We start from the raw sequence: 229113 nt of genomic DNA, 5'->3' as shown, positions 1-229113 counted from the left end.
TAGACCAGCATGCCTCCTCATGTCTTTCTGGTCCTGTAGGCCCGACTGCTGTCTAGAGCTTAACAGCGCCTAACAAGGACCAACGCTCATCTACCAGCCTCGAGCTCTGCTGTCTGGGACCAGACAGCTGCTGATGATGAAGCATTATACGGTCTGGCACTACCGCGTGCCTCCTCATGTCTTTCTGGTCCTGCAGGCCCGACTGCTGTCTAGAGCTTAACAGCGACTAACAAGGACCAACGCTCATCTACCAGCCTCGAGCTCTGCTGTCTGGGACCAGACAGCTGCTGATGATGAAGCATTATGCGGTCTGGCACTACTACCGAATGCCTCCTCATGTCTTTCTGGTCCTGTAGGCCCGACTGCTGTCTAGAGCTTAACAGCGCCTAACAAGGACCAACACTCATCTACCAGCCTCGAGCTCTGCTGTCTGGGACCAGACAGCTGCTGATGATGAAGCATTATGCGGTCTGGCACTACCGCGTGCCTCCTCATGTCTTTCTGGTCCTGCAGGCCCGACTGCTGTCTAGAGCTTAACAGCGCCTAACAAGGCCCAACACTCATCTACCAGCCTCGAGCTCTGCTGTCTGCGACCAGACAGCTGCTGATGATGAAGCATTGTTCGGTCTGGAACTTCAGTGTGCCTCCTCGTGTCTTTCTGGTCCTGTAGACCCGACTGCTGTCTAGAGCTTAACAGCCCCTAACAAGGACCAACGCTCATCTACCAGCCTCGAGCTCTGCTGTCTGCGACCAGACAGCTGCTGATGATGAAGCATTATACGGTCTGGCACTGCCGTGTCTACCATCCTCGACCTCAACTGTCTTCTTCTTCTTCTTGTTTTTCTTCTTTTTCTTGCTGTTCTTCTATTTCTTCTTCTTCTTTTTAACTTTTTTTCTTTTTTTTTTTTTCTTTTTTTTTTGTTCTTGTTCTTCCTCTTCTTCTTACTGTTCTTTTTCTTCTTCTTCTGGCTCTGCAGCGTGCCACTCTGTGTCTCTCTGGTCCTGTAGGGGCAAAGATGTGGAATGAGAAAGATGATGTGAAAAGGGTCGGGATAGTTACAAACCCACCCTTCCTTCCCGTCCCATTTCTTCTTGCACACCATCTTTCCCACGACATCCCAACCAACCTCCTTCATCCCTTCATCCACTCCTCATACCTCTTTCTCTCCTTCCCATTCCCTCTCTCCCGACCAAACCCCTTGAGGTTGTAAATGATGACAAGAGGGGAAAAGAGGATGTCTGGGATTAAAGAAGATAATTGTTGAAGTATAGGGTGTGGGAATGGATAGCAAGGAGTGAGCTAGGTGGAAAAGGAAGAAATGGGAATAGCCTGAAAACATAAAAGGGAAACGTACAACTGTGACTAATGTAATGCAACCAGAAAGCATTGTGTAAACATGTGCTGAAAATTACTATACACCATTATACATAGTGAAAACATGAGGTGGTTTAATGGACACAAGAGTGGGATTCTCACAAGAAACCGTTAGGCAGTTCCTTCCATAACCAATTACCATGGAAGTAGTGGAAGAAGTAGTTGAGTGCCTATGTATTTGTATGTGTGCACAGATATAAACCAATGCACACAAACATACATGCACAAAGCACACTAAAGCATCAAGTTACGAGATGTGTTCTGGAAAACTAATTTAGCTGAGAAACCAATATATCAATATTTAAATTATACTTTGGGGATTCAACTCACAATGTTGAATAATACACATTTTAAGTTTACTTGGTTGTAAATTATATTGTATTATTTATTATAAGTATATATACTTACTGCTACACATGTGTGTGCTTGCATAGGGGGGTGTACTTGTGTTGTGGGAAGTGCATGCTAGGAGTGGTCCCGTGGAGGTTACAATTTTCATTCATGGAAATTTAAATGTCATTGAATGAAAGGAACATTCCAAATCCTACATCTTAATCACAAAGGTTTAAACACACTTCCTTTAAATGTGAACTATATATATACACATGAACACACACAAGCACATATACAATTACACATACCCAGCGTCAGTCAAGAAATTATACTATAACACTGATTTTAGCAATCTAAATCCTGAATCTTAACTGCAAAGGCCACAAGACCTCGCGATCTCGTCTTTCATGTGAACTAAATTGGATATAAAGACACACACACACATTGATACAAACAAACGCACACACATGCATGCGCAAAGCATACAATTTCTCTGCCTCGCGTTTTTACTCACATGAATAGATTAATAGTAACTGTACAATAGCAAAGAAGAAATGTCGTGTCCTTGGAAGGTGAGTGGTTCATGAACCTCATTCAAAAATCAATGACAGTTTAAACATCAAGGAAGTTGAGAGAATTTGTTGTGAAGAATCTTTAATGAAAAATATTACAATTTATTCCAGGTATTGCTCGCTCGAACAGCCTCCGAGGACTACACAGAGTAACGAAGGGGTTATTCCTTGACCTGTAACAACATTAATTACTTTAAATATCGTACCTTTGCTAGAAAGCTTAGTTTGATGCTTTACGGTCGTGCAGCTATGGGAGGTGAGACACAGAAGTGACCTGCTGACAAGTTTTTTCGTAGCTTGCACACAGTTAAAGGTGAGCACGAGCTCTGGTCATGGTGAGCATGCAGCCTGCGGACTGCACGTGATTTGTTGACATCTGGGCTAGAGCACGTGAACCGCTGTCTGTGCTGTCCCGTCTGTGTTTATAGGACATCTGGAATCCCTGGTTGACTAATTATTTGGTTCTTTTGACACTGGGGCTCTGTATGGAGCCAACAGGCTCCCCGTCTATCATTTGACCATTTATCTATTGGTCACAGCCCCGAGTCAATTGGAGTGTAGCCTTGTCGGTTTGATCTCCGATTACACAAGTTACTATTACTAGTAACTTGTCATTGCTTTTAATTTTAAAGCGTGTATCTGTATGTACAATAAAGTTTACACTACACGGCACTGTTGCTAATCGCCGATGTAGAGTTATTATTTTAATAGGTAACAGCTATATAGCGCGGTGAGTGACACTCATTGGTTCAGTGGCGTGTGCACCAGGGCGTGACCCTAGCGAGGTCATTGAGAGCGAAACTGCACGACGAACGCCGAAACTATCTATCGCACTTTCTTGTCATTGCGTTTAAAATCTGTGTGTATAAACTTTCACAGGCTGAAGATATACCTATGCATGTGTGCCTTGTCCATTACTTTCACTTTAGATTTTTTAATACAAGCAAGATTTTACAGAAACTCCTGTAGTAATTACAGTCAGTTATATGCAAGGTCACAATTAACGTCCGTTGTTTTCATGGTCTCGCCGGTGATCATCTTTACAGCTAAACAATATTAAGCTAAAGTGTGTTTCGCACACTGAAATGCGAACTGGATAGTGTGAAAAAATGCATCCTGTTCTGCGCAAATAATTATTTAAATATATAAGGGAAGAAACGGCTGTCTTCTAAGGAGAGTGTTTTACTAGGAATTATTTTCCTTCAAGAAATTAAAAAATAGTCAACTAATCATGTATTTTTTTTTTTTTACAATGGAGCTAGGCATAGAGTCGTCTGGTCAAGAGCCATGTGTTTCAGACGGTTGCCGGTTCTTCAATTTGACATTGATTTGTACTCCAACAACCGAAAATGACAAAATAATAGTCAGTAAAATTTGAAGTGTAATGTAAATTCTAATAAAATGTTTCATTGGTTGGCAGTCTATGTTCATATATTATGTGTAATTTGTGTTATAACCTTCCTGCCTCGTAACCTACCTTCCTGACAGGAGCTGTCCCTTGTATAACTACACACTAAATTAGGTGGTTGTACGCAGCGCAGTTGCCATCTTTCATTTCATTTTAGTATATAATGTACATAAAATGTGTCTAATGTCACTGACTGTGCTGATGACCCAATCTACCTGGGAAGGCACTGTAGTCCATTTATACTGGCGATCACGGTCAGCTCTTGTTTCTGGCACGTATGCTGTTCTTTTTCTACAGGTAGCATCTGTGGACAGGGCTGACTGCCTTGCCGTGATGTCGTCTTCATTGCTGCTCGGCGTAAAACTCCAATCCCCCCAACCCCTTAGGCATGTGGAAACTGTGCACCTGCACAGTCCGTCACGCCAACATATAATGAATATAAAACAGAGAGAAAATAACGACACATAACATCTGACGGCAATGTGGCCGAAAAATATTTTATATATATTCTTGTTAATTAGTCCGCTGTATTTACTGACGTTCAAACTCCGCCAAGGACGGTCCCAAGCCCGGCTGAAAAAGGAGGAGGGTTGGGCGTGGGGCTAGCACCCCCACCCCGTAAAACAAACCCTTGCTACAAAAACATCGACAACAGCAAAACAATGGCCAACAGTCCTGGAAGAGGAAGGGCCTTCACCTAGAGGGAGTATGACGTGTTGCGGTGAAAGCCGATCTTCGGAAGCTACAACACCGACCACCCTTCTATCGACCAGGAAAACACTTTCCATGGGCACGTGGAACGTGCGAACTATGTTCGAGGCAGGAAAGGCAGCCCAGATAGCAGCAGAAATGCGAGACTACAAACTGTCACTCCTCGGACTTTGTGAAACTAGGTGGACGCAGTCAGGACAACAGCGATTGGCAACAGGCGAGCTAATCCTCTTCTCGGGGCATGAGGAAGACGGCGCACCACACACAGAGGGCGTAGCGTTCATGCTGGAGAAGGAAGCACAGAAGGCGCTTATTGGCTGGGAGGCAAGAGGTCCCGATTCATCACAGCGTCCTTCTCTACAAAGAAGAAGAGACTAAAGATGAGTGTGATCCTGTGCTATGCCCCAACCAACGACAGCAGTGAAGACGCCAAGGAGCACTTCTACGACGAATTGCAGAGCATCCTGAACAGACTGAGTGACAGAGACATCAATATCCTCATGGGAGACTTCAATGCTAAGATTGGAGCAGACAATACAGGATATGAAGAAGTGATGGGGAAGCACGGTCTAGGAGACATGAACGACAACGGGGAGCTGTTTGCTGACATCTGTGCCATGAACAACTACGTGATTGGTGGAAGCGTGTTCCCACACAAGAAGATCCACCGAGCAACATGGGTTTCACCAGACCATGTGACAGAGAACCAAATAGACCACATATGCATCGCAAAAAAGTTCAGAAGATCGTTGATGGATGTCAGGGTCAAGAGAGGAGCAGATGTGGCGTCCGACCACCACCTTGTGACAGCAAAGCTCAAACTAAAGCTGAAGAAGAACTGGACAGACCACGAAAGAAGAAAAGCAAGATACAACGTGAACTACCTGAAAGACCCCAAGATGAAAGAAGAATACAAGACAGCAGTCCACAACAGATTTCAAGCACTCCAAGAACTACTTGACGAAGAGACACCCCCAAATATCGAGACCCAGTGGAACAACATCAGAGAGTCTTTCAATACAGCATGCGAGGAAGTCCTTGGAAGAAGGAAACCAAACAGAAAGAATGGATCACACCAGAAACACAGAAGAAGATCCTCGAAAGAAAGAGAAAGAAAACTGAAATCAACAACAGTAGAACTAGATCGGAGAAGGCAATAGCGCAGAAAGAGTATAGCACAGCGAATGCCGAAGTGAAGCGGAGCATCAAACAAGACAAGAGGAACCACATAGAGGAGCTAGCAACAGAAGCAGAAGAGGCAGCAGCAAGTAGGAACATGAAGAGACTGTACGATACGACCAAAAAGCTGACAGGAAAGATTAGACATTCAGAGCGACCAGTCAAGGGCAGAGACGGCAACACACTGATGGGAACAGACCAGCAGCTGAACAGATGGGCCGAACACTTTGAGGAATTGCTCAACCGACCACCACCAGTAAATCCACCAGACATCGAAGAAGCAGCGAGAGACCTACCGATCAACTGCAACAAACCAACCAAAACCGAGATCAGAAGAGCCATAAGACAACTGAAGAATAGTAAAGCCCCAGGACCAGACGAGATACCAGCAGAGGCACTGAAAGCCGATCCTGACCTATCCGTCAACATGTTGCACAGACTGTTTGAGAGGGTTTGGAAAGAGGAACAGGTCCCGGCAGACTGGAAAGAAGGACATCTCATAAAGATCCCAAGAAGGGGGACCTCAGCCGATGCGAGAACTACAGAGGCATCACTCTTTTGTCCGTGCCTGGCAAGGTCTTCAACAGAGTCATACTGGAGAGACTGAAGGGCCCAGTGGACCAGATACTTCGAGAGCAGCAGGCAGGCTTCAGACAAGACCGATCGTGCACAGACCAGATAGCAACACTGCGGATCATCGTAGAACAGTCTATAGAGTGGAACTCGCCTCTCTACGTCAATTTCGTGGACTACGAGAAGGCATTCGACAGTGTGGACCGAGAGACGCTGTGGAAACTGCTGAGACACTATGGCATCCCGAGGAAGATCGTCAACCTGATCCGCAACTCATATGAGGGAATGACGTGCCGAGTAGTGCATGAAAGACAGCTAACAAGAAGCTTCGAGGTGAGGACAGGGGTCAGGCAAGGCTGCCTGCTTTCACCGTTGCTGTTCCTGATCGCAATCGACTGGGTGATGAAGCAAGCCACCAATGAAAGGCGAAACGGAATCCAGTGGACTCTGTGGAACCAACTAGAAGACCTTGACTTTGCAGACGATCTGGCACTCCTGTCCCACAGCCACCGACAGATGCAAGAAAAGACATCAGAGATCCAGTCAGCCTCGGCACAAGTGGGGCTACACATCCATAAGGGCAAGACCAAGATCCTGAAGAGCCAATCAGGTTGGATGGGGAGCCGCTAGAAGAAGTCGACACCTTTACCTACCTCGGGAGTGTGGTGGACAAACAGGGAGGGACAGACGCGGATGTAAAGACAAGAATTAACAAGGCAAGAGGCGCTTTCATAAAGCTTGGAAAGGTCTGGAGCTCGGGAGCATAGGCTACACGACAAAGATCCGTCTCTTCAACTCCAACGTCAAAGTCAGTCCTACTATACGGAGCAGAAACATGGAGGACGACCAAGGGCACAACGAAGAAGATCCAAACGTTTGTCAACCAGTGCCTGCGCAGAATCCTCAGAATTCACTGGCCAGAGAGGATAAGCAACACCGACCTGTGGCAGAGAACGAAACAACAGCCATAGAGGAGGAAATCCTGCGGAGAAGATGGGGTTGGCTAGGACACACCCTAAGGAAACCAACATCCAACGTCACAAGACAGTCGCTGACGTGGAACCCCCAGGAAAGAGAAAGCGAGGAAGGCGAGAAACACCTGGAGACGGGACCTCGCCGCCGACACCAAGCTCACCGGATTGGATGGGGTCAGCTGGTGACGGTAGCCCAGGACAGGAGGCGTTGGAGGGCGGTCGTCGATGGCCTATGCACCAGGAGGGGCGAAGGGCATAACTAACTAATTTACTGACGTTCGACAATTTAACAAGACAAGCTCTGGGCTGGAACCCACAGTGGAGGCGCAGGGTTGGGAGACCCAGACAGACATGGAGGAGATCAGTCCAAAGAAGCGGAGGCAGCTGGCATGACATGGTCCCAACTGGAGGGGGACGCCCACAACCGGGTGCGATGGCGGGGTGTAGTTGTGACCTTCTGCTCCACTGGGGGCGATTAGGAGCAAGACGAAGAGAAGAAGAAGAATTTACAAACGTAGCTAGAGTCGGAGAAAGTTGTAAGCTATTAGCTGGTGTCCAGTCACTTAATCCTCAGACACTTCATTCCCGACACTTAATCCCCTAGGCCTAGACTTTTAATCCCTAAGCACTTCATCCCCGACACTTAATCCTTTATAAATCAAGTGCAACCTATAATAGATTGTTGGATGCAGTTAGAGAGCTAATGCCTAATGCATCTCCAGGGACTATAGTAACAGACTTTGAGAAAGCTGCGATGACCGCTTTTCGAGAGAAGTTTCAGTCATGTAGAATAACGGGCTGTTACTGTCACTTAAGTCACGTGGTATTACGAAAAGTCACTGAACTGGGGATGAGAAGTGACGATGACGAAGACGACGAGTGACGTGGAATAGTCAGATGCCTCCCAGCACTAGCCTATGTACGTGAAGAAGACATTGTCGATTCCTTCGAATTGCTTGCAGAGTCAATGCCACAACATGATCGCATGCCGGGACTTCTATCCTACTTTGAGCATACGTATATACTGTACATATTGTTGAAGAACATTAAATTTACTAGCTTATATGAACTTTAACTAATGTTGTAGATGTTCAAATGACGTTGAAGTTAATAGCATGATTTGAATTTGAATTTGAATTAAATTTTTCGCTCACTTCATAATTTTTTTAGTTAAGGATTTAGTTTAGGGATTAAGTGTCTGGGGATGAAGTGCTTAGGGATTAAAAGTCTAGGGGGTTAAGTGTCGGAAATGAAGTGTCTGGGGATTAAGTGACTGGGAACCTATAAGTAGGATTATAACGTTCTGCATTAATGAGAATATCATGGGTCGCTACTTGGTTTTATTAACGTTGGCCGTGAAGGGGCCACCCCATTGTTGTATAACATCATTGCACATGTTTACTAACGTGTATAAGTATAATATGCTTTAACAATTACTTTAGCAGTGGAAGTCATGGGTCACTAGTGAGTATATACTGTATATATAAATGAGCTCATTCAGATTTACATTTAATCAAATGATGCGAAGGGAATATTTTCAAAATGAAATAAATGACTTTTTTTCCAGGGGTGGGGACAGCCATTGCGGTATAAGATAATTATAAGACAGAAAATGCTCTTTTCCTCTGTGAAAACAGCTTCCTTCTCACTCTTTTCAATCATAAAATTTATTAATGACATCAGTTTTGCACGTTATGTTGCGTACACTCGTGTACGTGTTTTGTAATGTGTCATGAGCCAGGATATGGTGCTGTAAGTTCGCTTTATTATTATTTCCTTTCTGTTTCTCTTCTTTTCCATTCTCTTAATGGTTATTACCTTGAATTAGAATACTACCGAAATATCAAAACCTCTTTAGTAAGAGCGATTACGACCACCTTCTTCGTTACAACCCAAAACTGTTTACGGACTTTTATTCTGAAATCAAATATCTGCTTGATAGCACTATCCTGTAGGCCATCGGCTGTTTTCTAAATTTTCTTGCAGATTGGTGTGAGGATTTGGATTATTGATTCCACTGGCCTGAACAAGATTTGCTGGGATGTTGTCAATTCCTGGTGACTTCCATTTCTGAAATTACTTTCTCATTAGCCATCCTCATTAATTGGAATGTGGAAAGAGGTGTGGATGTTCAGCACCTCAAGTTTTTGTAGTTGACAGTAAAAATTTATACAGTACAATTTCACATGCTTGTCCCCATTAATCCAGACACATTCAAGTTTCTTCCATGAATCAATAAGAACTTTCAATTGCATTATAAAAGTATCACCAACACTTCCACAATTTAATATCTTAAATGTGTACATCTATACAATATACTACATATAGATCCATGTACACTTATGTGTTTGTAGCACATAACCAGAAGATTGTCATGTTAAAATAATAATTGAAGATTTATAAATATAGATAGCCTTAGCAGCTGGCCCATGTAACCAACACACAGCTCACATTTTCACAAGTATAACATGCAGATCCAGAGTTCCTAAAAATGTAGGCAAACTGCTATGGTGAACAGATCTATTTTACAGTCAATATTAAGGTACCAGAGAATAATTTATTTTGCATTTAAAGGCTAAACCAAGTACCAAATGAAGCATTTGATTAATTTTACTGATGCAGTTAATGATTGCAATGTCTCTATTTAATTTTTTCCCTTTTATTACAGACCCTTGTAAAATTATGCTTTTAGATCTGGAATGCAAAATATGACTGCTAGTTATGTAGATTCATGGCTATGGTGTGTCAGAGAGTACCCCAGGTACTCCTGGTGGCAAATTGTTTAATCTGATAATTATGCAGGTGCTTCCATTTTCACATGCTGTATTCATAGAAGAAAATGTTATTATAGTAAAAAATTATGTAATGACATGTTCTATTTATACAAGGAAGAACCTGTAGTAGTATGGCAGCCTGTTGGGAACAAGTTATTTTTTTGCATAGTGTTTTGCACTCCAGCAGCCGAACCATTTTGCACAGCAAGCAATGACATATGTTGTGTTCTATGCATATTTACATAAAATGTCTGAAACAGATCAAGCAACTTTGAGTTTAATGTAGTGCTTCACTTGGGTTAGCCTTCAACAAGCATTTTAACTAGGAACAAATAAATTAGCACACATCTAACTTTATACAGTCTAAGAAGATAGTGGTAAAAAAGTCTTTGATACTGAAACCAAAAAAATGGTCTTTGCCATAAGCCAGATTTTTACAAATTAGCTTCTTTTAAGAACTGAGTTTTTCACAAAATGAATCACCTTGAATGGGTCAATGTTGACATTTGTAGCCTGCAAAAGAAGCACAACATTAGTGAGAAATAAATCATCTGTTTTAATGCTTAAACAAATTTCTATTAACTCCAGTACAAACAATTTCTTCTGGAACTTTACCAGATGACACAACCATAGTGTTTAATACCAATAAGCCATAGAGTTCCCTCTTTCGGTAAGAGCAAACTTTAAAAAAAAAGAATTTATCTTTCCCAACCAGCACTTGTGTTTTGATCTTATGCTGTGATATACAAATATCACTTAATATAAGACAGAAAGAAAGAGATACCCATTAGTCTAGTAGTCCAGACATGCATATATCCCACCTATGAAAATTACTGCCCTTTTCCGCCACCAGAAATGCTTATTCAAGCAAAAACCTAAATCGCAGCACTGCACTGCCAATTACTCACTGTGAAAAGTTCTAAGGAGCTAATGTCTGCTCTTATTTCAGTAACAGCACCTCTTGTAATGATGCGGGCATAAGCTGGAATTTGAGCCTTTTTATCATCCTGAATGATCAGACAAAAGACCAAATGAGTCTTGTATTCTCATGCAACAAGGACAAATCAATACAACTCAAATGTAGCTACGAAGAGGTTGGCATATAGTGGTGCAAACTGTATTACAAGAGTTAAAATGGAAGCTGTACTTTTATTTCTGTTCTCTGGATCTTATGTATTTACCCTGACACTTAAAAATGATAGTAAGCAAAAACTACACAACAGCTTGTTATACATGTATAGCAATATGAAATAGCGGTGTCAAATAAAACATCATCACAGTAGCGAGTGATTGAAGCTGCACTGAACATTTCATCACGAATAGAGAATGTAGCACTGAACAAAATAGAAATAGATCAATGCTATATTAGAGTAATTAGGAGCAGCAGGAAGAAATTTGAAAATGATACAAGAAATTCTCTCCTACTGGTGGGTCAGCAGTTTCACCAAATCATAAAATCAAAATTTTAAAATTAAATGTTTCTACTTATTCTTGAGCTTTATTACAAGATTTATGCTTAACTGAACAATGTCAAATGACAGCTGAGAAAAAAATATCACTGGACTAAAAACCATTCAATAAGGTTATTATTATGTCTAAGATACTGAATTAATATCTGGATTAATCAAACAGAAATATTCATGTAGATACATATATAAGCATGTAAAATGTTCATCCATCTTGTGGATTGCAAATTCTCATTTCATGCTAAGTATGTTATAAATAATGATAAATACTGGCCAGTGCATTATTCTCACCATTGCTGGATATGCTAAGCCCATAGAGTAGCAGAACTTGCCAAGGTCATCAATAAAAGCTGCAAGAAATATATTAACAAAATAAAAAGCAGATAAACTCATGTAAACAATCAGATAATCTAAATGCTGAAAAAAACTTCTTGTTTCTTCATATAAAACCCACTTAAGTATAAGGCATCTGCAAAGTCAACTGAAAATCAAATGCTGTAAATTTTGATTGAAAGGTTTTATTTATTTTTGCCATCTAAAAGGTAGGAAAATGGTAAACTGCAATGTGCCATTCTCTGCCACATCACATAGCCATTGTTCTTCCCGAAGTAAGTTACTGATGTAGAATTGTTCATATACTTTGTTTTCCATAATGAAAAGTGAGAAATATCTTCCGAAATTGGCCAGTTTCTACTGTAAAGGTAATCAGGGAAATTTTGTGTCAGTGGAATGTATCTAAACAACAACAACAACAAAAACAACAAAAAAACAGAAAAAAACTTGTGGCAGACCTGCTGAGGATGGGACATATCAGTAAAATGTCCCTGGCAGTAAAGACAGAACTGTAGATGTTAGAGAATAAAGGTCAACTTTACAGATAAAAAAAAAATGTAACCTTAAAATTAATCTAAGAAACAGGATAGCCTAAGTGGAGCAGGTAGGAGATAATGAAATTCTAGTTGACCAAGTTCTACTCCTACAGCCTTCAAAGAAAGCTTTACCTGGGGCAATAATGGTTTCTGCTTGTTGGTGAGAATGACATACAGGGTAGCATGGTGAGGATGGAAAATGTCATGGATTTTCAGGTTAAGTTTTTTTAGCAAAAGCACAAGAAGGCACACCTGAATCTGTGTACAAGAATGATACATATGGCACACAGGCAGATGCTGAATTTCTGAATAAATAGGATCAAAAAGTTATGAATCTTAAGCAAAGCCACAGATGATGGAACCTTAGTAGAGCAAAACACATTGTCTACTTTGACAGCAGCATAAGAAGCTTTCACAGCTGTTTGTGTTAAAGAAATAACTTAAGAATTCTTACCTCTTAAAACGAAGTAGATCAGTTCAAAAAAATCTGTTCCTGCTGAAGAGGACATAATGACAACCTCATGATCTTTTCGTGGTACCTTGAATAAAATTGAAACACCACCTTTGCATTTCTTGGGTATTTGTATATTTGTTCTGTTTGATTTAAAGATCCAAGAGTAATGTTTCATAGACCCTCTAGGCCATGCTTGTTCACCATATGTGTTTGGGATGATCAAAACCATGACGTTATCTTGGTATGGATTTCATGTCTATGCCTCTCTGAACTCTGCTGTGGCACATGTTCAATGCATTTCCTTTGTCACTATGGGCAGTGTGTGTAGTGTAAATGTGCATGTGTTTGGGTTTGGCAATGCATTCAAGCAGTGAACTGTGAAATGTGTATGCGTGCAAGCGTCTATGGGCAAAATGTGAGGAATGCCTTCACCTTCTTTCTCTCTTACATAGGCATATAACCAGCAGTTCATGTAGTAGTGTCTGCAAGTCTTCCTAATGCAATGTCACTTGCCAAATATGTTCTATATTCAGGTGTGAAATCACCATTTGACACCCTATACTTACCAGGCTAGCAAATGCAATAGCAGATTTATAGGTTACAGCCAGTCCAAGCCCTGAGGCAACAGCTGCCATGTCAGTATAAAAATTTGTTCCTCTATGCACATAGTAGTCCTCAGCAGCCATTCTCCATGCCTCTACCACTCCTACAGATAAAAGAAAGGCATAATATATTAAACTCCACAACACTTATGAATGGCACAATACATAGTATCAAGATCCATATCTATGCAAGAGTTGGAGGCTTTTGCAGTCCTGCAGGATGTGCTCTACAATGGGAGATGGCATGAGTCTTCTGTTCTGATGATGGTTTAACCGCAATTACTGAAATACCAGTGGATACATACCATGATACTGTCTTGAGTCTAAAAATCCATGCATATGTGGATGAACCTGACTTGCTCCACATTTTGGAAGAACATCCCAAATCAATGAAGGATACTGGGCTTGAGGAAATACTGAATGTGCCTTACGATACCTAGAAAAGGGACACATGGTATTATTTTGCGTATATTTAATAATCATAAACATCTAAAAAGAAATTTCTGTAATTTATCAATATTATAGATTCACAGAGGCAATTCCACAAGGGTTTCAGCAACTTCAACTTCTAAAAAACTGTACCTTTTGCCTTAACACATATAAAAGTCACTTTATAAGACACTGGTTCTCTTAGCGATTTCCTATTCTGAGCAGATTTGGTGAGAGATTCCTTCATCTATATGATGCTGAAGAGTTTGAGCTTTTGTTGAGTGATCTGATAAGAAATCCCTTTGAGAACAACCTTCATTTTATAGAAGTCTCAATTTACTCACAGACAAACAAAGCCACAAGCAAACCTAAACACACAAAAAGGCAAACAATCAGACATGGTAACATGCCGAGGATTTTATTAGTGCAGCTATTATCAGCAGACTGTCACATCCACTATTCACTTTTCTCAGTTGTAATTACATAGCATGATTTTTGTGAGGTTGGATACATCCCAGATATTTTTTTTATAAGGCTCTGTTTCTGAGTTTTGGATCAATGGACAAATGTGACCTTGCCAGTTTCAAAGAATGGTCTGTACTCAAGCTGCCAGTCAGTTCATCAAGTACTCAAATTGCATATTAATATTGCTGGAACAGCTCAAAGTTAACCATGAGTTGACACTGACTGATCTATAGAAAACTAATTTTAATCAAGATTTAAGATTCTTGTGGAGTGTATTTTATTTTTATATTTTTGTTTTTAATCATTTATGAACCTGATGATCCATTATCACTGCCGTCTAGATATGGTTCAGGCACAATAACAAATAATGTCTGATGGTAGGTAGCGAAACAGTCTAAATTAGCCAAAATTTTTACTATGGTAATTTTTTTTACCTGAAACGTTTTGAAGATCTGCTTATCCTTCATTCTAATACCCTCCCATCCTTTTGCCCAAGAAAGATGTTATGCTCCAGAATTGCTCTGTTCCTGCCTACAGCCCACCTCTGTTCAATTTCTTCAACTTTAAAGAGGCAATCGATTTACCTTATGAAAATCCTTTTTCTTTATGTCTTAAAGTAACAAAACTAAAATTGCTAGAAAAATGTGGTGAAAGGCAATTGTAGTCCACTAGCACAATAACAATAGACTCCAGTCTAAGCTTTGATTGAAATCAATATTTTGATTTTTTCCCTCTCTTTTTATACATTGAATGATATTTGGCTAAATTTCTAGCACGATTGTTTAGAACAAATCTACTTAACCTAGAAACACCAACTAAAAACTATTCTTATGGTTAGATTTTTCCCCAAAACATAATCCTGAGGATTGAATCCATACACCATATCCGAATATCACAGAGAATGGCAAATAACTCACCAAGTCAGTGTCAGATGCATGAGGTCTATAAACTGCTCCTTGGACCAATGGAGGGGATCATGTTGTTTTAAAGCAAACAAGGCATGCAAAGGATCCAATTTAAACACATTAGATGCAGAGAAAGCATATGTGCTCTCTACTCTGTGAAAGGTATGCTCAGCAGTAAATCTGAAACAATCACAAACAGATGTGAGCATGCTACTTTATGATTATCAACATAAAACAATTTGTAACATGTTTCAGTGACCAAAAATGTTAAACAGTCTAATACCAAACTGCAAGTCAAAGTTTTTAACTGAGGAAGCAATTATTAGTTATTAGCTGTCTAAAATTACTTCCAAACTTGTGGTTGATATGGTCAACAGCTCCTTTCTCAGTATCAGACCGAGATTGATCACTGCATCAAATCTATCATAGTATGTACCAGCAATATTAGGATACTGTATCTGAAAATACAAAAGGAATATCCTTATTATTAAGTCCACTGTATTAGGTAAAAACACTTTGAGAAAGCATCTGACAGCATACACCGAAGTCATTATGAAAAATCACGCATCACTATGGAATATAACTGGAAATAGTAAATGTAATAAAAGCACTATACACAGACTTTTACTGCCAGGTAGTTTGTAGCAACAGCAGCTAATGACAACCTCAACATCACCACTAGTGTCCGACACTGTTCCTATTTATACTGGCCATGGACTGGCTTATGAGACAAACAACAGAAGACAAAGAATCTATTGGACACTTCGATTTAGACATAGATTATACTGACAACATTGTTGTTATCCAGCCAACACAAAGAGGTGCAGGAAAGATCAACAATATAACTAAAACTCCATCAAAAATAGGACTTAAAGTAAACACAGAGAAAAATAAAAGAAATGAGACAGAATGCCAAGTGAACAGAACCTATCACAACTGATAACTAAGAACTAGAGAAAGTCCAAGAATTTACATACCGTGGAAGTCCAGCAAAAACAGATGAAGATACAGAAAAGGATGTGAATCACAGATTCATCAAAGCAATGCTAAAAGAAATTTGAAAATCCAAAGCTCTTAGGAGGAATAAAAAATTAAGAATCTTCAGAAGCAATGTCCGTTCGGTCTTACTCTATGGAAGTGAGTGCTAGACGATATCAGCAAAAATCAGGCAGAAATTAGAGACCATTCAAATCAAATATCTGAGGAAAATCTTCAAGATATTCTGGCCTAACACACTAATGAATAAATCCTTACAAGAGCCAGCTGGACAAATAAGACAACCATAATTCAAAAAAAGATGGAAATGTGCACAAAAGAATGAAACCAGTGGCACCACCCAAAATAACCCTCAATGGACAGCTGATGGCAAGAGGAAGTGTGGTCGACCACAAGAAACATGGAATAGGTCAGTAGAAAGGGAATTAAAGGACCAGAAACTGTCCTGGAATGGTATGGCCAAGGACCGATGCCTGTCTGCCAAGACCAATGCTTAGCCTTTTGCGAAGTGATCCACTGTTAGTCTCAGAAAGCCATAACAAAGAATGTGAATAAACCGGAAGCTTTCTTGTATCATGCCTCACTTTAGTAGTTAATCTGAAATGTGAATAAACTGGAAGTTTTCTTGTCTCATGTCTTGTTTTAGTAATAAGCTAGAAAAAATCGTCTGCTAGAAGCCAGGGATGTTAGTGGTATGGCTAAACTTTCTGTTGACAGAAAAAAGAAAAAAATGAAGGTCTCTAGTGGTTGCCTTATGTACCATCTTAGATACAAAGAATACTAAAGTATTAGGTAAAAACTTTTGACAAAGCATGTATCACTGAGGGCACGCTGCATCAACTCTTCAAATGATGTTCTTTGTATTTTGTTGTATAGAAAAAGAATGTTGTCTTTCAATTGCATAAAATTAATGTCCAGTCACAACTTGCTATCTCATGACCTGTTATATTTTTATCCAACACTGCCTCTTGCTGCACTTTTTACAGAACATTTTTTCCCATGTTCATGGATCATATCCCTGTTTCATATCACCCTCTCTGGTACTCACCCCATACATGTGTTGGAAATATGTTTTCTTTATGGCATAAAAATTTATTTGCAACATAGCCAACTCTCAGATCTGGGTACAAATTTCAATTTTATTATTATTGCCTTTTTTTTGCCACTGAAATTATGCAGTCACTAGTCATCTTCACAAAAAGTCCATTTGTCACCGTCAATCATTATTTTTTCAGCCTGAGAATAAAAATCCACATTCAATATGTAGTGAAATGCCTTGATAACTGTTAATATATCCAGCATTCATAAATATGTCAATAGATAATTTATTATTACTTACTCCTTGTAATTGCAGAAATCACATTCCATTCCTGTTTCATTCAGAAGCTTAGAAAAGCTGAAAAGCAAAAAGAAATAAACCCTGGCAATATTTTTTCTAATTTTTGTTAATTATTTTCTACAATCTTTTTCAGATCAGTACTTTTTTATTATTATGATGCCACTATATTCTATTATCACAAGCTATCACAAGTATCAGAATATGTTTAAATTCTGCCAAATAGATTTAGAGACAGATCTGACACAAAAATGAAATGCTGCATGAACACTTGTATATAAATACACAAATACTGTTGCACTTGAATGACTTTGTTACTAGTGATAATTTACACAGACCCCATTATTACTTAAGGCTGGATAGAAAAAAACTCACCATAAGAAAAATGTTATTGTACTTAGGGCACTAGGAAAATGCCCCACACATTCAAGGCTTAGAAATCATGCTGTCAAAAAAACAAAACAAAAACAAACAAACAACAAAACCAAAAAATAGACAATGCTTGCTGGATAGAAAGCCCAGGCTCAAGAATAATTACAACATCCCTCAACAACTAAGAAGAAAATTAATGATTACTATTCAGTGCTGTGCACATATGAATGACAGCAATGATGCAACTACAGAGCAGTTTTACAATGGACTGAAAACAAAACTGGAATTGTACACAGAGACACCAACATCCTCATGGGAGATCTTGATGCTAAGACTAGTGGTGACAACAACGGTCGCATTTTTACCCTATAAGAAGATATATTCTGGACACAGCTCAATAGACTCAATTGCTGAAGACCTAGCAGACTATCACATACATACTAGTAGACATGAAAAGACTAGCTCTGTGGTAAACACCTCCACACAAGTTGGTCACAAAGTGGGGGACCCAAAGTCCTCAAGGTTGAGACAAGACCCTGTTGTACCAGACAGTGTAACATTGAAAAGTCCTTTACCTATATGGGCAGCTTAAAAAAAAAAAGAGTGGGAGAGAGATGGCACAGATGCACGTCAGAGCCAGAAGGAACTGCATTCCTCAAGCTGAAAAACAGCTGAAACTCCATTTCAGCATGATTTAAAACTTTTAAATGGCTTTTATATAAAATGTGTACATTTAATACTTTTACCTGTTGTATCCAAGTAGCAATTTATTAGATATTTATATAAATATTGAAAGAGACAAACACCTTTTTCTCTCGTTTAATTAACACTTTGGAACCATTACCTCGATACTAATGTTGCTACATTGGCATGCAGGGAATTCACTTACCTTTTAAAAAAATAACAAACATATTATAAGCAAATAAAACAAAATTATGATTATGATTATTATTCAAAATTATGCAAAAATAAACTGTTCCCACCTGAATCACCTTTTAGGTAAATAAACAAAATTATGTGGATCCACTGGACTTCCCCAAAATATTTTTATACACGAGCTTCTCTACATGGTATTTAAACAAAAGGATCATAACCAGGTGGGGTGATGAAATTTAGTTGACTTTGACTTTGACATTAATTTTATTCATTCATAGAGAAATTGACATTATACACAAAAGGAAGTTCCTCTATACAATTTCCTCATATACAGTTTAAATTAATGTACAAGAAAGTAAATATACAGAGTTTACTAACTTCATCCACTGTAGTGGAAATGGAAAATCCTAAAGATCTTTGTCAGTGTGAAAATTAACATCTGCAGAGTGAGAAATATCTTCTGCAAATTAAATTTCATGCTTATAAAGCAATAATGCATCTTCCCTTTTCTTTTCGTCTGTCATTTGCACTAGTTTGGGGAGACTATTCCATTCAGGAATATGAAACTAAAGTTTTGTGGTGTTGCATCTTCTTAGGGACCAATTATTCTACCATTTTTATGTGTCAAAATGATTGATTTTAGCAGGCATAGAACACAGCCTAATACATGCAAAAGTGCATGTCGAGTAGCGGCAAGAACATTTATGCCACTTACTGAATGTGCTATTTTAGAACAATCATCTAAAACACCACACACAAAAATATTTTACCTTCTACTAAGCCAATGCATCAATACATTCATATTTGACAAAGATTTTGTCTTGCATTTTAAACTGATGTAGGAAGTTGGATGAATAATTCAAATGATTGTATTATACTTACTATAGCGATTCTGGCTGATCTAAAGCTTGGACAGGTCTTTTGTCTCGCAGAGGGTTGAAAATGGTGTGTTCACGTGTATAGCGATTGACAATGTGTATTACTTCCTAGATAATTATATAAAAAAATACAATTCTGACAAACATATCCATGAAATATGTGTACCCAATTCTTATTTACAAAGGTCATATTTCACAATAGTTTTCTGTAATGAACCTCCAGAATTATACATGCAGAGCATATACAAGATGATCAGTGACCTATTCATGCTTATTTCCTGACTACATATTTTTTTGCCATCAGCAACAAATTGCAAAGAAGAAGCTCAAGAATGCTACTGTCTCTTGAGGTAGATTTCATTTCATGCAGAAGATTCGCTCATACATTTCAAGTAATGTTATTCTTTAATTTTTCAAATAAGTAGAACCAAGAGCTTGATGTACACTGAAGTCTTTCTGAAGGCATCTTCTCAAGTGTTGTTTATTAATTGTACACTTTACTGTTAGTCTTTTCACCCATTCACTTCCCTATGACACCTTTCTTTCACCAAATATCCAATTTAAATTCTTTAGAAACACATCCACCCTGCTCATATGAGATTTTGACACTATGAATCAAAACAGGTCCTGAGTGTTGTATATTTTAAAAAGTACTTCCATCACGACAACAGTTAAAGAAAAGAAACTTGGCAATAATTCAAGAAAGCCTACTTTGTAAATGGCTCATGCCTTCAACAGTTATACATCTTACAGTGTTTCCACTAGCACTATATTGTTAGTGAAGAGAGTGTGAAGTGCATATACAGTTCGTTTGGCCTCAACTCTAATAATAAGATCTATGGCAACTGCTCTGAGGGAATAAGGTGCAAAGTTGTTATCAGGTGACTGTTCACAGGGCTGAAAATCTGGATATCAAGTTTTCTGTAGACTGTGCTGTAAAAATTTATTTATTTTTGTGAAGCACCTTGAGCTTGACCTTAGGGTAGGGATAAGGATCTATATACAAGAGACTATTATTATTACAGTTTACCTCTATGATGTCTGTCATAGTCTGGTACATATCTACCAATGTCAGAGCAGCACTCATCACCTAGCGCTATAAGTATGATGATTTGGCAAAGGCATCCTTGAGTAAAGTCACTGCAGTCACTAAAGAAAACAGTCACTACAGAGAAAGATATTACATAAAAGTTTTGCATAGTTGAATAGATCTATACTTTACCTGATCATAAATTTCATGATATAAAGATTCTTTATTTCCAAGCCATTTTTTGACTTTTTCTTGCAGTGGCCTTGGAAGTAACAAAGAAGAATGGTCTCTTTTCTCCACATGGTACAAGGCATGGGCTTTTTTGAAAAACAAGCTGAAAGAAATACAGTAATCAATGTACTAAATAAGTCTTTATATAAAACTGAATTTTACTTTATTCCTATGAAAGGCTAGAGGGGCCAAATGAAAAACACACAATTTTTGGGATTTAGCTCAGTGAGAAAAAGAAATATCTGGAACAAAAATCTAAGTATACAATAAACTTGCTGTCATTGATGATTAACAGAGTCATTGCCCATCTCACATTCAGTTAAGCATTAAACACTCCTCTGTGTCACCCACATACCCTAAGACATGCAGACAACACCTTACCTGCACCAAGCAACACACATGCATGTGCACATTTAGACACACACATATATATACAAATTAAACTGGTAGACTAGTAGACTGGTAGGTGGAACAAGTATCTTTTAAGACACCTCTTGAACTGCTCATGAGCAGACAGTTCTTGACCAGGCTAGGAGAGCATTCCATGATACTGGGGCTGCATTAAAGGAAACCTTTTAATTTCATTTCAGAGATGGCAACGAGCCCCTTGCTCAACAGAGTTCATGATAGAAATAGGGGTAGTGAAGAAAGAAATAGGGGTAGTGAATTGCCCCGAAAAAATAAATATGATGTGCCTGGATGGCCAACTTATAATGCATGAGCAGTTTAACAAGTAACAAATATCAAATGCAGATGGGGAAGATGTCAAATTTTTGCTTTCACCATTCTGTACCATTTGTAGGTGAAAGATGATTTTTATCAGAAGCATATAGAACAGAGAGGTAATCAGTGCAGTCACAGAAGTGATGCACTTTTCAGAGATAAAACTGTATGGATGCAATATTCCATTTTATTGGTGTTGAGCATCAGCTTATTATTGATCTTCCAAGTAAGGACATATACGATGCAAATCTGAATATGAATCAAACATCAAAACTGGTCAGCAACACGATACTATGGGGCAATTCAGACTCATCAACATATTTCTGAAGAGCACTGCCATGTGTAACAATTTTAACAAGCTAAAGAGAATGGGATCTAAAACAAAGCCTTGAGACACACTGCACCTGAAACCTTTTGCCAATGGTGCTATATATTGTTTCTGGCACACATCTTAGCTTTAAGGCCACCAGTAACAAATTTTACACTTTCTTTCTGACGCACAACAGAAGGCAGTTAAAAAAGCCCACAAATAAATTTTTAACAATTTCTTTACCTGCAGTTTAAATCAGGTGACTTCTGCAAGCTGGAAAGGATGCTTTTGAGATTTGAAACTGAAAATTCTGTCTTGAATGAGAGACAAGCACTTTGAAGCCATGTCTGTAAAATTAAAAAAAAAAACACTTCTGCATGGCGAATAAAACACAATTGTCTAAAAGAATTTAATGATTGCAAGTAATAGATTTGGTTTTTAATTCCATATCTACCATTTTGGAGAATTATGCATCCATGTGACCACCCACAAGGTAACAAAGTCTTCTAGTTTATATTGGCTCATCACTATGTGTGCAGTACCTGAATTATGTTGAAATGTTTGCAAACATAACTGCAATTAGTTGCAAAAGCCTAACCTTTTCTTTCATGAATTTCCATATAAATGTATAAGCATGCAAAAATGCTGTGAATCGTGAAAATTCACAGCAGACAATGGTTCTCTTTCTCAGCTAAGCATCATTTTGCCTTTCATTTTCAGAGTTCTGTGTTCTAAAAACTGTTTAAAGATTATTGACTATTTTCTAATCGTTCACATTTTAAAAAAAAGTTTACTTTTCATTCTTGAAGTGTAGTATAATTAGTATAATCTCATATGGATTATAACAAAAAAAAAGGAAGAACTATAGAGAGCAGTAGACTAACAATAATAGAAATGATTGAAATAATAATTACTAATACTGGCTGGATAGTTTTCAAAAAAGCTATTAGAGAGATATACTAGTAATAACTGAGACATTAAAAAGTTACTTTCATAGCTACTAACACATATCTCCTAGTTACATTGTGTCACCATCAAATTTTGCCGCATAAGTCTGGGCCTAATTTTAACTGAAACAAACAAAACTTTAAATAGCCTTATCACTTGGTTTATTAAACACTGTTCAGCAACAACACAGAACTCCATGCCCCACTCCTCTCTATTCTATCTGCTCAGTTCTGCTGAATGGAATCACACCCAAGCATTAGTTTCCTTAGCTCCACCTGTTTTTTATGTCAACTGTTGAATCAACATAGAGTTGTGCTCAAACATCCCAAACTTAAAGGGAAAAGCATGCCAAACGGTAAGTTGGGCTTAAATATAGAAATACTTAATCATGCCCAAGTCAAATTTTGGATAAATCACAGGTCTGAGGAAGTTCAAGGTTATGATGAGAGCTGACAGTCAATTTTCGGAGTAGGAAGTGTGGTTATAAAAAACAACTAGCATCCTGGATTTGAAGACAGTGCAGTGATGAAAAAAGCACAGTGATAAAAGTTAAATGAATTGGAAGAAATTACTACCATGATAAAAGATAATGTTACAAATAGTAACAGAGTTTCAATGGAGCTGCCACATACTTCAATATATAGCAATTGATGTGGAAGAAGTTTTGAGGCCAGAGATCTCTGAGTGAAAAAAAAGTAGAAGAATGCCGTTGTAAAATGGAACGCACTTACTTCAGCATGACTTGCACTGAGACAGGTTGCACTGGGATTAGAATTTATATAGATTCTCACACACAAATGAAACAAGTGCTTCACCTGCACCCTGCTTCTTCAAAGGCAGGATGCATCTAAGAAAAGTCTGTTTACACTTCTCATAAACTATGATTTTCCACAGATTGCAAGCTGTCCTTGTTGCAAGCTAAAGTCAATGTTGGCCTGGCCAGTCAGCAAAATTGCTAACAGCATGGCACAATTGTTTAACAGTTTTCTTGTCAAATGGTCCCCAGCAAAACAGGTAATACTCCAGCTCCAGCATCATTTGGCACATTTTGTTTGTCCAGGAAATAGGCCTACATCACAGATTAGCCTCAGCTTGTTTCCTTTAGCAAAAAAAAGTATGCAAACATGGTGGGATTCATGAATCGTCCTGAAGCTGTGTTTTTTTAAGCGACTGTAAAAGATTGCTTGCAACAATAAGTTTTGATAAGACGTACGTAATTCTGAACATCAGCACTTACACCCAAATAACTACATGTATTTGACTTGCTTTTCCCTTTAAATGTTCCTCAACTTAGCCAAGCCAAGCTGTATATCGTAATACTCACCCTTGAGTAGTTGGATAAGATAAGAAATGGTGGCCAAACATCATACTGAAAATTATTTGACCGCAGCTGTGTACTCTCCTCCTTTCCAAAATGTAGATAGCTACATACAATAATTCCAAGTACTATTGCTAGTAAAATCGACAGTTTTTTCCAGTTCTTTCGCGAAACCATTCTTTTATGTAATCTCCAAACAATTCCCGCTGCTTACCGATAGCAATGTTTGATTTTGAAATATATAACTCAGTTCTAATAATATTTCAATTAAAATTTATGCTAACGGCAAGGCATTACATCCTCGGGTTTCGTTGGTAACGTCTTCTAAGCCCAGAATGCAGTTTGACCATAAAGATCGTGAACTTTTAAGATTAAGTTGTCATTATTTAGCAGTACAGTAATTCTAGACTTTGAAAATTAAAACATAGTGTAACATTCCGTAAATATTGCAAGACAAATATTTTATTGCTTTTTCAATGAAACCTGAAGATCGCTCTTGTTCGTATATGGTGTGAGTTGAAATAACCAGCTAGCTTTAATTGGCGCGAAAATTAATAAACTTATTTAGTTCTCCAGCTGCAAAAGCAACAAATCCACAAACACAATTTTGCAGGAAAACGCTGCTGGAAAAAAGATTGCGGCGAAATTATTTTTTAACTGACGTTATGTAGATGATGTGTATGTAAACAAGTCAGCTAAGAAGCTTCGGTTGCTTAACTGTCAATATTTTATTGTGAAACTTGATCGACTCTTCTTAATCTGGGCAAATTTCAAGTTCGTAACTTAACATGTCAGAGAAATAATATCTTATGGTTGTGCTCTGAGAGCAAAAATGATACAGTTTTGAAGTTTGTGAATGAACTAGTCATTCTAATAGTAGAGAGCTCCAATAGTCAAGGAGTTAAGAGCAAAGTTTTTGTGGTGTACACACAATAACTGAGCGATAGGAGTCATCTTGCAAAATCTATATTACTACGAATAAGCAGAGAAAGAGATTACAGAAACGCGTTTCAGTAGGCAAAACGATGTGAATCCCCAAACTTTTATAGGCTGGTGTGGACTCTATAAAGTGAGTATTTTTGTCTTCTTGCAGCATAAACAGGTCTTCCAATTTATCATCATTTGAGTTTTCATTTGTTTTGAACCATCCAGTTTTTAACATCAGACAGATAGGTTTCTGTTGCATGAAAATAGGACAAAATATGCCATTCACATTAGGGTTTGAGTTCTACCTGTCACTAGTGTCAAGTAAGATTAAGACCACTTCAGTCTTCAGTCCTGTACTAACAGTTTTTTTGACATCAGAAATTTGCTACAGTACATGAAGGGCTTTGTAATCTTCTGATTATTTGAATGACGTTTCATCGAAATAAAGAATTATGTCTCTAAACAGTACTGTAGAGGATTGTTCAGAATGTAACCATCAGCAGCAATGTTGTCACAAAATTTAGAAAAGATGGTCAAATCTCTAAGTTTGTTCTTGATTCTGCAAGTGGGTTGTTAAATGTGCAAGTTTTAGTGGTTAAGGATTGGTCTCTGTTTTCAGTTTACATTATAGATTTTATGTAATGCATTATCAGTTTTTCACTATAGGAAACTCAGATTTATTTTTAATATTTTATTTCCTTTCAGAAACATGGCAGAGAATTACAAGGGGAAAACTTTATTTTGTGCCCTCTGCACAGAGGCAGGTCTTATTCTCAAAAATGGTTCCGAGAGCAATGAAATAAGTATGTATAATTAGCACTTTCATGGTAATACAAACATATTTTTAATACAATGACTTTTTTCAGTACTGTGGTGGCTTAGTGTGCCTTCCTCTTCCTATCACTAGATTAAATTTTTCTTAAGCATGTGTGTGTGTGTGTGTCCATTTTATCAAATCACTACTTTTCAACCATGATGGTGGTTGGATTTTTGAATATACAGGACAAAATGAGAGGTGTTTCTGTATTTTTTTTTTTTTTAATTAATTTTATGGACATGGCTTCTGTGATTAATAATTTAAGTTACACACTTTGATAAACTGTTGATAAGGAGCTTTATCACCAAAATATTTTTTAAATGCAATATTTCAGCACAAAGATGTTATGAAGGAGTGTTAAACGCAAGTCTGAGTGCATGAGAACTGAAGATCTGGGAAAATAAGCTTCATAATATGATAATCCACATTGCCAAAAAAGCAGTCCCTCTGGATTTTTCCTAGTTTACTCATGAAGCCTTTTCCACTACTGGATGTAGCCACTAGGCAGTGGAGGTTTCAGAACAGAGTTTTTTGTTTCTAAATGGTCGTATTCATCCCAATTTTTTTTTTTTTAAAGGTTTTCTCCTCTTGATCTGCCATGTTTAGCCTGGGTGCTTGTGCTACCCTGTGTATAAGGTCAACACATAGTGTCTCCATTCCAAGACAGGAATAAAGACACCGTATTACCCCTACTACACCCTATATCCCAATTTACCCCTGCAGAAACTATATACTTATGGAAGCCTTCATTCACATTAAACAGCAAGTCACTCAAAAGCTTTGATCGTGGTTGCAAGAAGATGCATTTGCATTTGCTCTTATCGCTATATCAGGAAGCATAAATTTTTTCTTCACCTTTCTCAAATTCATGATCCATCATAAATTTTGAGAAGCAGATGACACATCCTTTTAAAAGAGTAAACTTCAAGCAAAGCATATTTTGCTAAATTCCACTTTATTTTTTATCTTTGGAGGCCAGTTTTTTTCCATCTAAAACATACTGTTACTGTATCATGTTTCACTTGAGAATGGCTAAAAACTTTCGAACTATATTTGTGCTACCTGTAACCCAGTGTCAGACACTACTGGCAGATGGTGACTGGCTGTATTAAAGTTGGTTGCTGTCTTATCCCTGTTAGGAATATTCCATTACTTCATGTCAGTCAAGAAATGTGCAAGAATCTCTGTATGGAAAATTGTGTGCATTCCAATGAGTAAAGGTCATTGCCTAACCTTTTTTGCATTGCTGAGGAGGAAGATGTTAGAGAACTCTCTTCTTGGGACCAGCTTTATGTGAGGGTGGTGCCCAACTCCTCTTCCTCACTGTCTTACCTTTCCCAACCCTCTGTGGAGTGAGGTACGCATTCCGGGCAGCTTGGTTGACTGGGGAAAGTTTGTTAGGTATCAAACCAGTCCATCTCTTTGTTTAGACACCAGTTCTCTAATCACTTGGCTCTTAGCATCCAGTAAGTGTCTTTGTTTGAATTGCAAAGGTTCTATCCAATGGACATGCATTATGATCGGCAAACATTGGAAAATTCAGGAAAATTTGAAAAAAGATTTCTAAGGAACAGTTTGGCAAATAAGGTTTAAGAGACTTTTTTTTTTTTTTGTAGTTTAATAATTTTGTTACTAAGCCTGTCATTTGTGTTTCTCTTTTAGATGTGGACAAAACTGCTTTCCAGAGGAACATCACATACTTTCTAAAAAACCAAACAGGAGATGTAACTGAGGTGAGAAGTTAATCATTTTTTCTGAAAATATACTGTTTCTATGCAAATTAAACTGTCTTAAGTCATTTTGAAAACAAAATTGTACATCATTAGTATTTTAATTAAATGTAATTGTAAAATATTAAGGATGTTCAATTTTAAGCAAATAAAAAATGGTAGTTTATAGATGATGTGGATGTAGGAATAAATCTTTTCCCTCTTTTTCATTGAGTTATTAGAGTATTTTGAAAACTTTGCTGCTGAACTTATTGATGTGTGATACAATGTACAGAGTCCAAAGAAACAGCAACTGATAATTTTAATTCTATGAAATGCTTTTCATTTTCATTCATAACAAGGTATTTTAAATCAGGAGTTGGAACCTTTATTTCTGCCACATACCATTTGGATATTTATAATATCATTTACAGGGCATATAAAAATTATTGACTTAAAAAATGAGCCTACTATATTTGGTCAGGCCATAGTTTAGCCACTTTGTGGTAACATTTTTACAACTTATACACTCCCAGCCTGCTTAGCACTGTCTGTCTTGTGAGTCACTGCAATACAGGAAGAGGGGTCTCAGGCAGCAGATGAGATGCATTACATATCTGTTCTATCTTGTACTCATATGTATCCTGTTTTCTGTAATGGATGTTCCTTGCTTCCTGGAATTTGATAACCAAGGATTGTCTGTTGATGTTGTTTGGTGTTTAGGAAAGTTATTTCACTTCAGAAATTGGTTGGTTACAGGTTGTTGAGGAATTCCTGGAAGGGTTTGGAGAATACATTGATAACAAAGAAAGGTAAGACAACAATTGACAATGCAAAAAAAAAAAAGACTTGTTAAATGTGTTTGAAAATAGATAGTAATCTGAATGAATTGAAAGAAATTTTTTGGATAAGTTCTTTTTAGACTTTTAGACTAAGTCTTTCAGATGCTACTTGCATGCCTTTTCAAGTTTTCTCACTATGAGCAAGTCGTTTCACTTTGCATATTCATCATCTTGGAAACATTGAAACCTTATATTTTTAGTATAGTTACAGGATAAATACAACATATAGTGTGGGCTTTATATGTGCAGTACAGTAGCAAAGCTTTGGTGTTTAGGCCGTTTGGTTAACATGCTTATTTGTGTGTGTGTATTTTTAGAACATTCATTTCATATGAAAGTCCATTATGTCGCATCTGGTCTTTTGTACGTAACAGTTTCAATTAATAAAGGAGGCAGAAAAGACCCCTTTTTTTCCTTCCTAACCTTATTTCGATCACTTGCACATAGAAAAAAAATCTCCAGTTGTATCAAACATACGAAACTAACACACACACATACATACAAATGCACTTACAGAAAAGATTGCCCTATTTCCCCATCAAACAAATGGACCCACACTCTCTCTCTCTCCAAGGGAATGTTAATTATTTCAGACACACATACTACTTGTACATAAACAAAAAAAACTGTATTTGTATTAAATATATACACTTTAAATGTGAGAACTCAGACATGTCACACTCATATCCACTCACATATAAATACAGCATTTTCAGGCTAAGAAAAAATATAAATGCATAATTTTAAGTACATTATAGAAGCAAGAAGTATAAATCAGTCATATCCATATCAGGGTTTATATAATAAGAGAATGGACGTAGTATTTTTAGTTTTTTCTCACCTTTAAACCACTGATAGCCTGTGTTTTCTTACTTTTTGCTAGTGCACCATGACTGTAACCAATAATTACTCTTTTTTATCTTTCCTAGATTCCACAGAAGTTTGCTGCCAACATTCACAACTTCAGAATGTGAAAGGTGTGTTAACCAGGTTATACTAAACTTTGGTTTGGGGCATTTTTTTTTTTTTCATTTCTCAGAATTTTGTTGTGAAATTCGGAGGGAGGAAAGTGGTGATTCATAGTGCCTTGGAGGGAGTCTGAAGCTGAGGTGGGCATGGCTACCAAACACAAAGAAATGACTTGGTTCATGCAGCTGAAGTGGACCTCTGTGGAAAGTCTTGTCAGCCATTGTGTCTATCCAGTTCCCTGTCCTATCTCCACCTGGGATGACCTGTACAGGCTGACTATCATAGAGAAGGCAATGAATAAAAAAGTGTTGAGAGTTATTGTTCTGCAATCAAGAAATAAAGTAAGACAAAAACTCAGATTCTTCTTTTATATAAGTTCTTTACTTTAAAATTTTGTTTCTTAGACAAGTTAAAAGTAAGAACTTTAAAAAATAAACCCCTTGAATATCTTGTTTCTGCTGTATTCTAGTGCAAGATCAAAAGTTCAGGAAAGTGTTGTTCGTCTTTTGCTGGGAGTTGAACTTATTCAGGTAGTCACTTTGCTACTATTTCATCTCTATACTGTGACATGCTGCCTTTAGAGCTACCTCAACAGTTACCAGTTCTGGCTTATTCTCCCTCTGCTGTACTGTTACTCTATTGCTCTCACTTAAAAAATTCATATTTTGTGTCATCTTTCATGGTTAAGCTTGCTGTCAGATGATGGCATGACTGTAATCTTACTATGCTTTTGATGGAGTAATTTGAAGTACATTATAGAGGAATATTATTAAAGGATAGAAAATATGTAATTGGTACAATACTGTGTGCATTTTTTTTTTGTCAGCCATCTTTAGTCAGAAGCCTGCTGGAAAAACTTCCAGAGTTTTCCCAAGATGATGGGTAAGCAAGTCAGTTGAATATTTGGAGTAATTTTGTAAAGACTCTTAGCTGGGTAAATGCCATGCAATGTCTGACCAGAATTGCCAAAGTTCTGTGTGATGACAACAATCATTGATTAGATGTCAATGCTGCTTTGATGGAGCTTTAATGGAGATACTATACCATTATTATTGTTTTTTGCTGTTGATACCAACTTCTTTATAGACTAACAAGAGCAATAACCATACCTGAAACTCACTCATGACATCAATTGGAAATCAAGATCTGCAAAATGCTAGTTGGCATTATATCAGTTTTAGTCAATAAGTCAGTGAATGACCCTGTATTTATTCAATATGTTTGAAAATTTTAATTGGAAGTAAAGGCACATTATACATAAATAACATGGATTTTTTGTTGTTGTTGTCATTGTACTCATGTTGCATCAATGGTTATGCTGCCAGTTCTGCAAAGAAAATTGTTTTAGACTTAAATGATCTCTTTCCCCCTATTCAGAGTAAGATTTTCATCAAAGAAAAGCCATATTTAACCATTAATCATACTGTTAACAAAATTGTTCTTGCAACTGACGTCTTTTCTTCTCTTCCTTCAGATCATTCTGCTTTCTTCTTCATATTTGATCTTTCCCCCATTTCTCATACCTGTCACAGAGTCATCAGAAGTGTCAACTCATGATTTCACCTCTGAGGCATCATACTCCTTTTCTGGGTCTCTCAGCACACTTCCATTCTACCCGCTGTCAACTGTTGACATTCAGGCTTATGTTACAATCTGTTTTCTTTCTGAACACCAGTCCCTTGGTGCACTTCTAAAATTACTCAGCCAAGCAGATGTGTCATCAAACTGAATATTGTTGGTGCTCCACAAATCTCGCTATTTACAGAGTGATATCCAAAGCTGATTCTCTCATCTCTTTAGCAAAGAGCAAATATTTTCATACAAAAAATTCATAAATCCTCTATTTTTTATGGAATAACCAAAATCTCTCCACTTCCAACACACTACAATCAGGAAGATTTACCTTGTGTTTTCTCCAACTTCTTTTCCTCAAATCAAAACTTTCCTTGATGTGGCTGCTTTGCCATGTCCACCTGATCCAGTCTTCTCTGATATTCCACTTTCCTTCCTAAAAAATCATCAAACCATCCATTCTGTATCTGTCAGGGTTAGTGGGGGGGTGAGGGCGTGGTCACGGTTACATACAGGTCAGCATGGCTTCACTTTCACGCCTGTGGGCTCTCTTGGTCCTCTTTGATTAGATCTGGTGTGGTCAGGATGCTAACTAGTCCTAGCTATTGTGAAAATAGTTATTTTAATTCATGAAGTTATTTCAATGCCTGTGAATAGGCATGAAGTAAATAGAAATGTTTTTGGAGTAGAATAGATATGTGTTAACTATTCTTATTGCAGTATTATTTTTGATGCTGGAGAAAGAGTGGACATTCCTCATTTGCTGCTTGCTCAACTGCGCTGGTTGGACTTTATCGTAGATAATAAAGTAAGTTGGATGCAGGCAAAGGTTGAAAGACAGATTGGGTGAAAAGTCTCGCAACATTCATAGTGACTCTGTGTGAGTTTACAGATAAAAAATATATAACTAACACACTTTTGGTTACTGTGTGTCCAAGCTCTGGAACACCTTCCCTCTCAGATCCACTGTATATGTTACACTCAGTTATTAAGGCGATTAAAACATGAAAACAACTGATTTACTTCGTGAAATGTCGAATTGAGCATAAATTGTAAATATCGCCCTTCAGATAAGAACTTCGTTCAGCAGCACACTTTTTGGTGGATTTGAGCAACTCGTCTCGACCAAGGAGTCTGATAGTGTTGGATCTTTCAAGAAAAACCTCAAGACTCACTTGTTTAAACTTTTTGAAGTTTACATTTGACCTGCAGTTTGGTGGCTGCTGGGATCACCGCGCATTGAGCGCATCTTTTGATTAGCGCGATCATCATATCCAATTATGTAAACACTTTCAGACCCTTTTTTAACCTCTTATGGGGATGAAATATTCTTAAAAGGGCTCTCAGCTATTGTTTCATATGGGCTTTGAATGACTACAAATTGTTGATATGAATCACAGCACCAATCATCATAAATGAGTTGCAAGAATGTAAAAGTATTGTCTTATAACTAGAGCCTTAAAGAGCATATTTTGTTCTTTTCCACAGGCACTCAGGGAAGTGCTGCTAGAAATGCTTGATGCCACTTCTGAAGATGTGCAGAGGGAGATCATTAGTGTGCTTCCTGCTGTTCTTGATGACACTGATCACACAATTGTTGCTATGAAACTCAAGTGAGAAAAACAGTATTGGTTTTCTGAAAGACTTTTTTGGTTCACAAAATTTAATTTTGTCTTTTGAGATTGGAAAGGTGTATGTGATTGTGTTATGCAAGATATGAAAGTATGTTTAAACACTTTAAACTGAGGCCAAGAGTTGACTAGCAGATGTTTAGGTAAGTGGCCTTGATGTGAATTATGTAACAAAAAGGTAATCAGTATGTGTATTAGTAATTGTCATCTTCACAGAATATGTTTACTATTTTCTTGGCATTAAAAGCATTTTAAAAGGTTTTGAAAAAACCATTGTTGTTTGAAGAATTTGGGTTTTTATCATCTGTCACACTTCAGCAAATTATTCAACGCTTTTTTAAAGCATGATAGCCATGTGGTCATCTTTCAATTCAGTTTTCTATTCCTTCAAAATATGTTAATGTTGCCGATTTTGAAATCTGGTCACATTTTTTATGAATACATTTTATAATAGCAGACAGCTCTGCTGGTTTTATAGCTCTTTTTGGTCTTTTTGGCCTTTCATGTGCTGTATTAATTTTTGTTAACATGCTTTTCAGGTTCTTGTTCATTTATTCATTTTTGTATTGTTATTTATATACTTTTTCATTATCCTATTTTTAAATGTCTCTTTTGAGAAGAAAGGGCAAGCTGAAAATAAATTATCATTGTTTTGCTCATCTGAAGATAGAGATTCTTTTAAATACATTTTTTTTTCTTGTGGGGCAGTATCTGAGAAATGTATTTTGTTGCAGTGAAGTACTGGTAAGCAGAAGTCACCTTACTGTTGCTGTCCTGGACACATTAACCTGTCTTGAGCTGACCCCTGACCTTCTGGCACAGGTTTTTAATTTTTTATTTATGTTTTCACTTAGTAGTGTTATTTAAAATAACTTCATAACAGAATCCACACTTTTGCACAAAAAGTTATTCACTGTTCACCACCTGTGAGACACTGGGTTGGGAGTGGTCGCACACTACCTGTAGTCATGTAGCTTGGTCCCAGATCTTTGAATAATGATTATTGCCAGTCTCCTCAATCTTGGACTCGAAGGGTTGTGAAAAATTGAGCCAATGTTGTAGGTTCCAAAACATTTCCTGCAGTTGGCACCAAAAATACCTGTCATTACCTGTGATAGACTTGTAGAGTGGAGAATGTTTTCACATGAAATGTGAAGGATGAGAAAGAAGAGGAATATCTAAAATTTAAGGGCAAAGAATTTCAAAATCAACATCTATAGTAAGAGAATTAGTAGAATCTGAGGGAATGATTCTTGAAGCAGCCGAGACAGAGAAGATGGCTATCGGTGGAAGAATGAAAAGAACAAAGGGGAGAGACCAGAGTAGAATGATAACTAAGAACTATGCCAGTGATGCCCCTCTTTTTGAAGCAGACTTACTGCAGCTCTTGATAGAAGTGTCCATACCATTAACCCTTTGAGTCCTGTTTTGCTCAGTACTGTATTTTACATTTTTATTTAACTCTAGCAGCAATGAACAGTAACTAACTTGAGACCAGCTACTGTGGGAGGTAGATAAAGATTAGAGAGGTAAGCTCAGTCATCAGGTGTGCAGGTGGGGGATGGTTAGAGTGAGCATTTCATTGGTGGAGTTCGAACAGTGGGAAGCAAGCAGCTGCAATTGGAAGTGGCAAGCATCATGATCTCTATTTAATCCAGGTTGTCTGGCTAGTGACCACCACCTTTGCTTATCCTTTTTTTTTTAGGTACGACAGGCAGCAGTTCAAGCGCTGAAGCTTGTGGATGCAGACAATTTAGTAGTTGTGATCAAGTTTCTGCTAAGAACAGCTTCTCAGGCTGAAATGACAGAGGTAATTATAAGTTTTGAGTACTGAACACCATAAGTGAAGTTCTAAAACTAAAATTGATGAAAGAATAATAAATGTTGAAATAAATCTTACATTTCACATGTGATTGCTAAAAATTTATAAAATATGTGATTGTGTTTACACATAATCATGGATATACAGATGTAACTTTGCCAACTTATGAATAAAGCCAAATATTTAGAAACCAAAAGAAATCTCATTCAAATAATTATTTTTGTCAGGTAGTTGCTGAAATACGGAGAGGTATTGATCTGCCTTCACTTGTTGACCACAGAGCAGCACTAGCAAAAGGCAAATGTACCCAAATGTAAGTTTCATGTTTTGTAATAAGATATATTATGCCTTAATATAATTGTAGCAATTTTTTTTACTATTAAGACTTTTAATTATTTTTCTGCCATAATGTGCTCTATTTTGGTGTTGTGACCTTTAATATTTTACCTTTGTATATAACATGCACATAACTAGCTTTAACAGTTTGTTTTCTAGATCTTCATTCACTAGGCAAAGCCTTTTTTGGCAAATTGTGTACTAGGGCACAGTGCATGAAATATAAAGCCTTCCTTAATAAATAATAATAGGATTTGTATCACACATTTCCTCACATGGAGGTGACCTCAATGGGCAGGGGGAAAGAGCCCATGTGATGTAGATGTAACAATTGATTACAAACAAGCACAACATACATATACAAACATGCACCAGTTAGCAATGCAAGAACATGAAGGAAGCAGCGATAAGAGTGTAGGGTAGAAAGGACAACAGGATGGATTGGATGAGTTATAATAGGTGTTTCCGAAAGAGATGTTACATCCAGATTGGGAGGTATGTACTGACTCCGCTGTGCAGAGAGAGAGAGATGGCAAATTTAAAATACTGGGGCCGGAGAAGGAGAAAGAGCAATGGCCGAATGTCTCTAGTCTGATACATGGAATAGAGAGAAATCCAGCATGGGCCAAGCGAACTAATATGCGAGGCTTGTCTGACAACACAAGCTCAGCCAGATAGATGATAGGTAAAGCATGGTGATCTTGAATTCAATGTGAGCCCAAACTGGCAGCCAGTGGAGATCATGCAGAAACAGTGTAGTATGGTTGGCCTTCTGCTTATGGATTACAGTATTGTTCTGACCTCTCTGGAGCTTGTCAAGCAGGCGGCCATGAAGATCTATGAACAGAAAGTTAGTAGTTGAGCTTGAACATCATAGATGCCAACAAGCTGCTTGATTGTGGCAACAGAGAGATGTCTGACGCAGCTGATCTTGCACAGTTTGAGAAAGATGAATTTGCAAACTGAGCTGACATGATTCTTGAAGGACAATGATGGGTCAAAAATAACACTAAGATTTTGGACAGACTGAGTGAAAGTGATGGTGGATCTATCTAATTAATGGCAAAGAATGGCAACTGTTAAATTAAAATTAAGCAACAAACAGAAAGTATGGCAATTACAAGTAGTAAAACAAAACAAAAGAAAGTGTAAGAGAAACAAGAATTCAACATGCAACTAAAAGAAACCTATAGCTATAATTAAACAGAATTGTTGCACAAAAAATAAAAAATAAAATCCCCAGAGAACCAAACAACTCAGCCTGTCAGGTGCAGCCTTGTTTCCCAATGTTCAATTTATTAGGTGCCCATCACTGCTGGGTAAGTAGAGGGGCAGTTTTCCAGCCACTGGCTAAAGTGAGTCTTAAATCATCAGCCTGCTTCAAAGCCTAAAACATTCACATGGCTACAAAATTTCCCAAGCAGTTGATGCTAATACAGAGATTGTAAGATGGTTGTCATTCTTCTTGCTCCTATTCACCCCCAGTGGAGCATAGGGCCACATCTACACCACGCTATTGGATTGGGTTCTGGGTCTCCCTTTCCAGTTGAAATCATATCATGCCAGCTGCCTCCACCTTGCTGTGGACCGATCTCCTTCATGTCTGACTGGGTCTCCCAACCCTGTGCCTGGGTCAGCTAGCTTTCGGATGGTTGTCATTATGTACAAATAAGTATGGAATAGAACCTTTTGTACAATGCATAAATGTCTGCATTTATAAAAGCTTAATAACTGGAAGATCTGAACATGAAGGGCTTCTTAAGTAATTTACTTATCAGTTATTTAAGACTTATGGAGGAGGTGTAGTTGGGATAGGGGTGTGCAACTCTCTGTAACAGGTGAAAATTACATGTTGTGAATGTTTTATGACAGATACAGCAGCAATCAAAGGGATACTGAAGTTCTTATCATGGATGCCATTCAGTCAGGAATTCAATTTCAGAGAGGTGTGGCTGATGCTTGGCTCAAGGCAGGTTATATACATAATTAAGCTCGTAAACGGAACTTTGCAGAGTCTTCATAACTGTAATAAATGCTAATTAGAGACAAAAATTGACTGTAGACTGCAAGTATACATATCAGTGCTTAATGTTATTTCTGGTGGCGAAAGAATAATTGCTTAGATTTATCACCAAACAATGCATTGAACGTGTCAACACTTTTAAATAATCACAAGTTTCAGTTACTAGCCATACAAGGAGTGTTGGGTTCTTCTCTTCAAGTAGCAATAATAATAATAGTAATAAATGTTTATTTACAGAGTGCTGCACTTACCATTGAATGCAGGCTGAAAGCACACTTTACATACAAAACTTATTCACAAATATACACAAAGGTACATTAGCACACAACTTCAGCAAGAATCAAGTGCCACTTACAAAGTCACTATCATTCACAGACATATGCATGCACACATACACACAGGGGGAAGAAAACAGAAATACCCAGGGGAAAAAAAAGGTGTTGCCTCAGGAAAGAGTTGTGTCTGAGCTGAAATCTGTCTAGTCCTCTGGGCACTTGATTCTAATGGTCAAGCAGGATGTAGAAATGAAGGAAAATTCTCTTATGACTTGTGGTAATGAAAAACAACTTTCTAAAATAGGCTCCAAAATGATGAAAATAATCACTAGCCATTTTGACATTTACCATCATGTTGCCATCATTTATGAAAGTACATTTAATGCAATCCAAATCTTCCAGTCACTGTTTTCTTATTTCTGAGTTGAGGGATAAATTCCCTTTTGCTAACATATTGTTTAATAATTATAATAATTACATATCATTTAATAATAATAATTGAAATTTGTAAAGTGCATTTTCTCATGTGCACGCTGTTTGTGTAAAAATTATTGAGGTCTATATCAAATGTGTGCTAAGTACAGTGAGTTAACAAAAAGAGAAAAGAAAACTTGTAATGTTTTCCTTTTAGACTTTAAGTAGAGAGCATACACCACCTAATATACAATTTTGTAAGAGCATATTTTTAACTGTGTAAAAAAAGTGCCATAGGAAAGTGTCGCAAATAAAGCAAATATTTATTCTGAATTGTTTAGAAAAAAATGGTAGCTAGGTCCACCTGGTACTGCTTTGTTTTCAGATGATCGACAGTCTAAAGGAAAAATTAAACATTCTGGACTTGGTTGTGATACTTCTCCTTCATCAGACCAGCCGACGAAAATCTGTGGAAAGTCTTGTTCGCAATAAAATCAGAAGTGGAGATATGTCAGAGCCTTTGCTGCAGAAAGCATTCTCAGATCATTCTCAGGTAAAATAAAATGGGTCAGATCATGTTTTCCTTATGATGTGTTTTAAAGCTGAAAATGCCTTTCTAGTTTGAAATATTTAAATGTTCTATGCAAGCATGAAGAATATGTAAGAATATTTGTTTTATATATATATATACTTACCTAATTTTACCTTCTTGCAGATGATTCAAAGACAGTTTAAATCTTTAATGATGCTAGCAGAGATGCTGCTGCGTGGATCAGAAATGTCCTTTGGCTATATTGGTGGAGTTATATACAAACTTATATTTGCAAATTTTGATACTTTCTGCAAACAGGTGAGATCTGTTTTTGTAGCTGATTGAAATTTTAGATCATTTCATTTTTCCATACTTACTATATACATTGGTCTTCTCCTAAGATGGTGGGTGACCAGATGAGTCTCTTCTACTTGCATTTGGTACAAAACCTCCAAGCCCTTATAGTTTAGCCTGGGGTCAAAAGTGGTACTTATCTAAATCATACAGACGTATTGATGCTGTTGAGCTGTAACTATATAGACATTTACATTCACAGGTGCAAACTGTACAGGAAGAGTTAATATTAGCCTGTTGACACAAGGAGACATTACAGAAGACTTGTATATAATTTTGGTTTTATTGGCAATAATTAACTTAAAAATAACTGAACAGTTCAGATATGCAGTGTTTTTATGTATTCTGTATATTTTTTCAGGAGACTGTGGCCACGCTAGTAATGCAGCTTGGCAGTGGAAACCTAGAAGAGACAGATGTTGCACTGGATGTGCTGGCTAGTTTGGTAGAAGAACACTTAAAGGATATGGTGCAATTTGCCATTTTCTTTAAGGTATTTTGCCATTGTTGCCTTATTTTCAAATTCAAAAGAAGTATAGGAAATCTTGTGAAAAATTAGCTTTTCATTCAGGTATGGTTATCATGTGGTATCATGAGAAGGAGTATGATTTTGACATATTTGTATTCTTGTAAGAATTTAAAAATGCTGTACACTAAGTACAATTTTGACATTTTCATGTTTTCAGCGGTTGTTGGACTTACAGCAGCAGAACATGTCTCTCCAACGGTTGAGGAAACTATTTGCTGTGTTATCTCGCATTGCTTTCTGTGCTGGCAATGATCCAGCTCTTATGCAGGTTGTATATTGCTAAATAATAATATATTAAATCTGTTTTTGTAGAGCACGTATTTACATCCCTACAGGAGTATGTGGTCTGCTTTGTAAGATGAAAACAAGATAAAAATAATGAAAGAATGGGGCAAAGTACTGAAGGCATAAACAGAAACAGTTTAATAATATGTATAAAGATATAGAAACAATAGGCACAGTTTGGTAACATGCAGCGATGTTATTAGATAAATCGATCTACATAAGCAGGACAGATTAATCAACAGAATTCAAAGACATGAGAAAGTGGCTCAACAGATAAACTACACTCTGTGGACTGTGTTAGTAGAGTAGGGGATAAACTGCAGTTTTATGGCAAGCCAGCTAAGTCCTTTGAACAAATGGCACATGCAGAGAAAGAACAGTGTGCCCCCGACAAAATCTGAACACAGGACAGCCAGTCCTCATTGTATTGGTGACAGGTGCTAATCGTTGTGCCACCAGACCACCTGATTGTTTTTAGGAGTAGTACTCATAGAAGAGATGTGTTTTTAGTGCAGCTTAAAAGTAAGTGACTGATATGAAGGGAGTTTCATTGTTCTAAAGCATAGTTGGTAGAAAAGGTATGACTGTATTGATGACAGGATTTAAATGGCATGTGTCTGTCAGACAGAGTGGAGTTTTCTGAAATGTGGGTGATCAGAAGTTTGGAGACGTTTGTGCTGGTTAATATTTCTTTTATAGTTCTTTTATTGTTTAAGTGTCAGTAGATAGTCAGTTCAAGATCAAAAAAATCTGCTGCATCTATGTGATTTCATATTTATTTTCTTTTATATATTTTTTTAATAAAGGATGACCTTCATATGGTGATAAGGAAGCTAATCTCTAGTGTAAACCCAAAGTAAGTTACCAGTGGACCTTCTGCAGTTTATCACTCAGTGTTTTGGGAGTTGCATTTTCCTGATGTGAGCAAAGGTTTAATGTAACAAGCAAGTGAATGGATTTTCAAACTTAACGTTTAAAATGTGTCTTGAGCAAGTTTTAAAATCCATATATGTTTGCACCTGTGGATACAGTGCAAGCACTAAACAAAAACAAATTGGATAAGTCTAGCAAAATGTTCAAGTTATCTGGGAGCTCTCTGTAGCAACAAGGAGAATGATAGTGATTATGGTCTGCTACAGGATTTGTAACAATGCAGCATGCTAAGACTGCTAGTACAGAGGCTCTGTTTTCTTAAGGAGGTTTATTCTTTTATGGTAATTCGTTAGTCTTTTTGACAGCTTTTACATGTTTTATATAATTTTTTTTATGTCGTTAGTTTCTGTTCCACTCAGCTTTTCCCAGTACTTTGATCTTCTTCACCTGTGTCTTGTTCTCTCACCTGGGTCCTGTCTTCTACATGCTTCACATGCACTTTTATGTCTCATTGTTTTTTTCTTTAAGTTTATTCCACTGGCAGTAGTTTTTTTTTTTTTTTTTTTTAAAGATAGTGAAGCTCTACCATAATATTTAAAGTTTTAATTTAATTTACAGCCTTTGTTTTAATAGTGGTCATATTGGAGGCCACTATACTTTTTTTAGTGCACTTCTTCCCATTTGTCCATTTTCCTTTTTTGTTAGTTCATGTTGCTTAGTGGTTGTTTTATTATATTAGAGGTCTTGTTTTTCAACATTCATAAATGTGACTATTTCTCACCATGATACAGCTTTAGTTGCTAGCGTGCAAAACAAACAGAAAAAAAAAAAAAAGCAAACACTGCCAACACTCGTTCGTTTGCTCCATCTTGATCATGTTTGTTTACTCCAGGTGAGGGCAAGTCGCTCTCGCTTACATCAAATCTTTCAAGCTTCATTGCTTTATGAGTCAAAAAACAATCTAAAAAATTTCCTTGCAGGTGCCTTTGTCAGGGTCTGGTAGTGTGGGTGGGTGACACGTGGGTGGGGTGAGGAGGGGGTGAGAGGAGACAGCTGGTTACTGGGTAACTTGAGCAATTAAAAGCCTTTTAATATTTTAATTTTAAATTGTAGTACTGCACTTTTGCTTCTCTTGTCAAATGTTTTATTGTCAGGTTGTCATGAAGATAGCATTCTACACTTCTCTCTCAAAGCTTTTTCATGTTAATCATTTAGTTTTGCTTTTCATTAATTTACTATTGTTAAATTTTCAGCTTCAGAAAGAGTTTTCAACAAAAGATAGCTTTTTTGTGTTAATGGTCCTCTTGTTCTAAAACTAGATATGTGAGTGCATTTTTCGTTCTATGCCTATGTTGAAGCACTTCTATGTATGATGGCTACTGATAGTGTAAGAATGGATTGTGAAAGGCCAATTACCTAGCAATACTATTATAGGTCTCACATGTGTGACCTGTATATTTATCACACTGTTTATTTTGTCAGTCTTGGTGATGCTAGCGGACATATTTACTTTTTCTATCATAGCAAAATGCAAGTTACCACAGGGAGGAGGTATTAGTGCTCTCAGTGTTCTTTTAGTAAGAATAGCGTCCATGCTTTCTTCACTACCTTTCATCCCCATACATACAAAGGAGCAGTTATTTTATTCAGCAGCTGGATAAATTGAGAAATCTTATTCTGCATTACATGGGTTTCATACTAGCTGATGTGTATATTTTCAGCCTTGGACATGAATGCTTTAACTTCTGGGTTATCTGCTTTGATAACTTAATTATCCCTTACATCAGGGTATGTTTAACGTGGGTCATTTTATTTAAAGTTAGGTGGAATAGTGCACATGATTACATGTGAGCACGAACTTGTATTACTGGACTGCTGGCAGATGATTTATTTTTTCAGTTAACTACTAAAACGAGGCAGGTGTGTACAAAGCTTTCCGGTTTAGTCACATTCATTGTTTAGGCTCGCTGAGACTAAAAGCGGACAACTTTTGCAAGAGGATAAGCATTGATCTAGGCAGACAGACAGCAGTCCACCTATACACGTCTATGATGTGAGCATACATTAATGTGTGTGCACATTATACATGTATTTTTATATTTCTTTTTATATGTTCATGCTGCCAGTCTGCTGGGTGATGAGAGGGAGCAGGAAGTGACAAGCTTACTGAACATGCTTCGTGCTGCCAGCAGTCGCCATTCTCAACCATCAGCTGTTTTTTTAGATGAACTGGCTGCTTTGGTTATGGATGGCAGTCTTCATCCTAAAGTTCAGGTACGAGCTGGAAAATCATTTCTAAATCATTATTTTTGTCTAGATATCTGAAATAATTTTTTTTCAAAGTTTTTATTTTATTATTTATTAAGCTCTTTCAAACTTTTTTTTTCAGACTTGGGTATCAGAGCATATGACAGATATGTTTCAGGAGAACTTTGTGGTGGATGCTGATGACAAAAATAACAGGTAAGGACATTGTTAATATTAAAAATTGTAAGTAAGAATAGCTTTATTTCAGTCTAGGGGCTCATCCTCTTGTTCACCAACTATTGTTTACCATGCAATAAAATTTTTTCCTAAATTATACAGTAAAGAGATTATGTGAAAATCATTTTATTTCCGTTGAACCAGGTAGGACATTTTTTTCTAAGAAAGTGTGTACTTTCCTATTAAGAGTTTAGACTGTTGTTGGAAATTAGTAGTGAGGGAAGATGGCATATCAGTAAATAAGAAGAGAGAGATCTATTTCTGATTAATTTCACCTAAATCTTCTATTTCTCTGAATCTTTGCACTACAGTCTGGTGCACATCTAATATATGGAGAGAAGACTCAAGAGCAAAGTTTGTTGTAAATCCCTGTTTTGAGGATCCCTCATTTACTTTGAAGGGGAGCCCTTTTTTCTATTTTTTCCTCAGTTTTTGAAATCCTATAATACTCTCTGTTCTTGTGCTATCACTAACCAATAAGTCTAGACGCACGGTTTGTTTCTGCAGATTGGTTAATTACTTTGGGGGGAAAGTGCTTCCACCTTGAGGTGATTTTGCACTATGAGAACAAAGGGAATAGAGAGGAAACTGTAGTATCTATAGAAAAACCCCTGACAGCCAACCGTGTGAACAGGTGTCAGATTCAGTGTCCCTAGGCAAGAGTTGAACAAAGAGCCTCTCTCTGTAGTGGGGACAAGCAAGTGTTTGAAAGTGTCTATGCACAAACTGACACCATTGATTATCCATTTTCCTGGATATTCCCATAATGATAAGCCTGAAAATAACTTAACATGTTTTGTTTCTTGTAAGGTGAAATGTCTGAAAAGTTTTAACAATAAGTGAATATGTTAAAATGTTAATCACTTGATTCTTGGCTTACTAGCAGCCTTCATCTTAATATCATCACCAAAAAATTTCTTATTCATGCAGTTACATTTATCTAAAGCTGCAAGTTTTCCTAAGGATCATTATTTACTGCAGCTGGAAACTGAGTTATCCATTAATTTATCAACCTTTGCTAACTTGATATTTTTGTGATTAATGTGATATATTTGTGAGTAGTGCGGTAGGAATACCTATGACAGCCCAGTTCAGTCTCAATCAGGAGGAAGAGAGCAACATTGTCATCAACCTTCTTCCTCTGGTGGCTGCTGAAATTACAGAGTGTCAAAAGAGGTATGTTTTCCATTTTACTTCAAGAGTCATAGATAATTTTAAAGTCCAGATAAGCTCCAAAGCTTGTGCATTGTTGTTAACTGGCTTAGAGTAGTTGTTTTCTTCTGACTTGCCTTTAAACTGGATTTAGGCATATGTCTTCATTCAGCACTGCATTGTCTATTAGCAAAATGCATTATGTGACTTCAGACTCATTATGTTCATAAAGAAAGGGTTTTTGTGTTAAAAATTTTAACCAAATAAAAAAAAAGATAACCATTAGCTAAGTATGTCTTTGAGGTAAGTAGAATGCATTAATCTGTAAAGTTCTTGATAATTATTGTTTTATTTCTAAACTAACTACAATTACACTAAGTCAGTTATATTAATGTTGATAGTTTACTATATAGTTAAATTCTTTAGCTTACACAAAGAAAAGTAAGATGGAACCTCGATTATTAATTTCAGTGAGCAAACAGTGTATGCAGCATGTCTGTCACCACACTTCCGCCTTGTTCAAATCTGTGAAAGCCATCAGCATCAGGGAAACATGGAGGGCATTGATGCATTACTTGGTATGTTGTGTTTGTATTACATAACCCTCTTTAATTCATCCTGCTATAGAATTAAATAACAGCAAAGGAGATATTTCTGTCATTTCAACAGTGAGTAAAGTAAACATCTACATGTCTTTCCATGCCTTACCAGATTTACAAGGCCCGCTCAACTTGGGAGTATTGTAATACTTGATTTTTACCAACTCTTCATAAATCTAGAAATCACAAAAGCTATGAAGAATCAAACAAATGTGCGACAAACTACAGATCAGAAAAAAAAGATCAGGGACTCAATACTGCCTAGATCGAAAGTCAACAAATGGAAATGCTGCACTTTTTGTCATAACCATGTGTTCAAAATACAGTTTGGAAAGATCTTTGGAAATGTCTGATTTAAGAAAAAAACAAAAAACTGAGAGAAAGTTCCTTGTCAGAAATGAATGAGATAGGAACAGTTGCTGTCTGCCTATTTTGAATTTTGTTTATAGTTTTGATTTATTCCCCCATAACTTTTAGTTCTTTTTTAATGTTTTGAGATGCTTGAATTTTGTGTGTACCAGCATGCAGTGCATCATGGTGCTGCCATTGAACTTTGCACTCAGCTTGTCACCCAATTTACCATCATAATAACCACACTTGGATAGTGCATTTTCTAGTTTTTTAAAAAATGTCGCTGTATTTTGTAATGTTCTTAGTTGCAATAACTTTTTTTTACTGTATGGTGTAATGTTCTTAGTTGCTTTACGTTTTGATGTGGAAAGCCAGTAGAAGCTTTCTTTCTTATGCAAGTATTATCTTCCTTGATACTTGTTGCATAAAATGTTGTAAATTTTGTTTATGTGTATTAAAGGTTGCCCTATTTACGTCCCTGATGAATACGTTTATGAGAAATTTGAGTCTTTCTCAGACAAGGAGAAGGATGTTATTTGCACTTGTCTGCTACATTGCATCAATTGGTTTCGAGAGGTAAGTGCGAAAGATGTATCCTGTAGCCAGCATTTTAACTGATAACATATATTTTTCTCAGATCATTTGTACTGGCAGAATTTTTCAAACTGGTAAATTAAGTTATTTTTTTGGGGTGGTATTATATTTTACATTTGTAAAGAAATTAGGGAATGAAGGTACAGTGGGCTATTGTGAGGGGAATACCCAGCACGACTACTACTATTTCTGCTAAGCTTTTAATGGAACACTAGATAACAGGAACTATGCACAAGCTTGTGTTTTCCTTACTTTACAAAGTCGACACATTGGAATTTAATAAAAATTCATTCCTTTGGTTTGTTTGTTTGGCTTTTTTTTTTTTTTTGTCTCAACCATTGGGCAATTTGTTCAGTAGGCGCAAGAAAACTTGCTGTTGTTTTTCAATAACTTTCTTGATATAGTCAAATGGCTCAGGCCTTCATCACTAAGAAAAGACAATTGTTAAAAGGATTACATGTATTGATCTTCAGGTTTTCATAAATAATTTTTCTACTTAGTTATTCCCAAAACCAAGAGTGTGAATTTGGAAGTCCAACAAAAGAATGTGGCACACAATAATGTAACACATCAAGTCTCGTATGTAGAATTTACTGGGATTAGCAAAATGAGAATAGCTGCTTTCCTTTCAAAGCAATTGAAGATTGTGGTTTGTGCAGCATATTGTTATCAAACCAGCAGCATGATAAGTCACAGTCTCGCAGATTTTGAAAAAGATTATGCACCTCGAGTAATGTTAAAAAACCAAAAACAAATTGATAAAAGCATACAGTTTAGTATATTACATACACAAACATAGGAAAATAAATTATTTTTGCAAAACATTTAAATACCAAAAATTGCATAGTTCTTATTTTTGGCACAGGTAATAAATGCCTTTGCCAGTCAAACCGATGTGGAGATGAAGGGCAAAGTGGTACAACGACTCTACAATATTACACATTTGCAGAAGGTTCTAATCAGATGTATGAAAGGTACCATTTCAGTATTGGGTTTAAGTATGGAGACCAAGGTTTCGGTATATTTCACATTATGTTTATTTATTATAAATAGAGATTGTATGGATAGTCATCATAAATATAGATTTATGAATACTAATCATAAGTTCTTTTTGAAACTAGTAGAGCAATTATTTGTCTGTTTCATTGTATTAGAACATCCCAGATACAATGCACAGCTGCTGGGTCTTGGGGTTGATGACCAACAGTCAAATGCCTCTCACAGTAACACCAAGAACAAGGCTCCAGTCACTAAAGCAAAGGGGTCTAGGAAAAGGTTATTTTTGTTTGTTTTTTTTTAAATCTTGGAATATTATGATCATCATTCAAGCCCAAATGTGTATGTATATATTTTGAACTTTAGTGAGTTTGTTTTATTGCTGTATGTCATAGCCTATTATCAGCCTCGGGAATTATTTTGAAACAAATGTTGCTGATCTTATTTCCTTTTAAACCTTTATATATATAATTATTTAATTTTTTTTTTAAAGAAAAGACCAAAAGAGAGAGCTATAGCAGAAGCTGATGAGGAAGTCTCACAGGATGCTACTTTTCAAGAAAAGGTTGGGAAAGGCACCAAATGTATCTAAAATTTAAATCCAGTTGTTTAAAGAAAAAGGTCTTTATGTAAAAAAGCATTCTTATTGGTGTTATTTTCCGGCTATGCATTCATAATGCACTGTTTAAAAATCAGACTGTAACTACAAAAGCAGTCCTGCATTTTCTCCTTTCTTAATGTCTATTTCAGGAGACTCAGGGTGAGGGTGAACCTGCAAAAAGCAAAAAGCTGCAGTCTGAGGGAGACAAAACTGGTTTACCTTTATATTATAGGTATTAATTTTTAGGGCAAGTTCTGGTACCATTTCAAATTTGATTCATCAAGTTCCTTTGAATGTAACTATAGCTTCCCTTGTTTTAAAATCTTAAATTTTACTTCTTGAAAACAGGGTCACAGACATGTACATTAATAACTTCTAATTAATCTACAGTCATGGTTTTTGTATCAATGGAAAGAGGAGGACAACAGCTATTGAGTTGTGTTATTTTGTGTAGTTTGCATTATTGTTGATTGTATTTCTTAAAAATACGGAACACTATTTTAAAAAAAAGGAAATACTGGAAATTTCCTTTCTTTGTAGTCAGAATGAATATTTTGTTTCATTAGGACTACAGTATTATTAGGACAATGTTGTCGACTGTTACAGGGAATTGGACTTAAGTGTGTTCCACATTCTACATTCAGTATCTGTTCTTCACAGTTGTCTGGATTTAGATCTACAGTCTAAGGTAATTTTGCTGCGTAAGACAGTGTCAGAAATTTAGGGCTTGTCTGTTAGTTGTAAACCTCAAAATATGGACACTTTCCCTTGCATGAAAACCAATACAATCCGTGTTTTAAAAGAAAAACCTAAAGCAAATAACTTTTTTATAGCTCCTTATGCTCTAGTGCCTGGAGTAGTGCTTAACATTAGTCATCTTGTAATATAAATAAATGCAAAATTTGTAAAGTGCATACTCACACTCCTAAAGAGCATGCTTTAGCACTTAACAAAAATGAAACACGGACAGCAAAGGAGGGACAGGAAAACAAATAACATATAAACTATAAAAGAATAAACAACCGTACTAAATGAAGAATAAAATCAAATGAAGAAAACACAAAGAGGAACCAAATGACAAGAACAAGAGCTGAGAGTAACATGATAGGGCAAAATGAAGTGTTTGAAAAAGGACTAACATTATGGGAAAGGTTGTTAGGAGTAATGTTACGGAAGAGGTGTGTTTTCAGTGCACGTTTAAAGGATTCAATAGTGAGTAGGTGGAGAGAATTCCATTGCTTCATTGCACAAGAACAAATCCTGTGGCCATATGTTGTTGCTTTGGTGACAGAGTTGTCTAGCTGGGACATAAGGGAAAACCATGTTTAGCATTTAGTTTAAGTAATCTAAATGCTGGGGCATGCAGTTTTGGATTATCGTTGTTTCCACTTCTATAAATTACTTAATCTTTCTTTTCTGCAGGTCCATGTCAGAAAACCTTTTATTTCTTTAGGCTGTTCAAAATCTTTTGTTTCTTTAAAGATTTTGAAACATATCATCAGTATACAACTTACATTTCTCAAACCTATTATTTTTGTATTTCTAGCTATCAGATTTAATCAGGAATCAGCATTCTAAGTTTCCATTTCAGTTACATACTTTATTTCTTTGCCTTTCACTGTATTGCTGTTTCATTCAAAAATGGTTTTTGACAGGACACACATAAATTTCAAATTCAAGCCCAACAGCTCAATTTCCTTTTGGAGGATCTGGTAAAGAAGATGAATCATGCCCTTATTGCCAGCACAACTCATTGTCATTCCTTTTTCAAGGTAAGTATTCTTCTGATTGCACTTTCTGCATGTGGCATCTGCTTACAGAGGTGGGTGCTTTGCCTTAGTTGGTGGCTAGGTGTAAAACATCAATCCTCCACAACTCCCAATCACACTTTCTTCAACTAATTTTTAAATAACTTCTTCTTTCACAAGTTCATAACATCACCCTTCTTATTACTTTGATGCTACCACAAGTCACTATCACTAAGAGTCGCTAAAGCTTTTATGATTGTAAAATAATTTTAAAATTCAGGCTCCTTGCACTTACAGTTATAAGAGTTTGTTATGACAGATAAAAATTTAATTTAATTCAATTTAATTTCAAGATGAAATTAAAGTCACTTTTCTGTAAATGATGTGTCTGTTGCTTTCTTTCCTAATTCTCAAAATGTCTGCCTATTTATGTTTTATTTTCCTTGCCATTTTGGTCTTCACATTTTTAAGAATAGAAATCCATTCAGATATAACATCCACCTATATTTTTAATAACATATCAGTAATTTTATTTTTAAATGATGCATATACGATTGTTAGTTGAGTGGCATTGAGTATCTAAATTGAAATAAAATGAACACTTAGTTTATGTTCAACATTCATATTTGTTTTCAGTCTGTTTTGTCATTTTAATGAAACAGGCAAGGCTGCTTAAAAAAACAGGTTTCTCAAACCTTGACAAGCACTCATCTGAGCAGACGGCCAGGTTCTGTGTCAAGCTTCTCCCCACTCTTTGCAGTCATTTGGATGCCATCAGCAACTTTTTCCAGGTGTCCCTCCCTTCCTTTGATCTTTGTTACTCACTTCTATCACCTTCCAAAAAATATAGAAAACTAATTTTCAAAAGAGGTTGAATTCTAGTTTACAAACTATTATACATGTCAAGACTTTTGGTACTGGAGTCTTAGAATTTTTTTTTTAAACTATAGGAAATCATGCAAAACCTGCAATAAACTTAAAGGACAGAATGTCTGCTTTAGCTTTTAGCCTTTAGTTAAAGTGCTTGTCAGTTTGTGTTGGAGGAGTCTCTATGTTTTTTTTTGTGGAGTCCACTTCCTGTAATCTGTAATGTGACATAATGTGACTAAAAAAACCTGTGAGAAATGTGTAGGAAATTCTTATTGTGCCGTAGCATTGGAAAAATGTAAAGTCTGTAGGAACTATTCAAAATGGGTAGCACATCATGTATTTTGTTTTGAAATTGTCTCATTCTTAATGCTGTCAAATATTTAGTTTGCCTAGCAGTTACATTCTCTAATTTGAATGACTTATTTAACTTGATGGCAACATTACAGACTCAGATTTCAAGAACTGATGATGAAATTGATGACCTAGGGACCAACACACTTGAAGCTGAAGAGATGGCTGTATGCTTTCACTTAGTTCTGCAGGCTTTGCAGGTCCTTTTTGCATGGTATGTACAACAGACATTCTTAAGGTGGTGAAATCATTTTTTTATAGAGATAATGTCACATTCTTCACATCATTATTTACATAATTAAAAACATGATACAGCATTACCAAAACATACTTTTTGCAACTTTTTTGATGAGAAGTTGGTCATATGAGTTGGATGCCAGTGTGTCAGACAAGAGGATGAGAAAATTCATGGTGAACAGAATAATAAACACAGAAGAAATTGTTAATTTACTTTATTCTTACGTTGTTTACCATGGTTTTTGTAATTGATTTGAATTTTGCATATTGTCCTTTCATTTTCAAAAATCATTTTTTTTGTAGGGATTTCTGGTGCTGCAAGTCTGTTCTTGAAGACTATATCACCCTCATTTCTTTATGTCAAATATCAAGTTTATACATTTGTTTTCTGGCAAAGAGGTCTTTAAAAAGCTGAGAGTGGGGGGATTTCTTCATAGTATAAACAGTTTATGAAGACAGAGTGCTGTTTATGAAAGGAAATAAAAAAAATGCACCTGGAAGCAAAACAAACCAGTAAATAAACAAATCTGATATATATATATATGGATGAGATTACATGTATAATCATCGCTCTGTGTATGTATATATATATATCACTCCAGTACTCCAAATAATCTACCTAACTCAGAAACTTTGTACAGAGCATAGTCACTTCACTGACTGGCCCCATAGAATCCCCTGACAACAGTAGTAAAGCAACTCTAACTTGCCTGGTTTTGATATCACATACCAGCTACCATATACTATAAATAAACTTAAGTTTATTACATCTATAAAACGTAACTAATATTTCAATATTGCATAAAATATTGTATTATTACCCTATTGATTCATGAGAAAGTAATTTTTGTTTGTTTGTTTGTTTGTTTGTTTGTTTGTTTGTTTGTTTTTGTTTTGTTTTGTTTTGGTTTTTTTTTTTTTTTGGGCTTCTTGTGGTACAAAGGAATGGCTTTGGGCTTTTGGAGCACAGAGAACTGCTGAGGGAGAGTGTAGCACTGCTAGCTGCACAAGTCAAAGCAATGGGCACCACACAGATGTCATTCATAGATCTTTTGAGGTTAGTTTTATTAAGCCATTACATATGCTTCTTCTGCCTTTCTACCAAGACTATGCATGTAAGTAAGCTTGTCAGATATAACTAGTCTTTTAACTTTTCTGTATGCTTCACTGTATGTCTTCTTGCTGATTTTCCTTCAATCTCTCTGACATAGCACTTATCAGTTTCTGTTTTATTTCTGTCTTCTCAATTTCTGTTTGAAGTTGTTCTAGGAAAATTTCTTTTTATTTTCTTTTTTCTGTCATTGGTTGATACATGACATCGAAAGATTTATGTTTATACGCTTGCCTTGCAGCCTTACAGTGATGAGCTTGACGTTAACTGGTTTCCATTCTAACAGAGACTTTGCTGCCTCTTTTTTTAGGACAGTTTCAACTCAGGGTTTAGTACAATGTTCCTGATAAAATCCCTAACTTGCCTGATTTACTCCATCTATTTTTCTCATACTTCTGTCTCAAAATATAGAAAAATCCGTAATTATAATCAGGAGTTCACAAAGACAAAGTTCCCAGATAACATTAAATTTCTTTGTAGCATTTTATAAACTGATCACTTTAGACTTCAAATTCATCTAAGACTTACATTGAGTTGGTGATCTACTGTTGGTTGTTCTGTAATGTAATTTTGAGAAACATTGCTGTCTTTGCTCCCTGTGGGCACCAAGAGAGAGAGAGGGCGCAAACACCTGTCTTGGTGTAAATGATTTTAAAGGTGACTGTATTTAATGTTTGTGCTCTTGCACCTTCATGTATCTGTAGGTATTTTGTAAAGTGCTTTGAGCCCACTAGGAAAAGACTATATAAATAGATTTATTTATTTTAGGCAATGCAGCTGGTTATATTGGTAAAACATTTATTTGAGACTGGCACTGTGGATCTTATTGTTCATGCCCTTCTTTTATCATCAGGCACATCTTGATTGTTTCGGGAATTTTTTCCAGAAATTCCTTTAATGCCTGTACAACTTTTTATTATATTGTATTTGATTGATCAATCTCCAAATAAAATACCTTATACCAGTGTTCTCACCAGATGTGAATAATCTTAGGCATGCAGACATTGAGCAGTGGGTTTAGTTGCACTTTAGAAATGCATAAGATTATATTTACACATTTTTAGAGACTTAAGTATGCCAAATTATTCTGTTTACTTCATAGCAATGCCTCCCTATATATCGAGAACTTTGCTGAGACTGTACCCACGCTGGCAGCAAGTACAACACTCATCAAACTATTAGCAGCTCTTACAAGTAGATGTGAAAACACCACGCTTCGTCAACGATTGGGTAATGTCCACTTTTAACAAGAAGACTTAATCTGATCTTATGTAACATAACAATTGAAATGGAGTGACATGGCTGAAAACAATTATACGGTGATTGAGTGGTCTAGAGCTTCTCCACCAAGTGAGTGGGATGCCAAAGCCAATGTGCACTAAAGTTGTTAAGAAAGGCATCAGAGCTTCTTTTGGTAACCTCACCTTTTTATTATTAAAAATCAAATATTTACAATAAATGTGTGTGCAGTATTCCTGATTCCATGTTAAAGCTGACAGTTTTGTTCAACTTCACAGGAGAACTTGCTCACAAACAAGTGCAGCGTGAGTGGGGGATTGAAAAGGGTGACCATGAAAAAGGAGCATCAGTTAATGAAATGCTGCAGTTCCATGTCAGGTAAGGATGTTTGCCTCAGATGGGTGTGGAGGAGAATGAATGCACACATTTTATACACATAGGATAATTGAGGTAAGCTTACTGCATGCCCAAGAATGAAACTCATGAGATACTGGCCAGTCTTCAGCCATCATGGCATTGTGAACTGTGTCATGAAATACTGGCCAGTCTTCAGCTAACTCATCACCATCTGTTTACATACACCTCCCTTTAACATTACAATAATCAAAGCCTGGGCATCTGACTGTGATGATGAGTACCTGAAAGACTTCTTCAAACAATTGCAGAAAATAGTTGATCTGAAGTCAAAGGACAACTTATTGGTGCTTAGTTATGGGGATGCCAAGGCTGGATATGACGCCTTCAAGAATTGGAAGGACACCTGTGGTAAATGCTGCAGTGAATTCGCAAATGAGAGGGATAAGATTTCTGGAATTTGCCTTCTACTACAGTCTGAAGTTAGCAACCACATCTGGCCACCACTTTCTATCCAGACAATTGATATGGCACACCTCTTTTGGAGAAAACTATTTTCAGATTAACTGGCTTAGATTCAACCATGAAAGACTGGAAGATCCCAAAATAGTGGAGGACTTGAACAGTGATGAGGGAAATTTGGAATGCTCATTATCCTTGAAGCTATGGACCAACACTTACATTAAAGGTCTGATTCCTTCAGATCATCTGTGACTCAAACTAGAGCTCCTGTGAGCTCCTTAGTAAACATTGCTTAAATATCTGACATACTAAGTGTGTGGGAAAAGAGAAAGGAACTAAAACTCAAACACAGAGATGAGTTAGCAAAGTGATACAAAGCACATAGTAGCCAAATCAAAACAGAACAACATTAAAATGATACAAAGCACATAGCAACCAAATCAAAATAGAACGACATATAACGACAAATGGAACATATTTGGAGGTGAAAGTAGTATTGTGACATTAAAGAAAATCTGAGCAGGAATAACGCTAAGAACGCATATCAAACATGGAAAACACACAAGCACAAAACAAGCATGAGTTTAGGACAGATCAGGCAACTTTCTCATGGACAGAGTACTGCTCTGAATTATATGACCTGAAAGCCACTGGAAACCCAGATATACAGAATATTCCTTTCCCAAAGAACAAGGATGACTCCCTCATCCTTCTCAAGAAAGAGGAACCAGCAGAAGTTCTATGCAACTGCTTGTGGTCAGACAGCTGCATAACAGCTGCATTGATTTCACTTTGCATTATCTTCTTAATGCTTCTGTAAACATCAGGTCAGAAGTAATGCCTATCTGAAGCTTTAGATTTTACTTTACTTACAGTTAAGTAGTTGCATAGGTTCAAGACCTATGCATGTTTGATTCGAACTCATGGTTATTTGCTATGCATTTGAAAAGCACAAAATCTGTATATCCTGCATTATCTTTAAGGAATGAGGTTTAAAGGTCAAACAACTGTGGTTATTGTGCAGGATTTGGATCATAAATACAGAAGATCCCTTTCAGACCATGGAAAATATAGCTAACACCATCAAGATGGAACTTGTGCAGGGAAGCAGACAGGGTACTGCCTCTGAACTACCATGTCTTACAAGGTGAAATGCTGTTCTGTGGAGTCAAACTGCATCCTCGTTCAATAAACGTGTAGCTTCATTGTTATAGTTTATGTATTTTGCAAAAGAAAACATTTTTTCAGTTTCTTCACTGTCTTTAAATGTGTCTGCTTAACTGTGCATTCCAACATGCTACTGCTTTGTAAAGTTATTGAGGTGAAGATATTGATCTTAACTGTTGTGTACAGATCTACATTTCCAGTGTTTCTTCGGGTGATCATGAGTGAACTGGTGGAGAAAGTCAAGGGTATTCCATTACTAAAACGCTCAGATGACAAAGAGGTAATATTATATTCCTCATTGCTGTTTTAACCATGTTTACTTACATACTTGTAAGAAGCACTTCAGATCTTGATTTACATTATGTAATAAGATTTTCTATTTCAGGGTTATATAACCAAATAGCTGCATGACATAACAATTAGCACAATGTATTTTACTTAAAAATATGCATTGAAATATTTTGGATATTGCACTAAACAAATGCATCACTACTCTGCTGTTGTTATTCTTCTGATGTAGATTCAAGAGAAGTATCTTGTGAGCTGGAGTGCAGCTGTGCGTGTTTTGTTCCTGGGAGTTGGGCTTGTCAAAGAACTCAACAGTCGTGGAGGAATTTCAGCGTGTATGAAGGTAAAGAGAAGAGAATGAAAAAGGGTCTAATTATAGCATGATTCATTTTCAAAGTAAGCAGAGCATAAAGACCTTCACCATGTCTGAAGGCAAGGCAATCCCCCCAAAAAAAAGGTTTTTCTCTATAGGATCTTTACTTTGCAAAATAAAAATAAGGAACTGAGAAAAACTTTTTTAGAATGCGTTGAAGGTAGTCTTGCAGAAAGAGAGGCTTCAGCACCATTCAGTTACAGCTTGCATAGATAAAAGAATATAACAAAATTTCTTTTCTTTATCAAAAATTATTGGGTTGATAAGCGATTGAGTTAGTGAGAAAGAGTGTGTGTGTGTGAAAGAAAGCATGTCATGGACATCTTCTGTAATTTTATGTGCAGTATGGGAGGCAGTTTGTGGAGATCTTTTTACAGCGGGCAATGCCAGTACTTGATGCAAGTTTCATTTCTCAAAGCACAGAAGTTCATTCATTACTGCGAACTCTTCAACAGAGCACACGCATACTACAGAATATGTGTGGCCATGCTAAGGTAATATACTCATCTGCCACTGTTTATGGTGAATACTAAATTATGCAAGTATATTAGGGGAAACAGAATGCTGAATGGCTGTTAGAGGTGCAGCATAGTGTTTGCATCTAGTACTATCCCCATGTTGGTCTACATGTAGGCACTATACTCTGAGGACTACAAAACTAACTACTAATACAAATGAAGAGTAAACCAAGTCCATTGCACATAATAATTACCTTCGTTTTTATTCATCATTATTGACTATCTGAACATCTCTAATATAGTTAGTGTGTGTATATATATATGTGTGTGTGAATGTGCATGCCCCTGCATAAATTTATGCATCTGTGCAGAGAACTCAGGACATTACTCAGGTAAATCAGGTCCCAGTGTTGAAAAGAGCCCTAGAGCGTCTGGTGTTGCGTGTCAAACATATGCTGACTATAAACCACTGTCAGCGTGCTTTCTGGGTTGGAAACCTCAAGAACAAAACACTTCAGGTATCTTCTATGTAAATTATTTCTAAAATTGTTCCATTATATTACCAAGAGAATTTTGTTTCATGTAAACAAGCATCCATAGTTTAGTTTAGTCCTTGTTACTCCAGAGGAGCATAGGGCTGCAACACCACCTGACCAGCGGACCCGGTTTTGGACAGCCCCCTTCATTTGGGCCCATGTCGTTCCGATGACCTTTGCCTTGCTGTCTACTGTTCTTTTCCAAATCTGCTTTAGTCTCCCAACTCTCCTCTTCCTCTGAGGGTTCCAGTCAAGTGCCTGCCTGGCAATGGTGTCAGCTGGTTTGCACAATGTGTCCTATCCAGCCCCATTTGTGCTTTTTGATGTCTTGGCTAGGGACATTCTGGTTGGTTCTTTTTCACAGGCTGTTGTTGGAGATCTTTTCAGGCCATCTTATTCCCAGAATATGGCATAGGCATTGGTTGGTAAAGGTCTGGAGCTTGTTGTTGTTGGTGTTTGTCACTCTCCAGGTTTCAGAACCATACAGTAGGACTGCCTTTACATTGGTGTTGAAGATGCAAGTCTTACTGCTGAAGGATAATGCTTGGGAGTTTCGGATGGGGAGTAGGCTGTTGAAAGCATGCCTGGCCTTGTTGATGCGGTTTTTGATGTCATCATCGGTTCCACCATCCTTGTTAACAATGCTCCACAGATACTGGAGGCAGTCTGTTTCCAGGATGTTTCCAACCAAGGAGAGAACTTGTCTGAAAATATTTGTTTCTAGATGCTTTTCTCATTGTCTCCATGTCAGTTCATGTCTTAAAAATTTGTTTAACAGCAAGGATTGCTCTCTGGCAACATTTCAAGGATGGACTTTTTCTTACTTAATAAGCTTTCACTTTTTTAAGAAATCTTTTGATAAAGCATCACAGCGTCGAGAATAGTATTATGACTTGTGAGAGTGTAGTGTTAGTAGAGTGTAGGAATAAAAATGTTGTTCTGTGGTCAGTGCATCAGCAAAGATTGATGTGGCTTTTGGTAGGGCGAGGAGATTCCATCACAGGCATACAGTGAGCAGAAGAGTTCAGGTGCTGACAGTGAGGGAGATGAAGAACCCATGTCCGAGGAAGAAAGTGAGCTGGTAAGCATGATAGAACTTTTAAAACTTTAAAACTTGTAGTTTCACCCCATATGATGCATGTAAATGCAGTCTGCAAATCTTTCACAAGCTATAGAATCAGCTGCATTAGGCATCTTCAGTATTTGTGATGTCTATGCTTGACTACAGCAACTTTCCATTTGCTGGCCTCCCTTGCTGCCAGTTTGACAAGCTTCAGAGAGCTCAGACCATTGCTACTTGTACTTGGCAAGCAAGATTCTTTATTAATCTGTCACCCTTTAAGAGGTATTGAGATATTTAAAATATATCCATGCATATTCACTCACATTCCTATCTTTATAACTTTATAAACAGTCTGCATTTTAACGAGATCGTTGCATTTAAGCAAGATATCATTTAATATTTTTTCTGTATTGTCCAGACCATGATCCATGATTTTTGTATATCCCAGTGTCTAAGCATACATTAAATAAATTCTGGCAAGAAGTGTTGATACAAGCATCTTTAAAGATTTGTTCTTCATTGCAGGAGGCACAGACTGAGGAGAAAGTTGGTGTGAGCACAAGTGTGGCTTCAGATGACTCAGATGGCTCCTACAGTGAAATATACTGATTGTACTGTCAGCTTGAAACTTTATGTCTAATTTAGTGAGCATTTTCAGAAATTGCAAAATGTGTATTCAGAGGAAGGATTATAACACCAGTGGTGAGAATGCACCAACTCGCCATGGACAACTGGTCCATCATAATGTAAATAACGATTGAAAACTTAAATGTGAATCTTGATAAAACATGTTTAGTAGAACCTCTCTGTTAAGACTTGCCAAAATAAGCTTATACTTGAAAGGGGTTTTAACTTCTTTTGCATTAACTCCTAGAATTGCTAGGGTTTTGAATTTTATGTAAAAACAGTTAACATGCTTGTGATGCTTAGGGAAATATAATTTGAACCCATGTGCAATGTTAAGCCCGAGGACTGTTTGGGGTTAATGCCAAGGAGCTTAAAAGAGAAACTGGTTATTTTCTTATTTCCTTACCCCTGACCTAAAACCACAAGAAAGTTAATTTCAGTATTTTATTATAAACAATTCAACTGCTAGACTATGACAATGCTGTCATAAGGCTGTATGAGGCTATAAATGCTTTGAAGTTAGAAGAGTGAATAGGAGTTTTCATAGGTGCATTCAGGACTTCGAGGTGATGGATAGATGGCCCATGTGGAAGGTGGTCTTGGTTGGGGTGGGGTGAGAAATGACAAAGGCTATAATGAATTACATTCATTTTACTGGCATCAACTTCATCTTGTGGTATGGTAAATATTTTGGCTAAAATCTGTACATTTTATGGCTGATTTTGATTTTAGGTTTTCTTTTGATGCATTTTTTGCTGAGTGAGCTATATTTGTTACAAGACTTATCAGTACGTTTTCCATTGACAGAAACAATGCTTAGAACATGCTTGATTGATGATACTTTTTTTCGCTATCAAAAACATTAGATAAATATGTTTTACTTTAGTTGAATGTCAAAGATTTTCTGTTAAAACTGAAATTTGATTACAGTGACATGATTTTCTTCCTGCATTTTTTTTTTTTTTTTTTTTTTTTTTTTTTGATGGGGTGAGCGCAAGGAAGGGTTGTGCGTAAGTTTTCAACTTTATAAACATGGTTTTCTTGATACTCTTACCTTCAACCCATTTCAGACTACTCTGCTCTTCGTCTGATAACTGCTATTCTTAACCACACACAGTCACAAGATTTTCAGTGTGCTACAAAACAGTGGAACTCTCTCCCTACCATATCCACCATCGGTTCCTTTTTAATGTGCGCTAAACACACCTCATTACTCCTAACAACAGTCCACATAATGCTAGTCCATCTTCTAACCCTTTCTTTTACTTTTTCCATATGTAGTCAAAACCAGTCTAATTAAACATACTTAACATATAATAATATAAAAAATAAATGTGATTTATATAGAGCATCATCTCGTTCATGAAAGAGCATGCTCCCATGCTTGAGACAAGAACTAGACATGACAGCATACGAAGGACGGATAAACAACCATGCAGACCAAAAATAAAAGACAAACATTGACGATGCAAAGAGGCCTACAGGTTGAGAACCGCTGTCCTAGTCTAACCACTGCCACTGTTACTGTTGCGATCCTGATGCGGATGTTTGGCATGAGCTGGCATCCTTGGAGAAGGTGGCTCCCATGTTAAGGCTAAGGTACAGTTTTGCTGATAAATAAGACAGACCCATAGATGTAGTCTTTTCTAATTTAAACAAAGATAAGATTTTTTCATCTGTAATGAGCAACATAAGACAGCATGCAAGGAAAAATCAAATCTGCTGTATGTGTATTTTATTTAAGATTGTATCACACACTTCCAAAAATGATCAACCGGTTGAAACAATGCACATGGGTTGATTAGATCTAAGTGAGATTTATACAAATGAACAATTTTAAGAAGTCACATTTACATGACAACCCAACGCCCATTTTTCACACCAGCAGCATACTCTTTACAGTATCTAGCACCTCTTCGTTCATATTTACAGTGTAAACCTCTTAGCGTAAAAGTGTGATGACACTATCAGGATGGGATATGATTTTCACAGGATGAAGGTCATTGATATAAAAAATATGGATGAGGCAACTTCCATAAAATTTCTCTGCAGGTCTTGAAACCATTGTATCATGCAATTACAGAATGGAGTACACTTGACCACTATCTACAGTTAATGCACTTTCTCATCAGCAACCATTTGCCTTGATTATCAACATAGCTTTTTACAAGATGTAGAAAATAATTTACTTATATGCCATGAACAATTGAAATATTTATGTAAAGAGCATCTCGGTTTATTTTACATACAAATCTTTTTTTTTTACTATTACAAGTGTAGTTCTTTATTACACCTCACCTCGCCCCTCATAAAAAAAAAAAAAATGCAACATGCCTGACCTCATGACAATGCCTCAAGTTAAATGTATAATGTCCACTGTGACAAAGAGAACTGAAGGAGTGGAAAGTACAACACAAATTTGCTAATGTTTATCAAGAAATATTTAGTTTATTTATGATGATTCTAATTCACGTCCCTGTCACCAGAGTTCAGTACACAAGATGTCAATCTGTTTGCATAATGAAATTTCTGTCTCGTGATCACTATTTCTGTACAATGTGCATCCAATCAAGAAGAATTCTTTTCTGGTGTTTGAAGTGGAAAGCTCAACAAAATGCAGTCAAAGACCTTCAAGGAAAACTGCTCAGACACATCATCAAACTCTAGCAACATTTAAGAATGCTAGTTTCAGGTATTGCACTTCAAAGGCAGAAGACTATCATGTACTCACACAAAACCATAATACACAGATTTTTAAGGCATCTTCTGCAAATCTAAATGTACAGCATCACACCCTACACCCAATGATTGCTACACAAAACAAAACACTAAGAACTTTTCAAAACAATATAATCACGATACAACTTCTGATAATTTCATGATATACAAGTCTTGAATATTTCTCCTTAAAAGACAACATTGCACACCATGTGTAGAATACATGGTTTGACTGGTGACTGACCACAATTTGACAAATACAGTAGTGAAATGAGCATTTATTCTGGTGTGTGTACAACTGTTGACTTGCATAGCTGCCAGAACAGAAAGAAACCTCTCATAATGCATGCATACATAAATCTAGCTACCCACCCTCTATAAACACAAAGTGCATAGCTGATGTACAATAAACTGCTTGCATCTGACCGTCTCTCATCAGCTTATCAAACTGGGTATCTACACCCCTTTGAATCCTGGAATCACAGAAATTCAAAATGAATCCTTTCTTGCTTTCAGCTGTTTTTTTTCTCTAATTTTTAGAGGACAATCCTGGCTCTAATTTCCATCAACACTTACCCTCTCTATTCCTCATCATCCACCTTTACTTCATTCAAAACTGTTGCTTGATCGTGCTTATATTTCCCCCCAATGAGTGAAATGTGACATGCACATATAAACATAAAATAATGCAATATTTACATTAAAAAAGCATTTGTTAAACTTTAAAATTGTTAAAAGAGTGTGACCTGATTTATGGTAATGAAATTTTCAAAACATGAACTTAAAAGTTTTTTCATACTGATCCTGTCACCGATTTTTGCTGTTTGTATTGACAATCTACATGAAAGCATACAACAGTTAGGTATTTATATGGCGCTTATCACCTAGTTTCTACTGCCTTCAAATGGATTTGGTGCTTGCTTGATTTCTACAAGGAGTCTATGGCATCACGATCACTGATGAGACCTACTGTTACGTTTGTACTGGCTGCCTATTCTGAGCTTTTTATGTGTAAAATGTGCTATTTGCATGGAGTAAAACTTTCCATGTTGTGTGCTGTAGCACGTACTAGACTACATCTTACCTCCACTAAACTCTATATTTTTTACACAAAACCACTGAACCGTTATGGGAGGTAACTGTACAAATCCTCAGTTTTGCATTTCCAAATTGAAAAGCCTCCCTCAACCAGCAAAAAAGATATAGATAAATAAATGTTGCTGAAGATATTTCCAATTCCGCAAGTCATTTTTCATTTTCACTGGTGCAAAAATCTTAAGGATTTTCCACCTTCACTAAATTGCATTGGTTATGATCTAACCATTGTGTTAAAAAAAAATTTGTTGTAAAGTCTGTTCCGCATCGCTAGGCAGCGAAAGGAACGATGCAGTACTGGTTGTAGCTGTGCGTCCTGCAGGAATTGGGGTCCTTGCTTGTCTTGTGCCTGGTGCATAAGCTGTTCCAGGACATTGGTACCTAGCTGCACTGGAACACTGTCACTATATCTGGTTGCTGGGGTGACCAGCAGTAGGCAGGGGAGACTATCACCCCCGCCCCCTGCCCCCTCCACTCGTATATCCGCTTGGATGTATCCTAAGTACGGGAGCATTCGGCCATCCGCACACTCAATACGTAGCACTTCTTGAAGCGGACGGACGGCCAGGTGTGCAGCTTCTGGCGATGGAATGTCTCCGTCACCGTTGATACAGTGGCACCTGTATCCAGCAGCGCTGCCGTGGCCACACCTTCGATGCAGACGTCTACACACGTGCTGGGACCTATCAATGTTTTCTCGCCAGCGGTACCGTGTGCCGGCGGACGCTGGTCAACCCGTTGCCCCTTTCTGCAGGTCAGCCTGTAGTTTAGGGGCTTGCGCAGATGGTCAATGCGCATGCGACACCCCACCTTGATGTGGCCCTTGCCGCCACACCTGAAGCATGTAGGCCCGTCGTCCTCGTAGCTGGAGCGTGGTGGCCGCTGGTTTAGCAGGTAGGAAATATGCACGTGTATGTCTTTTACCCACCAAATCACGTCGACATTTCACTGCATGCGCTTCTACTAAATTGCTGATCTACACTCTATAATTAGCTTTTCGACTCCCCATCATGTATCACCCCAATGAAAACACAACTGGAGGCAATTTAGTATGTTTAGAAGATTATTATAATTTACCACAACATAAAAAGGGAATGCACAAGAACAAGTAAATTTGCAATACGTTGTTTCCCTAACTTATCTGGTTCTCTAGGTCGTACCGTTTACCTACCTACATTATGTTGTCGTGTAGGTCTGTACGACATAAGTTGCTCTCTAGGTATGCGCACTCGCTCTTTCGGGTTGGAAAGCAAATAGTGCTGAAAGTGTGACAATGTTATTGTTTACATGTAGAAAACTGATTTATATTGATTTGGATTCTCCCTCTCGGCACACATGCATATCCAATGTACCCCCGCACACATATGCATGCCTAGAAACATTAATTGTCTTTTTATTATTATTACCAGACAGGTCGAAGTCGAGACGACACTTTCCAAATTAGTAAGACCAATCTACCTTTCTTAAAAGTGCTGGACGAGCTCATGAATAAATTAACTCCAAACCGACTGGAAACTCTCAGGCTCAAACTCTACAGGGATACCCAACAAGAGTATGAGAATCAAAGAGCAGCGACGGAAAATCCTCAAGTGACCATGAGAGATGCGTCAACACAAGAACCTGAAGGTAATTAAGATAACATAATAAGTACAAAGGAGTTCAGGTTATGCTATGTACTGATACTATGTCATTACAAGGTACTGTAGGGACCAGAATGGAAATACTAAATACAGAGTAAAGAGTCTAGTCTATGTACCAATACTATATTATTACAAGGTAACTAAAATGGAAAAATACTTCTATTACTGGTGTTGACAGTTTTGCAAACTATATGACAGAGCCAATTATATATCTGAAGCCTATCTATATAACTGTGATGATAAAGTCTACCTCGTTGATGTCTGCCCACAAAGTTTGTAGGCTCAAGATATGCAGATTCCCATCATCCATCACTCCCACAAGATATCGGCCATTAGGACTAACAGCTACATTGTTGAGGCGACAGTCTATGGTGCCCACATCAAACAGCAGACGACAACTGTCAATATTGATAAAGCGCATGATTCCAGCCTGTGATGTTGCCGTTTTCTTTGATTCCCAAATGAGTACAAATAACTTCATCTGAGTGTCGAAGAGAACATTCAGCAACAGTTCATTGTGTCCTGGGCTGTTTTCTTTTACTACGGATTGCATCTTTCCTTTTCAAATTCAAGTCATGCAGATGATGCTTAGTTTAGAAATACTACCATTTCGTCACTTTCTGTTTTCTCAACAAATCCAGTTGTGATTAAGAGAAAAACATTAATAATGTTTCTCGTGCCTCTTTGTCATAAAATACCACTGGAATATTTTTTGTGATACTTTAAGATCTATTTCCAGCGATTTTCGGCGAGCGCTCATGTTGTCCGTTTAATGTACATTTTATTCAATGTAGCCAAACGTCTGACATGCGTGTCATTACATATTAGGTACTTTCTCCATAGATATTACAGTTACAGGAATTCAAACACTTTGTGCTTTCTATGCTGAGGGAGTAGTAACTGGGACAAAAGTTTAGAACAGCTATGTAAAAGATTGTCTCTTTCTTCGCAGTCTCATAAAAGACAGTGTAGAGCGGCACAGTTAGGAAAGAATATAAAATTCTATGATGCAGCTATAAATGTTTGACAGTATGCTATCCTATAATGTTTGTGTGCAGTGATGATGATGATGAATGACGAAGAAGTCTTATAATGCTCCATCAGTGCCATGATGGAGCTGTTTGGCATTGTGGTTGGACATCTGGTTACAACCATCGTCTGTTACTTGTTTCAGTTGTTTGTTAAATAAAACGGTGTCTTAAATGTTACAACGGTTTTTAGTGTGTGTGTGTGTGAGAGATGGATAAATGTTGGTTTGTGAGAGGGAGAGAGGCGTGCAATCCAACCACTAGCGGTCGTTCACGGTTCACCTCTGTTTTCCAACGCATAGCAAGGATGTCTAATCCAAGTTTCCTCAGAACGCTCGTCGGTATGGTCAACGAGGCCATAGTGGAGTATTGTAACGGGTGTATCATCAATCACCCATCACAGCACCAGCACCCCTGCACGACCATGACTTTTGAGGAGGCTGTCGACTTTTATTTAGAAAAGATCTTAGCCAAGATGGAGGGCAAATTTTTTGGCTGGGGAAGTCTTTCCCTTCATAAGAGACCAGCTCCTCGAGGCGCAGGAGCAATTCGTCGCCCAAATGCCCGTCATCATTTTAAGTGACGTAGAAGAGAAGAGCGACGACATGTTTCTTTATTTGAGTCGCCTCAACCCTCCACTTCCTCGGCGGTGGTGCCACCACCAAAGCGAAAGACTCTACACAAGGTCTCAAAATAACAAAGGTGCAAAAGGTCAACTTTACATGTCTTCTGTTGGCTACATGTTAAAGCAACTCAAATGTAGTTCTTTCTGTATTAATACTAATAAATTAATACTTTAATTTTTGTTTACCTCATTGCTAGTTATGCTGACATGGATCTGCTGGTAACTGACAGGTGAGCATCAGGTGGGGAAGCTGTGTTAGAGCTGTGTGACGATCAGACGCTCAGCACTCTGAAGGGGTAGCTCTACTCCTCAACAAGAAAACGGAAAAGGCACTGCTGGAATGGAAGCCTTATGGACCCAGGCTTTTGAGAGCAAGCAGGCTTTTGAGAGCAAGATTCCATTCAAAGTACACCAAGCTGACAGTGCTAGCTTGCTATGCACCAACAAATGACTCTGAGGCAGAAGACAAGGATGCTTTTTATGATCAGCTCCAGGCAGCCTCAGAGAGCGTTCCAGCCCACGACATGTTGCTCATCATTGGTGATCTCAATGCCAAGGTGGGAAGTGACAACACCTGCAGGGAGCATGTCATGGGCAAACATGGAATCGGAACCATCAACGACAACGGAGAGAGACTGGCAGACTTTTGTGAAGAAAACAACCTACTGATTGGAGGCACACACTTCCCACACAAAGACATCCACAAGGCAACATGGACATCACCAGATGGGAGCACAAAGAACCAGATAGACCATGTCATCATCAACCTAAAATGGAGGAGCTCACTTCAAGATGTTAGAGCCTACAAAGGAGCAGACATTGCCAGTGACCACACTCTTGTGATAGCCACAGTTTCTCTGAAGCTACGTCGATCACGAGGAAAACAGACACGTCAGCAGAGAGTGGACTCCGGCAAACTGAAAAATCCAGCCACTGAAAGGGCCTTTGCTAAAAGGTACAGGTATCACAGAAGCAGTAGACCGTGATCTTCAGTTTATGGAGAAAGAGTTTAACCACATAGCTTTGCCATTTATGTGCAAACATCACAATATTTTTGGGTTTGTACTTTTGATATTTTGTTGTTGTTACTTTATCTTATTTTTATATGTTAAAATATATTAATATATTTTTAAAATTGCTTAATATTGGTGCAGTGTGATTAATATTGCTTAACATTTAGCTTAACATTTAGTGCTTAACATTTAGTGGCTATCCACTTATTTAAATATAATAACTTCATTTGCAAATGTAATTCGTTAATAATGAATGATGATGGCTATTTAAGGTTCGGACACACGCGAAACTAAAAATTATTTGGTTAACAGTGGTTTGCCAAGGCCCTTTGCCAACTGTTCCACAAACCAATTTTTGGAGGTGCTAGTCACACAATGAACTCCGCCTGGAAACCAATCGTCTAACCTGCCGGTCCCAAGCCCGGATGAAGAAGCGTTGGGCATGGGGCTAGCAACCACACTCTGTAAAAACAATAAAACGCTACAGAAACTGCAATTTAGCGGCCCTATGCTCCACTGGGGGTGAATAGGAACAAGAAGAAGTCACACAATGAACATTGCCATTTAGGAATAGCTGATGGCAGAGTTCATGGATGAAAAGATGTGTCTTAAGTTTAGACTTATAGGTGGTAAGAGAATCATAGTGTCGAAAGCTGATGGGTAATCTGTTTCAAGTTGATGGGGCTTGGTAGGAAAAAGACCTCGGTCCATATTCTTTGTCTTAGTTCACGGATATGTAAAGGTGGACTGCTGTGTCTGCCGAGACCAATGTTTAGCCTTTGTTGCGAAATTCTCCACTGTTAGTCTCAGCGAGCCTAAACAATGAATGGGACTAAACTGTAAGCTTTGTATACCCCTGCCTCGTTTTAGTAGTTGACTAGAAAAGATCATTGAAGCAGTCCATTAATACGAGCTCATGGTCAGTGTGACTCGCAGAAGCTTGGCGTGAGAAGATGAGCGAAGAGGTCAAGAGGGTGTATAGATGGGAGTGAGTTCGGAAAGGCCTGAGGACTGATGCCACAAGCAGCAGAGTAAGTGGAAAGTTTGAAGACTATACAGTCCGCGATTGGCAGCCAGTAAAGAGAGTGAATGATATGTGATATGTGTTTATATCTAGATGGTCTGCAGATGAGGCGAGCAGCATTATTCTGGATCCTCCGAAGTCTGTCAAGAAGATACTTGGGAATCCCAGCTAAAAGAGAATTACAGTTGTCTATCCTTGACAGCACAAAGGCACAGATTAGAGTTTTAGTTGCATCAGTGGTGAGATAATGACAAATGGTACTCATCCTATGAAGTTCAAGGTAAGCATTTCTGCAGACATGAGAAATATGCTGATTAAAAGTCAAACGCCGATCAAGAATGACACCCAAGCTGTGGACAGGTGGAGAAAGGAATAGTTGATTATGGATAGGGACTGAAAGAGAAAAGGATAGCTTAGAAATTTCATGGTGATGAAAACAAAAATCTTATGGTTGTTTTTTTTAATTATGATGCAATATAAAACATCTTTATTAATCCCTTTCGTGAAATCAGGAAGTCTGCCATGCAAATATCACATCAGTGATACCTTTAGATAAAATATATATATATAATAAAAAAAATGAGAACGGGTGCCAGCCTTCACTGAGAGACGTGTCCAAGCGATGATTTGGTTGTATGTGTGAATTGCCGCCGGAATAAAAGAATGCAAATATCATGTGGTTCTGTCTTGGGGAACTCTAAATCTGCCACTTCTGTTTATGCTTCTATTGTCGAATTACTCTAGAAGCGGATGAGAGTCATCAGCTAAAATTGTAATCAGTCTGTAGGTAGGTAAACGGTACGACCTAGAGAACCAGATAAGTTAGGGAAACAACGTACTGCAAATTTACTTGTTCTTGTGCATTCCCTTTTTATGTTGTGGTAAATTATAATAATCTTCTAAACATACTAAATTGCCTCCAGTTGTGTTTTCATTGGGGGGGTGATACATGATGGGGAGTCGAAAAGCTAATTATAGAGTGTAGATCAGCAATTTAGTAGAAAGCGCATGACAGTGAAATGTCGACGTGATTTGGTGGGTAAAAGACATACACGTGCATATTTCCTACCTGCATATAACCCTGCTCCTCCTCCTTTTGCTCCACATGACTCCTTTTTCTATTTTCCATTTTCGACAAATCTAGAGAAAAGTCATTTCAAAATTATAAAATATTAAATCGTAAAAATCAAATTTAAATAAAAATAACACGAAAAGACTAAACACATATAGCTCACGCTTTATTATTGGTTTTGATTTAAAAAGATCTATAGTTTCTACGCATGAGCATCGCTTCAACATCGAGTCTTGCTCAACGGTCTAGCTACACCGCCCTAAATACTGATGGACTATACTATAGCACTAGACTCTGATGACAGCCGAGCGTAAAACTTCTATAAATGTTTTTAAAATACATCTGGGTTTGTATTACTATTACGCTAAATGTTTTAATAATGCTTAAAGGTTTATAAAAAATGTCTTTTACATGTTTTAAAATGTTTCATCTACAACTTAAACCTTATTACTGTAGAAAAGATTTTGCTACTCACAATTGAACAAAATGGAGTCGATAAAATCTTTAACAGTTTTTCTCTCCACGTCATACCTACTGTTTTCGTCATCAATTCTGAAAGCTTTCGTCATTTCTTCATGTGATGACCCAGTGACCTTTGTTAATGAGCTCAACACTTTCTACTTGCGGTTTGATGTGAGAGACTTCAGCAATGAAGCAGAAAATAGGTGGAATGTTGTAACGGACAGGTGTGTAAGTTTCTCAATCTCCCACTCGCATCATCATCGGTCTAGTGGATACCGCCGCCTTTAACGGAAAATTGAAGGCGAACCCGTTCAACTTTTAAAACACACACAACCTGTCTTTTCTTTATGTCTGTGACATGGATGGTCGTCAAGTGCCTGCCAAACGCTGATGCCCGACTTTGAAAATCATCACTACGTCAGAGCTTAATTTCTACCAGGGATTGATGATGGCTACCGGTCATACAGGACGAGATTATGGGCAGATTACATCGAATACAGGTATGCTTGTGTGTGTCTGTGACTGTGTGTGTGAGGTGTAAGTGACTTGTGACTGGTGTGTGAGTGTGACTCTGTGACAAAAGAACAACTGGTGAGTGCGCGCTACACGTTTTGCCTAATTTTTTTTCAGAGGACTTTGCGCTGGGCTACACCCTCTACGCAATATTTGACTTGATCCCAGTTTGGTGGACGGAGACCAGTTAATTGAGCTGTTTCAAAAGCGGTGCGCTGCGACTGGAGCTAAAATTTAGGCGACCCCTTACCCAACCCTGTTCATGTAAGAAATTGTCTTTGGTGAACTCGACAGCATGATGAATTGACGCAGTCGTCAGGTCTCTTCTTCGTTCCTATTCGCTCCCAGCTGGAGCAATAGGCCGCAACCACACGCCGCCATCGACCCAGGTCCTGGGCGTCCCTTCCAACAGCAAGGCACCATAGTCATGCCAGCTGTCTCTGCCTCTCTGTGACTGATCTCCTCCACGATCTGTCTGAGGTCTCCCAACCTTACGTCTCCCCTGTGGGTTCCAGCCCAGAGCCTGTCGCGTTAAAATTGTCGCTGGCTTTCGTATAGGTGTGGCCAATCCAGCCCCACTTTCGCCGGTGATGTCTTGCTGGCAGGGTTTTGGTTGCTCTCTCCCACAGGTCCGCATTGGAGATCTTCTCAGTCATCGGAGATAGTATAACGGATGTGCGCAAGACATTTGTTGATGAATGTCTGTATCTGTTGGTAAGATGCATTTGTCACCCGCTCATGTCTCAGATCCATACAGAAGACTGACTTTGACATTGTTATTATAAGATGCGAATCTTTTGGTGTGAGAGACAAAGCCTTAGAGAAGTTCCAGATAGTCAAAACAATAGAGTGCCGGGGAATGCTAGCTGCTTGCTTTATGCAGGCATCTAAGACATCATCATCTGTACCTCCGTCTTGCTGCTATGCTGCCAAGGTAGGTGAAACAGTCAGACCTCTGTAAGACATCTCCATGTAGGCAAAAAGATTCTCTTCTCCAGACAACCTTGTCCGGCAAAAAGGTTAGAAAGCTCGCCAGCGACGACACAGAATGAGTGAAACTTGTGTGTACACCAAAAGATCCTCGCCCACGAACACCTTGTACCCGGAAAATAACAATAGTATATATATAAAAAACTAAAACTCGCGCGACGACACAGTGTAAAGCCTTGTGTGTGTGTGTACACAGATCGACAAACGAGAGACGTGAAAACAAAAAAAACCAAAACAAAACAGTAAGCTACCCCCAAAACTTTTTGCCGGGTGTACAAACATACTAACAAAATGTTTCTTCTTCAGACTGTTGACTTTAAATAAAACGATGTCTTAAATGTACAACGAGTTTTTAGTCGTGTGTGTGTGTGTGAGATGGATGATTAAATGTTGTGTTTGTGTCGAGAGAGAGAGAGCGTGCAATCCAACCACTAGCGGTACGTTCACCTCTGTAGATTACAATTTCTGATATGCTGGCAGACCGCTGTGGCTACCCCAGATGACAAGTTAATCCCGCCGCACCGGAACTAATAGCTGTAAGATTAATTTTGGCCCATATGCCTGGCCAGAACCTCTGATATGATTTCCCCTGCTAGCACTAATATCTGTTGATTCAGCTATTTACACAGTCAGCGCATGTAAACCACGCCTCTCTGACTTGCAATGACAACCACACCTCAACTCTGACTCGCAGCCCAGTCGCCGAACAAACTTAAAATTGTAGAGAATGATACTATATACCAACTTCACAGCTTTGTAGTCCCTGTTCGATTTAATCCAACGCATAGCAAAGATGTCTAAATCCAAAGTTTCCTCAGAACACTCGTCGGTATGGTCAACGAGGCCATAATGGAGTATTGATACAAACGGTGTATCATCATCACATCCAGCCCACCAGCAACAAGCGGTACATCGGACTTTTGGACGCCGACGTTTCGTAGCCGGACATTTTGCCAGAACCGGACGTTTAGCCAACGATATGTTCGGCGCCGGGGCCTCAGAGAGACGACGGACGTTTTGTCGCAACGAACGACTTTCGGCAATATCATGCGGACCCTTTAGCCGAAGTCAAGTGCTGACGCCCCTATAGCTCACACAATTATCTCCTCGCCATTGTATCAATGTATCAGTGAACTCTCTCTCACGTATCCCTCAAACCAGAACGACATGTGCAACCGTTAGCTCACAACATTTCATCTCCACCATTCGATCAATCAATGTGCTGTCTCTGCCAGTTCTCACCGTTCACCTTCCACCTGGACAATATTCTGTTTGTACGATCTGTCTCACAGAATCCCTCGAGATAGAAGCTTCATTCATTCAGTGTCTCTGTCTGTCTGTCTGGTGACATAATGCGTCGAAAAGTCTGTTGGCTAAAACGTCCAAGTCGGCAAAAACGTCAGCGGCGCGAAACGTCCTGCGGCGAAACCTCCGGCGGCAAAACGTCCATCGCAAAACGCCGGCCCACAGGCACCAGCACCCGTGCACGGGACCATGACTTTTTGAGGAGGACTGTCGACTTTTATTTAGAAAAGATCTTAAGCCAAGATGAGAGGCAAATTTTTGGCGGGAAGTCTTTCCCTTCATAAGAGACCAGACTCATCGAGCGCAGGAGCAATTCGTCGCCCAAATGCCCGTCATATCTTAATGAGCAAACATAAGACAGCATGCAAAGGAAAAATCAAAATTCTGCGTGTATGTGTATTTTATTTAAGATTGTATCACACACTTCCAAAAATGATCAACCGTTGAAACAATGCACGATGGTTGATTGATCTAATGAGATATTATACAAAATGAACAATTTTAAGAGTCATTTACATGACAAAACCCAACGCCCATTTTTCACACCAGCAGCATACTCTTTAACAGTATCTAGCACCTCTCTTCGTTCATATTACAGTGTAAGCCTCTTAGCCGCGTAAAAGTGTGATGACACTATCAGGATAGCGGGAAACGATTACAGTTCAAGGATGAAGGTCATGATATCAAAAATATGGATGAGGCAACTTCCATAAAATTTCTCTGCAGGGTCTTGAAACCATTGTATCATGCAATACAGAATGGAGTACACTTGACCACTATCTACAGTTAAATGCACTTTCTCATCAGCAACCATTTGCCTTGATTATCAACATAGCTTTTTACATATATGTAGAAAATAATTTACTTATATGCCAATGAACAAAATTATATATTTATGTAAAGAGCGTCTCGGTTTATTTTACATACAAATCTTTTTTTTTTTTCACTATATACAAGTGAGTTTCTTTATTACACTCCCACCTCGCCCCTCATAAACAAAAAAAAAAAAAATGCAAACATGCCTGACCTCATGACAATGCCTCAAGTTAAATTATAATGTCCACTGTGACAAAGAGAACTGAAAGAAGTATAGTGGAAAGTACAACACAAATTTAGCTAATGTTTATCAAGAAATATTTAGTTATTTATGAGGATTCTAATTCACGTCCCTGTCACCAGAGTTCAGTACACAACCGATGTCAATCTGTTTGCATGAATCAAATTATCTGTATCGTGCCCATTCACTATTCTGTACAATGTGCATCCAATCAAGAAGAATTCTCCCTTCTGGTTTGAAGTGAAAGCTCAACAAAAGCAGTCAAAGACCTTCAAGGGAAAATCCTGCTCAACACAAAATCATCAAACTCTAGCAAACATTTAAGAATGCTAGTTTCAGGTATTGCACTTCAAAGCAGAGAAGACTATCAATGTACTCACACAAAACCATAATACACAGATTTTTTAAGGCATCTTCTGCAAATCTAAATGCCAATACAGCATACACACCCTACACCCAATGATTGCTACACAAAACAAACTACTAAGAACTTTTTGAAAACAAATATATCACGATACAACTTCTGATAATTCCCATGATATACAAGTCTTGAATAGTTTCCTTAAAAGACAAACATTGCACACAGTGTAGAATACATAGTTTTGACTGTGACTGACACAATTTGACAAATCCAACAGTAGTCAATGAGCATTATTCTGGTGTGTGTAAACTGTGACTTGCATAGCTGAACAGAACAGAAAGAAACCTCTCATAATGCATGCATACATAAATCTAGCTACCCACCTCTATACCAACACAAAATGCATAGCTGATGTACAATAAGTGCTTGCATCTGACCGTCTCTCATCAGCTTATCAAACTGTCGGTATCTACACCCCTTTGATCCTGGGAATCACAGAAATTCAAATTGAATCCTTTCTTGCTTTCAGCTGTTTTTTTTTTTCTAATTTTTAGCGACAATCCTAGGCTCTAATTTCCATCAACACTTACCCCTCTACTCCTGTCTCATATCCACCTTTTACTTCATTCAAAACTGTTGCTTGATCAGTGCTTCATATTTCCCCCAATGAGTGAAATGTGACAGCACATATAAACATCAATAATGCAATATTTACATTAAAAAAGCATTTGTTAAACGTTTTAAAATGTTAAAAGAGTGTGACCTGATTTATGGTAATGAAATTTTCAAAACGATGAACTTAAAAGTTTTTTTTCGATCTGATCCTGCACCGATTTTGCTGTTTGTATTGACATCTAAACACCAGAAAGCATAAAACAGTTAGGTATTTATATGGCGCTTATCACCTAGTTTCTACGCCTTCAAATGGATTTGGTGCTTGCTTGATTTCTACAACGGAGTCAGGTAATGATCACTGATGACCTACTGTTCACGTTTGTACTGGCTGCCTATTCTGAGCTTTTATGACATTAATGTAAAATGTGCTATTTGCATGGAGTAAAACTTTCCATGTTGTGTGCTGTAGCACGTACTAGACATCTTACCTCCACTAAACTCTATATTTTTTTTACACAAAACCATTGAACCTTATGGATGTATAACTGTACAAATCCTCAGTTTTGCATTTCCAAATTGAAAAGCCTCTCAACCAGCAAAAAATATCTCCTAGTAAATAACTAAATAGACCACTTGAAAAATTGAAGATATTCCAATTCTGCAAAAATGTCATTTTTCATTTCACTGAAGCGGCAAAATCTATAAAGTGATTTCCACCTTCACTAGAAATTGCGAAATGCCAGACCTGGTAAGCGTACGATCTACATACTAAATGTGTTAAAAAAAAAATTTGTAGTATGGAAGTACATATGTCAATTTTTAAAAACTAACCAAGCGAATTTCATTCCAACCAGGTAGAGCAACTCAATATCAAGGGGCAAACACATTCAAGGAGTTACAGTGTTATGTGTGGAGTTTTGCAGATTTGTTTGCTTTGCTGGCACCATTGCAATAGCGCCGGTACAAGCATACATAACATTTAAATTTAGTTACACTGGACACATCTTTTTGCATTTCAGGCAAACTTAATTCCCGGATTAGAACTAAGGCTTTGAAATTGGTTACACTATTTGTCAATGTTACAAAGAGAACTATAAATTATATTAGCAGAATCGAGCTGCCCTGATTTCTTCAAGTTACCCCACTATACAATGGAGAGATTAGCAAAACAAACCCCTGAGTGGAGAGCCTCAAAATATGTCTATGTGCTGTTCTACACACTAATGAAGTAGGTACAAATACTACTTATTTATATACATTAACCTAAGAATATAACATTACTTCTAGCTTGATGATAAAATGTAGACTAGACTGGAAATGGACAACTGACATCTCTGTTCAACACCTGACAGAAAAAAAATAGGAGATGAGGACATCTATTCCCACTTTAAATAACAGATACTGTAGTTAATTATGACCAACAAATTCCTGGGTTTATCTGTAAAATATTTCAAAACCAACAAAAGACACACCAAAAACAGGGGAGGACCACTCCCTGACAGCGAATGTGACTGCTGAAATTACAGTATGTGACTGTAGTTACATTGGGATCAAAGATGTTGAGTCCAAAAACAAAAATCATTTTACCTGGCAGAGTAGCAAAAATCTTCCGAGCTTAGCATTAAAGACCTAACTGAGTGAACTGATCTCATTTTTGGTCTATCAATGGATTCCACAGAATATTACTTATAGAAAAGCATTTGATGAAAGTCTCAGTTAACAGTCACAGAACAAAAACTTCTAAATGTTCAGTCACATCTTTGCAATCTTTCTTAAGAATCACAGCATACACTGTCATCAAATCTTGTATTACTGGCACGTTTTATGACCCTTGCTGTAACCATCAAAAAACAAACCCAGTTATTGGTACAGCAACAAAATTTCTCAAAACCTATTCTATTATATGCTGTTGTACATATTTCACTGAATCAGAAACAGCAAGTTTGACACCAACAACCTGTGCACTGGAGTACCTGTTTCTTTGGTACTTTCACTTCAGACACCAACCTAATAATAGTATCTTTATGAAGGTCACAGTCTATTGCTTACATCTATTAATTTCCCTTGCTAATGCCAATGCCCTCGTCATCATTAACAAGAATTTCTACTTTAAGTATTCATTTTAATTCTTGTTTGCTTGACTTTCCACTTAATTTGCTCCAGCAAGTTAGGTGCCTGCATTAATTACATGTAATAACAAACCAGTACTTTTCATGTATAAACACATTCAAAGAAAAATGTTACAGTAAATAACAACCAGAAGACTTGTTAAGCGCCATGCCCTGGCCAAATCTAGGCTTCCTGCGCTTTGCAAAAAAAGACAAAATTAAAACTAGGTGAAAAAGCAAGTAGAAAAATTTACAGCAAACATACACTGAATATCTATGTACATAGGTCAATCACCCTATCAAAACACATATGCATTGTCACTATTTAAATTATGGAGTTTTGTTTAGTACTGTTCTTATTCAAATCCATTTTCCTGGCTTCACAATAATTTTTACAATGTAAAAAATATACAAATAAAAATTTAATTAAAAGAAAGCTACAGAATATGAATACAGCGGTCCTCGACCCTCGACTTAACGCCGATGTTCCGTTCCTGGTCGTGTCGTAAACTGATTTTCGCTGTAAGTCGGAACATACATACATAATGTACATATAATAACATACTGTAAGCACTTATCCTATCCTAACACAGTAATTATCAAAAACACATATAAATAAAAAATAAATTTTATATAAATATAAATACATGAGTTCCGTTACGACGTAAAACCACTTAAGTCGAAACAAGGCTTTATACAGTAAATGGGAGATGAGTCGTAACCACAAAACATCGTAACTCGGGCTGACGTAACCCGAGAACCGCCTGTACTTTTATTTAACATAAATTCTCACATAGAAGATAAAGTTGTACTCAGACCTCTGGGAACTTCCACTGTGGTGTACAAAATTGTACCCAAAAAACCCACAAAAAGAATTTTTAATACTTTATTTCTAACCATTAAGTCTGTTTTACCAAGCACTATTCTTATTAGTATAAAATATCAAAGAAACCAACCAAAAAAAAAAAAAAAAAAAAACCAGTTGCAAGATTTGATTTATTAAATTCAACTGTTTGTTAAAAAAATAACACAGGCCCTTCCTCTCGGCAAAAAGGGATATTACATGTGACAAACTCCATGTTTTTGGGTATTTTTTTTTCAAACCTGCCTCTTGTATCTTCCACTATCTTCCACCAAAAGATTAACCCTCAATACTCGTAGATAGTCAAGAAGTGACCAGCAGTGAAAAGGAACAGCTACACATGAAATTCACATGCAGTGTTCAAACCAATTATCATGACTGGAGAAATCCTACAGCTACAATTTTTAAATGATTAATAAAACTTGGTGTATTCCCATGAGAAATGTGCATGGAATTTTTTTTATATCAAGAAAAAGTATTCATCTCTCAGAAGATGTGACAGCCTAACTAAAAAGCCTGGTAGACCTGATTACCATGCTAACACAGTTTGCAAAACAGATTCTCTGACCAGACTCTAAATGTCCATGGTGCTCAGAGCAACACGATATGCACAAATGGTTCTAACAAAGATTCTTAAATTATAAAATCATAGTAAATATTACTTTTCAAAGCTATATCCATTTATTATCACAAAGTACATGGTAGCTGAAGAAGTGGAAGAAAGAAGAGCTGGTAATCATGCATGGTGAGACAGCACCAATATGACAATATATCATTGAAAAGCCCTGAGAATCAGCGATTTATGTCAGTCAGATCTTCGTTTATTTTTCCTCACCTTTTTCACAAAGAAATATGCTGCCATTATGACACTTAACCAGCTTTTTGCTTAATACATTATCTTGTGGATCTTCAAAATTCGACCTAATCTCTGTTTCGCTGTTGCTTGTCCTTTCTTGGGTTTTTTAGCTGTAAAAGATTTTGAGGAAAAACATATCTTCATAAAGTCTTCTTATCAGTGAAATCATCTGCACACACAAGGCCAATCGGTTATTCAATTATGTACCCTAAAAGACCAGTTAATGTGATGATTCTTTTGTTCATTCATTCCCTTGACCAGTTCTGCTGGTTGTTGAAAATTAGATAAAGTTGCTGACAAGACTCACAATGAAGGCTTATTTTGACCAGCAGTATTTCCTGCAGTTTCCTTTTTCCCGGTGACCAACTCTTTTTTGTGACTGGCTGAAATGAATGCGGGTTGCATTAGCCAGTTTGTCATCAGTTTTCTGATGCTGAGGTGGACAGAGAAAAATCTGGCTATTGCAACTAGCATTCGTTCAGCTAATCACAAATACTTGGTCACTAAAGAAAGAAACTTCCCTTCTTAAAAACGTTTTAGAAAAACTTGTGAACCATACTTAAGTGACTGAGCAACAACTTGGAGTGAATATACCAAAAAAATGCAAAGAGGTTCTGAAATGATACTAAATGTGTGCCATCACATTATTTGAATCTTCTGATTTTCACCTTTTTCACCCCAGTCTCCTTTAAAAGTGAATATAATTACAGAAAGCTGTAAAAAAAACTTTTTAAGTGTCATTGAAAGAGAAGCCCACCTTTCTGTTGCTGGTGTGTAGGACTGACATCAGCACGCTTAATCCCTGGCCGAAAGGCACTAGTTGAACTTGCTAAGTCTGATGATGGTCCTGGAAGTGGTTTTATTTCAAATTCTTTTTCCACGGACTTTGTCTTCCCATGCTTTTTGCTAGTCTTGACCCCCTGGACACAAATAATATATCATATGTATGCAGCTTGAAGACAACTTACAAGCCTTTAAAACCACAGTTCTTAAAGAGACTTTCTAGAAAATGGCATAATATCCACAGAAAGGTGTCAGGGATTATTGATTTCATAAGTGATTTCCAGCTAGAACCATCTTATGCCTCTGTCAATGGTGAGATGTTAGGACGCTATTTTGGTACCAAAGTGTGTGAGAACTTAAAACAGATCTGGCACACCTGTGCACAAGAGAATGAGAAACTCCACATGACAAGATTTTATTTTTAATGTAATATATAGAATGTTCTAGTAGGGCCCAGTAATTCAGAACTCTTGGGAAGTTTCTCACTCAATAAGACAAGCTAGTTGTTATGTAAGCTATGTGAAATGTGAGAACTGTGCCTTTTGAGTAAGGTGGGGAAGTTTGTTTTTAGGAGGGGTAGCAGGGGATGGGTGTTCTTTAAAGGTTTTCCTTTGTGAAAAAAAAAAGTAAAATTATATCACTCTCCCACATTGAGAAGCAGAAGCAATAATGTGAAAAGCATTATTTAATGTATGCCTTGTTATAAAGGCACAATCTATTTTGGAGATAAGGTGAAGGTGTTCCAGCCCAAGCATGGGTACCTGCCTCATCTTGCAGAAATTGTCAGTTTCCCAGTGTTTCATACCACAGCTACATCAAACGCTGAGAAGCAGCGCATGGAATTATAATTTTTAAGAATATCAGTTGGATCTTCCCCACTGAGTGGCAAGTGACACTATACCATATAGTGTTTTCTGTTTCAGCCCCAGGCTGTGCGAACACAAGCAAGAGTATTGCGGCACAAACTGAGCAGGATTTATCTTGTAATTTCAGTCATATAGCTTCCTGGGCATCCCTTTATGTATCAGAAGCTGTATTTGAACTGTTGAAAGCTTCAAAATTACCTTATAATTTACCTAGCTAAATCTAGGACAGTCAACCTTCATTGTATTGGGGACAGGTGCTAACCTTTGCGCCACCTGATCGCTCTGTGTTAAATGAAAGAGTACTCAGATGTCTGAATATGTGTGTAACTATGAGAAAGTCCACACAAAAGTCGTGATGCTGCAAGACCAGAGGCAACTGCTTGATTCTTTACTCTGTTGTGATTGTTCCTCCTGTCGCTCTGGCACATCAACATGTGCTGTAACAAGTAAAAAACTAAACAGGACCGCCCTGTGTTAAATGAAAGAGTACTCAGATGTCTGAACATGCGTAACTAAGAGAAAGTGCATGCAAGAGGTGTGACACCCTGCAACTTACTGGGATGGGCATCTCGGCTAATTTAGCTGCAGTAGCTGCAAGACCAGAGGCAACTGCTTGATTCTTTACTCCATCACGTTGTGATCGTTCCTCCCGCCGCTCTGGCACATCAACACGTGCTGTAACAATTAGAAAACTAACCATGCCTAATTTTGCCACATCCAACACCGAGTCAAGCATATCAAAAACAGGAAGTACTAGTTACATTTAAAAATGTACTGAAAGCAAAAAATGACTGAAACATGGAACTTGTTGTGAAATGTTTTCTAAGCGAAAAATGTATGATTTAAAAAAAAATGCAAATTTTCTTTAGATGTTACCATGAAAAACTTAAATGCAGTGTCACTGTATATTTTATCCTCCTATGACAGGAATGAATTATTTTAACTGTAACAGCATCGTGCTCAAGCCTTTTTTATGCTTGGCAAAGGCAGTGCAATCACAGTACTCTATGAAGGGTCTGGGGAACAGTCTAACCTCCCTATTTAGACTTGCTAAAATCCACCAAAATCTGGTCATAACAGAAAAGAGTTTAAGTAGGGAAATCTAAGCAGTCTGCTTTCACTCCACGACACCATAAATGCCAGAAGCTATTGCTATTAGTACAGTTTTGACTATAATTCAATAGTGTGTATCATTATAAAATTATCATTAAACATCATGAAGTGTTTATAATGTGTTACTCTTACCTTTAGGGTTCCAGTTGTCATCTTTGTCATGCTTCTTCCTGCTCAGCATCTCATCCTCTTCCAGCTCAAAGGATGGATATACTGAAAATCATCATCACATTTGTTCATTATGATACACTGAATATTATCATCACATCTACACACTAAGAACATGCAAGTATAATGTGAAGCTCACACCCATACTGATATAGGTGTGCAAGTATTAGCAACTGGTTACACACCATAGGTATTATAATAATAATAATACATAAAATAGGGATTTACGTTTACTAGTATCAAGTGATACTGTTCAAAAAAGCATTACTTTAAACCATCTAATAATACAGTAATGTATAAAATAAATATCTTTTGCTAATTTAATTTGAAAGTAATGCATAATAAGTATCTATTGCTACTATTTTATTATGTCAATCTTGCACAAAAGCATTAATTCCTAACTGAAACTCTTACAAAAATGATATAACCTCATGAATACATTGATATTCCCAATAAAGACCAAAGCCATAGTGATAAAGTGTTTATATAACATAATAACCAAAGTTATTGTGTCTAATCTACAAATTTACCAAAAGCAAGGCAGTTTTTGGTAAACAATCCTGTGGTAAAATAATTATCTTCAACCAAATTGCCATGGATGTAAAATAAGCACGAACAAGAAATGGGTAATTACCACATTCACCAAATATCACGGGAAGTTCTGGATGCGACATTGTGACATTCAACACATGTTTTAGTGAAAGCATCTAAATTTTTCAATAATGTTACTATTAGCACATAAACTCCATATCTCAGCACTATACACAAAACCCTGTTGTGTCTGGATGTCAAAGAAATTCAAAAGAAAATGATTATAGTCTTCTAGTTTGCAAGCAACTTTTAAAATGCTAATTATCCTTTTTTGTGCATTTGCAGCCAAATCTACCAGGGCATACAAAAACACACAATAAGATACAATGTTAAGATAGAAGGGTGAGGCAATATTTCTCCGAAATTCAGTTGCATTTGTGTTTCTGCTGGCAGCACTCTCAGCCCAGAACACTATCAGGAGATGGGTTCAACAAAGGAGGGAGGGAGAGAGCACTGTAAATAGGACCATCACGACTAATTAACAGATAGATAAATAAGGGGAGAGTGCTGAAAATAGGACCATCATTACTAACATAGATAAGGAGAAAGAGAACTATAAATAGAATTCCATTTTAGGATAAAGCCTATCATGACTTCAAGACATAAACAACTTGCCCTCACCATACTCAGAGTCCTGGTAGTAGCCAGACATAAGGCGCTGCTCCTCCTCTTCTTCTAATTCTACAGCACCACCAACTCTTTTAGCAGTTTGTTGCTCAAGGGATGACTTCTCTCCTAATACAAACAAGCTACTACCACTGCGTCCTCCACGACTCATGGTCAGCATACCTTGTATGGCGTCTCTCATAGTGGGTGATGAACTGAAACACCAAAATCTTCACATTCAAACAAGTCTCTAATTCACCAAAGAAACATACTTGTGAACTCATTTATATTTGTATTTTCCAGATTCGAAGATATTTTTAAAAACTGCATGCAATGGCACTAGAATAACTTGCGTTATTTGGGAACAGATAACATGCAACAGGTATACACTGGACTAAGAGAGGCACTCATTTTGTTCCAGTTTTGCTTTGCACAGCATATTCTAATGCTAAGATTGCAGTTTTGTTGATTTGCCAGGGTAAAAAAAAGGGGGATTTTCAGCCCTTCTGCATCAAAGGGTTGACTAAACAAAATATTTTGCCCATCCTGCGAATTTGATGCAGTTGAGGATGTTACGTTCATACTCAACTGCCTCAAATTGTTCACATGTTTTTCAAAAATATTGGCTTCCAAAACATTGTGTATGTCACTCAAATGCCTGTAAGCGTTATCAGCTGATGAACCCTAACTTGAAAAATGACATAAATTTAGGATACTTCATTTTTTCTATCCAAGAAACTGTAGCACCATATCTGGAAAAAAAACCCAACATCATCAGGACAGGGTTGTACCAACAGCCTCACAATCCTAGTTTTGATGTTTTTTCCAGAACACAGTTAAAAGTTTCTGTGCCTGTCCCTAAGGTCAAGTGAAAGTTGGCCAAATATGACATTTAGATGCATTACTTATAAGACTGTGCCCACTTTACAAATGTTTTAATTGCATGCGGTCCTAGAGTGCATCCCTCTCATAAGATATTATGTGTGTACTCAGACGTCTGTGTGTGCATTGTCAGTCAGATTTACACATCATATGTGTACACAGACATCTGTGTGTGCACAATGTCAGTCAGATTGAGGAAGTCAGCAGGTCCAGTCAAGCCAGCAATCAGGTCAATACTTTCAGTAAATCAAACTGCAACTCTTACGTTACAGATTCCTCATCCACTTTGAAATCAGTTTCTGTGCCATAACCACTGGCTTCCAGAATGTCTGCAATTGAACCATTAAGACCACCACGAATGGTTGGTATGTTAAGTCGATGAGCTGTTTCATCTTCACTCAGGTTCTCTCCTTGTCCGTCTTCAGCTCCTCCTCCCTGAGATCTATTCTTGTTTGCAACTGAAAAAAAAGTTAGTTTGTGGGAAAAAAATGGCTTACTTATTTTCTTAAAATATTTTAAATTCTGCAATACTTGTTTGAAGATCATATAATAGCAGGTGTATGATTTTTCCCTTTCCATAATCCCCCTCTTCAACATTTGAATAATGTATTCTTCCTAGCATCTAGTAAGCTTCCCCTATTCAACACTAAGGTGCTTTATATAAAATGTTTACATGGTAACTCAAACTTCTTCAGTATCAAAAGGTTAACAGAAAAAAAAGATTTTACCCACTGCACAAATTTGAGGATGAACTTAAATTTTTTTTTTTTGTTTACATCTTTTTTGAAAAGATTTGCTTCCAAAATATTGTGTATAAAATATTCTGTATATAAAATATTGTGTATATAAAACTTGGGGAATTTTGCATCTCAAATTAAAAAAATTAGACACCTCAACCAGCTGCAAGCTACTGGGCCTTAATGGATTTTTTTTTTTTTTAAATCCCAATAAAGGATGTGCTCAGCTACTTGGTTTTCAGCATGATTTTATGAACCTGAACTGGTGTAAAAAGAATGCAACAAAAGACAATTTGAGATAAGCAGATGCAAAGGTAAAATGTTCCATAACTTATAGGAAATGGTTCTAGTCATGACATATTTTGTTGACCAATAGACAAAATTACCCTGACTCACTTGATAATTTAAGGCGGAGAGACCCAGGTTTAGAGGCTGAATTTTTTTTAATGGCTTGCCGAGGAGGAGGATTTTCATCAACCACCAAAGTATCTTTGTCGCTTTCATCCTCTTCCTCTCCATTAGCTTTCACAGTAAGTGTGGAAGACATAAGCCCCTCCTCTTTCATGCTTCCAATCTGCTGTTGCATTCCAGGTGGACTGCAGGACAAGATTAAGGTACGCAAGGGATAAGGCAGAATAACATATTTCGCAGGAGCTTTGTAATCTTCTCTGATAATAATTACGATCATGTATTACACAATCCTCTCTGTGGGTATGAAATCCTGCTTGATGGTATATTCTCTAATTTAACCTTTTAGATGCTATTTCCTATCCAAAGAAGTGAATGCAGAGAGAATGAGAATACTAAGGGTTTAGGAATGTAATTGAGTGAGAGATTTTATGATCAGTATTTAAGAGAGTATCTGAGCAAACAAGACACGGTGCATTTTACAATTATTAGTTGTTTAACTTTGATAAGTTTATGATTTGATGATTCAAAGTTGTAAGTGGACATGAGTCAGTTGTCCGGTGGGGGTGAGCTCACCCACCTGGCTGTGATTATTCTGCAGCCTGGCATTTGTCCTCATTATCGCTAGGTGTATATGCCAAGTGTAGCTTTACATGGATGGCAATTGATCATACCTGGGGTTTTTTATTTGTTGTCTTAGACAACTAGTTTGTTCTTTGTTAAAAGAATGTGCAATTGTCTTGACGGAGCTGAGAGACCTATTTGTCCTAGAAACTATGGTTAATTTGAATAACTATAAACTAATCAAAAGCCACAAACTAACAATTTTAGGGAGAAAGTATGTCAAATGCAAAAACAATGGAATGTGGGAATCACTGTCATAGTCACTGTTTGTACAAGTATGAATACACATGTGACCGTGTGCATGTGCCTGAATGGATGTGTTGGTGGATGTTTGATTTTCAGATTTTATTTACCAAGAATTATACTTGTTAGTTATACTTCTAAAGCTATATCAATAAAGATAAGGTTTGTATAAGTACACAATTACATTATTACATACATGATATAAATATAAACTATGATCACTTGTCCAAAACAATATGGCAAAGAAAGTCTCAAGTGGCACTGTTTATGAGTTTCATATTGTAAAAAGATGTTTTCACGTCAACCACCATTTTGACAGTCAACAAATCTTTTCGGTGAAAAAAATAGCAAATGAAGAACTTTTATGCATTACATGTCTGTTACACGTGAAAGAACACAAAACAACTACACAAAGTTCTGATATATAAGTGATTAGATAAAACTCACTCAATGATTTTGCCATTGGAAAATTTAAATTTGAGAGTAGTCAATGGCACTTTTCTATCTATATCCGTCTTAGAATCTTCCTCTTCCTTTTAACATTTACAGCAACTCCCTGACTTTCAGGAATGGCACCATCTTTTTTCTTGCCACCAGGTGCTCTCTTCTGTGGGGGAACTTTGAGTTTAGCATCCACAGACTCTGCTCTACTCAGTGAGATGGCACTGCCATCCTGACTTTTTGTCACTAGTGCTCCAGCTTTTGGTATGCGTACTTTGAGGACCCCAGGGGTTGTCACTTCATCTTCATCCTGAAATAAACAGTAATATGATGCACCAAAAATCTGTACATACTCACTGCCTGTTGCATACTCATTGCTTGTTTGCACTGTAAATGTGTACCAATACTCACTGCTTGATGCTGCTTATGCACTGTAAATTTGCTTGACTGCCTCGAGTTTTGTGAGTCTTTAGTAATGATCATAACTCATGGATGAAAAAAGTCCACCATTTTCAAAACTTTGTCACACTACAGATACAAAACACACATCTAGTACCAATGTGTTCTTGTTGTAAATTTATAGAAAATAGCACACAAACTTGCAAAAAAAAAAATCCCTATTGTAACCAATGGCTGAGTCACATATTTCATAAAACTTACTTGAACAAGTCATGTGTGATCTACTACACTTATAAACAACAATGAGAAATGCTTGTAAAGCTAAACTTTAACCTTTAGCTGGTTGTTGAAAATTCTTTTTTTTTAGTGGGACAAGAAAGGGGAAAGATGATTTAAATTAAATGTTGCAGGCCAGCGCTTCACTACCTGAAGAGACGGCGAATGCTGAGACACTGCGGGTGGGGAAGTGGAGGCTGCGTCTGCCAAGTAAGGTGCAGTAGTTGTGTTTTTGTACATCTCGGGTTGTTGTATGTTCTTTTAAACAGATGTGTATGAGTAATTTTTTTCTTGTTTATAACTGTTATAGGCGCAGTTTATGTGTATCCTGGAGAATTTGGCCCAGGAAGACGTCTGACCCCAAGAGGCAGCAATTGATATGTTGAGAAGTGTGCTTTGTTTGTTTGTGTTTAATGCCGTAATCTTAGGTAATCTTAGCATAACAACAAATGGTAATCGTAACTTAACAAGTTTATGGAAAAATCCTCCTAAGTGATATAATCATAACATTCTTTAAAAATTCAGCGCAAGAAATAAACAATATGTAAGAGAGTGGGTCAAGTTTTAAAAAGGAGTGGTGAAGCCCAAAAAGGCCACCAGCAAACCAAAAATCAAGAGAAAACAATCACCAGGCCATAAAATTTCTTAAATTTGATGATAAAGTCCTATCCTCCTTAAAAATGTAAAGACTGCTACCAATGGGATGAAGCTGAACAAAGAAAACAATGACAAACTGTCGACAGATAGTCTGGAGCTTGGGACAAATGATCATAATATGCACCACACTAAAAATTCCCCTACACTATAGACAAATGGATGGTGGTGCCATCCACTAGTTGGGATGTCGCAGCAACAGGGCCACCATTTGGGACTCTGGAGCCATCTGTAAAGATAGAACAAAAATCAGGACAGTCAGAAAGAGTTGGAGAAAACTGAGGTCACCAGTCTCCCCTTTTTTAAAGGCTGTAAGATCGAGACAAATCTCTGGAACAGGAAGGCTCAAAAGGAGAAGCCGGTAGCAGAGTGAGAGGCTCTACCGTGTTGAATATCTGATCTGGCAGCTTGTAAGTGAGATGCAACATCAAGAAAAGGAACTTTCTCTCAGGACTGAGTTTAGAATTAGAGATCATTAATAATAATATATCTTAGATGGTAGAAAGGATTAACTGATGTATGTTTACTAGGGAATTATTTTAAACATTTTTTGTGAATTTTTATTAGTAAAAATTATTAAATATATACAGGCCTACAAAAGAGGTAGAGTTGTCTGTGCAGAAAAAGAATGCGCAAATGTCCAGGCGTTTGTGGGAACACTGGTGACTGTGACAGTGTGTCCCATTCTAAGCCTGCTATGTACCACTTCCTCCTGCCTCTGAGAATGGCAAGATGGTAGGCGGTCAGAAAGGGAAGGCTGGTGTCTAATTTGTTCTGGCCCAGTGTCCCAATGGACAGCAACTGACCAGGAGACTGGTAGGTGGCCTTTGCAGCCTGCTCTGCTCAAACAATGCCTGGGATACTACTATTGCCAGGGGCTCAAATGAAAACACCGTCCTTGGGAACAGCCAGCAGTGGAACCTATGGCTTACTTTGACTTGACATAGGAAAACTCACACTCATGCAACTTCTTAGAGGGAAAAGGGGCCTTTAGCCATATGAGACTGACCAATAACAGGTCTGTGATTTCCTCTCACAACCTGATCATGAGATCTGTCCACTTCCAAATAATCACATCTCCTACATTTGCCCCCTTACAGGTCTTTGCCCTTGCCAAGGGAAGAAAAGGCTCCAATGCCTTGCGGATACTGCCAAGAGGTGTAGGCTAAGGGAGACTACCCTGACAGAAAGACAGGTGCTTGACACAACATCCCAAAACTTCTCACGAAGAAAATACCAGCCACAACAATACCCTCAACCTGAAGATACTGTCACATGTATGCTATCAGGCATTCTGGTCCTGCTGCCTTGTGTGTAATCTCAGGAGAAATAAAGGCTAAAGAAGCACACCCCTACAGAAAAGCAGGATGATATCATGACATCCAGGTATATGACCTCCACAAAGGCACCTGCCTTGGCTCTGGCTCAGTGGGCAGAACTTGCCACACTGGGGGGTGCCAAGGCCTTTATGTTCACACCCAAGGCAGACTGTTGATAACACTGGCGAGTCAATGGACAAGCATCTATGGTGGGGCTTGGAGAGGTGATGCCAAGTGAATTAAACTCACTGACTAAACATGATGGTATACAGCAAAGTTTGGTAACTAATGAAAAGGAGTGGACCAGCTGTACACTGGAGGACCTTCTCTGGTGGGCACAAGACCTGTCCTGCTGGCATCAGTTCACCCAAGCTGCACCCCGTTGTTTCCCATATGATTGGTACATCTGATACCAGTTAAGAGCTAAGAAGTACAAGTAGTATGAATTCCTTATTTTTCTTTTTTGCTTGGTCAGCAAAGATGGACAAATTACTTCCCCTAACAGACCTCTGTACTACACAAGCCAATTTGGATGTCTTGAAACCTGAAAAACTACTGACTTTCAGCAGAATATTTATATTATAAGAAATGTTGATTTTTGCAGTAATAGAGATAAAGGAGCTCATCATGAACTCTAACTAATGTCAACTACTTGTATTAATCAGTCTGATTTCACCCATAACTGTTTCAGGACGATTGTACATTTTCTGATGGCAAATCTGTGTGTAAATATCAAGTATCTTACCTCAAAGTTATAAATACTGCTGCTTTGTTGCTGCAGTGCCTTTAGTTTTTCTTCTGTGTGCTTGTGAAGTAAATCAATACTGGCCATCTTGGCTGACACACAGCGCTCCTTTTTCTTTTCTGTTTTTCTCTCAGTTTTCTTGGGACTGGTGTTACTTGTCTGTTATGATCATTATTCATAAGCAACGTTATTAAATCCCTTTAAACAATGACATTTTCAGTTTTTTAAACCATCATCAAAAAATTTGCAAGAAACAAGATATGAATAACTGAATGCAATATAGTTCATATATTTCATGATATTTCTGCAGAAAACTGTAACATAGTGTAAATGGTTGTCCAGAAGCAGTCTATTTTAAAATGGACTTTCAACACATGCCTTCACTTTTAGCGTGTATGTTTGCACACACATACATGCACGAGAAGTATCCTTTGAGCAGTACCTACAATCCAAGAGATATTCTGACAAATCACTTCATGGAATATTTAATTAACTCATGTGACATAATCCCTAATGAAAATAACACCAATTCTTATGATCACCTAGCTTCATAATGTAATTTTAGGTGCTATTAAATTTTATCCTAATAAGCTTTGGAAATTGGTGCAAAATTATATGGTCTGAATCTCACAAATGTAGATACTGTTTAATTAGAACTGAGAGCTTAGAGTTTGTGAAATATGTGGAAGGAAAATGATGTACTTATTCTTTTGGAGAGAGAGAGAGGATAAGGAGCACTTAGGAAGAGTAATGTAAGTGTTTGTTGCTATAGTATCATATGCATTCTCATAAAACCTTAGAAAACATGACCACATGGATGTGCAAGAATTGTATAATATTGTTTTAAAATATAATACTGTGGCCAGCGATTATTGTTGAGTCTGGTGTCTTCATCACTGGGACAATTGTTAAATCATGTACCAAAAATGCTAAGTTAATGAATGCAATTAAAGCAATCATGCTTTGAAATATTTTGCCATTTACATTTTTCAAAAAAGTGTATTGATAGCTTTTTCAACGAACAACATGGCCGCAAGGTAATATATATATCTTATTCATTAGTCTCCATATAACAAAAGCTGTAAATAAGAACTTAGGTAGTCCAGTTTCCTATTCTGATATTACTTGCTATTTAGAAATGAAAACAATGAATTAATTACTAACCTACATACTTTACCTATACAAGTCATAAATGTAATGATAAAAATTCAACAGTTTTAAGGTAAAAATGCTCAAAATTAGTTATCAAACTTGCCGCTGCATGTTGCAAAACGGCCTGAGTCAGACGATGTCTGAACCCTAAGTAAACCCAGTAAAATGTTGAGGTCCTAAGTAGCATCTAAAAATGTTATTCATGGATTAAAGTAGCTATTTGCTGTGGGATTAGCTTCTTGTTCCTAATCGCCCCAGTCGAGCATAGGGCCACAACCACACCCCACCATTGGACCCTGTTCTGGCGTCCCTTTCCAGTTGGGCACATGTAATGCCAGCGTCTACGCCTCTCTGTTGACTGATCTCCTCCATGTCTGTGTGGGATTAGCTTATGATAAATAAATTCTCAGATACATAATGATGTTGCCCACAGCTAAACAAGGTGTAGTTGCAGCCCTATGCTCCACTGGGAGTGAACAGGAACAAGAAAAAGAAGACAGCTAAACAAACAATGTGTTAAAGTTACTAAAAGCATTGGTACTGTCTACCTTATGGGCTTTAAATTATACCTGAAAAGGTGTGTGAAGATCATTTGGTGCCGCACAATCTAAGTCATTTACCTGTGTTTCAAGATGTTTAAGCTCAGCAGTGAGTGATCGGATAATTTTGCTGTACTGAATTCCTTCTAAGTGTGCTTCCCCCCTCTTGAAATACTGCAATAACACGGAAAGCATAATAATATTATCATGGAAAAAGTATACTCCACCTTGACAAGTAACAGTTACATCCCCTTCCTGTAGCTACATCATGCTACAGCAGAGATTAAAAATAAATGAACTATATCCTCACAGTTTCTACAACTGACAGGTTGGGGGAGGGGGTGGGTGGACGGTAAATCTCAGTACTTGAGGCTCTAAGCCTTAGCATATAAAAGCTTTAGCATTTGAAGCCATGGAGCTTCTCTAGCATCATCTTTGAGCATGACTAGCGACTATAAAAAGAAACATCTGAGGTATCTTGACCCTCTTTGATTTTGCATGATCAGGGAAGGGGATGAAGCAGGACACATTCAAAGTGTATGACTGTTAAAGACAAATAAACCCTTTTAACAATGTACTCTATATATATATATAAGTTTCTTAGGTCCAGTGAATATTTAAGTGAACAAAAGAAAATTGTCCCTCAGCTTCATGCTGTTAATGACTTGTTTCAGAGGTTAATGTTTACAAACAAACCAAACAAACGCAGACAAAGATACCAATTTTTGAAGCTAAGAAACACATACTCTTTACTGTTGAAACTTTCACCTCTATGGCCAAATCTTGTTCTGATTTATAGCATAATCTAGAAGTTTAGCATTTGTACACATCGCTAGAAAAATGTTCACTTAAGAAAGTTTCAAACGCAGTTTCAGTAACATTTTCAGTATCAGAAACTCCCCCCATATTTATCAAAGAATAATCATGAAATAACCTGAAAACATGAATATGAAAATAATATAAAACAGGAGAGCAACTTAATGTTTTTTAAATTAACATTTCTTTCCAACAATATCTGCCTAACTGTCCATTGCTTTGAAAAAAGTGTTAGTTTATTGAAAGCAGCTTGAAATTGGCTTAAGTGTTAAACCATGCTTTCTTTCCATAAGCAATGTCAACTTAATCAACAGTTACTGAAGCAACACCACCACTAACATACTCAAATCACAACACCAATTTTTAAAAAATGCACAAACTGATAATTCTTTCCATCATATCCTCACTAAGTGACTTCTTACAGCCATTCATTTATTTTTCAACTTGGATCAAAAGTTGAACATGAAAAAAAATGTTGATAATATAATTTCAAAATTCTGAGACCTCCAACTTTTCAATTATCTTCAGTAAATATTTAAGAAATAGTTTTACTGCAGTAAAAATTTTATTGTGTTACGATTCATAAAAGCTGCATTGAACAGTCTAAAGCTAAATAAAAATGTTTTATCTGGTATTTACAAGCATCTTTCCACATATTGATAAAAAGACTTCACTAGCCCTTCACTTATTTCATTACTAAAACTACTATCACCAAACTTACTTGATCCTCTTAGGTGTACAGTTATAACATAGCTAATTTGGATCTTGAAGCAAAATGCATTACTGCATCAAAAGCAAGAACAGCAGTAAGTATAAAGCATACTGAGCAAATCTATCATGCAACATCCACAGAAATCCCACAAAATATGGGTGAAAATAATGATGATGGACAAACACACTTGTGTTGTCTCCCAAGGATAAGAAACAAGTAGGGAAATAAAGTAGCACTAATTATGTAAAACAGCCATATCTCTGACAATGATACTCCACCACAGGTCAGGTAGGCCAAGGCTGTTAATGGCTGAGAGACTAATAACATTACTGCTTTCAGAATATGAAGTGTCACTACTAAAGACAGAATATAGGTATGACAACTCACAACACATTTGCTGTTCAGCTGTTCCACGTATATAGGAGTGAATAGAAACAAAAAATATATAAAAGAATGTTATTGAATTAAAGTATTGAAGCATACAAAGTGATAAAAAGATTAAACTGTCATTTAAAAAAATTAAGGAAAAAAGCATTTTTACCAGTTTAGACTAAAAAAAGTGGTTGTGGAAAATTGTGTGTAGACTTGCAAAGGTGGGTAGATCCTACACTAAGACTGGTTTGAGTGTGTATAAATATATCTATATATCCCTTTTATAAGAATGACTGTTACAAGAATAACTAGCTTAATAAAACAAGCACCAGAAAGTCTTCCTCCAGCGTGAAAGCAGAATAAGAGATAATGCCATCAAGCAGTAGCCTATATCAATGGAGGCAGAAAGTGATCCCTCAGATGATCTACTGACTGGAATTTATTTTAACATTCATCAATGTTTAAAAACCTAGTTCACCCCAATATTGATTTTAAAAAATTAGAAATGATAAGAATGTGGCTAATTAAATTACAAGTACTGCCTTCTACTGACTAGTCAGTTTCCATATTTTGAAAAACAAGTCAAACTGGCCAAATTTCAGACTTTTTTCAGCTTTTGCTTGTTGAAGTCGTGTTATTAGATATTAAGATTATTAAACATACTTTTGCAAGTGTTTAAGACAACTTTTCACATTACTCAAATTTTAAAATAATGCACACTCCCGTGGAGTCAATTCCCTGCATAAAATGTCTTCTGTATCAATGAAGCAGTCCACAAAGTACACATTTGCACATTCCCAAATTATGGAGTTTCCCTAACATGCCCATGAGCTGTACACTTTCTTTGTGTGATACTGAGCAAAAATATTATATTTTGGATTAGGGGAAGCCTGTTGATTGTGTGATTCACATGGTTACGCTTTCATGTTCTTCAATCAGATCACTAGAGTGTTGTTGGATCTAGTAGCCAGCCACCCTGGACCCACCATGGATGCCAGTGTTTTGCCATCTCTGACATGGACATGTCATAAGTTTCACTATGATTTTCAGGCTAAGCTGTTTCTCGAGCTCTGTTGATAAACTTGTAGCGGATCTTCGTTCCATACTGTAGGTTCTTGCCCCTGAGAAGCATGATTTGGTCTACCCAAACAAGCATGTGCCATGGTACTCCAGCATTTATGGAGGGCTGCATAATGCAATGCAGAGTATAGGCAACCATGGAGGTTGCGGTGTAAGTCTGGGCTGACTATTTGTTAGCAGAAGCTAAATATTACAAATACTCTGTCAGTAAACTTGTTTATTCAGCAAAAGCTGCATTCTTTCAGGTTCTGATTAGTACTTGTGGGTCTAGCAGGAGACTAAGATTTACAATTACTTATATGTTGGTATGATCGAACATCTCAGCTGCCAAGTCATTCTGTTTGATACATTGCCCAAAGATTTTAGTGAGATTTTTAATATTCAAAATTATTGATGCCCATGCTATACTCAATAGATTCACTGTGCTTGTTAAAATTGTTCTTTTCATTCTTATCAGCTGATCTCTGAAACTGAGTTCAAAACCAGCATACTTCAGTCAAACCTGCTAAGATAATAAATGATTGTTCTCTGGCACATTGCCATCTTATTTTCAAAATGGCTTTAGTGAAACTGCTATTTCAAAACAAAAAAAAAAAAATACTCCCTCCCAACCCTGCACCTCTTTTATTAGTCATCTGTGCTATTGTTTATCTTTCCATTCTTGGTATATTGTCCATGTCTTGTTCTTGTCTCAAATGCACGCTCCTTGCGAGCATAAGTATGCACTATATATAAAAATCACACATTTATTATTATTATATTATTATTATTTCTATCAAAGGTCACTGAAAAAGCAATTCTCAAGCAGTTTCTGTCGTACCTTAACACTTATTTCGTCATGGCAGTCTGCATACTGCCCTTTTCACAGCACTTAAACTGCTCTGCTTAAAGTGCCTAATGATATCCTGTCTGCTCTGGATAGAGATGATGTCTCATTCCTGACCATATTAAATCCTTCTGCTGCTTTCAACATAACTGATCATGCCATCCTCATTTACATGCTTCATACTCTGTATGGTGTATCTGGTTTCAATCCTATCTTTTTGACGAGACCCAGTTATGGTGGATGGCTGAATGTCTGTACTACAGTAGTTCCTGTTTCCTCATGAGTTTTCCAAAGCTTTGTACTTGGTCCTATTCTTTTTATCGTGTACACTAAGCAACTCTCCACTCTGATTCAAGCTCATTCAGTTTCTTTTAGTCAGCTATATACCATCTGTTCTCCCACTCAGAGGTGCATCCAGAGAATTCAGGATTGCATTTCAGATTGCAGATGACTATGGGTGACCCCAAATAATTTAAAACTTAACGAAAGCAGAAACTCCCATCTTTTGCTTCATTAGCTTCAGAAAGTCCAGACCTCAGCTACTCAATCCTTTCTCAAGGCAGGCAAATCTGAATATGCCAGACAAGCTCCTGCATACTCTCTGCTGGCTGCCATTGAAAGCAAGAACTGACTATAAGCTCTTCATCTCTGGTATGGAGTCCATATTGGCTCTTTCCCTGCCTCATCTTTTGTCTGTTCACACTCCAGTTTAACACTTGTGCTCCTCACCTGACTTTAACATTCTGTCCATTCCACCAACAATGAAAGTCAGATATAGACAATGTATGGTCTCCTGCACTTCTAAAACAGTGAACTCTTTTTCATACCACATTTGTGATTCAGACTTCAGGACAGCATTTAATTACTAATTAAAAGACTTACCTGTTTATAAATACTGATTTTTTTTATTTGATGTAATAATTATTATGCATCAAAGTAATTTATTTTACATTTTTAATTAGTCAAACATATTTTGTACTTCATTTTCTTGCTCTATTTTTATTTCTTTCTTTTAAACAACTGCATTATCTGATGCTTTGATAAAAAAAAAATGTATGTTAAAAAGGTAAAGACTCAAAGCTGCCGCAATATATTATAATAAAGCTGTTTTAGGCAGGGATCACTGCCCCAGGAACATTGTTAACATTTTTTTTATTGTTCAAAAGAAAAAAAAAACTATGCTGAATCTATATATATAAAATAAATGTTTGATAATTCTAAAAACCTAAATATTTATCTGACAGTAGGCACATCACAGGTAAATTAATGACATAACTGAATATAGTAAAAGAACTTATAACCAGAAACTACTTACATCTTTACGACGAGTCCATTTTTTCAAATGCTGTACAAGTGCAATGGCACCATTAACATAAAAGGATTCTGGTTTTCTTCTGTCTTCTGCACATTCTGTTTCAAAAATAAACTATTAGTATTAAAATTAATGTATTTCCTGGAATAAATAGAACCAACTTTTGATAAGAGAATGACATAGAACTTCTCATAATATTTTAAAAAGTGTGGACCTACAAATATTGTAATTCTTGATTTTTGTCAATATAGTAAATGCATTACCTCTTAATACATCCAGGACATGCTTTGCAGCATACCAGTTCACCGTCTCATAGGAAGGAAACAAATATTTTTCTGGTGTCTTCACTCGCCTTTCTATTTCATAGGCCCTAATTTGACAGAATTTTTAATGAATTAGGATTTCAGGCAAAATTTATTTCTACTGCATAAGAATTCCAAATAAATGAAACAAAATAATAAAAAAAGTTAATTTATTTTAGATTTAAAGCCTAAAGACTGCTTCTTGAAATTAATGTATACAATTTTCTGTGTTCACAAAATCTGCAGTGAGATAAAATAGTGTATTTTGCCGCCAGGCATTTATCTTTTTCTTGTTCCTATTTGCCCCCAGTGGAGCATAGGGCCGCACAGGCATTTATAGAAAACTAGAAAAATGCACATACACAAACACAGTATACAAAATCAGGGTGTTCCTATTTTGTTTCATGCTTCATTTACTTACATAAATATATCACTCCCACACTCACCCCCAACAAACAATTGCACACCCAAATAGTCTCTCTCTTACACATGCAAACATGCACTCACAACCTAGCTAAGCCATATTCAGCAAAATTATGGACAAAGGAATGACAGTCATCTTTGCCCTGCCAGTTGACAACTTGGGCACCTTGGTCTATGACCCAATGGCTGGTAATTGCTGGTTAACATATGGGAAAACTGCCTTGAATCATAGTGGCCTCTTCCTTGTCCCACACAATGCATGCAAGCTTCTTTGCCTCCCTACACACATTCACCCCTTTGTTAAGCATATTCCTATTCCTCACATTCATACCCCCATACCAACTAAGGAAGCCAAAGGTTATTACTCATTCAATAAAGATGCTGTAAAATAATGTTAAGATTATTTCACTTACATTAAATGATTTATTTCCTTCAGCTGCAGCAAGAGCTTTTTCTAACAGAGTAAACTGACGGTGCTTGTTTAAAATCATTTCACTTTTGCCCTCTCCCATACCCACAACAATTTTTCTAACAGACAAAACCCTCGTATGGTAGAAGACACTCACCCATTCCACATTTCCATTCTCAGAAACACTTGACATAAATGAATCAAAGCGATTTAAATCTTGTGTCAAAATCCCAACACTACTCTGTAGGCTGGTTACTACCCAAACTCCCACCTAGTGAATGCTTCTGGTTCAATGACACATTTTACAAAGCATCTAAAATACTGTAATATTGTTATGCCTTAGATTAGAAAATACACCAATAAAAGTGACTGGCTTCAGTTGTTTAATAAATGTTTCATCTAGGCAGATGAAATTGTATGAGCAGACAAATGAGAGAAAGTTCTGGTCTGAAATTTTTCATAGCAGTCCATTCTCATTCCAGTTTATAAAAGGTCCAATATTACAAAAGGGCCGGCCATACCCCTATTCTCAACCAGGGAGTTAGCACTGGTTACATTATGACTCTGGCTTCTGGTGGTTTGTCAATTTCCAATGCTCTCAGTCAGCCGAGTTTGTTTCTTGTTATCTGCGTTGCTATTAGTCTGGACTGAGCACTGGTTCAAGAAAAACAAAGATACATGCCTATGGTTTGCATGCATGTCTCTCGCTTACCTCCTGGTGGAGATGGATGAGGGGTAACTGCTTTACTAACTGTTAAAACTAGGTGTCTAACTTGTCAATGGTAAGGGGAAACCCTAGAGATTAATGAACTGTTTTCACCCCATTTCCTATAGCAGTTTCAGTCACTAATGTTGCACGGATGTAGGCAAAAAAGCATTAGTTCATAGCGAAACAGAGGCTTCTGTGACATCTGACACAGGTGAAGGGGTTGAGATATGTAGTCCCCAGGTACTTGAAATTCTCTCTCACAGGCTTGAGTGTCTGATATTGACTCTTCAACACCGTGTAGTCTTGTAGTCATGAAGATGATGTCAAGGACCTGCCACCACTAGCCTTTCTCCAACATAATATGCTTTTAAACCTTGTGACCTGTGGTCTTTTATAGCTGCTGCTGAGTAGTAAGATCACCTGCAATTATGGCCCTTTTCTTGCAAAGTTTATTCCTCCCTTTTGTCAGCACTTCCATCTTATCAGTCCATCACAAGAATCAAGCTATTATGGGGTGGAGGTTATCATTTTTCCACTATGCTGGGGTCCCAAGGAGTGTACACCAACAAAGTCTGATACTAACCAGATAATACATCTAAAATGAATAACACCACATATGTCCACCACCTTTTGCATGCATAAATTAAAGGTTTCATTCTCAGAATCTGGAATCTCAAAATTTCAGATGTCCCTTCTTGAGTAGTCCCTCCAACTTATCTAAATTGCTGTCAATGGTCTTTGTATATTCCTGCATCCTCTCTTCCATGTCTTTTACTGCATTAACTGCCTTTTGACACTCACCTCTCATTTCACTATCGTTCTCCAAGCGAGATATTCTGGAATGCAGTTCACCAATGTCCACCCCCATCACATTCAAAGTCTCCTGCACCAATGTGAGCTGTGATTGCACAGAGTCAAAACCAGTTAGCAGTTTCTCTTGCTGTCGCTTAAACAATGTCGCCATCATCTTGTGCTGTCACCATCTGTCCCTCCTGCAGTATTATTAGACTTTGACATCTGTGTGTTCTGGTCAGGACCAGGGTTTAATTTAACATCCCCTGCGCACAGCAACAGACTGGCGATGAGTTGGTACAAGAAGTGGCCAAAGAGAGCTCTCGCATGTGCAAGCACTAAAAAGTACTCCTGGTGCTGATATCACATGTAGAATACATGGTATGCAAGTTGTGTACAATTCTCATTCTGATATGGCAGTCCCTCCGTGCATGAACCATGTCAATTCAACTTGATTTTAGCACAAACTATACTTTTAGAGATGACCATATAATTCCTTTTTGAAAGGCAAAGATACAGTTTAAAAATCATTATAACAATGGCTGATATGTGTATTTTGTGGCAAATAAAAGATTATTTTGCATTTCAATAAGCAGTCTGTCTGTGGTCTTTTAACATTCGCTCAAAGCAGGAAATTGGGCCAGCAAGCCAGTCAATGTTAAGTGACATCAGAAGAAAAGTTTATCATAAAGGAAACATTTTCACTCTCCCCTTGAACTTTACTTCATCAAATTAAAAAATTTGTTAAACTTAAATTCATTGAATTTAAACTGAAAAACTTATTTTCTTACATTTCAGCTTAGGAGAATCTGCCATGACTCGGAAAAATTTGATATATAGGAAAAATATCTAAATTTGTTTATGAAAATTCTACCTGTATTTTAATGTCAGTCACAAAGCTATGATTTTTGCAGTGTCACAAAAAAAAAAAAAAAAAAAAAAAAAAAGCTGGAAACAAAATGTCTGTCATTCCTTCACTTCCTTGACTGCGACTGGCTGACCTATGCAGCCTATACAAAAATGATCTGCTCCAATGTGAAACACACTAACCACCAGGATATGTAACTATGTACACACACAAAACACATCACAGCAGCTGCAACAGTACACTATGCCTAAAACACCTTAATGCTGAAACTTACAAAAATTATCTTTTAAAAAATGTATTTAGTGCCTAAACTATGTGTATTCTTTATGACCCAAAGAGAATAAACATCACAAAGTATTAAAAATAAAACTCACTCAAGTTGTAATGGAATGTTGTAATTATGGAGAAAATTTCCACCAAACACCAAGGAATCAATTGGGGTGAAAACAGCATGGATCCAGGCAGTTGGAATAAAGAGCGTTTGTCCCTGTTTTACTACACATCGCCAGCATCTGTCTACCTTTATACAAAAACAAAGACAAATTCAGCATGGTCTTAATGATTTGATAAATAATTATATGGAAATATATCATAACTGTAACTCTGAAGACATCTTTAAAAGATATTTAAATAATTTGTATACAATACCATTACTTTACATCCTTCTAATTATTGTCAGTTCCTAGAAAAATGTGTTTATCCATTATGGCTTCTGAGCCACATATCTGATATAACAGTAAGCATACATTACGTACATCACAAGAACATAAATTTTATACATTTCAAAAGCTGGTAAAAAGACCAACGCTTAGAGTTTTTTGAAAGCATCTCAGTAAACTTGGTGAATTTATTTTTAAATTATGTTCAGGCTAAAAGAATACAGTTGTGGTCAGAAGTGTGTACACTGACTACAATGTATTAAACAATTCTGTTATAGTGTGAAGGTGATCGAAAGTACTTTGGGAATAAGGTGAAGATATCTTCTTCATCCTTAACAAGTAGGAAACCATGAAATGTTACAAATATTTACAAAAGTATACTAAAGAATGAAAAACACAATATAAAGCTTAATTAAATGTCTAGAATGCAAAACTAAAAAAAATAAAGGTGAGAAAGACACTGAGAAAGCTACTTCATTACAATGTTCCTGAAATGTTATTTTTAAACAGTCACTGTGAAGACTGCATTTACATAAATTTACAAAGCTTCCTTACTTGATCTCCAAAGAATGTCTCACTCTGTGTGGCAGATGACAACCAGCTTTCAAAGAGAGACATATTTGATGGTGTTGGTTTGATGAGATAGAAAACCTTTTCACCCTACACAATAAACATATAAGGTTATTTATACAGTTGGGTTTGCTTTTGGTATACAGCAAGTTTACTTTGCAATATTTGCAACTGACCACTGAGTTTTTGTAACACCCGTATAGTAATAGTTAATGTGTAATAGTAAGAAAAATTTTTACTGGAATAATTTCTCCACCAACTGTGCAGCAAACCTTCTTCACTTTGGATATAAACAAAGCGAATCAAAGATTTAAAATAATACGCTTTTGTGCCTTATTCTTTAAAAGAAAACTTTTATTGAAAATTTATTATTATACCTTTTTCATTTTAAAAATTATAAGCAAATCAGAACTGAGTTAAACTGGTATGCAATAAGAGGACTGCTTACCCAGAGCACATGGTACCAAACTGATGTGCCACCAAAGTCAATGTGAAAATCTGTGAAGCTGTCCTTCACACCCATTAAGCAGTACTTTTGCACCTCTGGACGCGCCACTTCTGCTTCTTCAGGAAGATCGTCAGGCCATAATGTGGATACCCAGCTCACTTGCCGCACTACACTTGGTGGGTCCACAATTTCAGATAATCTAAAACAAAATGTTTATCATAAAGATACCAACATCAGCCTTTTTAAGATATCTATTCCGCTGCTACCAGACACACATTCAAACAAGTACACTATTCATAAAACACAATGAACATTTTCCTTCTAGTAGGTATGAAAAGCATTATATACTCAAACAATACCACATTTACAAGCAGTATTTTCTGAACAAATATGTTTTCAAGCTAGAGTTGAAGACTGAGAGAGAAGTGATGGACATCGTAGTATAAAGAATTTCAAAATTCAACATCAGAAAATGACTGCCCATGGAAGGACACAGAAAGACCTGATTAAAAAGATTTACATTTTAAACATACTGCATTTCATGATTATTAAAACAGTGTTCCGGCATAATTCTTTTTACAAAACAAACATTTCTTATTCGACTGGTACTGTTTGTCAACGCATGTTCATATGGTCAGACAGTTCAGTAAATAGGAATTTACTTTTGCTCAATCTTCTGGAAAGACCACTATGCAGATAGGACAACCTATGACATATAAATCCAGCCATCTGTGTTGGTATGCCATCATAGATAATTTGAGTCGATACATTTTTTTTAGGAATGATATCTCATAACAGGTTTGACAATACTTACTTTGTTTTTGAAAACTCTAGACTTATAACATTCAAGATTTTCTGTCGATCAGGGCTGTTAAAGTATTCCGTCCAGTTTCTCATGAGCATTTTGTGATCTTCTTGTCGTGCAACATCAATGACGTCAATTTCATATAGTGAACCTGGAAAAGAAACACTGTACAGGACGTGTTTCTACAAATAAGAATATACAAAAGCAAAATAAAAATAAAGGTAGCATAATATTTTACTGTGTGAAAAGTGGACTGTACTATACTGAATTAAAGATGTGTGTTACAAACTGCCATACACTTATTTAAAGCTATATGACAAATTCAAAAGGCAAAAGAGAGGCTTCTTCTGGTGCTTATTGTGCTATGCCTGGGAGCAAAAGTTGCTCACTCGTGGTCTGTGATTGAAAAACTATTGCTGCCCATCCAGTGGCAACGGGTACATGATTTACTATAGTATTACATTATTACCTATATACACATGCTCATTTTTATTATTATTAAGTTAGGTAACTGGTGGCAGCAGGAGACAACAGGGTTGGGTGCTGCCTTCTAAAAGCAATGCACAAGATGTGAAGCACTTAAAGTTCACTTCATTTAAAGCCATTAGACTCTGCAACCTTTACCATTACCTTTTTAGCAATGAAATATAAAAATACTCTAAGTTTAATGAAAATGAGCACTATTAGTTTCATGCAGACTACGCTGTGCAAATTACAAAATGGTGCGATTTTTTTTTAAAGGCCTGTAATAAAATGTAATAAACTACTGTATACCTTATAATTTTCAACTACAAAAAGCTTTTCGTAATATTTTGGAAATATTTTTTGCATATGTTGTTGCAATAGGGTTTGTTTTGTTTATAACCAGAATCTATATATCATATATGTACTTATATCACAGTAATGATATTAATCAAATCAAAATTGAACATAATGAAAAGAAGTCACTCTAAGATCTAACTTACCAACTTTTTTCTCCACATCTTCTACTGAAAAACTAGGCGGTGGCAGAATCATGCCAAGCCCTTCTTTCTTCTCAACCAATATTGGTACTGTAAAGCCATGCTGGTGGAAGTACTCCTTTGTAATATCACTGCCATTCATTCGCTTTATTATTTCATCTCCACTGGATGCAAACAAATTTTTTAAATTTATTTGACCCAAGTACATTTTTATAAAAATTAAATGCCATTACCAAATTATTTTTCATCTTTACAGTGTTTATTCTTCAATTCATTCAGGAAAATATACAGGTATGTTCAGTTCAGTAAGATTCAATTGTTTAAAGTCTCCAAAAATGGCATATGTCACAACTGCACAACTGAGAAACATAAAATTCTTGAGATCAACAAATATTTGTAAAGAATAAATCTATTTCATCACACATACACACAAAGCACCAACAATCTTGCATTTTACGTCATACCTTGGAAAAGTTCTGTTTTTCAGTTCTTTGATAAAGACTATTGTCCCAGTCTGCACTGCCTGGAATTGAAGAAATCACTGCTATATAAATACTATTTGTTTCTCTGTGCTTAACTAGAACATACAAAATCTTGCTGCAGTAGAGATGATGTCTCAAGCCATCTAACCTGAATTTCAACACTACATTTACTCCATTTCAACCCAACATAGATGTGCTTAAACATGTCATACAGTACTGATATCACTTTTAACTTTGACCCAATCTACAGCTTATTAGCACAAGCATAAGAAAATGACTAGTCCTACATGTGTGATGACAACTTTACACTAGCCTTTCTTCCTAATTTAGTAATAAAACAACAGCAAAACGTTATTTAATAATGGTCCACTTTTTCTGTATTTAAGATGCCCAAAGAGCATAATAAATCTATTCAAGTCTATATCTGCAAAAAAAGATATTTAAGCCATATCCCTATACTAACTAGCAAAGGCTGAAACCCTTCCTCCAAATTTTGATTTTATCTTCATTATTTATTAATGCCTTTATTTATATGCTACACTACTCTTTGGCTCTCCTTTCTTCTACAAAAAAAAAAAAAAAGGAAAAAAAAAAAAGGAAATTGTAAGCATATCAGGACATCCTGTACTATGCCAACGCCTTACTTTGTCTTGGTGTTTTTACGTTATCTCCATGCATGAATTAGGAACACTAACTTCGCCTTCACCAGCAAGAAAGAACATTACAGAAGTTTATTATTATTATTACAACTACTACCATTAAATACTGAATGGCACAAATCAAAGGAAGAAATTTAGACTCGAACCAAAAAATCCTTCCGTCTGCCAAGCTAAAAGTACTCTCAAGAAACAGGGATACAGGCTTACACAGATGGGTCAGCGATACATGCCATCTCAAACAGAGGAACTGGGATATAGATCTAGTTCCCTGTCAAACAGAGGCAGTAGGTGGCAATAACAAGAAGCACTCACTGCACCAGCTACAAAGCCAGAGTCAAAGCTTTGTTCTGTGCAGTGAACACTTGTCAGCAGCATAGCAAACTCAGACTTGTAACAGGTGTTCCTAACAGATGCCCTGTGCTTAAAACCACCAACAATAACCAGCTACCTAAGCTGACAGCAGTACTAAAATATTAACTGGCTAAAAACGGTACAGCAGTGGATACCCTCACACTGTGGTACTGAGGGTGTGATTTGGTGTTTTACGCCGTGTCAGCAACTGAGGCTATATTACAGCAGGCAGCCAGCCCTGTAAACAGATGCCACGTGCAGAGAAAGAACAGCGTGCCCGAGACGAGAAATGAACTCTGGGCAGCCAACCTTCACTGTATTGGTGACAGGCGCTAACCGTTGCGCCACCGGACCGCTGGTACACTGTGGTACTGAAGGTAATGAGCGGGCTGATAGAAACGCAACACTTGGAGTTGACAGAAAGAACAAATACATGGCAAGCATAACAGAGATGAAGACCATTATTAAGGTCTTGCACAGACTACCCCAGCCACCAGACAGCTACCATCATCTGTCCAGATCAGACCAGGTGATAATTTTCCACCTCAGGACAGGCCAAAACAGACTAAAGCACCGTCTATACCAGAAGCTACATCTGGTATCATCCTCAATGTGCTCCTGTGGAGATGCAGAGCATATCCTACAGGAGTGTTAGGTTCCTGAACTGAGGGTGAGATCTGGCTGTTGCCCCTTTACATCAAGCTGTACGGCCCTGTGGATGCAGTGCAGATGACTGCCAGTTTCATCTTAAGAGTTGGCCTCAAAGTGTAACAAAAATAAGGCAAATGACAATAGGAATCTGCATGTTTTAGCTATTAAGAAAATATGCAATAGACTCAATGATTGCTGTGAAGTAAAGTGTCTCATAAAAAGGAGGCAAAGTCTTGTTTTCTTCATTATATTTGTTTCTTGTAAAATATGTCAGTTAAATTGCTGCACCAATCAATTAACTATATTAAATCAATTAAATGTAATTTACTGGACACAAGAAATCTCAATACAATACCCTTCAAAATCTTGAAAGGCAATGTGATGATAACATTTAGCAACAGCAGATATTTTGTAAATTATAATTACAAACGCTAGCCCTCAAGTATTGATCATAGTCCAGGTGATCTTTGGCCTGTTTGTTGATGCAGTCAGTACTGCAAAATTAATACCCCAACTAAAGGCTGTCATGCCTTAGAAGTAATAATACCAATTCATCATTGCAATATGCTTATGCCAATGAATAATGTGTTTGCATTGCTCTTATATGTTAGATATTTCATGTTTTGTATCTTTATCTCTTTTCATTATGTATGTCTCTGCTGGTTTTTTAAAATTCTGCTTATTATGTAGTCCGAAATTTTTGAGTCTTTGTTGTGTTGTAAAAATACCAATTTTAAGACATGAAAAAAACTATTAACCATGAATAAAACAGGAAATATTTTAACAAACTGAGCCTCTTTATAAAAGTACTTACTGACCTTTCCATCTTCTTCTTCTGAATAATCATGTCTATGCCAGTTCCGTCGCTTTTTCACTGAAATATTCAAAATATATATTTATATATAAAATATAAATTGCATCTTCCAAAAATATATAGTCTGCTACTACCAAGCATAGACATATTTCTCCCCTGGCACATCTGACCTGTCCATATATGCATAATCTGCCTCAGAACTCTTAAAGAATTGTAATAGGGAAGATATCTTTTTGAAATTACCATGCCTTACACTTTTTCTCAGTGCTATAAATGAGTTTTATACTGAAAATAATTTGTTCTCCCTTACTGTACAAAACGTAGTACTGTTGACACACTAATATCTGTCTTTTCCCCGTTTTATAGAAGTGTCAACATGTGGAAATAAAAATACAGAGGTGACATGAAACTTGATTTGTCTGTTTTGGTATATAAACAGATTTAGTATATTGCAGATTTGGTGAAGCAAGAAAGCAGAAAAGAAATGTCTTTTATTAAATGAAAAATTGAGTTCAAAAGACAAGAATTTTTCCATGTGAAATGCTGAAAAACATCCGTTATTAAGCAACAAATGCAAAAACAGCTTTTGTTAACGAAAATAAAACTTACACACAAGTGGACCATGTGTTTCTTCACATTTTGGGCAATGGTATATTTCTATATCTGCTGCCTGATGTTCCTGCACACCCACACAACTAAAACAAAACGTACAACATACAAAACTATAAGCAAAGAAAGATAGGGGCAGTGGTGGTATTTCTTAAATTCTATTAAAAAATTAGTGTCATCAAAATGTTTTAACTGATGGTAAATGCCACTGCTAAGTCTTTGTTGTACAACAGACCAGTTACTACTTGTATTTGCAGCATCTACTGAAGAAGAATTTTTTTGCTGTTTTCCAGCTAAAAGCATTAAAACTTGTCAAATATTACAACATATGTAACTCACTCACTCTCTCATCTTTGGAGGGAACCATGGAAGCAGCTGAGTTGATGGGGAGGTGGGGATTAGTAAGACAGTATAGTGGTGGTTTTGGGGAATGAGTTAGGGGTAAGGGTTAGAAGGGATCATAGAACCATAAGAACAAAGGAGCTAAAAGAGCAAAGTTTTAGGTTGAGACTTTGTAGAAGGGTTGGAAAATTTATGCATTTCAGAAAAAATTTTTGGATGGCAACCAAGAACCCTGGGTGAACTGGCTGTCACATAGTTACCCAAACACATGGATAGCAGTATTTCCTTAGTTCTACACAGTGACAGACCTTTGTATAAGTGAAAATGTGTGTGTGCATGCGCACTTGTGCAAAACAGACTTTCACAGTATTTTGTTTTGCCTAAACTCATTTAGGAAATTGAATAACTGATAGTACAGGACTTCTTTTTTAATTATTACAATAACTAAAAAAGTAATCAAATAACCATGTGTTCCATAATGTGTTCCATAAATTGAAGTACTGATATTACACTTTAACTGATATTACACTAAATATACACTCAAAGTGTTCAGGTTGCAAAGTGCTTTTAGCATCCCACCAAGCCTACTCTGCTCTTCGTCCAATGACCGTATGCTCTCTATCCCTGTCACCTGAGCAACCACATTCTTCTTCTTATTATTATTCCTTTTCACCCCTAGTAGAGCATGGGGCCGCAACTACACCACACCATACAAATTTCTGAATAAATTAATAAATTATGTAAAATGAATTGATTACACTTTGAAAATGACTGCCTGTTTATTGGGTCACCAGTCATTCTGACCCAAAACCTTATTGCCCTAACATACTTTGCTCACCCGATGTAGAGTACATTATCCCAACACCAAAGTCAAATTGACCCACACAAATGGATGCCAAGACTTTTCACAATGTGGATAAAAGTTCTCATCTGCATTTCACATTGCAACAGCAGGATGATATTTTCTTCATAGCATGAAGAATTCTAATTAAAATGATTTCAATATAAAGTTAGCTTTAAAACATATAACATTATAGCATTATGATATTTTATATATGGTTTATTTCATGACAGGAGATCTCTCAGAACTATTCATTATAGCATGCTGCCACAATTTAATATGTTCAACTGCTCTAACAAGAAACAACTTTCTATTGCCCAAAACTGAAATGACATTGGCTGCATCATATGAATTTTACATCTCTATTACTGCATTTATTCATTATCAGTTTTAATACAACTATTTTGATAATAAATTAATAACTTTAAAGCATCCATAATTATCTTCTATAACTGAAAGTATGTGGTAAAATATTGAGATAAAATCTAAAATGTCAGTTTTTATGTATAAAATGGTTATCAAATCAAACTTTATTGTCTGTCCGAGGAAGTCCAAGACAGAACATTTTTCTTCTGCTCGCATCTCCAACCACATATACAAACATAATGGGCAGACATACATACCCATACAAGACACTAGCATATTTTTCAAATAGTTGACTCAGATATTAATAAAAGAATCCAAAATTATTCATATATACCTTACAGTCATTTTAAGCAATAAATAACAGTCACGTAAAAGCACTGCACTACCTTTGCTGGTGAAAACTGGGGGTATGTAAGTGTGAGGATAGGGAGGACTAACCAACACTGTTGAGTGTATATTAGCCCTACCACGAGCGCATTATTTTAAAATGCAACCATATTCTTGATGCTGTCAAATACTTAAAATAAAAACTAAGCCTATGCAGATGTCTTTTAAATCGTCCCAACCAAAATGTTGGAACACGGGACAAAGTAGGTCATTCATGTTTACAATCAGAGATTTACTTCCTACCGCACTCCCGTCTTAACAGCAATAAAGCTGTTCAGTTGCAAGCGGTTCACACGTATTATTGCATTTGTATATAAACCTCTATATAAAATCAGTTCACGAAATGGTAGGAATTTGCATATTTTTAATTATCTTGCTTTCACTCTGCTTCTGAATCAATTGTTTAATCAGCGGGAAACTTAATTTTAAGGAGTTACCATTTCCTGAAGTGGACTGACAAAAGCAAAAATAAAAAAGGCTTACAAACAAACGTCAAAATTATAAATATTGATATTACCTTCCATGAAACCAGTCGTTGCATACATCACATTCAATCATAAACTGAGTTTCATCGTAAGGCTTTCGACAGGTACAGTACAAAGGCTCCTCGGACGCCATTACACCGCTGACGACAGTATTTGAAGATCCAATCAAAGCAGCGAAGGGGCATGCTGGTATTTCCGGCTGGAAATTGTCGTCTGCTTTTATCGTCCATGGTTACGGCGTCGAAGTATACGTTACAGAATACTCCTCGTTCTTCTTGCTTTTTGTTGTTGTCATCATCGCCGTAGATAGTCTACTTATTCTATTCAATAAGATCCGATTTTCTCGATCGTGATCGTCAATCGTTCAGTCTTTGGCTATTTGAATATTGAGCGCGCATGAGAGGAATTTGCACACCATCCGCACCTTGATCGAATATATTATAGCACTATAGCTAATCGCCATGAGTACTATATGGAATGTAAAAGATGGCGGGACGAGGGTATTGGATTCAACCTTGCACTTCTAGTGCTCTATATACACAGTGAATCAAATGAATTTACTGCCGCGGAGGTCACTGTAAGCTCTGGGGTATTTAAGGTTTCTGTCTTGGGTACTGCGCATCTCAGTAAACGGCGATAATTTATAGATCGAGCAAATGTCTTTTCTTTTTTTTAACGGTAGGATTGAATGACATAAAATTGAATTAACGTCAATAGTAAATAAATCTTACTGAAATGCATCTTGAAAAATTAGAGAAACTTGATCAAAAGGGCATACAATTTAACTTCTTTCGAGAGCTGTACGCAAAATTGTCAACCGCCCTGGAAACCAAAATATTTATCGACATATTTCTTGGTAAAGGAGGTTGCATTTTTCATCAGTTTCCACGGATCACAGGGCGTCGCGCGACTGTTAGTGTCCTGCGTTAGTTGACGAAGATTGTAACTACACCTCGAGCCGATCTGCACAATTTTTGTTAATCGTGATCGAGTTTGCTTAAATTTATATTCCGGACTGGTAGAAGCCCTTTCAGCTGAGATCGAGAGACGGCAAAGTCGATCTGCTAAAAAAAAACAAAAGAAAAAAAAAGGAAAAAAAGACGATATACAGTAAATTGAATGACCATGAAAGCTGCTAGTCAACATCCGCTCATCCACACTTTTATTTTTAGCATATTCCCTATGACTTCGCGTTTTAAGCACTGCGCACGTATATCTACAAAGCGCTCGATCAGACAAGGATGGCGACAAGCTAATTAAGCTTTAATTATTTACGTTTTTTTTTTTTAAATTTACAAACATATATATTAAGGTCATTTTAATATATATATATGTTTGTTATGCAAACTGCACTGCTGACTAAATTTAGCAAAGTTCGCGACCTTCTAGAAACCACATATGGTTTTCCTCACCAACATTAACCTTAATTTATCTGGCTGCCTCCTTTGGGAATCCCCTTGTCATAAAACATTCTTGTTCCATCGCATCGCCATATCTCGCGCTGCAAATTTTTAGACATCACCTTCTCACAACCTGCATACATGGTGTCTAAAGGCAAATAGCCATGGTGAACACGAGAAAGCCGGGAACGAATTGCAAATGGCACTCGATCGACACTACAAGGTCCTCGATCTCTTGCTGGACCACCACTGGAAATTTTAACAGTCAATCCCAGATGATATTGCACCCTTTTAGAGAAGCGAACAAAAGAATATTAAGCGATCGCAAGATGAGAAACACGTACTTATAATCCCCATAGACACACGTATTCCTGCGTTTTGCTCATGCCACTAGCACACAATACCATCAGAACTTGCATTCATGCAGTCACTATAATTATATCCCTCCCATAAAAGGAAACAGCAGTGCTAAAAAATCAACTACAAAATCATAAACCCTATCAGCCACCCAAGCAAAACAATGCTATGGATCATATATAGAACCACTGCAGAACACTGCACAAGACCTGCTATCGCCCTCAACCGACAAGATTGGTGGGCCCTAGCTGTCAGCTACCGCCTCTATATCATGTGCTCCCCCCCAGCGAAAGGTGCCGGTCAAGGGACAACTGGCATTCTGCATGGACAATATCCATAAGAGAATCAGCAGAAAGGTGGAAGCACAAATTGCACTGAACTCTAGTCATTTCCTGGCTTCCCGAACACATGCACGCAAAAATACTATAGGTAATTTTTTCACATCACGTTGTTCACATAGGCACTAAAAGAAAATTCTAAAATCTGTTGCATGTCAGCATCCAGCCTGGTCTCATCAATCCCTGGAGCAAGTCTACTGTCAGAGAAAAGCTTGTAACTGCAGCTTTTTTTATTATCTTAGCCTTGAATGAACATTGTGTGCGCCAGTGGAGGGTTAAAAGTTGCAAAAGGTCCAAAAACTAGGCATGATAATGATCACAAGGCTGATAAAGATTTTTTTTGTGTGGTCACTGTATCAATGTTGCAGCTGTGTATAGTTTAATAACCTGGCACAATGCCATTTCGGGTTAAAACTTTGGCACCTGTGCATGAAAATATAGTATTTCTGTTTTGTACTAAAATTACATCAACCAAATACAAAATTTCTTTAGAGTTTTGTCATAATCACAATATAAAAGTTACAAACAATAAACATGTTCCATTATTCTAGTTTTTGTTTAAAAAATGCTTTTAGGTGTTTTGCAAGGTTAATGTTAAGTTTTAGTTTAAATTAGCATGTAAGAAGCATGTCATTTTGGTGTATGCACCACTTAATGATAGGACCCACAAATAGAAAACTTGCAGGACATTTCTTTTATATAAATGGCATGTGCTTATCTCAACCACCTACTGCAATTTTATCAGCTATAGCCAGTTAAGAACTCTTGTGTGCATCCCAAATGAGAAGATGAATACAAACCTCCAAAATGTAACAGGTCATAAAAATACACACACTGGCATCATCAAATTCACTTTTGTGTTTAAAAAGGTCCACAAATTGTATATTCTTTGGCACATGCACACATACACTCACAAAAAAGGTGGAAATCACATAGGGTAAGAGGACTTTTTTCATTTGTTCATTTCCCTACCACAACATACACAATTAATACTGCACAGAGAAGAAAAATATCAAGCAGTTTTACTTCTAATCCCATAACCGTCAAAACCACAGCCAGTTTCCATCAAAAGCTCCAGAAATTAGCATTTAGTCAAACAAATTCTTCAAGATCACCGCCTCTATTCAGGCATTTTAAAAAAAACAAAAAAAAACAAAGCATATAAATGAATAAGATGGTCAGGTTTCTGGAATGTTAACAAAACTTTAATGTTTGACATTTTGGTGCCATTCTACTTGCAGTCATTAAGATTGAAATAAGAAATAAAAGGATGTTCTATGTATGTAATGAAAATATTGCCAGCATCCCTCGGTTCATTCCAATAATTTCAGACAACTTATGACTAGCTCAATGTGACGCCTAAGAAAATTCAGTTTTATAATATCCATCACGTCCCCAATGCTCATTTTCCCTATCAGAAGGGCGCCATGATTGACAATGGGCAGTTTAACTATACCAACAATTTTATTTTCTATTGTTTGATGTGAAACAACATTCACAGTCACGTTATAATTCATGCAAGCAAAGCTTGTACTTAATAAGCATCTATATTCAAGTACTGGTGATAAAGCAGGCCTGGTGAATAAATAGTATCAGACTATATAAACATCCCTCCCTTACTTCCCTTGTATGCTTTATCTAGATCGACGTGCTTCAGTCTAATAGAATCAGTCACAGGCTAAAAGAATGCAATTCTGACTGTCTGAAACTGAATCAGTCTACGTTACATTTTTAAAGCTTCAAGGGTAGCTTTCACTGCATTCATATCCAACATGCTAGAATTAAAAAGCATTTTTTTAAAGCATTACTTATGTTCTATTTAGTTGTTTATATTCCAGAAATAACTAATAACTAACAAAATATACTTGTTAATATATTTTATGTTTATGAAAATTAAAGAAAACTCACATAAAAAGCAACACAAAGAAGATAAGTTTATTTTTATTATCCTTCAATTGTGACACCTCACAATAGATCTGAAATTGCAGGTGAAAAAAAATCCAGTTCTACATGGAGGAAAATATAATGCTATAGGATGAGCAGTAGCTGCAAATAGCTTAAACTAGTATTGATCATATCTATTTATTTCTAAACAGCTCGAGTTGTCCAAAACAATTTTTCAGTAGAGTCAAAATACATTTCCCAATGTCATAGGTGCACATACAACAGTAATAAAAGTTATCAATTGCTAAACAAACTCTGTGATTTTGTAATAGAAAGACACAGGAACTATAGCAGCAGCAGAAATGTTTCGGAGATGGAAACCTTTAATATTTAGCTATATATTCCTCATGTCCACTTATGTAATGAATTACAAATATTTTGATGCATATTGAAAAACTCAATAAACTATTTAAGACTGTTTTATCAAGACACCTTTTTTATGCAATTTGAAGCTTTCAGACTTACAAGATTATGCACTAATTAGTAAAATAAAAATCTTGTCAAATATGCCCTAATGATCAATTTGAAAATAAATGTTAAATGTGACACAAAATTTAAAGTATTCCTTATCAGTCACTTGGAAAACCATTCAAGGTATTTCCAAAAAAAAAAAATCAGCTGTAACACCCTTTATCATATAGACTACAAAAAACATCAGGATTGCAGGGTTTTACGTACAAGAAATATGTCACACTAAATGAGTCAATAGGCATGAGCAATGTGTCTACTTCTGGAAAATAAGCCCTCAAAGACGTTCAACACATCCATATGATGTCAACACTAAAGTCTGTTAAAAGACATTTGTACAGCAGCATGCATCAATATCACTGCCATTGAAATATTGAATCATCACAAACACATGTTTAATGAAGCATGTCTGCCACATAAATGCATGATGTGTCAACTTGCCTGGAAAAAAAAGTCAAGGGAAAAGAAAGTGATGGAGAGTGGGAGAGGTGAGCAGAGCAAAAAAATGGACAGAGAATTAAAAGGCAGAGTTAGAGAGAACAGGCAATTATGATTGACTTGGTTAAAAAAAAAAAGGTGGCAACCAACAGCAATGTGCAAAAATTGTTGTCAAGATTTCAAGAATTCTTTCCACAACCCCACTACTGCTCCTGTTGCTCCTGTTGGCAACCATCTTCTGACTGCCTCTGGATTTTTGATGGGTCAAAGTTTTCACCAGTTATCCGGCGATAGGTCTGAAGAACGTCAATACACGTGGTTTCAAAGTGTGTAGTAGCATCATATGACTTCGTAATAAAGACCTGTATGGAGCAACAAAACAAGTTTTAGGATTTATTCATGGCACAGCCTTATTTATCTTTTCCATAGAAGGGTTGCTGAGCATAACTATTTTAATAACAGAAAACTTTCAGAAACTGTGATGGCTTCTTTACTAATTGTGTTATATTTCAAGAACTACACATTTCCACAGAACACTTATTTTGTACAAAAATTGATGATAATATTTTTTATTTTATGGATATCTGTCCTCAACATTAAAGCTGTGATCATGAAGTGTCACATAATAATGATGATGATGATATTGATAATAAAGCAAATGTATTTAGCACTATTCCAATGAAGGGTTAACATGTTATATGATCACAACACAACCACAAATACACACACATCCCACCCCCAACAAAGATGTTAAAAAAAAAATTAAAAAAAAACCTCCCACACACACACACTGTATAATGAGAATATATAAATTTAGATGCTGTACAACAAGCAAATGGAGGATTATTTATGGAATATCTTAATAAACTTATATATGCTTCTGGCAGCTAGCACGTGGGCACACATACACTTAAGTTTGATAGCAGAGACATGATAAATATGATAAGATACATTTGATATGTGAGGCTTTTTCATTTGTCTTCAAAAGTATACTTGTAGCTTCAAAGATTACAAGGTTCTATAAACTTGCAATAGAAATTTTTTTTACTGTAGATAAAACTTACATATAACTAGTGAATCCACCAAAGTTACTCTGACTGTAAACTTGAAATAATGCATGCTTGTTATTTTTCAATACAAAAAAGGTTTTAAGGAATGTAACACTACAGAGAGCAGATTCTGCTGCAATTCCTTTAGATGACTGCTCTAAATTTATTTTACTGGATGCATAACTTGTATATTACACTGATATAGGATATAAAGGCATGACTCACTCTGCTCTCCTTTCCATCATCATCAGGTTCGTAAAGGTCAGACACACTCACAAATCTATAACATAAAACAGCTTTATACAGAACCAAAACAAAAACATAATTCTTATCATAAAACCAAAAGACAACAGTTATCAGGATATAAAATTTTTTAAATCTGATGGCAAAGTCCTATCCTCCTTAAAAATGTAAAGACCACCATAGTAAACTGGGATCAACTTCAAGAGGGCGCACGATGCACTGTGATACCTTAGCATCTACTGTGAAACCAAAACATAGTCTGATATTTAACATTTTACCCAAATCCAACCCATGTTTTATGATTTATGTATATATATATCACAATAAATGCTAAGGAACTAAACCCCTACAGAAAATCCATGATGCTAACATGGCATCAGCGGGTGAAAACTTTCCACGATGAAAGTACTGGCCAGGGCCCAGCACCTACATGTTTGTGACCAGGCCAACTACCGGCTGTGGTTCACTTGGAGCAGAGTTGGGCGCTACCAAGTGCATAATGCTCAATGTTAGGACCATGGAAATACACCGCAAAAGAGACATGCTGAATCAGCCGAAGCCCGAATCAACAACAACTGTGCCCCCTATCTACAGGCTCCAGTGTAGAGTCAGTGAGAAGTGTGCTACTGGAGCCAAATCAGAAACCAAATCAGAAATTAAACTGAGAGAGGGAACATCTACTGGCGCATGGTACATACGCACATTACATCAGTGCAGCTAAAACGGTGGGACATTGTAGGAAGGGGTCACAAGAGCTGTACATTGTCTGAAGGGAGGAAAGTCGCCAGGTGTTGATAATATTCCAGCTGAGCTGCTCAAGAAGGGTGGGGAAGAAACTACAAAGCCCATGACTGACCTGTGCCAAAGAGTCTGGGAATGCAAGAAATGGCCCAAAGAATGGATGCAGTCACTAATTATACCCCTCCCAAAAAAGGAAACAGCAAACAGTGCCAGAACTACAGAACCATAAGCCCTATCAGCCACCCAAGCAAAGTCATGCTATAGGTCATATAGCACCACATCAGAACCACTGCAGAAGAGCTACTAGCAGAAAAACAGGCTGGCTTCAGACCACATAGAAGCACAGTTGAGCAGATCTTCAACTGTCACATTCTCATAGAAAAGCATCTTAAGCATCAGCGGAATTTACAGCCCAAAAATTGCCAAGTTGGAGCAAGGTTTTACTATCTTCATTTTCAGTGAAATTACAAATAATTCAGCAAAAAAAAAAAAAAATTTTTTAAACAAACTTGTCAGTATAGTTGTAGGCTTCACTGTTTGTTGGCATTTTGTGCCAAGTCAGCTGTTAGGGCTACACCATGGCAAGAATTATGCAAAGCATTCTACTGTAACAAGCAGCTTTACTGGTTACCAAGATTAAGAATAAATAAGCAAAAATTCTGATTTATTATTTATTTGTGTCAGTGGTATTGTGGCAAGCAGAGTATGCTTCCAGGACTAGTAAAAGATATGGCATTAACATCTTATGGTTTTGAATCTATCTTGCTTTTTAGCTGTACTCTATGCCGTACATTTACATAAACAGGAATTTTCACAGAAGCTGAAAAGGCAAAATGTGAATAATTGTTTGTAACAATGTTCAAGAATCTATGTGCACATATATTCAAAGTAACATACTTCTCCAAGATTGGTCCCAGTAAATCAAGACCTGGTTTGAGTTCTTGTTCAGGGCTGCTTGTTTCCACAGTTGTGCTTACAATTGCAAGGTAGAAGCCTTTAGGACAAACTTGGTGTGTATTTGAGACCACACACACATAGATGTCTGCAACATATGGATGTTGAACAAAATAAGCTGGACTTGTGCTTTTGTACACAAACTCTGCTAAGTCATTTAGGATTTCCACAATGTTAAGGGAAAATTTCTTCTAAAAGTTCATAGAATGCTATAAAGGAAACATACGGTGACATTACAAGGCTTTTTCTTTGGGAAAAAAAAAAACCTTAAAAATGTCAAACACGACTCTCAGCTTTTGATGCAGCAGGTAATAATGCTATATTCAGTGATGTTGTAACAATATTTGAAAAGGGCAAAAAATGTTCAAAATAATGCCATAATGGTCATATGTTATGTTATAATGAATTATGTGTTTAAATCAGAAGATCATATATTGGGATCCCGTGGCAGACTGTTGTGTTGAATATGTTTAAAGTAAATAGAAGACCATCAACAACACAGTGTGTGTAAGAATGTGTCACACAGATGCCCTGCTAGTCAACACAAAAAAATATAAAGACTCTGCCAAAATTTATTGTTCACTTTAAATTTATCCTTGAAGTATCTAATAGTCACAGGAAAAAATATGCATTTGCACATCTATTCACAATACATGTATATTAAAAAAAAAATATAATGTCTAACAATTCAACAACAACAACAACAACAAACAACAACAAAAAACCTACATGGATCATACATGTGTGCACTCCCTTCAGCATTCATGTAGTTTACAGTGGATGACTATGAATAACAAATAGTTATATCAGTGCCATGTTGCAGAAGGCAGTTCTGCCACCTTGAGCATAGAGCTTAGTGTTTGGAGTTTCTATCTCCATGCTGTGCAGGCAGTGTTTCTAAAGGATTACAGCATGTAGGAAGGTTTGTCCTGGGATGAATGTGCTGCATGTGTGTGTGTGTTTTACACCCATAATCATACTTCAATCTAATACGTTATTTTTTTAGTTTTGTTTTGTTGTTGGTAGTACAAGAATTCCTTTAATTTCTGTGCAATGTCCAATTTTGCAATGTGATCATATTTCCTAATGTAAAGACATTTCAGTTACTAGGATAATGTGGCATACCACATTCAGGGGCATATATTAATTACAGGTACAGACTTTGCAAGTGAATTCCATTTTAAGGCCAGATCCCGATTGTCAAGAAGGAAAAACCTGATTGTTTCAATCATGCACACAAATATCTGGCCACAACCCTACATTACAAGCTGTCAAGGTTGGGTGGGTGTGGCTGGAGTAGCCTTACTCAAGCAATGTAATTAGCAGAATTTTTACAGATTTGCAATGATGGATATCATCCTTAACAGTTTGCCAGAAAATAAAGAACCACCAAGCCAAAAAGATTACCCTTCTTCAATATGACTACACAGGTAGTTCATATAACGATCCTAGTACACAGAAGAATGGCATACGAGTAACTGCTCAAAAGGCTGATGTCTAAAGTTCATGAATACATCATGCTGCCCCAAGACCTCTTTCCTGAGAGTTCACTTTCTTTAGTGTTTTCAATAAAGGAGCTTTTCAACTGATTTCCTTAAAAAAAAATCATAAGAAATATGCAAACTGTGTGTGCACGCTGGATGTGGGTAAAAGTTTCCATGGTAGCCCAGTCCATTAGACTCAACTGGTCAGAGAACTGATGTACGCAGCTGCCTCAAGTGCTGACACTGGCCTAATGGCGGCTTCAAATCTCAGTTACCAACACTGCTCTCTATATAGTTATGTGTGGGGAGGACTGCACATGTGTATTTAAATGTGTGAGAGTGTGTGTATGCATTGCATGCTTGCAGGATTGGTATCACTCTAGTAAAGTGTGTTAAGCCTACATGGGAATAGTGATACATAAAATGCTACTGTTATATTATTATTATAATATGCAAGGCAACATCAGCTAAATGTTCCACATGAGGAAACAAGAGATGACCCATGAAGCTGACTGACACTGAACCACTTGATAACTGAAACTATAACTTTAAAAAAAAAAAAAAAAAAAATCATAAAAAATAGTAAGTTGTTTCATTTTCTGAAATGGCCAGAGCTTACCATCCTTTCTATTAACTTGGTTCTGAGGAATGATAATTTGCACAGACGGTGCATCCTTTGTGTTTGGAATTGGGTGGTCCAAGATGCAAATGGCACGCACCACCTGTAGATGTGAAATTTGCACATATTATCTTAAATATTGTGCATTTTCTGTTTAAATACAAACCAAATTTTTTAAACTTATTTCAACTGCATTTATCATTTGCTTAGTTAGAAATTTAGCATATTATCATATAACTCGTAGCTTTTTTCTTGCAGAAAAATTAAGAAAACTACTGGACTGCAAACTTAAAATAAGGGAACAGGTAAGCACTGTCATGCCTGTAATACTCTTTATCCAAAAAAAGGTAAAGACATCCATAAACTAAAACTCACAAAAGCAAAGAACTACTCACATTTTTATATTTCGATATTTTAAAAGCTGAGAAACTAAGATAAAAATTAAAACAAAATTTATTTACAACAAATTTCTTACTTTTCCAATGCTTTTGCACTTCTCTGGCACATATGTAGGGTCACACACAAGTACATCACATCTGGCCATATCACCTTTATCATCCTCCACTCCAACCACCTTTCCTTGTTCATCATATCTAATCTTTAAGTTGGGCTTATCCAGCATGTAAGTTCCCCCGTAGATTGCACTCAGCCTAAATGTGAGAAGAATCACAATTTTTTAAAGTTTATAAAGTATTTGTATTACTCATAACAATAAAATTCATGTTCGTACAAAATTTCCCGAACTACAAGCAATCCAGTCCATGAAAAACAATTTCAATGTCTATGATCCACTCAAAACAGTATGCATAATGAAGACATGGCATCAATATTTACTGACTGCATATAAAACAAAGGAATCAGGGTTGAAATCTTTAAGCATGGTCCTTTACAAAATAGCAGAAGATCAATAAGGATAAACAAAAACCCCAGCAGTCATGGATCTAATCAAAATCCCCTGGAAAAGACTTGTCAGAAATTATATACTGTATTCAAGACAGGGAAAATTGAAGCTTTCATGTCATATGTTCAATAAACACACCTTAAAGTTATCTGAAACCTTTTCAAAAACACTTTTAGCATTTCCTTAAGACCAAAAAGGTTTCTATTAAATTGATTGTCTATAAAAGATTATTTTTATTCATAAAATATATTTAAGTTAGAATGCGCACAATGCACATAATACATTTCTAGCATTTGTTAAAATATGCAAGATAGAAAGGTTTACAACATTGTAAACACTTGCCTTGCAAAACCTTGTGGCAGCTCACCAAGCCCGTATAAAGGATAAAGGTATGGAGATTTACCATAGCGACTAAGGGAGTCACTGTAAAGCTTGCACCTGCTGATCAGCTCCTTACAAGGGTTGTTCATATACCTGCAATAAGAGTTTATGAGGCCAAACATAATTTTATGATGACATAGAAAAGAGGCCAGTGTTCTATTTTGAGTAACCTGAAGGAAATCATGTCCATATTATATACTTCTCCCCAAAGAATTGTAGGTCACAACAAAGCATTACTTAACTGCTGTCCCTTTCCCATAAACCACACAAAATTACTTCTTTAAAAATTACATAATAATCAAAAAAAAAAACAAAACAAAACCCAGTGTATTTCTTTATCTTGGTTTTGAATGCACTAAATCAATCCTTTAATATTGGCTGTGTTAAACACTGGAAGCTTCTAGTCTGCCAAGAAAGGGAGTCTTTACGTTTATGATCATGAACACATCTTCACTAACTTCTCTTATCTCACTTGCTGAGAGATGCAAGCAAATCTTGATCTTTCTTAAGAGGTTTAGCTTAGTGCATCCTGGTCCATACAACAATTCCCAATTGCATCTATTCCTTAGAATCACCAGAATGAAGATGAAAAATGATAAGCAAATTTTCAAGTTCTTTTTCTAGAAAATACAGAACAATATGAATATGTTTTTCCTCCAGCTACTCAGCTATGCCTGAGGTCTTGAAGCAGTTGAATTACTTGATTCAGGCTTGCAACATCTCTGTAGTTTTGAAGTTGAATGGATTTGGTAGTTGGATATTACCTGCTTCGATTTTATCTTTTGTAGATTTGTGGGTTTGACTAAGCACTGCTGAATCTTTATTCAAATCGTCCTTGAGCTTTTACTCAGATCCCACTTGACACCATATAGTGTTCAGATCCAACTTGAGCTTCCCCAATGTCCTGAATGCAATTCAAGCAACTGTACATATGGTGATCATCAAGATCTACAACAAGTCTAAGCAGAAGTTGTACAGATCTTCTCTGTGGACCCTCTTAGCTATGGCTACTAATAACAGCATTAATCTTAGATGTGGTCTTGAAGGAATCCATACAAGAATACTTCTAAGCAAGAGGAAAGCAAAGGTGGCTGCTGCTATGGTCTTGCCTCAGCTGCTGATCCTGCTGGTTCACAAATTTTTTTTTTAAATTCTCAACAAAGGGGTGAAAGGGATTCAGATACTTATTGCATCAGGTTCAACTACTGTTTTCTTAATCTTGCACTTGCACTTAAATCACTTCTGGCAGCATTTACTAACAATTTTGCAGAAAGGTGGTGCACAGTTATCAGCATGCATGATTATTAGTATTATTTAAAGTGTAGCATTTAATTCTTTAATCTCAGTAGCAGTCATTAATTTTTGTTACAGCATTGATTAGTTTACATATATACAAACTGACATCTTTGCTGTGATGAATGGACTAAAGAAAAAACTGACTCATATGGTAAGGCATCAGTAGCTACCTAGTTTATGTTGTGGCAAGGCTATGATTTTCACAGTACAAATAGCAATCTGTTAGAACCTTCCATTCAGACTTTCCTTTCTGTGAGTCTCTCTGATATATGCTCAAATTCTCAAAATATTTCTATAACGACTCCCTCCTATACATGATTTCTATTTGTGGTTTATTAGCACATTATGATGAAATCACATTAAATGAGACTCTGTGACCAACTGTTTGTGGAATATCAGGACTTTTTACAGAAATCATATATTAAGTAGTGTGAGGAGGGGATTTCATTTATTCATCGCTTTGACTGGTGCCTTGACAAAAGGTTCCATTGGTCTGCCAGTATTGGTTATCAGGAAGAATTGCACTATTGATTAACAATTTCTTTTTTGCTCACCTCAGCATCAACTTCCCTATAAACAAAAGTGTCGGACCAGGTCACACGGCCGAACAAGACAAACTTGCACTTTTAATAAGAAGTTCCTGGTGTCCTATAAGGGTGGCAACTGAGAAGCATACCCACATGAACTATAGAGACATGCACACACAGACTGAACAGCTGAAGAGACTACCAGAGAGGGAGTCATAATCCAGCTTAGAAATAAAAAAATTTTTTTTAATACAGAATGTCATTCTAACAGGCAATTACTCCACAAACTACAAGTCTGAAGGTAAGGCTCTGCACGCTGCAGCTCAGATGCTCTCTGACAACACTAAAAGATTCACAACATAGTCATTATCTTTACTGATGCTTTGTCAGTCTTGGAAGCTCTCTCAAGGAGCCAGAATAAGAAACTAAATACCCTTACATCAGCTCTGATCAGCCTACAACAATCCACTGAACAGTGTTATGGTGGATTCCCTCTCACTGCAATATTCCTGGCAATGAAGTAGCTGGTAGACTAGCAAATAAGAAGCTTGCCCAAGAGACCTCCAGATTAGCTTTGCTAAGGCCTTGACAAAAATGAAAGCTTAAAAAAAAAGTTCCAACACCATCCCAGCTACAGGAATCAAGCCCCCTTTACAAGTCAGAAAGAGGTGACTCGGACATCACATGTTCACCAAGTTCTGCATTGGACACTCCCTTGACTGCCCCTGTGCTATGATCCCAATGAAAGTGGCCCATTTCCTGCAGGACTATCCAAAATCACCAAAAATTACAAGCAAAGACATGACTTATGGGTGCACTGTTAAAGGAAATTATCTTCTGATTCCTGGAGTGTCTACATCATACAGCAGATTTTGTTAGGCCCTGTAGAGTTATCATTTGAGAATTTAATGAAAAAGAATCAGTGGAAACTACTTTTGTTATCTTCACAAAAACTGTAAATTAGTATAGCCAGTGAGAATTTTTTTTTTTTAGACACTACAAAAGTTACATGGAATATGTTGACAATGTTTTATCAAATTATAGATTTTCCTGGAGTATGGATTGATTACAGTAATTCTATGCATGTGAAAATGCAAAATGTAAGCCAAGGGCTATTTTTCATAACAACTACTTCATATCCACTGTAAACCATGCACGACTATATGCCATCTTCTGAATGATTGATAAGAAAAGGAAAGGAGCTTCTTTTTCCTGCACTTAATTAGGTTAATACTTATAATTCTGTTCCTTTCCTGTTTTATACTATGAATTTTCCTCTTTATATCACAAAGATGATCCACTAAAGTATAACATGCATAAAGTGAGCAGATACAGCACACAGTGAACACCATTCCCACAAGGTAATAGTATTGAAACTGTCATTTTAAAGAATCCATATTGTGCGAGACTGCTGTTGTTGAGACTGCAATCTGAATACATAAAACCAATGACCTGCTGTAGGTCTTCAAAGCAGTTATATATATGTAGCTACCTAACTGTTTTTAATATTAATGTCAACATGCCTCCCTCTTACTTACTTATCATTCAGGTACAAAGCAAGGGCATGGCCAGTGACATCCTGTGTGTTTTCATCCAATGAAAACTTTTCATACAGTTTATAAGCAGGCATAGCATTAGGGTCAACACCCTGCCATTTGGCTGGGTCATTTTCATCAAATTCCTGTACAAACTGCAGGAACTTTCGAAAGCGCCTCTTCTCAAACATTCCCATCAAAGCTGGAAAAAATTTTAAAAAGTAAGCATCAAACATAACATAGAATGGCCCCTGCAAGTAAAATTTATATTACTAAAATTCCTACAGTAAATTAGCAGCCATACAGAAATTGAAAGCAATATTTAAAAAAAAAACCCAACAACAATACTTTACTGCCATCATAACAAAAATACAGAAATTTGTATTCTCATACATGGTTGGCACATACTGATAAACACAACTCACCATTTTAAAGAGCATTTTTTCACATTAAATGCGACACAGTGCAAAAAATATTATCTTTTCTTTGAAGTAAATCTGAGAAAAAAAAGAGGATAATGACTGAATGGAAAGCCACAGCCATATTCTGTCACGAAGCACAAATTTTTAAAAAAGTTACTATAGAGACTGAATATTTAATTTAAAATATATAAAAAGATTTCAAATTTTACTTACTTACCTTTCATGTTTTATAAACTTATATGAAATCAAGCAACTGATAGCACTCCACAACATAACAGACTGATTTTAAGATACTTTCACATGTGAGAAATTGTCAATTAGCTGGAAAATATGTTATAAAATATGTGCTTTGTATGCATTAGGACTACAGCACTTTTTCATTAACACCTTAACTTTAAGAAAAGCTTGGCCATCACCAGGCCTAAAAAGATAAGAAGATAATGAACAAAGATTACTTGTCCATCATAATCTCAAATTCTGAATTATTTTCTTTTCAGAGAATGAAAACATAAAAACTCAACTTTGACCCCACCCCCTTCCCAAAAAAAGTAAAAACAAAGAGAAAAAGTGCATACATGATGCCAGAGCCTCTTTTTCATCAGCTGGGACCTTGTGGATTTTTCCATCTCTTTTATAGACGTAACTGCCTTCAACAGACTTGAACTCCAGGTAGCGAGTCACACCCGTGGAGATCAACAATTGCACCAATTGCCCTGAAATAATATGCATTTTAAACAAATGGGAAACTTTCAAATAAAGTCTTATGATTTCACATTAAGAAGTGTGCAAAACCTACCAATGCAACTTTCAAGGCCCATGGGGCACTTGCTGATTAAAAAAAAAACCTCAACAACTGGTTTTTATTTTAAAAATTAGCAAGTGCCTCATTGGCCTTGAAAGTACACACAACCAGAATTGATTCAGGTGATGCCATGATATCTCTTACTACACAAGGATGGGGTTAAGAGTGTTCTGCTAGGTTATTTTGGGTTGTACTGCAAAAACTCACTAATCAAATGCAAATGTATTGCAAGAGTAAGCTTGTTGTACACCAAACTAAAGAAAAATGAGTAAGCATTTATGATACAAAAAATGATGCTGTTATCTATGAAGAATGGCATATGAAATTTCAATCTAAAAAAGACCAAATATAATTCTTCTTTCAATTAAAAATTTTGTAAATTTTGAATTGATTACATGCAAGGATCATAAAACCCAGATTTATGGGACCAAAGAAAAAAGGAAAAAGTGGTGTCCACATCTGAACTAACTCATGTTTCCTGGCTTACCATTGGCCATCAAAAACTTGGGAATTATGTCAACATTCCAGTCTCGTCCACGTCCATATACATCATCCCCCTTGGGTGGCTCTTTTCCAAAATGTTTAAAAACCTGCATAGAATTGAATATTGAAGATGAAATATTAAAATAAAAATTATTATGAGTATATTGATGCACTTGACAAAAATTATTTTGTCACACCCTAATACTACAACCCTAACCGAAGAATCACGTTTACTGCTCATGTATAAAAGTTACCAGCTGAGAATTTCGTATTACCCTTGTCCATGCAAATATTTTTTTCACAGATGCAAGAATGACCCAAGCAATTTTCCCAAAGGCAGATTTTACTTTAAAGTCTAGTAAGTTTCATATTTATTTTATTTCAATTATCATTGTAGTTATTCAATATTTGACTTTAAGAGAATGTGACAATGACGTGCAGGAAATCCTTTCTAACAATTTTTTTTAAACACAGGTCTATGCTAAATACACGATCATCAGGCCATCTAGTAATGTAGGTAGAGGAAAGTCAAGTGAAATCAACAAAACATTATCTTTCAATGCATTTTTTAAAAGAGACTGCAGAATTACTTCTATGAATCATGGTGAGCAAATCATCTAACAGCAAAGAGTCCATAGTTATGTTTCTCTTCTGACGCTCACCTTTTTGCATTATTGTTTACAATCTTTTAGCCAATTTTCACGAAACTCTAAACCTTTGGTTGGAACCTTTGGAGATATAAATGGTACTGAGCATTTTTCAGATGATACAAGTAATGCACCCAGTCAAACAACTCTTTCATCTTCTGCCCTCAGGGAAATGTAACAGCTTCTTCCCTGATGCAATCCTGTCCATCAATTGCAGAATGCGACTCAGCACCAACTGTTGTTGAGTGTGTTCTTATGTTTGCACACAACATTATGTATTTTAAATAGTAAAAGATGATGCATGGTTTTGCTAAGGCAAAATTCTTGTTCTACTTGGGAAATAATTTTGTGCCATTTCTTAGAAGCATGCAGGAACAGTCAATCTACAACACAAAGTCCACTCAGTCTGACCAGTTAACTTGATGCTTTTGTCATCAACAACTATTCATATGTACAGGATCTTCTGAGATGCCATACAGCAAATGAAAGCTTTTCACACAATGAGAATTCCATGTACGAAAAACTGTGCCTGTTTTCTTGGTAGTGTGAAATTTTTTTTAAAATAAAAGTGAATATAACAGAAACTGTACTTTGAAGATCTTAAAAGATACTTTAAAAATTGTGAAAGCTAAATTGAAATACCAAGTCTAAGGGTGTCAAGGATGCACTTTCGCCACCATAATATGGGTTTCTGTCCATATGCAAGACCTTCTTTCCAGTGACAGACAGCATGCCACTAAGAATACATTCCTGAAATAAGAAAACAAAAATGGGTACTGATTAGATAAATATCTTCTGAGTGGTATAAAAAATGTAAAATAAATATGACAAGAGTACTTCCAAAGCAAAAAAATTTAAATGTTTACATTTGCCATGCTACTTTCATAAAAAAAAAAGAACCAACCTGACTCATCAAGATTGACATATCCCACTGTTATATTTAAATTCTTCTAAAAATTCTTTCCACTAAAACACATTTAAGGATGCCTATTTTAAAGAAATACAGTGATATTGCTGAAATCCCAAAGCCACAAACATCTTGCAGCTCTACATTAAAAAATGGACATTAAAAAATATAAAAGTATATAAATATATATATAAATAACCTTCAATGCAATTATACATAGGGACATAATTTTATCTGCTGTTTAGCTGAACAAAATGTTTTATTTTGTGACAGAATTATGACAGTTTCTATTTCAAATCATGCTTACCATTAATGATTGGTCCCTCCCAAATTCTTTTTAACTTTATAGAAAACACTTCATAATTAAATGAAAAATGACTTAACATTCCTGCTTTTAGAATGATCAATGAAAATGTAATCCTGCAATCCCTCACAAATAGTTTTTTTGTGTACAGCATCTCTTATAATACTTTCATGACAAATTATCCACACAATGGTGCTGAACAAAATGGACCAAGGAATAACTGAACAGACAGATAATATTAAAAATATATAATTTTTATTATAACTGATTACATTGTAATATGATTTAAAAGACTTTTACAAACATTATTTACATTATATACACTACATTTCTCTCTAATTTCATGTTTTTTTATCAAGTGCAAATAAAAGAACACATATTAACTTTTATGGTTGTCTTTGAAATTTATGTATTATTAATGTTTACATTTGATTTATTGTAAAAAGATTTTTGGTAGACACTATAAAAATAAATGTGTTTCCTTTAGAACAAATGTAATGAAATTTAGTTTAAATAGGTAGATCACAAATGTGTTTTCCTGCAGCATTTTGCTTTCTCTTTTGAGGAGGCGCACTACAGGTATAACTATAAGACATTTGCTGATGTCTCACTTTAAATTCCTTTCCAAAAATTGAAAAAAAAAAAAAAACACCCTAAAGCCGCGGTTCTCAAACAGTGGGGCGCGCGACGTGCTTACAAGGGGGCGAAGGTGGTAATTTTTTTAAAAGTTTCTTATACCAGTATTAGTGAAATTAGCTTACATTGCTGGCTAAGGGGGGCGTGCAGACGTACCTTAGTTCATCAGAGGGAGGGGGGTGTCACAAGTAAAAGGTTGAGAACCACTGCCCTAAAGATTTTATTACCTTAAAGCATATATGCCTTCAGGTACTTCAGTATGCTTGTCTATTAATGAAAACTCTGTATTTATCTTGATGTTATATTTTCTCAGTTTCTGTGTGATTGTATGATTGTGCATGTAAATGTGTAAAGTGTATGAATTGTGTTAGCTGCACTTGCAAGAGAAGTTGAGTAAATGATAGAATAAACACCCATTTCTAGGTATATTTAATATTTGTCAATCATGCAGTTATCTTTCGTTTCCTCATTATCTTGGTTTGTCTTTCATTAATCAGGACTAAGTTTGATATTCAGTTCAAATGCTGTTGCATATTCTTTATGTGTGCTTACAGAGTGCCAATTGCAATACAATTTTTTTTTAACTCTTCCATGAATTTATTTTTCATTATTTAATTTTAAAAAATTTTGATCATTTTCTTCCCTTTCCTTAGAATTTGTTGACTGAACTTGAAGATATATTCTTTATTCTTACTACTTCATAAGAAGTTGATTTAATCATTTGAAGAGCAATATGTGCCATTATAGTTTAGTATGACAGTAATTTGACTCACAGGAATTTTATTATCAATTATGTTAATAATTATGTGCAATTCACTCTGCTACTATGTGGCACTACTGTGAAAATCATTTACATTCACACTTGTGGTAAAGTGTTAGTTGCTTCACCTACTCACTGACAACAGAAGCAAAATTAAATACTAAACATTATTCTGTCTTTAGTTATAACTGCAAAGTATAAAAAGCTGTTCTCAATAACAATGTGGAAATGACAAACATTGTAGCAGTTATATAGTTTCTTCTTTAACCCTCTTAGCACTGCATAAAAGTATAAGTATTATAAAGACTGGCTAATGACTGAAGTCTGGAAAGACGACAGTGGATGATGTTTGTTTTTTATTATTACTGCTCTCAGGTAAACCTTAGACCAAGAAGTCTATATATTTTTGGGGAAAGCTTGAACTTTGCCATAAAAGTAATGAAAATTTCCTTCCTCGTGACTCATCTATTCAGACATGTCAAAATAACCTTAAACAGAAAAAACAAAACTACTTCAAAAGGAATTTTGTGATAAAACAAATATTAACAAATACTTAATATATTCTTAATGTTTAATCATTACACTATGTGGGTTTCAAATGTCTTGGCTTTTCTATGTGTAAATCACTTCGAGGAAAATCTGCTAAGCTGCTTTCCTTAACCCTTCCCCTCTCTGTCTCCATATCCCCGCCTTCTCGTTTTTACATTTCGAAACTAATGTGAACTCAAAAGCTAATAGTATTTGTAAACCTGTATACAGTATCTAGTAACGATTTCGGAAAAAATATACTTCCTGGTTTTGTATAATCTGGACCATTAGAGGAAAATACGGAGTGCTTATTCACTATTACACAAGGCAAGCTCATTATTCTAAATTTTTAAGAGCTATGAGTAAGATGTTACAACGATGAACTTCTAGGAATAAATTGCATCTTTTCAACGCAAACCAGTATCTTGAAGCGTCATGATCGTTGTAATGATTTGCTATTTTACACCATCAGCAAGAAGTTATCCTCATCTTTATAACTTAAAAAATCAAGATGCCGAGATGACAAACCAGACGTGTCGAGAATATACTATTGATCACTGAAATCTCCCACAAACAACATACCCAGCCTACTAATTACATTTATATAAGAATATTCTTCAACAAGAGCATATTGATATACCTTTAATCCAGTCCCGAGGACGATGGCGTCATATTTTTCATCCATATTAACGGCGACAGAATCTTCTTGTTGACGGTACAAGCAACACCCACCTACCGACGCCGGGCAAATCTTCCAAAATGGCTACTTCCTCAGCTGATGAATAAACATGAATCATCCAAAATTGTTTTCTCCAAATATTGAACGATTTTTTGTAAATTACCCAAAAGTATGTAGAAAATATTATTTCTCAATATGAAGTGTATATTGCTTTTGAAAGCAACGAATAGTAAATACTAATTTCCCTTGATAATATGCAAATAAATTGTCAAACGTCATAGTCGTTACGCACTAAAAATGTTTTAAGGATTTATTTAATACATGCTATGTACATGACATTAACTCATGGGAACTTTATTCGAATCTCTTTCTATTTTATTTAAATACAATAGACGTCAAAGAACTCATGAAAGGCAACCGGATATGCTATGCGATATATGAATATGGCGGCGTCCTAGCAGAAATTTCTTCTTAATATCACAGAGAGAGAGACTTAAATGTAAACTGCTAAACATCAGTCGCTCCCTCCTAACCATCCACCAGTCTTATTTTAATAAGATATGGCTGAGAGGAGAGAAAGAGACCTATCCAGCAACAGACTTCGACAAAAGGCGTTAGGGCAGACTTCGAATAATTATAAAGGTACATCTAGTTTTGTTATCAACGCGTTCTGTCATCATTCGATTTCTAATGTCACTTCCATTACATAGTGTCAGGGGGTTTAGTTCCAATTATAACACGAACTAATATCCTTATACACGTCCTAGATTATAATGAATAATAAAATAATTACAATATTTTTAGCTGATAACAGATAAACAAGTTTCACAACAGCCAACTGTTTACTGCCCCATAAACACAAAGATTAAGCTGAAAAGAGATATTTCCAAACGAATCGTGGTGTATTGAGCTGTTTCATTAGAAGTAATCAAAACACGCGTGGAGGACAGCTACCCTCTGATCGCTCAGCCACCGCTATTGCCACACTAATAATGATTACTTTTGATGCATTTTCATGTTTAGTCATTGAAGTAAAAAAGAAGTGTAGGTGTACCATACCCCCACTACCTTATACATAGAAATAAAAGCACATTTGATTCCACTGTTGCAAAGGATCAAGTGAACACCCGATTACCTGTTGCCAGTTTTACATTTTTAAGCACCCATAATTTTGCATTAATAGTTCATTTTATTAAATTTAAGAAAAAATACCAACACTGCTAGAATATAAATAGTATTTTTCCTTGTTCAGAGATGTTTCTGCTTGCATTTTAACTTGTGTACTCTCAGCACACAGTGAGTTACTACTTTTACATTACAAAGCTCTGTATGTGTGTGAAACAGAGCCAGAGTGATATAATTCTTGGTGATTAATTCTTGGAAATTGAATTATTCTTTAAAATATTATAAATAAATTTCACAGACAATAGTAAATTAAGTTTTGTTCAATATCCACCCACAAAACATATGATTGATTGTGTTCTGGTGTTATGGAAAGTTGTACATCTTTACAGCTACACACCCAGTACCAAATGCTAACAAGAAAAGTACAGTATGTGCATTAGTCTTATATTTTTTAATTTTTGCTAAGGGTGTTTCTTTCCAAACAGCATCTGGCACCTCTTAAGTATATTAATGTAGCTCACTATTTATTGATAAACGATGATATTAAGACCAGATTAACTTATAAAACAAACTGATTGTAACATCAGTTTTAAACATTGAGCAATATAGAAGGGTTATAAATTTCATTTGCATATTATGTGATACAGTTCCATAGCAATGGGACAAAAGATTAAGGTGGTAATTAGTCAATCAACATTAACAAAGTAAACAGACTGAAAGTAGCATTAGCAAATGCAGCCAGCTGGTAGTAAGATCAAGGGTTAACCAGGGCTATTTTCAATATAAGTATTATAATGAGGAACTAGGATAATTATTAAAGGGAAAAGACAATTGAAATTTAGTAAGCATTACATAAATAGAAAAACGTAAATGGTGTAATAAAACTATTTTTATTTGACCTGGTAAGTGATGTGTCCTTTTTTTCCAGATGATGAAACAGTAAGTCTGCTTCATTATATTTTTCGCTGAAGAGGACAATGAGTTGGAAGAAGTAGGTGGTGCATTAGGAAATGGAAAAATATCAAGGTAGGTTAATCATTGAACTCATTTGACTTCTTTGGTAGCATAGACCTTAGAAACACAACATTTGTGCTCCTCATAGACTAACTGTCAGCTTTCCAATGCTGTTATGTAGGCTTTCTGACCTTTCAGCCAGGCAACTCAACAGTGGCCTTTGGTTCTCTTATCAAGTACAACAGTGGATATCTGCACTTGTTGGCATTGCTGGAAATAAAAGAGCAGACAAGCTACTCAAACCAGGAGCTCAACATCCACAAGCACAAACACCGCCCACAAAGAAATCAAGACTCTCCTAAAAAATAGAACAACATCATATTAAATAATTGGCACACTAATGATCATGGGTACAATACTCAGCTATCTATCTATTCCTCTTCGTGCATCAGGTTGCACTTAAGGCCTCACCAGAGTCCGCCTCCGATGTCTATCGGTTGAAACCTGCTCCAAGTGACCCCATGTCCAGCCCTTTCCTTATCTCCCTTTCCACTGTTTTTCTCCAAGTTTCCTTTGAGCGGCCTAGTTTTCTCCGGCTGTCTGGAGTCCATTGTAGGGCGACTCTGGAGAGGTCTGCTGTCTGCTGGCGGAGCACATGTCCAATCCATCACCAATGCCTTTGTTGAACCTGCGTAGTGATGGACTCAGTTTCAGTTCTTCGGTGGAGTTCTTCGTTGGTTATGGTATTTGGCCAAAAGATGTTAAGTATGCGCCTGAGGCATCTGTTTTGGAAGACGTCAAGCCTGTTACTGATGGCTTTGGTCATCTTCTATGATTCTGATCCGTAAAGGACGGTGCTGACTTGAAGATTCTCAGCTTGATCTTCTGACTGATGTTTTTTGCCTTTTATGTGCTCCTGAATGAGGCAAAGGCCTGGCTGGCTTTCGCCAGTCGGGCTTGGATCTCCATCTCTGCATCCCTGGTGTTTGACATTTTGGACCCAAGATAGTTGAAACTGTCAACTTCCTCAATCTCTTCTCCATTTAGTTTGATGCCATCTTGGACTCTGGCGTTCACTCTCATGCTTTTCGTTTTCTTTGCGCTGACCTTCAAGCCAAGGTTTTCAGCTGTTTCTGAGAAGGCCTTTGTTTTTTCCTTCATGTCTTGGTGGCGATGTGACAACAGGGCAATGTCATCAGCAAAGTCCAAGTCTTCCAGGGTTGTTGTTGCTGTACAATACTCAGCAAGACCGTTTAATCTTATTGGACCAGAAGAGCAAAATTACCATCATCTATCCAGACAAAGTTTGATGGTATAAACTTCCTTTAATACAGGACTTTTTTTATTATTATTTCCAGTCCTTCTTATGATACTTTACCTGTGGGTTTTTTTCTCAGTTTATTTTTTCCTCAAGTTTGTTTTGTACTGTAGGTTAAACCACTTGTTACAATGCATATGTTAGGGTGGAAAAGTGACAAATTATTGTTGAATGCCAGTCATTTCATTAATTACTGAATAGCTGGGAATACTTTGTAGCAAGCCAAACATGTAACTTTATGGGGACATAAAGCAGCATGATTTTCTGTTCACTTCTTCATAAAAGTAGCAGTGACAGATTTTACCATCCATAAAAGGCTAGGGGTTTTTAGTCTGCAGATTGCAACTGTTGTGGGTTTCATTAAAAAATGACTCTCTCTCACTTCTTATGTGAATTTCATCAATCAGTTGTTTGAAAAAAATAAGCACTAACCTATGAGTGTTGTGTTCATATTATCTTGATTACTGACATCAAGTAAGTGTTTTATTAGTGTTATGTTTGTATCTGATTCAAACACTTTGTTAGACTCCTGACATATTTATGTTTTAAGACCTACTCTTTCTTTATGATTTGGTTTACTCTTACATGATATATGCAGCTGGAAACCCTTTCTGAATAGCCTTGAAAGAACATATTTTTCTGCTTTCACTTGTTCATAATAGTAGCAGTGACATTCACTCTTTCATAATACATTTTTCTTCAAAAATTAATTTGAAATAGTGGTATTTATTTCTTTGTTTATTTCAGAAAAAATCTTGACTTACTTAATTTGGCTTCTTTTCTGGATGCCAAAATGGAAGAACATGTTTCATCAAATATTTCTTCAAGATCATCCAATGAAGAAGACTCTGGCAGGATAGGCCCACCTGATGTCATTTTAGATATTCTGTCAAATGTTGGAACATTAATTGTGGAGCCTGATAGACTTGGGGTTTGTAAACATTTTATTATGATGCATTATTTTAACTTCATCAGGTTTAGTGCTTTCCTTGGCCCTATACCATTCATACCAACTGACCTTCACAGTTATAATGTTCATACAGAGTTCTGAAGGTCTAGAAAAGTCATAAAAAGTTGGAAACTGTTTTCCAGAGCTTTAAGATTAAAAAAGAATCATGGAATTTTGGAAGATACTATTAATGAGAAAATTTTCTTCAAGGGAAACATAAAAAATTTCACTCTAACAAAACTGAAATGATTTTTTTTTCATCAATTTTTTGTGTGTGTTATGTTGTCAGTTAACAAAAGAATGAGATGAAATACTCTACTATACACTTCACTATCTTGCTTTGTCTAGATGTTTATAATTATTTTTATTACAGTTGGCAAGAAATGTAGCCAGCATAGCATAGTAGCATAATATTGAATTGTTAATGTTTATTGCAAAATATTTTGCTTGTGTTCAGGTTGCCAGTCACTCCAACTTCAGCACAGTGCGGGCAAACTGCTGTGTTTATAGAGGTAGCCGTTTGTTCTGTTCACAATCTTTTGATGGTTTATGTAAATAGCAAATTACTTATTTAGCCATTATTTTCAAGGATATGAACCATCTCATAATTGCTTTCCTGTATATGTGTTTGGGGGAGGAAGAATGGGGTGGTTACACATTGCTGATAAATGCAAAATTTGCTTTACAGCTACTATCGTTAAAACTGATTTTAGGCACAGTCTGCTGCAAAACACCCATTTAGTTGCATTGTTTTAAAAAGAAAAGATTTCAATTTATACCAGAAAAATAGCATCTTTATCAGTCTTTTTGGATACATTGCTAAAGACTTAAGTTTTTGCAGGGGTTTTACAAGAGAATTACTGAAGGGGCCACTAAAACTATTACTTTTTTTGTGTACCATCTTAGATAATAGCAGTGCACTCTTAGCTGATTGTCCTTAGACTACTTTCTCCCCACTACATAGACTTCTAAGACCACATCAGATTACTAAGTATTTGTCATGCCTTAATGGTGTGTTGTTCATCTGTTTTCTCAATGGTGTTCATTAGTAAATGAATATACCTAATACCTGTTTAATAGCTAGGATTTCAAGACTTTACCAAAAAAGTGGGGAAACCAAAGGGAAAACATTAAAGAACCATCATACATGTAGTCAGTTGTATCTTTGTAGTTTGTGAAGGTGTTCTGCTAGTCTGCAATGTCAATAAGCATACCTATGAATGTTTGCAGGAAAATGGATTTATGAAATAATGCTGGGTTCCAAAGGTGTCATGCAGCTTGGCTGGTGCACACTCAACTGTCGCTTCTCTCAAGAAGTGAGTTTTGGTGGAAATTCTGTTGGTTAATTTAGTTAGCAGAAAAGAAAAAAAAACCCCACATTAATTTAAGTTTTTGCCTTCTAGTTACCGGTTGTGAGTTTGTTTAGTAACACATTAAAGCCATTTTTTTCAACTAACCTTGCATTGTAGAGAACAAAATGTGCACGCACATTCTTAGACATGTGATTATCTCTCACAGTTTTTGCATATTGCATTTCTTATGGATAACAAAGTGATACTAATTTCACATTTTTATCAGGAGGGAGTTGGTGATACCCCAGACTCTTATGCCTATGATGGCACTAGACTACGGAAGTGGAATGTCAAAACCTTTAAGTATGGAGAGGTAGGTTTTGATATGATAGTATATAGCTTGACTTATTAAGATTTACACATAATGTCTTTTCGTTATTTTTTTTTTTAATCCTCTTTATTTCTTAAGTTGATAAAAGAAGGAAAATAAGTAGCTATTGTTTCCATGAATAGATACTATACAAATTTCTTTAATTATGGTCATCCATATGAAATAAAAGTGATTGTGAATCTCAAACATATTTGGTCACTTAAGAGAATGCATTTAAGCCTCTTTTTTTAAGGCACCAATAGCTAATAGGTTCATGTATTTTTGCCGAAAAAAGCCCAACATAACTGCATCAATCATTTTCTTATATAATTTGCTGCCAGCCTATTTATGGAGGTTTTATATAGACTAATATCATGAGGCAAAGATAATCTCTGATTTTTACTTTAAGATCTCCTTAGCTTTGCAAGACTGTTTTCTTCATGTACTTAAAAAGCAAAGTCTGTTTGAGCTTAGTCTATTTGTCCTTGGAAATTTTTCTGATTAGATTAAAGTTTCAGTGAGGAGAGTAGAAAATTAAACGATCGGGTATAAAATTAAACTGCATAAAATACTTAGTACTGTTTGAGCTTAGTCTATTTGTCCTTGGAAATTTTTCTGATTAGATTAAAGTTTCAGTGAGGAGAGTAGAAAATTAAACGATCGGGAATAAAATTAAACTGCATAAAATACTTAGTACTGTTTGTCAAAGTGATTTGGGGATTATACTCAGCAATAAATGAGTTTATTATTAGTGGATATGTTGTTACCTGTGTTTGGATGTCACATGTGATCATGTGAGCCTTTTTCAGAATTGTGTGACAAATGCAGAATTTGCGTTACAGTTACTAGTGTTAAAAATGATTTTAGGTACACAGACTTTTGAAAGCACTGATTTAATGGTATTGTTCTATAAGGATTAAGCTGGAGTTTATACAGGCAGATGACATCTTTATCACACTTTTGGATACTTTGTAAGAGATTCGAATTTTCATGTTGATTTAGTGGGTTTTAATTATAGAATAATTGTTACAAATAACAATATATATTACTTACTGCACTTCCTTGAGATGTGAGCTTACATTTGGGTTATCCATGAGGGTTCTGCTGAAGATCATGGCAGAAGTCATCGTTTTTATTTTAGCAAACATAGTGCAGAGAGGGCACATATGAGGAAGATATATGGCTAATGGTGTTGGGTCTACTTCTGCCCCAGTTGCTCTCCAGCAGTTACCTTTTACTGCAACATGTTAAACAGCAAGATTGCAGACAAGCTGGCAATGCCACTGCTTCTGCTTTGATATTGGTGGCGTAAAGCCTGGTGTCAACGGACAGCTTTTGTTTTGCGAGGTATACATTATAGATTCCAGCACCAATATTCTTCATTGCCTTGTCAAGAGAGCTGTTCTTGTACACATACATCTGGAGATGTTTGATAGTGTACAACCTCTTTTTCAATACTGCCTTGTGAGTCTTTTATGGCAACTCAAGGAATGCTGCATTATATCACAAAGGCTAGTTTCACTCAGTGCAATGTTTTTACTGAACTGGGAGATCTCCCTTTCAATTTGTGATTCAATATGTCTTGGCAGTGACTTTGAAAGATTCTCTTCTGATATAATATAATGCTTCCTCTTTTTATCCTTTGACTGGCTTTTATTACTCTACCCTTCACTTTATGTCCTGCAAGTCTTATAAATTTGATAGACTGTGCTTGTAACTCTGCCTCCTCGGTCCTCAAGGAGTTACAGGCTAGAATCAAGAGGTTACAGGCTAGATTCAAAAGGTTACAGACTAGACTTAAGAGCTTTCCCAGAAAGGCACACAACAGGAGAGAAAGGATCAGTGGCAAAAGCATCATTACCGCTAGAGGTTGCTTCATCTTTAAAATCCATATGTCAGCTGTGTCCGCAGTTTATGGTAATATGTAATCTTATTACAATTATTTCAAAGGGATTGATACCATTTTTATAGATATATATCACCATGACCATTGTCAAAAATGTAGATGTGAGATACTAGTAACTGAATCTTCAAGTAAAAGATCTTTTCGATGTGAATTGAAAAGTTTACTATGAGAGATTTAGATTAAAGCTGATGATCTATGAATGTTTTTAAGTAAAACAATTCCACTTACCTGTGAAAAATTACAAATTATTCTTCGATCATGGAACCAGTATATATATATATGTTTCGTGAGTTATAGAGTGCAAATTTTGAGAAGAATAGTGTATTCACAACAATTAGTACTTTCTGATGTTTGTCTTCTGTTTTCACAGTAACATGGTGTAAGTTTTATTCCTTTTATATTTGATTTTTTTTCTTTGTCTTGTTATAGGCATGGTTATCAGGAGATGTCATTAGTTGTGCCATAGACTTGGACAATGGTACAGTTGAATTTTTCAGGTAACATTTCTAAGTAAATTGATTAGAAGTTATGAGTTGTAATAGGAGCATAGGGCCATGATATAGATATAGAGATAAAGTTATTATACAGATATTCTTTTTTTTTAATTGAGCATATCTAGTTTTTGTTTAATTTTGCCATAGATGCATGGTGAACCTGAATTTAAGGATAGTGCAGACAATGGTGTATAGTACAGCAAAATGCAGATAGTTAAAAATAGTAATATATAGCTGTGCAGAAGACCGCAAGGGCGTTGCCCTTATAAAGGACCTTGAAAAGGCTGATTAACTACATTTGTGTGTGAAATAGCTGGAGAAATGTCTTTACTGAAGTGACCTGTCACATTGGGGAAATGACCCACTTACTCCTGCATGTACACACTGTGAGAGGTGAAAGTCTGAGAAAAATGAGATCATGACACCAGCAGGGAAATGGGCTTTAGAAATACTTTTAATTATGATAATAATGGTTATTTGTAATGCGCAGCACCATGACCAAGATAGATCGTACTCGCTGCGCAGACCAGTAATACTTTTTACATGTATTATTATTATTAAGCAATGTCTAGCACACAAAATAAACTGTGCATCATAAATGGTTCCCAGTCACTTAATCCCCAGACACTTCATCCCCGACACTTCATCCCCGACACTTCATCCCCGAGACATTTAATCCCTAAGCACTTCATCCCCAGACACTTCATCCCTAAACTAAATTCTTAACTATAAAAATTATGAAGTCAGCGAAAAATTTTATTGAAATTTATTAATTAATCATACTTAATTGAAATTCAAATAATTAATTCAAATCATGCTATTAACTTCAACGTCATTTGAACATCTACAACATTAGTTAAATTCATATAAGCAAGTAAATGTAATGTTCTTCAACAATATGATATGAAAATTGTTCTTGAGTGTTCGCGAGTAATTGCTGTTAATCAATATGAAGGTAAGCTAATGATCGGAGGTACAGAAGACGATCCATTGACTCATATCTCTCAACAATGTTGCTAATTCTCCTGGCTAACTCAGCGTATTTCTTCTTTGCACGTTTCTCTGTGCCGGCGCATGATTGTAGAACAGACGCCTGTGTAGCTGACAATCCTTACGTAGACCATCAAGGAATTCGAAGAATCGACGATGTCTTCCTCACATACATAGGCCAGTGCTGGGAGACATCTGACCATTCCACGTAACTCGTCGTCTTCGTCATAGTCACTTCTCATCCCCAGTTCAGAGACTTTGCGTAATACCGCTTGACTTAAGTGAAAGTAACATCCCGTTACTTTACATGACTGAAACTTCTCTCTAAAAGCGGTCATCGCAGCTTTCTCAAAGTCTGTTACTATAGTCTCTGGAGCTGCATTAGGCACTAGCTCTCTAACTGCACCCAACAATCTATTATAGGTTGCTCTTGATTTGTCCTGAAGAGGAAGTGTCGGGGATTAAATGTCTCGGGGATGAAGTGTCTCGGGATGAAGTGTCGGGGATGAAGTGTCGGGGATGAAGTGTCTGGGATGAAGTGTCTGGGGATTAAATGTCTCGGGGATGAAGTGTCGGGGATGAAGTGTCTGGGGATTAAGTGACCGGACACCATCATAAATACATTTTGCACCTGCACAGGCATGTATCTTGTAGTGGTAAAAGAATAATATACTTCTTGTGAATATTGTAATACTAGCTCTTTTTAAAGTTACCAAACCCTCAACTTTACTGTTCAGTGATATATGTTACACTTTGTCACAAAGTTTGCATTAATTCGTTTATTCATTTATAATTGTTAAAACTGAAACAAATTCAACCAGATGTATGTGGAAACATATGACATAAAATAAATTAGGTTTTACAATTTAGTGGTATTTGTGCTATACAGGAAAAAGACCATTAAACATATAAAGAAAGTAGTTTACGTCCATTCTGCATCACAGCTGCAGTAAAGTAATAATCATGAAAAGTTCTTACTTTATGTCAGGTTTTTGTCGGTTTCTTTTTCTGTTCCTAACATGACACTACTTATTTACAAAATACACAAACACAAATTTATAACTATATTTTAGCGATTCTCTCAAAAACCTTTCATCGTGAGTAATGTCAGTACAACCTGTGTTCTGTGGTTTTTTGGTTTTTTTTTAATACCTTCATTTAGTATAAACTTACCTTTGATTTTAATGTTAGATCTCAAGACATACAAAGAAAGGCATCAAATTAATTCATTTACCTGTCATATTTTTAAGTAGGATCCCTTGCTGTAATCATTCACACATTTGAGTTTGTCATGCTTGCAGTTTTAATAATAACCTATTTTTAATATTGTATTCAAGACAAGTGAAAAAAAAGATTGAAGTTGTGAATGATCAAAAGGAAACTATTTTGTTGTAATTTTAGTCACTAAAACATTTGTTTATATAAACTCCTTCATCTATTTGTTAGCTATTAGATACAATCTTTTTCTCAAAATATTTTACCCACAACGAACTCTAAGTTCATGTTAATTTCAATTATGTTTTAAACTAGGAACAAAATACCTGTAAAATAAAACAACTTTGCATATAATCTTAAATGCATTTATAAACCAAATGTATTCAATAAACATTTTTTGTACCAAACACATCTCTTCCTGTACTATTTGAATAATGGTTCTGTAAAGAAAGGATATCATCAACAATATTTTAAACTTGTGTTTTACCCTTACTATGGTCGGGGTTGTAGCATTGTGGCAAAAGGCTAATTGTCTACAGTGCTGCTGTGCTGTTCTAGAAAGAAAGATTTGACAGTATAAACAGACAAAAGAACTAAAAATATTTAAACATAGAAACTCTGCTGCAACAGATTAAGCAGTATAATTTGTGTTTTTATACAGTACTCCAGCACACATTTGATTTCTCCAATTGCACCTTTAGATATCCAACAGCAAAAATCATTTGACCTAAAATAGTAAATAGATTGAGCATATCCAATAATTTACAAATAAGTTAGGTGTGGAATGCATATCTGTTTGTGGCGAATCTGCTTATATATTATTAGTTCCTGTTGAATATTAATAGTATAGGCATTAAGTAAGTGGATATTAGTAGTATAGGCATTGAGCAAGATTTTAACATTTAGACTATTAATGCCATTTTTACCTGAAGAACTTTTTTTTTCCAGAAATGGGCATTCCATGGGTATTGCATTCAGTAATGTGAAGACAGGTCCTGGCTATGCATATTTTCCAGCTGCCAGTCTGTCAATGGGTGAGAACATCCATGTCAACTTTGGAGCTACACCCTTGAGATATCCTTTCTTAATCTTACTTTTTTATGGTAGCTTATAATATGAAACTTTGATTACTTGAAAACACTTTTAAATATAGCATTTTGAAATTACATTGCCACATGGAATCAATTTTCCATTAAATGTTTTCTATTTTCTAGAAATCTGTTAATAGTAATCAAATAGTGACATTATTAGTAATTTTTTTAGTGTCTTTTGTAGAAGATATTGATGTGCTGACCTAATTCAGCTACATCATATACAAGATCATGACAGTGTAGTAGTGTTTTTTCTAAAAACAGAACTACAGCTACTCACTGAGTGATTCATTACCAAAGATAGTGCTGATTCTTAATCAGATTTTAAGCTTAAATTTGATGAGTATTGTTAAATTTGTTATCATTGGTTAGTTTGGGGTGAGGGAGCAGGGCATGTGACATTTGCCTAAAGTGCAAATTGCCTAGCATGGGCCCTAGATGTCCCTGAAGATATTTTCTGAAAATGTTAAAAGAAACAAAAGGAGATGAAATTTAAATGTAAGTACCTTATCTTTTAATTTTGTCATTCTATGGCTTTGTAAAGTGCGAATGAGTTAAATATCAGAATTTAAATTTCCTTAATGTGATAACATTTCCTGTCCCTGGTTATAAACCACTCCAGGAACCACGTTGGGGGGAAATTAGACAAGCACAAGCTTTGTTACGTTACCTGGAAAGGCTTGTCTCCATATTACTGGATGATGACAAGGTATATATTATTGTCATAATCATAATTCTAGTGCATATTTACAGTACCATATTTCTTTTTTAAAAACTCACACATGGGCATACTGTGATTGAGCAATGTACAAAACCAGCACCATATTTGATTAGCGCAGTTCTTTCTGAATTTATTTTCTAAATCTTTAGATTTATATAAAATTCTTTTTAATTTTATTGCTGTATTTTAAAACCCTCAATGGCCAACATAGCAAACTGTCAATCTTGTGACTAATGCTGCTTGTAAAGGCTTGCTTTGTTTGGGCTTTTTTTGTGTGAAGATTTTGTATTAAAGAGCAAGGCAAGTCATGAGCTGGACTTAAATGATCAATACTTAACAATTTTTAATGAAAATAATTAAGAACATCAGTATCCATCACTTAAGTCCAGCATCTTTTCTGATAACTATTCCCTAGAAGCTTTACTTCTCATAAATGCCACCTTTAGTGTCATTTTTTTAATCACCATTGTCATCAACAGTGGTAAATGATTTTTTTTTTCCAGGTTGCTGGCTTTGATGCTAGGATCGCAAAAGCTGACATCACCCAACTTCCATTGGCAGAGCAGCGTACAAGAATAAGCACTGCTTTTCTTATAGCTGCACATGTCTTTGATAAGCTTGGACCACTTCTTGTAAGTTTTGGTTTAATAAAATAATTGAATTTGTACAAATTGCATGCCATACAGAATCAAACAGATGCAGAAGCAGCATCTTCTGAATTCTTCCATCTGATACTATAAGCAGACTGAAGAGATTACTTTGGGTGGTAAGGCGTTGGTAGCTCAGATATTCTGGGGCAAGGTTATGAAACAACAGTAGATCAGTATGGTGATTTTGTAGTCATTGTGAGCACAAACTGGCAGCCAGTGAAGCTGATAGAGGAGGGATGTAGCATGCTCTGTTTTTCACTCACAGAAGAGAATACAAGCCCTTTGAGGTTTGCCCAGTGGGTGGTTATGGAGGTCAGTGAATAGAGAGTTATAGCAATCTAGACATAATACAAAGACAGAGACTGTTAGTAAGTGCAGACCATTTGAAGACACTAGAAAAGGGTCCAATGGTAGAATGTTGGGCACATATATCATGTATGCACATCATAATTAGGTAACCATGGACATGCAACAGAAAAAGGAGGATCAACAGAGCTGATCACTGATTTTTTTTTTTCGAAGTAAATAGTTCTCCAGTAATCCAGATACTGAACGAACATACAGAAATCCACACATGAAATGACTCCTCACCCTCACTCTTCATCTTTGTCCGTAGATCTGCGTGAAGTTTTGTGTCTAATATTCATCAGTTCATCTGTTACAATATTTGCTATGTTCCTGGATGGGTTTCTGTGTCTACGCCACTTTTCATCGTTTCCTGTTCCAATTTATTGCTGTTGTCACATCTGCACCATCTTGCCATTACTTAGATTTGAGATCTGCTTCTCATCTTAAACATGAAAAGTGAATTAATTTCCCCCCAATTGATTCTTGCAAACGTAACTGGGTTATATAATGAAAACTATCACAAAGATTGAGTCCCTTTTCTGTCACAGATATGCCACTAGCCTAGATGGGAATGAGATTATTTCACTCACCCCATTAAAGGTGTGAGATGAGCTTCTGTGAGCTCTCACTTATCTGGATGGACATAAAGTTCTCTCTAGTCATACACACTAGTACACTCACAGACATGCAACCAAGGCCAAAACATTCTAATACACAACTTAGGGGTACTAACTCATGAGTTTCTGACATTGTCTCCTAAACCATGAGCACAGTAGCAACAGAATCAAGTCTGTTGTCTTTATAGGCAAACAACAATCACAGAATCACAATAAAGGCAAAATTTCTTCCGCTACACTGGCATGAAACTTGGAATTAACAAATGGATGAGTACTAACTGCTGTTATATAGACAAATCTTACGTTCTTTAACATTCTATGAGAAAAAGTGATTGGAAGAATTGAGTTTAACTATAATAATGAGATGAAAGTAGGTAGAAACAGAGCAAAATCTAAACTAGATTTGTCATCAAGGACTATCCATTCTGGGCGAACACTTTCTCTGCATACGGTACTAAACATAGAGGTATGTCAAGGAACAAAGCTCTGAATGTGTTCTCTAAGTTAATCATTAACAAATTGCTTAATTTTATTCTTAAAGAAATGCTTACAGCTCTACCAATAATATCAAGCATTATTTTCATACATCATGTAACACAAAGACCTTGCATCATTGTTGCAGAAAAACCTTTATATAGTGGAAGCCTGTCTGTTGCCTACCCTGCTGCAGCTCTCAGGTGGAGGAGTGTGGCATCAGTCAAAACCAGCCTTGCTAAAAATGCTGGATCTCTTCTGGGCTTTGTTGCAGGTTAAAGTCTGACATATAAACTGATGACAGCAAATCATTTTAAATTAATGAAGTAACGTCATTAAAATAATAATCTTAAAAAAGTTGTTATGTATAAAAATTTTCCAGCTGTGAACAAATCCATGATGAGCACAAAACTGGGACATTTAGATATAGGGAGACCTCATTTACTTTTTACCTGGCAAGTGACAGGTGGAAAATGACTGGTTGAGTAGAGAAGTAGATCATACAGAGAGAATCAGGTCAAGTGAGTTACAGAATGAATGAACCTAGACAGGATGAATAAGGTGGACAATGCAAAACATGTTAATCTAAGTAAATGTAATATAATTTGGTAGTGTTTGATAAGAGAAATAATCTACAGTCAGAAGTGAAACATAGCTATATTGTAATTGTTCATTCCTGCAGGTTATTTAAAATAAAGCAAAAACTAGATTGAATTCCAATGCTGTTTTCATAAAACATGTAGCTGGTTAAGAAATGCCTTTTTGTCACTAACTTTCCTCAGATTTTTCATACCCAGTTCAGATACTTAGTTGAAACTGCTAATGAAGGATCATGACATCAGTAAAGAATAAATTGAAGTTGTTAAAGTAGTTTACAGTGTATGTTAGAGATACAAAATATATAGAAATGAGCAAAATTGAATTTAAAGAATAGTGAAGTAGGTGAAATTGCTCTTGTTTCATCAATAATAATAATATGAACTTAAAACGCTCAGCATCATGACCAAGCTAGATTGCACTCTCTGCGCAGACCAAAAATTATAAATGAAAGATAACAGCCAGTGGACAGTGAGGTATGTCTAGGCACACTGAACAACATAAAGATGAGGTACAAGACTAGAAAAGCAATGGATAAAAGTATGAAAAGATGTAAATAATGGCCCCCTTTTTACTTTTCAAGAGGATCTCATATTTTTTCTTCGAGGGAGATACAGGACTCATACTTTTAAAATCTTAATCTCTGGATTAGATGATGAATAGAGAGAGAGAAGCAAATTTGTCTGTTCCTTTAACCTTTGGTTTGAAAGAGGATAGGCTTATGAAAAAATATAGTTTTACTTAGATATGGGGAGAGAGGAAAAGATGACTGTTTGCATGGGCAGCATGTGCATCTGCGTATGCACCATTGAAATCTGATAGAGGAAGATGTTAGTATGTTCAAGGGCATGAGCATATGTATGTAATATCTGCTGTTTAAGATGACAGTCTTTAGTAAAGTTGATGCATACTATAGCTTGTTTTTGCAGGATTTTGAGGTACGGCAGTGTATGGAAAGCCTGGCTGCAGTACTGTTGGCTTCTTACCGCTACACTCCTGTTCTTCCAGATTTTAAAAATGCAGTAAGTTACTTTGATAGAAGCAAGAGGATCCAGTTTCCTTTTAAATAAGTTTTTATATTAGCCCTGCAATAATTTTCAAAATACCCCACTTTCCATTCCAAGTTATCTAACCTGTTGAGTGAATATGAAAAAAGAGACTGCTCCAGTTTTAATGCAGGATTTTTTTAAATTATTATTTTTGCTAATAATCTTGACAAAAAAAGAATTGTTTTCAATTTTTTGTTGGCAACTGGCTGGGTATGTTTGTTCAGTATAAAGCATAAAGAGTGATTGATCTACACACTTTCTGCTTGTGTGCTACAGGTAGAATCTTGCTATAATGGACTCCTTCAGAACGGAGAAAAAAATGTGTTGTTAATTTGTTACATGGAGATTTTCAGAATACAGTGAGCTTTTTGTCTGATTTCAGTTTTATAACATTCTTTCATCTTCTGTCACTAAAATAACAGTGCAAACTTAGACACAAAAATCAAGGCAAACAAGGGAGGGCCATTTTACAGCATCACTTTCCCACTCAAATTGAAAGAAGAAAAAAGTTCAAAATTTCACAACGAAATTACTCCAGCTTGCGTATCCAAACTCCTGTATAAAAAATGCTATACAGCATATGTAATTAGCAAATGGTTATCGATTCTAAATAATGGAAACTAGAATGTACTGTTTCTTTTTTTCTTTTTCTTTTTTTTATCTTTTTAATGTGTGGTCTGCACTACATAATGCAATGACACTAATTCAAGGGCAAGCTTAATGTAGTTAAGCCAGCAGCATGTAATTGTTTGCATCCAGAAGCAATTTTAAGTTCCATGTCACACTTTGCAGCCCTATGGTCCTTAAGGGATAAACTAAACATGTCACACTTTTGAAGCTATGTGTGAAGTAGATTATAGTATAACATAGCTCTAGATGCACACACACATTGTCATTTGCAGGGAGGTGGAGAAGGCATTGGAAAGCGATAAGAAATCATGGATTGTTTTTTGGGTTTCTGTGTGAGTCAAAATGTGCTGCTGTGTGCATTTCCAAAATTTTATGTAAATTAAACTAAAAAAATATGTTACTGTCCCTAAAGCCAAGTCATTAACTTTTTCTTTTGTGTAGAAGAAATTTTTGGCATTGACAGTTTGCATTCTACGCCATCAGAGGACTCGACGCTACCTTCTCAGCTCAGTACTATATCCTTTTGCTTTTAATTAAAAGAAAAGATACTTTCTTTTAGCTACAGAAACTTGTCAGTTTTACTGATATTATCGCCAGTTTATTGTAACTTGTAGTTTCTATAACATTTATTAGAATTACCATCTTTGTGAAAAGTTGACCGCAAGCAAACAGATGATACACTTGATGAGAACATTGAAGTTGGTTATAATTAACTGGCTAGATGTCGCTTCATCTTTACGAAATAAATAACTCTGGTTACTGCAGTTTGAATTTGTAGATAGATATGTGTTTGTCCTTAATTGTTTTACATTTGACAAGCTCAAATTTCCGGTATTTATGCACATCAAGCCACCAGATGATTCTGGGTTACAAGACCTGATACCTGAGGTATGGTGGCCCACTTCTGTCAAGGTTGGTTTTCAGCTAGTTTCAGAATAAATGTTGTTTAAGACTGTTTAGGGAGTGGGTACCATTGCTTTTTGGAAAATAATCTGTATAGATAGTGGAATACCTTTTTATGGGGAATCCATAACAGCAGAATGAAACAACTTACAGACATATCCAACTGAAACTAGGCGATTCTTTGGATCTTAAGTCCATGCTTGCTATAAATAGCTTGGGCAGTGCCAGTAACATTTCTGTTTGACAGTCAGACTTACATATGCCATACTAGTAATGTCATTAGAATAATGATATTAATGATACAGGATTAAGGTTGCATAGCCTATAGACCATAAGTACAACAAACTGTAATGAATTGAATATTCTTATCTTTAGGATGACACTGAAAACATGCTTCCAGATTCAACAGAGAGCTTAGAGAGGAAGAGAAAATACATATCTTCATGTGAAAAGCTTAGATGTACAGTTGAAGGTATTTTTTTTCAGACTTTCAATTCTTAAAAAATATTTTCAATAAAATGTTTTGTGCATCACTGAGCTGTTGTTTTTCTAAGCTTTTCTGAAATCAGAGATCATGCTGAAGATTTTATATATATATGTTAAAGTGACTTTCCTATGGACATACCCTTTGATATATCTCAAACGAGAATTTTCGAAAAAAATTAATTTTGGATGCATGGAGTGAGGTGTCATAAATGCTGTCTAAATTGTCAATTTGTAGTTATGTTCTTGTAACAGTTACATGTTCTGAATCACAGAATTAGAAAAGATGCAGGTTGAGATGCTGAAACTGCTTTTGTTGCACAATGATGTTATGGAGGTGAGACTGACGTCATTTTTTGTGTTTGGCTAATAAAAAGAGATTTAGAACTGCTTTTGTACTTTGGTTTATTTTTTTTCCTTTTCAATTTATTGGGTTTGGTGTTAGTGACTGTTTTTCAACCTATATTCAGTAATATAAATGGCAACTAATGTAGCATCAGTAAATTAATAATTTACTGTAACTTTGTCATAGCAATGTGAACACAGGTAATCCCTGCAGGCAGAGTTTGATGCAAGATATTGATATGTTTGCGTTTTTTGTTTGTTTTTTTTTCAACTATAATAGTAAACTGAAGAAAAATATACAAAGGATATTATTTTCATGTTTATGTTGCACTTTTTAATGTAACATTTTAAGTAAGGAGAAAAGTGAGCAGTTCCACTGATTAGGGCATTTCCATAGAGAAAATAGTTATGGGCCTGAAAATTGCTCTGTAATTGTAGGTCATAGATATCAGGGAGTAGGTCACAATTATCAGAGAGTAGGTGACAGTTATCAGGGAGGGCAAAGGGTAGCAGGAGAAGGGTTCTGAATGCCATTCATAAGACATGGTAACCACTATAAATTCATCACCACCTTCAAAGAGATCACTTGTAGGATTATAATTTTCTTTTTTTACCTTGTTTATAGTTGGATTTTCTGAAAGAAAAACATTTCTCTTGTTAATTGGAATTTTGAAGATAAATTATTAAGTTATTTGGCCTATCTACATTTTGTGTGTCTTTTTGCAGGGTAAAACTAGCCGTGATTGCTTCCTAGAAAAATTTCATATTCTGCTCAAAGAGAGTAGCGGAATCACTTGGGTAGGTATTGTTTATCTATACCAGAGTACTTCTTGCCATCTATTCTTGCTATGTTTAGCATAAAAGTTATGCCCCTTCCTAACAGAGTCAGTCTTTTCTTAGCTTGACCAAATTGTCTTTGCCGTGTAGGATTTAATTGTCCTTGGTGGTGTAGCACACAACTGTCCTTGGTTACTTTGGATGATTGTCTTTGCAACACGGAGGGCCCTCCCGAGGTGACATAGATGAGATGGAGGTCTGTTGGCCATTGATCTTCCTTGTCTTGGGCAGCTCTCCCTGGCACACGACACAGGAGGAATGGTGGTCTCCCTTGTCAGGAGTTCCCCTGAGGTGCGAAATGTGCTGTGCACAAAACTGGGACGAGCACTCACCTATACCATCCCTTTCACCAGTGTGCAGTGCACTCCTTTCCTGTCACCAGCCGGCATGTCGTTACCACAGTTACCAGCGCCTGGCTCTGTGACCCGAGTAATGTGTCCCGCTGCGCTGCCAAGAGTTGATCAAGGTTTGCAGGGATAGAGGTCACTCTCCTTGAGACTCTGTTTAAGAGTGAGCTGCTCACCTCTTGGCAAGTCCCTATGCCACGTCCCTTGTCTGGTAAAAGGACAGACAGGAGATAGATCACTTGATGCTTGTGACGAAGACTTGAGTTGCAAAGTCTTTCTCTCGCCATGATGCGCACACTTAATGAGTTAAGTGGCAAAGCCCCGATTTCGGCTTCAACACAGTATTAAAAGGCTGGCTTGGGCCACATATGCACTTGATTGGCCAGTCACTCTAACAAACACTCATTGTCACAACTATGACCAATCACACATCACTGCTAGTGCGAGACATTGTCGCCCAACCCCTGGATCTGACCCATGTCCAGCCATCATTGATGACGCGGTGGGTTTCCCAATGCTACACTTCTTTCTTTCAGTGAGAGGTCAGTTAGCGGCCATCCCTTCTCCCTACAGACAATGGCTGTACCGTCATGTGTTATGTGACCTTCCACGCTGGGTCCTTTTGACCACACATCTTCTTAAGGAGTGGGAGGTGTGGCACTTACTCTGTAGTGCTATTTCTACTCTTTCATGACAGAGTGAATGTCACCAATTTTAAACAGCAGTGCTAATAAGCAAGCAGCTGTCTTTATATTACACTAGTTCTCAGACCAAGTACAATATAGAATGATTTACAAGTATGTGTAGAAGGTCTTGTTTAGGACTGCACTTACTCAAAAGCAATGGATGTTTGAGACATTACCATTCATATTTTTACAAAAGAAAAAAAGGTTATCTTTCATTTAGCGTAAAAATAGCATTTGTCCTTAAAAGAGAAATACAAAACGAACAGTTTTCAATGTCTGTCTTTAGGTTTTCCACTCTCATACCTGCCCCTTGCCTGTGTTGCTTTGTTTTTTTCACCGACTCCTGCAAGCTGTGCGTTTTTACTGGGATATGTTCCAGTCTGAAGACCCTGAGCGGTTTACATTTAGTGGTGGTAAGTTGTTTAGTGTTTTGATTAAAGATGCTTACATATTCACTTTGATATCTGGGACTGTCACAGATGTACCCTTACAGAACTGTTATAATCCTTGTTTAACCTTTGGGATTTAGGGTATTGGTAACCTGTTGCATAAGTCTATGAAAAACTGATGAGTATATTTTAATATATGTTTGTTGGTAGGAATTGGATCCAATGATGCCAGTGTTTTAGCTTTGTTGATGCTGGAATTGAAGCATCTTGACACTAGGATATAGATGATTTAGTTATGGACTAAATGCTCTGGAGAGAGTCAAGTTGTCTTCCTGATTCCTTGTGAGAATGGAGGGTATTGGCTATAGTGAATCAATGGCTCTGTGTTAACTGTAAAAGTCTTAGGCCTCTGTCAGTGTTTTCTCCTAGGCCAAATTTCCCTAATATTCCTGTTGGTAAGCATTTGAGCCATGTCTGAATAAGTTAAAGCTATTAAGGCTGAATACATTAAAGATATTTTTAACTTCTGAGCATTCTAGCCAAGAAATAACAATCTGATTCTTAAAACCGGATTGAAAAATAGCAATCCACAAAGAACCCACCAGAATATTTTATGTGTTACATGTGCTTTTAATTAAAACAGTGGAGTGCTCCGTGTGTTGTCTTTGTACATTGCTTTTGTAATATTTCAGACTGTAACGCTCTGATCATCTTCTTTGTGTGTGTGTGTCTTCCTAATGTGATGAAATTGGCATTGCCTTGGTAACTACTTGCATCTGTATATTTAACATCTAAAAGATACTGATTCTTTTGTTATTCAAGTGAAACACCAGAATGTTAGTTATTAGTACTGTTACAATACAGAGCATTTTGGTACATGTCTTTACAACCATTAATAATATTGTGATAAAACTTATATCAAGCAAAATACATTTTCAAAACAATATACCAAGCTAAAAGCTTACTATTTGTATCAGGCATTTTACAATTTAAAAACTTCATCTCTGTAATTTTTAACACAGTTTAGAAATGTGTTGACTAAGTCAAAAGTTATTCATACATTGAAGTAACCACAAAGCATTGTATTTGGCAACAGAATTCACAAAAGTCTACACAGATTTTCATATTTTTTGCCTCAACTGGAAAAACTATTTCAAACATGAAGTAAACATATTCAAAATATTGTATATCATTACAATTTAATGTGTGGTTTTTATCATCTTTGCACAGATGCCTTTGTGCCAATCCATATGTTTTGGTCAGACAACCGTGATGCTGGCGAGTTTCAGAGATGTGGTGGTTTGATGTCACATTTGAATAGAACTCTTGGAAGTATGCTCTTTTTCATGTCATATGTCATTTTTCTATTTCATCAGCTAGTCAGATGATCAGGCATCAGAACTGTCAGAATTAATCTTTTAAACCCAAACCATGAATTCCATCTCCCAAGAAAACTTCACCATCACCCAAAAGTTTATTTTAGCGAAGCACAGTTTTATTTGTTAAAGTAAAATATTGTATTGATGCTTTATTTTACAGTTAACAGAGAGAGAGAAGAAGAGTAAATGTCTTTGTATACTTAAAATTAATTTCAGTATGTCACATGGTGTTTTTCCTTACATAAAAAACCCATACAGTCAAATCTCCCTACTATGCCACCTACCGGGACCGAGCAAAAGTGTCATAGTAGCGAGAGTGGCATAATATGGAGGGTTCATAAAAACGGCTTTATTTGCTCAAGTTACCCGTCAGTCCAAAGTTCTCAAGAATAGTCGGCTGGCGCTAGCTGTCTCCTCTCATTCTCCCCCTCACCTCTTCATCCTCCACCCCTCCCAACCACATCTGCACACCTGCATCCTGTCGCTAGTCAACTCCCTCCCGCTCTCCCTCTGTCACGTGACTGTCACCCGGCCAGCGACCACCCCCCATCGCCACCCTCCACCCTCCCTGTGTGCGTGCTAGGTTCCATCCACCTAACTGCAATGTCCCCCACTACCATAGAGTATAATAATCGAGCACTGCGCGGAATTTCACAACTTGTGCCTTTTAACAATCATACAAAAGTGGCATAGTAGCGAGAGTAGGGGTGGCATAGTAAATTTTTTTTTACATTGAATTTATAGTCGGGTCCGAGCAAAAGTGGCATAATACCGAGAGTGGCATAGTAGCAGGGTGGCATAGTAGAGAGATTTGACTGTATCAGGATATATTTAAATGACTATAGGGTTATGTCCTGACATAATGCATTCAAATAAAGGAGCTGTATTTTAAAAGCAGTATTTTAGATTTTATCTGTACACAGCTGAGGTGAACAGAGCTCAAGGTTTTGAAGTGAGAGATGATGGCAAGGTGGTGAAAATGGAGCGAAAATCAGCAAGAGATGCAGGTGAGGACTTTTTTAAAAGTTCCTATAATACTATATACCTTGTGCAAAATACAGTTGTCTTGTCCTATTTTCAATTTTTAATGTTTCTTCACCAACTCTGTGAAGCATCAGAATATTCTGCAAATTTATGGTTTACCAAAGTTAATTTCCAAAAAAGATAGTGATTGCCCACCTAAAATTTGTTTCTGCCTAAAAAAAATGTCACATCTGATTTTTCCCCTTCCCAAGACAAACAAAAACAGTAATGCCAAAAACTAGTGAAAAAGCTTTGTTTTGATGAAGTATTTCTGTTTAGTAGGTAACGAGGACTACCCAGCACGAGAGATGCCTAGTGGCAACTCAATCATGGAACTGTTGGATGGACTGGTCCTCCTTTATCATGCTGCAGCTCATAAGCAGCTTGCCAAGGTCAGTTCAAAGATACAGTTTATCTATAGCATAAACGTTTTTATTGTTAATCTTTAAATAAAAAGTCAATATGCTGTGTTCTTTTGAAAAAAATCTCACATGAGTGAGTCAAGAAAAATATACAAACAAGGGCTGAGATAGCCAGTCAGAAAGAGCCTGTATCAGAATGCGGATCTTGAGAGTTTCAGAAGTGTCCCTTGATGTAGCCAGGCATTAAAGACAACATTCCAGAATATATTCTCCTTAGAGCTTTGATTAAGAGAGAATATGATTCTGGTTGTAACAGTGTTGGTACATTGTACATCTTGACATTACATTGTACATCTTGATGTTACATTTTGCTTCCTCATCATTTCTGTTGAAGTAGGGACAGATAATCCAGCAAAGAATATCCTAAGAAAATATGTTGTAATTATAAGGAAAAATGGACAACAAAAAGCTTGATGCAGAAACTTTAGACAGACCATTAGAAAATATGACAGTGTGCACTTATATATGTGTGTTCGTGCATGTGTGCTTGTGTGTGTGTGTGCATTTTTGTTGTTGATAGATGTGGTCTCTCCAGGATACAATGCAGGACTTTGTATTGGCATTGCAAGATACAAAGGAAAAACTCAGAAAGTGTCCAAAAGAGGTAAGAAAAACAAATAAGTGTGTGTGTGTGTGTAAGAGAGGGAAAAAGAAGAGTGCCTAATACATGTGGTTACACTTCTTCCAGTTTTAATGATCCATTTTATCATCAGTATTTTTTCTCCATTCATCTTTATCTTGTTCATATTTGTATCATTGCAACAGTGTTGTCAGTGTTATGTGCAAGTATGTAGGAAATATTCATGTAGTTTTAAACTATTATGTTAGATAACACTGCTTATGTGGGACCTGATGACTTCCATTTGCATACTGTTTTTGGTTCTATAAATTGGTGTCTGTGTAACTCAAATCACCAATGAATGTCCATGCTAGTACTACTGATTAGTGTACTTGATCTTCCTTAATTAGAAAGATAAGTAAAAAGTGATTTGCTGTGCAGCTACCTTTTTTTCAACAACTCACAAAAGAGCTGAAAGGGTCATTGCTGTTGGGATGTGTAACTTGTTGCAAACTGCCTTACAGTCATTGTGATCAATCATTTTGTAAGCAGTCCATACTCTTTTGGGTAGGGAATGAAATTTAGTTTCCACATGGTAATGCTTTCAGCTGATTGCAGTGAGAGAAGATCTAGAGAGAGCATGTCAAGTTTTCACAGAGAAAGTAACAGAGCTGAGCCGACATATGGGCTGGGTCATCTCAGTTGTATACTCACAGGTTTGAAGTTAAACTTCTTTCTTCTTTGTCTTTGACATAACATGCCTTTACTCTTATTGCAGAAAAATGGCCTGTAATTTTCTTTATTTACATGATCAGCCACTTGGCACAGCTGTAAAGATAATGAAAAGATCTTAAAAAATGCATAACTTCAGACAAATAGATGAGTCACTTCTGAGTGTACTCTACTAAAATTTAGTACAAGTTCGGATGTAGTTTGTCAGGGTCTGTACCCTTAATAGAAATGGTATTATACGGTGTGGGGGGAGCAAGTAGTGATTTTTTTTTACAAATTAAGAACATTGTTTTAATATGATTAGTACTGGGATACTGAACAGAATGGTCAGCTCTTTCCCAGTCTTTTTTAATTTTGCTTCCATTTTTGACAGTCTAAGCAACGTGATGTAGAGTGGTTACTACGGGTAGTGTTAAGAACACTGGAAAGAGCATCATGTTACCGGCAACTGTTCCAGTATGTGCCTGAGTACTATATAGAGAGCTGCTTCAGTGCTTTCAATGCCTTACGCAGCTTCTTCCATCCCACACAACCATTCACAGAACTGCCCAGTGAGTGCTTAATAATAATAATAAAAAATGCAAAATTTGTAAAGCGCATACTCACACTCCTAAGGAGCATACTCTTAGCGCTTAAGAGCAAGAACAAATTTATTTATTTATGCTTATTTATTTTATGGCAAGTCACATTTTTTATTTTTATGTTTATTTAGTGCATGGCTTTGGTGTTGATGGCTTTCAAAAGAAATATTGTAACTTGTTTTTCATTGTGTTCTCTTCTCTTTATATTTTTCTAGATGTGGAGCATTTACTTCAGCAGTATGCAACTTTCTTAGTAGACCACTTCGGTGACACCAGAATAGTCAGCAATGGTAAATATTGAAAATAAGCTGAGTCAAATTTTATTTGCTCAAGTAAAACCAGATGCTTTTATTTTCTTTTCTTAAGCTGTTGTTAAAGAATGCATTTCTGGCCAAGATGACTGTATTTTAGATGAGAAAGAATGCAAACTATTTGCCTTGAAAGCAGATGAAGATGTCATGAAAGAAGAGACGTAAGAGGCAGTGGAATATTATTTACATAATAATCGTAAGGAGAGAATTGATTGCTGTTTTCCTCATAAAACATGGTGGATTTGTGTGTTGTATGTGTGTTTCAGATCTGCGAGACAAGCTTGTGCAGGCTTTGGCATGCTTTACATGTTTTCGAGATACACTTACTGTCTTGGAGACATTACCCATGAACAAGTGAGTGTCAGTATTTGGTGGCTATTTATAATAATAATGAGAATTAAAGTTGCTCCAGAGTTGCTTACCCATATGACTTTTCCATGGAAAAATCTGGAAAATTTGGACTTGAACTGTTTTAATACAACTTTTTTACTTGTAGTGACATGTTGGGGGAGGGGTGGGAATCAATGTTTTGCACTAAGCCATCAATATCATAGGAAAGCAGCCAGCCCTGTAAACAGATGCAACATGCAGAGAAAGAACAGCATGCCCAATATGAGACCTGAATCCACAGTAACCAGTCCTCACTGAATTGATGACAGGCACTAAGTCTTGTGTGTTAAATTATCTACTGTCTCAAAAAAAGAGAATTTCCTTGAAAAAAATTTCTCAAAACACTGTGCTCAAAATATACATTCGTTGTTATTTCTTGAAAACTTTAACATTTGAACCAAAAGAACATGAATACAAATTTAGTGTATTTATAGTCAAGTTTGTGAAAACATAGCTTGACAAGTTATTGCTGGTGCACATTTTTCAAATCTTGCGAAAAATACATATATGTACCCAATATGTGCAGGCGACTCTCAATGGTGCAGACATTGTTGGCTCCATATGAAAACAGATCCTGGGCTCACACAAATTGGATCCTGGTTCGCATTTGGAAGGTTTGAGGACTTTTATAAGTTTTACTTTAAATAATGATTATCAATGATTAATGGCCTGATTATTTTATCTGTGGGGTGAGGGCTAAGAAGTTTTGATATTTTTCATGACATAAACATATGTATATTTGGTATGTATTTTTAGGTACATTTCTAGTAAATGATGTTCAGGAATCTATATCTAGACAAATACAAATTTGATTAACTTCTCATAGCAATTTCAAATAACATCAATTATAAACTCATCACGAAGGTCTTGAACTGTCCGGTTGCAAAGGTGCTGTCACAAACTCCTGGGGCTGCTCCTTCCCATGAAGGGTGCAGAACAAAGGAGACTATTATGTGTTTAAATAAGCTTCTTTGACATCAGTTTTATCAGCACATTACAAAAATATTTGCTAGTAACTATGGAAAGAAATCTTTTTCCCATTTTCAATCATGTCATCACTATTCTGGCATGCACAGCAATAGTAACCTCGGTATAACAGCTCAAATAAGAAATGTGTTAAGTGAATCAATAATAAAAAGTTATAAAATGTTTGTTATCTTGGATTGCAGGGTTGTGGGTTTGCAAATAGATACCGCTATTTGCCTAATCTGATCCCATCCAAAGTACAGCCAACAGATTTTTCTTTTGTCAGTTTACAAGGTAAACATTGCACATTTTCTGTAATTACTAATCGTTAATTATACCTGTTGCCCATAGAGAAGGGGAAAGGTATGGATTTCAAAAATATGGAATGATCAATCAACACCAGCAATGCATAAGATGGTAGAATATGTTGGTGTGTCTCATGTTTGCGCTTGGTTATGTGTCTCTCTCACAGATGCCACATATAGCCATGCACCCATGTAAATATGCACAGAATGTCATTGCTAGTCTCATAATCTGCTCAGAATGTTGTTGCTAGTCTTTACTGCTCAGAAAAACAGCATGCACTCTCACTAACCCAGTGGTATTCTTCTCTGGTACTTACAAAAGGCATAAAGTAGAAAAACGTAAAGCCTTTACACCAATATAAAACATTAAACGTTAGCTGTAAGTTGTAGTTTTTGGATGAGCTCATGATTTTAAATAACTTAAGTTTTCATTTTTCCCTTATTTTGGTAAGATCATTAATGTTTAATTTTTTCCTTAAGTTTGTTTTAAATAAAGTGTATTAGCATTGTCATTTTTGTGTACTAGTAATAGAGTTTCAGAGCTTTTAGTATAGTTCTCACTTTTTCAAACATCACTTGAATTATTTCCAAGAACTTTATTTTTGTGTCCTGAGATGTTAGATAGTCTTAGTTAATTATGTATTTTCATTATATATTATATATAAACAGAGAAAAAAAACTATGAATGGATTAATTTCTTGCAGAGACAAATTAGAAGCTGTAAATTACAAGACCATCACAGTGCATAAAACAAAGCAAATATATCTTGTGAAATAATTCATTTAGTCAACAAGTTCACCATATCTTGCCCTTTAACCAAGTGTTATTCTGGCATTTGTACTTTTTCAGAGCCATGTCCTTCAAGAGTGTTTCAGAGTTTGCTAGCCAAGACACTATTAGACAATGAGACCTTATCAACTGCTTTTTTGGACAGCCTCATGAATCAGCTGAACTGGTCCTTCTCAGAGTTTGTTGGCATGATGCAGGAGGTGAGTGTTCTCACGCTGATGATGCTTGCCTGTGCTTGCACACTCTCGCACACACACATGTGCATCATAAGTGTACATGGACAAATCTTTATCATCTCTCCTTAGCCTGCTATTCTGACATCCAGAACTGGATGACTAAAAACAAACTCAGACTAGAACCTGACTAAAGCATTTATCATTATTAGCACTAGACAGCCTCTTTTCTTTGACTCTTTCTCAAGTTTCTGATTGTTGGGCACCACACTATCCCACCTCTGCTGATTTTGATTTTTTTCTGTGGTATCTGCCCTCCTTGCATGCTTGTATGATTGCTTAAAAAATTTCCTTACGTAGTCTTGTGTATCTATATCTATATAGAATTCATTTAATGTGTTACTTCCTATGTTGATAAATTTGTACATCATAATTATATGCTTGTAAAACCAGCCTGTGAAATGGACTAAAGTCCTTATTAGTAAAGTTTGTTTGTTCCTATACTTTCTTTTGTACAGGTACACAGGTACAAAAAAAAGATTTTGTTGAAGAAAACTTAATATGTCTGTGTAGGCTGGTATACCAGACTGCTTCTGGGTATGAGTTTCCAATTTGAGAACTGACATTTAGAATTTGGATAGTATCATAGTAGAATAATTTTTATCAATTTATGAAATGATTGAAACTATCATCTGTAACAACACATTTTGGGTCTCCAAGAGACTGCAGGCAAGTGATGTAATTATACTGCATTGAGCAGATCCAGCAAATGTCATCAAGGTCAGACAATCTGCTTCTGGAGGGGCGCCAAGTAAAGATTTGCGCAGCCTGCTTTGAGATCTCTGCATGTCTCCTACGAGTCCTGGAAATGGTTGCTACTGTAGCACCACAATTGTTTACTGACTGGTCACGCCCTTCAGCTGAACTTTTTCTTAAACGCATCATGCAGGTAGGTGAAATAGAGCTACTGACTTGTCATTGTGGCTATTTCATTTAAAGCTTTATTGTAAATCTAAACTTTTTAAAAAGTCATGGTGTATCAAACTCATTTTTAGGAAAAACCATACATTACTAAATTTTGTCGTCTCAAACACCTTATCCCAGCGGTTCTCAACCTTTTACATGTGACGACCCCCCTGACGAACACCTGTACGTCCGCGACCCCCCTTAGCCAGCTAGGTCGGTGGAAGAGCGGGGGGAGCCTTAGCTAACCTCGAACGCCGCGTCGAGGAAATCAATACAATTCAACAACGGAAGAACAAAGTTCGTATCTGCAAGAAGTATAACTGTTAATGAAATTTTACTAAAGCAAATTCTGTGGTGCTAATAAATATTATTTTATTGGACACTCACTTTGATTAATAAGAAGGTTGAGCCTGCTTGCTGTTGCATAGAGAAGCGAACCTGTGTGCGATGTTCATACCCACTGCTATTCGCAGCTCAGCCTCTGCGTCCACACGATTTCTGTATTGAGACTTCAGTGCTGCCAATGCTGAAAATCCTTGCTCACACATATACGAAGTTGAAAATGTTAGAAGAACTTTCATTGCTTTCTCAGAAAGGAGAGGATATTCACCGTTGATGCTAATCCAGAATGTTGGCACTGGTGTTGTTTGGAAGACCATTTTCAGGGATTGGTCACTTGAAAGGTCGATGAGCTGCTCTTCTTCTTGCGTGGACAACCCGCTTGTGCTAGGATCAGCCAGAAATGGATTACGAATCCAATCGTATTTAGTCACATCAATTTCAGCGAAGTAATGCTGAAACCTTTCTTGCAGTCCGTTTAGATGGGCAATAATTACCTTCTTCACCTGATCAAGATTCAAGTTGTCAGCCTTGCACTTACACAAGCACGGAAACATATCAAAAATATTTTCTTGCGTATCTTTTGCGTCCACAACGAAATTTTTCGGACGAAAGCATTCATCTTGTCAGTTGTTTGTAATACCTTCCCTTGTCTGGTCATGGCCTTCTGTCAGGGACCTAGAGTACTAGGACTGAGCACGTGCGAGGGCGAAAGGGTGTGAATGATGGACGTTTCCTGAATGCGTGCCTTTTAGATGTTTAAAAAAAAAAGAGAGGTGTGACTGGAGAGGAGAGGGAGTCAGCGATGAGAGATTGGGGAAGAGAGAGGGCAAAAAGAGGAGGGAGATTGGAGGCTTAATTGTTGAGAGGGGATTGTGTTTTGAGTTTTGGAAGTGAGAAGTCACTGCATGCCGAGACAGTGTACTTGAATAGGAGAAGAGATTTGGAGTTTGAGCCCCCGCACCACTCGGTTACACAATGTAAACTAATTTCACTAATACCAGTATAAGAAACTTTTTTAAAAAATGACCACCTTTGCGACCCCCTTGTAGGCACGTCGCGACCCCCCAGGGGGTCGCGCCCCACAGGTTGAGAACCGCTGCCTTATCCCCATCATTCAGTGACTATAAAATCACCAGACTACCAACCTTTTTTTTAGCAAAGGATGAGGTGGATTGATAATTGACACCTGCAACAACTTACAGCATAATGTTTGCCTGCAGTTTGTAGGGCAGCAGTGGCAATAGGCAGATGGATCATATGACAACATGCTTAACGTTATGTGTACACATATTTCCATTAAGAGGAAGATAACAATTGGTACAAGAACACATTCCATGCAGCTAGAGGACTGATTTCTTTGACAATTATCTAGCTTATTTGTTGTTCGTACTTTGTTACTTGGTGGACATCCATGATTTGATTTGTTTACTGTTGATATTTTTGAGTGATATACATTACAGCTGTTGAGTCAGATTGTAATGAGAGTGACCATGCCGGATGGAGCATTTGAAACTTTGGTGTCACTACCTATTCCTGGTATGCCTTTATTTTTTTTTAAGAAAAGTTTTATTTAAGAAGCCACTGATTGTCATGTAGTCAGATGAAGCTTGTCATGGACATTTTGATTTATGTTTTAAAGACAATGACAAAGAATATGGCTGATCTGATTGTTAATCATGCTAAACTTTCACAGACCCAGTCCCAGAAAAAGTGTAATGCTGCTTCAGTATTTTTATAACAAAGTAAATCTGCTGGATATGCACAGTTCATTTCATTTAGTGAAATATCAGTCAGTGCCAAAGCTGCAGGCTCATGAAGTCGTGCACACAAGCACAGTGTGAATTTCACATTGAGTTCATAATATGCTTTTGTGGTTGCTGAATTTGGTGTGCCAAAATTATTTGTTTTTGGTCAGTTTTTTCATGAATCTGGTATGTCTGTGTATGCGTGTTCCTTTGTGCGTCTGAGAGAGAGAGAAAGAAAAAAAATTTGTGAGGAGGGAAAACAGAAAGAGGTATAAATGGAGGTCTGAGAACAAGAAAGTATGTCTGTGTACACATTTCTTTTTTCTATGTTTAGGACTGGATTGTGTCACTTACTTTCCAATACTGACAGTAACAGTGGGCATATTAGTTCAGCTGATAGTTCGCTGTGGTGGAAGTAGGTGAGTTATGAATCCAACTGTATTAGCACAGTTTCCTTACACAACACTTTCATGTCAGTTTCCCTACAGAACCTGGTCTGCTTGTATATCAAATGTTTCTTTCATCTGCTATGTTAAATCCAAAAAATAAAGGATGTGTTTGCTTTTATGAGATCTGATAAGTTAAAGATACTCTGGTGTTTTCCAGTAGGAGGAGCTCATTAATGATTTAAAGACAAGTGCACTTCATTATCAAAACAAGAGTGAATGTACAGCTAAGTAATTTTCTTTTCAGCCAGGAGAAAGCTGTTAGAGCCTTACTGACTGACACAGGCTTTCAGCCTTCTGCGTTGGACTTTGTTTTGGGAAATGCATCTTCCCAACAGAAGAGTGACAAGAAATTCTCATTCAGAAATTGTAAGTTAGCCTATCACAAAAAATGTGCACATATTTGCATGTACTCATGTACACAAGAGTCGTGGAAAAAAAAAAAAAAAAAGAGCAAACAGCATAAGGTGGACTACAAAGTAAAGATTTCCACTCAGTTTCCACTTTTGTTTGGTGGAGAATAAAGGATAAGAAAGTAACCGCAACATTATCAATTAAATACAAATAAGAAGATTTGTTACTGACATCTGAATTAAAAAACTTTCCACAACACATTAACAAAATAAGAGAAGGACATAACTTTCTCCAGCTCATAAAAACATTGAAGTCTCTCAAGCACCAAATAATTTTAAAACAAATAAGTTTTTCTCATAGAGACTAATTATCAAAATATGTTCAAAACACTGGTCTTTTTGTGCTTTTCTGAATTTATTATGCACTTTTATAACAAACTAATAACAACTGTATGTTGTGCTAACTTGCTAGTAACTTAGAGCTTTATTATATTTGATTCAGGTTAGCCTTTAAATCAGTGATCTAGACATACTAAGATATGAATATTGATCAACCACTCTTCATTAACATAACATACTTTATATATAAATTTGGACTTAACTAACATTTTTAAGATTTTCCAGATGCAGAGGTGAATACTGAGGAAATACAAGATGTTGAACTTTTGATCTCTCACCTTTCAAATCAGCAAAAGCTGCTTAGTGCTCAGACACAGGTAACCATCTCCAATTAGTCTTTCTGTTTTTTCTTATACCCTTACTTCGGTCATTGGACAAATCAAATCAGAACCACCCTTTGAGTTGATCATATATGATCTGTTTCGTCTAGTTCAAAATTGTATTGCTTTACATTGTACTGCAGTTAGAGCTTTATTTATAAGGGCCAGGCACCTTTGAATTTAAAAAGTGCTAGTTCACTGGGCAGTCAAATCAACCTGTTTTTGTCTCTTCAGGAAACAGATGAAGAGAACCTGTGCACAATCTGCTATGCTAACCCACAAACAGCCATTTTTGTACCTTGCCATCATAGATCCTGCAGGTTGGACAATTTTTTTCTTACCAGTAAGATTAATATCAACAAAAAGTTTAATTTTCAACATAACAGCTGGTTGTAGAGTTGCTTAGTATCAGAGTTGTTATATATGGTTCAGCTAACTGAAAGTATTGATCCACACACAGAGATGGCACATATCCAAGGCAGTCATCTGTTCTCTATTTTTGTAAAAATGACTAGGGTAAAATAGATAAATTTAGAAGAATTTCACTCTTAAATATTATGAGCAAAATATACAGCAGCATCATTATGAAAAAATGGCCAAATTCTGTGAAGAAAATGAACTTATCCCAGAAGCTCAGGCAGGTTTCTGTAAAGGTGACAGTACATTTGATAACATTTTTTGCCTTCAATCACAGATACAGAAATACTTAATAGAACAACGTAGACATTTTATGACCTTTTTGTAGATTTTTCCTAAGCATTTTACAGCATTGACAGATCCGAGCTGCCATTTATCCTGCTAAAAAGGTGTTCACAGGAAAATACGTCAAACGCTAGAAAGTGTGTAACAAAGTGTGAAAGCTGCTATTAAGGTTGGATCTAGGATAACAGACTATTTGGAGTGTATGACCAGAGTAAAAGCAAGGTGGTGTACTCAGTCCTTTCTTGTTCTGTATTTTCCTGTCTGAACTGTGGTCAGACTGAACATTATACAAGGCATGTGGTATTAGCATTTTAGCTGGTCCACTGGTCATCTTGTGTTGTCTGCTGATGACATTGCCATTATTGCTGATTCCCCTGTTGACCTTCAGTGTAAAATTAACGGTCTCGAATGTTTTGATACTGTATTTGTTTGACTTCATCTCACAAGACTTTTAAAAATGCACAAAAAACTGAAAAGGCAACTTAACTGATGAACCAAACCTTCCATCACACAGTGGGCACTGTGCACATACACACCATCTTCTCCAGTCGCTCAGCAGAAAGGATGTTTAAGTGGGATGACAGTGGGGGTAAAAATGCCATCAATAAGACATTTGACATTAGTAGATTGTGGTCAGGCATTGGGATAGCTCAACGATGGCAGGTTTAGCAGAGAAGTGTTCTGACAACTTGAGGTGAACCATACTTCTTGCCTAGCAATAGCTAATCCTGGTTGATATTAGTGAGAGCAGTATGATGCATTTAAGTAGACATTTTCCTGTGTACATGTATTGATATTAAACCACATAATCTTCTCTAACAGAACCTGCATCACCCAGCAGCTGCTAAGCAAGCGTGAATGTTTCTTCTGCAAGGCAACTATTGTTGCTGTGCAAGATGCCAAAGGTAGACCGCTCTTGAGAGAGCACTTTACCTCCACTAGTCCACGCAAGTAAACAGTATTAATGTGCACCTAGACATGTGTAAACTGTGTTTGGGTTGGAGGCTCAAGATTTAGATTTAGACAAAAGCCTCATGAACAATGGTGCCTTAATAGATTACAGAATTTGTAGAAATGCTCAAGGCTGATCAATGTTTAACACAGTGCACTCCATTTAATAGGATGTCAGCGTCTGTGTTTTGAAATAAAACCATTTCTGTGACTGTTGGCTTTAATTGCATGAATTACCAAAAAGAATCTCACTAGTTTTGGATGCCCCAGACACCTTATCCATCAGAAATTATGCAGTTTATTACATTATTTCAGTTCACCTTACCTCTTGACAATACAGGTACAGTGGTACAGGTATATAAATCATATAAGGTCACATGACTGTACAATTGCAACACTGTATAAAGTGTAGTTTAGTGAAGATTCTGTAGCTTTTCATCGAAGCATGACTTTGTCAAATAAGCCTTAGGTGTTGTCCTAGGCTAAAATTTGTTAACGTCCAGAAGAACAGCAGCAATTCTGGAAAGAACAACAGCAATTAAGATATATATAGTAAGTGTATAAATGTATGTGCACACTCTTTAGTTTCAATTCAGCAAACTTTGTCGACATGATCTGACTCAAGCACATATTAGTTTCATTCTGGAGGGCTTGATTTTAACTGGAGTGCACTATATATATATACACACCCAGTGTCTATGGACACCATGTATGCCAAGATCACCTGTTTATAATATTTTGAAACAGGATACAAACTTACTTTTGTCTGTGTGTATTTCTTTTCACCTCGGTGGCACAGATGATACCTCAATAAAGAAATGGAATTATATGTAATGTTTTACAATCTTTTTGTGGTTGGCTATGTAGCAACATTCTATGTTTCTAAATCACTTCAGAAATATGGATATAGCCAACACTTTTGCAGGTAAGATGGCAAATCGCATTATGAAATATTCTTTAATGATGTCAGTCATACAGCTTTTTGGCTTTTCTCTTTTGACTATTTCTTTTCAAGTCAATTTTTTGAGAGACTAGTATACCATGTACTTGTGCTAACGTCTCAGTTGTTGAAATTGATATAGAATTGTGTCTGTCAGATGATTTTTAGAATCCCCTAGTTAGCGTAGGCTAGTTTTAAGTAACATTTTGCGACCAGAATTGCTTCTTTTTTTCCCTTCTTTCTTCAGTGCTTAGCAGGAGGGTTGTCTTAAATCTTCTGTCCCATTAGGGTGATGAACTCTGCTCTCCACCATGTCAGTGGCTGATCCCCAGAACTTAATGTATGGGTGGAGTGTTGATAGGTCAAATATTTGTTATTTTTGGGGGTTTTTTTCCACTTAAGCGTAAGGTTGACAGGACTGCACGAAGCACTGTGTTGTTTTGCTTTGCTGATCCTCTTGAGATGGCTGTTGAGACTGCAATATCATTTCCTCAGGCAGAAATCTTTATTTGTTTGGAGCATAGTAGGTGGTGGAGATCTATGCATTATGTTTGGAATAATCTAACTTGTTGGTACAAAACACTTGCTTCCCTGTGATGCCAGTGTGTGCTTATATCCATTGCAGAGCAGTCTTGTTTGTTTTTGAATCTCACTGATGTTGAGCTTCAGGGACTGCAGTGGCTTGATGAGAAGCAAGCACTTATAGTGCCAAAAAAAAAAGTAAAGGTCTTCGCCTAACCTTTTTCAGTTGTTGGGGAGTGTGTTAGAGACCTCTCTTTTTCTCAAGGTCTGCCTTTGTGGGGTCAGTGCCCGTCTCTTCTCCCTTGCTGATTTACCTTTCCCAAACCCTGTGGAGTCAGGTACTCATTACTGCAAGCTGGGCCGACAGGTAAGTTGGCTGCACCACACAGGGTGGGACTCCATGTTTGGACACCAGTGGGACTTCCATTGGGCTGAGAGCAAATCTGTGAAGAACACTGCCTTCTTAGGGTTGGCCCACAGTAGAAAAGTCTGTTGCAAGGAGTGCCAAGACTCCTGCTTTTGACTTGGAGCACAAACTGTCACAAAGCATTGGCTTAAAAGCAGGAGGCTGTTGGGGTCAGGTGGGATATGATGAATGAGGATTTTATTTAGAGAAAACAGTGTAATTAGGCAAAATGGAAGAAGGGTAATGTAAAAACACATGAGGTTTGTTATATTATAGATGCTTATAAATTTGTTAATTATAGCATCAAGTTGCAAAAAGAAAGTAAAGAGTTATATGCAGAGGAAAAAGATCTCATGTCAGTAGAAAAAAAAGTTTCATTTTGGTAAAGAGTTCAAAGTTTTAAGATAAAAGTGATCCTCTGCTAAACAATAGTGATCTGCTGTGTTTAGGGAGGTCAAGATATCTCAGCATGAATGTTAGCTGCATAATACTATATTACACTACTCCCTTGTAAGACTACAACGCAGGGGCAGGTTAGAGGCAGATAAAAAATTGTAGATCTCTGTTGAGTTCCTAAAAGCATTATATCTCAGTAGAGGTTCTTTTAGCAAATTGTGTCAGTTTTTTTACAAAAGCAAGTGTTGAAGTGTTTTTATTTCAGTGTAATTGACTCACACAATCTTCTAGTTTTTGTTATTTTTTAAAAAATCAGTCTTATGTTAGATTAAAAGCATTTTGTTTCCGGTCATCATCTGTAAACTGTTGTTAAAGGTACTCTTGTTTCAAGTAGAAATTGATTGATTTTACTGCTTGCTATAACATCTTGGAATTTTTTTTATGACTGTTTCACTTGTATGCAAAATCAATGTCGCTGTGTTTACATGTAAATGTTTTAAAATAAAAGTTGATAATTTATTGGACATTATGCTATTAAAATGCATTAAGGATGAGTTGCTGTTTATCCCGTACATGTTCAGGAACTACTGAAGTGCATGAATGCCTTGTTAACTTGAAAATAAAGCAAAACTAAGAACGTGTTATTGATTGCCTGTCTTCTGAACACAGATGCTTACGTGTTGCTTATAGTAAAAGGATCCAGTTTTGTATAGCTAATTTCATTGTAAATCTGTGATGTATACAGTACTTGGCATCACATCTGGCAATGGAGTTCACACACTGTCATGCATTCAGACATGCTTTGAAAGATTAATAAAGGCATTTGTGAGGCTACATTTCTTTATAACCTTTTCGTACAACTGACAAGCACTTTTAACTAAACATCCCATGGATAACTGTGTTAGAGAAGCAGATCATCCTGACAGAGAATACTGTCAGTCACTTCTTAACCACTTCAAGGATTCCCAGATTGCAGATATCTTGATATATCGAAAGCTACCATAGTCAATAAAAAGTGATACAGCAAAATTACTGGTTTTTTTTTTCAATTGTTCTTTTAAATCTGCCTATGAATCATCAGAAATGACTGGTATTTGGTATGTTAGAATGTTCAAGTACCCACATATGCCCTTAAAATGTTGCAATTCAAATAAAATTAATCTTAGTAATCAAAATAAAATTAGTGTGACACTAATGTGCCTAGTCTTCCAAATGTTTATTCTTAGTCTTACCTCAAGTTTTTGCAGACAACTTCAGAAATTTTGTCTTTTTTCACTAAAATTCTGTCTAACTGGCATTTCTGATGCATCATTTATGAACTACCTCAGAATTTGTTCACAGTGATAACCATGGGATCAGGTCAGTAAGAAGCTGCACTTCATGTCAAGGAATCATGTTGGGTTAATGTAAGGGTTAGTTCATAAGTATTAGATTATTCTTTTAAAGGAAGATTAAGGAATCCGCAAAGAGGTTTTTTTTTACATTACAATGGTGAAAACACATTAACAGAAGCTGTCAGTTAATATTTTTGGCACAATTCCTGTAAGCACACATGCACTCACACACGCGCACGCACACACACACACACAAAATAAAAAGTAATATTTTCTGAGCATATATAGTCTTCTTGGTGCTCAGGAAAATAATGACAACATGTTAAATTTGATTTTGTCATTAGCAGTCAATAAGTGAAGGACCTGGTGTTTAGTGTGCGTCAGTGTCAGTATTTAAAGCTTATTTTAAAAATTGAAAGCATTTGAAATAATAATTAAGTACACTGAGAAAAAATTAATATTTTATTTCTAATAGTTGAATCTATGTACAGCTCACTATAAAGTGTTCATACATGGACTATGGACTATCAGGCCTAATATCGTTTCTTCATAATGCTGCAAATCTCACCTCTTGATAAAAATTTTTGAATATCCAAGGATGGTGGCAACATGACTTCAGTACTTTGATTTTTTTTTAAAATATATATGCAGTAAAGTGCATATGTTCTTTTCATATCTATTGTTCTCGAACTGTTAAATTTGCTGTGTCAACTCCACAAAGCACGTATCAGCAATGATTACACTAACTTATTTTAACTGCTTTTGAGTGGTGACATAGATGCATTAATAAGTGGCACACACAGTCAAGCCATTTATTCATCTCTCCCTTGCACAGAGCAAACTCAATTTTATGTAACATGTATATTGTTAAATGACCTGAAAGACAGCCTTTACTCCAGACATTATCTTATAGACACATTTCAACATATCTCACCCAGTGAAGACTTCATAACAATATAATACATATCAATACATCAGTTACTAAACCATTCTTCGCCGATTCGGCCGGTGGGGTTTTTATTGTGTAGGCACTTTTGTCTCTGCCTATTAGCCAGCAAAATCTAGGCAAGGCACGCGAGGCTTGAAGGAGATCACTTCTTTGTACACACGCTCTGAAACATTGCCAAACCAATTGTAAACCACCACCTAGATTTTCAGCAACTTTATAATTTTGGAGTAATATTTTAATGTTAAGAAAAAAATTAAGATTTTTCACCAATTCATTTCTTTTGCTGTCTTTCTCCTCCATCTACTATTCAGAACTATAACAACTAAATTGATAGTCATTACTGAAATCAGACACATTAACATAACAAAGAGCAGGATAGAGAAATAGTTCGGTAACATAAGGAAATGGTGAATTCCTCATCCTTCATGAAGTATAGGGTGCAGTTAGATAAAGAATAGGAAGTCACCAGAAATAATGGCCCTGCAGAGCTTGTCTACGCAGGTGGAGAGGCAATGATTTGCATCTTCTCAATGAAGTATAATAAGATTGGGAAAAAAGGAATTGCCACTGTAAAAAGGCAATGTTGCATCAGCAGCCTCATCAGTCACCTCAGGAAAGTTATTTTGAAAATCATATAGCTACCACAAGCAGAAAAGATAACTGCAGAGGAACAGGAAGACTTCGAGGCAGGAGATAGCACTACTAAATATTCACCCTAAGAATAATAGCCAAGAGTTATTTTCAAACATCAACAGGTCCTCAACCACATCCGTTCATACTGGTGGCACAACAAATCTGACCTTTCTTGATGCCTTGACAAAGTATCAATATCAAAATATCATGGAGATCAATGCAGAAAAGATTAAACTAACCCCTAAGGCTTTGTCACAAATACATAAAAAAAAGCTAGAGACATCTTGTCTACCTATCGTGCTTTCTAGCCATCTAGTCTACCTAATGTAATAAAAGTATGCTTATTCTTTTTAGCCATTTTTTTATCCTTATTTTGACTATTTCAAGCAACCTAATCTTGACCTAGGCTCTCTGGTCATATTTCCTCAAACACATAAACTAAATGCTACTTTGTTATCAGTATGTTCATGTGACACACTAACATATTTTGAAAAAGTTATTATAAAGAAAACAATTTCAAAAATGTTTAAACTTAATCAATTACATCAACAAAGACACTTACTTCTCCATCCCTGAATATCTAAACTGAGCGACTCAAAAGAATCATCAAACTTAGCAGCCACAGGTTCATCTGAAGGATCGTGATATTGTGCAATATAAGGGTGTTTTAATGCTGATTCCACATCAATACGACGACAAGGATCAAGATCAAGCATGTTTTCCAGCAAATCTATAGCTGCAAGAGAAAAAGAAATATTTCATTTGCTCCATACATAGCATAAATATAAATCCAGTCATTAAAATCTATTTATAGTAGTTGCATACCTTTCTCTACAACCTACGTCTGGAAAGTTTCAAGACTGAGCTCAATGAAGACAAACCAGGAATGACTGGGCAGCTATGTTTTCTTTGGAATAAGCGATTATTTTCCCCACTGACAGATACATTAGGACAGTTCAGACTAGTGATGCATTGTACTGCTGTGGCTCTCATTTATAGTAGATGCTTCTGGAAGCTGTTTATACCATACTTTGAATAACTGATAGGGATATCTTGTCAACGTCCTCACACAAAGTTGCAGGGCACATCTATGATATTTTTCTCCTCTTAGAAAGCTTGAAGGTAAACTTAAATTTTTTTTGATGGGAAGGGGTAAAAGATAACTATTTTTAATTTTTAAATCTTCCATCCTTTCTGACATTGTTAATTAAACACACACACACACATGTTAAAGCTTCACCATTTTATGCATGCTGTGTTCGTCTGTAAATGTCAGTAGAACTTATTCCGGTCATCACACTAAAGTTACTTTTTATCTTTGGTTTCCATTGGTATAATTCAACAGCCCCCTCCCTCCACAAAAAAACAAAAACAAAAAAAAACTCAGCATAATTGACAGACATTGCAGCAGATAGTGTAATGGTTTAAGATTTTGAAACTCTTGCCAAAAATAAGGGTTAATCATATTTTATTACTGGCTAAACTTTCCTGGTTTGCCTAGATGGGATCTGATTTAACTCTGCTTTAACCCTTATCTTCTAACAGTTTTAAGTTATTTATCTTGCGATTTTTTGTTATTGTCACCATTCAAAAAAAAAAAAAAAAAAGTTTTCTATGCGTTTATTTTTGACAAGAACAAATGCCATAGGAGTGGGTGGTCAGCAAGACAAACATATAATGGGTGATATATTGTGCTTTTAATCACATGAGCCACCTAGCTAAACTTCATAACATACCAAATCAAATAACATATAAGAATGAGTGCTTCACCCATAAGGTTTATTAGCAGAGCAAAATGCCACTTACCAAGGGGATTGGCAGTGGGAAAAATTTTCTTGAAATCTTTCCTAGGCATATTTGGTAGTGAACGGATGTAGCTTTGTGCCTGAAAATATGCATGCACAGACACATGCGCATGCCCACACACACACACATGCCCCCACCCACATCCCCCACACACATGCCCCCACCCACACACACACAGAGACAACTGAGTGCATATGGTACACATGCACACTATGTATGCATATATTTAACATTTTTTAAAAAATATTTCAAACAGCAAAACTAACCAAACTGTCCTAAATGTTACATTGGTCAGCTAGCCTTTGATGAAATTTTATGGATCAGTGGCTACTGCTCAGCTGTGTTGCAAGCCACAAGTACAGTTCCTTTTCCTGAATCTTTTGTTCTTACTTACCTGTTGATATATTTAATAGCATATCTACGCTCTCTAACAGGTATTAGAAACGCCTATTTATGTTTCTTCACTAGTTCTAGTTTTGCAGCACATTTAAATCCCACTTCCACATTTGCTTCTTCTGTTCCAAACTTTATTTTCTTTCTTTTCCCTTGCTGAAATGACCTTAATCATTCATCCTCCTTGCTAAAATGATCTTAACCATTTTTATCCTCATTGCCTATTTGTCAGCTTTTCCCTCAACTCAGTTCTAAGCATGACAACTTCTTAAAGGATCCAAAAACATACACAAATGTGCAGGTTCAATAAAAAGGAACTATAATGTGATATAATGTCATTTGATGACAACATGCATACACAAAAATATGCATGTGGACACACACATATAAACATAAGGCAAGCTTTCTAATATGTATCCATGAACAATATCACCTATGGTCCTAAGTTCCTAAAATTAATGGAATATTTTTAATACAAGATAACTCAAACTTCAATCAAGAGTCAAAATATGGGCGTTTGACTAATTTTTAAAAGCTTGTGCATGTAAAACTTCATTTGATGTCTGTCTTCTAAATGATTGAAGCACACCAGCCATTATTTTAAAGTAATGATATGAATACTTTATTTGAAAAAGTAGAGTAGCCCAATTTATGTGCCTAACCAAACCTACCATCCGAAAGGTACATGGAATGCAGCAGAATAAGATTCTAATGGATTTGAGGCAAATTTGTGAAAGTCTTTGTGCAACAACAGCTGAGCACATGCTCATGAGGTTTTATCTTGCTATCCAAGGGAGATCAAAATGCTAATGACAATCTTGCTCATAATTATATCACAGGCAACTTACATCTCTGCTGGAAATCCTCTGAATGAAGTCCTCTGGTGGTTTGCCCACCAAAATGAGTATTTTACTGAGCTGGTCAATATCTGAGCTGGAGTTAAGGTTCTCTAAATGGTCCCAAAAATGGACTACATGTATCTCCCTTTCACACAGCTAACTTCAGAAAGAGTATGCAGCTAGTGGTTAAGTTCATACCTCTTTCCTTACTGTGCATGACAGTTCTGCACATACTGTCATGACAGATGCATATGATAACATGCAGCAGAGATAAATCAGATACAAATCTGTTGATAGACAATGTCTACTGGGAAGTAATTCTTAAAGCATTTGCAACACAGTTTCTCTTTAGTGTTTTAGTCAATAGTGTACTTTCTGCCTATCACCTTCTTTTAAATTACTTATCTTTACAACATAAAATAAGTTTGGCCACCAGTGACAGGTGGTAAACAAAAAAAGGATATGATCAACACCCTTAAAAAGAGCCTTTCGGGTGATCATTTCACCCAATATACAGCCAACAGACCAGATGTCTACTACAAAAATGTAAAAAAAGTTCTTGTGCATTTTGTAGCATCAAGCAAACAAAACACTTCCGTAATAAATGCTAATGGATGACATAAGATACACATACCCAAACTAAAGTGTAGTTTCTGCTTAGATGCTGTAACTATAAGGACAATGAAATAAAAATGTCACAAACATCCTTATATTCACTGTAGGAAAACACCCAAGAAACAACTATACAGACGACATTATTTTAACTGCCAATAACCTGAAAACTGCAGAACATAATGGAACATAAGAGAAATATATATGTGGAATATGTAAGAAATATCTAATAAAGTATAAATGACTTAATAAGAACAGAAATGTAAAAGACAATAAATCATCGGCTCCCTTTCCACATGCTCAGATGTTCCAGTTTTCTGTGTCCCCTACTTTTCTTTTTATCCGACTCCAGGTGCAGACCATCTTTTTTCCTATCTATTTTCAAATCATACTGCCAGGTATTCTTTGCTTCCTTCCATTTGTTTTATGAGTTTCAACCGAGATCCTGTCTTATGAAACTGGACACAAGCTTTCAAAAAATGGGGCCAGTCCACACTGGTTCTCATTTCAAATGTTAATTTTGTAGGTCTGCCCTTTGTGTGTCTTGTTGAAGCCTCTAAAGCTGATGTACAGCCAGAAGTTCCATTCTACTGACAGTTCCACAATAATGAGAAGCATTGTATTTGTGGCATATTTCTGCAACTGTTGACATGCTCTTGCATTAGGTTTCTGATGACCTTATTCCCTTCAATGCTTTTGCAAGAATGTTGTCAGGTTCTGCTGCCTAGCCATCATATGATGACTTTATTATTGAAAAGAATGAAAAGAAACAACTAAACAAATGGTAGGAGATTACAATCCTATACTATGCAGTATGCTTTATCAAGAACTTTGAGGAAGTGCACAACAGTTACATTCTACTCTCTTTTTCTTTTACTCACCTTTGCTGTCATAATGCATCCAGTTGAGAATAATTTCAGGTGCTCTATACCAACGACATACCACATATCCTGTCATTTCATCAGCTGATGGCCGTGCAAGTCCAAAATCTAGAATCTGTGCGACAAATTGAAAGCAAAACTGATGCAAGCTGGACCACTTCAAGTAACACAAAAAAGTAACTAGAAAATTTCTTCTTATTTAACAAGCCGTTTTGTGGTGATATGCTCCTCAAAGGAGCAACAAGGAATAAACTAAACCTAAACTAACAAGCCATTCTGTTTAACGCAATTTTTTTCTATTTCAATAAATGTAAGTTGAAGAATCAATTTGCAAAGTTATATCTGCAATTATATAAGCACCAAACTGAAAATTTAACAATAAAGTTAAAAGTAAACTTTAAGCACCAATAAGCTTACCCTTAATTCCACATTCTGATTGACTCCGATATTGTTGGGCTTCAGGTCCTGTAAATGAATACAAAAAAAGCATAAACAATTTTTCCTGCTCTGAACCATAAAGGTGCCTTTTGCAAATTATAGGCCAAAATAAAAATTTGGGTACATGTAATAGATATGTATATATGTATACATGTCATATACATGTATACAACACTGCTTTTAGGTTCAAATTCAGATGCAAGACATAAAAGAAAAGTTGTGTAAGAGAAACACTTAAAACTGATTGCACTGTTGTTCCATGCGTTCTACTATTTTACAGATTCTTTTAATATTTTTACTTGAAATTAAGTCCCTTGGGAATAGTTTCTGAATTAAACTCTATGTTTTGTAAGTCTAGCAGTCATTTAAAAGATTGACCAACTGCATTATAAACAAATTTTATAACAATACAAAAACCATATTCAGCTAAATCAGAAATCAGACTTCCTTTTTTTTTTTACTAATACTTTCATGTCAGAACTATTTCTGTAGTAGCTAATCAAATGCAAAGCTCTGGATGATAATCAGTAATCCTGAATTTTGAGTACTAGCTGCATCAAAAATTTAAAGAGAGCAAAGTGAAGTGTTAAAAATCAGTGATTTTTATTAAAAAATAAAATGAAAGTTCTATACAGATAAAAAAATTATATTATGGCCTTCATTTTTTAAGCTTAATCAGCAAAAACATCCAACTATGCTCTATTTTGCCATGCACATGTACAAATATATATAGCTAACCCAACAACAGAGTACCAAGCTTCCCAAAACTTCTTGCTATATTCTTGGAAACTTCATATTCGTGGCCAAAATAAGAGTCTGAAAAGCCACAAGAGACCTGCAGGTTAAGCACCTTGGTCTGGATGGACAGAAGGAAACTACTCACTTTCGTAACACTAATAATCAAATGTACTGCTCAATAACTGTACTATTCATATTCATACAAAAGCAGGTTCCTGTACACATATTGTTCATATGCTCATATTTTATCCACTCAGTACTCTATGCAATGGTTCTGCATACTATTTCCACTATTCTATTTTGCCTACACACAGTACTTAAACAAAATGCTCTAGACAAAAGAATCACTAAAATAAGTTTTCTAAGCTGGTGAGTGGAAAGATCTGGAAATGAAAATTTGTGACATCTAAAAAATCCCCTGTCACAACCATAAGTAACAGCACCACCCTAATCCCCTGTCACAAGGATAAAAAATAGCACCACTAAATCCCCTTCTAAGCCATAAGTAAAAAAAAAAAAAAAAAACAGCACAAACTGTCACAAACACAAACAAGAAATAGCACCACCCAAATATGTAACAGTAAAAAAAAAATGTGACAAGATATGTTCATAATCTAAAGTAACTGCCATCATTTTATATGGAAAGTTGTGGTTGCGGTGACTGTACTTACTCTATGAATTATTCCAGCAGAATGGATGTGCTACAGCCAGGAAACAGAAAAGATATATAACATCAGTGAAACTGCCAAAAATCTTAATTAAATGCAAAAGGATTCCTTACTTCATTATATTAATAGCATATAATACAGTGTCATCTAGCCAGCCATATAAAAATATAGTACACAATGATAATATTTCAATAAGCGCTGTTAAAATAATGTACTATGTTTTTATATATATCTCTTTAATATCTTGTTTGTCAATTCATCTCTCTATACATCTCATCTATCTAATTCAACATGATACGGATAGTTTTAAATTAGCCACCATAGGGTTGCAAGGACCTCCATTTAACATCTCAAAATGTTGTCAGCAGCAAGTCTGAAATCACGTCAGTCCACCTGAGCATGCACCATATGAGACCAAATCTCTTCTAAAGCTTTTGTGCTCATGTAATCTGTCCTACATGATACTATACTTTTTTCTAAATTCAATATTCAAGAACTTATCATTGTGATGTACTCGTTTAAATTAAAAACTGCTTGTTAGATCTGTTTGCTCACAGGCCCACCTGCTTACCCTCATGCCTAATGGTCATCACTGCTATTGGCCATATGATATGCGAGTCATTAGCAACATATTTATGTGAATTATATTTTTCCTAAACATCTGTCAACATGTAAAAAAGATAAATATGAGTAAATCAAAGTGCCTTTGTAAGACATTCAATAATTATATTAACATGGGATTACATTAAAGTCCATGATGAAGGGTAATAAAAAATTTAAACAAGTATCTGAACTGGATTAGTCAAGCAGGAACAAACAAAAATTAATCTCGTGAAAGGGGATTACCACATAAAGTGATTATAGCTACTCTAAAAGACAGACTCTCAACTGTCAAAGATGATCAGACCTTGAGACCTCGCAAAATCTGATAGAGAAGGAACTGAATCTGCTCATCATTCAATGTCTGATTCTTAAGAACCTCATGCAGGTCTGAGTCCATCCGCCCTGTCACCAGATATCTGCAAAAATAAATTTAAAATAGTTTATGCATCTTTAGAGTAATAAAGTCCAAAACCATTATGAATCAGGTGTGTGGCAGGCTTTCTAACGGTAGCTTTGCCACACTTCTTATCAAAACGACAAAATGCTGTTTCCTGCATAGTCCCTCCCACTCAAGGCTTATGTATCTTGCTTTGTGGTTCACTATCAGCATAAAGTTTGCCCCACTCAAAGCTGAGCATCTTGCTACACTACTGTTGTTTCATTTATCTAATATGAAGCTACCTTTAGCTACTTCCACTGAAAGGGTCATCATTTCTTGTTTTTGCTATAATAATAAGAATGATAATGTACTATACAATCAAGAAACAATCCAAGTGCACCAGGACTATGTGAACTAGAGCTGCATACTTACTAAGACTAGTTAATGTTGTCAAGACCACCATGTTTTCACTAATAGAAATAAAGTGGTTTATGACTGTTGGTGTTGGTAAGACTGCTGTGTTTTCACAAGTATTGTAATTTATGAAAGTTGGTGTTAGCATGATTGCTGTTTTCACTAATATTGTGGTTTATGATTGATTGTTAGCAAGACTGCTCCTCTGATTCCTGCAAAGACTGTGTACTTAAGTGATTTGTGGAAAAATATGATAATGAATATCTAGGTGCAAACAGCTAAAGGCACCTTGATATTGGGCTATTAGACCACTCAAGACTACACTAAGTTTGTCAAATGATCTTAAAAAATTATTGTACTTACACATCTGAAAAACTCTCAAATGATGTGTCAGGGGTGAACAAGTCCACAAGATTAATGATCTTTAGAAACAAATAAAAAGATTAAATAAAAACTGTTTTGGTGATAAAATGTACCAATCTACTTGGCTTAATATATTTATTCTTGCTTCTTGCTGGCATCAATGTATACCAAAGTGTATCATTTTAGTGAGAACAACCTTTTTAATAATTTTTTTCAGTGTCTCTACTTAGTTTTATATGCTTCTTGCGTTCAAAGCAAATCAAAACAAGAACACTGAATGGTTTTCTTTGTTTGCATCTGTCAACGCAAAGAAGGCTTAACAAGTATCAATTTCTTAAGAAATGTTCAGTCAAATATTTGAAATATTTTCAGAAAGCACTCACATTTTCATGATTAAAGTGCTGTAGCAAGCAAATTTCTCTGTAGCATCGCTTAGCAAATATCTCTGTCTGAAATGGTCGTGCTAGTTTTTTACTGCAACCTTTGTTTTGGTCACTGCATCTTCCACTGAACTGAAACATCAAACTATAAAATACATAATACTATCACATCTGATAACAACATACCTCTTATAAATGTATCCATGCATGAACAATTTTGGCTAATCATTTATATAAAATGACAAATATTTGTTAATAAGCACTCATAATATTTATTATAACAGGCTGACCTTTTTTCTAAATCTGAATGGGGATTAATCAGGATAAAAAAATCTACCAGTAATTTGTTTCTTAAGAGTTCAATTACCAGCAGTTATATAATTATAGCACTGCTGTCATGTCATATTACAAGACTAGCAGTTTGCATAGTAATTGTCACATCAAAATGAAAAAATTCAAGGGTTGACAGGATGTATACAACGCAACCCTATCACTTGGTTATGTAATATGTATGAAAACAAGTGCTATTTCTTTTTTTCTATCTTTAAGGACATGCTGGTTTATTTCAGACAAAGAAAATGGACATTTAACAAGTTAAGTTTTATCTCTAGATACAACATACATCAGAAATGAATGTGCCTATGCAATATGTTGGGTGGTGGTAGATGCACAATGTTTGGAATGTTTATGTCCACTTCTCTTACTTTTACTCAGCAGTGTGCACTACACAGACAGACCAAAACATTTACAGATGAACTAAGCAGTTTTGCTGACCAAGGATGCTGAAAGCTTACTGAAAGGAACTAAGACTCGATGTATGAAGAATAACTGGACGATCTCTCCAACAGCATATATTTGTTCAAGGGATTATTGTTGTTTTCTGACTTGCACATCAATGTCATCACTTATCAACTTTGCCTTATGTCCCTGCAAACATTTCTATCAACCCTGCTACATAAAAGTATCTCCTAACCACCCAATTCACCATAGATATACTCTTGGTCTTCGGAATGTGACCATTGTGTTCTCATCAGTTATCTTCACTGGGGACAAACGAGTAATGTATATACTTACCACACCTGACCGTACGCTCCGCTGCCCAGAAGAGACAAATGTTGGTATCGCACCGGCATCTCCCAGCGAATACCAGCCAGTTCTGTAGCATGAAATCCATATGGTAATCGCTTCTGTGGCAACGCCATGTTCTGAACTGTAATCAGGAAGAACTTAAGGAAAGCGGCGCACCTTGCAGAAGTGTGACTGAAGTCATAAGAATGTGGTTGATGTCTGATAACAACACGGACATGAATCTCTGTGATAACAACTTGTCCGCGACCAAACTGTCTGTCTCACTCGGCACTGATAGGAGAAGTCCACAGAAAACGAGAACATTCATTTATTTGTAAGTCAAGAGTAAAACCTCCGAAATCCTGCCGACAGCTAAGCTGAGCATGACTGATGACTGACACTTCTGCTCAGCCATTGACGTCATCCTGTCTTCCGCCGACTTCCGCCTGTTGCAGCGAGGAGCAGACGGACAGAAGTCAGTGTCGACAGCTGTCTGTCAGGGAATTGAAAAAGGAGTGAAATCATCGCTCCATTAAACCGCGAATATTTTCTTTGTCGCTGTTGTTGTATGATCGAGTTTATTGGCTGAGGGTGAGCGAAGTCCGATATCGCAGGCGGTAGGTTGAGAGCTGTGATGCTCTTCATTTTCAGGGTTCTATGGCCAGAGCCTTGGAAAGAGGGATCGTTTCGGTGAATTTTGTGAGAAAATTAAATAAAATTGTTTATAACATTTTATCCTGTGCTAAACTAACCCTGTGACCGTCGGTAACCTCGGACATCTTCATCTTGAGAAAAGAGAGACTTGTGAAACTAAACAACGTGCAGTGTGAATATATTTTTACTCACAGATGTCGATCCAGTGTAGTAGTTATATATAGGGTAGAAAATCCACCCCTGCTGTAGTAGTCGACATTCTGCAAGTGTGAATTTGTGGCAGACGTCAGGCGATTTCAGTGCGATGCTGATTCCTTGTTTAGGAAGTCTGTGATGTTTCACTATATTTGCTTTGAGTGCTTTCTTTCGGTTGCGAGACAGGATTTAAATTTCTTCTTTCATATTATCACTTGATAGGAACAAATTAAATTAAACGTAGCTGAACAGTCGACAATTAATGTGAACATTATGTGATTAAAAAGGTGAAAGTGTGGCCCAGCCAGGCCCAGTGCTAAGCAATATATTCCGCCCTAAGAACACTTTCGACAGTTAATGTATATGTTCTGGTCATCAAATTGCATGAGATCTCGACTTATTAATTGCTTTTTGTTATGTATGGAGAGTTGTAGTTCATTCCAATCCAGTAAAATTTTATGCTCAGTGGATTTCATGGCAGACCCTGACAATCTTGTACCATAATTTTATCTTATAGGTATTCTTTAGTGGCGTAGAAATCAAGAAATCAGGCCAAGGCGGAGGGTAGCCAAACACCTACCCACCCAAAAAAAAAAAATACTGAGGTGGCAATTAGCATGTGAATGTCGTTCACTGTCAGCATGGAGTCTGCTCCCTCAAAAAAGTCGAGCATCTTCCTGCGCCACTGTTTTAATAAGTTACCACTTTGAGAAACTTCATCACCGATTTCCACATAATTTGGAACGGTCAGTAATGTGGATATTATCTTAATAATTTCATTACATTAATGTAATGTATACAGACTATAACGAAGATTAGAACTTGTTTACACTCATTTTAGGTTTAGAAATCCTTTCCCTTCTCTGTGTGTGAGTGTGCTTGCAAATCAAACTGCAGCAATACTCAATGGTGTCATGTAAGCCTATATAGATATATTCATTCGAGAAAAGATAGCTAGGCCTAAATTTACCATTTGATGCTTTAAAAAAGAAGACTTTTTATTGCAGATTAATGTTTCGATTATTATGAAAATAACAGATGACTATGTTTATGAGCAGTCATGTGACCACGTGAAAGATCGCCTCAAAGAAAAATCCCTTTGGAGATCATGGGAGCTATATAGCCTTTTCTGAAAGTGATACTTTTCTATTTTCTGCTTTACCTTTCCCTAACCCTCATATAATTATGGAATTAGATACCCATACCAAAAATAGTAAATACTAGTAGTATTCAGTATCTTCACCCAGACCGATCTCGAAAGGTCACTGCGCGCGCCATATGGGTTTCGAACCGTTGCGTCTCCTGTCTTTGGGTTCGGACGCCAGTGCTGTAACCACAATGGCCTAACATCATTCTTCGCATTTAAAAAAAAAACATTTCTGAGCCCTTTCCAGCCCTTTCGGTGTTTGCAACAGCCTACAGTAGTACGAACTGGGTTTGGGCCCAGCATGTGTTCCAATCAGTAGTCAGTGTTACTCGTAGGACAGGATGTATTGCTCATACGGTGTAGGCCCGGTCTTCTCGTATGACAGAGGATCAGGTGCAGATGCCGTGCAATATAGATAGTATGGCATCGGCAGAGGCAACCTTAGCAGCACGCGGGGCCCTCGTTGGCGAGTGTCATATGTAAGTGTACCGCATCTCCTATTGCGGGGCCCTCCTATTGCGAGGTCAATGGCAGTTGCCCCCCTCAAAGGCCGTCTTTGGGCGTTGGGTCACATCCTGTAAATAAATACAATGAGTCACATCTAAAGATCGTGCGGTATGGTGTCTGGTCACAACCGGAAGACAGTGAGTGCAGCACATCCCGCGTGTCGTGAAGTGTAGGATCTCGTGCCTTGCTGCTTGGTTCGAAGTTTGTCGCCTGTTTGTCTGTGGCCGTCGACAGATCCGTTTCTCGACTGCTTTACTTTCGACAGAAACCATGCAGCTTCTAACGTGCATGTGTTGCAACGTCTCCAGTTTTGTCTTTCTGGGAAACTTTTGTAGTTCTCTCTGAGCAAAACGAAATGCGCAAGAAATAAAGACTGCCAGATCATCCCGGCGTCAACCTGTCCGCCTGCTTTTGTTGAGTACAGACCACCTGGATTCACATTGTTGTCATGTCCATACAACCCACGCTAAGCATAACATCCCCGCATATGTTAGCTGTGTCTGAGATCGGGTGCAGTAAGGTGACATTTTTTTCCGAATGATTGGGTTTAGTTCAGTGCAGGATACTCTTTCATCGGATATGAACATACCACCGTTGTCAAGGCACAGATGATACAATTACAAACATCAAGAAGCACAGAAAAAAGGTCAACATTACCGACATCAGGATTGACAGTAGTGGGACAGCTGGGGTCATATGTTAATTAGGTGTTTATTTACAAACGTGACCTCACGGTTTTGCCCTCTTCCTGTGCATGATGATGCTTGCAGTCGGGTATTTTAGAGAATGTAAGAAAAGTATTCGTCCGGATTTGGGAATAATACCTTGCACTCATCTTTACCCAGTCATTAGAGAAAAAAATTGCACCCCAGTCGACCTTTCAGTCGTTTGATAAATTTCTTTGGTGCCATGTATTTTTGTGCACGATGTTTCCATCTCTATTCTTTGAGGCTATCTGAATATGCATGTTTGTTTAGGTAATGTCCGTCTGAGCGGAATGCTGAGAAACTCTCTTTTTGTAACATTGTGTATGGCTACCATAAAGTTTTAATGTACATAAAACCTCTCAGTAATGATCCGGGCGCATTGCGCCTCATACATAGTCCCATCTCTCACTCCTTCCATTTTTTTTCACTCGCTCTTTCTTTTGCACAGCGTGTCGGGCGGCCGCTTTGTCTTCCTTCTGCACGCATTCACTCTCTTTGTACTTGAAAAATAGTCATTATGTGACTGACAGTCATTTATTTGTCAATGCTTTCAGGCATCTTACATCCTCGGGAAAAAAACTTAAAAGTCAAATCTAGGAAAGCTTGTTCCAAGGAACAGAAGGAAAACATCTTTATACACCGACATTCACTCTCACTCTCTCCTTCACACAAACACACACACGGACACATTCACTGTTACATTGTGCAGGCATGTGAATCATATCATGTGGTTCTGCCAATGCGTGTCTTCAAACACACTGACTGATGACTGCTCAGCTACACGGTCAATGTTGGATTGACTGCAACAGATGAAGAAGAGAATCAAATATTTGCTACCGAATGACAAGCAGAGGGCAAGGCAGACAACAAGCATACCTGTCAACCGACCTAACAATGCTGTGCTGAATTTTTCTTCGGTAATAAGAGCAGAGGCTGGCCAGGGTGACAAGAGCAACAGTAGAAGTGATAGCAGCGAAAGCATTAGCCCGACTTACCTTCATAAAATGTTATCTTCTTCATGTTGCATAAGTCTCCCTGAAACAAAATATTTAAAAATTGCTGTATTTAGCTGTACAATTATCCCCATACCGTCAGTTCCCACCTATGGTTGTAACATACAAACTATGGGTAAAACTAAAGTGCATCTGCGCTATAACAAACCCAAATCGTACATCCTCATCGCCGGTATATATGTCTTGAAATTAATCACTTCCCATTCATTTACTTGATGGATGCCTGTAAAAGACATTAAATGAACTTGCCGTGATCCATCCCAATGGTGTGTTAATTGTAAGGGTCGTATCTGTTTATAGATCATATAGGCATTAAAAAAAGTAATTTTAGTGAAACAAAACGACGGAGCTAGGTTACATTTTTCACACGAGCCTCTCTTTTGGTAACAGCTGGCGGCCAGCAAGAAGTTAATTATATTCACGTATTTTCCCCACTAATAATAAATATTTGACGAGACGCAAATGGCGAGTGCAACATTTCAAGTGAACAGAATGTTCATCACATACACCGCACACATTCAGGATTCTCATTTATCCATCTCTGGATGATTATACAAGCTCTACCGCGATCAGACGAAGGTACAAATGTGACTCAGAAGCCGCGATGATATATGATGCTGGTCACTCAGTGCCCGAGAATTTTTGTCTTAGGAAGTACAGACTACAGTCTTTCCATTTTTAGTGTGGGGTCGTGAGAATCAATAAATATAAACATGACACAAACATTTCTTCGAGAGCTATGTTTGGTCAACCAAGTATATTTAATCCGTATTCTATGAGGCGAAACCTGGCGAAAGGTTGCTCGGCAGAGAGAGAGAGTACCGTGGTGGGGTAGTTGATGTTGGTCCGCACGGCGCGGTTGTTGAGCGGCATGGTCGGGCGGTGATTGCCAGCGAGCTGCGTGACTGTCTCCTCTCCGTACAGGCGTTTCCGCAGCTGCCGCAGTGTGTTCAGCTGACAACAGACACAACACGATGATGAATGATGTAACTAAGGTCAAGATAGTCTTGCAGGGGAACATTATGTACAATAGTCACTCGTTAGTCGCGTACAACTTGTGCACACTGCTCACGAGCCCCCACCCTCCTTCTCCTCGAACAAAGAAAAAAAGAGACTTAACTTGTGGTTCAAAGTACAGCAATAAAGGTTTATTTTTTTTTATTAAACATACAAACTATTTGGCTCATCTAAAAAGGTCCCAGTATTATCCGTACTTTCAATGTTATCATGCTGTTAATTCCCGTTAATACCACCATCCGATCTCACATGCGCACACCAACTTATCTCTGACAGTTGTTACTGTGGATTTCAAACTGTTCATCTTTTTTGTGTCTCAGTCTCTACACCTAAAGTTTCATATGCACATTCACCGAACCCTTCTTCAGTTTCTTATGCACGTTCACCGAACTCTTCTTTAGTGTCATCACTAATCTTGACCTCCGTTCCGCGACCCCTGAGACCGACTCATCTAGGGTTCGATCGAACCCAGGTTAAGAACCACTGCTCTACACGTTGCGAGTTTGCGCTGGTGATGAGGTGAGTAGAGGTCTCCATCCGATGACTGTCTCCTAGAAGTCCAACTGTTCGTCGTCCCGTCCACGCACGGTCTGCAAACCATATCAGAGAGCGACTATTTGCCGAGGCTTCTTCGAGGACTGCTTGCTTAGCAGACTACACTGTTATACAGCACGCAGTGGTGGGCACCAGAATGAGCAATGCCATGTACAGCCCCCAAACGAACACCACCTCGATGCGACATCTGATTCTGGTTCTTTAGTGCGGGAGAACACACACAGACATGTTTTTCTTCCTTGAGAATGTCGACTCCTGCTTGCCTTGGCATTGAACTTCTACGTCTCAGAGGTAGCCCAAGTTCTGGTCCTTAGTCCTTAAAGTTTGAGGACGACATCTGGCGGTCCTGACGGTCCCTTGCCACTGAGTCACCCCTTGCGTCAAGGTTCTCTCACCTAAGTGTCCTTTCTCCAGAGTCTGCCATCTTGGTGTGAAGATGTATCGACTGTTGATCAGGTGCTCCGTCAGGTATTACTCTCTATCTGGCCGAGTGTTGTACCCGTCGAGATGGTCTAGATGTCATTAACACCTCCTCGCTAGCCAGCCGGTCACGCTTGTTTTGCTGCAGCCACTTAAGGGTGTCTACCCCACATAACACTTCTCCGAGCCGGCACTCAAGTGTTCTCTGGCTTGTCAACAATTCCAGACTAGACCCTGATTGTGGGCGATTTTATGTCCTAAAAATCACCACATGACAGCTGGTGAGATAAGGAATATTGCCCCTTGGAATGTGAGTGAGTGATGGAATACCGTTCATGGGGATCTGCATGAGATGGAATTCTCTCGAGATTTACCAAACCAGTTTTACAACACAACATCTGCATGCACTCAGTAATCTTGCTTGCTTAAGAATATTAGGAAAAAGCAATCTGATCACGCTGGACAACTCTTCCTTCTGGCTAGGAAATCAGAAAATCTAGCAATAGGATTATATCGCAAAAAACTGTCCCAAACGGCTATAAAATATCCGGCCATTTGTCCTGATTTTAAGCTCATGTTAAAGTAAGAGCACAGCCATCACGAGGCGCCGTCAGATCCTAGGAGCCCTCTACAAGGAGAGAGAAGACACGAGAAGAGTCGCCATAACCAACGGTCTGTCGCACATCGTGTTCTCGTCTGGGGGTCCTGGCATTCGCAGACAACTATCTTACAACCTATGATATAGGTGTAACTCTGAGGAGAAAAAAAATGTTTAAGGTGCACGTGCGATGAAAGGGTAAGAGAAGACATTAGGCGGGAGGGTTCAAGAGGGTTTGAACTCTGACATCAACGACAACCGGAACAAAACTGAACTGTAGGCGATATCAGGTGGCTGAAAGTGCCGCTGACGTGCTGCTCACCTGCTGCTTGTCGACGTAGACAGGTTTGTTGAAAAGGACCCAGGTGACCGTCTCGTGGCAAGCGGGCTGGGTCAAGGACCCTTCGTACGTCAGGTAATAGTTGGTGTCTGGTAACAGTGACCACACGGGAAGTTTCTGCACCGTGCTTTTCTGACCTGCACCCAGAAAAACTCACATACAAACAAAAGAAAACACAGAAACGCGTGTACATATATATATATAAAACACACAACTCTAACGATAACTCTGACTAGTCGGCTAGGATGTGCAGTAAGCACAAGATATATTCTGTGTACAAACAGCTCGGTTAGCCGTGTGTAGTGACCGCAGTCTTCGGTTTGGCTGCACCCTAGACCCAAGCCATCAGTTAAATGGAAACTGTAAAAGAAAAAACGACTGCTGACACGATTTCCGACATTTGTAGATGATAGCTCGCATGTGCTGACGAAGGGGATAATTGTAGGTGATGACTGCTGACACCTGTCCGAATAAGTAATAAAACTGAACAGCCACTACCCGCCTTGCCATGGCACCTGCTTGGCGTGTTCCACTAGAATCCGGAATGCCTCATTGTCTTCTTCTCCGACCTGCAGGAAAAAAAAAAAAAACAGAAATTGGGGAGAATAGTAGTTGTAGGAGTGTTGCTGCTACAGTACTTCGTACAATTAGTGTTCATTTAAGTTTTCAAACACCTCTTGGCTAATATACGTCTGAACATGCCACATCCCGTATAGTTCGTGACTGCTTCTTGCATCTACAATACTTTTTTCTCTTCTTACCTCCACGAACACGGCGATGATCGCAATGCCGTAAGGCACCTGAATGGCATCAGCCATACTCTTGTACAGGTCACTGTTGTAGGCAATAAATTGTATCTGCAACATTAATATCCGCAGACTCACAAACACGTTGGCATGCAAACATTTTATAAATGATAACTAAAATATTTATATTGTAAATAATAATTAAAATGTAAGCAACATCTCGTGAGTATGATAGAGTATGTCAGATCGTTGATTGGCAGAGAGGACATCAGGAGGAAATCAAGAAGCTTACTTCTGCTGCGAAAGAGTTGCCATCAACCGAGTGTTCCGAGCCGTTGGTGTCTGACTTGCCGAAGTGCAACACGAGCTGTGTCAGGCGGTACGTGTACATCAACGGACCGTCACTGAAGTTGGCGCCGCTAGCAGCGCTGTCGTCGATTCGCAAGCTGACGTCATTTCCGGTATTCACCAAGGTTCCACTAATCTACCGTCAATAACAAAACCACAATAATCGATCAACTTTGTTTCCACCCGATTTCCCTTCGGCGATCATACCGACACCCTGTCCCGGTGCACGTGTGCCTCGGACAGAAGCACATTGGACATCCTCAGCCACTTTAGAGAATTCATCATCCATTAATCACCTGCCAGCCAGTCGATTGTCAGTCAGTCTATTCTTCCACCAGCCAGTTTGTCAGTCCGCGAGCTTTAGTGGTTGTATGGTTTCCTGACTGTGACATTAGTCCGCCGAGTCCAGGAGAGACTGCCATCATTCTCACCTGTAGTCTCAGAACTGTCACCAGATGTGACGTCAACGCCAGTTTACACGTGATGTTACGTCGTTACATGTGGTGACGTCAAGCCAAGCTACAAGTGGGGGATGTGACGTCAACTTACCGAGTCTGGGAGATGAAGGTTCATGCGGCGCAGGCTGGGGTCAAAGAGCAAGTGCTGAGGGCGAATGTCGATCGGTGACTGGAATTTGCCTTGACTGCAGAGGCGCCATTCTGGATTGATGATTCCCCAGTGCTGAGGCCCTGCATACATTGCCAGACATGTTTATCTAGCCACATGCACACCGCTATTTTACTTCAAGCAGCTTATTTTTTTTTAAAGGAAAACAACTACATTGAGCTTAAATCTGAGACTACAGCAAATGCTTATTGCTGCAGACCTCTAAGAAACTCCCACAAAAAAAAAAAAACCTCTTGAAAATTGAGCGGATATAAAACTAATGTATGAGACCACGGGAAGATAATATATGTCTGTGTATGAGACCACGTGACTAAAGTTCAACATTCATCGCTGGACCGTTTAGACACGAATGACAACCATGATGTCTAAGACTCCTGAGGTACAGGAGGCTTGAGTCACATTCCAGCCATTTGTCGTCAAGAACGTGGCGCTCCCAACATTCACAGCTTGTGGTGTGGAGAGGCGCATGTGTCATGGTCGGTAAACTTACAAGATGTTTGTAGACCATTAAGTCGATTACTGTCCTTTTGTATTCTTTAAGAGCGCAGTAACATTCTTCTCTCTGCACTCCTTCAAAAAACCGCGTCTTGCCAAAGAGCTCTCTCTACTTTTTATGCTCCTCCGCCTGGTGCATCCCTAAAAAATGTGAGGGGGGAGGGGATGTGGTGTGACCGCCAGCCGCCCTGATTGACAAACAAGAACTGAAAGACCGAGTACAGTGCCAAGCTCATATCTAAACGATATGACAAGCAGAGTGCACCAGGCCAGTGCCGGCTGTTTTACCCGCGCTGACTAGGAGTGTCCGAGATCGATCCTATCTTGGGCAGTGGAAACACCACGGAGAGGGAACTGCAACTCGAATCTCGTCCATGTTTATGTATGTTATTGCTGGCCAAATGGCTACCACCACGCCACATCGCGTGCAGCATTGGAGGACGGCTTACAAAAGCTGCCTTCGAACCACCACCAACACTGCCATCAACAACAGCAACAATCACTAGCAACTGACCTCGCGAGACCTTTTAATACAAAATGTATGACTGGGCCCACTGGGGCGTAAATATATTTCGCTAGGTTTCATCTGTATAAATCTGTGTATATAAGTTTATCTTCAAGAAGTTCTCCAGACATCGGCTTTTGACCATAGACCTATACGCATCATCAGATTCTTTAGAACACCAGAAGGACCTCCATGTCGCAAGAGACAATTGTATATGGACGAGTAAAGTGTGGGCATGTAAATTACTACTGACTTATTATTTGGATTAGCAGCAGAAAAGATTAAAGCGATTCCTACAAAACTAGCCATGCCGACTTTTTTTATGTCGGAGTTCATTTTGTAAACACTAGAAAGCTCTCGGCCATATGACTTGTATATTTTTACACTAACATGCTTTACGTTTTATTGGGGACGGACGTTGGGGACAAAGTCAACTGTGAAGTCGTTAGTTAGCAAGTTAGTGTGAGTGTAGTCAGCAAGTTAGCAAGTCCACAAGCTAGTGTAAGTGTATTGCATACATGTAGGTGTCGGCGTTGGGTAGCGGGGAGGTCAAGAGTGTAATTAGTCGGAGACAGTGGCTCCATCATCACTCTCCTTTGTCCCTCGTGCCTGCTGTCGGAGGCCATTAGTGACTGACCCTTGACGCACTGCCGCCCTCAGAGAGAAGTTCCACAACAGTCGTCCCCGACGGCCATTGTCCTTTCTCGGGAAAGAATTAACCGACTTAACCCACCCTGACCGACTGCCGTCCAGGACACGCAGCAGCTCACCCCGACTTGTTGTGGTCACTGGATGAAAGGAGCTTACATTACCTTCTATACTTTTCTTCCAACCAACAGTAATGTGTGTGATCAGTTTTAAGATGAAGATGCTTACAAGTTTAGAAGGTTTTACATTTTAAAGAGGTGGAGATGACCTAGATGTGTTTTTCTGTAGTAGACTGAGATAAGATCTGTTTGCCAAGCTTTTGCTGCAGTGAAAATAACACAGGGTCACATTTTTCTTTCTTAAGTAATAAGCTGCTTAAATTAATAATTTTTAGAGCTTCTCACCAGCAACACCTTCATAATCCCACCAAGTAGCCCAAGGAGAGTTGGATGCTGCAAACAAAAAATTACAAGAAGCCCATAAATATATGTTGAAAGTCAATGATCATCGCACGCACTCACACAAACACACACAATCTTTCTCGTTTTACATATACACACAAGCACAGAAATAGAATTATCAATAAATAAAAAATATAAATACAGATAAAGATACAGATCCACAGATTACAAATCTTTAGAATTGCAGAAAACTCTAGTGATACAAGTCTCCATGTAATGTTGGTCACGTGTTCAGTCTTTTAAGTCCTGCATATGATGATTACAATGCGGTAAAAACTAAACTACAAATAAACGTTGCTGAGCTAAACTTGAAACAAATGTTTCTAAGAACTTGGCTAATAAATACACAAAACAATCTGATAATAACAGCAGATGTAATCCTTCAATGTGTAGTCAGCAATGTCAGTCTGTGTTGTGGGTACACGCACGTGTCGGCGTGGGTAGCTGTTCAGACTCCCCAGTAACAACTCTAAGAAACAATGCAAAATGTCAAAATTTTCTCAGAGTTTAATAATAATATTTTTGTAAGCCTTGCAGCAAAAAGTATCTGCCAGGAGGCGAGATCTGTGCTGTCGTTTTGTTGAAATGGCAATCACAAAAAAACTATCTCACAACATCGATTTGACAATGTTGAGGGGTTGGAGGACTTTGGCAGACAGACATCGAGCTATCATGCAACAGTATTCATGGTTTGTGGACTACTGCAGCCCTGGAAACAAACGGATATTTTTTTTTTTTGTCCAGTGGCGTAATAAGCGGCAACTTGCTACAGTAACGGACAAAAAGCCTGGAAAAAGTTTTAAAATCAGATTTAAAGTGAAAATCGTGTGACCAAGGTCCAGACAACAGAGCAATAGAAGGATTAGGGTATCTGAATACAGACCTTACTTCTTTCACCATGATTCCAAGTCGACATTGTTTACTTTCTACCTCATTTTCTCAAAAGCACTGCAAACAACTTTAAAATGTCTGGGTTCAGGAGAAACATCAACATATTTCGTGGATATAGATAGAAGATTTCTTCAGCAAAAACTGCATCCGAATCTCCGAGACTGTTTACTTCGTTAAACCATTTAATTCGGTCAACAGCCTGTGTGTCTGTGCGCGTGTGTGACAACCAAACGATGTGTCATGGCAACTCGGAAATGTCGGGTCACGCAGAGTTCTTGCACGAAACTTTGTCACGGCTGTCGACACGTAAAAACAATTCATCCAGCCGCTTCCGTGTATAAGTGGATTGAAAATAGATATACAAAGCCTGATTCAACTTTGGCACGATCTTCGAAAATGAATAAGGTTAAAATCTTCCACACCAACAGAATAAACCAAGAAATTTGTTGTTGTTATTGTTGTTTGGGTAATACGAGGAAAATGAGGGCATGGAGATATTCCAAGTTCCTGGCTATTTTTGTTCTTTCTGAGTGCGCCAGGTGGTGGTGGATGGTTTCATCATACAAAGTGCAAGGAGCAGGTGCATCAAAGAGTTTGCTCATGTGTTTCTTCAGCAAATGCAGACCAGGCAGTCTCGTCTCCTAATTGTTTTTAAATACACAGCTGCATTTTGCATTAAAAGAAAACAATAACTTTCTGCTGTGTCCACATAGAAAAACAAAAGAAATTAAACTGCAACATCTGTAAATATACGTGGGCCTAGACGTAAAGAGGCCTTAGATATGCAACAACCTTAATTTTTAAAAACAATCTCATTAATTAGCGTTACTTGCAAGCTATTGCTAATGTAAACGTGAAAGTTTTTTTTTCTTTCTAAATTAGAGATGTTGCCAGTTTGAAATATGTTTCCATGTGTGGGTGTGTTGCCAGTACACAATCGACAGAACAAAGATGCGGAACGCCCGAGCGGCTATCGAGGTTTGCGTCGCCCACGAACTTGTATTACTGGACTGCTGGCAGACGATTTTTTTTTCCCAGTTATTCACATTTCAGATTGACTACTAAAACGAGGCATGAGACTACAAAGCTTCCGGTTTATTTCACATTCTGTGTTTACGGCTCACCGTGACTAACAGCGGAGCACTTCGCAAGAGGCTAAGCGTTGGTCTTGGCAGACAGACAGCTGTCCACCTATACACGTCCTTGCTTCCCCAAAGGCGGACCAGTGGCCCTGTGCGCCGACCGTCGCCTGACTTCAAGCTGTCAAATAACAGTGGGCTCCCTGTTGACGCTCTTTGATTAGAGTTACTTTCCTTTACGAAAGAGAGGCGCACACATAGCTTTTACACGTCTCAACTGTGTTCTGCATGAGTGACATCATTGACGTGCTCCACAGCGAGGCTAGCGAACCGACAGCCTCGTTCTGGTGTCAAAAGTAAATGTTATCAATATTTCCTAGTCTTTGAATCTGTCTGAAAGACAATTAGAGTCAAAAACACATTTTGTTTTCGGCAAAAGCCAATTTTAGTCAAAAAGAGTATTTACAGCTCGATCGCCTTTGATCCACGTTTATTCATAAGTGGCAGAGGAAACTAGGCCAGATGTGGTTTTCATCTCGCACTAGTGTGACTTGCTAGATCACTGTCCATAAGAAAGCAAGCTTGTGATTACATGAAAGAACCATATCTGTTATTAGGCTCTTTGGTCATATTACATGAATGTAATTCAGACGGGAGGGACAACTCCCACCTCCACCCATGCCGAGCTGCGCGAGACGTACGTGTACCTCATTGTGAGAGAAGGTAAAAACGACAGAAGGAATCGGAACTTTTTTCGGCCTGCGGGCCATTTCGGACAGCAGTGTCGCGGGTCACTTCGCCGCAAAATACAAAAAGGAAAAAAAAAATAGATACCATTTTATTAGAAACAAGTTGTACTTACATTAATTATGTGGTAATTAGTGGGATATTTGAAGTTGTTTTCCCGAAAAACTTCTGAAATCGTAGAGAAGTCGGAGCACTGAATCGAAAATCTGGAAACGCCCCTACCTTTCGCCCACGGATTCCCCGCTGTGCTCTAGAATATTTCACTGTCTAAAATGGATGTGCTATGGAACTACTTTGTAGCTATTGATTGTTCAGGTGCTTCAATATATTGGCATTGTTAGCACGAGTTAGTGCTATTGAATTCCAAGCACACGCAACGTCTCGTCATCAAGGACCGATCCCTTGACGGGGGCATAGGAACTGGGGAGGGGATGGCAGAGGAGCAGCCGCCCCTCAAAAAAAGATACTGGAGGATAAGAATGTGAACATCGCTCACTTGTAGCAGGAAGTTTGACCTCTCCCTAGCCAACACCTTGGTACGCCTCTGCTTGACGACACTCTGATTAGTTTTGATAGATAGGCCACACAAATATCTAGGTATTTCAACGACCAACACAAACATGTCAGTTTTTATAATTTTATTCCGTTACGGACAGGTTACAAAGGCTTGATTATTTTGGACCAGTTCGTATGTTCTCTTTTTCTTCAGTAATTGAATCAAATTTCTTTGATGCACAAAATAGATGTTGAAGCTGTGTGTTTGTGTGTGTGGATGGGGACAGGTTGTTTTGTTTTGTTTGTTTGTTTCTATCTACAAACTAATTCCTTATGTCTGAAATATATGTTTGTCTTGGGATTAAAACTCAAGTTGAAGTCCACTAACTTTTGTCTGAATTGTCTGAGAATGTTCATTAAGATACTTAATCTTATTTGTTAGACTGTAATATGGTTTTGTTCTCCAGTAAAGTTTAGAAAGCATAGAGGAAGTAACACACACGTTAGCACATCCTCAGTGAAACATTTTGGAAACTACACAAGGAGTGGATGCCGTAGCTAAAATCCCTGGTCGATAAAGCCGTTAGCCTGCAAACCTGCAGCAGAATGGGTCGGCACCATTTCGATCGTCCTGCAGCCTGGCGGAATGATGGAGACTCTGGGGTAGGTGAACACATTTCACTCAGCATGATTCCTATGCCATCAGGCGGGGAGGAACGCACTTGCCACCAGCTTCCTCCCCGATTTGTATGCAGACATAACCAGAGTTAGCAACGGTGCCACATGCTGTGGTGTGCCAATCGATTGCCAAGACCAACCATATCGTGTGACTCACGCCCGACTCAGCGACTCACCATTACGCCACCTTCCGCGGAGATCCCATGATGCTCCACGGCGCGTTGACGATGCGTTGACCGTTACAGTCACGGTACTTTGTATAAAATTACACTATTCGTGAAATCATTCTCCTCTGTAGAGTTACGAACATATTTCTCCACTCACTGATCGAGTATTCAAATGGACCTTCATCTGTTTAGAGCGTACGTAAGAGAACTTTGCTTCTTCCATGTTCTCGTCTTTCTTTCTAATGCTATTCCTTCTGCTGGACAAAATGTTAAGTTTTCGGTATCGGAAAATTCGGTAGGGTTTTAATTTTCAGTAACGGATCCTCAAATGCTAGTCTTACTTAACTACTAGAAGGTAATGCTTGCTAAGCAAGAAAGAAAGGTAGTATTGGGCCGTTACATGGCTTTGTTTTACTATTCAGAAAGAACTTCATAGTAATGGCTCATTGACACCAGCTACTGTTTACACAGCAGTCAGCATGTTTGTTCTTCGAGATATGTTCCGAGGGCAGCGAACACAAGTTGTGCCCAAAATGACAATCGCAGAGATTTTGTCTTGTGAGTATGGTCTGAGTCCGTGAGCCAGTTCACATCGTGACTATGTCGGCGATAAAGGCATAACGACGGCGAGGATGATGGTTCAGCAGGCTCCTGGGACTGGGACCAGTGTTGTCCTCATGAAAATCAAGCAGCAGACTTCTGGGACTAGTGCTGTATTAGTGAAGGCTGTACAGCAGGCCCTGGGACCTAGTGCTGTCCTCATGAAAGTCGTTCAGCAGCTACCACTGCCGTGCAGCAGGACGACATTAAGCGCCTGCAGTCTCGTGCGATGCTGTCGATGTGGTGCCTGATGAGTTAACTAGCGCCTTGTGTCTGATGTTCGTCGTGAATATTAAAAAAAAGACCCTAGTAAAGAAGCGCTTAAGCGAATAATAAATGCTCTCAAGCGAGACATTATCCTCTCACTACAGCAGGCTTCATTAGGTCTGGTGTTCCCGCCTGGTGACAGCAGTGATGATGGTGTTTACGACTGTACTTGTGTCCAATCGGTGTTCGGAGCTGCAGCATGGTCCGTGCCACAGACTGACAAGCAATGGGTTTAAGGGCGAACACCCATGTCAAGCGCACATCTGAGGAGTAGACTCCATAGATACTTCTGTTTGAGATGTAGCAAGCTGTCACCTGTCCTATACAACAAAATTTGTGTGTGTGTGTGCGCGCGCGCCAACATTTAACATAAATACCAGATGTCTCGTGAAGTGACTTTGTATTTCCTTCAGAAAATCCAGGGTACTCGTTTCTTTATCATTAATCTGGAAGAATAAGTAATGGCCATGACAACCTTTAGTGTATCGGGCAATCTCTGCGCCATGACTGCATTTAGTATATTTGACAATCTCTGCGGTGTATCTGACAATCTCTGCGCGCACCATGACTACCTTTAGTGTATCTGACAATGTCTGCGCGCACCATGACTACCTTTAGTGTATCTGACAATCTCTGCGCGCACCATGACTACCTTTAGTGTATCTGACAATCTCTGCGCCGCGACTACCTTTAGTGTATCTATCTCATCGACATGACTACCTTTAGTGTATCTGACAATCTCTGCATCTCGTGCACACAGAAAATAACGAACTTGTGTCGCCGCATGCTTACTGTGTGCACATCCATGCACAACAAAAGAGTTAAGGCCGCCGTGGCTCACGCTGCTGTGACAAAGAGACGAGAGGAGGAGGGCGGGAGGAAAACAACAGGGACTTACTTGTAGTGGCGGAAGACAGGTGAAGCACGAGGAAGGACGGGCAGGACGCGGCCCGCACGCAGTATACCAGTTGTCTTCATGGCCGCAGTATGACTTGGACGTGCAGCTTCCTGCTGGCCGGCCTGCCGCCGCCGCCACCACCGCACGCTCTTGCCCTCACGGCCGTTAGCTAAATGCCGCGCAGCACGAAGCTGCAGTGGCGCATCTCTGGTTGCTGGACAGCGCTGGCCAGCCCCCATCTCTGCCATCCTGGGCCAGAGGGCCGAGTACTGTGCTGCTTCTTGCGCCACAAATGACGAGCAGTAGGTTCTGTAGGTCTATGGGCCACCCCTGAGACTGCCAGTGACAGCACCTAGGGGCCGTATACACCCTCCAGTAAGAGCCGTGTGCGAGTGCGCCGTTACATTGTCATGGTAACGAGCCGGCCGTGATTGACACAACTGTTGAATCAGTTCCGAACGGCTACAAATCTGTATCGAGCACAGAAAACTGTACCTGGCCTAATGGTAGATAGCTAGACACCATGTCAGAACCTTTAACGGTTTTGTATAGACCACTGAGATTTTCATCTCTCTCTTTAAATCTCATTTAACAAAATATTCAAATGATCCAATGGTTTTATTTGAGAGGTCTGTCAGATAACCTTTGCTGCTGACCACAGTAGAAGATAAGCTGTGTCCGCAAACCTGATAGATTAACCCCTCATACTTACAGTATCTTGTGCTCTCCACCTGTAAGATGTAGTTGTATGTTCATGACACAATGTTTTAATAGACTCTTTGTATGTTCATAACACAATGTTTGAATATACTACAGTACTATTATATAGGATCGCACACTAGCTGTACTTCGTTCGAATTTAGTGGTCTTTGGTACTTAGCAATCAAGGCTTTTAGTAATCAGCTTATTATAACTTCAGAATTCAAACATTATATTTAGCAGAGACCTCGAGACAATCGACATGCACTGGTAGGAAGTATGGTTGACTTGCTCTGACCAAATGATGGAAGAACACCATGAGAGGGTGAATGTACTGGCCACTGCTGCATATGTAAGGTATAAGAATATATATAGTATATATACTAGCCGAGTGCTCATTTATTCTTAATGCAATTCTTGTGAATTGTTTCTTCCTGAGTAAAACTTTAATGTTCCCATGAGAATGTCCATGTTGTTTCCAAATCAGCCAAGCATGGTTCTTTCTGAACTTGTTTTGTTGTGTGTGTTCAAAGCGCTTGACATACAAGCGCACGAGTTCACATCTTTTCAGGGTGGACCCTGTCCACAAATCCCACACTGGCCACACACAGACACACAGCCGTGTAAACACACCCGCACACGTGTGTGACGATATGTTTTCCATAAATGTTTATCAAGTATGTTTCGGATGCTGCTCAGCCTGCGACTACACGACTACAAGACGACTGTACCAGGTACTACATGAGCATATGGGTCTTTTACTGGTGTCGGAGTTTTTTCTAGGACATATTTCATTTTTCTAGTTTTTTCTGACAACACATAAAGATTTGTAATCAGGGTGCGTCAGAAGCACCTATCAGAATTCGGAATCCAGAATTGTAATCGAGGGATTATACAAATAAAGCAAATATCAATGAGATGACGTGGTAGTTATATCAGTTCTGTCGGAATGTTGTGCGGTTCTTATGATGTATCGCATAATAGAGCCGAAAGAAGTTAAATGACAATATTGTACAAAGACCATATCAACGATCCAGGATATTGATATTTTATCAGTTGCTAGTGCCAGCGTACTATATTTTTAGTTGTCAGTGTGTTGTGTAGTATGTTGACTGTATATTGTGTATGTTATTAGTTTTATTATCGGTTTTGTCGGTGCGTTGTGTGGTATAGGTTATCAGTTCTATCTGTTGTGATGTTATCGTTGTTGATGTCTGTGGTATGATGTTATCAGTCCTGTTGTATATATTATCAGTTCTGTCAATCTACTGTGTGGTATGTTATCAATTCTGTCTGTTATGTGCTTCCAGTTTTTTTTGTGCGAGCCTATGCCCACGCATGCGAGTGTGTTTGCGTGCGTGCTGTTCTTGCTTACACAGCTACAAAGAACAAATCGGCATAAGCTGCAGCTATTAACGACAGTGGGTTCACTGGACCGTGACCAAGCAGTAGACCATGAGGTCTGTACAAAGCTGACGTGTTCGCAGTTCCTGGCAGGCAGCCAAGTCATCAGGCATCGGGCTGTTAGCAGTGGGCCGCCGCGCAATCGATGCAAACAAATTGCCTCCTTTTTTCCCTTCTTCTTCCCTGCGCCACCATTTCACAAGAAAAGAGAGCCTGACAACAATGCAAGGCCTCAGTTGTGTCTACGTGCGCCACACTGGTCGTGTTCTAGCTTTGCTGTTACAAGGCTTTTTCCTTTGACTACTTGGTCAGAGGCCGTAGGTCTGTAACACATCGAAGAGTGTGTGTATCTGCTTGTTTTCTTCCATCGAAGCAAGGTGAAAGAACCCGAGAACCTACACATGTGTATTGCTTACGCCGTGAGACATTCACAATGTTAAAGGATAATAATTACAGGAACCAAAGTGCATGCGGCAAACTCCGGGAACGAAAAATACAAGCTCTTCATGGTCTTCACACACGGCGATGAAGGTAACTTCACAATGCAGGAAAATGTCATGCTGGATCGGTTGAAGTCCGGATCAACAACGACCGCGAGCCCCTTCGGCAAACTCCGGGGAGGGGACAGCAGACAGGCCACCACTGCACCCAAACCATCAACAATCGAGCTGAGGAACTTTCGTCGGTACTTCGACTGTCCTCACATTATACCAGTTCGGCAAGGTAAACTCCCCATGAGCTCGATAGATACATGGGTACACTGTGGGACGACCAGAGGTTAGATGGTCAGGCTTTCATGAGACAACTGACGAAGGCCACAGGCTCTGATACAGTGGGTAGAAACCGAACACAAGGAAGGCGGGCTTCCTCTTAAATGCAAAAGTGATGGAAGCAGACATCAGCTGCACACCCATGTCCGGCAGGCTGATCTCCATTCGCATTTCTGCCAGACACCTTCACTAGAAATATCAAGAAGGTGCTAATATTCACAAAGAGGTGCTATGGAGCCAGAAGAAGAAACAACCCTGGGTCACGAATAATTTTCTACATCTCTATGAGCAAAGGAGAGTCTTGGAGAAAGGAAGAGCAGCCCCAAAGAAGCTACCAAATACAGAATGGTGAACAGAGACATCAGGAAGGGGATGAATGCAGCCAGGGAGAACTGGACAGTAGAGCAATGCGGCACTTAATTCACGTTCTCTCCTATTTCTTTGAACTTTAGCTGACCTTCTGTATTCATTGTAGAGCGTTGACAATATGTCATTATTTCAGGCATGTCCGAGTCCATCAAAAGCGTATTCAATCATTAGCGCATCCAGCTCCCTCTCCCTCCTTGCCTTCTTCTGAACGGAACTTTCCCCCGCCTTCACAGGAGCAGAAAGCCTCACGGCTCGTTTAAAACCTCGTCTTCAAGTTGAGACATTTATTTGTGTCTGAAGGTTGCAGGAGTCTTTTTGTCCAGCACTTCCATTGCGCGGCTATCGATTCGCATCGGGCTCCGGCGACTGCTGAGGTCGCCTCACGTTGTTCCGACGATGTCACAGTTGAAGTCACCCCGTTTAATGGAGCATCCGAGAGCTTTCATCATACCTTTCATGATACCTATCGGCGTCTTATTCCGCTTTGATTCCAATGCCAGAACTTAGTCTAAAACCTTGGGGTTGGGGTGTGTACGAGTCGCACGTGCATGCATATACGATCTACTAACGCCCAACTCTGACCTGAACGTACTACGTTGGACGTAGACCTGACTGCGAGACTGGCGGATGGTGCAGGTCATGGCCCCAGTAGATCGCGCATTACACACAAGAAAGCTTCTAACCTCATTCCTAAAATTTGTCGAGACTGTTACATTAAATTTGAACCTGCTGTTTGAATGCTGATATCAGTGTTCACGTGATTGTAACGTCCACTACACTACTTCTTTTCCACACAACATATTTTGTAATCTCATCTTCGCAAGACAGACCTGACAAGCTGAGACTGAGAAAGTTTTAAAAATGCATTTAATGGTGCCTGCAAAAGCTTAATCATTAGGGATTGTACGAAATGACGTTTCTGTGGGACAGTACCCAAAGCTTGATCAAACAGTCAAACATAGGAGCACGGCATTCCCAATAACTGCCGAGCAAATACAAACAGCATACATGGCCTAAAAAAAAAATCACCATACCGTTGGCTCTTACAGAGTTCTTTCAACATCACAGATAAAAATAATAGCGCATTTCAATCTTACATTCCCCCATACAAAAATAAATAAATTGTGAATGCAAACAAATGAAACCCTGTGTCATACAGATCTTTCAGTACAAACCATGATGCTCTTGCTTGTAATCACATGCTTGTAATGTCTAATTCGCTTAATATATTTTTATAACAAGCTGAAGTTCATTGCACATTAAAACTGAAAAGAAAGAGCGAAAGCCTCCACTAAGCGGTCATAAAGCATGACTGATCCCACCAAAACTGACCACCGCTATGCAGCTTCAAACCTGAGACCAAGTGCAAACTTCTGAAGGTGATGGTCAGTGAATTCTTACGAAAGTCCAGCTTGCTACTGCCTAAATGTAAACATTCCTGTACATAACTTTGTAAATCACGCATGCATTCTAAACACTCTTCTTGAAAAGCTATACATTCGTGACTAGTGTAAATATTTATGTTCTTAGACATGATTTAATCACCTAAAAAACCCTAAAGAAATTCAATTTGTGCTCAACAAATTGTCCTTGCCACCACAAACAGTGTGGACTAAAGCAAAAGCATTCTATGCCACCATTACTGACCATGTATTTATACAACTACCTTTTTTTAAAAAAAACCCAAGACCTTCTACCCAGCATATCCAAGGTGTAAAATTCATTCAAGCATTTCTGGTCAGCCACCAAGCGTACATCAATAATATCACAGAATAACTTACAGATACACATGTAAATAAGACTTACCATTTCCAGTTAGCGATTATGACATCTCCATCCCTCAGTGATAAAAAGAAAAATCATACAAATTACAGGTCCTGGTATACAATTTGATGAACAAGCTAAATGCGCAACTGGTCAGAACTCCAAGCACACTTGACAAATCTTTTTATTACTCTCTCTTCTGCCTCTTCTCCCAGAATGGGATTTGCTTGCTGAGGAATGAACCATTTAAGTGAAGGAATCACAAACTTTAAACATGCTGATGCTGCACCAACACAGCCATGAAGCTACCGTGTTCTGCATCCTTTACAGATTGCATCAACAGCCTGTGCAGTAAACTACTGCAACTCTTCAAGCAAGACTTCCATATTTCATGTGTATTGTCCTCACAAAAAAATGAAACTAAACTTCTAGCCTTTCATTCTGCAAAAATGTGCTTAGCCCCAATATGAGGCAAAAGAGAACCATTCCTGGGATGACCAGTTAGCATCTGTAAGGACAGAGGCTTTGAACCAATCATAGGTTGGAGGTGCATCAGCCAAGGACCTCTGTAGTGCTTGGGATACTTCTGCAGACACCCAAGTCTAACAACTGAGTCTATTCTTCACCAAAGCACCATGGCCTTGTACTCAGTCACTGAAGTGTGAACAAATAAATGGCACTACGAACAGAAGAGGTAGCTCCTTCTTCCTTACCTTGAGTGGTGACAAAAAACAATGACCACTAACCCTTTCCACTTGTAAGGAAATAACTCATCACTGATTCAAATATTTTGATGTGATGCTCACTTTCACTACTTTAAAAAGAAAACTTATAATTCCAGATTAGAAAATTTAAACAAAGATACTTGGGTTGTGTGACGTAAACAGAGCGAGATTCAGCAAGGCAAATACAGTACACGAAAGACCATTGTGGAATATGATAACAAAGTGAGGCAGGAAAGCCGAGCAGAGAAAAACTGGGGCTAATTGTACATCACGGCTTTTGTGTTATCCATTTAAGTCACAAAGTAATGTTTATCACTTCGTGGGTTCTGCCAGCATGACTCTGCTGCCTCTCTTCACATGCGGTCTTCTGTGATGCTAGTGGTCATGGGCTGGCTACTGCAGCTGCCAGGACTGCAGGACATCAGCTCTGAAACAAATACTTCTCCTTATCATAAAATCATTAAGTACTTACCTTTCATATCAGCAAACTCAAGCTAGAACCATGTGAAATGAAAATTGATTTTTTTCCTTGTTAAACACTTTTACTTTCTCTTCTCCCCCACCCCCCACATGATTATAAATGAGGGTGTCCCTAAATATAACAGAGAAACTGGGGATTGCATCACACAAGCATTTTAACTAAACCACATGACAGCAGCTATCCTGAACGATATCACCAGGAATAGTGTTTTATATATGTAATCTTTAAAAAAAACTGTAATGAAAGCTTTTAAGTTTCATAAGCCACTGAAAGAATCTTAAAATGTAGCAATTTTAATTATTTTATGCAAAGCCTGTAATAATTCTAAGAAAATTTATGTTGGAGAATCCCTGAGGGCAAGATAAAAGTATGAGAGACACTGGAGAAAGGGATCCAAAGAGAAAAGTGGAAACAAACTAGAACCAAATGAAAGTGGTGGGAAACCAGCAGGTAGGCAAAGATCATGTTTCCTACACAGAGATCAGGCAACATTTACTACATATAAAATAATTGTTTGGTTTTCAGAAAATAAATGTGAACAAATGCAAAAATAAAGCACACCTGGTTTAAATTAAACCCAGCATCTTTACTCTTTTTAATGAAGTCCTGACACAATATCTATACATCTTGATTCCACATCCAGTACAATCATAATACCAGCTCCGTGTGGTGAACAAAATGATAAACTGCACAACCAGTTGTACTACCACCTAATAACAGGCTTTTTGTTAAGAGAAAAGGTTAAGGTTCCAGAAGCTAATGTTACAGAGGCAGTGAATGTGGTTTCCTGTGTGTATAGTACAGTATGTGGAAGGCAAAGCCCATTCCTCTGCCTTCTTGACCTTTCCTCATAAATCAGGTAGCTGTTACTACAACAGAAGTTAGATGGGCAGGACAGGGGTTTTACACAGGTCCAAGAGAGCCTCAACCCAGCAACTTTCTGCTCTGCAGTCAAATGCACCAACCACTAAGCTACACTACCTCCCTTCATTTGACATTTCCACAAAATGATTATTGGTGTCACCCAAATGATTAATTAAATAAAGTATTTCATTAACTGTGGTTGCAAGGGGTAAATATGGGAGACCAAGCAGCTGACATGACCTTCTGTTAAGGTCTGTCCTTTCCTAGCTCAGATGGCTCACAAAAATGTGGTCTTCTACATGACAAGACTTATCATGGTCTGTCCTCTTCCTGATGACAGCTCTGTTGTAATATCCTCTTCTAGATGGCAGGGCTCACTGTGGTCTTTCCCCTTTTTGATGACAATAATGTGGTCTGCCCTCTTCTTGATGGCAGGGCTCACTGTGGTCTTTCCCCTTTTTGATGACAATACTGTGGTCTGCCCTCTTCTTGATGGCAGAGCTCACTGTGGTCTTTCCCCTTTTTGATGACAGTACTGTGGTCTGTTCTTTTCTAGATGACAGGGCTCACTATGGTCTGCCCTTTTCTAGATGACATTGTGGTCTGAAACAATGACAGGTCTCACTGTGGTCTGTCCTAGATGACAGGGCTCACCATGGTCTGTTCTTTAGATGACAGGGCTCTTCATTTGGTCCTCTTTTAGATGACAGGGCTTTCCATTGTTATCTGTCATCTGCTAGGTGAAGCATAGTTAGAGGCCTCTTAATGGGTTATCTCTGAAGTCTTCCAAGCATGCCTCTCTTTCTGCCTCCTTCCAGCACGCTCTGCAGGATTATTGCATGGCAAGATTATTATGGCTTTTAACATGACTACGAACAGCTTCCTCTCCTTGATGCTGGCAAAGGGGTGGCTCCTGCCTGGGGAATCGCTATATTATCTCAAAGGCTTTGTTCCTCTGCTTAAGATTTAGAAGTTGCGCTCTAATTTCACTGAGGAATGGAAACGACCAAATTCTAGCAGTGTTTTCATTTGGTCAGGAAGCTGATGATGCTTCTTCAATGTAATGAGCTTAGTCACAGTAACTGTTGGCCGCATATGCCCTTAATGTCTACTGCTGATCTGCCATCGCTTGTAATGGTTAATCCAAGGTACCTAAAATGATCAACTTCCATTTTCCATTTATGGTGATATTGTTCAGTATTAGTTGTGCTTTTGACCACAACTATGCTTTTCTCTGAACTCACCTTACTCTATACAAACCTGCATGCATTATATCGTCAAGAAACACTCTGACAAAAGGAGGAAACAAGAAGAGTCTTGATGTACTCTGACTGTTGTAGATAGTAAGGTTTATTGCAGCGATTCATCAATCTGGCTGTTCATCACAGCACTGAACTGGCAAATATGCAGAATGCCTGCACGACTTGAATTAGGTCATCCTCCATAATAAAAGACCTCAACACATGCCAAAGTGTCATCGATGCCACAAAACACCAATGACCTTAGGAGTCTTAAAAAGTTTGGTGGTGATCTTTATGGTACTGCAGATTTTTATCTGGCAATTATTCTTCTATCAGCAATTGATTAGCCTAAATTTTCAGTCTGCTGAAAACAATTTTAAGCATGATTCTAGGCTAAACATAGTTGTAAAGAACAAGTAAATGTTTAATGTTCATGGCTGCTGCAAAACTGTCTCTAGTTGGTTGTGTATAACACTTGTACGACAGACTTTTATGTCACGCATGCTAATTTAGACTGGACATTAATTTTTTACATGTACCAGAAGACCTGATGAATTTTTCTTGGCAATCTAGTTTAATAAATTTAAATGTCAACTGAATATACCATTCTCAGCATTTTCCTGAAAATGATACGATGTAACTTGCATAGATGCTGAATTGAAATGCTCTTGTTAATAACATTTACTAACATAATTTATTGAGAAATGATGAGTAATGACTTCTTAAACCTAATGGACACTAAATGTAAGTTTTAAATTAAATACTTTAACTCTACTATAATCCTGAATGTCATCCTATCATAATGGTAGTCTGCATGCCACAATCCTGAATCAGGTAATTGTTTCAGGCCTGCCTATTAAAGTTTTATTTCAATGCATGAGGAAGGAGCACTCATCACCTTTTTCACATAAATTGATATGTCAACTTGATAAGGCTGCCATAACCTGTAAAGATTATGGTAATAAAGATGTAACTGTGGAAGCATTCAACCAGCAATATAAACCTTACTTTTTTTGATATATGAATAGGGATAACGTATACCTCCCAACACTTAAAATGTTAGCATTGGGATATATTTTTTCCCAATTGCTCGAGCCATTAACTGCTGTATGTCCATTATAATCATAATGAATCATGGTGGTGCATTTTGCAGGCACGAAAGACCCATAAGTGGTTGCATTTTTATGTTCAATGGCACTGGACAGACTACACTACAAACTAAAAATAACTGGATGATCCAACTGATCCTTTTTTTTTTTTTGAAGATAGTAGAAATTGCCCACATAGAATAAGGCTTAAGTATTGCACTAACGTTTTCTTTAATTACTGTGAAGAATATCTTAAAAGCTTTGCAGAGCTCAGTATTTTATCAGCCTCGCCAACACAATTGATTCTTAGTACTGTATGTATTGCAAATGGCACAGTGTCATGTACCACAAAAAAGGCTTTTCTATAAAATATTTTGTTACTCTAAAGAACTGATCAAACTAGAGATGGTTATTATACCATATTAGAGTGTGCTGCTACTCTTTCTCCCTTCTTGGTATTGCAAGATACAAAATACTTAAGGAAACTGATAATTTTTATCACAACATCAATACAGACTTAAACATCAATCTCACATGTTTACAGGATAAGGACAACTCCACCTGCGTAAGACTTCAATGCATGATTTGATGAAACATGCAAAAACTGTTACTAGCAAAAATCATAGCTCAAACTGTTATGCGCTTCTGAGATGTATACAGAGATGTAACAGTTTAGACTAGCAAAAATAACCAATCATTAAAAAAAGTAAAAAAAATGAATGTACAGAACACACTGTTTTATCTGAATCTCTTTACAGTTTAGAGTGTCTTCATCACTTACTGAGTATATAAGGTATTTAGACTGCAAACAATCAAATGAACTGTAGAAAATTAAGAGAACACTTAATGTCCTTAGGCATTAAACTATGATTTAAAGTATTAAATGCAATATCCAACGACAGTGGCCTTTGTGTGCTAAGGTCAAATCTGAAGTTTTTAAAAGGTAGACTTGCAGACTGTAATAATACCACTGAAAAGATTTCTGGCATCAAGTCAGCACCGATCAGGACAATATAAGAACCAATGTACTTTCAACAATAGCAACACCGCATTATAAATTTTGTCTTCATTTAAAAAAAAAAAAGACTTAAAGTTACGGAAAATTAATTGCAAATGTGCCTGAAATGTTGCTGCTACTGGCCTATTTCTCACCCAAAATAAGTTTCAGTGACAAAATAAATCAGTTAAGTACATATAAAAATATTTTAGAGAATCTAGCATAGACATAAATAATGCACAATATAAACAAATTGTTCAGATATATACATACTAACCAATCAGACATACTTGTCTAGTCCTAGCATATTTTGTTGATATAAAAAGATTTTATACTTTCAACTAGTTGCTCAAATTTATATATATATGAAACATATTTTTATATCGCTATCATCATAAATTTAGTGTCTTATAAGATGAGTCTTATATGAAACTGATTGACTACATATCACTGCAAAGTGCAAAAAGAATGCCTTGACAATTCTACAAATACATTTAAACGCTCAATTTCATATTTAAAAACCTCTTTTTCTGTTTCTTTTTAGTTAAGTGCATTACTATCTTTATGTGCACGCTTGTAATTTTTAGTACCATGCACTCTGCAAAACAAATAAATAAATAAGCTGTAGACAAAAAGATCATAAAAATTTGTGAGGGCAATCGACAATGAAAGCACAACCAAATCATATGGACTACAGACAGAAGCTGGACTCAACACAGATGTTGTGGAAGCAGCAGGCATGCCAAGAGGGAAAAGGTTAACCTGTAGGCAGGCAGATCTTACTGTTTATCCCCTGTTTCCACAAAGATGGAGGCAGAAACAACAGGAAGAATCCATTAGTTACTCATGCAGAGGCATTTTCCAACAAACAAACAAAATATTTGTGTTTTTCTTAGCAAACCCTAGCCAAATAGCCATCACCATTTAGTGTGCTCCAAAAGGCACCAAATTTTCAACTATCTTCGATATTTATCACCACATTTATCTAGAGAAAGTTACTTTTACTTGTATGCGTACAATTTTATGATTTGTTTCCCTTAACTTGCTCCCACATTACTATAGATTCAAACTCTTGTCTGCGAATAAATTCTGTTAAGTTTTGCTTTAAAGCCATTGTAAATGGGTCTGTTTGGTGCACACCTGCACATGCGCACACACATACACTTTTGCAAACATGCACCATCTATCAAAGACAAAAAACAGCATTTAATATAAAGAGATTCAATAGTATTGCAATATTATTCAATTGATTAGAAATGTTTATGGTTACTAGGTATTACAAAGTTGTTTAATTCAATACACTGCAAAAAATTGTTAGTATTTTAGTAAAGTTAAAAATATAAAATGAAAGATTTAAACATGTATATTGCATATGCTGCTAACAATGAATACATAAGAAAGCACCCAAGTTCAGTCATTTATAAACCTGTTTCATTTACTAGCTAAGTGATATGCTAACCAATGCTTCACAGAAAAAAGTTTAAGAAAAAAAACTCACCTCAGTTTATATAAACAAGAATTTGTATCGTGATGATTGCAAATTCTTATATACACAAAACTTCCTGAGGTGCATAGCACACACAATAATTTTGTAATTAGGATTAAAAAAAAGTTTTCATTTCCTGTATGGATCAAACCTTTCTACTGTAAAAACTCTGGTTATTTCTATCTATAAAAAAGCTCTACATGTTCAAATAAATTATAAAAGCAAATACATTCAAGCCTTTTTAAAAAGAACAGATCCTTCATATAAAAGCTTTATACTTCTGCTGATTGCAAAAATATTTCTGCAGTGTACAAACCCATTACCAGTTTCAGGCATGTTGCATATGTAGCATGCTGCTAAGACAACATCATGGCCAGAAAATGCAAGAAAAATTGGTCTTAGGATCTAGTTACAAAGTCTACTTTAAGGAACTGGATAACTTTGAGCAATGGCATCTGAACCCAAGAGTGCACACACTACCTGCTTGATACCCATGTGATATAGAGTACTTCACCCTCTTGACTCTGTTGTGCAATAGATACCTGATCCCGTACAGGTCTGCGGAAGTAGCAAGGAAAAGAAGATAGGCATTGCCTTCACAAAAAGATATTTGACATGTCAGGAAACCATACCTCTAAGGAAGCAGATAGCTAGTGGTTAGGGCACCTGAAGGCTGACTCACTACCCCAAGGGATACCCCTGTGATGCAGCAAACTCCCCCCAGCTGACAGCTGTGGAATGGGAACTTGTCTCTTAAAGGATAGTGTAAAAAAAAAAAAGATTTCAGGGAGAAGAAATGGCCACTGCCTACACAAAAGGATGACCCAGAGATAAGTAGGGCTTCTAATACCTCATCTAGTTGTAGATTTTAAGTCAAACAACAGGGGAGGTTAAAACTGTAAAAGTGATTTGGTGGTTAACTGGAGAATTGCAAAAACACTGAACAGAAAAATCCCAGAACTTTTTTTTTTTTTTTAATGAGACAAAATATGAGTAAATCTGGAAAGTAGGGCTACATTAGATCTTAGAACAGGTAAGTACCGCTTCTAGGTAAACAAGGTCATCAGGGAAACCAAATGAAAGAAAATCTACATCCAACATGATGGACAAAAGGCACAACAGCACTTTCACTGTAAGCTTCACATAACAAACAAGCATAGGGTTGGGTTGGGAGAGACCCATATAAAAATGACTTAATCAGCAAGTGACATGAACTCAAGATCTGTCAAGGCCACATACTGCAATACTGAATAGCTCCCCTTTAAACAAAAAAGTTCTATGCACCACTCTCTTAAAAACATTCTGGAGTTAATGCAGAGATTTTCTTATTCTTGATGCTCAGATGACAAAAACATCACAAGCAGACAGTCAAACAACCTGTCTAATTTTCACGCTTAAGTGTGAAAGGGGATAGAACAGTTGGGTATTAAGAAGAATGCAAGAGAATATGGCATACGTATCTGAGAAAGTAGCAAAACTATTACTAAATCCATTCTGACATTAGCACAACACTACAGACAGTACTGGACAAGACCTTTCCTTATATTCTTTACTGATCTATAGCTTGATCATGCTTTAGTATGAAAATGACCATAAACTGATAGCCCAATGTAGGAAAAGAACTACAGAAAATGTATGCTGCCAGAATGAAACAATATGCAATTTAAAAGATCTCCATCTAGATGAGCTTAGCTGCTGCCCTGGGGTGGAAGATAAGAATTTATGAGATGGCAATGACCATGAGAATGTTACAGAATGACATAGAAAGGTGAAAAAAAATCAAATAAAGCTAATATAGCAATGAAGCAGTCTTGAGGGCTGAATGTTGCCCCATGTCACTAGAGTTTAAATTGTGACTAAAAGGTTATAAAAACCTCCATATATCCTGGTTTTATTGCTTATAAAATATTGCAACTGAAGGCCATAAAGATGTCAGAGTTACACCAAAGACTGACCAATAAACATGAAAAGAAATAAAACCAATTTTTCCTCTTCAACAAATGGCTAAATATGATTGGGTCTACGTCTGCAGCTACTAGAGACTGCCGCCTAGTTTGTGTCCCAAATCTTTCTACTTTATTGCTTTTTTTGTTTTGCAAACCTAGCTTGCAGGTATACATTGCTCCTTTCATCCCTATGAATTCTACTCAGTTATCATATAACTCTGAGTAGACAAAATAAACATCCCTTATTTTGTAATTGTCAATTACCCAGCTAAATGAAATTGAACTTGAATAAAATAAATTATTAATATCACTGACCTATCTATATACACATATTTTAGGGCAGTGATTTATCTCAAGGATTCTGTTTTAAAAGAAGACTTGAAATGTGAGGAATAAAAGTGATTAATACTGCAGAGAGAGATATCTGGTCCCAAGATGCAGTTAACAGACTAGCAACCACCAAAAGCTGAAGAGAACAGCAGGAACAATGCCAGGTCTGATGATCGGCCCATCAACTTACCCAGCATTGGCAAAAAAGCTCAGCACGGCCCCAGCCTCCCCTACTCTAATAGTCGCGGCGGAAGTTATGGTAGCCCTTTCGTTGGAAACCACCATAGTCGTCAGAGGAAGACTGGTAGTTGTGACTTACTTTGGAGTTGGTTATCTTGCCTGCCCCGCGTCCGCCTGGACGGCGTGTCATGTTACGCCTCTCTCGATCAAACTCAAGGTCCTCAAGGCGCTGGGTGAGGGCTAATTTCTGGTGAATGGCCATACGCAGCAATGAGTTGAGCGTCTTCTTCTCCTCCTCTGCTGCTGCGAGTTGTCTCTGGCTTTCATCCAGCTGTGTCACATACTCATCACATCGTTGAGCAAACATGGCACGCAATGAGGCAAATGTGGCTGCATCTTCTTTCAGCGATTTGAGCTCATTTCGCAGCTTCAGCATTGTTTCAGTGACGATAACTTTTTCATTTTCATACTTCTGTTTGAGGTTTGCCAAGGCAACTTCAGCAGTGGACTTGTTGGCTTTAAGGACTGAACGAAGTGTGGCTATCTGTTCCCTCTTTGTGGACAACATTGCCTTGAGCTTCACCACTTGGTCCTGCAGCTCTGCAATGTCCTCCCCGCTGTCACCAGCTTCATTAGTACCATCACGATTCCATGTCTTCGAAATTTCCATCAGGTGGTCAACAGCTTGCTTCAAGAATTTCACCTGATCAACAACTGTTTCTGAAAGTTTTTCACACGATGTAGGATCGACTTTCGCACCTCCCTGGAGAATTGTCTTCTTATTTCTATGAGATTTTGCTTTAAGTTTGGATGTTGTTGAGACAATGTCTAAGTCTATAACTGGTTTAGTCTCTCCTTGTGGTGTTGCAGGTTCCTCACTGCTCTCTCGTTCACTATCTGCAGGCTGGACCATCTCAACAGAAGACTTTGCATGGTCTAGCATAACTCTGGATGGTGTTTCTCGGCTGAGCTCACAAACCAGGTGGTAAAGCTGAGCCAATTCTTCTGTGATGTGCACTAACTCACCCCTTGTGGTATTCATACTGCCCTGAGCATGTTCAGCTGCTTCTGTCATTGCTTTTAAATCTTGTTCTTGTTCTCTAATCGTCTGTTCATAGAGCATACATTTGCTCTGCAGCTCTTCTAATGCCTCTTTAAACTCCGCTCCCTGATCGAGTGCTGTTGTGCATGCCTGAAGCCTTAGTATTTCCGCCTGCAAGCTGCCAATTTCATTCAAAGCTGTCTTGTACTTTTTGTCTCTTAAATGCCAATTGTTCCGCAACTGCAAGAGGGCTCTTCTGTCAGGATCTGGCTCTTCTTCTATTTCCCGAAGAAGGCTCTCATCAAATGATACTTCTAGGTCATTTGGAAGCCTTGAACATGATTCCCTGAGGCTGGAAAGTGACCCTATGTAGGATTTCAGCTGATCAGCTCGCTTCTTTTGCTCAGTAAGATCCAGCTGTGTGTCTTGAATCAATTTGCGGGCTTCATCAAGTGCCTTCTGCAGTTCTAACTTCTCTTCTTCTGATTGTTGCAACATAGATTCCAGTTTTCCCACTTCTGTTACCTACCATCACACAATTTTATTGTTCAGGAATAAATGCAAGGCAAAGAGATGAAAAACAGACAGTAAATCTAAGGATAAAACTGTGTATATAATAGACATTGCATGTGCATAAATACATGTATGGGTGTGTGTGTAGGTTGTAGTGCATGTGTTTAAAGTGGAGGAAAGCCTTTGACATAGTGAAGTTGGTAGCATGCAATAAGCTAAGATTAAGTACTAAGATCAGAGCAATTTATTTGTAAAGTTTGCTAAACACGTGCACTAATCTCCTCTTTTATGTTTTGAAAACTAAACTTCCCTTCTATGGAGTTTACAAATTCATATATTCTTTGTAAAAAGCCAGCTGAATGTCGTCATTAAAAATTAAACACAAATCACAAATCTGAAAAAGTCTTCAGCTGTATGCAATGTCCAAATGAGAAGCCAAACATGAAAACTTTTTAAAAATATACCCTTTTCTACACAGATTAAATAAAACTTTATTTAATTTATGTTAGGTAAGTGGATTCAAGATTTTAATACTTCAAAGAAATGTCTTAATTTAACAATGTGTTATAAACCATTTACCTGAATCTCACTAAGGATGTCTCCAACAACCCCTAAGCGAGGCGTAGCAGGGGCTTCGCCATCCTTTCTCATGAATGCAAAATCAGCTTCGATTCGTTTCAAGGCTGGGTGGGCATGATCCTGCCCCTCTCCATCTTCTTCAGCCCCTGAATCCTGTGATGACTCGTGGCTGCAATATGAAAAGGAGAGACCTTCTGACAGTCCGCTAAACTGAGCCAGACTGCTCAAATTAAACATAGACTCGCGAGTTAGACGCTGGTCAAGTTCCTTCTTGAGAGCATGCTTCTGTTCACGTTCTTGCTGAAGGGAACCAAGAGCTTCCTCTAGATTTTTTTCAACGATGCGCCGCAGGTTGGTCATTTCTTCTACCTGCATGTGCAGATCCTCAGTCTCTTCTTGAAGCCGCTTTGTTTCATGCTTCAATGCCTCCAGCTCAACCTGAAACAAATAAATGAACTGATGTCTCCTCTGATTTTTTTTTTAAACAGTCACTCTTTATGGAAACCAAACAAACTACACAAAATTTGTATCAGATCATTCTCAAAGTTTCTGCACTCTTCACTTTGAAAACATAAGATTTTGCTCAGAATCAGCATTTTTAAACAGAACAAGCACTATTATAATTCAGCTTATGTTGCAAATACCAACACATTTATTACATTTGTTTAAGAATCTTACTCTCTACATTTTTAAGGTCTTCCCCTTTCAAATCAACAGGTTCATGCTCTTTACTCAAACACAAAGACCCCACCATGAGCTTCTAATGTCTTCCCTTTACTTATCCCTTCTCAAATTTGAATATCAATAAAGCCCATTTAATATTATTAGATCACAGTTTCAAACAAGGTCTATACAAAATAAAATAGGTTGACAGTAGCATCAAACTACAACTATAAGCATAAATATTCATCTAAATAATATTCAATGCATCAGAATTTTAGACTCAAGGACTAAAGGGAAAGCACTGTTAAAATCACAATTACTTGCCAGCCATGAACTTATGGGGTATGTACAAATATTAAATTATACAGATGTCAAACTAGATTATAAGCATAAGATAAGCATAAACTTCCTTAATAATATCATGTAAGATAATCTAAATATTAAAGCCAGCATTTACACTATGATTACATAAGAGAGATGTTACATTTGTCATAGTAGGTCAAGAAGAGGTGACAATCTGTTGTCAAGACTTCATATCAAAGCTTACTAATATCCAGAGTCTAATAATAAGCAAAAGTCTTTTTTCAAAGAAAAATCGAAATGAAAAACATATTTTTGTGACTTGCCAAATATATACAGATGTTATTAAAATGAGTGTTACATCACTAATGAAAAAGAAACCAGAAGCCACAATAATCATTAACATATATCCAACACATTCTGTATATAACTTCAAATCCATATAAAACCAAAACCACAAGAACTTTCAGATTGGCCTGTTATGAATAAACTTCCCAAATTTTCTAATCTGTCCTCTGTTATGCTTAATAAACTTCACTACTAACCTGGCTGATCTTTAGCTGAGAAACAGTTTTCTGAAGCGAAATGTTTTCCTCCTCAAGTTCTGCATAATCACTCAGATTTCGATTTTCTCTAATCTTGTATTCACGGTTTTCATGCTTAAGTTGTTGGCGCTGGACTTCAAGAAGCTCCACCTGTAATAGATTATACTATTCACAAACTTGTCTGGTCCGCATAAATACTAAATAAATGTCAATCTTCTTATTCTTTGTTGTATAATGCCAATAAATATGTCCTGCATCCAAGAATGTCATACCAAGTTTCATTATGCCATCAACATTTAAGAGTTATAAAGGCACACACACACACACACAAACATTTAAAAACTCTCTAATGTGCAGTTTAAATATATTTTGGAGTATTTCTGTACGTGATTAGCAGATGTCCAATTTAGAGTGTATTAATGATATAATCCCGTAACAGTAAGCCTAGTTTCATGGTAAATGAAATCTTGACTTTAAAACAGAATTATTGACTTACATTTGGGAAACTAGTATCTTGGAACAAACTAAAATAAGTCATTGAAAATAATTTGCAGTCTGATTAGATTAAGCTAGCATTAAGATGAAGGTAATGTTCAACTTCCAATCCATTGTTATTATATCTTCTAAAAACTTCTCATAACACCTCTCTAAAATTTAAATACAGAGTACTTTACCTGATGAGTAAGCTCATTCACATTGGATAAAAGCCTTTCATTTTCACTATTCAGTCGCTCTTTGGCTGCATTGGCTATCTTTATTTCTGCTTCAAGATCTGTAATTGATGCCTGATAGTTTTCCTCCCTCTGAGCCGTCTCCTCCAAAAATCGCTCTTCATTATGCACTCCTGTCTGCTGGTGCCTTCGAAGGTCCACATGATGTTTAGCAAGAGCCTGAAAACACAAAAGCATTTTACCCCTATAATAAATATTTTCTTCTACTTCTCTGCATTTTAAAATAACCAAATCATTTAGCCTTTATAATTTTCCATAACCAAATAATTCAGTTTTAATATGCATATTATCTATCATAGTACTTCTACCAGACATAGAATAAAACAGAGAAGTCTGAATTTTAAAAACTCTTGCAGTTAATAAAAGGTTACAAATTATTATCACAATGTTTTTCCTGTTATACCAGATTAGCATGATTGAAATAGGATCAGGAATAATTTGCACACAAGTGCGACACTTGTTTAGCATATGATGGTCACTACAGTGGTCTATCCTGAAGCATGATACATCTGCCAAAACAATGATGGATGCTTACACTGTGACTTTTACACCCATTGCTTTAATATATATATCTTTGAAAAGGCTGATGAAGTGATATATAGGCCATTAACATTACAAGTTACGGAAGTAATCAGCTATCTGAATTTCACTAATTCTTACCTCTCTTGCACATTCCAGTTCTGCCTTAGCGGCCTCCAACTGGGACTCCAAGTCATCATACTGGGCCTGCAGTTGCTGTTTCTCTTCCAAAACTGCCAGACCGTACTCGGCCGCCTGGAGTTTTTCGCGAACTGTCTCGGTAAGTTCGCTGCTGAGTCGTTCTATTTCTTTCTGGAGTTCGCTTGAAGGATCCATCGTTCCCTCTTTCTCTAACGTATATTGGGCTTTGAAAATGTGAAGAAATTTACGAAACCACTAGAAAGAAGGGGAGCATAACCTACAATTACAGATGATGGCAGCCATGGTTTGACGAAATAGATTATGCAGTTATGTGAAGGTCACGTGACGAATGGTCTTCTTTTTCCGGTCGAACCTGTCGAGCTGAAGACGTCGATCAGTCCGTAGTCGAACTTCCGTTGCTGCTAGAGAAAAGCACACTGGTTAAGATTATTCTGCACCTTTTATTTCTAAAATTGCCTTTATTACTTTCTGTATTAACAATATTTATCATCAGCAATAAATATTCTGACAACACCGCCCGTCTCGACCTCAGCTCGCTCATCTGTTTCACTGTCCGATCAGTTTACTATAAAGCTCTGTTGGTTGTGAGGTTTTGCATTTTATCGCTTAATATATTCCATCTAAACGCTAAAAAGGCTCAAGAAATGCTCGTGTTAACAAAGTATTGCCCCTATACTGCTGGCTACGAATGGTTCAACCGTTCAAGAGGGGGATGGGTCGGAGCTCGGAGGTGTCTTCGGGTCGGCGTCTCTTTTCGAATGATGTCTGGCATATCACGAACTTGTATTAATTTAATATACACCTCTGTGTGCATATTAACCTACGTTTTATTTATTTCAATGTGAATACTGCTAACAAGAATAGTATAAACTCAACTCGGTTTTTCGCTAACCCCGCCTTTCTTCACACTTTGTGGCAAAACTGCATGATTTCCCTCAAAGTATTATCACATGGTATATATATATATGAATTATATACCTGAATTATTTGTTACGCTGCTAAGTTACTAGCCCAGCATTTGTGTTGGACGGATGGTGGAGATGGGACTGTAACTTTCCCGACACAAAAACAAACAGCATTATGTCAAAGCAGATTATATATAAGCGGATAGCCAAGTGATGCAGGCTTGAAGCACTGCGCTGTGTCCAAACAGAAAGGCGCGCTGGTTAATTTTTCGTGTGTATGGCAGCTCCACAGATGGTTGCTTGGGATTCGTTACACAAAAGCTGGCCCCTAAAAGTGAGGTTTCTAACTCCCCAACGAAACGCCTTAAAAAAAAATTGAGGGAATGACATTTACTTTGTTACCTTACGTGCGCTTTACAAATACTTTATTATTATAGGCCATGGTCAAGGCTAGCTGAAGTGTGGTAGTGATGCACAAGGGACTGGCTAGACGCGCGATTGAGGTGTCTGAATGTTGTGCAACTATAAATACACAGGATTTATATATGGCGCTGACCAAGGTATGTATAGCGTCTGATAGTGTGGTAGTGCAGCACGGGTATCAGGATTAGACAGCAGGACACTCAACGACTTTGGCTGCTGGATTTCAAGTCTCCATCTGGGGTCTTCTTGGATGATAATAATAAAGTGCAGAAGATGCGCGATTGTTTTTATTACTTTTTTTTTTATCCAGGTTCTAGAGCGGAATAAGAAACAGCGCATATGGTTCACGAATGACATCCTACATATCTGTGACAAAATGAGAGCCTTAACGAAGGAAAAGAAAACCAGAAGCAGCAACCAAATACAGAGAAGTGATCGAACTGTGTCATCAAGAAAGGGATGAAGGCAACTATATAAGGGAGAACTATAAATAGATCGAAAGCCAATGCCGGGACATATATAGAAGATGGAATGGCAAGAGGTGACAGCAAAAAAGGCCAACTACTTATAAGGACCATCAGACAGATCAGCACAAGACCTCATGCAGTCATCGAGGACAGCAATCGCCACCTTCTCACAGAAAGCAATTGCTGTACTCAACCAACGGACTGAGTATTGCAAAGACCTGTACAACTTCCATCTGAAGTCCGACGCCAATTAACACCCTTCAAAAAAACTTAAGCAGACTAGAAACAGCTAGTGAACTACAGGTCGACCTTCCAGTCCTAGTACGGCAAGAGCTCGAAAGAGTTGTACACCATATGAAGGGAATAAAGTCGCAAGTCATTGATAATGTTCCAGATGAGCTGCTCAAGCAGGGTGGGGATGAAACTACACAGGCCCTCACTATCCTGTGCCAAGAGTCTGGGAACACAAAGAATGAACGCAGTTACTATAGTCACACCCCTCCCCCCAAAAAAAAAGGAAACTGCAAACAGTGCCAGAACTACAGAACCATAAGCCTTATCAGCCACCCAAGCGATCGAAGTCCTGCTGAAGGCCATACAAAACCGTATCAGCACCACCGCAGAGAGACTGCTAGAGGAACAATATAATTGTGGCTTCAGACCACATAGAAACACGGTACAGTTGAGTAGATCTACTGTCGCATCCTTTTCGAAAAGTATCCTCAACATCAGCAGGACCTCTACCACAACTTCATTCACTTAAAAAGGCTTTTGACAGAGTTGAACATGTGATAAGAAAATTCAACATCAAAGATCGAAGGCCTCGTTCAAGTCACCGAAGTCATACAATGGCTCAACGAGCACAGTGCTGCTGAATGACCTAATATAGGAGATGACTTTCGCACCACAGTAGGCGTACCGCAAGGATGTACTCTATCACCGGTGCTGTCATCTTCTTGGAGAACATCATGCTCGAAACCCTCTATAACAGACCTGGGCAAAGGCTGGCCCGCGGGCCGCATCCGGCCCGCCTCCTGTCTCTGACCGGCCCGCCCGCTAGTATATATACTATATATACAGTATTGGGTAAAACTGAGTTAACTATATTAGTCTGGCCCTCTAAAACCATCCCAATTTGACCGATGTTTTCATCGGGGGATGATTGGTGGGATGATTGGGGGATGATTGGTGTTTTACGCGGAGCCAGCAACTATATGGTTTGGTCACGGCAAGGCAGCTCATCGGTACATCACGATAAATGCCACTTGTACTTTAATTTGCATCTTCAGTTAGTCTGTTTCTGTAGATCCTGTCTAGAACTGATCCAGCTGTGTACTTTTGGTTCTTTCGGCACGGCTTGTTTCCGTGAAGCGCATTGTTGTATTACGATTTTTATAAAATCTGTAGAGTTAAAGAACTGTTTATTAACGTTTTGTGCAAATGCCGTAAATGTTTTGTTTTAAGCATTTATTTAAACTTGTAATATTATTCTCGGGATGTGCTGCATTTGTTTTATTTTTAGACTTTCGATAATGATCGCATTTCTAGAGTTTAAAAATGTGTAAAATTACATTTGATAGAAATTCCATCGAAGATGTACTTTTCCGATATATGCGCAACTAAATTTTGCGCACGAAGTGCATGGCCCGCACAAATTCAAACATCTCGGCCATCTTAAACGTATTGTATTACACGGTATCAACATTAACAAGCCTCATGTAAGGTGAGAAGATTGTTTTGTTATAATAAGTAGGTAAATCTTGCAGAGCCCTACAGCCGTGCAGTACAGAAAAGCACAGTTAACAACAGTTGCAATAATTTTGCTCCAGATCTGTCTAGAGGTTTTTTTGTTGGCAGGCTAATGAGAGATGCTAATAAACTCTCATTGCTTTGCTAGACACAGAGATTAAAATAACTTTGTGATGAAGGAATTTGAGCTAAAACATTGTTGTGAGTCCGATTTTTTTTTTATCATTAAACTAATTTGGAATTGGTTGATCTCAAAATTTATTCAGTTCAATTTTAAATCCCCACATACTTGCAATATAATATAATCAACAGTGGTGAACGATTCTCCAGACCTGCCGACTGCCCCGATTTTTTAAATTTTTGATTTTTTTAAATTTATTTTTTTTTTTGTAACAGTTTGTAATAATTTTAGGATCGATTTTCTGTAACCAAAACTTCAATGGTTGTACCTTTATGAGGAAACCGTAAAACAAATGAGACTGCAAGAAATAAATAAGCATTTAAACAGTGGAGCTACGAGGATTAAAAGCTACAGTGGTGAGAGCGACGCTAGAAGACACTTTCAACTATTGTGCAGCAGTGACACTTTTGAATAATAATAATGATTTGAATGAGGCATCACAGCACTTTTCTGAGTGAACTTTCGCCCTAGTCCCTGTCAGATAGTCCCAGCCATGACCATATCGTTCTAAGACTGCATTCTCCCAACACCGAAGGCCAAATCGTCCCATAGGCCCAAAAGATTGGTCTAGGCGAGGTGACAAATATCTTCTATCCACTTAAAGCTATCAATTTACACTTAAAATGACAATCTTCGTGTCGCTGCTCGGGTATTCTTGATATCGTCTATATGCGCACTTACACAGAAGCATACACAGATGCTCGCAGGTCAAATCACTATATACGTTCTGAATACGTGTACAACACATCAAGATTCTTTTAAAGTGAAGTTCACACCCGACGACTGTTGCTGGTACACTACTGGAGCAAAATGTTCAACACTGTATATATCATAACAGTCATATACACAGAAATATATGGGGAAAAAAAATCATTGCATTTAATACGAATCTACAAACTAAAGAATAAATGATGACAAAAACTTTAATTTAAAAAAAAATGTTTAAAGAGAAAATCGCCTTTAAGCATCATAATGATATATCTTCTCTAGATGTGTATTGCCAAGTGGCTATTTTCGTTTAATAAAATATGGTGGCTGAACTTGTTCGAATGGCAGTTTGAAAAAAGGCGGCTGAACGTACGTCTATATTGTGCTCAATGTCGGGGTTGTCGTTGATTCAACTTTTGGGCCTGGGAAGACTCGGCTATCAATGTTGGGACATTGTGGGCTTATTTTGGACAATATATATATATGGTCACGGCTGGGATGATTTGTCTCAGGCGGTGGGGTGATATGGTCTTGGGGCAAAATGACCAAGTCATGTTACCATCCTTAAAAATAGCGGAAGGGGGAGGGTGACTGGATCCAATATACTTCGAAGTTCAACTCCAAGTAGGTGTATTTTCAGAGGTGTAGTATTAACGGAAATGCAAGCGCTGAAGGGCAGTTTGGTGGGAATAGACCAAAAACGTGCATTGCTGCTGACCGTGACTGTAGAAGCTGAAAAAAAAGCTACTGATAAAGGGCTAATCCTACAGATTTGCAGGTACGATAGAATGTTTTAGACTAGCGTTTTCTTATTCATACGTTGAGGTTCATTTGTTTGTCAATTCGAGTGTGGCCTACGTCAGAGCTGTTAGCAGATCCTAGTATTGGATGTATTTATTCAGGCAATATATTAACAGCCACCAGGCAATTTACACATTCAAATTATGCAATTTGGGAATAGCCTGGAGAGAATTTATGAAAATGAAAATCACAATGAACAATATAGATTTTACTGTACATGTCAAACAACAGTTAATTATTTTTTGTCTAGTTGAATGCTCAGAATGGCCATGATGTTGCAGGACGCAAAAGCCATTCACGTAGAAAGTGTGGGTGCTGTGATGGCGAGACTGAAAGTCTTGCTGCTGTTCAGTCTCATAATTACAGTCAACACCCAGCGCTGGCCTGTGAATGGTGACTGCCAACCTTGTCGATGCTATTACAAGGTGACCAGGTAGCTGGTAACTGATATTAAACTAATATCTGTAAACAAGAGAGGGAAGAAAGCAGGCCTAAGAAGTAAACTTTCAAAATCAGCCCCAATAATAACCTATAATTCGTGGCCCTATTTGTGGAAGATCATCAAACATTTAAAGATAACTAAGAAGTAATCAAGTGAAAATGAAATGATAAACTCTTTTTTGACATCATACGTTTTATGCTGTAATAGACATTTTATGTAAGTATAGTATGTTTTTGTGTTTTAGGTTTTAGTAGAAGGAATGAAATGTCTAGTGTATGTATTGCTTGGTCATGTTTATATTCATGTTGTCTATGCAGTTTTGGCAGAGTGCGGCATGTTAACTGCTCACAGCGAGGACTACAGAGTATACCAGCAGGTCTGCCTGATGATCTTATGACCCTTGACCTTTCCTGGAATCCCCTCGACCTGGATAAACTTCGGAAGAACCTTTGTAATTTCCGATCTTTGAGCTCACTCTCACTTTCTTTTAGTGAACTAACAGCGCTGTCAAATATCTTCCAAGGATGCACATCACTGCTGGAAGTCAATCTAACTGGTAACCGTTTTACTCAGCTAGACATCAGTACTTTTCAAGGCTTGGAAAACTTGCGCAGATTGCTGGGCTTAGAAACTAGATCTGTTCTTGATAAAGATGTGTTTCAAGGTCTCACAAACCTAAAAGATCTTGACCTGATCTACCATGGAGAAAGTCTTCCTGAAGGACTTTTTAATAATCTGATGATTAAAAGCATAAATCTTGTGCTAACCAAGGCTGAGGTTCTCCCAGAAGGTCTATTTGAATTTGGTAAAAAGTCACTCAACACACTACAGCTGGTTGGAGAAAAAGTGAAGGTGATCAACCATGATCTGTTTGATGGCCTCAGCGTCCTTAAAAAATTGTTTCTTGTCATGCCTCAGCTGCAAACATTGCCTGAAAATCTTTTTCTCATCCAGCTGGCCAATTTGTCTGTAAGAAGGGTTGCTAATCTGCAGGAAGTTGAGATCACTGGCATCAAGTCCTTTCCAGCAAATCTCTTTAGACAACTGGATAATTTAGAGTCTTTGCAGTTCAAAGACATTGAAACATTTCCAAAAGAGACATTCTTGTCAAATTTGGTGAACTTAAAAACACTGATAATCTCTGGAGGTAATATTACTATGATTCCATCAAGCTGGTTTAAGAATCTCAACAGTTTGAAAACCTTAAAAATCGCAAATGCCCAGTTGGAAAAACTGGAAGATGATGCTTTTCAAGGTCTCCTCAATCTAAACTACTTGGATCTCTCTTTTAACATTCTAAAACATGTATCGCATAAAAATCTGAAACCTTTAAATCGGACTTTAGAAACACTGGTGCTGGCAGGAAACAGGTTATCTGAGTTTAGCAAGAAAAATACAGAAAGCATCACATTACTAAGGTATTTAGATCTCAGTGAAAATCGCTTAACAACTATATATCCTGATGCTTTTCAAGGAATGAGACAGCTGTCTGTGTTGTACTTGTCTTACAACCAGATCTCATCTCTACCAATAAACCTTTTTACTGACCAGTTTCAGCTTGAATCTCTCTCCCTGACTAATAACTATTTATCAGAATTTCCTGTAGCTTTGCTTACATTGAAGAACTCCCTTATCAATTTAGACCTTTCTTTCAATCAAATTAGGCAGATTCCTGCAGCTCAGCTTTGTCAGTTTGTAAACCTTGAAAAAATTAATGTAATCGAAAATCCTCTACATTGTGATTGTGACATCATGGGTTTCCAGAAATGTCCAACAATCTTGCCAGAAGGCATTTGTCAGACCCCAAAAGAATTTGCTGGTCAAGATATCAAGAATATTGAGGTATCTAAAACTTGCAGTTTTACTTTGGTAGAGTCTGAAGCATCAGTGAAAGATCTCATTTCTAAAGACCAAAATTTTTCCACACCCATCAGCAGTTATCAACCACAAACAAATACCAGGTTTGTGGTAAATGATATATTATTTTCAAAGCAGAAAGAAAATATTCAGGAATTTTCAGCAGATGTTGAAAAAACTAATGAACATATTTTCAACAATCCACAAAATCCACACTTTGTCAGAAATATTTCTGGAGAGTTTTCACAACAAACTTTACCATCAATCCATGAATCGGCACAAAGCAATGAGGTTAAAAAAGAAAATCAAGCAGTTTCGTTGGGTAAGAGTTCCAATGCAGCACAAGAAGACTTCATAAATGGAGTGGAAAGCATAGATCTAAGTAATCAAGCTCCTAGGAATCCTGTAGCCCAGTCTAATTTGCAAACTGAATCAGGAATAGAAATGAAGATTCCAGATGTTCTGGAACCAAATCCCAGTGACAGCCAGGGCAACAATCTTGGTTCTGAGGCAATGTTATTAACAAAATCCAATGACAAATCCTTGGAAAAAGATCGAACAAATCAAACACTGAATGCAAACACTGAGACAGAATCCAACAGAATCTTGTCTTCAGAAGACAATTCTGAAATAAATGTTTCAGGCCACATCTTGAACAATAAGCTGAATGTTACTGCATCCACTGTGGAAAAAACAACTGGAGCAGCAATGGCTTCTGACAAACATTTAACAAAAACTGAAAATGAAGCCAAACAAAAAATGAGAAATGCTACAACAGAAAATTCTGAACAAGTCCACAGGGATGGAACATTTGTTTCAGCACATGAGAACAACAGCAAGGCAAAGCAAGGAGTAACTGTAGAAAATGTTGGCAGTAAGAAGCCTGTTACAAATGAAGTGATAAAACCTACTGATTCTGTCAAGTTCAAGAAAAATGAAACTTCTGAGCATCTGGCTTCTATAAATCCAGAAATTTACAATGCAAACACTCCACAACTTTCAGAGGCAATGAATATTCCTTCTACTATTAAAACAGATGATCCTAGTCTGATAGACCCTGCCCTCTTAAGCAGCAATTCTACATTAGAAATGGAAGAAAGAGCTAAAGGAAAAAATGATACACAACCAGGTCAGTTAGACATATCTGCTTTTGAAAGTGGTCAAAATGTAAAAAACGATAGAAAGCCACTATTTAACAAAAATCCAAATCAAACATTTGATAGCACAGACATATCCAGCAAAGCAGAACTACAGGAATCTTTCCAAAGCACATCAAAAGCACATCTAAACCCCATCACTAATCAGACCAAGCAATCTGAAGATCCTGGATTAGGCACTGTCAATATGCAAGGTCAGTTGCAGCACAGTGGTGTCAACCAGATGACTAATAAGTTACAGTTTCAGCAAGAAGACGTGGCCATAAAGAATTCTTCCTCAAATGAAGTAGCCTCAGCTGACACAGTTCAGAAGGGAAAAGGTGACAGTATGCAAACAACTTGGCCAGTGCAAAATAATGCAACTGGTTTGGAAAGTGGTCCCATTGTACCAAGCTATCCTAAAGGTCTTCCGGAAAAGGTTTTGCCGGTTAAACCTTTGACCAACTCTTCTATATCCCATTCAAATGCCTCGACCTTGGTAGATCAACCCAAGAATATTAGAGACCGGAACAAGGAACTTATTCCTAACAAACAGAACAAGTCTGATCCAAGATCAACAGTTGAAGATGGTGCAGCTGATAAGGAGCCCCGTGCATCAGTTGATTCCATTGGTGAGGTGGGGCAGCCATTAGGAAGAGAGATAGTCACTGCAAATGGACTAGATGAAAATGAGAGCAAAAGGTCTGAATCAATGGCTTTTAACTTCACAATTGGGGCTGTTACAGCAATTCTGGTTTTTAGTACTGCTATCCTGGCCGTATATGGTGTGCGTCGTTATCAGCAACGTGGAAGTTACACCATATCAGATGAGAGCTTTTCAAATGAGAACATAGAATTGGAAAGGACAATGTCATATCCTCAGCACCACAGATTATCTCGTGATTACTCATATGGCAGCCAAAGATCATTGTAGAGAAAAACACCTGGACAAAAGAGATCGGTTAGAGACATCAAAGTGGAACTTGAAACTGCTGAGCATGATGTTAAAAAGGGTTTGCACATATTTCCTCCCTTGCAAAATAGTTGCATTTCCTCAGACACTTGCGATGCATGTGTTTAAGCATACTTTTTAAACATTTCACAAAAAAACTTAGGTAGTTTATGGAAATTAAAAAAAAAACCCCAAGTAGCTTTCCATAAAAATACAGACAGACCAACATACTGTGATCACTTCCAGATTAAAAACAAGTGTTTCCCTATAGTTGCATTTATCTAATTATGCTGAATTGTTTTCTATTACCTTTAAGTTTTAAATTGTGAGGTAAAGAATGCACATAACCTTGATTGAGAATTCACAACATGTATCAGTCTGGAACAAGGAATTAACTAAGTCTTCCTTTTTTGATGGCTTTCTTTGCTCTTCTGACTGATGCAACATTGCAAAGTTATAGTCTGTCCAACAAATACAATTTAAAAGGGGTACAAGGACAATATTAGATGAAATGATGCTGAAGAAAAAATTCTGCTACTGTTCAGATAATTCTACATCTATTAAAAAGACTCCAGCACATATGAAATAGTGGTGATACCTTTTATTAACACCTCATTTTAACTGTCTTATTTTTGTTTCACTATCAAAGACCAGATAAGTCTTCCCTATTTACTATTTACACAAATAAACTTTGAATACTGAGCATATAAAACCAGTGAGCGATAAATTTAACAAAATCTTGAAAATTTCATTATCACAAATAGCAATATCTGCTTGTCTTCATACTCACCCATAATAAGCATTTTAACAGTTTTACCCGACTTTCCATTTTCTCTGTGATAAGCTTAATTTCTCTGCAATAGCTTTCCATCGGTTTCTTAAAATTGTAGAATTTTTAAATATTTACCATGGCAAATTATCAGACCACCAGATTCCCATTTTTAAGCATCTTAAATCTTTTAGCAATACATTTATAAAAGAGCAAATAAAGTAATAAAATGATCTAATATCAAAATGCAATTCTTTTGTGTAATTTTTTTTTCAGATTTATCTTGTGATGAGCGTTTTGCTGGATTGTTGAAGTATGCATTTATGTTTAATATTTAGTTTTTACTTAATACATCTAGGCATGTGCACTTCTCTACTCCCATCAAATTAAATATTGGATAAATTCTATTTTTGACATGCAGCATTTTATTAAATATATGCAAATGTAATGCATTGAGGGTCGGTAATAACTAGATAAAATTAGATCAGGGTATCATTTTCCCACTTCATAAAAGGTAACAGGTGAATTCACCATCTATACCTGCACCTTGTACCATCCCCATTATGGAGATACAGAACAGATCATGCATCACATCCTGAAAGACCAGGCTGGTGTCCTCCCACAACGAGCTAGCCTTCAACTGATTGATTCCTTGAAAGGTACCAGTTGACAGCTATTATCCTCTGCGACTACTGGCGAGCAACTGACTAGATGCAGTAGCTGACAGACCTGCCTTGAGTGGTGGTGAGCCCCTTCCTATGTACACTGAAGGATAATCTTGAATTGTGTCAGATCACATAACCAAAACAGACTAGCTTGTGCTGCTTCTCAGTTGTAAGTAGGGGTTTCTGGTCTCCCACAAGGGTGGTTTTGCATTAAGTCATTTGTCCCTTGACCTCAGTCTTTAGAATGGTGGGGAGCACATGAATAGACACAGCAGCTACCAAATGGTTGGAAGGAAACTGGTGCTTTTATACCAAGCCAGCAACTAAGGCTTATATCACAGCAAAGTAGCCAGGCCTATAAACCAACATCACATGCAAAAAAAGAACAGTTCCCAAGACGAGATCTGAACCCAGGGCAGCCAATCCTCACTGTATTGGTGACAGGCGCTGTTGTTCCACTGGACCGTCTTGCAGAAGCTGACAAGGCCAATTACACCTGTCTTGGGCAATGGTGAGCAGGTTCTGCTCCTTCACATTTATAAGCCAGTTCTTCCTCTTGCCACCATGGCATCAACCTCCTTCCAAGGTAACTTAATCTTTGACTTTGTCCTGCTTGACCCATAAGGGTTCCTGGTGTTGTACAGGTGTGGTGACCATGTTTTGTTCAATCTTTGATTTTTATGTTCCCCGAGCAAGATCTGGAACACCTTCCTTGGGTATTTATTCAAATGCCTGGATTTTCCTCTGTATCAGCAAATCACTGTCCACATTTCACACCCATAAGCATAATTGATACATGTACAGATTAATTATACTAAGTATTAAACTTGATGTTATGGCTGTCAGATCTTATCCTGTTGTTGTTGGAATCTTCATACAGATATCTGTCAGAGCTGCCATCTTAGGAAAAGGTGGCTCTTAAGTATTTAAACTGTTTCTCTTCAAGTCCTTTTTCTTCCATGTAAATATCTGCTTTGCCTCTGCTAATGACCATCACGACTTTGCTCTTGTCAGTGGCCATTCCTTATTTATTCAAACTGTCAGTCTGTTTGTAAGATCTTACAGGTCTTTGTTAGTGTCTGCTATTAGATTATGTCATTTGCAAAGAGTAGTTTGCTTATTGGCCTTCCACCTGTTGAATGGAAGCACAATGGTCATGAAGGGTTTCATACATGATGTTCTTGAAAAGGACATCAAACAGTGTCAGTAATAAGGGACATCCTTGACAGACGCCTACTGTCATATGAAAGAAAGCTCCCATTTGGTTATCTAGCACTGCTGCTCTCAAGCTCTTACACAACACTTTTTGATTTTGTGAAGACCCTCTTTGATTTTTGCATCACATGCCATAGCCCCATGGGGAAGGAGGGGATTGGTGCTTTTAGCCAGCAGCGAAGGCCATAACCCCTGGTGGCAGACTGTAAAGCCTTTTTTTAAGGTCAATGAAGTTGTTATAGAAGTCCTACTGACCTTCGAAGTTTCTCTTTCAGGATGCAGCAATTGAAGATCTGCTCAACTGTGCTCCTGCCTGGTCTATAGCTAGAACTTAGACCCCCATCGTAAGCATAAAGAAATCTGATGTCGTTATTTCCAGGAATGGAGGTCATGTTGCTAGAAAAGGAGAAATCTCAAATAATTATGCCAAACATGTCCCATTATCTTCTGTACTTTAAAGGTACTAATGCTTAAAAAGCTTGGAGAAAATAACCTTTCAAAATTTTTAAATGGTCTCAATGAGCTAAATTATAACAAATAAGTGTCCATAAAAAACATTTTATAAATATTTTCAAGTTTATTTAAAAAAAGCCCAACAGATCTCACTAATTCAATGCTTAAGCAAAATCAGCAAATCCTTAGTCCACTAGGCATATATTCCAATTCATATTCTAGCACTCACTTTTTAGTCACAGCCTAATTTATCATCAGTTCAGTCTCTAAAGTGGGTTTTCTTATCACCATGTACAGTGACTACCTCTTGGAAACTCCTTATCTACCCAACTCCTGCATGTCTGTTGAACAAGTTGGGTTTTCCTTTTGTTTGTTTTTTTTTTTTTTTTTTTTTTTTTACAAAAGTGACCAAATGATTTAATGGATACAACACAAGTTGGTGAATAGTCTCAGAAGTTTTTAATGTGTTCACTAGGGCTTTGGAGCAATATGCTTGAACTGTTTGTTTTTTTTCACTTTATGTTTAATCAGCTTTGCATAGCGTTTCAAAAGATGCTCCCAGTAGCAAGATACATCTTCCATGCGAAGGTGATGCCAAATAAAGTTTCTGCCTCTGAAACACACCAGTTATTTTCAAGAACAACTTCACACATTTTCAAAAGTAAGACAAAAGACATTATAGAAATAAACTTTTTGAAAAAACAGTTTCACAAATCACAGATTTTGTAATGACTGTTTTTGCTTCTGTTTGTCCAATTTCCTTCTTGTACACATCCTCTCACACTCCTTGTTAAAGCAAAACTGAAGGAAATCAATGTTTTTGCAAGAGAGAACATGAAAGTGCAGGAATTTCTCCAATCACCCATATGCACAAACATAAATGTAAACAATACCTTTCAGCAATCTCCCTGGCAACTGCATCATTATCCACTGCAAACTGAATTAGATCCCTGTTTGGAAGAGAAACTAGTTTTATCATTGTTCTTGTGAACTGGAGACTTCCTGGTTTCCAAAAGCAAAATTACCACAAATTTTTTTTTTTTTTTGGCATAAGCCAGTACGTTGGCAAAGTTCACAGTTTGCATACATCAATCCTTCATGCCCACAAAATTCTAAAAAAATAACTAATTATTTTTTTACAGACAAAATCCAAAAAAAGTAGGAATTAGTCCACACATCATAGATGGATGAAGTATAAGCAATTCAAGGACTGGTAGGGTGAAATTTGAAAAAAAAAAAACCCACAAAAAAACTGATGAAATACTGCATCAAGCATCACACAGACACATCCTAACGTTGATTCATTAACAAAAAGTCTCTGAATTTTTTTAATTAATTTCAAATATAAAAACCACAAGACAGCAGACCAACCCCAGACAAATTAAAGTTGTTTGAAATGGTTTGTGAATTCCTTTTCCTCAAAAGTACAACTTTCCACGAGTGTTTGAACAACACTGTATAGACTGTATGGCTACAGTACTACAGGGCAAATATAAATAAAAGTATTTCTAACAGCTGACTTAAAATCTGCACCTTCTATTGAATTCTTTTCTTCAATACTTTAGTACAGTTGTCTATAAGCAATAGAAGTGACTACACATGACATCTTTACCCATGTTTAAAAGTTTCCCTTCCCTCACGCAAAGATCATATTTATATTTGGTTTTATCGTTCTTCACCCTTTGAAGCCACAGCCAAAAAGTTTATATATTTTTTATTCGTAATCCACCAGCTCAACATGTCTGCTTTGTGGACAGTGTAAGAGGTTGACGATGCCAGTGCAAATGGCTACAATTCAGGGAAAGTTAATGTGCAGCCACGAGTCAATTTTCAGCTCATAAAGAAAAACAAACAAGCACATTCAATCCAAAAATAAAAATTTAGTTTAATTTTCAGCAAATATTCTTTACTTTTCCCTGACATTTTTCAAATATTGACTTTTCCAAGTACTGGAAATCATTTTTAATAATATACTGACATTTCAAGTTTTTCCTGGCCTATATGGACCCTGTGTCCATCTTGGATTGATTTTTCATGTGCTTAAGTTGTCAGATAAATAAAATCAAAAGGGATATTTTCTGATGCTGTGCAGATTTTCAGGCACAAAAGCCTGCACACTTCTCTGGGCTCATGAGAAGTCTTGCAGCAAATGCGAAAGTGACGTAACATATCTGAACCCCGCAAGAGTCAATCCCCTACATTTGACCTTGCACAAGCTGTAAAGATCCCACAGTATAAAAGGACTTCATAGTACTCACCTCACATCAGACAAGTCCTGCTTTATGGGTATATAATGCACCCAAGGTTTCATAGCAGGATAGAAGAACT

The 229113-nt window shown here is 37.3% G+C and overlaps 10 protein-coding genes across 20 annotated transcripts in view; 3 read left to right on the top strand and 7 right to left on the bottom strand.

Annotated features, from left to right (window-relative positions):
• Nucleotides 1–9374: 9374 nt before the first annotated feature.
• Nucleotides 9375–24585, bottom strand: LOC112571585. Its single transcript, XM_025250677.1, has 12 exons — nucleotides 24114–24585; nucleotides 22085–22188; nucleotides 20770–20911; nucleotides 19552–19655; nucleotides 17425–17481; nucleotides 15102–15269; nucleotides 13596–13726; nucleotides 13255–13394; nucleotides 12689–12773; nucleotides 11657–11715; nucleotides 10808–10906; nucleotides 9375–10412 (listed from the first exon to the last, which is right to left on the bottom strand). Exons 1-12 carry the CDS (start codon nucleotides 24282–24284, stop codon nucleotides 10341–10343), a joined length of 1332 nt encoding a protein of 443 aa, XP_025106462.1. The 5' UTR covers nucleotides 24285–24585; the 3' UTR covers nucleotides 9375–10340.
• Nucleotides 24586–24634: 49 nt separating this feature from the next.
• Nucleotides 24635–58621, top strand: LOC112572206 (Fanconi anemia group D2 protein-like). Its single transcript, XM_025251778.1, has 43 exons — nucleotides 24635–25176; nucleotides 25740–25837; nucleotides 27514–27584; nucleotides 28320–28372; nucleotides 29332–29379; nucleotides 29841–29901; nucleotides 30198–30253; nucleotides 31664–31751; nucleotides 32432–32556; nucleotides 33309–33396; nucleotides 34280–34384; nucleotides 34624–34709; nucleotides 36605–36701; nucleotides 37830–37997; nucleotides 38160–38294; nucleotides 38692–38823; nucleotides 39017–39127; nucleotides 39951–40000; nucleotides 40998–41045; nucleotides 41739–41805; nucleotides 42076–42291; nucleotides 42407–42480; nucleotides 43564–43677; nucleotides 44125–44231; nucleotides 45064–45179; nucleotides 46063–46171; nucleotides 46352–46473; nucleotides 46687–46758; nucleotides 46944–47026; nucleotides 47401–47482; nucleotides 48450–48566; nucleotides 49205–49333; nucleotides 49859–49977; nucleotides 50944–51057; nucleotides 52214–52341; nucleotides 52629–52728; nucleotides 54191–54313; nucleotides 54520–54613; nucleotides 54854–54964; nucleotides 55339–55488; nucleotides 55824–55970; nucleotides 56971–57069; nucleotides 57577–58621. The coding sequence occupies exons 2-43, from the start codon at nucleotides 25744–25746 to the stop codon at nucleotides 57658–57660; spliced, it is 4293 nt and encodes a 1430-aa protein (XP_025107563.1). The 5' UTR covers nucleotides 24635–25176; nucleotides 25740–25743; the 3' UTR covers nucleotides 57661–58621.
• Nucleotides 58622–75710: 17089 nt separating this feature from the next.
• On the bottom strand, nucleotides 75711–107795 carry LOC112572205 (histone lysine demethylase PHF8-like). Its single transcript, XM_025251777.1, has 22 exons — nucleotides 107653–107795; nucleotides 105200–105285; nucleotides 104595–104650; nucleotides 102098–102156; nucleotides 101637–101797; nucleotides 100681–100822; nucleotides 99867–100065; nucleotides 99404–99508; nucleotides 98564–98709; nucleotides 94950–95056; nucleotides 94690–94784; nucleotides 91484–91501; nucleotides 89650–89742; nucleotides 87878–88036; nucleotides 84550–84794; nucleotides 83165–83364; nucleotides 82297–82489; nucleotides 81165–81364; nucleotides 79917–79997; nucleotides 79228–79346; nucleotides 77780–77942; nucleotides 75711–77132 (listed from the first exon to the last, which is right to left on the bottom strand). Exons 1-22 carry the CDS (start codon nucleotides 107751–107753, stop codon nucleotides 77053–77055), a joined length of 2808 nt encoding a protein of 935 aa, XP_025107562.1. The 5' UTR covers nucleotides 107754–107795; the 3' UTR covers nucleotides 75711–77052.
• A 2855-nt stretch (nucleotides 107796–110650) lies between these two features.
• On the bottom strand, nucleotides 110651–128638 carry LOC112572319 (rab GDP dissociation inhibitor alpha-like). Its single transcript, XM_025251932.1, has 11 exons — nucleotides 128425–128638; nucleotides 125292–125399; nucleotides 124007–124109; nucleotides 123293–123430; nucleotides 122299–122497; nucleotides 118899–119030; nucleotides 118131–118305; nucleotides 117656–117758; nucleotides 115496–115640; nucleotides 113840–113894; nucleotides 110651–112927 (listed from the first exon to the last, which is right to left on the bottom strand). The coding sequence occupies exons 1-11, from the start codon at nucleotides 128467–128469 to the stop codon at nucleotides 112769–112771; spliced, it is 1362 nt and encodes a 453-aa protein (XP_025107717.1). The 5' UTR covers nucleotides 128470–128638; the 3' UTR covers nucleotides 110651–112768.
• A 137-nt stretch (nucleotides 128639–128775) lies between these two features.
• On the top strand, nucleotides 128776–163926 carry LOC112572318 (E3 ubiquitin-protein ligase RNF123-like). Of its 2 annotated transcripts, none has more exons than XM_025251931.1 (36): nucleotides 128776–129105; nucleotides 130517–130614; nucleotides 132608–132791; nucleotides 133267–133321; nucleotides 134040–134125; nucleotides 134388–134474; nucleotides 136807–136874; nucleotides 140025–140150; nucleotides 140759–140876; nucleotides 141392–141520; nucleotides 143126–143251; nucleotides 144504–144596; nucleotides 145695–145768; nucleotides 146063–146165; nucleotides 146532–146628; nucleotides 146915–146976; nucleotides 147711–147782; nucleotides 149141–149267; nucleotides 150474–150575; nucleotides 151546–151629; nucleotides 151928–152037; nucleotides 152588–152671; nucleotides 153235–153342; nucleotides 153732–153909; nucleotides 154155–154229; nucleotides 154517–154604; nucleotides 155167–155254; nucleotides 155810–155900; nucleotides 156761–156900; nucleotides 157634–157822; nucleotides 159642–159717; nucleotides 160261–160345; nucleotides 160620–160741; nucleotides 161350–161441; nucleotides 161679–161764; nucleotides 162969–163926. In XM_025251931.1, exons 3-36 carry the CDS (start codon nucleotides 132654–132656, stop codon nucleotides 163099–163101), a joined length of 3492 nt encoding a protein of 1163 aa, XP_025107716.1. In that variant the 5' UTR covers nucleotides 128776–129105; nucleotides 130517–130614; nucleotides 132608–132653; the 3' UTR covers nucleotides 163102–163926. The 2 variants fall into 2 exon arrangements, with proteins under 2 accessions (XP_025107716.1, XP_025107715.1); XM_025251930.1 differs by having other exon boundaries at nucleotides 128777–129105; nucleotides 151925–152037.
• A 2261-nt stretch (nucleotides 163927–166187) lies between these two features.
• Nucleotides 166188–178301, bottom strand: LOC112572320 (mitogen-activated protein kinase 14A-like). Its single transcript, XM_025251933.1, is given in 13 exon segments — nucleotides 166188–167807; nucleotides 168840–169013; nucleotides 170084–170162; nucleotides 171325–171404; nucleotides 171780–171851; nucleotides 172809–172923; nucleotides 173226–173273; nucleotides 174656–174685; nucleotides 175560–175671; nucleotides 176412–176470; nucleotides 176795–176886; nucleotides 176889–176923; nucleotides 177866–178301. Coding segments are annotated over 13 exon segments (1089 nt in total). The 5' UTR covers nucleotides 177994–178301; the 3' UTR covers nucleotides 166188–167742.
• Nucleotides 178302–181589: 3288 nt separating this feature from the next.
• LOC112572317 (carbonic anhydrase-related protein 10-like) lies at nucleotides 181590–195170 on the bottom strand. Of its 2 annotated transcripts, none has more exons than XM_025251928.1 (10): nucleotides 194665–195170; nucleotides 188786–188833; nucleotides 186656–186795; nucleotides 186051–186249; nucleotides 185774–185869; nucleotides 185515–185581; nucleotides 184995–185149; nucleotides 182905–183036; nucleotides 182065–182104; nucleotides 181590–181869 (listed from the first exon to the last, which is right to left on the bottom strand). In XM_025251928.1, the coding sequence occupies exons 4-10, from the start codon at nucleotides 186147–186149 to the stop codon at nucleotides 181847–181849; spliced, it is 612 nt and encodes a 203-aa protein (XP_025107713.1). In that variant the 5' UTR covers nucleotides 186150–186249; nucleotides 186656–186795; nucleotides 188786–188833; nucleotides 194665–195170; the 3' UTR covers nucleotides 181590–181846. The 2 variants fall into 2 exon arrangements, with proteins under 2 accessions (XP_025107713.1, XP_025107712.1); XM_025251927.1 differs by having other exon boundaries at nucleotides 186051–186242; nucleotides 194665–195166.
• Nucleotides 195171–198755: 3585 nt separating this feature from the next.
• Nucleotides 198756–214375, bottom strand: LOC112571560 (protein bicaudal D-like). Of its 5 annotated transcripts, none has more exons than XR_003100848.1 (7): nucleotides 214042–214374; nucleotides 213325–213540; nucleotides 212651–212800; nucleotides 211143–211580; nucleotides 209019–210575; nucleotides 205850–205859; nucleotides 198756–200822 (listed from the first exon to the last, which is right to left on the bottom strand). XR_003100848.1 is itself a non-coding variant. In XM_025250626.1 (7 exons), exons 1-7 carry the CDS (start codon nucleotides 214234–214236, stop codon nucleotides 200749–200751), a joined length of 2532 nt encoding a protein of 843 aa, XP_025106411.1. In that variant the 5' UTR covers nucleotides 214237–214375; the 3' UTR covers nucleotides 198756–200748. The 5 variants fall into 5 exon arrangements, 4 of the variants coding, with proteins under 4 accessions (XP_025106411.1, XP_025106413.1, XP_025106412.1 ...); XM_025250626.1 differs by having other exon boundaries at nucleotides 205829–205859; nucleotides 209148–210575; nucleotides 214042–214375; XM_025250628.1 differs by having other exon boundaries at nucleotides 209148–210575.
• Nucleotides 214376–217454: 3079 nt separating this feature from the next.
• LOC112572633 lies at nucleotides 217455–224698 on the top strand. Of its 5 annotated transcripts, none has more exons than XM_025252399.1 (4): nucleotides 217502–217580; nucleotides 219136–219273; nucleotides 219578–219721; nucleotides 220056–224698. In XM_025252399.1, exons 3-4 carry the CDS (start codon nucleotides 219687–219689, stop codon nucleotides 223663–223665), a joined length of 3645 nt encoding a protein of 1214 aa, XP_025108184.1. In that variant the 5' UTR covers nucleotides 217502–217580; nucleotides 219136–219273; nucleotides 219578–219686; the 3' UTR covers nucleotides 223666–224698. The 5 variants fall into 5 exon arrangements, with proteins under 5 accessions (XP_025108183.1, XP_025108181.1, XP_025108184.1 ...); XM_025252397.1 differs by having other exon boundaries at nucleotides 219578–219729; XM_025252398.1 differs by lacking the exon at nucleotides 219136–219273 and having other exon boundaries at nucleotides 217455–217580.
• A 2187-nt stretch (nucleotides 224699–226885) lies between these two features.
• LOC112572636 (protein O-glucosyltransferase 1-like) overlaps nucleotides 226886–229113 on the bottom strand; it is an 8000-nt gene continuing 5772 nt past the window's right edge. Inside the window, exons 8-10 of the mRNA XM_025252402.1 lie at nucleotides 229044–229113; nucleotides 227679–227735; nucleotides 226886–227398 (exon numbers count right to left, since the gene is read on the bottom strand). The exon at nucleotides 229044–229113 is cut by the window's right edge and continues 98 nt beyond it. Of these exons, the coding sequence (XP_025108187.1) occupies nucleotides 227257–227398; nucleotides 227679–227735; nucleotides 229044–229113 (269 nt within the window). The 3' untranslated portion in view covers nucleotides 226886–227256. The remainder of the gene's footprint in view (nucleotides 227399–227678; nucleotides 227736–229043) is intronic.

The sequence above is a fragment of the Pomacea canaliculata genome, linkage group LG9 (assembly GCF_003073045.1).
Source record: "Pomacea canaliculata isolate SZHN2017 linkage group LG9, ASM307304v1, whole genome shotgun sequence".
Taxonomy (NCBI): Eukaryota; Metazoa; Mollusca; class Gastropoda; order Architaenioglossa; family Ampullariidae; genus Pomacea; species Pomacea canaliculata.
This window is presented reverse-complemented; position numbering and strand designations above follow the sequence as displayed.

Excerpts from the sequence above, each read along its gene's own strand:
- LOC112571585 (XM_025250677.1), bottom strand. The coding sequence starts at position 24,284 with ATGGTTTCGCGAAAGAACTGGAAAAAACTGTCGATTTTACTAGCAATA. Across the intron at positions 15,270-17,424 it reads GATTTCTGCAATTACAAGGA|ATTTACTGCTGAGCATACCT; the intron begins GTAAGTAATAAT and ends TGATTGTTTCAG. Across the intron at positions 13,727-15,101 it reads ATGCATCTGACACTGACTTG|GTATCGTAAGGCACATTCAG; the intron begins GTGAGTTATTTG and ends TCCCTTTTCTAG.
- LOC112572206 (XM_025251778.1), top strand. The coding sequence starts at position 25,744 with ATGGCAGAGAATTACAAGGGGAAAACTTTATTTTGTGCCCTCTGCACA. Across the intron at positions 27,585-28,319 it reads AAACAGGAGATGTAACTGAG|GTTGTTGAGGAATTCCTGGA; the intron begins GTGAGAAGTTAA and ends GGTTGGTTACAG. Across the intron at positions 47,027-47,400 it reads GGTTTACCTTTATATTATAG|GGAATTGGACTTAAGTGTGT; the intron begins GTATTAATTTTT and ends CGACTGTTACAG.
- LOC112572205 (XM_025251777.1), bottom strand. The coding sequence starts at position 107,753 with ATGGCGTCCGAGGAGCCTTTGTACTGTACCTGTCGAAAGCCTTACGAT. Across the intron at positions 101,798-102,097 it reads AAAAACAGAACTTTTCCAAG|TGGAGATGAAATAATAAAGC; the intron begins GTATGACGTAAA and ends GTTTGCATCCAG. Across the intron at positions 95,057-98,563 it reads AACATTCCATTACAACTTGA|GGCCTATGAAATAGAAAGGC; the intron begins GTGAGTTTTATT and ends CTGTCAAATTAG.
- LOC112572319 (XM_025251932.1), bottom strand. The coding sequence starts at position 128,469 with ATGGATGAAAAATATGACGCCATCGTCCTCGGGACTGGATTAAAG. Across the intron at positions 119,031-122,298 it reads GCTTTGTACCTGAATGATAA|GTATATGAACAACCCTTGTA; the intron begins GTAAGTAAGAGG and ends CTCTTATTGCAG. Across the intron at positions 112,928-113,839 it reads ATGATGGAAAGGAGAGCAGA|GTCTTTATTACGAAGTCATA; the intron begins GTGAGTCATGCC and ends TGCTCCATACAG.
- LOC112572318 (XM_025251930.1), top strand. The coding sequence starts at position 132,654 with ATGGAAGAACATGTTTCATCAAATATTTCTTCAAGATCATCCAATGAA. Across the intron at positions 146,977-147,710 it reads TGCACAATGATGTTATGGAG|GGTAAAACTAGCCGTGATTG; the intron begins GTGAGACTGACG and ends GTCTTTTTGCAG. Across the intron at positions 157,823-159,641 it reads TTCTTAAACGCATCATGCAG|CTGTTGAGTCAGATTGTAAT; the intron begins GTAGGTGAAATA and ends TATACATTACAG.
- LOC112572317 (XM_025251927.1), bottom strand. The coding sequence starts at position 186,679 with ATGAACCTTCATCTCCCAGACTCG. Across the intron at positions 185,150-185,514 it reads CAAGCAGGTGCCATGGCAAG|GTCAGAAAAGCACGGTGCAG; the intron begins GCGGGTAGTGGC and ends TTCTGGGTGCAG. Across the intron at positions 181,870-182,064 it reads GAAGATAACATTTTATGAAG|TCAATCCAACATTGACCGTG; the intron begins GTAAGTCGGGCT and ends CATCTGTTGCAG.
- LOC112571560 (XM_025250626.1), bottom strand. The coding sequence starts at position 214,236 with ATGGATCCTTCAAGCGAACTCCAGAAAGAAATAGAACGACTCAGCAGC. Across the intron at positions 212,801-213,324 it reads TGAATGAGCTTACTCATCAG|GTGGAGCTTCTTGAAGTCCA; the intron begins GTAAAGTACTCT and ends AATCTATTACAG. Across the intron at positions 211,581-212,650 it reads CTCAGCTAAAGATCAGCCAG|GTTGAGCTGGAGGCATTGAA; the intron begins GTTAGTAGTGAA and ends TATTTGTTTCAG.
- LOC112572633 (XM_025252396.1), top strand. The coding sequence starts at position 219,617 with ATGGCGAGACTGAAAGTCTTGCTGCTGTTCAGTCTCATAATTACAGTC. Across the intron at positions 219,730-220,055 it reads TGCTATTACAAGGTGACCAG|TTTTGGCAGAGTGCGGCATG; the intron begins GTAGCTGGTAAC and ends TTGTCTATGCAG.